This window comes from Hyperoodon ampullatus (genome assembly GCF_949752795.1).
Source record: "Hyperoodon ampullatus genome assembly, chromosome: 1".
In the NCBI taxonomy this organism is placed as follows: Eukaryota; Metazoa; Chordata; class Mammalia; order Artiodactyla; family Ziphiidae; genus Hyperoodon; species Hyperoodon ampullatus.
Window position 1 is genome coordinate 50,448,745 of NC_136914.1, and position 288,358 is coordinate 50,737,102.

Below are 288,358 nucleotides of genomic sequence, written 5' to 3' on the forward strand. Positions count from 1 at the left end.
GTTCTTCATGTATTTGCTTCTTTGCTTCCCTCATGGAAAAATAAGCTCTATGAGGAAAGGATCCATAACTACGCTTTTGAGTAACTTGAAGTTAAAATTTTTAGAACATTGCCTGGCACAAAGTAAGTTACACAATAAGTATTGACTTTTATTATTGTTAGGGGTGATTTAAAAGCTTTATTCTGAATACCAGATTCTAATATTCTTGAAGCCAAAGTGATGCCTTACTTGTGTTTGGATACACTGCTGTACCTAGTTTAGTGTCTTGCACATAGTAGGCACTAAATACATAGTTGTTGAATGAATTTGTTGATTACCAAAGCTGAACTCCATATTATAAATTATAAGAAGAGAAGAAAATTACATTGGGACACAGTTGTCCTATATCTGGCAGTGATCCAACATGACAATGTTAATAATTATTGCCAGTATAATCCTATTACATTAATGGTGTGCATTTTATCTCAACAAGCTCCTGGACCAGTTTTGTTAAATATCTACGAATCAGATTTAGGGCCAATGGTAAGGAAAACTTGCCCATTAAGCAGGCACTTAACACATTTTTGACCAGAGACATATTATGGCCGTAGGCATTAGTTTCTGCAAAAATCCCCCGGTCAATTTAACAATACTTCTCTGCACTTATCAGTACCACTCACAAGTCACAGTGTCACAGGATGGGTTTGGTGTGGACAGCCAAAAGCCTGTTGAGCAGAAGAAATACTTGAAGCAATCTCCAGAAAATGCTGCTTGTTAAAGACTATAACATCTTGAATCATGCTGAGAACTGGTCAGAGATGAGATGAATCATTTTGAGAAAATCCTACAGCTTAAGGAGCCAAGGGACTCCTTCTGTTGGTAACCCAGAAATTAGGAGCCCAACCAACACAAGACTCTTGTGTTCCACATGAAAAAGACAAATATGCTTATCATATTTGGATGCCCATCATTGTGAAATTAATACTGGAATGATACTGAGGCCTGAAAGATAAACACATCTGCAGTGTTATTAAGAGAAGTTGCATCACCCAATTTCATGGATTAGCCAAGTTACTGCTATTGCCACTTTTTACATTTGAAGTATTTGAAATACCTTTACATCTATATCCCTGATGTATGAAGAACTTAGCAACTATGATAGAAGGCATAAGACAGCCCGAGTTATTCAACAATCTTAGGTTTAACTAAACAGTTTTTGATAGACAGCAAAAAATAGCATGGTACTTATAATGAATAAATTATAAATACATAAATAAAACTAAACAGCTAAGAAGACCAAATTACTTCTTTTTATTACTAACAAAATTCATGCCTCTAGATTCTTCATTCATTGGCCTGTATGTGTGTTCAGTTGTAACTTTTTTTCTGTACACAGTTCCATTATGTATATTAGAGTTAGCAGTTTGTCCTTTCAAAGTTATTTTACCAAAATGTTACAATTTTCATGAGGTTTTCTCAACCTCATGAAGTAGTGTGGGGTCTGTCAGACTTTTCTTGGCTGAGGCTTAAAACCATTTTACATTCTGATGCAGCATACCCAAGAATATATAATTATATCTTTCTGAAATAAGTGTCTTAAAAGCAATATTTTATCTTGTTGAAATGTGCTGTGATCTCTTCTATTTTATCTCATATGAAAGATGGAATAGGTGAGAATCATTTAAATGTATTTAATTACACACTAATTGGTTGCAATATGCAATTTAGAAAAAAGAAACATAGATCAGTGATGCTTTAGAGCAGTGGTGAGTCCTGTGAGACCTAAAGCCATAGGGGCTATATGAGTGGATGGGGGCTCAGAGTTTCTGTCATGGTCAGAAATGGGAGAGAGAATGTGTATTCTTGGAGTGGATGGATTCCAGGTTCTCACTCCCACTTTTGCTACGTTTTGCTCTATATACAGGTCTTCCATAGAAAATTTCATTTAAGGAAACATGTCATTGGGTAAAACGTTTGACAACTGTCTCTGCACATAATAATTTCCTTAACTTATAGGTCAAATCCTGTTATGACAAAAATGACTACCTCTGAAGTCACTATATAAACTAAAAACTTGCTTATATGTTGTTCTGTGTATTTCAAGCAATACTTTAGGCACAAAGTTGCAGTAAAACTAAGGTATTTGTTTGGGTCCTTATATTTTCTTAGAATGCAGTTTTTCTTACATCTTTTAAAACTGACATCAGAAGTTTGGAATTTATATTATGGGCTTGTGTTAATTTGGTTAGATAATTTACACGAATTTTAACACCTTTGCTCAGAATTCAGTGCTAAGTTTTGAGGGATTGCTGTTTTTGTTTCTGGTAAGTGAAGACATTCTCTTCTTTAAGGGTCAAGATAGTTTATTTATTTCTTTACTCTTCGTGCCTGTTTAGATAAAGACCATTTCATTTCAGTCAAAATTAAAAATAGACTATTTCTTTAGATTTTATCAGTCTGTCAGGAATGGGAACAGATTATTCTCAGAAAGATAAGTGGCATTTCAAGCACAAAGGTGACATTCCATAGTTTTAAACTAATTAAGAAGAATTAAAAATGGTTGTTAGAACTTCCTAAAATCACATTTGTGTAAGATGGGGACACAAACCCAGCTTATAAAAATGACTCAAATTGGGATGTGGATGGTGGAGGGGGAGAGGAATAGGAAGCAAAAGAAGGGAGAGAACTTGTGTTTATTGAATATTTGCTATGTGTGAAACATTAAGCTAAGTCTATTACACATATTCCTCCTTTTAATCCTCACAACAATCCATTGAGTAGACGTAATGATTCCCAATTTACTGATAAGAACCTGAAGGTTAAATAACATTTACAAGGTCAAGCAGTGATGGAGCTGGGGTTTGAAACTCGGTTTGTTAGATTTTGAATCCCTGGTCTTTCCCGGTGTTCCTTTGGCTCCCAAGACTGGTCTGTCTTGGTATGGTTCCTGTAAAATGCCCTTCGCACTCCTGCCCAAGCACCTGGTTCTCACTGATCAGGTCTGAATCCCCAGCCACATTCCAGCCCATTCTCCATCTCCTGAGTCCTCTAAAAGCCAATCCCTTTGTGGCTCCTCCTCCCATTTGAGGGCCCATCTCACCCTTCAGAGGCAGCACTCTTTGCTCCACTTGTTCCTTGGCTTCCACTTGACCCCAGGTTAGCTTTAACTTTTAACTATGCAACATTAGGCTACCTTAGGTTAATAAGCCCCTTGGTTTAAAGCAATACCAGAGCCCCACTTTTCTTTCTTGCGAGAAAGGCACATCTCCTCAGCGTAGTATGTATTCCAAAAGTATAAGATTAACACATATACAGACATTTTGCCTCACAGTAACTCAGGCTTTGGAGAGAAAGCCTTTAAGTTCAGGATCTGAGGGTCTATTAGAGGAGCTGGAGAATTGAGAGGCCCAAAGGAGTAAACTATTGGAGGTCAGCAACTGGTTCCCAGATGAAGCTGTTGGAGGCATGCAGTGCCAAGAGTCAACCCTTTCCCCAGCACAAACAGCTCATCAGATAAGGAAGAGGGTCACTCAGAGGGGAAGACAGTTGAGGGTCATAAGCTTGAAGTTGAAAAGCAGTAGTGGTTGGGGACGAGAAGTGACTGGGTGCATGGAGGGCATAAAACTCGGAACGTTTTCTAGCCAAAGGCTGAACAAAAAGGCTGGAATTATGAGTAAGTCAAGCATGAAGCTGTGCCATCTGGTTTTGTAGAAAATGAACAGTAGAGAGACGTAGTTTTTTTTTGTTTGTTTCTTTTTTGTTTTTGTGTGTGTGTGACATAACAACAGAATGTAATGCTGTTGAGGAAAAGGGGATTTCTTCTTACTGTTAAGCCTGAGTAGTAGAAAACAATCAAGAGCTTTTTCTCAGGTGACTTACAGATCCTTAGGAATAGAGGTTTCTTGCACGTTGGATCCTCCTGACAATCTGGAGAACTCTGGTGTAGAATTCACAAAAGACCCTCCTCTTTTGTAGGTCAGAGATGGACGTGGGAGAAGGATTGAATTTCCCCAGACAACACGAGAAAGGCTTGAGGAACACTTTTTAAGTTTCTTTCCTTTCCCCATGGTAAACCAGGCACCATGTGTTACACTTTTTTCATATCCTCCAGCTCCTGGCTCTGTACCTGGAACATAAACAGTGCTCCATTAATGTTCTTTAGGTGAATGAATGGGTTTGGCATCAAACAGGATGATATATGCAGAAGTACTGAAGAGGGTGGAAGGTAAAGAGTGTGCTTGGAGCTAGATTGCCTTGTTTCAAATCCATACAACCCAATTTACTAATTGTGTGACTTGGGGCAAGTCACTTAAGCTTTCTGTGCCTCAGTTTTTTGCCATTGATAAAGCAGAAATGATAGCATTCCTATCCCTTAAGGATGTTGTGGGTCTTAAATAAGCATAAAGTATTTAGAACTGTGCCTGGTCCATAGTAAGAGTTCAGTAACTTAGCAACTTGGAAATTACAAACCATACCAGGTTTTTATTGTTTTTTAAATGACCCAGATTGGATAAAAGGCTAATGCAATACAGTAAACCCATGGAATTCAAGTGTATAATATTTTAAGTTTGTTTATTCTCAGCCCTAATGGTTGTAACTTGGAGTAATTTGTAATTTTACTTACGCATGAATTTAAATTGTCAATACTGTTAGACTTGTATGCAAGATGAATCTTATCTCTGATGAATCTTATTTCTGAAGAGTGTGCCCCAAAATATTGCATCTGACACCTCTTGTAATCACATATTCATTATCTATTTTCTTAATAAGCACTATGAGCACAAGGACTATGCCTGTCTTATTTTCAGAGCCTAACACAATAATAAACATAGCTAACAAATATGGTACACTTACTATGTGCTAGCTACTAGGCTAAAAGCTGAAATAACTTGCTTCAATTAATATCTCATTCAATACTCACGACACTTTGAAATTGGCACAATCATTATAATAGATTATTCAAATAGATTATTATTCATAAATATTCACCCTCCTACTGCCACTCCCCTAGCTCTTGATTCTGGTTTCTGCCACCTGACTTGCTTGGGCCAATGGGACATAAGCAGATGTAGTGCAAGCTAAGGTTTAAGAAGTACATGCATGGATGGGCTTGCTTTCTTGCATCTCTGCCATCATCATGAAAAACACTGCCTGGACTAGCCACTGGTTCCAGGAAAAGGATGAGAAACATGTGGAGCAGAGCTAAGCCCTTAGCCAAAACCAGTCAAGATCAGCCCACCACCAACCAAATTCCAGACTCATGAGGAAGCTCGTCCAAAATCAGGAGAGCTTCCCAGCTCCTTCTAGGCACTGCTTCATCTGTATCCTACAGATTTTAATAAGATGTATTTTTATTTTCATTTAATTGAAAATATTTTAAAATTTCACTTGAGACTTCTTTGACTCAAGTGTTGTTTAGAAGTGTGTTGTCTTATTACAAAATAGTTGGGGATTTTTCCATCTATTTTTCTGTTGTTGATTTCAAGTTTAATTCCACTGTGCTCTGAAATCAGACTTTCTATGATTTCTAGTCTTTTAAATTTGTCGAGGCTTAAAATATGGTCTATCTTGGTGAATGTTCCATGGGAGCTTCAGAATAATGTGTTTTCTGCTGTCGTTGGATGGAGTATTCTATAAGTGTCAATTAGGGCATGTTGATTTATAGCGCACTTCAATTCAACTATATTTTTACTTATTTCCTGCCTTCTTGATCTGTTAACTACAGAAAGAGAGAAGTTGAAGTCTCCAACTGTAATAATGGGTTTGTCTATTTCTCCTTTCACTTCTATCAGTTTTACCTCACTTTTTTTTTTTTTTTTTTTTTTTTTTTTTTAATGCTCTGTTACTAGGCACATACACATTTAGGACTGTTCTGTCTTCTTGGAGAATTGAGCCCTATTCATTATGTAATGCCCCGCCTTATCCTTGGTAATTGCCTTATTCAGAAGTATGTTCTTTTGGAAATCAAAACAGCTCCTCCAGTTTTCTTTTCATTAGCATTAGCATGGTATGCCTTTCTCCATCCTTTTACTTCTAACTTTCTGAGTTTTTGTATTTAAAGTGGGTTTCTTATGGGCATCATATGGTTGGGTCTTCTTAATCTGTGCCCTCTGACAGTCTCTCTTTTAACTGCTATATTTAGAACAATTCTCATTAAAGTGTTTTTCATATAATTGGATCAATACCTACCATGTTTGTAACTGTTTTCTATTCATTGCATTTGTTCTTTGTTTCCATTTTTGGCTTCAACTATTTTTCTGCCTTCTCTGGTTTTAATTGATTGTTTTATATGATTTCCTTTCACCTCCCCTTTTAGTGTATCAATTATAATACTTTTTAAAAAGTTGTAATGCTTGCTCTAGAGTTTGAAGTACACATTTTAAACTAATCTAAAGCCATCTTCAAATAACATAATACTGCTTCACATGTAGGGCAAGTATCCTATGACAGGGTATTTCCAATTTTTTCCCCCCATCCCTTATCACATTACTGTCATTTATTTCATTTATCCACATGTTACAATCATCCAATGCATTGCTATTACTGTTATTAATTTAAGCAGCTATCTTTTAGGTCAGTTAACAAGAAAAATATTTTATTATTCCTTCTTCAGTGCTTTTTCTCTTCTGTATGTAGACCCACGTTTTTGATTTATACTGTTTTCCTTCTTCTTGAAGAACTGCTTTTAACATTCTGTACAGGGCAGGTCTGCTGACAATTACTTCTCTGTTTTTGTTTTTCTGAGAAGTCTTTATTTCTCTTTTACTTTTGAAGGGTAATATTGCTTGATATAGAATTCTAGGTGGTCATTTTTTCTTTCATGACTTTAATTATGTCACTCTATTCTATTACTTGCATGGTTTCAGATGTGAAGTTTACTATAATTCTTACCCTTTTTCTTCTACAAGAACATGCTTCTCCAGCTTCTTTCAAGTTTTTCCTTTTGTCTTTGGTTTTCTGCAGTTTGAATGTAATTTGCCTAGTTGTAGATTTTTTGTTATTTATCCTGCTTAATATTCTCTAACCTCCCAGGATCTGTACTTTGGTGTCTATAATTAATTATATTACCCATAATATAATATTAATTATATTACCCATCTGTTAAAAAACAAAATTCAACCAAGTAAATTTGAAGATCTAATTGGCTTTAACCAATGATTCATGAACTGGGCAGCATCCCATCTAATAAATTAGAAGGGCACTCCAAGGAGTTGTACAAAAGGAAGGCTTTCAAAGACAGAAAGATGGTGGCCCAAGGAAGCTATTAGTAAGAGAAAAGAAAGGATTATTTCAGGCCAGGTCATTTCTTTTGGGGGAAGTGTGAGGATCAATCATTCAGATTACCTCTTCTTCCTTTGGGGAATGGAGAGGACTCAGGTGACAGACTACCTCACTGGTGCTGATCAGAAAATTCTAGACTGGCCAATTAAGATTACATTCCTGGGGAAGGTCAAAACTGCAATTAAGTCAAGTATTAAATCTAAGCTTGGTACCATGGGCTTTAGCACATATGACATTTTGTGCCTGTGGTTTTCTCTTTAACACATCTGTTCTTGTGTATTGTCTACTTTTCCTATTAGTGTCCTAAATATATTAATCATAGTTATTTTTAATTCTTTATTTGATAATTCCAACATCTGTGTCCTATCTGAGTTCTGTCACTTGATATGTCTGTGTTTTTTCTTGCCTTTTAACATGCCTTGTGATTTTTGGTTGAAAATTGGACATGATGTATCAGGTAACAGAAACTGAGGTAAATAGGCTTTTAGTGTGAGGTTTTATGTTAATCTGGCTATAAGTTGGGCGGTATTCAATGTTCGCTGCAGTTGTAGGTGTGAGAGGCTTAAAATTCCTCTAGAGTCCTTGTTTTCAGTCTTCCCTCATTACTTAGGGCTTCTCTAAGTACTCCTCCTCAAAGAGTCTGTACATCTTACAGCTCTTTCAGCTATAATCTACTCTTATTATACCAGACCCCCATGTCATGGTGATTAGGTGTGGGAAGGGAAGTGTTCTATAATCTTATGATTAAATCTGCCTTTTAATCAGTCTGTGTCCCAGGGATGTGAGCTTCGAAAGTGTGCCTTAGCTTGTTTTTGACTCCCTTATATGAACTAAGAAGAATAGAAGAGGCTGGAGTTGGATAAATGCCCTTCTCCTAGATGGGATAAGGCTCTGGTAAAGTATTTCCTATGGAGAATAGGCTTCTGTTATGGAGAATGCTCTGTGCATATTTTATAGGGTTATGCTTCCCCTCCTCCTGCCCGAGCCAGGAGGTTATTTTTCTTGGCTCTTCTCTATGAGAAACTAATGGATTCCTGGAGATAAAACCCATTAAAGTATGGGGGACTCCCTAAGACGACAACCCCCAAGGGTTTCTTACTTCCATACTACTCCACATTCAGCCTCTAACAATTCATCAAAATTACCATTTAAGTATGCCTACTAGTTTATAGCTCTAGCGACTTCTGCATTAGATAAGCAGGTTTCAACAGTGACTCTCTGAATTCATCTGTCCTCTAGATTTTTGGGTGGCAGTTTGTCCTGTAACCTCAGTTCTCTGATAGGTACAAGGAAATCTGTTGATTTTCAGTTTGTCAGCTTTTTTTTTTTATTCTAAGGATGGGAGTGATATCTTCTAAGTTCTTTGCATGTCAGAACTGGAACTGGATAGCCATCAAATCATTTTGTTACATTTTGTTACCAAGTCCAAGGTTTCTCTGCTCTCCTTACAACAGGCCAATAAATAGGAGACGAGGTGTTGAGACAAGGAACACGACTTTATTCGGAAATCCAGCAGACCGAGAAGATGGCAGACTAGTGTCTCAAAGTAACCATCTTATCAGGGTCTGGATGCCAGTTTCTTTTATAGAATCAGAGAGGGAAATAAAGTAAAAAGGCAGAATAGAGAGGGAGAGGCAGGGAGGAAATAAAGTAAAAAGGGCCCTGGGTCTTGCAAAACATTTGCTGGAATGGCCAACCTCCGGGAGGGGATGTGTTAATATCTTCTTTCTTGCAGCCATTCACAGGTGGGTAGGGTTCCCTGAGGCAGGCCATTATGTATGGTTATAATAACAAAAGCAACGAAAAGCAAAGACTAAAGTCAAAGAAACAGATCCAACATGGAGTCAAAATTGGCTCTTCCCTGTTACAATTTTTTAAGTAGGAAAGATGTCAGTCAGAAATTACATTCTTACTTTGAATAGATTAACCTCATTCTTAACAGAATTCCTCAAATAAGATTAACATATGTATTTTACAATTAAAAAAAAAGTCCATAAAAATTATCATGAGATGAAACAACTTTGCCATTGAAAAGCAGAGGTTTAGTCAACCTCTATCTGTGAACTCATTTTCCCCTTGGAGTTTCTCTCATACCCAATACAGAACCTGTGAATTTATTTGGTTTATAGAATTGTATAGTAACATCAGAGACCTGATAAAGATAGGACCTAGCAAAGAGGTGCCTATGAATCTACTGTTTGTAACTGGAAACAAAGACAACATTGGATACACAAAAGAACCTATGTGATTATTATTATTATATTCACTTAAGAATGAGTAATAATTATGGCATAGATATGGTCATAGAAATGTACTGGTAAAAATATAGGTAAAACTCATTAGATTTCTTTTGTTTATCTATTTGGGAAGCTTGGAGGTATTTAAATTTATCCCATTACTCCTGTTGATTTCCTTGCTGAATACGCAGTTGTACAGGTACTTAAGATCGCCAGGGTAAGCCCTAGGAGATCTAGCCCAACTTAGAGCCATTCCCATTTGAAATGAAAACATGGATTAATGTTGGTGATTAGTCTGTTCATGTAAGTTACCAAATGGACTCCAGGAGTTTACTTGAACTTGTGATTTGGTGGTAGGATTGCCCTGGGAATCCAGAGTGAAACATGAAAACAGACTCAGATCAGTGTCTATGCTGGAATCTCTGGGCTGAGCAAACAACTGAGAACAGCCACAAGAATAGGGTGTGTTGGGTAGAAAGAAAATCTTCCAGTTTTGAGTGGTGGTGAACAGACTTTCTCTCCTTTAGCTGAGACAGGGAAGCTGAATCCAGCCTTTGTACCCTGACACTGAATTAAATCTCAGAGCCAGAGTTTTGGGTGAAGTAGAAAAGAATAGCTTTATTGCTTTGCCAGGCAAAGGGGGCCACAGTGGGCTAATGCCCTCAGAACTGTGTGTCCCAACCTGGAGGGGGTAGTGAGAAGTTTTACAGTAACGGTTCAAAGACAGTGAGATCAGCTCGTGGACATTCTTCTGGTTGGTTTGTGGTGAGGTAAGTGGGAGTCAACATCATCAACCTTCTGGTTCCAACCGGCTGGGTTCCATTAATTTCTCCCACCTGCTGGGGGTTTCAGTATCTGCAAAACAGCTCAAAGATATTGTCGTGTATATCCCTTGAGGGGGAGCCAGGACCCTGCCCTAAGGCTGCATTATTGTTTCTCTTGACTGTTCCTCCGTTGTCTCTGAATCCCCTCTGTTCCCTAACTAGCAACTGTTTGAACCTTCCCCTTGGAACTCAAGGAAGGTCCTGGAGGCTGAATGAAGCCTATATCAAGAAATGGGAGATACAGAAAGGTTTTTGTGCCCAGGAGCCACATGGGTCCTGCGTGGTATCAACAGGACAAATCAGAATGTTCTTAAAGGATTAGAGGCTTCCAGGAGGTACTCTGGCAATTAAGACTAGAGACTGGAATGGACCACAAGGGATTGGTGTAGAGTCTTGTCCTTGAATCTTTTAAGTGGGGGCAGCAGAGGTGGAGGGCAGACTGCTATCTATGTTTTAAGTGCAATTTTGTCCAAAGACAGGAGAATGGACTAAGTAACTCCATGGGGTAATGACTCTGTTAATGATGATTTTCACTATTTTTAAACTTCATTCTTAGATCCCAGCTCCTACACTTATTAGCCTGAAGTGGTTTAGCAAGCTTGAATCACAGTTTTATCTATAGAATTGAGTTAACATAACATACATCAGGGGATACTTTTGAGGTTGAAACAATTTCACATATTCAAAATGTTGAAAATAATCCCTGGAACATAGAAGGTACTCAAGAAATAAAGTGTCAGTTCCCCCTGAACACATACGCGTGTGCGTGCGCACACACACACACAACTTGTGCATGACCACGGTTAGAGATAAACCATGCCAAAATGTCAGAAAGGGTCCTTTACTTTTATTATTAAATAAATAAAAGTTTAACAGATATAAACTTCCTCATTGTGAGGAGTGTTGCAATGTTGTGACAGTTTAAGCAATGTTTTCACGTATGCACAGTTGCTGGATATCTGTAGGATACTTAAATTATGAGCAATGACTCTTCAAAATATAGAGTGAATAGGATCTTTGTCTTTCACAAAACAGAGTTGAGTGATAGGACATATATTTTTTTTTAATGTCTAAACGTTGTTGGGGAGGATAAATAATAAAAAAAATAGGAGTACTTACCATTAGGTACAATATGAGAACTAATTTTACTTTCAGCTGTCTATATTGTACTACATATTCAAGCTTGAAAGACAAGAAGAAATAATTTAATGTGATTCCTTCCTCTAGTTTTTGTTTATTTATAAATGTGATGTCTGTCTTCATTTTGGTTCCTGAATTGATATCAATTTTATATTCTAAATGCTATAATATAAACTTGGAAAGCCTCAACTTAATTTTTTCTTTAGAATTTTTTTCAGAAAGCATAAACATTACAACAGTTTTGAAATGGCTGCATATTTGAAGTCTTATTTTGTTCAAGGATATAGCTAAGTTATATAATAAGACTAGATAAGGGCTTCCCTGGTGGTGCAGTGGTTGAGAATCTGCCTGCCAATGCAGGGGACATGGGTTCGAGCCCTGGTCTGGGAAGATCCCACATGCCACGGAGCAACTGGGCCCGTGAGCCACAACTACTGAGCCTACGCGTCTGGAGCCTGTGCTCCGCAACAAGAGAGGCCGCGATAGTGAGAGGCCAGCGCACTGCGATGAAGAGTGGCCCCTGCTCACCGCAACTAGAGAAAGCCCTCGCACAGAAACGAAGACCCAACACAGCAAAGATAAATAAATAAATAAAATTAAAAAAAAAAAAAAAACAAGACTAGATAAACTTTGGAGTAGAGGACTCTTGAAAGCATACATTTTATTGCTCTAAAGTTCCAAATAATCATCATAAACAATAGTGACATTGTAGGAAATCTGAAAAATTCAGTAATGTATAAATTCTGTAGTTATCTATAAAAGTCAGGTTAACTGAAATTTGCTACAAATACTCATAACATTATTTATTCATTTCAACCTTAGTCATGGACCACATGATTTTATTGCTGGCATTAAAATATAACAAATTTTACAAACAATTTTTTCTATTTACAGAATCAGTATTTTTTCATTTTACCATTCCTTTAAACTAATTATGTTGATCTCACCAGTCTGAGTGAGAATAATTTTGCACTATCAAGGTAAAAAATTATCATTTGAAATAGAATGGACAATGATTTGTGTTATGGGTTGAATTATGTCCTTCCAAAACTCATATGTTGAAGTCCTAACCCTCAGTACCTCAGAATGTGACTATTTGAAGATAGAGTCTTTAAAGAAGTGATTAAGTTAAAATGAGTCCATTAAGCTAGGCCTTAATTCAATCTGACTGGAGTCCTTATAAGAAGAGGAATGTTGGACACAGGCAGAGACATCGGATATACACACGTGCACAAAGAAAAGAACATGTGAGGATACAGCCATCTGCAAGCAGAGGAGAGAGGCATCAGAAGAAACCATACCTGCTAACACCTTGATTTGGACATCCCAACCTCCAGGACTCTGTTACTTTAATTGCCTAATCTGTGTATTTTGTTCTGGTAGCCCTAGGAAACTATACAGATTTGGTTCTTACAAACCCCTGTGAAGAAGGTATGACTATTAGTCTCTTTTCATTTATTATTTTATACAAAAGAAAAAAGAAAAAAACTAAGACACAAGGAACCAGGGTTTGAACCCAGCAGTAAAGAATCAGAGCTTTGCTTTTGACCTCCAAGCTTTTATGCTTCCCTTATTGTATATTGTATGCAATGCTATTAAAACTATATTTACATTATGCATATTTCTTTTACTGTCTAATTGAGTATTTTTTAGTGAAAACAAACTTTTTTTGTTTTTTTTAATTGAAGTATAGTTGATTTACAATGTGTAAATTTCTGCTGTATAGCAAAGTGATTCAGTTATACATACATATATATATATATATATATATATATACATTCTTTTTTTAATATTCTTCTCATCATGGTTTATCACAGGATATTGAATATAGTTCTCTGTGCTGTACAGTAGGACCTTGTTGTTTATCCATCCTATATATAATAGCTTACATCTGCTAGCCCCAACCTCCCACTCCATCTCTCCCTTGGCAGCCACAAGGCTGTTCACTATGTCCATGAGTCTGTTTCTGTTTCGTAGATAAGTTCATTTATATCATATTTTATTTTTTATTTATTTTTATTTTTATTTTTTTGCTGTATGCGGGCCTCTCACTGTTGTGGCCTCTCCCGTTGCGGAGCACAGGCTCTGGATGCACAGGCTCAGCGGCCATGGCTCACGGGCCCAGCCGCTCCGCGGCATGTGGGATCCTCCCAGAACAGGACACAAACCCACGTCCCCCACATCGGTAGGCGGACTCTCAACCACTGCGCCACCAGGGAAGCCCTGTATCATATTTTAGATTCCACATATAAGTGATATCATATGGTATTTGTCTTTCTGACTTACTTCACTTAGTATGATAATCTCTAGTTGCATCCATGTTGCTGCAAATGTCATTATTTTGTTCTTTTTATGGCCAAGTAGTATTCCATTGTATGTATGTACCACATCTTCTTTATCCATTCATCTGTCAATGGTCATTTAGGTAGTTTCCATGTCTTGACTATTGTGAATAGTGCTACTATGAACATATGGGTACATGTATCTTTTTGAATTACAGTTTTGTCTGGATATATGCCCAGGAGTGGGATTGGTGGATCATATGATAATTCCATTTTTAGTTTTCTGAGGAATCTCCATACTGTTTTCCATAGTGGCTGCACCAACTTACATTCCCACCAGTGGTGTAGGAGGGTTCCTTTTTCTGCACACCCTCTTCAGCATTTGTTATTTGTAGACTTTTTAATGATGGCCATTCTAACTGGTGTGAGATGGTACCTCAATGTAGCTTTCATTTGCATTTCTCTAATAATTAGCTATGTTGAGAATATTTTCATGTTCCTATTAGCCATCTTATGTCTTCTTCGGAGAAATGTCTATTTAGGTCTTCTGACCATTTTTTGATTGAGTTACTTGTTTTTTTTGTTGTTGGGTTGTATGAGCTGTTTGTATATTTAGGAAATTAAGCCCTTGTCAATCTCATCATTTGCGAATATTTTCTCCCATTCTGTAGGTTTTCTTTTCATTTTATTTATGGTTTCCTTTGCTGTGCAAGACTTGTAAGTTTGATTCAGTACCATTTGTTTATTTTTGTTTTTATTTTTATTATCTTGAGAGAGTGACCTAAGAAAACATTGGTACGATTTATATCAGAGAATGGTTTGCCTATGTTATCTGCTAGCAGTTTTATGGTGTCATATGTTTAAGCCTTTTTGAGTTTATTTTTGTGTATGGTGTTGGGGTGTGTTCTAAAGTCATTGGTTTACATGTGGCTGTCCAACTTTCCCAACACCACTTATAAATTATGACCAGAAAAAATGAGAAAAGAAAAAGAGAAAGCATGGCACGTTTAGAACACTTACAAGAAAAATATTTCCACTGAGCAGATACAAACCATGACAGTACATTGCCATAAACTTGCATGGCTCAGAGTATTAATCATAGTTCTCATAGATATCATTGAAGATCTCAGGGCCTTGTGATGAGAAAATAGAATGACCAGAGGCACACATTGTCAGATCTCAAGAAAAATATAGAAGAAAAGTAAAATTTTGTATAAATAAACACCTTTTTGAAATAGCAAAACAAGACAATAGACATTGTTTAACACACAAGAGGGGACATAGAGGACAGAAGTGAGAAAAGCAAGTAAAATAATAGATATAAACAAAAGTAAAATAATTACTATAGCCAAAAATCTTTGTTTAGGTTTTAGACTGATTATAAAAAGTGGGGAGATTATGGTATTTTGGGTTAACCTTTCCACTGAGAATACCTAGAAAAGATGGAGCAAAGTAAAAGAAAGTATTGATCTGAAGGCATCAGATAGGTAGCAGTAGGTATTGAGGGGTCCACATCTGAGAGAGAGTGTGGTGAGCCCCACAATTTGGACTTTGGGTGATTCTCAACAAAGAAAGTAGTGGATGATAGATAGAAAAACTGAGCAGAGCTATTGACAGACTTACAAGGATGGGGACAAAAGTTAGAGTTTAAATCCTATCAAAAAGAGGGTCCTTCATGGAAAGCAAACTTATATTTACCAAAGGAGATAGTGGGGGTGGGGGGAGAGATAAATTAGGAGTTTGGGATTAATGGATACATTCTACTATATGTAACAACAAGAACCTATTGTATAGCACGGGGAACTATATTCAATATCTCGTGATAACCTATGATGGAAAAGAATCTGAAAATGAAATCATATATATATATATATATATGTGTGTGTGTGTGTGTGTGTGTGTGTGTGTGTCTGTGTATAACTGAATCATTGTGCTGTATACCTGAAACTAACACACTGTAAATTAACTATACTGCAATTTTTTTTACAAAGGGCAAAAAAAACCTTGCTGGCAAATAAACGTTATACAAGAATGTCATTCATTACCCTATGTTGAGCAAACTAAAATGTAGGATGATGCTAAGCTGCAAATAAAGTGTAAACTTTGATATCAAGGGCATAGTAGAAATGAAAATGTAATGGCTGGACAGTGAACAAAGTTTACATAGTTATTTTAAAAAAAGGAGGGTCCTTGTTACCACATACTTAGCCTTTCATTTGGGACTTGAAGAGTTACATCTTAATAGTAAGAAAGAAGTAGACAACAGAGAGGTTAGATAGTTTGCCCAAAGTCATACAGTCACTAACAGCAGAGCTGATTTGAACCTGGCTAGTCTGGCTTCAGGATTCATGCTTTTTATCATCACAGTTCAGTATTCAGCCTCCATGATATTGACACCCAAATCCAACAAAGCACAAATAAAAACTTTAAAACGATTTCACATATTAATTTTGACATAATAATAATCTTGAAAAAAAAGAGAAAATGAAATTCAGCAGCAAATTAAAAAAATAGAAAAAATAAGAGCAGGTGTGATTCATACCAACAATGTAAATAGGACTGACCACCATGAAGAAAATTATTAATTTAATTCAACATATTAAGAGAACAAGGGCAAATCATAACAGTCTCCGTAGATGATGAAATTCTTTTGATAAAATTCAATATCCATTCTTGACTTTAAAAATACTTTTACTAAAATATAAATAATAGGATTTATTTTTATTATACATAGATGGAGTCAAGAGTCCATATCATGTTAATGGAAAACACTAGATATACTCATAATAAATGGGAATGAGATAAATTCTTGTTAACTAGTATAATTGTCAGCATTAGATGAGAGAGAGAAAGAAGGGACAAAAATATTTGAATAGTAGGAGGTAAATTATCATTCTTAATAGAATAAATGATTTTATATCTTTAAAAACAAGGGAATTACCTTATAAACTATTACAATCAAATAGATATTTCAGTAAGATGGCTGAAATATTTATATACAAAAATTGATGGCCTTCCTATATAGAATTAACCACCAGTTAGAATTTAAAGTAGAAGTTGATCCATCTTACAGTAGTACCAGAATGAATTTTAATAGCTATGAATAAATTTAACAAGAAATGTACAAGAGTTCTATAAACCAAATATTAAAATGCTATTGTGAGAGATAAAAGAAGACTTGAATAAATACTCTAACCTTGGACAGAAACACTGAACATCATGATAATGTAAATTCTCTCTAAACTAAGGGTATGCACTTATTATAATAATAACAAAATAACAGCTTGTCAGTTTTTGAAATAGACTAGGTAAATTGATGAAACGAAACAGACTCCAAACACAGAGAGCAATATGGGAGTAGTATATCATATTAAGGTAGTATTGCAGATCAGTGTGTAAGAACAGGTATTATTCAATAAATATTGTTGAAAAATTGGAATAGGAATTTAAAAAGTAAACAACTTTATTTGCTTACTCTTTACACTAAAACAAGTTTTTAGATGGATCAAGCATTTACATTTGAAAATGAAGCTATAGAAGTATAAAAGTATTATGGAAAAGAAACCATAAAATAAAAAGATGGATGTATTCAACTACATGAAACGTTGTAGGCATCAAAAAGCAGCATAAATAATTCAAAAGACAGTATTTGCAAAACATCTCTAAAGCAAAGAGCATTATTTTCTTTATATAAATGGTACCTTATTTCTAACTAATGGCATGGGCCCTTGGGTTGATAAAGAAATGGAAATATTAACATTTTAAATACAGAAAAGAGATGTGCCTTTGAAACAGCAAACCCATGTTTAGGAACCAGCAGTCCCATTTCTAAGAACTTACCCTTATAGATATGTTTTCATATCTGCAACCTGATGTACATGTAACAGGTTACTCCTGACAGTCTTGTTCGTTGTAATTAGAGACTGGAAGCAATGTAAGTCTACCAAGTAAAGACCAATCAATTAATATGGTGCATGGAGCAAGGCAATACTATGCAAGTCTAAAATAAATGATGCAGCCTGGATGCATTTGCATTCAAAAAACCTACAAAAATATAACATTAGGTAAAAAACAAAAGCTAGTGTATATAGTATGGTAAAGTTTGGGGGCAGACAAGCTTATAAATGATTATATTAGTTTATGTATAGAATATCTCTGAAGTGGTACAAAATAATTGTTACCTCTGAAAACTGTAAGTGGTGGTTGAGAAACAAAAATGGAAAAAATAATTACTAGTCTCTGAATTTTTTTTAATTCTCTATATCATGTTTATATAAAACATATTAAAAGTTGTTTTTTCAAAAGCTTAATCTGGAGAAATAAGCAAGAATAGCCAGTACAGTTTTGAAAAATCAGCTTAATAATGAGGTTCTAACTTTACCTGATCTTTAAGCATATTATATAGCTACAATTATTAAATATATGTGTTATACTGGTGCTAGAAGAGGAAAAGAGATCAATGAAATAGAACTGTAGTTTGGAAATATAAATAAAAATTAAATATATATATGTATATAATATATATAACTTTTGTATTATATACAATAACTTGATAAATGATGAAAGACTCATCACAAATTAGAAAAAGAACAACTAAGATTTTCAGCATTCTGTACAAAGAATCTCTAAAAATAAAAAGTTACTTCTTGTGTGAATGAGAAACTTTCTCAAGTGAAAACAACTTTAATGTAGAGAAGATTAGATATGAAAAATTACTTTTCAAGTTCCGTATTTCAAAGAGAAATATAGACAAAATAAAAATGGAAAACGACTTGGAATAAACGTTTGCAACCGAAATGATAAACGGTTAGTATTTGAACTTTTTTACATTTTCTATATGTCAATAAGAAACTGAAACAGCCTAATAAAAAACATCGGTTATGAAGATGAATAGGAATTTCACAAAAGTAGAATTACAAATGATCAGTAAACATATAAAAATATTCAGTCTTACTCGTAATGAAAAAAGCTAATTTTGTTCCAGCCTGAGATGGCAATTTCACTTCTTTTTTTCCAGTCTATAATCTTGCAACATAGATATGAAGAAACAATTCTCATGAATGTTTCGATTTTGTGACCAATGTTTTTTGTGATAAATTAGCTAGTTATTACACCCAGTGCATGCCTTGATGTGAATCACTCCCTCTGAACCCATTTCATCTCTGAACAGCTTGGACTCAGGGCTGCTCTCAAGCAGTGAATTTATGTCACATATCAGCAATTTAGGGTAGGCAGGGAAAGGAAACTGGGCACATCCATGGTCACATAATCTGAGGAGGAAATTACTCAGATGGGTCAGGGTTTGCCTGCCCCAGTCCGGTTCCTGGTTTGGAATTGTTTATCTCTTCTTAGATATTGATTTTGATAACCCAGCAAATCACATATATAGCCTGGTGTACCTCAGATTTTAATTTAATCTGCAATGTCTTTCACAACATTTTACCACTTGAGTAGATTTAATGAGATTCTTATTTGCAAAACCACCACACCAGTTTCTGTGGGATTCTGTTTTTCCTGTGTATTTTCTTTTATTACTTGTAAACTTTACCTCTCTGTCAGGGAAATTGGCTGATATTTTAATGTATTCTTTACTTTTACAGTAAAGTTCTCCTGTAATGGGGACTGAAATACTTTGAGTCTGCAGGATAAGTGTCTGAAGAGAGACAGAGCCCAGGGGTCCAAGTGAACTTGGCTACAACACTTACTAATTGTCCATTGTAGACAAATTACTTCACTTCTCTGGGCCTCTAAGACCTCATCTTGTAAAATGGGGTAATAACTCATACTATTATTGTAAGAATTAAATGATTAATATATGTAAATCATTTAGAACAGAACCTAGCACAGATTGAATGCTCAGTAAATATATGTTGTAATTTCGTGCAATATGCATTTTAGCAAGCATGTTCTACATCATTTCAAGTCTTTTTTTCCTACAGTTGCAACTGTACTCTATGAATGTCTTACATAGCAATAAACTCACAACATGTCTGTCTTAAGGTATGAATGACTAAAATAATATACCACAAAATCTAACTTTAGATATGTTTTTCTATTTTTCAAAATTATTGATAAGTAGCAGTAAGAATATTGATTATGAATTGTACCTGCATTCATAATAACACTGAGAAAATACCATTTAATGTTTGAAAAAATATATATATATAAATTCTTCTTAATTTTAATTTTTTTTTAAGATTTATTAATTTTATTTATTTTTGGCTGAGTCAGGTCTTAGTTGTGGCACGCGGGATCTTTGTTGAGGCACGCAGGCTTCTCTCTAGTTGTGGCATGCAGGTTTCTTCTCTTTAGTTCTGGTGCACAGGCTCCAGGGTGCATGGGCTCTGTAGTTTGCAGCACGTGGGCTCTAGTTGAGGAGCGAGAGCTCAGTAGTTGTAGCACACGGGCTTAGTTGCCCCACGGCATTTCGGATCTTAGTTCCCTGACCAGGGATCAAACCCGTGTCCCTTGCCTTGTAAGGCAGATTCTTTACCACCAGGAAAGTCCCTTAATTTTAATTTAAAATAATTTTAGCTTCATCTGACTAAGATACTCAACTACCTGAAATCTTTTCTGAAACAAGGTGCAGTTTAAATAAATTCTTAAAAACAAACTCTAGATTTCTTCAAGAAATAATAACCCTGTGATACTTTCTGATATTAAAAAGTAGCCCCTGATGATTTGTTTCAAGTTTTCCTTATAAAAATTTGAAAATTGTCTCCGTTAGAACTACGTTACTTATGCTATACTTGTAAAAGGGAAACAAATACAGTGCACTTGCTTTGAAGCCGTTGTTCATTCATTCCTTCATTTGCAAGTATTTATTGAGGTCCTAATATTTGTACCAGGCACTGTTTTAGGTGTTGAGAAGAATCAGTGAAAAAAATAGACAAAAAACCATACCCTCTGAATTTACAGTCTTGCGGAGGGAAAGATAAACAATAGACATCATAAACAATTAAATTGCATAGTATGTTTGAGTGTTATAAACACTATGGAAAAAGAAAAAAATATGATACAGGGTAAGGGTGATAGAGGGTGAAGACATGGGTTGAATTTTATGAATTTGAAGTGTGTTGTTGCATAACTTCCTCTGAACAAAGTGGAGGGCCTGATACTTTCATTCAATTTAAGAGCAAAAGTTTTAAGAGACAGGTAACTATAACTGGACATTCCTAGGTGATTATTCTCCATTTTGCAATATTCTCCTTACAACTGCTACTTAATTATGTTAATATATTTCTATTTTATTTAAAGATAATCTGCATTTTACTAGGCCTCAACGAATTTTGGGCTATAGGGAAAAGATTATCTCCTGTCTTTTGCTCCTTCTGCCTTGCCACCTGAAGTTCTCCTTTCCCATTTTTCCTAATTCTGTTTTCATTCTTTCTTCCTTCCTTCCTTCCTTTCTCCCTTCCCTCTTCCCTTCCTCCCCTCCTTCCTTCCTACAATTTTTTAAAATAAATCTTAAAAATTTATTATTTTTTTCCATTTTTTAAACATTTTTATTAGAGTATAATTGCTTTAGAATGGTGTGTCACTTTCTGCTTTATAACAAAGTGAATCAGTTATACATATACATATGTCCCCATAACTCTTCCCTCTTGCATCTCTCTCCCTCCCACCCTCCCTATCCCACCCCTCTAGGTGGTCACAAAGCACTGAACTGATCTCCCTGTGCTATGCGGCTGCTTCCCACTAGCTATCTATTTTACGTTTGGTAGTGTATATATGTCCATGCCACTCTCTCACTTTGTCCCAGCTTACCCTTCCCCCTCCCTTTATCCTCACATCCATTCTCTAGTAGGTCTGCATCTTTATTCCCGTCTGGCCCCTAGGTTCTTCTGACCATTTTTTTTTTTTTTGGTTCCGTATATATGTGTTAGCACACGGTATTTATTTTTCTGTTTCTGACTTACTTCACTGTGTATTGACAATCTCTACGTCCATCCACCTCACTACAAATAACTCAGTTTCGTTCCTTTTTATGGCTGAGTAATATTCCATTGTATATATGTGCCACATCTTCTTTATGCATACATCTGTTTATGGACACTTAGGTTTCTTCTATGTCCTGGCTATTGTAAATAGAGCTGCAATGAACATTTTGGTACATGACTCTTTTTAAATTATGGTTTTCTCAGGATATATGCCCAGTAGTGGGATTGCTGGGTCATATGGTAGTTCTATTTTTAGTTTTGTAAGGAACCTCCATACTCTTCTCCAAGGTGGCTGTATCAATTTACATTCCCACCGACAGTGCAAGAGAGTTCCCTTTTCTCCAAACCCTCTGAGCATTTATTGGTAGATTTTTTGATGGTGGCCATTCTGACCGGTGTGAGATGATATCTCATTGTAGTTTTGATTTGCATTTCTCTAATGATTAATGATGTTGAACCTTCTTTCATGTGTTTGTTGGCAATCTGTATACCTTCTTTGGAGAAATGTCTGTTTAGGTCTTCTGCCCGTTTTTGGATTGGGTTGTTTGGGTTTTTTTTATTGAGCTGCATGAGTTGCTTGTAGGTTTTGGAGATTAATCCTTTGTCACTTGCTTCATCTGCAAATATTTTCTCCCATTCTGATGGTTGTCTTTTAGTCTTGTTTATGGTTTCCTTTGCTGTGCAAAAGCTTTTACGTTTCATTAGGTCCCATTTGTTTATTGTTGTTTTTATTTCCATTTCTCAAGGAGATGGGTTGAAAAGGATCTTGCTGTGATTTATGTCATGGAGTGTTTTGCCTATGTTTTCTTGTAAGATTTTGATGGTGTCTGGCCTTACATTTAGGTCTTTAATCCATTTTGAATTTATTTTTGTGTATGGTGTTAGGGAGTGTTCTAATTTCATTCTTTTACATGTAGCTCTCCAGATTTCACAGCACCATTTATTGAACAGGCTGTCTTTTCTCCACTGTATATTCTTGCCTCCTTAATCAAAGATAAGGTGACCATACATGTGTTGGTTTATCTCTGGGCTTTCTATCCTGTTCCATTGATCTATATTTCTGTTTTTGTGCCAGTACCACACTGTCTTGATTACTGTAGCTTTGTGGTATAGTCTGAAGTCAGGGAGCCTGATTCCTCCAGCTCCGTTTATCTTTCTCAAGATTGCTTTGGCTATTCGACATCTTTTGTGTTTCCATACAAATTGTGAATTTTTTTGTTCTAGTTCTGTGAAAAATGCCAGTGGTAGTTCGATAGGGATTGCTTTGAATCTTTAGATTGCTTTGGGTAGTAGAGTCATTTTCACAATGTTGATTCTTCCAATCCAAGAACATGGTATATCTCTCCATCTATTTGTACCATCTTTAATTTCTTTCATCACTGTCTTATAATTTTCTGCATACAGTTCTTTTGTCTCATTCTGTAGGTTTATTCCTATATATTTTATTCTTTTTGTTGCAGTGGTAAATGGGAGTGTTTTCATAATTTCACTTTCAGATTTTTCATCATTAGTGTATAGGAATGCAAGAGATTTCTGCACATTAATTTTGTATCCTGCTACTTTACAAAATTCATTGATTAGCTCCAGTAGTTTTCTGGTAGCATCTTTAGGATTCTCTATGTATAGTATCATGTCATCTGCAAACAGTGACAGCTTTTCTTCTTCTTTTCTGATTTGGATTCCGTTTATTTCTTTTTCTTCTCTGATTGCTGTGGCTAAAACTTCCAAAATTACATTGAATAATAGTGGTGAGAGTGGACAACCATGTCTTTTTCCCGATCTTAGTGGAAATCGTTTCAGTTTTTTCATTGAGGACGATGTTGGCTGTGGGTTTGTCATATATGGCCTTCATTATGTTGAGGAAAGTTCCCTCTATGCCTACTTTCTGTAGGGTTTTATCATAAATGTGTGTTGAATTTTGTTGAAAGCTTTCTCTGAATCTATTGAGATAATCATATGGTTTTTCTCCTTCAATTTGTTAATATTCTGTATCACATTGACTGATTTGCGTATATTGAAGAATCATTGCATTCCTGGGATAAACCCCAATTGATCATAATCTATGATCCATTTAATGTGCTGTTGGATTCTGTTTGCTAGTATTGTGTTGAGGATTTTTGCATCTATGTTCATCAGTGATATTGGCCTGCAGTTTTCTTTCTTTGTGACATCTTTGGTTTTGGTATCAGAGTGATGGTGGCCTCATAGAATGAGTTTGGGAGTGTTCCTCCCTCTGCTATATTTTGAAAAAGTTGAGAAGGATAGGTGTTAGCTCTTCTCTAAATGTTTGATAGAATTCGCCTGTGAATCTATCTGGGCCTGGGCTTTTGTTTGTTGGAAGATTTTTAATCACAGTTTCAATTTCCGTGCCTGTGATTGGTCTATTCATATTTTCTATTTCTTCCTGATTCAGTCTCAGAAGGATGTGTATTTCTAAGAATTTGTCCATTTCTTCCAGGTTGTCCATTTTATTGGCATAGAGTTGCTTGTAGTAATCTCTCATGATCCTTTGTATTTCTTCAGTGTCAGTTGTTACTTCTTTTTCATTTCTAATTCTATTGATTTGAGTCTTCTCCCTTTTTTTCTTGATAAGTCTGGCTAATGGTTTATCAATTTTGTTTATCTTCTCAAAGAACCAGCTTTTAGTTTTATTGATCTTTGCTATCATTTCCTTCATTTCTTTTCCATTTCTGATCTGATCTTTATGATTTCTTTCCTTCTGCTAACTTTGAGGTTTTTTTGTTCTTCTTTCTCTCATTGCTTTAGGTGTAAGGTTAGGGTGTGTATTTGAGATATTTCTTGTTTCTTGAGGTAGGATTGTATTGCTATAAACTTCCCTCTTAGAACTGCTTTTGCTGCATCCCATAGGTTTTGGGTTGCTGTTTTCATTTTCATTTCTTTATCGGTATTTTTTGATTTCCTCTTTGATTTCTTCAGTGACCTCTTGGTTATTAAGTAGTGTGTTATTTAGCCTTCATGTGTTTATATTTCTTACAGATTTTTTCCTGTAATTGATATCTAGTCTTATAGCATTCTGATTGGAAAAGATACTTGAAAGGATTTCAATTTTCTTAAATTTACCAAGGCTTGATTTGTTACCCAAGATATGATCTATCCTGGAGAATGTTCCATGAGCACTTGAGAAGAATGTGTATTCTGTTGTTTTTTGATGGAATGTTCTATGAATATCAATTAAATCCATCTAATTAAATGTATCATTTAAAGCTTGTGTTTCCTTATTTATTTTTTTTTTGGATGATCTGTCCATTGGTGAAAGTGGGGTGTTAAAGTCCCGTACTATGATTGTGTTACTGTCGATTTCCACTTTTATGGCTGTTAGTATTTGCTTTATGTATTGAGGTACTCCTATGTTGGGTGCATAAATTGTTATATCTTCTTCTTGGATTGATCCCTTGATCGTTATGTAGTGTCTTTCTTTGTCTCTTGTAGTAGTCTTTGTTTGAAACTCTATTTGTCTGATATGAGAATTGCTACTCTAGCTTTCTTTTGATTTCCTTTTGCATGGAATATCTTTTTCCATCCCCTCACTTTCAGTCTGTATGTGTCCCTAGGTCTGAAGTGGGTCTCTTTTAGGCAACATATATATGGGTCTTTTTTTTGTATCCGTTCAGCAAGCCTGTGTCTTTTGGTTGGAGCATTTAATCCATTCACATTTAAGGTAATTATTGATATGTATGTTCCTATGACCATTTTCTTAATTGTTTTGGGTTTGTTTTTGTAGGTCCTTTTTTTGTGTGTTTCCCACTTAGAGAAGTTCCTTCAGCATTTGTTGTAGAGCTGGTTTGGTGGTGCTGAATTCTCTTAGCTTTTGCTTGTCTGTAAAGCCTCTTAATTTCTCTGTCAAATCTGAATGAGATCCTTGCTGGGTAGAAAAATCTTGATTGTAGGTTTCTATTTCATCACTTTAAATATGTCCAGCCACTTCCTTCTGGCTTTCAGAGTTTCTGCTGAAAGATCAGCTGTTACCCTTATGGGGATTCCCTTATGTGTTACTTGTTGTTTTTCCCTTGCTGCTTTTAATATTTGTTCTTTGTATTTAATTTTTGATAGTTTGATTAATATGTGTCTTGGCGTGTTTCTCCTTGGATTTTTCCTGTATGGGACTCTCTGTGCTTCCTGGACTTGATTAGCTATTTCCCATATTAGGGAAGTTTTCAACTATAATTTCTTCAAATATTTACTCAGTCCGTTTCTTTTTCTCTTCTTCTGGGACCCCTATAATTTGAATGTTGGTGCATTTAATGTTTTCCCAGAGGTCTCAGACTGTCCTGAATTCTTTTCATTCTTTTTTCTTTATTCTGCTCTGCAGTAGTTATTTCCACTGTTTTATCTTCCAGGTCACTTATCTGTTCTTCTACCTCAGTTACTCTGCTATTGATCCCTTCTAGAGAATTTTTAATTACATTTATTGTGTTGTTCATCATTGTTTGTTTGCTGTTTAGTTCTTCAAGGCCCTTGTTAAATGTTTTTTGTATTTTCTCCATTCTATTTCCAAGATTTGGGATTATATTTACTATCATTACTCTGAATTCTTTTTCAGGTAGACTGCCTATTTCCTCTTCATTTGTTAGGTCTTGTGGGTTTTTATCTTGCTCCTTCACCTGCTGTGTGTTTTTCTGTCTTCTCATTTTGCTTAACTTACTGTGTCTGGGGTCTCCTTTTCTCTGGCTGCAGGTTCATAGTTTCCGTTATTTTTGGTGTCTGTCCCCAGTGGCTAAGTTTGGTTCAGTGGGTTGTGTAGGCTTCCTGGTGGAGGGGACTAGTGCCTGTGTTCTGGTGATGAGGCTGGATCTTGTCTTTCTGGTGGGCAGGTCTATGTCTGGTGGTGTATTTTGGGGTGTCTGTGGCCTTATTATGATTTTCGGCAACCTCTGTGCTAATGGATGGGGTTGTGTTCCTATCTTGCTAGTTGTTTGACATAGGATGTCCTGCACTGTAGCTTGCTGGTCGTTGAGTGGAGCTGGGTCTTGGCATTGAGATGGAGATCTCTGGGAGATTTTCGTTGCTTGATATTACGTGAAGCTGGGAGGTCTGTTGTGGACCAGTGTCTTGAGCTTGTGTCTCACACCTCAGTGGCACAGCCCTGATGCCTGGCTGGAGCACCAAAAGCCGGTCCTCCACACGGCTCAGAATAAAAGGGAGAAAAGAAAGAAAGAGAGAAAGAAAGAGAGAGAGAGAGAGAGAGAGAGAGAGAGAGAGAGAGAGAGAGAAAGGAGATAAAATAAAATAAAGTTATTAAAATAGAAAATAAAAAATAATTATTAAGACAAAAATGTTTTTAAGTAATTAAAAAAAAAAAAAAAGGACAGACAGAACCCTAGGACAAATGGTAAAAGCAAAGCTATACATCCAAAATCACACACAGAAGCATGCACACTCCCCAGAAAAGGGGGGTGGCGGAAATATATATATCATTGCTCCCAAAGTCCACCTCCTCAATTTGGGATGATTCGTTTTCTATTCAGGTATTCCACAGACGCAGGGTACATCAAGTTGATTATGGAGATTTAACCCGCTGCTTCTGAGGCTGCTGGGAGAAATTTCCCTTTCTCTTCTTTGTTTGCACAGCTCCCGGAGTTCAGCTTTGTATTTGGACCTGCCTCTGTGTGTAGGTCACCTGAGGGCGTCTGTTCTTCACTTAGACAGGATGGGGTTAAAGGAGCAGCTGATTCGGGGGCTCTGGCTCACTCAGGCCGGGGGGAGGGAGGGGTATGGATGCGGGGCAAGCCTGCGGTGGCAGAAGCCAGTGTGACGTTGCACCAGCCTGAGGCACGCCATACGTTCTCCTGGGGAAGTTGTCCCTGGATCACAGGACCCTGGCAGTAGTGGGCTGCACAGGCTCCCAGGAGGGAATGTGTGGATAGTGACCTGTGCTTGCACACAGGCTTCTTGGTGGTGGCAGCATCAGCCTTAGCGTCCCCTGCCCGTCTCTGGGGTCCGTGCTGATAGCCGCGGCTCGCGCCCATTTCTGGAGCTCCTTTAAGCGGTGCTCTGAATCGCCTCTCCTCGCGCACCAGGAAACAAAGAGGCAAGAAAACGTCTCTTGCCTCTTTGGCAGCTCCAGACTTTTTCCCAGACTCCCTCCCGGCCAGCTGTGGGGCACTAACCCCCTGCAGGCTGTGTTCACGCCTCCAACCCCAGTCCTCTCCCTGCGCTCCGACTGAAGCCCGAGCCTCAGCTCCGAGCCCCGAGCCGTGCCGCCAGTTGAGCAGACAAGCCTCTCGGGCTGGTGAGTTCTGGTCGGCACCACTCCTCTGTGCGGGAATCTCTCCAAATTGCCCTCCCCACCCCTGTTGCTTTGTCTCCTCCGTGGCTCTGAAGCTCCCCCACTCCGCCACCGGTGGTCTCCACCTGCGAAGGGGCTTCTAGTGTGTGGAAAACTTTCCTTCTCACAGCTCCCTCCCACTGGTGCAGGTCCCATCCTTATTCTTTGTCTCTGATTTTTCTTTTTTCTTTTGCCCTGTCCACAAACGTGGGGAGTTTCTTGCCTTTTGGGAGGTTTGAGGTCTCTTACCAGTGTTCAGTAGGTGTTCTTTAGGAGTTGTTCCACATGTAGATGTATTTCTGATGTATCTGTGGGGAGGAATGTGATCTCCGTGTCTTACTCTTCCACCATACTGAAACTCCTCAATCTTAAAAATTTAGAATAGTCAAAGGTTTTTGTACTACATATTTATATGCCCACCGTTTGGAATTCCACATTTAAAAAAATTTTTTAATTTAATTTAATTTATTTTTTTATACAGCAGTTTCTCATTAATCATCAGTTTTATACACATCAGTGTATACATGTCAATCCCAAATGCCCAGTTCATCACAGCACCATCCCCACCACCCCTTCACGGCATTCCCCCCTTGGTGTCCATACGTTTGTTTTCCACATCTCTGTCTCAACTTCTGCCCTGCAAACTGGTTCATCTGTACCATTTTTCTAGGTTCCACATACATGGGTTAATATGCGATACTTGTTTTTCTCTTTCTGACTTACTTCACTCTGTATGACAGTCTCTAGATCCATGTACATCTCAATAAATGACCCAATATCGTTCCATTTTATGGCTGAGTAATATTCCATTGTCTATATGTAACACAAATTCTTTATCCATTTGTCTGTCGATGGGCACTTAGATTGCTTCCATGATCTGGCTATTGTAAATAGTGCTGCAATGAGCATTGGGGTGCATGTGTCTTTTTGAATATGCCCAGTAGTGGGATTGCTGGATCATATGGTAATTCTATTTTTTGTTTTTTAAGGAACCTCCATACTGTTCTCCATAGTGGCTGTATCAATTTACATTCCCACCAACAGTACAAGAGGTTCCCATTTTCTCCACACCCTCTCCAGCATTTGTTGTTTGTAGAAATTCTGATGAAACCCATTCTAACTGGTGTGAGGTGATACCTCATTGTAGTTTTGACTTGCATTTCTCTAATAATTAGTGATGTTGAGCAGTTTTTCATGTGCTTCTTGGCCATCTGTATGTCTTCTTTGGAGAAATGTCTATTTAGGTCTTCTGCCCATTTTTGGATTGGGTTGTTTGTTTCTTTAATATTGAGCTGCATGAGCTGTTTATATATTTTGGAGATTAATCCTTTGTCCGTTGATTCGTTTGCAAATATTTTCTCCCATTCTGAGGGTTGTCTTTTCATCTTGTTTATGGTTTCCTTTGCTGTGCAAAAGCTTTGAAGTTTCATTATGTCCCATTTGTTTATTTTTGTTTTTATTTCTGTTACTTTAAGAGGTGGATCAAGAAAGATCTTGCTGTGATTTATGTCAAAGGGTGTTCTTCCTACGTTTTCTTCTGAGAGTTTTATAGTGTCCAGTCTTACATTTGGGTCTCTAATGCATTTTGAGTCTATTTTTGTTTATGGTGGTAGGGAGTGTTTTAATTTCATTCTTTTACATGTAGCTGTCTGGTTTTCCCAGCACCACTTATTGAAGAGACTGTCTTTTCTCCATTGTATATCCTTGCCTCCTTTGTCCTAGATTAGTTGACCATAGGTTTGTGGGTTTATCTCTGGGCTTTCTATCTTGTTCCATTGATCTATGTTTGTGTTTTTGTGCCAGTACCATATTGTCTTGATTACTGTAGCTTTGCGGTGTAGTCTGAAGTCATGGAGTCTGATTCCTCCCGCTCCATTTTTTTTCCCTCAAGACTGCTTTGGCTATTCGGGGTCTTTTGTGTCTCCATACAAATTTTAAGAATTTTGTTCTAGTTCCATAAAAAATGCCATTGGTAATTTGATAGAGATTGCATTGAATCTGTAGATTGCTTTGGGTAGTATAGTCATTTTCACAATACTGATTCTTCCAATTCAAGAACATGGTATATCTCTCCATCGGTTGGTATCATCTTTAATTTTTTCATCAGTGTCTTATAGTTTTCTGCATACAGGTCTTTTGTCTCCCTAGGTAGGTTTATTCCTAGGTGTTTTATTCTTTTTGTTGCAGTGGTAAATGGCAGTGTTTCCTTAATTTGTTTTTCAGATTTTTCGTCATTAGTGTATAGGAATGCAAGAGATTTCTGTGCATTAATTTTGTATCCTGCAACTTTGCCAAATTCATTGATTAGCTCTAGTAGTTTTCTGGTGGCATTTTTAGGATTCTCTATGAATAGTATCATATCATCTGCAAAGAGTGACAGTTTTACTTCTTCTTTTCCAATTTGTATTCCTTTTTATTTCTTTTCTTCTCTCATTGCTGGGGCTAGGACTTCCAAAACTATGTTGAATAATAGTGGTGAGAGTGGACATCCTTGTCTTATTCCTGATCTTAGAGGAAATGCTTTCAGTTTTTCACCATTGAGAATGATGTTTGCTGTGGGCTTGTCATATATGGCCTGTATTATGTTGAGGTATGTTCCCTCTATGCCCACTTTCTGGAGAGTTTTTATCATAAATGGGTGTTGAATTTTGTCAAAAGCTTTTCTGCATCTATTGAGATGATCATATGGTTTTTATTCTTCAATTTGTTAATATGGTGTATCACATTGATTTGTGTATATTGAAGAATCCTTGCATCCCTGGGATAAATCACACTTGATCATGGTGTATGATCCTTTTAATGTGTTGTTGGATTCTGTTTGCTCGTATTTTGCTGATGATTTTTGCATCTATATTCGTCAGTGATTTTGGTCTGTAATTTTCTTTTTTTGTAATATCTTCGTTTGGTTTTGGTATCAGGGTGATTATGGCCTCAGAATGAGTTTGGGAGTGTTTCTTCCTCTGCAGTTGTTTGGAAGAGTTTGAAAAGGATGGGTGTTAGCTCTTCTCTAAATGTTTGATAGAATTCACCTGTTAAGCCTTCTGGTCCTGGACTTTTGTTTGTTGGAAGATTTTTAATCACAGTTTCAATTTCATTACTTGTGATTGGTCTCTTCATAGTTTCTATTTCTTCCTGGTTCAGTCTTGGAAGGTTATACCTTTATATCAATTTGTCCATTTCTTCGAGGTTGTCCATTTTATTGGCATAGGGTTGCTTGTAGTAGTCTCTTAGGATGCTTTGTATTTCTGTGGTGTCTGTTGTAACTTCTCCTTTTTCATTTCTAATTTTATTGATTTGAGGCCTCTCCCTCTTTTTCTTGATGTGTCTGGCTAATGGTTTATCAATTTTTTTTATCTTCTTAAGGAACCAGCTTTTAGTTTTATTGATCTTTGCTATTGTTTTCTTTGTTTCTATTTCATTTATTTCTGCCCTGATCTTTACGATTTCTTTCCTTCTGCTAACTTTGGGTTTTGTTTGTTCTTCTTTCTATAGTTCTTTTAGGTGTAAGATTAGATTGTTTATTTGAGATTTTTCTTGTTTCTTGACGTAGGCTTGTATAGCTATAAACTTCTCTCTTAGGACTGCTTTTGCTGCATCTGGTAGGATTAAGATCGTTGTGCTTTCATTGTCATTTGTCTCTAGGTATTTTTTGATTTCCTCTTTGATTTCTTCAGTTACCTCAGTTATTTAGTAACCTATTGTTTCGCCTCCATGTGTTTGTGGTTTTTACGTTTTTTCCCCCTGTAGTTCATTTCTAATCTTATAACGTTGTCATCAGAAAAGGTGGTTGATATGATTTCAATTATCCTAAATTTACTGAGGCTTGATTTGTGAACCAAGATGTGATCTATCCTGGAGAATATTCCTTGTGCACTTGAGAAGAAAGTGTAATCTGCTGTTTCTGGATGGAATATCCTATAAATGTCAATTAAATCTATCTGGTCTATTGTGTCATTTAAAGCTTCTGTTTCCTGATTTATTTTCATTTTGGATGATCTGTCCATTTGTGTAAGTGAGTTGTTAATGTCCCCCACTATTATTGTGTTGCTGTTGATTTCCTCTTTTAGAGCTGTTAGCAGTTGCCTTATGTATTGAGCTGCTTCTATGTTGGGTGCATGTATATTTATAATAGTTATATCTTCTTCATGGATTGATCCCTTGATCATTATGTAGTGTCCTTCCTTGTCTCTTGTAACATTCTTTATTTTAAAGTCTATTTTTTCTGATATGAGTATAACTACTCCAGCTTTCTTTTGATTTCCATTTGCATGGAATATCTTTTTGCATCCCCTCACTTTCAGTCTGTATGTGTCCCTAGGTCTGAAGTGGGTCTCTTGTAGGCAACATATATATGGGTCTTGTTTTTGTATCCATTCATCAAGCCTGTGTCTTTTGGTTGCAGCATTTAATCCATTCATGTTTAAGGTAATTATTGATATGTATGTTCCTATGAACATTTTCTTAATTGTTTTGTGTTTGTTTTTGTAGGTCCTTTTGTTCTCTTGTGTTTCCCACTTAGGGAAGTTCCTTTAGCATTTGTTGTAGAGCTGGTTTGGTGGTGCTGAATTCTCTTAGCTTTTGCTTGTCTGTAAAGCTTTTGATTTCTCCTTCCAATGTGAATGAGATCCTTGCCAGGTAGAGTAATCTGGGTTGTAGGTTCTTCCCTTTCATCACTTTAAGACTTGTAGAGTTTCTGCTGAGAAATTAGCTGTTAACCTTATGGGAGTTCCCTTGTATGTTATTTGTAGTTTTTTCCTTGCTGCTTTCAATAAATTTTCTTTGTCTTTAATTTTTGCCTATTTGATTACTATGTGTCTCGGCCTGTTTCTCCTTGGGTTTATCCTGTATGACACTGCGCTTCCTTGACTTGGGTGGCTATTTCGTTTCTCACGTTAGGGAAGTTTTCGACTATAATCTCTTCAAATATTTTCTTGGGTCTTTTCTCTGTCTCTTCTCCTTCTGGGACCCCTATAATGCGAATGTTGTTGTATTTAATGTTGTCCCAGAGGTCTCTTAGTCTGTCTTCATTTCTTTTCATTCTTTTTTCTTTATTCTGTTCCACAGCAGTGAATTCCACCACTCTTCTAGGTCACTTAGCCATTCTTCTGCCTCAGTTATTCTGCTATTGATTCCTTGTAGTGTATTTTTCATTTCAGTTATTGTATTGTTCCTCTCTGTTTATTTGTTCTTTAATTCTTGTAGGTCTTTGTTAAACATGTCTTGCATCTTCTCGATCTTTGCCTCCATTCTTTTTCCAAGTTCCTGGATTGTCTTCACTATCATTATTCTGAATTCTTTTTCTGGAAGGTTGCGTATCTCCACTTCATTTAGTTGTTTTTTCTGGGGTTTTATCTTGTTCCTTCATCTGGTACATAGCCCTCTGTCTTTTCATCTTGTCTTATCTTTCTGTGAATGTGGTTTTTGTTCCACAGGCTGCAGGATTGTAGCTCTTCTTGCTGCTGCTGTCTGCCTTCTGGTCTGGAATTGCACATTTTTAGTATTTGCTACCAACTCTTCTTACTAAAATTAATAAGATATGATAGATAAAAATCGCTGACCTTGTATAGCATTTCTTTTGTGTTAGATGCTGTTCAGTGTGCTTTCTGTATATTAACTCAGAATTTCTTATGTTAACTAATATGAACTCATCTGTTAACTAATCCTCACAACAATCCTATGAGTTAGCTTTTACTATTACTCCTATTTTACAGATGAAGAAACTGAGGTGTAGAGGGATTACGTAGCCTGCCTAAGGTTACATAGCTGGTTAGCTAAGTAACCCAGGCTGCCTGGCACTGGGGTTCATGCTCTTACCCCCAAAGCCATATGCTTTGTTTCATTCTCAGCTTTTTGTTGTTAATTTCTCATTCATTGCTTTTTAATCAAAGAACACTTGTATAATTTCCCTTGTAGGATTCTCATTGAGGAGTTCTGTTGTGGTGGACTCTTATAAACATTCTTAATGTGTTTGAAAAGAGTCTGGACCTTCTTTATGGGATAGTGTGCATATCTTTTAGATTGAATTTATTAATTGTGCTATTCAACTCTTCTTATTCATATTAAGTTTTCGTTTGCTTATCAAGCAGTTGTTGAGAGACATTTTAAATTCTCCACCTATGAGCATATATTTGTCCATTTATCCTGGTAATTCTGCCAACTTTCATTTTATAGATTTCAGGTTATTATGTAGATACCTGTTCAGGATTATTATAGCTTTAAATGCATCATTATTTGTATCTATATCTCAATTCAAGCTTTTTGCCTTAAACTCTATTCCAATTAATATTTTATGCCAGCTCTCTTTTCATGATAATTTGATATCTAGGCTTCTGTCATTTGGTTTTATGTGTATCTTTTGAAAGTAACTGAATGCCTATGTTTCATTTTTTATCCCAGTTTCAAAGTCTCCAACTGTTTACAATTATTATAATTCATAATATATTCCACCTTATCATTACTATCTCATTTTGTTTTCTATTTAGTATGATTTTTTCCATCTTTTACTTTTCCTTTTCTGACTTTTATTGGTGAAAGTTTTCCCTGATATATTTTTATTTATTCTCCTATTTTGAGAGTAATACATAGTGTTCATCCTTATGCTATAAATATTTAATATTATTAATGGTTTACCATATTCTCTTCCACTCATTTTTTTGGATAGTATAATGATTCCATATATACCCATCATTCAGCTACAAAAATTACCACCATTATCAACATTTTGCCAGTATTGTTTTATCCATCCCCCCTGCTATTTGCTCTGAATTGCTTTATTTTTTTCCTTTTTTTTTTTGAATTTCATTTTATTTTTCCACTTATTCTTAATTTTTATAATTTTATAACATAGTCTGTTTTTAGTCAATATTTCTATCCTTGTTTGAACAGACGAGGACCTTAGTACAGTTTAACTTCTTTCTAAATTCCTTCTCCAATATCCTTGTTGTGCTCTAGTGTTTAAGTTTTACATCATTTTCTAACTGTTGCCCAAGGTTAATTGTAACCAGAACTCAACATTTATCTCTGTTTACCAAAACATATCTCTGATTTTCTTGCTCATCATTGCTACTTGCCTGACATTTTTTCCTGTGCGATCTTTTTTCATCTTGTTAAAATATATTCATTGGCAGTTCTTTCAGTGATAATTTAGAGATAGGAAACTCTTAGTCTTTTGCAGAAATAGAAAATTCTAAGCCCAATTTCTTTAGACTTTCCTAAAAAGAATGGTCATAGGTTTTAAGCCTTTATTGAGTTTAATTAGAAATCTTGAGAATGAGAAGATAGTTACCATGGTCTTTGGAATGGTAGATCTCTGTTTAAATCATAGATCACAGAAATAACAGGTTAGCAAATATTAACTGGTGAATTACTACAAAATTGTATTAAACTTTCAGGTTTTTTATCTTATCATCATAAAGTTGAGTATCTCTTTAAGTTTGTTTACTAAAGACAAAGAAACTTGCAGCTTGACTTGTAACCTAGAAACCAAACATGTTTGTTTTAAAAAACTGTATTTGTTAAAATATTTGCTTCATCAAACTGTTCACCTGAAGTTGTAAACTATGTATGTAATAGGAAAAAAATGTGAAATGAAACCATTATGTAGGATTTCACTGAATTTTTGTAATCTCAATTGTATATCAGTGGTTTGAGTACTTTTGTTGGAAAGTATTAATATCCTTTTTGGCTGAATGTCTTTATTTTGTTTTGCTCTTAAATGGGGGTAGAATTCTATAGTAACATTGACTTTACCTAAATATTTTGAAAATTATTCATTTGTGTAATAATCTGTTTTCGCTGAGAGGAAATATGGCGTCATTCTGACTGATTTTTTTAGAAGATATATCTTTTTTTCTTGACAAATCTTAAGCATTTTTAATCCTTCATGTTGTTCAGTGTCATTGTGATTTATTTAGATGTAGACTTCTTTTCACTCTCTTTCTCGAGACTAAGTATATATCTTCAATTTGAAGATTCATGTCTTACTTCAGTTCTGAAAGTTCTTAGCTATTATTTCTTGAATATTTCCTCTAACCTATTCTTTCCTTCTGGAACTCATATTAGACTTATTTTGGAAGTTTTCATGCCTTACATCTCTATTTCTCTGAGCTACATTCTAGATGATTTCTTCAGATCTTCCTTTCATTTCTCTAATTCTCTCTTTGTTGTGCCTAAGCTACTGTTTAATCTATCTAGAGGATTTATTTTATCCTAAAGCCTGTCTATTTTCCAATTCACTGCTCTTATTTTATGATTCCTTCTCTCATCACTTGGAACATTTTAAGCTACATATTTTAAAAAGTGTTTTAGATCACACTTCCTCTAATTACTTAGGTGTCAATTCCACATTTCTTGGGTCTGTGGACTCTCTCCTATCTGAAATTCTTTATGTTTTATAATTTTTGTTTATGAGACCATCTTCAGTGGGAAATATGTTCTCTGGAAAGCTATAACATGCCATTGGTTATGGAGACCTCTCCATAAAGCGTTATGATGCACTCTGCTTACGTGTAATAAGGACCATAGGTTCTGAATCTTTCTTTTGTCTTACACTCAATTTGCCAGTTTGAGATGCTTATGCAATATGAATAATGTGATTTCAGGCCCCTACATCTTTGCTTGGTATATCTTCAAGCTCTGCTTTCTTGTAGTTGATTCTGTTTCTATTCACAGCCTGGGGTGGGTATTTTCCCATCTACTGAGATCTTGACTATCTGGTGGAGATTTTCTAGTCCTTGTGCATAAATAGAGTTTTCCTAGTTCAGGGCTCTAAACATGTGCCCATGAGATCTTAACATCCTAAGCCCTAAGACATACATCTATTACACATCCAACCACCTATCCCTTTCTTCTCATTATAGCTTCACCTTCTGCTCTATGACTCTGGGATCACTCTTTTTGATACCTGGTGAGATCCATTTCTTTCTTCTGAGTTTAGTCATGCAGTAGCAATTTGTGACACAAAAATCATTTTCCAAGTTAAATTGTACACATTAAATGATGCAATTATGATGACATCAGAAAGCATAGGAAAAGAACTTTGCAAAGCTATGTTTTGAACCCCAATGATGGCATCTGATTCTGCTGCTGTGCTAAGCAAATCTATAGTACATAGTTTTTCTGTGACAGAGTTGTGTTAGTGGTAAGTGAACGTTCTCACTGATGTGATATAATTGAAGTTCAACCTGTCTCACTTTGAACTTCAAAGTTTTCAAAGTATTTCAAAATAGAACTGATAGTTGAATAGTCATCTGTACTACTGAAGATACAGCTTGGATAGCATGATAGGCAATGAAAGGCAAATTACAGAAATAACTGTGTTGAAAAGGTACGAATGCAGCATGAATGAAAGTGTAGAACATTCCTAGTCCCAGCACAACAGGATTTGGCATCAGTTGACATGTCAAAACATTTTAGACCTATACTGAAACGGACTTTTTTTTCCTCATTTATTCTGGTGAGAGTGACTCTAATCACATGTTTACTTTTGCCTGACAGTTTCACGTTAATAAGAATTAACTTATGAAAAACTTTACATGGATGACACATAAGAAAAGCCATAACACATGATTTAGCAGCAATTAGATTTGTGTTTCCTGTTTTATTCATGCTGCTGCTCAACAAGCTAGAACAAATGTACTCACATAATTTTGAAGCCAAAAAAAATCTTGTGGCTAAATTCTACATCAACATCTCTATCCATGTACTCTAAATAAGAGATTTTAAAAGCAATCTGTTTGAATATCTCTGGTGCTGAATATTTCAGGGTTTTTCCCCCATCTTTTAAAAGCATAAAGAGAAAAAACAAACAAACAGCAGAGTTAGGAGAAATATTCTCCTTGCAAAGAAGATTATTGTATTGCTTACGTTTCATCTCTGCCAACAAAGATCTCCAATGGTGTGTTTCTATGACTTTGGGATTGGAGGAGGTGTATATTAGTATTTAAAATATCAATTCCTCTGCACTGACTCTTGGAATTCTGATTCTCTTGATCTGTGTTGGAGTCCAGTAATCTGCATTTTAATAAACACTCCCTCCACATGATTCCTATGCACACTAAATTTTGAGAACCATTGATACAGAGGCTAAATTAAGAGCATGGTAGTAAATACACCAAGACAGGTATTTAGAGTACTGGATTTCTGTGGAAGTTGGTCATTTTCTTTGATGACTGCCAGGCCATGCTAATTTATAGAAGAACTACTGATACTAACAACTCTGTAAACAGTTCATCCAAGCTACATATAGCAAAAGCAAGGGGAATTGAAAATATATCATCCTGCGGTTTGGAATTCATACACTAGATCTGCTGGATTAAATGAAGAAAAGACCAAGAAGAGTTTTCAAAAAGAAATGGCACCAGAGAAGTGATTAAAATGTGAACAAATATAAAGAAGAATTTTCAACCATAGGGATTTCGATAATGGAGCAACTCTAATATATCTGATGGGAATAACTTACAATTTTCTGATGGATTAGGTAAGAAATACACAAATTACTAGAATTTGTAATTCAAGTAAACTGATCACTAGAATATCATTGGTAGAAATAAGCCATAAAATAAATGGCTAAAATTACACAAAATCAAATTTATTATTCATGGCAGCATTTATATTAGTTGGTTGAGCAGTCTTAAAAATATTACTTGTTAGGTAAGCCAAGTTTTAAACTTTATGTTATTAAGATAAGCCATGGACTCATTTTCATTTTTTTTTTTTTTTTTTTTTTTTGCGGTACGCGGGCCTCTCACTGTTGTGGCCTCTCCCGTTGAAGAGCACAGGCTCCAGACGTGCAGGCTCAGCAGCCATGGCTCACGGGCCCAGCCGCTCCGCGGCATGTGGGATCTTCCCAGACAGGGGCATGAACCCGCATCCCCCGCATCGGCAGGCGGACTCTCAACCACTGTGCCACCAGGGAAGCCCTCATTTTCATTTTTTAATCGAAAAAAACAATGTTGCAATATTATTACTTTTTAATAATTATTTTTTCATATAGAAACCAGTTATCCAGTTCTTGGTTTGAAGCTTGATGAGCACCTATGCTTCTCTGTACTACCATATCAGTAAAACAAGTTTTTAAAGTCTTATTTTTTTACTTCTTAATTACTTGTTATTTTATCACACGTTTTTCTAAAACAAAACTGTAATTTTTATTTTGTTTTCTTTTAATAAATGTTAACATTTGTACCAACCCATATGACAGACTGAGAAAATCATGAAGCAAATTTTTGAGGTAAGGAGAACCCAAATACAGTGCACAGTAGCTCTGATGTAGGCTACACCCATCAGAAATTTTGTGTCATAAATTTTACACATATATATAAACATTGCACTTTAAAAAATATCAGTACCAAGGATACCAAAAACTCTTTAAAATGTCTTCAGTCGTTTTACCGTAAAGCAGTTCACAAATTTATGTTATCACAAACATTGTCCATAAATTCAATAAAAACAGAATATTCAACAACAAAATTTTCTGCTTTCATCCAATTTTAAGGTTAAACAAAATTGAATTGAGTTCAATCTTTCAATCATTTGTTTAATATTAAAATGTAACTTGTTTTATAAAGACACCTACTTCAGCTTGGCTTCAGCTTGTGGTTGCATGAGCAATTCAGGGCTTCATAAAATATCCTCTAGTTATATCCAGTTTACCCTCTAAGATTATTCTAAAATTGACTTTGAAGGAAACTTTGAACAATTTTAATTTGGTCCTGTGATTGGGTTCTCCATTCTACCTACTTAAGACATCTCTCTTTGAAGCTGCAAAATAGACTGATGATTTTCTTTCAAATGTGTAAGATAGTTTTTAAACATACTTTAACACTGATGATTTCACACTTTATATCTTGGCGGTTTCTCATCAATGAAACATCACTATTTTGGATCACTTGCAGCTTCACAACAATAAAACTGATTCTTAATTAAGCATCTAAGTATCTCTGAAAATTTGAAGATTTGCTGCTCCTGTTTGCCACTACTGGTCCACTATGTGTGGTTGAGAGCCTGTTCTCACCTGCTTTACTTTCAAGTTCAGTTCAGGGGACCTAAAGGACAATTACTTTATTTCAACACGCTTCATGATTTTAGGTTGTTCTGAATTTATCTCACCATGAACATTTTCTCCATAAGCATATGAGTAAGATTTCTTATTTTAAGTAAATGAAGAACAATATTTTTAAAAATGGAATTTTCAGTTATTTGTGTTATTTGGGAACTTATTACAGAACAATGGAGCTGTGTATATAGAATAGGAGAAAACATTTGGTATAGCTCAACTCTGGCAGACAGTGAAACTGATTTATGGAAGCCAGTGGTTTATGTAATCAAAAGATTTAAATTGCCACGAATTTATGAAGTTATAAACTTATTTTTCAGAAAAGCTCTCTGTGCAGAACTCCTGAATACATCTAGGAAACATACTTTCCAGCATAGCCATATGGGTTACTGGCTGTAATGTTAAAATCCAGATCCTCCCAAGCTTTAAAAAAAAGTGTCATATTTTTCTGTCTCTCTCTGCATGTACAAATTTTTGTCTTTGAACTTTCATTCCTTAAAGAATGAGTTGGTACTGTATGGAGAAGTGAGACAACATAATGTCTTATAAAAACTCTAAAGGAAAAAATATTCAGAACTTTCTACTTTAATCTTGGAGTAAATTTCATAGTTTAGGAAGATGGTCAATAATGCTTAAGCTAACAATGACATGTATTGATTAGCTTTATTTTAAAAAGTCTAGGGACAGAGTTGGAACTCCAAACATGGCTAAAATCAGGGCCTCAAAAACTGTCATCAGGAGTTAGAATCTCTTCCATGCTTCTCATTTTTTCTCTCTGTTGTAATTTCATTCTCAGGCAGGCTATTGTCTTGTGGTGGCATTGATGACCTTTAGAAAAATCTAAGATTTCATTGTGCTAATTTAGCAATGCAATCTGAAAAAGAGAACTTTTCCTCCCAGACAATTCCCGTAAAAATCCCAGGGCTGATTTTTATTGGTCTGGATTAGATAGCATGCCTGCCTGTCTGTTAATAGCTAGTACCGGATGATGGAATGCTCTGATTACCCCTGGGGTTAGAGATGAGGTAAGTACACCTAAACCAGGTACAATGAAGGTGAAGGAGGATGATATTCCAAAGCAAAATTGAGGTGCTATTTTCAGAAGGGGCATGGGTGCTGGCAAGGCAAACAAATGAATTGTTACTGCATTTTACTACATACCATATATTTCCCTAGCCATGCAAACACAAACCGCCTGAAGGATAAATCACTTTTCATCAGGTGTGAGAAGCACCTGAATGTAGGCTCACTCAGAGAAGGCTCCTTAGTCCCTCAAGCAAATGGACTTCAATCTATCCAAGGCACCAATCTGTAGGCACACGTTTTTGTCCAGTCCACCTAGACAGGTCTGGACCCTGATGGTAACATGTGTTAGGCTCAAGCTGGGGACCCTAGTATATACCAAGTTTGACTCATCTTTCTTATTGACTTCTTTTTGCTTAATGGCCCATTTTTTTCTATTAAATGCTTTGTTAATTCCTAAGTAAGTTCTTGCTGTTCAAAGGTCTGCAGTTTGGCATAATTTATTGCCTAATATAGACTGCTGAAGGAAGCCAAACTTTTTTTCTGCTGCACCACTTAAAGACTTTTGACCCTCAGAGGGTAAAAATAAGAGGAGGGAAATAAATCATGATGAAAGAAAGAAGAATTGGGACTCTTCACATTAGGACGGTAAGTCAATAATATTTGGAAGAAATCCATCTTAGAGTGATTATGATTTAAGAAGGAAAATATAATCATGAGGTTTTCTGTCCATTTATAGTTTGATAAAGAAAAGAACAAACACGATAATAACAAGTCTGCCTGAGAGAACTCAAAAACCCAGTATCATGGGTCCTTGGAAATATGTCCTTGACACCCCTGTTAAAATTTAGACTGAGAAATAAGGGTCGTCATAACCCCCAGCCCTCAAGGTCTTGAGTGTCTAATATAATCAGAATACTTCAAGTGCCTAATAATAATAATTAAAGTTTAGTTTGAGATTCAAGGGTTATGATCATTTCAAGACACAGTCAGTTTTATTTGAATGCTTGTTTTGAAAATGTGCATTTATTCCAACATAAAGGAACAGTTTGAGAGTAATAGGAATTCTGTGTTTGCTTACACATGATTTCACTTGAGAGAAGCACTAGATGAATGCACAAAGCTGTTGAGCTGAGCTTAGTAGACTACACCAAACACACACACATGCCCAAATCGCAAATGTATGCCAACTACATTGGTTCAGGTTGGTGTTAAGAGCATCTGCTGTTACAACTTTCTATCAGTTTCTATAATCCTTCCCCTATCATTTCACAAGCAAACTTCAGGTGTTTTTTGAGATAAAGTACCCTACATACTGAACAATTTACATATTTTATTATTTCTTTGTGTATTTTTAATCATTTAAAATGTACAATAAGACTATGCTACTGTTTTTATTGAAGTATAATTAACTTACAATATTATATTGGCTTCAGGTGTGCAACACAGTGATTTGATATTTTTGTACATTATGAAATGATCACTGTGATAAGTCTACTTACCATTTGTCACCATAAAAAGTAATTACAATATTATTAACTATATTCCCTATGCGCATTACATCCCTGTGACATTTATCTTGTAACTGGAGGTTTGTACCTCTTAGTTCCCTTCCCCCCACAATGCCCATTCCCCCACCCACCTCCCCTCTGACAACCACTCATTTGTTCTCTGTATCTATGAGTCTGTTTCTGTTTTGTTATGTTTGTCGATTTGTTTTGTTTTTAAGATTCCACATAAAAGTGAAATCATATGGTATTTGTCTTTCTCTATCCGACTTATTTCACTTAGCATAATACCCTCCAGGTCCATTCATGTTGTCACAGATGGCAAAATTTCATTCTTATATCCATTATTCCTGAGTAATATTCCATTGTACATATATATATACCACATCTTCTTTATCCATTCATCTATCCATGATCACTTAGGTTACTTCCATATCTTGGCTCTTGTACATAATGCTGCAGTGAACATCAGAGTTCATATATGATTTCCAATTAGTGTTTTCATTTTCTTTGGATAAATACCCAGAAGTGGAATTTCTGGATCATATTGTAATTCTACTGTAAAATTTTGAGGAACCTCTATACTGTTTTCAATAGTGGCTGCACCAATTTACATTCCCACCAACAGTGCACAAGGGTACCCTTTTCTCCACTTCCTCGCCAACACTTGTTATTTGTTTTCTTTTTGATGGTAGCTATTCTGACAGGTGTGAGGTGATATATCATTGTGGTTTTGATTTGCTTTTCCCTGAAGATTAATGATGTTGAGCATCTTTTCATGTGCCTGTTTGGCCATCTGTGTGTCTTCTTTGGAAAAATGCCTATTTAGATCCTCTGCCCATTTTTAATCTAATTCTTTTTTTTTTTTTTGCTATTGAGCTGTATGTGTTCTTTATATATGTTGGATATCAACCCCTTATCAGACATATCATTTGCAAGTATCTTCTCCCATTCAGTAGATTACCTTTTCGTTTTGTTAATGGTTTCCTTCCCTGTTCAAAAGGCTTTTAGTTTGATGTAGTCCCATTTGTTTATTTTTTCTTTTGTTGCTTTGCCTGAAGAGATAGATCCAAAAAAAAAAAAAAATACTGCCAAGATTGATGTCAAAGAGTGCCTATATTTTCTTCTAGGAGTTTTATGATTTTAGGTCTTACATTAAAGCATTTAATCCATTTTTAGTTTATTTTTGTTTATGGTGTAAGAAAAATCGTTTCATTCTTTTTCAGGTAACGGTCTAGTTTTCTCAACACCATTTATTGAAGAGACTGTCTTTTCCCCATAGTGTACTCTTGCCTCCTTTGTCATAGATTAACTGACCACATAAATGTGGGCTTATTTCTGGGTGCTCTATTCTGTTCCACTGATCTATGTGTCTGTTTTTGTGCCAGTACTATACTATTTTGATCACTATAGCTTTGTAGTATAGTTTGAAACCAGAGAATGTGATGCTTCAAGTCTTGTTCTTCTTTCTCAAGAACACTTTGGCTATTTGGGGTCTTTTGTGGTTCATACAAATTTTAGGATTATTTGTTCTAGTTCTGTGAAAAATGCCATGGGTATTTTGATAGGGATTGCATTGAACCTGTAAATTGCTTTGGGTAGTATGGACATTTTAACAATAATTCTTCCAACCAATGAGCAAATAATATCTTTCCATTTGTTTGTATCTTATTCAATTTTTTTTCATTAGTGTCTTATAGTTTTCAGAGTACAAGTCTTTCAACTCCTTGGTTAAATTTCTTCCTAGGTATTTTGTTCTTCTTGAGGCAATTGCAAGTAGGATTGTTTTCCTAATTTCTCTTTCTGATAGTTTATTATTAGTGTATAGAAATGCAACAGATTTCTTCATATTAATTTTGTATCCTACAACTTTAATGAATTCATTTATTAGTTTTAATTGTTTTTTGGTGGAGTTTTTAGGTTTTCTATATAGAATATCATGCCATCTGCAAATAGTGACAGTTTTACTTCTTCCCTTCCATTTCAGATGGATTTATTTCTTTTTCTTGTCTGATTGTTATGGCTAGGACATCCAGTACCATGTGAATAAAAGTGGTGAGAGTGGGCATCCTTGTCTTGTTCCTGATCTCAGAGGAAAAGTTTTCAGCATTTCACCATTGAGTATGATGTTAGTTGTGGGCTTGTCATATACAGCCTTTATTATGTTTAGTTGTGTTCCTTCTATACCAACTTTGTTGAGAGTTTTTATCACATCTTGATGTTGACTTTCATCAAATGCTTTTTCTGCATCTATGGACTTGATCATATGATTTTTATCCTTTGTTTTGTTAATGTGGTGTTTCACAAAAACTGATATGCAGATATTGAATCATCCTTTCATCCCTGGAATAAATTCCACTTGATCATGGTGTATGATCCTTTTTATATATTGTTGAATTTGGTTTGCTGATATTTTGTTGAGGGTTTTTGCATCTATGTTCACCAGGCATATTGGCCTGTAATTTTTCTTTTGAATTTTATTTACTTATTTTTTATACAGCAGCTTCTTATTAGTTATCTATTTTATATATATTAGTGTATATATGTCAATCCCAATCTCCCAATTCATCCCACCACCGCCACCCCACCAGCCTGTAATGTTCTTTCTTTCTCTTTTTCTTTTTCTTTTCTTCTTTCTTTCTTTCTTTCTTTCTTTCCTTCCTTCCTTCCTTTCTTCCTTCCTTTCTTTCTTTCTTTCTTTCTTTCTTTCTTTCATCTTTCTTTCTTTCTTCTTTTTTGTGTGTCTTTGTCTGATTTTTGTATCAGGGTAATTCTGGCCTCATAGAATGAGTTTGAAAGCACTCCCTCCTCTACAATTTTTTGGAATAGTTGTTGAACGGTAGGTATTAACTTTTCTTCAAATGTTTGGTAGAATTTTCCTGTGAATCCATCTGATCCTAGACTTTTGTTGGGAGGTTTTGATTACTGATTCAGTATCATTACTACTAATCATCTGTTCATATTTTCTATTTCTTCCTGATTTAATCTTTGAAAACTGTATGTTTCTAGGAATTTATTCATTTCTTCTAGCCTGTCCAATTTGTTGTTGTATAGTTGTTTGTAGCAGTCTCTTGTGATTGTTTATATTTTTGTGGTATAAGTTGTAACTTCTCTTTCATTTCTGATTTTATTTGTTTGGGCTCTTTTTTTTTCTTGATGAGTCTGGCTAAAGGTTTACCAATTTTGTTTATTTTTTCAATAAACCAGCCCTTAATTTCATTGATCCTTTCTGTTGTTCTTTTTTGTCTCTATTATCTTCACTTTGATCTTTATTATTCCAATCCTTATGCTAACTTTGGGCTTTGCTTATTCTTCATTTTCTAGTACCTTTAGGTGTAAAGTTAGATTGCTTGTTTGAAATTTTTCTTGTTTCTTGAGTAAACCTGTATTGCTCTGATATTGCCTCTTATAATTGCTTTTGCTGCATCCTGTAGATTTTGCAAAGTTGTATTTCCATTTTCATTTATCTCAAAGTAGTTTTTAAGTTTCTTATTTGGTTTCTCTGTTGACCCATTCATTGTTTAGTAGCATGTGGTTTAATCTCCATGTGTTTGTGTTTTTTCCAGTTTTTCTTGTAATTTCTAGTTTCATAATGTTTTGGTTGGAAAAGAAGCTTGATATGATATTAATCTTCTTAAATTTATTGAGATTTATTTTGTGGCCTAACATGTGATCTATCCTGGAGAATGTTCCATGTGCACTTGAAAAGAAAGTATTCTGCAGTTTGGGGATGCAGTGTTCTGTATGCATCTATTAAGCTCGTCTGGTCTAATGTGTCATTTAAGGCCAATGTTTCCTCATGGATTTTTTTGTCTGGTTGATCTATCCTTTGATGTAATTGGGGTGTTAAAGTCCTTACTATAATTGCATTACTGTTGATTTTTCCTTTATATCTGTTAATATTTGCTTTATATATTTACATGCTCCTATGTTGGATGCATAATTATTTACAAATGTTACATCCTCTTCTTGGATTGCTCCCTTTATGATTATGTAATGCCCTTCTTTGTCTTTTGCTGCAGCTTTTTCTTTTTTAACTTTATTTTATCATATATGAGATTGCTGCCCCCAGCTCTCTTTTTGTTTTAATTTGCATGGAATATCTTTTTTCATCCCTTAACTTTAAGTCTGTGTGTGTTTAGATCTTGTAGGCAGCATATAGATAGGTCTTGTTTTTTTATACATTCAGCCACTCTAAGTTTTTTGATTGGAGAATTTAGTACATTTATATTTAAAGTGATCATTAATAGGTATGTTCTTATTGCCATTTTGTTAATTGCTTTCTGTTTTATAATTTTTCTCTATTCCTTCTTCTCTTTGTCTCTTCCCTTGTGGCTTGATGATTTTCTTTAGTGTTTCTTTTTTTAATGCATCACTGACAAATTTTTTTAGTATTATACCCTTAGCGTTAGTTATCCCATAAGACTTGCGGTTTATATTGCTTAAATTTGCAGTGTGATAACTTTTTTAGGAAGGCATATGTCATGTTATAAAAAAGAAAACTGACCATATTAAGTATCGATAAGAATATCAACAGGAGTTTCAAATGTTTAATAATTGTAAGTAAAATTTATTGAATGAGTACTGTGTTCTAAATATTTTACATACTTAGCTATCAAATTTAACTTAATCCTAAAATGACCATATGGGTTAGGTGTAATTATTATCCCCATTTTATAAGGGAGGCAACTGAGATTTAGAGGGGTTAAATAATTTGTTCTCCATCACATGGCTAACAAACAGTTGAGACTCAAAACCCAGCCCTCTGAGATTTCAGATCCTGCTTTAGACAACATTAGCCAAGTGAAGCCATGGTCAAAGTACTGTGCTAAGTGAAGTAGGCCTCAGAACTGGACAGCCTTGTGGTAAAATCCAGGTTCCACCATCTACTAGCTGCATATCACTGAACAAGTTACTTAAACTTTCTGAATTTCAGTTTCCTGATCTGAAAAATGGAAGACAATCATAAAATAGCTAATATTCATTGAACACTCACTATTACCCTCCAAACAGCTCTAGCAGATAAATATTATCCTTTTTCTACAAATGACAAAACTCAGGCTTAGAAAAGTTAAGAAACTTGGTCAAGGCAGCACAGCTGGTAGGGGGTGGAGCTGGGATTTAGGCCACAGACTTTTCAACTCCAAAGACTGGTATTTTTAACTGCTATTCATCACAGTTCCCAATAAAACCTTCCTCCAGGCTGTCTTTGAGGACTGAAAGAGATGCTGTATAGAAATAACTTAGCACTGTGCCCAGTCTATGGTATGAACTTAATGAATGAAGTCTATTATTATTATTATTACCACCACTGGAACTTAGCCAAGAACAAAAATCATTATAACACAAGGCAGAATGTAAGCACTATTTGAGAGGTTAAAGAAAATAATAATCAAGGAGTTCAAAGGAAAGGAGAGATGATATTTGTAAATAACATAATTCTTCAAGGAGAAGGCAGGATTTGAAAAAAATTGCATAGGATCTTGGCAGACAGAGATGGAGGAGGGTAATACATGTGGAGGGAAAAGCAGAGACCCTAACACAGAGATAGGAACTGTGAGGTCTGTTCAGAGAGCAGAGGGCAGCAGGTGGCTGCAGCTGATGGTCTGAGTAGGGAACCCTTGGAGGGTACATGAGAAAGAGAGACCACCAGAGCCTCCCTGTGGAAGGCCTCATACTACTGGGAAGGGAGACTTTGTTAAACATTGTGTGCAATGGGGAGTCAGGTTTGTTTTTGAGCAGGGAGTTAACATAAGCAGGATTGAACACTGAGAAAACAAATCTGACAAAGATTGTAGCAGAGAGTGACTGAGGTCATGGGCAGGGCAGAGAGTCTGAGTCATTGGATGCTGCCCCTGCCAGCTTCCAGGTGAGTGTGGGTTCTCCTAAAGAACCTGAGATTCTTTTATGGCTTGAGTGGTTTTCAGTACAACAAGGCCCTCTGCAGGTACTCTGATGACTAGACTCAGAGGAATTTAGATGACGCAGGATCTTAAAATTAATCCAATCAAAGAACCATGGAAGCAGACTTTAAGGCCTATAGGAACCCTGAATGGGAAGCATAGTGACAGAAGCAGGCTGGGTGTCAAGGGTGCACTCCTTCTGATCAAAGCTATGTAAGAATACAGGGTCAGAGCTCTATCTCCCATTTTTCTAGGACATCCCCTATATCTCCTATTTTTCTAGAATCTAGAAAAGCTGGATTTTTATACTAAAACATCTTGATTTCTAAATATGGGCTTGATTTAAAACAAACATCATGAAAGCCAAAGGAAATATGCCTGTGGACAGAATCTGCCTTTTAGGCTGCACATTTTCAACATATGACTTTCGACTAGGAAAGGAGTGTGGAGGTCATCTCTAGAGTATAACTTCTTCACTTAACAGACAAGGATAGCCTGTCCAAAGGGCCCCAGCAAATTAGATAATCATACAGCCAGACTAGATCACAGGTCCTTGAAGTGTCCATCCACTGCAGATTTTTTTTAATGTTGCTTCCAGTTTTTGCCCCAAGCTGGACCACTACCATTGACTGTTTTTCTCTAAGGTATATATGGCAGTAGGGTAGGATTGAGAGTGATGTGTTGGAAGGAGGTTGATGAGATTTTCCTATAGAGGTGAAAAACACTCACTCCTCATCTCATTACCAAACTGAACCAAGAGTGTCCCAGTTAGGATAACACTGGTGCCAGCAAACCCTTGCCCACAAACAGGAATCAAGTGTTCCCAAATGACCACCTCATTCTCTATGTCCTGAGAATAAACCAGGGTTCATTTACAGTCTAAAGTCTCTCCCCAGACTGTACATTCAACTGTCAACAGGCACTTGAAGTTTGTTCTGGCCCCACCCTAAGGAAGATATGCTGCATATTTTAATAATCTGCAGATGACAGCAGGGAATTTTTGTGGTTGATCCATGACAAAGGTCATTATTTTATATATTTTAAAGAAAAGAACTTTTTTTCATTTGTATACAAATCTCTTGGGTATATCTCCAAGCTCATCAAGAAACCAACCCCCAACACTAGTATTTCTCATAAAATATTGGGAAGCATTATCATCTAGGGTTTAGATGAGGGACTTTGGCATTAGATCTATCTGGTTCATGTCTAGGCTCTGCCACTTAAAGGCTATGTGACCTTGAAAAAGTAAATTGCCTTCTCTAAGCCTCAATTACATATAGGTGTGGATTAATTAAAACAAAGCTAACAATGCTTTTCAAATATTATAAGTGCTTATAAATTATAGCTATATTACACTTACTTCAACTTGCTTTGTGAAGGGACTTAATATTGAATCAATATTTTTGTACAATTTAAAAAATCTATATATACCATTTTTTTCCGGAAAGATGGGAAGCCTAATTAACATTCTCTTTTTTTTTTTTTTTTTGTGGTACGCGGGCCTCTCACTGCTGTGGCCTCTCCCGTTGCGGAGCACAGGCTCCGGACGCGCAGGCTCAGCGGCCATGGCTCACGGGCCCAGACGCTCCGCGGCATGTGGGATCTTCCCAGACCGGGGCACGAACCCATGTCCCCTGCATCGGCAGGTGGACTCCCAACCACTGCGCCACCAGGGAAGCCCTAACATTCTCTTAACACTGCTAGTTTGATACCTGCTTGGCTATGGTCTTAATGTAATTTCAATCTAAGTGACTTATGCTCCAATATTATCTGAGACATAAAAATTACCAAAAAAGGCCATGAAGTATAGAGATAAGACCCGATTAAACAATTCAATTCTTCTTGTTACCGTATCATCACATTCCTAATCTTTAGGAGATGCTTCTCTGGAAGCTGTGGGTGTTGTCCACAATCTATAACAGCCCTAATGTTTAGTTTTGGCAGAGGAGTGAAATGTCCAGATGGGACACATTTATTCATGTGGGTATTCTCAAGGAGTCTAGCCTTTGAATTCTTAGGATATTAACTACTTAGGCCCTTGTACTCTGAGTTGTGCATTCATTGAACATCTCACAGAAATTTGGAGCTGAATTTGGAAGATATGCTTCTGAATATGCTACTGACTAGAGCTGTGCCAAAGGTTGGACAGAAATGTGGACTCATGCAGATTAGCAGTGCCAGGCTCACAAATTAAATTTCAACACTTCCAGCTCATCTTGGCAACTGCTAATATCCTGCTGTCATGAAGTCATGATTTAAGCCAGAAAGAGTGGTATTTTGCAACAGAGAGATTCTGGTAACCCTTCCCATGAGTATGAGTTGTAGGATATCAATATTTATATCATACCACAGAATGTGTTACAGTTTGTAAGACAGAGAAGTTAAATTGTTTACTCATGTCCTCTGTGGCGAATCATCCTATGTTCAACATCAAAAGGTTAAATTACTCATGTTTGCTTTGTTATTTCCTTCAGACATTTTTTTCAATTACATATAATGAATAGAAATCTTCTTGATGTCATCAAAATAGATGTTTCAAAATTAAGGGTTGTATTGTGACAGGAAATACTAAAAGATGGAATGTGTTATGATTTCATCTACTTTCCAACATTATAAGAACATAATTATACAAAAAAGTAATTTGGAGAAAGAAGATACAATAACAAGCAGTTATAATTCCCTTTCTGTAAATTTACTCACTCAAGCATGACTGAAGTTATAGTGTTTGCTCCCACAGCCATTATGCTCCAAAAGGCTAACTAATGACTCACTCATGAATATTGATGACCTAAGAATGTGTTCTCAAGAACTGAAGGGCAGACACAGGAAGGAGACAAAATGGGAAATAAAAGAAATTGATGAGCCCCTTGGCCCGTTTGATTTAGTCAAAGATGCCAGAAACATGTTCTCATTTCTTTCCTAAATGACCCACCTCACCTAATAGCTGAAAATGTAGTTCTGTTGCCAGGGCTTCACTGATAGACTTTTTTCAGGGTCTTATTGCATATAGGAAAAAATAGAAAGTGAAAAATTTGCAGAACATCTTATACTTATGCATTTTCCTACTTAAGGCCTGCTTACATATGTAAATATTGCCATAGGAATGCCAGGGATTCCTTCCCGGAAAATGAACTCTAGGAGTTTATCACAAGATTCTTTTGTATGATGGACCATAAACAGATGGTTTCTCATGAGCTACACTCTAAATTTCCATATACATAGAGACTTCCCTGGTGGCGCAGTGGTTAAGAATCCACCTGCCAATGCAGGGGACACCGGTTCGAGCCCTGGCCCAGGAAGATCCCACATGCCGTGGAGCAACAAAGCCCCTGAGCCACAACTACTGAGCCCACGTGCCACAACTACTGAAGCCTGCATGCCTAGAGCCTGTGCTCCGCAACAAGAGAAGCCACTGCAATGAGAAGCCCGTGCACCACAGTGAAGAGTAGCCCCTGCTTGCTGCAACTGGAGAAAGCCCGTGGGCAGCAAAAATAAATAAATAAATAAATAAATTTATAAAAATAAATAGATAAATAAATTTCCATATATGTAGTCTCACTGGGTGGATTATATAATGTTAATGTATACTCTTCCACAGGTGAAAAAAATTGAATTTCTATTGGTTTTATGTTTTGGTTCACTTTTTGGTTTGGCATTCTGGGAATTTTAATTTGTTGATTAATATCAATTCAGTTATGTTTGCATTTTAGAAATATTTATAGACAGCAAATATTTATAACTTTTTAGGTTATCACCTCCCCAGATTCTACCCTTACTTCCTCTTCCTTTCATCGGGAGGCAGTCCTTAATTAAGCTTTAGTGTTTCTTCCTGGACTCTACCCAGCTTTTTAACACCTTTTTGAAATGCTCAGGAAAAGCCTAGCTTTCTAGGTGCGGTCACTGGAGTCACTGGGAGGAAACTTCATCTCCCCACTCCTTGGTATGATGTAACCTCTGCATACTTTGTGAGGTCATGCAGAAAGTGCTGACATGCAATTCATCTGCATTAAATTCCTTCTGAAGGAAAAACAAAGCAAGTGAAATGCCTTCTATTCAAAGGAAAGCAGAATGTAGTTTTGTTTAGAAGTGAATGAAAAGTCACAACTTGATATAAGAGAAAGGCTTGCTACTAGGCTACCATTGTAAGAATATTCATGTTTGATCTTTTTTTAACCCATCTCATGATCAAAATTATTTTGCTTATCTACACCACAATAGAAAAAAAGTCCATAGTCTTAGATTGAATCTAAAAGAAAAATGGTAGATATTATTTTTAATTTCATGTTTTACTTCCTTTAAAAACAAATTCTTAAATTATTATTTACAAACCAAATAATAAAATATACATCTAAGATGATATCCAGTGGGGTGAGAGGTGAGGTCAGGGACAGAGATGGAGTTGAGAGGTGGAAAGTTTTCTCTCTTCTGCCACAATCAAATTTTAGAGCTAGAAGGACCTTGTAGAAACTGATCAAAGCCCAAAGAAATTAAGGGACCTGAACAAGACTATTCGAATTCGGTGGAAGAAATATGATTAGAGAGGAAGGACCCTAATTCTCAAATCGTTATTTCTACCAATATTCCGTTTTCTCTCCCTCTGTGCAAATCTTCTCTCCGGTACCCAGAAATGGTAAAGAAAATTTCCACCTGCTGTTGGCTGGTGAAAATTTCTTATGTCAAGTTCTTCAGTTTCTATTTAAGAGCCAATTGTAGAATTTTATTTGTTAGTAGAATTTTAGAATTTCAGTCCAAATAGATAATCGCCAGGTCATTCCACTAACAATAGGAGAAAGTGATGAACATAAGCATTCGGGGACCAGTGAGTCCAACACAAAATTTTATAATCCATGCAGAAACAAAAACGTTTTGCCTCCTCAGGGCTCAATATCCAGATAGCTTTCAGTCATCAGAAACTCTTTAGCTTATTCCATATTTCACAGTGTTGTCACAAGTTGGGTATCATTATGTTTGCCTTGGACATTCCATTTCTTTTCTCTAGCTTAGACTTCAATCATAAGTTTGGTTCACTGGAGGTGCCATAATACTAATCTCATCTGAATAGCTGACATCACATTCTGTTAGACACCATGAAAGCATCATGTTTGGGATTTGGTCCGTAGAGCAGCGGTCCAGAATCCTGGTAGCAAGCATAGTGAAGAATCCAAGCTTGGCATTGCTTTGGCTGGCTGCAAGGTTGATAATTATTCCCATGAAAATTCACATCTGACATAGTCGGAAGCATAAAACTTAGTCTCTCTGCAGTGAGAACAATAATCACACAACAGCAACAAACCCAGAGTAGAACTGTGAACTTGACCTCTGACACTGTACTTTGTTCCCTTGGCTCCCATGGCACTTTAAAAATGGCAAAGTCTAAGGACCAATGTTGAAATTTATTCTCTTGTTTCATCATGATCCCAACTTTCTAGTCATCTTAGGAAGTTTTGTTGTTTCACTTGAAATTTTCAGTTTTGGGCCCACTGATTTTCACCAACGACTCTTGAAAATTTCTTACAAAGGCCTCATAGTGGTCTTCCTCTGGAACAGACGTTGTAAGGTGATTTCAGTTTTAGACACCTAAAACAGAGTATTGGTTTTCATATGAATTTGACTGCTGTTTGTATAGCTTATTGAGGATTATTTAAATGCTCTGGTGTAGCAATTGCTCTTGGTATCCCACCCATATCCTCTTTACCCACTGGTATACCCATCCCCCAGCAGTTGTGGGTGTTAATAAGGCTCACAGCACCATCCTTTTCTAGAAGATTGTCCTCAGCCAAGAGAGGACTTTGCCTGAAGATTCCTAGGAGATTCCAAGCCCCTCCCCCTTACCCTGCCAGGAGCACTCTGACACCCATGCCTGATGATGCTAGGTACTACAACCAAGATCCCTCACCTTCTTGGGATGGGTCAGCGATGCCAGTCATGTTCTAGGTCTCCCTTTGGATTCAGGCTGAGGATAGACTTCAGCTAAACTACATCTTTGCTTTGCTTACCTTCTTCCTCTGTTCTAGCTTCCCTACTTCATTACAGATTTCTCCTTTGAGCATTCCCTTGACCAGTCATCACTCAGTCAAGAATCTCTATCTTAGGTTCAGCTTCTAGGGAACCTGATCCCAGACAGCTGTCTTGTTAATATTAAAAGGTCTTACTTCCTTTTTTATTTTCTTTCTTGGTCTCTTAGGCAACTGATATAACAGATTTTATATCAATTGATCCACAATTGATATAACAGATTTTATTCTCTCTAAGATGCAATTTTTTTTTTTTTTTTTTTTTGCTGTACGCGGGCCTCTCACTGTTGTGGCCTCTCCCATTGCGGAGCACAGGCTCCGCAGGCTCAGCGACCATGGCTCACGGTCCCAGCCACTCCGCGCCATGTGGGATTTTCCCGGACCGGGGTACGAACACGTGTCCCCTGCATCGGCAGGCGGACCCCCAACCACTGCGCCACCAGGGAAGCCCTCTAAGATGCAATTATTAAGCAAACATTTTTTTTTAATGTTGTACAGTAATTTTTGGTCATTTAAAAAATGACAACTTGGTTAATAGAGTACAGCAAGGGAAATGTATTTATACCTTTTCTTTAACGTATATCACATTATTTCTTGACTTTTCCCTATACATGGATTAAAGGAAAAATTACCAGTGTGGAAAAGCCAGAAATAATGATTAATAATTAATGCATGAGTAATTTTTACTTAGTGGATCAAATTTATCTTGTTTAGCTTTTAGCAGTAGATAGTATCTCCTGAATATACCCTCAACTATGTCTGGGAAGAAAATGGCCCACATTTATCACACATTTTCATTCATTTAATACTCATGTTTTGATTTGTCCATTCAACAAATGTTTACTGAGTTTCTATGATGTGCCAGACATGGTATTCGACACTTCATATAATTGTGCACAAAACACATTAATTTTTACCCTTGTGGGCCGACTGTCCTACACATTTATAACTTTGATGTAGGTAGACAGAGTTGGGGATGAAGGGAAACAGTAAATTGGAACTATCCTATTGCAACTGTGGGTAAATTTTTACCTCTTGTCTGGGTTTATGAGAAAAGGCATCAAAACAAATATGCAGAAACTTGCCAGATTTACAGCCATATTTTCACTAAAATATTATATATGTCAGTGCCTGGTACATTGTAGGGGCTCAGTGAATATTTCTCAAATGAATGAGTATCTAGTGACTTCATAATTTGTTTTTTATCATACCTCTTTCTTATGTAGCAGTAAAAAATAACAAGAAAACTACTTAATAATAATCCAACGCCAATCCCAATTGCAATGTATTTTTCATAAGAATCCACAGCATATGAAGTTAAGGTCAAGTGCTCACACCTTTCTCCAGTATAACCAGTAAAACACCTTTAAAAAAAGAAAATAATGTATAATTTTAAAACTCATGATAGAAACACAAATGACAAATTTCGAAGAATGAAAAAAATTTAACAAAAAGTGATTTAAATTAAAGGGGCCAATACCAAATGAAAGCCAATCTATTAAATGTATTGAAGAAGCCATGTATTTTACAATAATCATTTGATTAAGACCCCATATTAATGCAACTTCCCTCATTGGTAGGAGGGAAAGGTAGGACACTTGCATGAGTTGATCTAGAAAATTGTTAACCTACTCTTTCATAGGAGGATGCTGAGCAAATCAATGATCATAAAAATGGTATCTCAGTTGATCTAGAACTTTATATTCCTGAAGTGTTTTTGCCATAGTCTGTTTCATTTTATCCTTTAATCTATCCATAAAAACTTGGAAACTTCTTTGCGTGTTGTTAAAGGTTGATTTGGATTTAGTAGTTTTGAGGTACGGTGTGAGCTTCTACATTTTCAACAAGCTCCCAGGTTATACAGATGCTGCTAATCTAGGAACCATATTTTTGAGTAATGAGAACTAGGTAGGTTAGAAAAAGACCCCTTAGATATTCAAATACAAAGAGAATTGGTGAATCACATTCAGATCATGTACCTTTTTTTACTAGATAAGATGGAGGCATGTGGAAATGTACTATGTTAAACACCATGTGAAAGGAGGCATACCTTCTCCTTCTCCCATCTCTAGGGCTTGGGAAGTTCTTTGCAATTACCTGCAGATGGCTTTCTCCAGCTCATGGTGGAATGCACAAACACCATTGATGCAGTAACTATGGTGGTCTTCCAGGCAAGTATGTGAGAACCTCAACGCTATGGGTCCTTCTGTGTAGCCAGATAGAAAAAGGAGATACAGTATTAACAGATGAGGTGGTTCACACTTCCACAGTAGATTTGTAATACATATACAAAAAGACCTTTAATTTTAGGAATATTCTTTGAGTGCTCTGTCATTTGAACTGTTGATTAATTCCTTTGACAGGTTATATTTACAAAGGTTGGGTTAATATCATCTAAGACATATTAATGAATTAGGGGCTGGAGGTAGATTGATGATCATTCCATTCTTTGGAAACTATGTAATAAGATATAGATACAAGTTTGCCAAAAGGTGGCAGCATTGATTCTAGTCTTAGCATGCTATCCTGGGCAAGACTTCCCAAATATATGCCTGGAAACAAAAGAAATAATACAGTTTTTTTCATTCTCCCCTTTACATCTGAGAAGTAAGCACTTAGGAAGATTTGGATTTATGGTTGGGAGATAATGAACTTGATTTCTTTTCATTCTCCAGAGAAGAGTGAGATGAGAATCCTCCCTTCTTCTAATGCAGACTACCTTAAGTAGCTAATGGAAAAGGGATTTTTTCCCTAACTGATTTCCGAAGAGGTATTGTTATGACCTATACATGAAGCCAGAAACAACTTATGGCTCGGGCTTAACATAGCTAAGACAGTAACTTCAGATGTTAATTCGAAAATTTACTCAGTTAAGAGGCATTATGAGATTGTGGGAAAAGCCATGGAGTTGGAATTAGAAAACCTGTGTTTTGATTTCTAGCTTTTAACACTATGCAAATGACCACACTTGGCAAAACCTTTGTGGTCAAGTGTCCAGAAGCCTCTTTATGGGAAACTTCCCTTTGGGAAGCTGTACTGTGGCAAAATACTTAGATTTCAGGATGCTTATCCTTCATTCATTGATGTACTAAAGACATATACCTATACTATCTTTGAGGTTTATGCAGTGGGAATGACAAAACAGCATAAATGAGTCCTTTTTAGTATACTTTAATTACTGATTCTTAAATTCTTAAGAAGAATTAGTGGCATTTTATTTTTGTCACTGTTATGAATAAACATATCTCCTCAACCTTAGTTATCATGTTATATTATATTCACCTTGCTAAGTAGATTAAGAGAATCATACTTATTTGTTTTCAGGAGAAAAAGATCTGAAAAGGCATACTTATTTATATTGAAATTACTAAATCTTTAGGTACTAAGTCACCAACAAGATACTGTTATATAACTTCATTTTGGTTGAGAACACACAACATTACCTTAAAATTCATATTCATTTTCTTAAATGTGGTATAGTAAATCTAATTTCTCATCTTGATCATTAATTCTAAGGCAGTGGGAATTTCTCATTATAAACTGTGGTAGGTTCTTCCTACTTCAAGATTAAATAAGTTCAATTAACCAAGCCTGAACCAGGACTTACTAGAAAATGTGAGAATTGAAAGAAGACATTTCCAAAGAAAGAATATACTAGAGACTCATCTTTCCTCTAAGGAGAAGAATATTAGTTATAACTTCATGAAACTTTCCTGAGATACTGGATTCAGATTTTTAAATTAAATGAAAAGCAGGGAACTAAAATTCACCCATCAAGAAAGCAACGAAAAACTACTGAAGTGATATATTCAATCCCTTTTGTCCACAATTATTACCTGTAACTTGGAGGATTTGACTTGCAGTTCACTACTAGGGAAGAAAAAAGGTGGTGATGGACACACTGTTATGTCACTTAGAGGAAACTGTGCTTCTTCAATTCTCTACAGTATTATCTCTCAACAAAGATGTTTTCTCTTTGTTTAAAGGATCAAAAGACATGAAGAATTTGGCTAAAAGTTATTCTAAAAGCCACACTAATTTTATTTTGCAAATTGATATATATTCAAAAACTCAAATGAGCAAAATATTTTAAGCAAATTTTTTAAATTTAAAATTATTGGTGAAATGAAGAATACTTAAATATTACTATCTTCCATATTCAGAAACAAAATATTTAACTTGATCTTCTTTTACTTGCCTGGCTCTGAGAGCAAGATATGGTGTTTCTTTGGTCCTAAGTCACAAAGCCCATCTTCACATCAGGGGGTGGTATGTGATTTGTGTGAGAATCACAACCACCTGATACACAGGTCTTGGCAGGTAACAAATTTCCCAAGTTCACCTCTAAGAGTTCAAAGAGTTTGGAAAAATGCTGATGCTCAACAGTGGCCAGAAGCTATTTTAATAACAATAATAAAATATATCATCACTATCAACAACAAAAATTGGATACAAGTGGTTGGGAGATATAGCATATACTAAAGCAAAACAAAAAAAGCCCCCAAAGACAAGAAAAAAGATCTTTCCAAAGATGAGGGAAAGTGGATTAAGGCTTCATCTGGTAGCCATAATTTATTTGGCTGCAAAGCTCACAATCGCAGATCAAAATATAAAGTCACTCATCAAGAATGCCAAAATAGGGACAAACTGCCTCTGGAAGCACATGGGTTATTGGGAATCCAGCAGGAATCAAGCAGAAAGTGTGGCATGTTTCACATCCAGGACAGTAACTGAAAACAACTTTTTCTCATTTGCTTCATTTCCTCCTTTTAAAAAGACAATTCTTTGCTGACACATTTACCTGTCACTTCCATTTAACAGCATCCTGATAAAAGATTGTCTAATAATAAAATACATATTTAAAAATTTCCAGTGTTGCTTTTATCACAATCCAAATTTCTCTCAAACATTAAAAAAAAAGTCACTTGAAATACAAAAGTGTGAAGAAAATACCTTCTGTTTTGTTAACGGTCCAGTTACTTTGCTGGGTTGTGATTGGGGGTGTTACAGTCCTGGCTGCCTCTTCAGTCAATGCTGTCACAGCTGTGTGAAAGGGGCGGGAAGGGAAGGCATCTTTAGCAGGTGAGCCTCCTTCTACGTACCAGCAACAGATCAAAAGTTATTCTATCTAGTCCCACATCTGTTCTATTTTTAATTCATTTACATTTGAAATCCATAACCTGACAAGGGCAGTTTCCTGATAGTTTCTCATGCATATCAATTCCACTCACTACATTATAGTTAGAGAAATTAGAAACACATTAATTATTAAGAGGAAATAAATACATTTTATAAACTCATTCAATCACAAGGACATTATCATATCATATGTATCAACTACTCTTCAATTGTATAGAACAAACAATATAAAGATCTCAGAAAAAGAGGTGTCAAAATATGTTAAAAGAGGAACATACATTACATAAGAAACTAAATTAATTCACAAATTCCTTGCTTGGATCTTTGTCATGAAGAACAACCGCTAAAAGCCAACTCCTCACTAATTCAGATAAAACAAATCCTATTCATATTTTACAATGTCACAAAATTAACACAGCAAAAAGAAATGACCTACCATTGAATAAGATATAGACTGATATTGAAACTCCGAAAGCCATTTCCTGCGCTTGTTAACAGTATCTTGCTCTTATCCTCCTAGAATGACGGGTGGAAGGTTTTTATTGAGCTCTCGGAGGCTTTCTTGCATTTATATTTCATGAAGCGTCATCTGTCAGTTCTTACCAATCAAAAAAGTATGTCTTTCTGGCAGCAGCTTGAAGCCTTGAGGCGTTCGTGTACTTGTTTAGGATACCTGTGTTATCTAGCAGTGTGATCAAATTTTCTTTTGAAACACTGGTTTCCTGTTACCTGTGGGCATAATCGTGTCTGTAAATGTACTGAAAACAACAAAAAAGAATCTGAATTCAGGAAAAGCCCCGTTGGTGTGAACAGAATTATCCCAGCTCCAAAGTTGATAGTGACCTATAAATGATTCCAAAATAGGGGGGGAGTTTTGATATTTCCAAAGTGGGAAACATCTTAAACTGTTGGTAAAAGAAATATCCCTGAAGCTGCAGTCAGTTACACTACTTTTCAGTACAGATTGGGTTCCACTGCAAATCAAGACATTTTGTAATTTATGGGCAGGAGAGAACAATTAAATGTGTGTAAAAATAAAGGTTTAATATTCCATTTTGGTTTTTGCTACTTAGTTTTACTATTTCAATTTCTGAAAAAAATAATTGTTTTTAAGAGCATAAGATTTACATTTATGTCATTCTGCCATTTATTACTTTTCTGAGTAAATGGAATAGGCTACCGAGTTCTAGGAACTACAGTTCTTAACTATGTGCCCCAATGATTAGGCTCTAGAGAGAACCAGTAAAGCACTAAAATAATGTGATGATAATGATAATAATAATAATAATAATAATAATAATGTCATCTCCATTAAGATAAAATTAAAATATTTAAAATATTTATGTTTGGTACATCTAATGAATAGAAAGCTTTTAGTTTAATACAACATTCACATTTTTCTTACTATTAATCTACTTACGATTATTAAAGTACCACTTTTAAGGCCAAAATATGTAATTATTGCTATTACTTTTTGTGACTATAGGAACTTCCATTAATTTTTCACTTGCCCCAAATTATTATAAATAATTTATAAATATGTTTTGCTGAAGTATTGCAACTTTCTACCAGGAATTTCAATTGCTTATATTTTCTGTACCTTAAAAACCTGTTTAAGTCAAGATAGGTTGTCATTTGCATCATGTCCACCCAGCAAATTCAGTTTACCGGAAAGGATACCTTTCACTATTCAAATATGAATTTGGCTTTAGAAATCACACAAGAATGAGCTTGTTGAACTCATTATACCTTGTGCAATCACTTGCCACAGAGTCATCCTTTTAAAGTTAAAAGACTATACCTGGCTTGCTTTAAATGTGCCTACAGTTCATATTCCTACTTTCGTGGAGTTTTAAAAAACTATGTATTATTAAGACAAGTTCTGGATACTGTTTTTCCCAAGCAAATCATATTTGAATTATAAGTCAAATAATCATCTCTGTATCACTGGTAAGAATTTAAGGAAAAATCATTTACAAAGGATTAAATAAACCACAACCAATTGCAGTTTCAGGAGGAAGATGCTAGGTCTAATGTTAAATATGTTTATTTCTAAGACTGGGACATAGTACCACAACCATCTTTATAGTAACTGTTAACTGGCACTTGACAGTGCTTTGCATTTTGCAGGTTTTCACACATATCTCAATTCTGTCTTCAGTAATCCCGGCCCCAACAAATCCAGTGCCTAATATATAGTGTAGAGTATACTCAATCAATCTGTCTTGAGTGAATAAAGAAATAAACAACAGGCCTTATTTTTATTCCCATATGACAAGTAAAGAATGAGGACTCAAAAGAATTAAGTGACTTGCCAAAGGACACACCCTAGAGTCGGGACTTGAGCCCATGTTCAGATTCCAGATCATACACCCTCTCCAGTTCCCCAGCTGTGTCCTCTGGTAGGAGTCAGTATACTGACCTTAGAGAAATTCAAATTATCTCCTAAGATCAAGATTTAAGTAAATTACCTTACCATAAGTATCTAAACAAATGAATTATGGCTTTTACACGCGTTTGGGCTGAGAGAAGTGGACCACTGTCTCTCTAGATGTTTCTCCACTCTGGTGAATTAAGCCATATAATATAGAAACTCACCTACCACTTGAGCTTAAGAAAATAGCTCCAAGTCATCCCATATGTTTCTTTTCCTCTGGGACTCATCATGATGGATCCCACTTACACTCTCTATAGGAAAATCTCCTATCTTCACATCTTCAATCCTCTTATCAGGGAGTCCTTCCGCAATCCTGAAGAATGGGAGAGGTGGGTACTGTAACATGGCCTCACGGATACTTGTATTCATTCTTGATACATGTTAGAGTGAGAAAGAAGGCTAAGAGCTGCAGCACCCCACTATCATTTTTCCCTCCGACCATTTTTCTTTTTAATTTATTCATCTCTCTCTAGTCATAAGCATCTCTGGAAGTGTCTTCTCTTCCCTTCCCTCACTGTGAAGTTTATTTTTTTCTTCCCTTCTCCTACTTTCCCTTTCTTTCCCCTCCTTTCCTTCATCTCTCCTCTCTTTTCCTTTTTTATTCTTTCTTTTTTTTAAACTTATTTATTTTATTTATTTATTTTATTTTTGGCTGCATTGGGTCTTTGTTGCTGTGCGCAGGCTTTCTCTAGTTGCAGCGAGCGGGGACTACTCTTCCTTGTGGTGCGCAGTCTTCTCATTGCGGTGGCTTCTCTTGTTACGGAGCATGGGCTCTAGGGCGCATGGGCTTCAGTAGTTGTGGCACGTGGGCTTAGTAGTTGTGCCTCTCGGGCTCTAGAGCGCAGGCTCAGTAGTTGTGATGCACAGGGTTAGCTACTCTGCGGCATGTGGGATCTTCCCGGACCAGGGCTTGAACCCGTGTCCCCTGCATTGGCAGGCGGATTCTTAACCACTGCGCCACCAGGGAAGCCCCCTTTTTCTTTCTTGCTCTTTCATTAACAGCCAAAATTTGTTGCTGGACATTGGCAGGAAATGGTCATCAGCCCATTGCTTATCTCTCTCTAAACTTATTCTGTAATTCTCATGAATTCAGTTGCCATTCATCCATTCATAAACCATTTTATGCCTGTAACATGTAATGTTTGTAAGACAAGTAGAAAAATCCTGCATGGACTCTGACCTCAAAGAACTAGAGGGGGCTAAGGAAAGTACATACATAACTACAGTGCTGGGTAGAGACTGATGACTGCCATGAATGTGTACATAAATGTGTATAAGAGTTCAAGGGTGGGACTTGGTCAAACTCTCACAGCATTTCTCATGGATGAGTTTCATTTGAAGTGAATCTTAAATAGCAAGTAGAATTTAGACATATAGTGATAAGAGAAAGGATTCTAGGTGGCAGGGCAGGTAGGCACTGAGGGGAGGTAGAGTGATAGAATGAAAAGAGAGTGGGTTCCAGCTCACATCATCCTAACAGACCTTTCTTTGAATTCCAGTTCTACCTTTGCTATCCATTTGGCCTTTGCTGAGACTTTTTAATAACCTCAAGGGTTGATTTCCTCATATATCAAATGTGGATTGTCAGTAACAACAATAACAAAAAAGTAAAGCATTTAGCACATGATAGGTGCTCAATTAAAGATAGCTGTTACTATCAAACAAGTGTAGAAAGATGCAGGGTGTGTATAGTGGTCAATCAAGGTTAGGAATTTAGCAGTTAATACACGTTGATGCATCTTAAGTTTTCATCATTAGCCATGAATTATTCTCATACCAGACTGATACTATGTCAGGACTTTTATTTATATATTATGCCATCACCTCTAACTCAACATGTCAAACTGAACATATTATCTCTTCTTCAAAATAAGCTCCTCTTTACAACTTTCTCATGATAATCAGTGATAATGTCTTCTAGGCTTTAACTACAACTCTCATCACTGACTAAATATAGTCTAAACTCTGATTTATCCAGGCTTTCTCTAATCTATTTCTGCTGTTATCCAGCTGTATTTCCACCACTCTGCAACACACACTTTTCATTTCAGTCTGACTGTAGTCCTTGCTTTCATATATATATGCTAAACTCATTCTCGCCTCCATATCTTCATGTTATTGTTCAATCCTCATTAATTCTTCAGGGTCCTTTTTACAGATACGTGTAGAAGAGAACTTACTTCTCCAAACCTCCTCCACAAGACAATCATATGTCTTTTATAGACCCCAAATATGCATAAGTAAAGTCATGATAACAATGAACCAACTTTATTTCCTTTATGTGTTGACAAAGGCTTCCTTCTTGACCAAACTTTAGACTTCTCCTAGTCCTTTTCTCAACTAGGCATCCACTTAGCCTGTTGAGCCCAGTTTTAGCAAAGAAATCTGCTAAGTTAGTTTATGGAGAACCCCTCTGCCCTGCTCCTTGCACCCTTGTCCCTGCCATATCTGATCAAGTTCCCTATCTCCCACCCTTGATATCTTGCCTAACTGTAACAAGAATCCTTGTAAGCTATTTAACAAGAATCCCTCTAGCCTTGTTATCTAATCAAGTTCCTCTTAGTAATTTTCCATCTACTGATCCCCTCACTCTCTTTATTGCCTATAAATCCATTGCTGTCTCAGCTATATTTGGAGTTTTCAATCTCTTCTATTGTGATAGTCACGGCCCCATTGCAATAGTCCTGAATAAAGTTGTCCTTATATTTTTAACAAACGTTAGATAATTTTTCCTTTATAGTGTTTTAATTGGTCTCTGGAAAGGCTCACTCCTGAATTTTAGCCTCACCAAAGGGGAAAAATATTTCCAAAAAATAACTCCTCCTGCATTTGGGGTTGGGGGAGGAGGAAGCTCAAAATTACAGACTTCACCTTTTCCATGTAAATGTATTTTGGGTCATTATGTTTGCTTTGGGAACGTGGGGCACTTAAATATTAAAAAGAGGGTCTTTCTGAAATGTTTGCTTGGGAGCTTTGAATTTAAACTTTTATCAGGGTTATTAGACAAAGATTGATCTGGAATGGGCTATAGAACCTTTTCTTTCATGTTTGAGGAACTTGTACATTTCCCCAGCATGCTCTGAAGAAACAGATAACAAATATATGAACAAAGAAACTTATAGATAGCTTAAAGAAAAAGAAGACAGGTATTCCTTTCCAAATTGGTTTTATTATACAGTTGAAATATTAATTATAAACATCTATTTTCACACAAATGATCAAGAGTATACACTAATAAAGACATGCATTGGGTAAGAATCATTACTGGTACATAAACAGACTGGGATTTGGGCCTGAAAGCAATACAATTATATGCCCAGGGTAGTCTCAAAATAGCCTTCAATGGACAGTCACATGTTTTTTCTAATTTAAATTGTGTTAGAAACATGGCATCTACTTTGAGAACCAAATGCTATAAGAGAAGAAGGAAGAACTGTGAGTAACAAAGCAATAGATTTTTAGTCATATCCTAAGGCTTAGCTTGGGCACATTGTGTCATATTTTTCTATTAGATTTCTAGATTTGTGAACAAACATAACTCCTATTCTTTAATGAAGTCCTCAATCATATTATATTGTATTTTCCTGATATTTGTGGGAAAATACAACCTTAGTTTTGTTTTGTATATTTGTTTGGTTTTGGAGTTTCCATTATTCTTCAAGGAAGGTATTATCCAAATATTTTTCTAGAACAACAAATAAATTACATGTAAACCTAACACATTCTTATTGCATTTTTACTTGGCAAGTAGTAATTCACCATTTGAAATAATCAATACCTTTCCAAGTAGCACTGCATTTTTTGCCTTCCTTGCATGTTTTTCTTTCCTCGAATAGAGCATCATTTCTCATTAGTATGCCTCGTAGGATGCATTTGGGAAGTATATAAGATCAAAATTTTATTTTTCATATTTTATCTTTCCTTTAGCAAATAAACTTTTTCATCATATGATATAGTACATAAAATATATAAAAATTGGCCATAATTATGGCAAAACCTAAATTACATTTTACAAGGGAGCTTATTTGTCTGACAAAATATTTGTTGAAAACACACTATTTGTGATATTTGTGTCAAAAATATATGCATTTATTATGAGCCCTTTATTAGTTTTAACATTATGAACAAATATTAATCACAAAATAAACAATTGTTACCAAAGTTTTCATTGCAGTTGTTTTGTTTTCTTTTCCTAAAACTCAATATCCACTCAAAATATTCAGTAATTATTAGCAGGAAATGCATAAGATTGTGTGAATCATCTGATCCACAATGATTCCATCTGTGAAAAAATAAATACAATGTAGAAATAGCTTTGTAGTAAAATATAAAGGTTTTTGCCTTTTGTCAAATAGATACGTAGCATGACTTCAATTTGCTTTATTCTTTCATGTGATCTAGTAAATGATTTTTTTAGCTGCCAGAAGGGTGTTCTTGAGAAGCATTGCCACTGTCATGGGTCCCACGCCTCCTGGAACTGGAGTGATAAAGCTAGCCTTCTTCTTAACAGCTGATGGAGGAAACAGAAAGGATTCTTTATTTTTCCTTTTTTCTGAGAATTGCATATTTTTAAACATACTGAACTGTTAAACCTGAAGCATTTTAAAAATTTAAGAGTTTATCTGAGGAAAAATGGAGTCTAATCGGGCAGCGCCAAACCTGAAGTATAGCTAGGAAAGCTTCCACCGACAGGAAAGACTTACAGAGAAAAGGTGGAAGCAAAGCAAGGAAATCATTGATTGGTTATAGCTTTAAGTCTAGTTGGCTGTTTGTGATTGGTTGTCCTTGGGTTTTGATTTTGTAACCTTGAGGCAAAATCTACAAGCCAGATTTTGGTTTGCTTACATAGGCAGCCAGGGCATTAGAGCCATCTCAGTCTAATGGCTCCCTTGTTTAATTAACAGAATACAGTGGATTTTTCTGCATTACACATATAACCCTAACATTCTCAAATCATTTTTAGAATGAAGTAGACTGTAACACACACACACACACACACACACACACACACTCTCTCTTCTGTGTATGATATCTAATGTGTATAGAAGGAACACAATGAGGCCAACACTGTAGGATGAATCTCTACGCAGCTCAGTTAGTTTTACATAATGAAAATCTATAACCCATGATTTATCCAACTACATGTATTTCCAGTTAAATACTTCTAAAATACATGATATTGGTCACAAAGGGGATACAGGGTATAGATAGTTCAGCACACATCATCCGTTAAATTAGAACAATCCTGTTATCAAAACAGCATCACGTATATGTGGATAATACATTCCACTGCAAGACTAATAAAAATCATTAAACATATTAAAATTAACTGAGCAAATACACATAGTCCTGTTCTAAGGTATGAATGAAGACTTCTTATTCAGTGAATATACTCAAAGAAAATGGCAGAGAATTTTCATCAAGTTTTATTTAAGAATGTTCTCACACCCACAATATTACAGGTGAATGGTTTCATTAATTGACCTACTGGTTTAGTGTTTCACCGTGTGAATAAGAACAATGAACTTTTCCCAGATAACTCTTTTAGTACAAAGTTAGCATAGACAATACTTCTTTAATGCATACTCTGACCTTATCAATCACTTGCTATTTAGATGTATTGCCTTTACAAATTTGCTCGTATATGCTTCTACATAAACGAAATCAGTAGATGTTCCCTAAATCTTAATTAAGCATTACTTTTGTTCAATTTATATTGCCTTCTTGAAATATGGTTTGTAAAATTTACATTTACCTTATTTTAAGTGTATTGGTATAATGCAATATTTTTTTAATAATAGGAAAAGCAAAGGAATAATATCCTTTTACTTGAAGAAAAGTCCAGATAAGCTTGAAGGCATCACACACACACAAAATCCAGCTAGTGTATATCACGAATCTTCTCATGGCATATAACAAAGAAAAGATAAGAATGCTATGATTTAGAAGGTAATATGTTAGTTTTCCAACATGTGCCTCTATACATGAAGCAGGCATGTCCTTTTCCCGCCATACTTCTATCCAATGTACTCTATGCTGTAGAAACACTAGGCTAGGTCAACAGCTATTTCATAAATAGCTACAAATTATCATTCCTTTCATCCTTTGCTCTCGTTATTCCTTCCACCTGGAATACGCTGCTACCTTATCCAAATAAGAAATTCCTTATTATTCTTTAAAAGCCAATAAAATGTTACCTGCCCTTGAAATTTGAAATCTAAAATCAATTTGTAGGAATGTGTCAGTGCTTTTGACTAGATACAAACAACATCAAAACAATTTAGTTCAAGTTAATTTACTGAAATTTTCAAACTACATATTTTGCATGATGGTGACAAACTGCATTTTTCATTTTCCAATAAGCTGACTTGATGGCATGAATAATGCCTTCCAGAACTTTTTCTATAGGATTAGAGAAGTAATGCCTTTAAAAATTTCAGCAGATCTCTAGAAGAAATGTACTATACTACTATTATTTACACTGATAGTATGTAAAATCATATATTTGGAGAGTACTTTGAAATATTAATAAATAAAAATAGAATACTACTGAATAATATGGCAAATTAAGAATCAAGTACAAACTACATCTTCAATGGAAAATAAAATGGTTTATTTCACAATCAAAAGTTAGATAAAATTGGGAATCCATTCTGGGTATATAATAATTTTTTATATAATTTGGTTTTCAACTTTGAAAAATGAAGTGGCTTGGAATTAGGTATATATGGAAAAATAGTAATAACCATAGCCACTATCAGTTGACTACTTGCCAAGAACTTTATACACATTTTAATAATTAATATTTAATTATTATTTCATTTTAATAGCTGAAGAAAGTGTGGCTCACTGAAGTTAAAGTGACTTACCATTTTCTAATATGGTAGAGACATTATTCACAGCTAGGTTTGAATCATTCTATGATTCCATAATTCTATCTCATCCCAATGCAACTGTATTACCATGACCTGAACAAGTTGAAAAGCCTCAAGAAGGGCTCATGTGCCCCAAATTAACTCAGTTTTCTCAAAGGGTTAAGAGGATATTTTGAAAAAAGAAACAAAGGGGGAGGGAAGTTCTAATATAGTAATTTTCCTACAATTTTACTGTGAGGACTCATAGTTCATCATCTTTGAATTATATCCAGCACTTCAAATTTCAGCTGGCTTAGCAGTTTGAGTTGCTTTCTTTTTTGGGTGAGATTCAGATCAGATAAAGCACTGATCTGGTATTATACCCTCCTCTTTCAAATTATGTTTTTCACAACATGCTTACTATTGCATTCTTTTGCTCAAAAAGTGAGGTTTGAGGTGCAGGAATAGGGAATGAGAATAAGCTGTTGCATGAAATAATACCTGCCCGATATTTGTAGCTCTGTGTCTGTAGTTTTGCACACTTTACTGTGGAAGCTAACACACATTTATCCTGTCCTGTCTATCACTTCATAGAATTAGACTATGTGATAAGTAATGGGTCTTTAACTGACCTGGGCGAGGACTTCTCTGGACATTCATAAGCATTTAGCTGCATCAACAGAGCCCTGTAAATTACTCACTAGGCAGAAGTTTATGACATCACTGTGAACACACCTGGTTATACAAATACTTGTTTCAAATATTTTTATCTTTGAAATAAACAGGACAGATGTGAAGATGAAGTTTGTACACAGTCATGAGAGGCAGATTGTGATGAATCTGATTTAAAAAATATAAGATCTCTATTCCTTTTAATTTGATTTTCATTAGATTCTACATCTGAGAAAGAAATGTTAAATTTTTCTGCTGCTGGCTAGTGTTAATGTATTCTTTGTCTATTTACATAAGGACCAAGATATGGAAGTGACTTCTCAAGAGAGATGAGAAATTATCATTGGCCAGTACCAATGGATACAGATGCCAATGCTTAAAAGAAATTCTCTAGTCTAATGATTTTGCATAACTATTTCAAGGCTGTCTTAAGTGACATGTTTATGAAGTACCAGAAGTGGCTTATGAGCTAAACTCAGTCATGTGAGAAAGAGTTAAATTCAACACGTTTGACGCTCTGAAGAGCATCTTCCCCAGTCATGTCCAAGAGATAGTTAACAAGCATTACATCACCAGAATAACTTCTCATTGGCTGGTCTTTCCCAAGGGCAGACAAGGGTTTGCACCTGTTTGTAGAAGATGATGCTATTAAAGATTAAACCCATTATGTGTGAGGAAAAGGTGTACTACATGCTCCATTGAAAACAATTACAGAAGAATTTTTAGGCAATAGTTTCATTCAGAAATTTATTTACTGTGAGGGAGTATGTGCGGGTTTTAAGGAAAATACTAACAATTCTGTATATATGAGAATCAAGTATTAGATCTTGATTGATATCAGTGCTTTCAAGAGAGGCTCATGAACAGGTATCTCAAAACGAGAGTTAGATTAAATTTCATAAAGTCAACATGATTTTAGAGTTACTGAAACTGACAATGGAGGCAAGTAAAATAATCACCAAATCCTATTGTTACCTGTGTGGAACTTACTCTAGGGAATGAGATTTAGATGGAAATGACTTGATAATGTTTAAAGCAGTTACCTGAAAATAAGAATATTTTGAGGAAAGGTGACAATTATGATAATTTATCTGAATGACCTCTCTGTAAACTTTTGACCCTGCAAAGTATATTCTATAGATTTCCTTAAAAATAATGCTCTACCAGCCAGATTTAGACATTAGAGAGTGTATGTTCAGTTGTATAGAAAGGAAAGAAATTACCATTTAAAATCAGTCATTTTGGACACAAGATTTGCCTCTGTACATACTATTTTCTTGGACATATACTTCCTGCACTTCTCCATTTGATGAATACTTATTCTTCCTTTTCAGATCTGGCTAAATGTCACTTTCTTAGTGGTACTTGTTAGCTCCCCAGGCTGCGTTAACTGTTCATTCATTGATCCATGAAACTTAGAGTGATTTTCAGTTTGTAGTCATAGAGTATGTTGGAATCTCCTGAGAACTGTAGTCAAACTAGATATGCCCCCTCCCGCCACATGATTCCAGTACACACCACTGAGAATCACTACTGAAATGAGAGATGTTTCTAACTGGTGGGGGTAGGGGGGAGTATTATACACATAAACAGCGTAGAGTAGATTTAAAACAAGGTTAAAATTCACTGCTTCAGTGAAGGCTACTTCACATGGTGGCCTCAGGTTTCCCAGTCAGGTCCCAGGCAAACCCCAGTGTGCAATACTTGAATGCCCCACTGGTCAAAGCAAGTCACATGGTCAAGCTCAAATTTAAAGACCTGGAATAGGAAGAATGGCAAAGTCACATTGCCAAGAGGATGTGCTTATGAGGACAGAAGATAGTATAGTCATTTTTTATAATCTAATATAATCGTCTCTTAGATTTCAGTCTCTACCTTATTAGCCATATAACCTGCTGCCAGATTTATTCTTTAAAACACAGATTAGGTCATTTCAGCTTATAAACATTTGATGAATCTTGACTGTCATGGCAATTAGGATCTTTTATGATATGGCCCTACATCCATGTTTGCATTATTTCCTAACCCTGGCATATTTTCCTAACCTCATACACTGTTCCCACACATGCTAAAAACTGCCGTGGATAAATTTACAGCAAAAGTTTCATGAGAGAGACAGCCATAGTCACTGTCCCTTGGAACTTACAGTCTAGTTGGGGGCTATATATTACAAATATAATTACCTAAGTAGTAATTGAGCTAAGGCTATGAAATATCCTACAAACAAAATGCTTCCTACAGTGTGAACGTGTTGGGAGGACCTAACTGAGCCTGAGCACATGTGGTGTATCTCTGCCAAGTCCAGAAATCAGAGGATAAAGCAAACTTTTCCGCGTGAAATGGAGAGGTGAGGAGTAGACAGTGTTCTTGGTCGGGGAACAATGTTTGTGATGAGGTGGAAATAACCTTTCCCCCAGGCAGAAAGTGGCGTGAACTCCTGGGAACACTGCAAGACGGGCAGCAGGGCTGACACGTAGAAGTGAAGAGTGCAGAAGATGACGTGAAAGGGTCTAGCTCGTGTAGAGCCCAGCAGACCATGCTAAAAATTTGGGGCACTTAACCTAAGAGCAATGGTTAAAGTATTTTTATGTTTATTTGTTGAAGTATAGTTGATTTACAATGTTGTATTAACTACTGCTATACAATAATACAAAAGTGATTCAGTTATACATATATACATACTTAAAAAAATATATTCTTGGGGCTTCCCTGGTGGCGCAGTGGTTGGGAGTCCGCCTGCCAATGCAGGGGATGCGGGCTTGCGCCATGGCCTGGGAAGACCTCACATGCCGCGGAGCGACTGGGCCCGTGAGCCACAATTACTGAGCGTGCGCGTCTGGAGCCTGTGCTCCGCAACAAGAGAGGCCGAGGTAGTGAGAGGCCCGCGCACCGCGATGAAGAGTGGCCCCCGCTCACCGCAACTAGAGAAAACCCTCGCACAGAAACGAAGACCCAACACAGCAAAAATAAATTAATTAATTAATAAACTCCTACCCCCAACATCTTCTAAAATAAATAAATAAATAGATAGATAAATAAATAAATAAATAAAAATAAAAGCAAAGGAAATTTGGACTTGACAATGAAGCTGATGCAATGGAGGATCTCAAAGTTCATTATGACCGAAGCACATGGTGGAAACAGAGAGTAGAAAGAGATGAGGCTAGGAAGGTGGTCAGGGGCTGCATGACCCCAAAGTGAGGGGTCAGGAAACTTAGATTGGGTGATGGCAGCTGTAGTTACTGTGTTCAGGGTGAATGAGCTTTTTAAAAAAATATCTTTTGTGAATGAACCTAGGCATTTATATATTTAAGAATAACCAGTTTTGCAAGATGAGAAATTGGAGAGAAAAATGTATGCTACTAAATAATTTTCAGAAGAAAATTTAAAGGAGAAATTCATGTTGTATTTTCATAAAGTTTCAGGTTCTTGAATACTATTAAATTATCATTCAAGAAATCCTTTTTCAGCCTGGAATATATATCTAATCTGCTGTGCTCCCTTTTCGCCACTATAGAGACATCTACTTTTTATCATGTTATTGGCTTCAGATTTCTAAAGGGAAGAATTAACACAGGTTTCGCTTGACATAATTTCCAACATTTCTTACTTGAAGTCAACCATCTTTCAATGTCATGATAAGAAGAATAGGTATGGAGCAGAAGATATTCATGTTTAAAATTTGAGGTGATGAGAGGGATGACGAAAGAAACTAGGTGTTCAGTTTATGTGTGTGCCTCAAAAAAATCCAGGGGTGACACAAGGTGTGGAAATATTACTAATGAAGGCTACTTATAACAACATAAGGGACATTAAAATGCCTTTTAACAATTAAGTTAGGAATAAAGGAATAAGTACGTGATCATTAACCTTTTGGCACCAGCAACCCATGCTTCACCACAGGGTGTCTCTGGCGTGTATGTTCTGTGTCATTTCCTCTGGAAAATTTATGTTCCCAGGTTCCCAGGTCCTGAGCTTAATAACTCTCATCTAAAATACTTTGTTAGGAAGACTCACTAATTCTTAGGCAGATAGTGAATTTCCACTACAGTACATTATATACTACTCCAAAGTTCCCAAATAATGGAATCTCCATATATACCTAAACAGAATTTAATTTTGCTAATACAGTTTGGAAATTGTATATTCTGGCAAAGTCAAAGAATATATTTGTGTTTTATAAATCTATTTTTGGGTGGAAGAGGAGGAATTGATATCTCAAGTTCCTGTAGTATTGTTTTATTTCCCTTTATATTTTGTCCAATTCTCTCTCTTTCAAGGAAGTACTCTATAGCCCATGTCAGATTTCCAACAATGCTACAACTAATTTTTAAAACCAACCCCCTTCTCCAAAAGGAAAAAGGGGTGATTCCTTATCTGTGGCAACTGAGCAGCAGAAGAAAAACTCCTCATTCCTTTCATATGAATTTCAGCCTCCTCCTATACATGTCCAATTGCCTAAATTAAATGCTTGGAGATTTCCCCTTGCTTCTAAATGCAGTCCATTTAGGCATGATGTCTCAAACATATCCACTGTAATGAAGGGGAGACACGCTTCAGGAAAATGAAGTGCATGAATAACAACCAGAAAAACCTGACTGGCATAAGACTGGAGAAATAGTATGACTCAGGAGATAGTATGGAAAACACTCTACTTTCTCATATGGTTGATAAAAAAATGGCACTTGAGAGCATGATGAGCCAGACAGAGTAAAGGGCTCCTTGAGAAGTGAATGGCTCGCCACTGAATTCTTGCAAGGCAGCGAGGAATCAGGTGCCCCAGAGACAATTTGCTATGCTTTCTCTTGCAATTACCTAGCTGACTGATTCTTGGGGTTTCTACAAGGCTTTTGTTTTTTTACATATATTAAGATATTCATTATCATGGCACCCAGTTGGGTATTAATGGGACAGACAGGATTAAAGCCCTACTGGGGAAAAGAATGTGAGACTCTGGTCACATTTCTATAAGTTGTACTTACAAAGACTTCCTTCACCTGTTTACTGTATTACCTGAATGGGTAAGGTGGCTAAGCCTTTTCTTTCTTTTTTGTTTTTGCTTTAGTTACTTTTCTCCTTATGTTAAACCAAATCTACATATATCCAGCTACTGTATCATAGATATGAATATCCAAAACTGCCACTCATACAACTCGGAAGGCTTTCAATGGAGCCAAATAGCAAATCAATCACCCGATGAAATTCTGAAATTGTTTTCTACAAACTCTGTCTATGACCCACCAGAGGAACCTTTCTGACCATGAATGGTATCAGCCATCATTGCCAGTTTCTATTTTGGTGGGCAGGAGTAGGGAATCACTGCTAGGATATTTCTAGTACTCTATCAACATGACTAAAAATATCTTCCTTTCATGACTTCCTTTACAAAAAATTATCATTTACTCCTGTCATTCTCCCTAATCCTTTTACTTTCCTACCCAATCCTTTTCCTCAAGCTTCTGAACATTTGTACAATAGAGTGGCAAATCTGTAAACTTGATAGGCTATTTGGAGTCTTCTCAAAATCTCTTGGCAGGGTCTTGATCCCAGTAGTCTGTCATGATCAACCCAAGACACTAGGAGATAAAATTTCCCTTCCATAGATATTTTTATTTTTAAAAGGTCCTGAGAAACAACTCCAAAAAAAAAAAATCTCATCCTTCAGTATAAAAGAAGAAGAAAGACTTGCAGAGGCATCAGACACTTCTCCTGTTCTGGTAGATGGCCTTTTTGTGCTTCAACTTTCACTCTTCTCTATAAAGATAGATCATTCAATGTCAAATACGTTCTACTAAAAAGTATGTCTCTAAAGGTTGACCTGATTTCAAAGACATAGACTTCACAGTAAGCATCTTGTCCATGTTGTAAGTAACAAGGTGGCAGTTGGCTCACTGGTAGGGGTTTCATAGTGACCATCAGTGGTTCTACCTGCTTTCTGAAATGACATATGTAGCACTATCACCACAGTATTAGTAATAGTCTAACAGAGGCTTTTGCCAATTTCCATCAGCTTTTAAAAAAATGACTGGAAGAGATCACCTCTGGGCTACAGTGTTAGATCTTCTTTTATACTATAGCTGAACTTTTGAGCTACCTTGTAATCATTTACCACAAAAAGTTGATATTTTGAGTTGGACTGATCAACCATATTGTTATTGACTGAATATTTATGTTCCTCAAAATTCATATGTTGAAATCCTACCCTCCAGTGTGATGGTATTAGGAGGCGGGGCCTTTGGGAGATGATTAGGGGTCATGAGGGTTCCAACCTCCTGAATGGAATTAATACTCTTTAAAAAAAAAGACCCCAGAGAACTCTCTTGCTTTTTGTGCCATGTGAAGATACAATGAGAAATTAGCTGTCTGTAATTCAGAAGGGTTCTCACCAGAACCTGACTATGATGGCACTCTGATCTTGGACTTCCAGTGTCCAGAAGTGTAAGAAATAAATGCTTGTTGGTTATGCCACCCAATCTATAGTAATTTGTTATAGCAGCCCAAACTGACTAAGACACATATCATCAAATTAAAATGATTAACACGGAAGCTGAGTTGGTAGAGAGCCAGTCTAATTCTGGTTCGTTACAATGTCATCACAGATTAATAGTTCTCTAAAAGTGATATCATTCCAAAATAGTCTTATTTCCTTAGAAACTGGTAACATGCTCTTACTTTCGCATCTTGTAGAACAGCGGTCCCCAATCTTTTTGGCACCAGGGACCGGTTTTGTGGAAGACAATTTTTCCACAGGGTGGGGGGTGTGTGGGGGGAGTGGGGAATGGTTCAGGTGGTAATGGGGGTGATGATTCAGGTGGTAATGTGAGCAATGGGGAGTGATGGGGAGCGGCAGATGAAGCTTCACTCCCCCGCCCACCGCTCACCTCCTGCTGAGAGGCCCGGTTCCTAACAGGTCGGAGGACTGCTACCAGTCCACAGCCCAGGGGTTGGGACCCCTGTTGTAGAACACACATTTGGAATAAGTAGTACACAAACCACTTCCAAAAGAAGCTTACTTTGACATATAATCTAGAGAATATAAGTTCCGTGAGAGCAGGGACTTTGTCTCTCTGTGAATGGCTATATCCCTAGTACCTGGAAGGTGTGTTGAGTGAGAAATATGTGCTGAGCAAATCAATGTATGACTCAATGGATGTATCACTACTGAATCTGGGTTTCTGTAGATTAATAATGTGTTGGATGCCATCTTGATTGGGAGATTTTGTTCCCATTAGGGCAACTATAAGGAATTGTTTCTGTAATGTAAGAGTGACATAAGAGATTTATAAGTATCGAGGATGATCATACAAATGACCAATGATATGACTAAGAAGGCTGAGAACTGGTATGGGATGGAGAGACAAAAGAAATGTAGGACAAGAAGCTTACGTTACAGAGGCATACAATTTAGTAGGGAACAACTAAATAAAAGTGCAAGGTAGTATAGGATTAAGAGCAAAAAGAATAGAGGCAGACTGAGATCTGCTACAGGAGTTTGGAGAAGATGTAATAAGCATGAGTACTTTAAAGTTATTCATATGACTGCTGGGTGAAAACATACCTGATCAGAAGAGAGCTGAGGCCAGAAAAGTAATGAGGAGCTGGGTGGTAATTGAAATGTGAAGTTACATATTTCCGGACTAGTACTCTAGTGAAGGGGTCCCCAATCCCTGGGCCGCAGACCGGTCCCTGGCCTGTTAGGAACCAGGCCGCATAGAATGAGGTGAGTGGTGGGCGAGTGAGCAAAGCTTCATCTGCCGCTCCCCATCGCTCCCCATCGCTCGAGTTACCACCTGAACCATCTTCCTCCCTTGTCCATGGAAAAACTGTCTGCCACGAAACTGGAACTGGCCCCTGGTGCCAAAAAAGTTGGGGACTGCTGCTCTAGTGGGAATGGAGAGAAAGGCTGAACAATGTGCATGTACACAAACACAAACATACACTGTTTTCTGCCAGGTATTATGCTCAGCAAGTCACATACATTAGCTCAGGTGAGGTGATTATTTCATTTAATCTTCATAACAACTCTATAAGATAGGTATTATTTAGCTCAGTTTTTCAGATGATAAAATCAAGTCTCAGAGAGGTGAAGTGATTTGCCAAGATCATAATTGTTTTAAGCAACAGAGCTAGAGTTCAAACCTAAATCACCCTAACTCTAAATCATAATCTTTTATGAAAGGTTGTATATAATATAAAAACAGCATGGAGTAAAAGGTAACTCTCAGGTTTTGAATGTACAGTACTATGCATAAATAAGACATCTGCAAGCAACTGTAGTAAAAGAAGAGAAAATACAGACAAAAAGCTGCTTTAAAAGCACTCTGGGAGTTTTATACTAGTTTCCTTTATAGTAGTTTCTCAGAAGAATGGTACCTTCTATGTAATTCTAGATTCTCTTCTGTTCTCATATTTTGACTACTGGGTTGGAATTTTGAGGAATAATTCTGACCAGATGGAGTCCCAAATTATAGGGTTCTTTTTGCTCTAGGAGAGATTTGTCCAGTGGAGATTCTTTTGAAGAAATCATGGTAAAGCTACAGCTATTTGGGGCCAAATCATGATTATTTAGAATATCATACTCTCCTCATTCAACAATGTTGGACCTACTATTGAGTACATAAGGCCTTTTGTAATTTTTCCTCCTTGCCTTTGATCTGCTGTTCCCTCCACATGGAAAGAGCCCCTTTTTCTTCTCCCACTTTCTGCCCTATATACACATAAATAGATGAAATTCATTGATCCTTTCAGACTCATCTCAAAAGGATTCTAGAACAGGTACCTTCACTCTTGCCTATTTGAAAACTCTTAGAGTCATAAATCATTCTCCTCTTGCTTTTATATCTAATCATTTAGCCAACCATTCTAACTCTCCTTTTAAATTTTATCTACCATCTAACTACCTCTTAATACTTTCACCCATTACCACCCTAGGCCACACCCCATCTTGGATAATTTCTTATCTGGATAATTACAATGGGCTCTTAACAGGCACCCAATTTACATCCTCACCTCTCTAAGGTCTATTTGCCATTCAGAAAGCCAGGGTTATCCTGGTAAAATGCAAAAATACCATGTCTTTGGCCCGAATCCTCCAATGGCTTTCCATTGCACTTAGAGTAAAATTCAAATTCCTTTCCATGGTCTGTAAGGCCGGTCATGATGTCGCACCCCTACTGCTACCTCGTTGAGTTTACATCCGAGCATTCTTCCCCCTATTTATTCTGTCCCAGTTACAGTGGCCTTCTTCAGCTTATCAAAACCAGCAGCCACACTGCACCTCAGAGTTTTTACATGTGCTGTTCCATGTGTCTGGACTGTTCCTCCCCCATATATCCACATGGCTTTCTCCCTCACTTTGTTCAGGTCAGCAGTTAGCTTTCTCTGACCACCCTTTCTAAACAACCTCACTCCATAAATCTATAGCCCCCCTTTTCTTGTTTTATTTTTGTAACATTAAATACTGCCTAATATAGTATATGTATATATTTGTTTATTATCTGTCTTCTCCAACCAGAAGGTAAGCTACTTTTGGGGAAGGACTTGGCCTATTTCTGTCACTGTTGCGTCCCAAGTGCCTATGACAATGCCTGACACGTAGCATCTCCCACCCCCTCCTGCATCCCATCCCACAGTTCCTCTCTGGCCTCCAGGAATTCCTGAGAGGACCCTGAGCAGCCCCTCCTCTTCCCACTGTCCTCCTCAGCATTTTTTAGAAAGGGTTATTGTGAGGGGCCAGAGAACCCCTAGGCCTCTACTGTGCAGGGAATTGTGGGCCAGAGAGAAATCACTGCAAGGGGTGGGCTCAGCTGTTGTCTCCCCTTCAAGGCTGGACGTGTCTCGTTCCTGGGGCAGTTTAAGAAACGAGTGGGTTATAGGCCTGGAGTGGATGGACAGACCAGCTCAAGGTTTGGCCTTCTCTTTCTTCTTACTTTCCCAGGGTTGCTGGGCTAGATGCCCCCTTTTCCCTCCCTCTCTAGGACCAACCACTCCTCATCCACAAATCCCTCCCTGAGTTCAAGCACAGACTCCATCATGAAAACTGTTTTCCTTGGTAGCTTAGTGAGCTGGTGCTGGTCCTGCCTCCCTGTGAAGCTAACCCAGCCGCAGGAGGGCACTTGGCCCCACTGCCTTCCCAGACTGTCCACAGGAGGGTGCCCAGCAGGGTAGCACACAGGGCCCCAAAGGAGGATCTGAAGGGCGAGCAGGGCACTGAGGAGCAGAAGCCCAGGTATGAGAGTCCCTGTCCCCATCCCTGCCTGCACTGTGTCTCAGGCCGAACCTAAGATCCTGCATGCCATGTTCTTTTTAAAAAAAAAATGTATTGAGATATAATTGACATTGTGTAAGTTTACTGTGTACAAACCTGTTAATTTGATACATTTATATATTGCAATATGATTACCACTGTTAGTTAACACCTTTATCATGTCACAGAATTATAATTTCTTTTTTGTGGTGAGAACAACTGGTCTTTTAGCAAGTTTGAAGTTTATAATATAGTATGGTTGACTATATCATTATGCTGTGCATTAGATCTTCAGAACTTATTTATCTTCTAGTTGCAAGTTTGTATCCTTTAACATCTCCCCAATTCTCCCACCCAGCCCCTAGTAACCACCATCCAACTCTGTTTCTATGAGTTCAGCTTTTTTAGATTCCACATATAAGTGAGAGCATAGAGTATTTTTCTTTCTCTGTCTGGCTTATCTCACTAGCATAATGCCTTCAAGATCTATCCATGTTGTTGCAAATGGCAGGATTTCCTTCTTTCTCATGGTTATATAATATTCCATTGTGTATATATCACATCTTCTTTATCCATTCATCTATTAAGGGACAGAGGTTATTTCCATATCTTTTGTGAATAAAACCGCAATAAACATGACATATCTTTTTGATATCCTATTTTCATTTCCTTTGGATATATACCAGAAGTGGGATTGCTCATAAAATCAACATACAGAAATCAGTTATGTTTCTATACAACAATGAAATATCTTAAAATGAAATAATGAAACTATCTTGCTCACAATAGCTTCATAAAACAATAAAATACTTAGGAATAAACTTAACCAAGGAAATGAAAGATCTGTACAATGAAAACTGCAAGACTTTGAGGAAAGAAATTGAAGAAGACACAAATAAACAGAAAGATGTTCCATGTTCATGGATTGGAGGAATTAATATTTTTTAAATGTTCATACTACCCAAAGACATTTATATATTTGGTTCAATCTCTACCAAAATTTCAATGGCATTTTTCACAGAAATAGAAAAAAAAATCCTAAAATATGTATGAAAACACAGAAGACCCTGAATAGCTAAAGCAGTGCTGAGAACAAAGATGGGGGCATCACACTCCCTGACTTCACACTATATTACAAAGCTACAGTAATGAAAGCAGTACCATGCCAGCATAAAAATAGACACACAGATCAATGGAAGAGAATTGAGAACTCGGAAATAAACCCCACATACAGGGTCAATTAATATTTGACAAGGGAGACAAGAATACTCAATGGGAAAAGGATAGTCTCTTCAACAAACAATGCTAGGAAAACGGATAACCACATGAAGAAAAATGAATTGGGGCCCTTTCTCACAGCACTCACAAAAATTAACTTGAAATGGATTAAAGTCTATTTAAGACCTGATACCATAAAACTCCCAGAAGAAAACATAGGGAAGAAGCTCCTTAACATTGGTCTTAGCAAGAATTTTTTGGATATGACACCAAAGCACAAGCAACAAAAGTAAAAATCAACAAGTGGGACAACATTAAACTAAAAACCTCTAGTACAGAAAAAGTAACAACAAAATGAAAAGGCAACTTACAGAATAGGAGAAAATATTTTCAAACCACATATTGGATATGGGATTAATAACCAAAATATATAAAGAACTCATACAACTCAGTAGCAAAAAAACCCCCAAACAACCCAATTAAAACAATGGGCCAAGGAACTGAATGGATATTTTCCCAAAGAAAACATACAAGTGGCCAATGGTACATGAAACATTGCTGAACATCACTAATCATCAGTGAAATGCAAATTAAAACCATAGTGAGATACCACCTCACACTTGTTAGAATGGCTACTATCAAAAAAAAAAAAAGAAGTAAGTTTTAGCAAAGATCTGGAGAAAAGGGAACATGTGCACTGTTAGTGAGAATGTAAATTGGTACAACCACTGTTGAAAACAGGATGGATTTCCTCAAAAAATTAAAAATAGATCCAGCAGTCCCACTTCTGGGTATATGTGCACAGGCTGTGTTCTAACAGCAGGTATCTCACCTTGCCTGGCTGGGCATATGCAAAAAATCTTAACACTTGAACCAGGAGAAACAAGGGTCTTTGGGACCCTGTGCAGCCCTGGGCCCCAGGAACAGTAGCCAAGAGCTTTCTCATAGGCTTTTCCCCAGGTCCTACAAGTATGACCCAGGCCTTCTTGACTCAGGCTGCCTTAAAGTACCATTGTCCCCATGACTGGGGTCTCTGTAGGCTGTGCCCAGGCCTGGCCCTTGGTCTTCAGAAGAGCCTCATGGCAATGGCAATAGCTCCATCTCCCGAGGCCGGGGGCCCTGAGTCTCAGTCACACCCCTACACTGTGGCCCCCTGCCCACCTCCTGGCTGACATGGCCCAATTCAGCCTTGGCTAACCTACTCTCTGTTGCTATCCCAATTTATCTGGTGTCCCAGCTTTACCCTTAACCTGGCCTGGGACACTCTGGGAGCCCTTTCTCAGTTTTGTGCCACTGTGAGACCAGCAGGGGCAGAGGGAAGCTTGTGGACCTGAGCCAGCTGGCTTTCCTCCCAGCATACCACCCTGAAGGCCTCCTGCTCTCCTGCCACATCTCACTGTGTAGGTTTCTCTTTCTTACCAGTCAAAATAAGTAGTAAGTCATGGGCCTTTCCTTCTCAGGACATGTTGCAGATGGTCCCTGGGCCAAGGAGTGTCTCCTGACCTGCTCCCTTTGTTATTTTTCTACTTCTGGACATACTGCATGACATACACTTCAATAAAAGGTATAGCCTAGTGAATTAGAAGGGCTACTGAAAACATCAGTAATAATCAAGAGCCTGAAAGTAAGGTCAGTAAAGGTGGAGTTACAAAAAATGGAAGCCCCAAAAGGTCTTGATACAATTTTTGACATTGCATGAAGTAGTCAAAAAGTGTGTAGTCTCTGCCAATGATTGAATAATAAAAATGAGTGTAGTTAGAACCAGATAGTTTGATGAGGCTATACTGACTATGCAAATTCTATTGCAAATCTACATATCCTTTACCTACAGAGAGATCAGAGTTAATCCTGTAAAAACTGAGTCAAGACATAACTTCGCTGACACTAGGCATCCACTAACCCCCTAGGGAAAAACAAAGCAGCTCATGCTTTGAAACTGACTAAAAAGTAAGCAGACACTGATGAGATTGTCCTTGAGGTTTTCATAACAGAATGAATTTAGGATAGACTGAATGGTATATGGATGCTGGATGAAGAGATCTTTTTTTTCCCAAGTAAGAGATTGGTCTTCAAGTTCTTATATACAGAATGGATTGTTATTCACCCAATATGGTGCCCATCTAGAGACTATAAATTCCACATCTTTTTTACTCCCACATAGGAGCAGCCATGTGACTATGTTTAGGTCAATAGGATGCTAGCAGAAATGATTCGTGCACCTTCCAGTTCAATTTTCTCAAAAGTGAAGTCACTTGCCTTCGTCTCTCTTTCACCTCCATGGAAGGAACCATGGATGAGGAGGCAATTCAATTGTGTGGATAACAATGCTCAAGTGGAATAGTGTTACAGGCTGAATGGTGTCCCCCCAAAATTCATATGTTGAAGTCAACCTCAGTACCTCAGAATGTCACTGTATTTGGAGAGAGGGTCTTTCAAGAGGTAATTAAGTTAAACAAGGCCATTGGTGTAGGCCTTCATCCAATATGACTGGTGTCCTTAGAAGAAAGGAAATTTGGACATAGGCAGGTACAGAAGGAAGATGATGTGAAGATACAGGGAGAAGATGACCACCTATAAGCCAAGGAGAGGGGCATTAGAAGAAATAACCCTGGCCACACCTTGATTTCTGACTTCTAGCCTCCAGAATTATGTGAAATAAATTTCTGTTGTTTAAGCCACGCAGTCTGTGGTACTTACTTACGGCAGTTCTGTCAAACTAATATAAAAAGTAAGATGGATGAAACCAGTATCCCTGAATGAAGCAGAGCTGATTGTCTGCCTAACTCTGGACTTTTATGAGAGTGAACTAAACTATTCTGTTGAGTTCATGTATTTTGGTGTCCCTTTGCTATAGCAGCTTAAGCTATACTCTAGTATAATACTTAGAGGGGGAAAAAAGGGAAACAAGCATTTAACAAGAGAGAAGGAGCAAGGCAAACCATCATATATTCACTGGACATAACCAGGAACTAGGACCTCAGCATGGAAAATGACTGATAAAAATTTAAGTGCATAAGTCATATTCCTCAAAGTATGTAAAATATGCATACACAAAATGTCTAGAAGCAACTGTAGTTATAAAAAAAACAACTATTGGTTGTGTTAGAGGATTAGACACATAAAACGTGGCTTCTTTATTCTGATACTTTAAATCAGTTCCATTAACAATATATGTACGTTTAGACTTACCTCTATAATTTCTATTTACTATCCTATAAGTTTGAGTCAGCAAAGAGAATCACGCTTAGACATTAACCCCGCCTATTCTGATTCTGAGAAAAGTGCTACACACTGTTCCTCCTTCCCATCTCTTTGCTTTCTTCTCACCAGTTCTTCCCAGCATTGTCTTACTCCCTGCTTTCTTACAGACCAGTAAGTGGAGCAGAGTGGTCAGGGATGGAAGAATTGAAGACAAGGAGGAGAGATGGGCAGAAATACAGAGCAGACATTTCACTTCCTTTCATTCCACCTCAATCCCTGCAGAATTCATCACAAAACTGAAGCAAAGCTATTGGAGCTTCCAAAAATTATAGACATATCTGTGTGTTATCTACAAGGTGTAAATGAGGCATATGAATGTTCACCAGTGTGAACAAGCTTAGCTGAAGTAACAGCATAGGAAGTAATTAATTAGATTGTTCAGCTGACCAAATCCATTCAGTGAATGGCTGTTATAAAAGCATCGTAATTATGTGCTTCTGAGTCCTGGCCCATAGACTGTTTTCCAGCTCATTATTCAGAAGAAGCAGTTTACACCTCATACCACATCATCTCTTATTTCTGTTTCATGAGAATACAGCCTTCTTTGTTAGGAATGTATGAATTTCCTTTCAAAGCTACCAATAGAAAATGATTAAAAGAAATTCCAAGTGAAAGTGGGTATGCCACATTGTTTTGTTTTGTTTTAAATCTATATTAGCAAATGTAAGGTTTTCAGAAGATTATTTATTTTATGATTGCTTGTAATGAAAAACAATTTTTCGACATGCACAGTAATTTTATCACTGATGTTTTAAAATACCGTTTCTTCTTGTAATGCCTTAAATTGAAGGGGGGAGGCATGTTCAAGTAATTGAAAGGTAGCAGTAAGCACCTGTCAGATGCTGGAGGCAATGATGAGCTATCTTGAGTTCTATAACTGAGGATCAATACAAAACAAAATAGCACTTTAGTAATAACTTTAAGGCTTTATTAATTCCTCAAAGCACCCAGAGAGGAATGATGTTGCACAGAGGCCTAACTTGGATCTATTTTGAGAAAAAGCACTAGTGTGGATTTCCTAGAAAAGGTGCTAAGCAAACAATGCCTCCAACACTGCATAACCTCCATGGGTAGTAATACTGAGAAACTGTAATCAAACACAACTGAATAATCGTGTAGTAGAGGTGATTATGACAGTGGATATGAATTTGAACTATATGACCACTAATTTCATGAATTTTATTGAACATAGAGATAAATGCAGGGAGGGCTCACTTTTTACAGTAATGTAAGAGCATAAAAATGACTGTGCAAGCTGAAACAGTGCAAAGTAATCTTAATAATCAATGGGAGGATATTACATTTGCTCAACGACCTTTAAAATTTTTTTGTCAAAACACTAAAAACTCTTTTACTGTGGTTTACAAATGTGTAGAGAATTGAAAATAATAGTAAAACTAGTATTTATTATACCATAATTTAAACATTAGAAACATTGAGAATCAAAGTGTTTTCTTTATTTGTAAAAATCTTATGAAGAGTAGTTTGAATACTGCTTTTCTTCCCCTGGTCGTATACCTTATAACACAGAGGTAGTATCTCTTTTTTTTTTTTTTTTTTTTTTTTGCGGTACGCGGGTCTCTCACTTTTGTGGCCTCTCCCGTTGCAGAGCACAGGCTCCGGACGCGCAGGCCCCGCGGCCATGGCTCACGGGGCCAGCCGCTCTGCGGCATGTGGGATCCTCCCGGACCGGGGCACGAACCCGTGTCCCCTGCATCGGCAGGCGGACTCTCAACCACTGCGCCACCAGGGAAGCCCCGGTAGTATCTCTTTTATGACTTGATGAATTGTCAGATTCCTTTCTAAGTTTGGATCCACTTCCAACATTTTGTCTTTGCCCTTTCTTATGTCATGAAATATCTCTGAGAGTTCCTTTAATGTAGAGTTTTATGCCAGTGTCACTTCCTCTGGGACACTGTCATCCTTTCAGTAACAACCACTTTCCTCATTTATGTCGATAAGTTCGTCTGGCTGTATATCTAGAGTCTCAAATGGCAAACAGTGGCACTGTCAACATCCCATGGTCAGCTATTTCAAATTTCACTTTCAGAATTATCACTTTTCATTTCTTTGCTGGCAATTCTCTCTTTGCATGATCTATTTTTGCAAAATGTTATGTGGTTTATCAATGAGAAACAAAGAGTCAACAGAACTACACACTTTGCTGTCTGAACTGAATAACAGATGTGCCATGACCAATCGCCCACAGACTTTGAAAGAATTGGTATGATTGGTCACAGATCATGATGCACATTTGTTACTGACATAATGATTTGTGCCCCGAAGAGCTAGCAGAGAAGTTTGCACTTGATGCAATTACTAACTAAAATTCAAATCCGTCTATTGGGGGACTGGTGTTATTTAGCTAATCCGTGGTAATTGAAATTTGTGTATATCAGAACCATGCAAAGTGAGGACTGTTGTACACCAATACTGTTGTTTAGGCACTTTAAAACCTGCTATTATACATAAGGTGGGTGGGGGATAAAAGAAATAATTCAACGTCCTGAAAGGAAAGTATTAACCAAGTGAAGTATAGGACAGTCGAAATAATAGAGGGTAAAAATGATGAGTGCCTACAAACCCACGGTGCCCCCCGTACTATGTCCTCTCAGGCAAGATGCCCAGGCTTTGTGTGCCTCTGCAAAATGCAGCATAATAACTGTCAACTGAAAAATAAATAAATAACGTGAGAGTTGCGAGTTAAGTTTTATTTGGGGCAAAATGAGGACTATAGCCCAGGAGACAGAATTTTGGAAAGTTCTGAGAAACTGATCTAAAGAGGTAGGGGGCGAAGGTCCGTGATTCTGGTGAAGGGGGAGTACATGCAATCAAGTACATATTTTTTGCAGAAGGTTGCTGCTAGTCTCGTGAAGGTTACTGCTAGTCACGAGCAGGCATCACCATGAAGGATTTTAGTGCTTCTCTAGATACGAGGAGATGCAAGAATTGGGCTCATAAAATCTCCTGCAAATCTCTATCTGAAGACCTGTTCTGCCAGTTTTTCCCAGAGTACAGAGGGCCTCATTCCTGATCTCCACCCTGAACTCCTCTCAGGGGGTGTTCAAGGTCAGCAACTGCAGCAGCTCTTGATTTAATCCTTGTAGAGGCAGATGGCAAGTGCCAATTTGTAGTTGGCATAACAATACCTATCTTATAGGGTTATCATAATAACTGAATTAAAATTAAACAATTATAGGGTTATCATATGTAAAATGATAGGGTTATCATAGGGTTATAGGGTTACCATATGTAAAAGCCTGAGAACAATACCTAGCACACTGTAAGCACTACACAAACACTAGCTATGAGAGCAGGAAATAAGAGCCAGGAAACCCTAGCAGATGAAGGAAGATGTGGTCTAGAGGAAATTATATCTAAACCAAAACAAAAAACCTGTCCTTAAAGTCAAAAGGAAATATTTAGGGTGTTTTTTTTATTTCCGTTTTTCAAGAACTATAGTAAGGGTGATGCAATCTTCATGTTGTATTTGATATAAAATATCACTCTTCTTAGAAGACTGATTTAAAATTGAAGCTAAAATATCTAATAATGAAGAAGAATACAAATAGGCATTTATATTTTCTTAGAAATAAAATAGATTAAATGACTCCTGGTTTTATTAATCATTGAATTTGTAAAATAATGTGCAGTTATTTACATATTTCCAACAGTGTCCAAATGAGGTCATGGATGAAATTTTTCTTTAAAAATCATTCCCATCAAAGTAATCTACTTGAAATAGGCCATGTTGTTTCCTTTATTAGTGAGCTAAAGATTTCTGCAAGGACAATTTACTTCAGCACTAGATTTTACCTGTATCTGTTTTATCTATCTTGGCTATGGTTATAGTGAAACTTTCACTGATACTCACAAAGCAGCTACACTCCCTGTGGCAATTTACAGCCAAACACTACCTGTAAGTTTTGCATCAGAACCCACGTGAAAGCTCCTCCCTCTCAGCTGCAGGATCATCCCACACCTCAAGTTAAGTCCTGATCAACAACCTGAAGAGCAGCATGTCAAAACCTATCACTTGCGTGCTCCTCTGGGTGGCTGAGTCATGGCCTCACCGACAAGGCTTTCTTTACCAAGTCCAGGTCTTCCTTAGGGCTCTGGTTCCATAAACCAGCAGGGCAACAAGAGTAATATTATCAGTCACATGGGCGTAATTTATGATAGGGTCAGAAAAACCTGACTTTCCAAAAGTTTCTGTGTTTTTACACAATCATGTGGTAGCACTCAGCTGAATGTCCAAGATGCACCAAGTGTTAGAGCTGGAAGGAGCCGTTGCCAACATTGTTATCATTTAACTGATAACAACACTGATGGCCAGAAAGGTTGCAAAGTTATCAGGTTGCCATACTAGGTCTAAGAGCATCTCTTCAGTCTCCCAGCCCAATGCTCTTTCCTGCTCATCTTATATCTTTGTCTCTCATGATCATTTTCTTTTTTGTTTCATTATATACTTAGATACACATAACTGCAATTTAATTGAAGAGATACTATCAAGAGATTGCATATCCATGTGTGACTTAGCATGTGCACCCACCCCAAAATGCTCATTTTTTAATGTTTTCATAATACCCTTACAAGCAAAAAAAAATTCTTAGCTAAACATAAGAATGCATGGAAATGATCTGTATGCAGAAAATTATAAGACACTGATGAAAGAAATTAAAGATGATACAAATAGATGGAGAGATGTACCATGTTCTTGGATTGGAAGAATCAACATTGTGAAAAAGACTCTACTACCCAAAGCAATCTACAGATTCAATGCAATCCCTATCAAACTACCACTGGCATTTTTCACAGAACTAGAGCAAAAAATTTCACAATTTGTATGGAAACACAAAAGACCCCGAATAGCCAAAGCAATCTTGAGAAAGAAAAATGGAGCTGGAGGAATCAGGCTCCCTGACTTCAGACTATACTACAAAGCTACAGTAATCAAGACAGTATGGTACTGGCACAAAAACAGAAAGATAGATCAATGGAACAGGATAGAAACCCCAGAGATAAACCCACGGACATATGGTCACCTTATCTTTGATAAAGGAGGCAGGAATGTACAGTGGAGAAAGGACAGTCTCTTCAATAAGTGGTGCTGGGAAAACTGGATAGGGACATGTAAAAGTATGAGGTTAGATCACTCCCTAACACCATACACAAAAATAAGCTCAAAATGGATTAAAGACCTAAATGTAAGGCCAGACACTATCAAACTCTTAGAGGAAAACATAGGCAGAACACTCTCTGACATAAATCACAGCAAGATCCTTTTTGACCCACCTCCTAGAGAAATGGAAATAAAGACAAAAATAAACACATGGGACCTAATGAAACTTAAAAGCTTTTGCACAGCAAAGGAAACCATAAACAAGACCAAAAGACAACCCTCAGAATGGGAGAAAATATTTGCAAATGAAGCAACTGACAAAGGATTAATCTCCAAAATTTATAAGAAGCTCATGCAGCTCAATAACAAAAAAACAAACAGCCCAATCCAAAAATGGGCAGAAGACCTAAATAGACATTTCTCCACAGAAGATATACAGACTGCCAACAAACACATGAAAGGATGCTCAACATCTTTACTCATTAGAGAAATGCAAATCAAAACTACAATGAGATATCATCTCACACCAGTCAGAATTGCCATCATCAAAAAATCTACAAACAATAAATGCTGGAGAGGTTGTGGAAAAAAGGGAACACTCTTGCACTGCTGGTGGGAATGTGAATTGGTACAGCCACTATGGAGAACGGTATGGAGGTTCCTTAAAAAACTAAAAATAGAACTACCATATGACCCAGCAATCCCACTACTGGGCATATACCCTGAGAAAACCATAATTCAAAAAGAGACATGTACCAAAATGTTCATAGCAGCCCTATTTACAATAGCCCAGAGATGGAAACAACCTAAGTGTCCATCATCAGATGAATGGGTAAAGAAGATGTGGCACATATATACAATGGAATATTACTCAGCCATAAAAAGAAATGAAATTGAGCTATTTGTAATGAGGTGGATGGACCTAGAGTCTGTCATACAGAGTGAAGTAAGTCAGAAAGAGAAAGACAAATACTGTATGCTGACACATATATATGGAATTTAAGAAAAAAAATGTCATGAAGAACATAGGGGTAAGACAGGAATAAAGACACAGACCTACTAGAGAATGGACTTGAGGATATGGGGAGGGGGAAGGGTAAGCTGTGACAAAGTGAAAGAGCGGCATGGACATATATACACTACCAAACGTAAGGTAGATAGCTAGTGGGAAGCAGCCGCATAGCACAGTTAGATCAGCTCGGTGCTTTGTGACCGCCTGGAGGGGTGGGATAGGGAGGGTGGGAGGGAGACGCAAAATGGAGGGGATATGGGAACATATGTATATGTATAACTGATTAAGTTTGTTATAAAGCAAAAAAAAAAAAAAAAGAATGCATGGAAATGATCTGAGACCAATGAAACATCATATAAGAGAAGGGTCTTATAAAACATTGCCAACTGCTGAGTGAGCGTGCCCCACAAGCACAGTCAAGGTTGTGAGCTGTTAACATCCCTGCTTTTCTTGCCTCGAGCTGGTTATTATGTGCTGTCTGTGCCATCTGGGTGCATCATAAGTGTGTGGCGATTTTGCAATAAACCTGGTAACTAAAATGTAATCATGAAGCAGAATGACAGTGTAAGAAATAAGGTCAGAAATAAAATACATTTTAAAATGAAATGTACCCTTACTCTTTCAAGTTGAGAAATTCAAATATATTATTGATATCTGACATTAGTGATTGAACATGAAAAATGAAATAAAGAAAAAAGGTCATTTCATGAAGAGGTCAACATGTACACATAACATACACACATACATACAGACACACATGTTCACTTGGAGAGCCACCCTGCTAGGCTGGCAGGGCCCTGTGAATGACAGCCTATGAGGGCAGTAGATGATAAGGTCCATCTGTACTTTGCTCTCTTCACCATTCTGTCCCCAGAGTATTTTGTTCTCAGGTTTTCTTTTTTTTTTTTCTTTTCTTTTTAGCACCAAGCTCACCTTGCCTACCTGGACCTGGTCCCTAATGCACCTGGAATCTCACATACATGGGGCCAAAACCTTACTCAGAAGGACACTTCTGAGTCCCTGCATATTCATTTGTATTCCACACCATGCTAGGACTCGGGCAAACCATCAGCTGATGACTAGATTCCAAGAGAAAATGTAAAATTTGAATTATTTTAGAAAGAGCACCATTTTTTCCTTTCAATTTGTCTATAAAGACACACTTATAACTTAAGGAAGTTCTCGCATGGCCCTAAATTTTTTGGCCAGAATGATCAATCGAATATATAAAATATTTCTAATGTGAAAATATCTCCACTTTATTATATGCCTGTAGTATTAGACATCTAAGATTCCTAGACTATACTGAAAACCTGAATGCAGGTAAGTATCTAACAAAGATATTGGAAGTAAAATTGGATTGGGGGGTGAGGCATCTAAAAATATATCTATATTGCGATTGGTTTCCTCATCTGTAGAGATACAGTATTGGGCTGGAAATTTTTTTATTACTACACAATGGGTGCTTTATCTCCTTCATTGGCCATGGAAATGTTAGCCTAACTCCTTTTTCTCATCCTCTTTAAAACACAAGTGAAGAATATTGACTTGAATTATCCAGGTAACTGTCTAGATCTGAAATATAGAGTTAGCAAACACACCCTAAGATGTCTTCTTGCTCCGAGAGTGAATGGCTGAGTATAGAGCATGGATGATGAAGTACAGAGACACACTCCCAAAAGTCAAAATAATGCTCCCTATAAAAGGCCGGCTGAATTCTTTCATTAAAAAAATGCACTATAAGAAATTTCATCTTAAAACTAAATAATAATGGTACAATTATATTTTTCTCCCAAGGAGGGAAAGAAGGAGGTAAGGAAGGATAGAAGGAAGGGCTGAAAGAAAGGGGGAAGGAAGATAGGAAGAAAGGAGTGAAGGAAGTCAGGCAGAAGGAAGGAAGGAAATATGTAATTGTCATTAAACTCTTTTCCCTCAGAGGAAAGATTAATGTAATGGTTGATAATAATGCCCCAATCGAATGGAAAGTTTCTCTTTCTACTATCAAAACATGCAACATAGAATCTTTGTTTTTCGTCACTTATCAAAAGAGATATAGTTTACTACCTTCAAAGTCCACGTCTCCAACTAATTTTGTCTTTCCTGTCATTGGGTCATGGACATAGTTGATACCCACATCAATTACAGCAGCACCTTCTTTAACCATATCAGATGTAATCAACTTTGGAATACCTGAAAGCAAAACAGAGTTGTAAAACACTGGAAAATACTTAAGCTTTGTCCTGGAGTATAACAAAGTTTATACATTAGTTTATACATCTAATGTTTTTATTGTCATGGAAAGGTAGCACATGGGGGCATCTCTGGGTGAAATCCTGCCAGGATTTACCCTTTCACCTTAGAGACTGCTTACCAAAGCAATTTCTTACCAAAGCATTTCTCCAAATGGACACCCACTTGAGCAGCATCCTTTTGTATTTCATGTACTATAAATAGCATGGGAAGATTATGGAGATAAAACAGGCTCCTGCTGAGGGTGAGTGGAGTGAAAACAACTTGGAAGATGGAGGTGGAGAGAAGGAAGAGAGGGAGGGAAGAAGGATAAAAAGAAAAAAAGTGAAAATGGTAATATTCATATTCCTCAGGGTTGTGGTAAACTGTAAAGTGCTGAATACAAAGTATTATCTCATCCACTCCAAACATGAAAGGCTATCTTGAGCTTTGTATTTATTTTTTTCTTGGTTTCTTTGATTCATTATGTCTGTATATGACTTGGAATGGTGTAAGAAACAGTTAGTTCTACTCACTATTTCTCCATTCAAGTTTGAAAGATAGCTCTACAGAGATGTTATGTCACTATCTATATTTTATAACTCTTTTCAAATTTTATTTCAGGCACAACAGTACCAGCTAACAATTTTTTTGTTATAAATTAACAAACCATTCCCAAACTTAGTGTCTTAAAACAACAACTAATTATTATGTTCCACAGTTGTGTGAGTTGACTGAGCTCAGCTGGATGGATCTTCTTGGGGATCTTTCATATAAATGGAGTCAGATAGTGGCTGCGGCTGAAGTCATCTAAAGCTGTGATGCAGCTGGTTGTCCGAGGTGGTGCACTCACAGGGCTACAGCTGATGCTCATGGTGGCTGAGCTCAGCTGGGGCTTTCAAATGGAGCACATGGGTGTGGCCTCTCCATGCAGCTTGGGCTTCTCACAACCTGGCAGCTGGCTTCCAAGAGTAAGTGTTCCAAATGATAGGAAATAGAAGTCACTTAAGACTGGAACCTGGAAACTGGCACAATGTCACTTCTGTCATATTCTATTGGGCAGGCAGTGACAGAATCCACTTAGATTTAAAAGGAGGGATGGAGTTGCCATTTCTCAGTGGGAGGAGAATCAAAGAATTTGAGTGTCCATCTTTACTCCACCAGAATGCCTCTGGTGGACATTGTGTCTGGTGGGTGATTTACTCACTTTCACTTGCTACATCCCTTGCTGGAAAAGGGTTACCTGTTGTTGTGTTGGCAGACGCTTTCTTCTAGCATCTGAATATTCATTTAAGTATTCCAGATGGTTTAAATGTCACCTTGTGGCATATGATTTTTACTGCTAGTAAGAATTGAAAGGCTATAAGGAAACAGTGCCAGAATAGATGTAGCTAACTGATAGGTTCCTCAGCCACATAATGATACAACCAAGAAGGCATCAATGTTTGAGATATATATTTTCTCTTGCTTTCCTATCCTATCCCATAGAACTTCTTCCTTTTTACCAGTTCTAGCATTGATATTGAGTATTGCTCTAAAGATAGTCATAAAATCCTGTTTCTTCTTGGCATTCAATAGAAAAAGAAACCATAATTGATTATGACTGCAGGAAATATTTTTAAGATCAAAATGTTGATGAAATAGTTATTAAAATCCAGCTACTATGCTTTTGAGAAAGATCCAAATCTCCCTCCTAATTAGAATTGTTCAATACAATATCTCAGAAAATATCAACTGGGAATGGTCAAATGCACAATTTTCAGAAAAGAGGGAAATGTGGGCTTGATTTTAATTCCCAGGAAAATTACAAAATGGAAAAAAACTTGAATGAATTTTTTTCTGATGATGATGTTACATATGTCCATTGCAGAAAATCTGAAAAATATTTAAAAGTTTAAGAGTAAAACAAAAATCACTATAATCTTGCCATCCAAAGATAAGAAGTATATTTTTATTGTATTTCTTTCTAGGATTTCAAAATATTTCTACATTACATATAAAAGCCTGTAATTTTGTTTGCACCATGCTTCATTGTATATCTTACCACTTTGCATTAAAATTAAATTGTGAGCTTTCTCCTATTTTATCAATTATTTGAAATTTAAAAACTACATGAAATAATTTATTATATGGATTACCATAAGTCATTCATTACTGCACTCTTTCCAATATTTTGCTGTTATAAATAATGCAGTGATGATCATTTATGTTCAGAAAACTATGATGATTTCTGAATTGCAGCATCACATTTGACAGAATTTTTCACTGAACCCTTATTAACATGAGGGAAAAATGTGGGCTGTATAAAAGCTCTCATTGGTACAGTCATGACAGTTTAAATAACATATTCTGAAATGGTTTATCAATGCATCTGTTAAAAAGGTCTATTGAGGTCTTCCATGAAAACTATTTTTCAGTGCCATTTTCAAATTTTGTATGAAGAACTTCGAAGAATGCACTGGCATTATAATGTTTGCTTTATCTTTGTCTTCCTCCAGGTCAATTTTCCACCTTTCCCTGCTCTACTTTATGGCAGAGATGGGACTGATCCTTACAGAGGTCTTGTGTGCTTCCTGTCTTATTTGGAACCCTGTCACAGCCTTGAGAACAAGTACAAGCTAGCCAACTGGCAGATTCAAATCCTGTGAAGAGAGCTGAGTTGTTTCAGTGGAGGCCATTTTTGACCAGTCAACTAGCCAACCACCAGCTGAAGCAGATGCTTGAACAAGCCAAGTCAAGGTCAGAAGAAATGAGCCAAGGTCACCATAATTGACCAGCTGAACCAGACTCATGAGAAATTTTTTTTAAAAGGTAGTCGCTTTTTAAAAAGGTGACTGAGTTTGTTTTTTTGTTGTTGTTTTTTGTTTTTGTTTTTTACACAGCTAAAGCTGCATAGCCCATATTAGCAAATGACACAAAATTGGATAGAATAGCTAGTAGGTAGCCACTTTGGAATAATGGATGATAAACAGCAATAAGAATTAGAAAGGGGTTACATGTATAATTCTGATCAGTTGCTTTACTTGATTAAAAACTCATTAAAAACTATTAGGCTATGCTAAGACAAATAGTGTCCAGATACAGAGATATAATGTTTTCCACAATATTTTCAGCAGATTCTCTCTGGAAATGTTGGTTGTATTCTAGAGGCTGATCTAGAGAACGATTAGAATGGATCTAGAAATCATGTCATATGGAGCCAGTGCTATCAAATTAACTGGTTCAACTGTTTACTGTCAGTCTTTGATAAGATGAAAAAGCTTGTGCCACAATGTAAAGCAATTGTATCACTAAACAAGCTGTTGAATTCAGCTAGCTTTATTTTTTCATAGCAAGACTTTTTCAATGAAGAAAGCAGTATGTTGACTTATATTCTTCCACAGCTCCTTATCTTGTTGTGGACCTATAATTATAGTTCCCAGAGGGTAAGAAACAGCCATGGGTCAGTACTGGTCCACACGCCAAATATCTCTGAAATAGAGGAATGGTTGAATAAACTCAGGCTGCCTATCTCAGGGGAAAAAACCCAAAGAAACTAAAAACAATCAAAACCCAATAATTGCGGCAGCGTCTGCAATATGTTAAACTGAATAGGGAGTAGATTTACTTTATATATTTTCAGAAGGAAGAATGAAGGGACAAAGGAAGGGAATAGATTTTAGCTCAATATAGAGAATTTTAAGAGTAATAAAATAAGCCACAAAGAGAAATACTGTCCTTATTCCTCATTAGAAATATTCACAATAGGGTAAGGAAGAGATTGAATTGGTAAGGTTAATGAGGCTTTCCAGTTCTATGATTTAAACATTCTCTTTTGTCTAGAAAAATTAAAAAAATTTTTTTTCTTTCTTCTTTAACATTCATTTCTGAACCCTTGTAGACTTCTGACCTTTTATTCTACTAAAGAAAAGAAAGAAATAATGCAAATTGTACTTAGTTGAAATGATAACAAATAGGCATGTATGATGTCTACTTCAGATATGTTAAATACTCTAAGTTGTCCACTTATATTGTTGTCTTCTAGAGACAAATGCTTGGATGAGTAAAGTTGCTCATTAATTGTGTCTTTAAGGACACTGAAAAGAAATTTCTTAGACATGCTGTATTTATTTCCCTCAATATACAAATGCAACATATTTAAATTATCATTTGATAAAAGTGAAATATCATTAAAAACTATTTATATATTTGAAAAAGAAAAGACATTAGATACCAGTAGAATGTGAAGTCAGAAAAAAAAATTTTTGCTTTTTGTTAAAGCTGAAAATGAATAGTACCTTCAAGTGAACATTTCCTATGAGCTTTTTTTTTTTGATGTGATAATTCCATAGAAACCTATCCTTAATTCTTATATAATTTGAAGGCTCAAGCATTATATGTGAGAACTGAAACCATCCACACCCACATAGCTTACTGTATACATTAATATGATTTTACTATTTCACTGTCTTCATCAACATGACTTTATTATTCCAGGAAACTCTTGCTCAGAAAGATAAAAGTTTCAAGTAATATTATTGTCTCAAGAACATATTGAAAGACTCATTTTAATTAACATCAAACTGTTTGACTTTTCAATAGATAGTATCAAAATTTTCAAGACTCTTGGAAATCCTTGCTTTAATTAAATTCTCTCCTTGTTGTATCTGCCAATCCTAAACTTTTATATTATGATCCTTACCTAATCCTAATCAAACTTTCACATTAAGAGACTTGCCTTAAAACAAACTTCAACATCTCTTAAATATCCCAACTTTGCTTCCACACCCCGAGATGTTACTAAGGTAAAGTGGCTCCCTGGGCGGGGGGTGGGGGGGGAATCCCTGATTTGTGGAATTTGATGATTTCTGTGGTATACATACTCCTACCATGGCTGACTTCAAGCTGCCGAGGTGACATCACTGAACATGGAATTGGGAAGAGATGTTCAGGATCCTTCACAGGCTGATAGAAGCTAGCTCCAGCACACCACTGCTCCTATGCGACTGTCAAGACAGTGTTCTCCCATGCTTCTGTAACCTAAACTCAGATTTGTCTTATCAATGGATTGTTTGGGTGATATTTGGGAGAAGTCAGTATTCAACAATACTGGGGACCTGTGAAAATCTAGTCAAGAACTTCTCTTGGCCATGGTCCAGGACCTCCACTTGGAAACCATGGTTGCCGCTGTGGCCCCTTGAGCCTCTTGCTGGTAAAGGGAGCTGCTGGCCTCTGTGACTGGGATAATGAGGTAAGTTTTGCATTGAGTCCAAACTTTGATTTCTTTTCATTAAAGCTCCTCAAATGCTGAGTTTATTTTGTCTTCTTTAAATAAGAAATTAATTTTAGGAATCCTTTGATTATCTGTTCAGTTAAATAACTTTTGTCCTTGGTGGAAATCAGTGTTATTACTTACAGCACAATTTGTCTCTGTTGCTGTCATCTTTTTCTGTAAGGGAAGAGTTCACAGGGAGGGGATGGGGGTAAGCTGGATAAATCCATTGCTCAAAATGACCCTGAGGACTGAAAAATTCAGAGTGTCTTGAATTTTGGAAAATCTTTGCCTCAGGTCACTTAGCAACATTTTATGAGAACTTGTCTCAGTCTTGTCTTGTTGTGTTGGTGAAATCTCTCCAAATCTTTCCATCTGCAGGGAACTGTAAATTAGTCAAGTTTGAAGCTGGAAACTGGCCAGCCACTAGGCCAAGGTGGGGGCAGGGTGCTGAGGGACCAGGGAAACAAGCAGCACTTTCAACTGAAGAGTCCTAGACTTTCCTAGATCTGCCTCAGTCTAAAACTAAGAGCATTCCACCTCTGATGTAGACTCCTGCATCTTACATGTATTTGCACAATATCCCAAATTCTTATACTTACCTTTGTAAATGGCATCATTTAACCAAGGATAATTTAGAATTATAATAGACATTTTGAGGAACTTCTGATGTGAGCAAGTGTTCTTTTGAGAGGTACCATAGAACATAATGGAATATTATTCCAAACATCTAATGGTCTGCATTTTTTATAATTTTGAGGAAGTATCCAAAGACGTTTAGATTCCAAAATTGCTTCCTTAAAAGATGTCTTGGCCAAGGCAAGCAAAAGGTGAAAAACTAAAAATAGTCTCTCTTTTAGATTCCTCCAAATCCCAGTACAAATCTAATAGCTTTTATCCTATTATTTCTCTTCCCCCAGCCTATGTTTCTCCATTTCCTCTGACTTGTTCCTTTTACCTCCTGGCTGGCCAGAAAAATCCCCAAAGTGCAATTACTTCATAAAATTAACGACGCCCCCCCCACCAGAAACATGGAAAGTTGAATTGGTTTTAAGATCTAGTCTCATACTGAGCCGAAAGCTGTTAGATTTTTTTCAAAGCCTAGAAAGATAAAATTTGCAGAGGAATTAGGAAATTTCTAGCTTACAAATAAAATTATATACTAAAGCCCAAGGCAGGTTTATGGAGGTAGCTTGTGGTTTTTTTCCCCAAGCCAATTAATCCATCTATGAAGTTATTTCTAGCAGAAGTAAAAGGTCTTTATTAATGCAGATTTTCAAAAATAATTGGGATAACTATTTTAGAGTGAAATATTCTCATCAGAAAATTTAGTAAGAAGATTTATGATTCATCTAAGATTTCTCTGTTGTGTGTGAAATCTCTTTGACTGATTAGTAAACTAACCAATGGATGATCTACACAGAATCAATCACATTACTTCAAAGGTTATGACTTTCTTATTAAGTGGATGCAAATCTGTTATTTTGTGATTACTTATATGACAAATATGAAATAAATCACCAATGTTGTCTTAGCTAAATATACTGAATAAACATAATATTTAAAAAACAATATCAATACTTAAAGTACAAACAGGACATTGTTCTAGACCTTAGGAGCTAAGTTTACTTTTATATGAAGGTATAAGCAATACCCCTTGAGCACATAGAGGCTATATCCTTATTCTTATCAATTAGAACACCAACTAGGTATTTTCATATGCTTCTTTGACAATCTCAGAACTCAGTTCACATGAATTTTTTTTTAAGTAATCCTTTCCCTATGAATCCTCCTATCATAGTCATCTTTCTTTATGAAATGGCTCAGTCAAGGCATCCTGATAAAAGGAAGCACCATATTTACACAGCAATTTAGTAGAGTTCAAAGGGCTGTGCAAACATCTAATTAAACTTCACAACAATTCAGTGAAGCAAGAGAAGGTTTACCCATTATCCTCATTCACAGAAGGGAGATTCTGAGGTGCTGAGAGGCTAAATGATTTCTTGGTTTCACAATGATGAGTCAGAGGTAAGGCTGGGAACAAAACCAGAACTCCTGCTCAGATATAAAAGTAACACCATGGAAATGCTTTTTCAGGTGGATCACTCCTTCAGCTGGAAGTTGTCCTACTACATAAATAACAAGAGTAATTGCAATGGAATTTGTATGAATGTATATGTTTCTGACTAGATTAGAAAAACTTTCTTCAACAGTATTTAATTTGGAGACAGTCATATGATGGCTAAATGCATCCTAGCTAAATAGAACCAACATTAGTAGTAAGAGTACTTCAGTGTCTTCCCCAAAGTGTCCTCCTGTTACTTCTAGGAATCCTGAAGAAATGTTTATAAACCAGTGAGTCAGTGGCAATGACCACAGAACATACCCTCTTTTTTCTCTTTTTCTCTGGATTCCTTGATTCCTATCTGATACGTGTTTGACTATGATGCCTGTCATGAGAGTAATGTCTATACGTAGGACAATCTCTAGCTGCTCCCAAAGCTTGTAATCCTTGGGGTGCCAGACCAGTACTAAGTTCCTTACAGAGCTGAGGGCCAGCAGGGCCCTGCTCTGTGCCCTACTTGATCATTTAGGGGTATGGAATCCTTTGTTTTCAAAAATTCATAGGATCACTCTTGAGTAGTTCTTTCAGCTTCTGCCTTGAACATTTTCTCCGCCAAGTCCAGTGGACCTTTGGGGCAAGATGCATGTTTCTCTTTTCTTCCTCCCATTAACAAAACTATGTTCCCTTCAAATAGACACTGGTGTATTGGGGGCATTGGTGGAGGTTGGAGGCCAGTGGGGGCAATAGGTAAGGGTCTACATTATCAATCACCATGTTATATACAGAGCATATATATACAGCATACAAATGGAATGGGATTCAAACATTTTTTCACCCTTTCTTTAAAGGAAAAACGTTTGCCAACTCAGTATGTAAAATGCTCAAAGCAAGGACAGATGTACTAGTTGAAAAGAGAAGGTAGGGTTGGGGGAGCTCTGCAGGCAGTCAACAGCTCCTTAGGTTCCCAAGAGTCCAGTTTGAAAACCAGTGAGTCTAATTCCTTTTGCTTAAAAATGTAGCTCCTGAAGGCCAGAGAGTCTAAATAATGTATGCAAATAAGGCCGATATTTAGGAAATACAAACTATTTTTTCATAATTCTCTTATTTCCTTTGTACTTATTCTTAGACCTTCTCTTCTTCCACCTTGTTGCCAGCTGGTCTCAGCCTATTAATAACCAGTGTTGTGGCTGGACCTGCCCTGGTGGTTCTTATTATGATTGCAAGATGCTCTCAGCTATAACCGTCAAGAAACTTAAAAAAAAAATCCTTATTGATTACAGGACCTGGAAATTACATGGCACACCTGGGGCCACAGAGCAAGGTCACAGGTAGAGAGAGAGTGAGAGAGCATGGGACTGGGGTTCTGCTTTTTATTGGGGTTGAGAGGTGTCTAGGGTTTCAAAGGCTCACTCCTTACTGGTGAATTTAAAACATAAGAATGGGAATTAACAGCACAGGAAGAGAGAAAACAAGCAGCCCAAATCATCAGTTATCAAAATCAACCAAGATCTCTAAAACAGAGAAGTCTGTTTAGACTTCTCTAAAGTCTAAAGAGGGGATGGGTAGCTGGGGTCTTTATCTACTGGCTGACAATGTGTTTATTCAAGATAGCCATCTTTGAAGTGGATGCCTCTTTGAAGTGGATGGTTCCACAGTTTAGGCACTTGCATTATAAAAAGAAAAGCCAACTGTCAGGGCTTGCACTACGCACTTCCTTTAAGTATTCAAGCATCAGCTAAGACAACCTGTGTTGATTGACTCAGAGAAGTGACACAGACAAGAAAGAGAAGCTGAGAAGAAAGAATTTGCTCCCTGGGTCCTGGATTTCAAAAGACTAGCACTTTAGAAGTGGTGGGGAGGAAGAAATTTTCCTTTACCCTTCTAAGTTCATCTGGCTGGTCTAAGAATTAAATTTACATGAGACAGATTAGCAGAAGTAAATCACACAAAAGTTTAATAACTTGTATACATGGGAGAGACCCAGGAAAACTGAGTAACTCACCAAAATGGCAAAACCCCTCACTTAAATACCATCTTCAGCTAAAGACAAAAGTGGATGCTGGGAGTTTGGGACTTCAAAGAAAAGAAAGGCAATTCACATGGAGATGGAAAAACAAATGTTTGGTAAACAAATGTTTGCTGGGCCATGCACAGATGACGGGACAGAGTGGACTCTGCTCTCTAGGCCCTCCCAAGTTTCCCCCATCACACCTAGCCCATTATTTTTTGCTGATGATAGCTCTATTCTGGGAACAGTCCCTTCAACTAAATTCTTTTAGGCAGTTAAATAGGAGGTAACAAGAAAAACTTCTTGAATCTTCTGTTTCTTAAAAATAATCAACCTAAATTAATCCTCATGCCAAAGAAACACATTTTGGGGTGGCAAATTTTGCTCCCCTGCAGAAGAGTAGAGAGACTCAAACTAGAAAGTGGGAGTGCTAAATATGAAGAGTCAGGAAATTTGGAAGAAGTGATGAGAGCTTAGACTTAAGAGGTTCCCAGGGACAGGTTGCTAGTCAAATTGCCTAGAGCTGTGTCTTGGAGAACTGGCAAAAAGTCCAGCATTGGTTTGGGATATCCAAAAACAAAGGGACATTTTCCTCATAGCCTGTGTAGAAGCTGAGGAGGTGTCATGGCCCCAAATAATTAAATGGATGCAAGGAGGGCCTAGGAAGATGCTTTAGACACTTTTTTAGAGTTTCTTGTAGCAGAGTGATAAAGCCACTAGAGAGAAATTGACCAGTGTCTGTGCAGATAGTTGGCAAAGACCAAATAAGGTGAAGGACATCTTATTGGATACCAATTTAGAAACATAATAGTGAGAACTAAATACCCCCACCATGCCTTGGTACTTACATGGCAACCTCAGGAAAGAGGGAAGTGTTTAATAGATGCTTATGTATACAGTGGTTTGGATAACTGGCCACCAAATAACAGAAATGTTTTTAGAATTAAATCAGATCTACAAATACCAGAATCTCAAGCATAAATAACTGACTTTAATCTAACATGTTTAAGTACTTTGGAAGGACAATTTAACAGTGCTTTGCTTGCTAAAAGAAAAACAAATAATGAAGGCTCCATATGTGCAAATTAGGCAAACTGTATTTCTTCATCTACCACACAACGTATTGCTCTAGAAATCTTGCTGTACAAATCTGGATATACAGAACATTAAACTTAGCAGATTGTATGATACACCAAATTACTATTTTACTAACATATATTTAGAATTATCCATAACAAAAATACTAGCTAGCCATGGCAAATTTTAAGTGCTTGTCTAGTGTCCTCTGTTCCCTGGCCAATATCTAAGACTCGGATCCAGACTCAGGCTTTATAGTTTAGTGCCTGGGTTACCTTGAAGAATTACCTGCCTAAGCCTTAGCTTTCTTACCTATATATTTAGAATAATTATAATAGTTACTTCATAAGAATGGCTATAGAGGTGAACGAAATAATGTATATAAAGTGCTTAGCACATTGCCTGCTGCATAGAAAATATGCAGTACGTATTGTACTGAGGACATACCAGTTATTCATATATTATCCTGGACAAAACATTTGGAAAAAGAGAAAGTTACTGTACATGCATATATTATGTTATAATCTACTGTTTTTCAAACTGTGTGGGTTTGAAACAATGCAGTGGCAATCACCATTTTTTTCAAAGGAATAGCACAGCATAACATCCATGGCATAAATCAAAGAGCAAGACATGTGGTAAAGGTAAGTATTCTTCTGTAAAAATTTGTCCTAATTAAACTCAAAAGCTTTTGCACAGCAAAGGAAACCATAAACAAAATGAAAAGATGGAGTTCCCTGGTGGTCTACTGGTTAGGATTCAGCGCTTCCACTGCTGTGGCCTGCGTTCAATCCCTGGTTGGAGAACTGAGATCCCACAAGCTATATGGCATGGTCAAAATGAAAAACAAACAAACAAACTAAACTAAAAGACAACCCACAGAATGGGAGAAAATATTTGCAAATGATGCAACTGACAAGGGACTAATCTCCAAAGTTTACAAACAGCTCATGCAGCTTAATATCAAAAAAACAAACAACCCAATCAAAAAATGGGCAGAAGACCTAAACAGACATTTCTCCAAAGAAGACATAGAGGTGGCCAAGAGCCAAACATGAAAAGATGCTCAACAGCGCTAATTATTAGAGAAATGCAAATCAAACCTACAGTGAGGTATTTCCTCACACCAGTCAGAATGGCCATAATCAGAAAGTCTACAAAAAATAAATGCTGGAGAGGGTGTGGAGAAAAGGGAACCCTCCTACTGTGTTGGTGGGAATATAAATTGTTACAGCCACTATGGAGATTCCTTAAAAAACTAAAAATAGAGCTATTATATGATCTAGCAATCCCACTCCTGGGCATATATCTGGAGAAAAACATGGTTCAAAAGGATACATGCACCCCAATGTTCACTGCAGTGCTGTTTACAATAGCCAAGACATGGAAGCAATCTAAATGTCTATAGACAGATGAATGGATAAAGAAAATGTGGTACATCTATACAATGGAATATTACTCAGCCATTAAAAAGAATGAAATAATTCCATTTGCAGCAACATGGATGGACCTGGAGATTATCATACTAAGTGAAGTAAGTCTGACAGAGAAAGACAAATATTGTATGATATCCTCATATGTGGAATCTAAAATAAATTATAAAATGAACTTATTTACAAAACAGAAACAGACTCACAGACTTAGAAAACAAACTTATGGTTACCAAAGAGGAAAGGTGGGGGGAAGGAATAAATTGGGAGTTTGGTATTGACATATACACTGCTATATTTAAAATAGATAACTAACAGGGACCTACTGTATAGCACAGGGAACTCTGCTCAATATTCTGTAATAACCTACATGGGAAAAGAACTTGAGGAAGAATAGATATAAGTATATGAATAACTGAATCACTTTGCAGTACAACTGAAACTAACACAATACTGTAAGTCGACTATAGACCAATATAAAATAATTTTTTAAAATTTTGTCTTATTTTATGAACATATATATAAGTATATATAGCATTATGAAATATGTTATATAATGCATTAAAGGCTAATTTTTATCCCCATTCCCCTATATTCAAACTCCTTACCATGTGACTATAAAAAATTAATAAACAGAAACATTAAATAAATAGAGTCAGGAGACTAGAAAGGGGAGTTCCCATGCCCTATGCTGATAGCAGAGCCCAACAGGAAGAAGAAAGACCTCCTCTTCTTTCCTGGCAAGAGCTCAGCCAATAAGAGACTGTCACAACTCAGTCAATATAAAGCCATGGATGCTTTGTTTACTACAGTCTTCCCAACTTCCTTTTCCCCTCTATAAAAGAGTTCTCCTCTCTTTTTTTTGCTGGGAATTTGCACATGGCTCACCATGGTTGCAGACCCTGAATTGCAATTCTTTGCTGACCTGGAATAAATACATTTTTGCTGGAGAAATAACTGTCAGTCTATTTGTTTTAGGTCAACATGACCTTGTAGTTCCTTAACTTAAGAGGTGGAGTCTTTTTTCCAGTGCTTTGAATCTGAGCCTGGCCACGGAAATCAATCTAACCAATAGAATAGGGCAAAAATGACAGAGTGTGGGCTCCCCTGGTGGCGCAGTGGTTGAGAGACCGCCTGCCGATGCAGGGGACACGGGTTCTTGCCCCGGTCTGGGAAGATCCCACATGCCGAGGAGCAGCTGGGCCCGTGAGCCATGGCCACTGAGCCTGCGCGTCTGGAGCCTGTGCTCCGCAACGGGAGAGGCCACAGCAGTGAGAGGCCCGCGTACCACAAAAAAAAAAAAAAAAAAAAAAAAAAAAGACAGTGCCAGAAAAATAGAATAGTTGTTTTCTATGTTTCATCCTTAAAGGGAATAATTCTAGTATTTAAAAATTGATTATATATTTTTTATTTATTTTCAATTGATAACTTTCATTAGATTAAGAAAATTTCCTTTATTCCTAGCTTTTAAGATTATTCCTGATTTTTTAGAAATTTGTTTCTTTGTTGTTGTTTTATTAAATCATGAATAGGTGTTGACTACTATAAATTGCTTTCTCTGCATCCATTGAGGTTATAAGAGTAATAGTTATACAGTTTTAAAATTTTGAATTCTTGTCTTCTTTTAATACTGTTGTTTTTAATTTACTAATATTCAGAAATAAGACTAGGCTGAAGGCTTTTTATTCCCGTCACCCTTTGTCCTGTTGTGATATCATTATCATAATCTTATAAATTAAATTGGGTAATGTTTCTTCTCCCTTTCCGTCACCCTTCCCCTACCTATCCCCCTCCTTGCCATCCCATAACTAAGTTTGTATAAAGCATAATTATTTATTTTTTAAAGAATTAATAGAAATTATCTCCAAATCATCTATTACTTATGTTCTTTAATATGAAGAACTCCATTTACCATTTCAAATTATTTTATACTTAGTAGCTTAATCAAATTTTCTATGTCTTGGGCCAATTTTTGTCATTTTTCCCCCCTGGGTTTTAAAATGTTATCTAGATTTTGTTTCAATCTAAGTTTTAAAATTTACCGGCGTAAAATTATTTATATAATTTTAAAGTGTTCCACTGTCTCAGTTATATTTTCTGATTTTACTTTTTGTGCCATCTCTTTTTCCTTTTTTCCCCTAATTTTGATCCTAATGACTACATACATCCATGAAAATTTTGGTGTATTCTAATACCGATTATGAATTTATCCTATTGAAAATATGAACTCCATCAAATGATTCATACCATTAACTGAGATATTCCAAATTTTAATTATAGAATTTAAAAATTAGATGTGTATACAGCTTTTGATAGCTCACATTTAATTTCTTCTATTTATTCTTTGAGTCATAAAGCTATATTTCAATAAATTAAGGTTTATAATAAATGCAAATAAGTGCAATAAAACCTGCAGAGTCTTGGTATTCCATTCATTGAATACTTAGATTTGAAATTTCCAACTGATTTTGAATAAAATGCAAATAAAATTTAGATGATTCATTTATAAAATTTCAACTCCACTCTAGTACACTTAGTTTGATTGACTAAAATATTATTTAAAGGTTCAAAATTTCTATAATATCAATGATGAGCAGAAAAGAAATACATACACATATATGTATGCATATGTGTATGCATATTTTTAAAAATTGCAAATTTTGACAACGACTGCTTCTGCTTCAATTGATACAATATCTCATCTCATTTGGAAGAAAGTCTGAATTATGTGTGTACCACAATTAATCCCAAGTCATTTCTGTCCATAGCATTTTTTTTCTTAGCAGCTTTATTGATATATAATTCACCCATTTAAAATCTACAATTCAGTGGCTTTCAGTATTCATCACCACAATCACAAAGTTGTGCATTTATCACCACAATCAATTTTTTACTATTTTCATCATCCTCAAAATAAACCTCTTATCCATTAGCACTCCCCATTTCTCTCTTCCCCTAGTCCAAATCACTAATCTATACTTCTATATTTATGGATTTGTCAAGTCTGGTCATTTTATATAAATGGAATCATACTATGGTGCTATATTTGTGTACTAGCTTTGTGTGGGGTTATGTGTTCTTTTTCTTGGGGTATATACCTAGGAATGGAATTATTGAGTCATATGGTAACTCCACGTTTAACATCCTGAAATGCAAAATAATTTTCTGAAGAAGCTGAACCATTTTATACTTCCATCAGAAATGTACGACGATTCCAATTTTTCCACCTCCTTGCAAACACGTGATATTATTTGCAGTTTTGATTACAGCCATCCTAGTGGGTGTGAAGTGGTATTGTATTTGGTTTTGGTTCGCACTTCCCTAATGATAATGATGGTGAGAATCTTTTCATGTGATTTTATTGACTATTTGCATAACTTCTTAGAGGAACCTCTGTTCAAATCATTTGTCCATGTTTTAATTACGTTATTTGTTTTTTCACTGCTGAACTGTAAGAGTTTTTTGTATATTCTGGATAAAAATCCCTTATCAGATATTTGATTTGCAAATATTTTCTCACATTCTTTGGGTTGTCTTTTTACTATCTTGATGATATGTCCTTTGAAGCACAGCGTTTTTAAAATTTTTATGACCTTCATTTATCTATTTTTTTCTTTTGTTGATTGTGCTTTTGGTGTCATAGTTAAGAAGGTTTTGCCTAGCCCAAGGTTATGAAGATTTACTGCTATATTTTCTTCAAAGAGTTTTATAACTTTACTTCTTATGTTTGGTCTATGATCCATCTTGAGTTAAATTTTGTGTATGGTACGAGGAAGCAGTCCAACTTCATTCTTCTGCATATATGGATATCCAGTTGTTCCAGAGCTATTGATTTAAAAAGACTTAATATTATTGAAATGGCAATACTCCTCACATGTTCTACAGATTCAGTGAAATTCTTGTCAAACCCCAGCAGACTTTCTTCAGAAATTGACAACTTAATCCTAAAAATCATATGGAAAATTATGAACGTGGGATGAATAAATATGGGACATCTTTCTTTTTATTTATGTTGTCTTTAGTTTTCTTTGAAAATGTTTTGTTGTTTTTCAGAGTAGGATATTTTCTATTCTTTTTGTTAAATTTATTCCTGAGTATTTTATTATTTTTGGAATTGTTTCTTAATTGGGTTTTCAGATTATTCATTGCTAATGTATAGAAATACAATTGAGTTTTATATACTGATCTTGTATCCTGAAACGTTGCTAAACTCATTTATTAGTTCTAATAATTTTTAGATTCTTTAGGATTTTGTATATATAAGATAATGTCATCTGCAAATAGAGATCATTTTACTTTTTCCTTTCCATTATGAATGCTTTTTATTATTTCTTCTTGCCCTGGCTAGAACCTCCAGTATAATATTGCATAAAAGTGGTGAGAATGGTCATCTTTGTCTTGTTCTTCATCTAAGGGAAAAACATTCACTCTTTCACCAATAAGTATGATTTTAGCCATGGACTTTTTAAAAATGCCTATTAACAAGCTGAGAAAGTTTCTTCTATTCCTAGTTTGTTGAGTGTTTTTATCTTGAAAGAATGTTGCATTTTGTTGAATGCTTCTTCTACATCTAAGGAGATGATCACATAGCTTTTGCCCTTTATTCTCTTGATGGTGTGTATTGCATTAATTGATCTTGTATGTTAAAGCAACCATATATTTCTAGTATAAATCCCACTTGGTCTTGGTATGTTATCCTTTTTACTTACAGCTGGATTAAGCTTGCTAGGATTTTATTGAGGATTTTTGGATCTATATTTATAAGGAATATTGGTCTGTACTTTTTCTTTGTCTGTTTCAATATCAGAATAATATTGGCCTTGTAGAATGAGTAGGGAAATGCCCCCATCTCTTCTATTTTTGGAAAAGTTTCTGAAGAAGTGGTATGAATTTGCCTCTAAATATTTGGTGGAATTTATTAGTGAAGTTGTTTGGGCTTGGGCTTTTCTTTGTGAGAGGAAGCTTTTAAATTACTGATTCAGCCTCCTTACTTGTTAAATGTCTACTCAGATTTTCTATTTCTTCTTGTGTCAGTTGTGGTAGTCTGTGTCTTTCTAGGAATTTGCCCATTATAGTTTTTATAGTATTCTCTTACAATTTCTTTTTATTTTGGTAAGTTTGGTAGTCATATCCTCTCTTTCATTCCTGATTTTAGTAATTTCATGTTTCCCTTTTTTTTTTTTCCTGGTCATTCTAGGTAAAGTTTTATCAATTTAGTTGATCTTTTCAAAAAAACAAATTTTGGTGTTGTTTATAATCTTTATTGTTTTGTATTCTCTATTACTTTTATTTATGCTGGGAACTTTATTATTTCCTTCCTTCTGCTTCCTTTGAGTACAGCCAGCTCTTCTGTTTCTAGTGTTCCAAGTTGGAAGGCTAAGATATTGATTTGATACATTTCTTCTTTTTTAAATACAGACATTTACAGCTATAAATTTCTCTCTAAGCACTGCCTTAACTGCATTCCAAAAGTTTTGCTGTGTTATGTTTTCATTTCCATTCAGTTTAAAGTAATTGCTAATTTTCCTTGTGATTTCTTTTTTGACCCATTAGTTATTGAGTGTGCTGCTTAATTTCCACACATATGTGAATTTCCCAAATTCCCTTCCATTATTGCTTTCTAGTTTCATTCCATTGTGGTTGGAGAACATACTTTATGTAATCTCAATCCTTTAAAATGTATTGAGGCTTGCTCTAAATCCTAGCATATAGTTTATCCTGGAGAATTTTCCATGTGTTCTTGAGAAGAATGTGTATTCTGTTGTTGAGTGGAGTGTTCTAAAGATGTCTGTTAAGCCTAATTCGTTTGTAGTGTTGTTCAAGTCTTATATTTTCTCGTTGCTCTTCTGACTAGTTCTGCTATCCATTGTTGAAAGTGGGATATTGAAGTCTTCAACTATTGTTGTTGAATTGTCTATTTCTCATTACAATTCCATCTGGTTTTGCTTTATAGATTTTGGGGTTCTGTTTTTAGGTACATAAATGTTTATAATTGCTATATCTTCTAGATAGGTTGACAGTTTTTTCATTATAAAATGTCCCTCTTTATCTCTAGTAACTTTTTTGTTTCTTAGTTTTAAAGTCTAGTTTGTCTATTAGTATAGCCACTCTTGTTTTTTTATGGCTGCTTTTTGCATAATATATCTTTTTGCATCCTTTTTACTTTTTAAACATTTGTATTTTTGAATCTAAAGTGTGTCTCCTATAGAAAACATATAGTTAAATCTTGCTTTTATACCAGTCTGACAATTCCTGCCTTTTGACTGGATTGCTTAATCAATTCATATGTAGTGTTATATTGGTAGGGATGGATTTATGTTTGTCATTTTACATGATTTTTTGTATATATTTCATGTATTTTGTCTTCCTCTGTTTCTCCTTTACTGCTTTACTTTTTAATTAAGAGAATATTTTCTAGTGTAACATTTTAATTTCTCTATTTTTTTCACTTTATTCTTTATTTATTTTCTTAGTGGTTGCCCTAAAGTTTACATACTAACTTATCAGAATTGACTCTAGATTTATCTTAATTTAGTGCCAATGAAATATTAATCCTAGTATCTCTATTCCTTCCTCCATTTTTTAGTTTATTATTATTATACATATATCTTATTACATCTTTATATGTTACAAACACAACAATGTATTGTCATAAATATTATTTTATATAACTTTATGTCTTTTAGAATATATGAGAGAATATATTCGAGCAAGAACTAAATGTCACTTCTGTTTCTATTCATCTGTTCCTGTGGATTAAACTTACCACCCGGAGTCATTTCATTATAGTTTTGTTCTCATCTGCCTCCTTTGTATGCTATTATCAAATATATTACATTTGTATATGTTATAAGCCCATCAATACAATTACATACATATTTTGTATGTATTTACTATTTAAATAAGAGAAGAAAAAGGAAATATACAGTTATAAGTCTTTTATAATTATCTATGTAATTACCTTATTGGAGCTCTTTGGGTTTTTTGCCATGTTTGCATTTGAATTATTGTCTGGGGTCATTTGCTTTCAACCTAAAGAGGCTTCTTTAGTATTTCCTGTAAGGCAGGTCAGCTGGCAATTCTCTTAGTTTTTATTTATCTAGAAATGTTTTTTGCCTTCATTTTTGAGAGATAGTTTTACTAAATGTAAGATCCTTGTTTGACAGTTCTTTTTTCAGCACTGTAAATATGTTATCTCACTGTCATCTGGCCTCCATTGTTTCTGATGATAAATGAACTGTTAATTTTATTGAGGTTCCCTTATATGTAGTGAGCCATTTTTCTCTTGCTGTAAGGTTTTCTCTTTGCTTTTCAACATTTTAAGTATGATATGTTTGAGGGTGTATCTATTTGGGTTTATCCTAGTTGGAGCTTGGTGAACTCCTTGCATTTGTACATCAATGTTTTTCATCAAATTTGGGGAGTTTTCAGCCATTATTTCTTCAAACATTTTTTTCTGCTCATTTCTTTCTCTCCTCTCATTCTGGTAACTCCATCGCACATATGTTGGTGTGCTCAATAGTTTTCCACATTTCTCTGAGGCCCATTCATTTTTCTTTATTCTTTTCATTATCTGTTCTTCAGATGGCACAACTTTATTGATCTGTTTTCAAGTTCCCTCATTGTTCCTTCTAACAGCTCAAATCTACTATTGAACCTCTCTAGAAAATTTTTTCATTTAGTTATTTCACTTTTCAACTTCAGAATTTTCATTTGGTTCTTCTAAATAATTTATATCTCTTTACTGGTATTCTTTTTTACTAAGACATTGTTATCATGGTTTCCATTACTTCTCTAAGCATGGTTTCCTTTACTTCTTTGAATATACTTACAATCGCTGCTTTGAAGTCTTTGTCTGCTAAATTTGACATCTGGGCCCTCTCAAAGGCATTTTCTTTTGCCTTTTTTTCTCCCTCTCTATATATTGCTCTCACACTTTACTGTTTCTTTGCATGTCTCAATATTTTGTTGAAAATGAAACATTTAAATAACATATTATAGCAAATCTGGATATTGATCTACCCTACTTGAATTTCTTTTGTTGTTTTTATTCTTTATTTGTTTAGTGACTTGGCTATACTACTTCAGTGAAATCTATTTTACCTGTAGTGTGCATCCTTTGATATCACTCCTCAGAGAGCACAGCCTTGGGCATAAACACAGTCACCATGGGATGACAGTGGTTTTAACAAAGTTCTCTTTAACTATATCTTTCTCTGATCCCTCTGGTAACCTAGTCTCTCTCTTTTAGCTAGTCTTCCTCTATTGGTATCACACCCAGCTTTTAGACTCCACTAATTGTCTATTGATTGCTCTATTATTTCAACAATACCTTGGGGAATAGACTGTTCTACAGTCTGATTCAGTTAGAGTCAAGCTTCTTTACAGGGGTAGTTTTCGAGGCCAGTCTTTTGTTCCAACCACATGAGGTGTTTTCCTAGCTTTATCTTTCCTTGTTTCTCTCTGTTAAACATATAGCTGATCTTTGATTTAGCTTGTAGCTTTCATGGACTACCAGCCTCTTCTTAATTGTCTGCCACCAAAATCTTCATTGTATTTGACAGTGCCTTTAGGCTCGAACTTCCCTATACTCTCTCCAAATAAAATCATTTCCCTTAGGAAGAGTTATGGAGCTTTCTGTTCTTGCAGCCTGCCTGTCCCCCTGGGTAAGAACTCTGAGCAACCTCTCCAGATCATTATTCTGCACTGATATTTATGTTCATATTATCATCACAAAAACTATTTCATTTCAATGATGAACTTTTAAACCAAATTTACTATAATATTCACTATAATGTCAGATGTTTAATATTTTATAGAATAAAACTCTAAAAGTTTTACATTGATTCCATGAATTCAATAAAAAAAATCAAACCATTATTAAAATTAATTGAGTTTCTCTGCAGTGTCTGATATTTTTAAGCACACTTTTATTTTACTCAGCAGGTACCATGCACGCTGTTCAAAGGGAGGTGTCTTTGTGTCAGGAAAGAAGAGGGAAAAAAAGATGGCTTATCTCTGTCTTTCAAATTTAATCACAAATTAAAATAACAACTCTTTTCACTGCAAAGATGTGTCACATTATACTAGATGAGATGATGGTTAAGTCTGGAATTACAATATGGAAGTCACCACGTCCATTCTGGATTTTCAATACAATAATAACAATGCATACTACTACTACTAAAAATAATAATATACATTATATATATAACATTGTATATATAATGTTTATATATATATATATATATATATATATATACACACATATGTGTGTGTGTGTGTGTGTGTGTGTGTGTGTGTATTCCAACACTAAACTAAATGGAATTCCAGATATGGAATAAGCTGGAACTGTTCTGGGAAAACTGGAACATACAGACAATACTCTCCATGTACTGATTTGATTAAAAAGTGACATATTCACGTGGTATCTCTGTTTATTTGGGTCCTCTTTAATGAGTTTCAGAGAAGAGCCAGAACTCTTGAAAATTTCAACTGACGAGGTTTTCTTTGTCCCACACTTTTACTTACTCTCCACGGTCTTCCTCCCCACATATCCAATACTATTATTGACTGGAAATTTTATTCCCAACTTATCAAACATGTTAAATTGAATTATTAATATTTTATATAGTCAGCACTCAGGTGATGTATAATTTTTTTGGCGGGGGCACTTACCTTTACATCTTGTCTTCTACTTCTGTTTTTGGGACTCATTTTAAAGGAGATAAACTTTCTGAGTCCTTATGTATCTGGAAATTTCTTTGTTTCATCATCACTTCTGAGTGATAGTTCAGCTAGGTACAAATTTCTAAATTAAAATGTTTTTTCCTCACAATTTTGATGATATGACTCCATTGTCTTCTGGCACCAAAACCACTGATAAGTAATTAACCTTCACTGCAGATTCTTACTTGTGTGTAGATACTCTCTTTTTCCATTGTATATTTTAGGATTGTCAATGTCCTGAAGTTTTCATCTTATGTACCTAAGTATAATTATTTTATTGTAATATTTCTCAGCATGTGGTAAATTTTTTCAAACTCAGGACTCATATCTCTCTTTAGCTTCATAAAATTATCAGTGATCTTTCCTTAAAATGTTTTGTTTACATTTATCTTTAATATCTCCTTCTGGAGAAATTTCTTAATTTATCATCCATATCTCAAGCCATATATTCTAGCACTTTATCTCTTTGTGTTTAATTCTGGGATGAGTTCATTTTATTATTCCAGTGGATTTACTTTTCCTCTGTATTAATTGTATTCAGCCTCCTTTAAAGTTTTTTTTAATTTCAATAACAATTCTTCATCTACAATGTTTCTAATTAATTATTTTTCATAATTATCTGTTCTTGCTGCATAACCCCCTTTTTCTTGTTTTTAAAATTTCATTCTTCTCTCATGGTTGTATTCTCTTCTTCTTGCTAATGAAATCAAAATAACTCTTTTAAAGGTCCTTTCTGGTTGTACTAGTATGCTTATTTTCCTTAGTCAGCTTTTCTGTTTACCAAGTTTGTTGTTTGTCTTTTGTTATCTTTGTTAAGTGCTTGTATAGTCATTTTCCACAGATTTCTCCTCCTAGGGCATCCTGGTCTCTTACAGCAAGTTTGTGGTGGCCTCAACACAGGCTCTGCTGGTGGTCTGGCTCCAGAGCAGGCCTGGAACTCAGGGTTGCACTCTTCACAAATCCACTTCCAGATTTGTTCCTGCTAAGGCACAGATCCAGACTCCCATAACTGTACAAGCTGTGCTGCAGGAGCCCCAAGCTATATGGCAGAAGGTACTGCTGTTCTAAGCTCAGCCAGGAGAGTAGAAAGCAGGTGGCACCTTTCCCAGAACCCAGTTTTACTCAAGCTGTGCAGATGTGACCCTGAGCTATGTGCACATCTTGTGTGGGCATAAAGATGCCAGCACTTTTTTCCAAGCATTCACCTGAGTCTCAGCCCTCTCCTACCCGATGGGCTAACTTCACAGCTTCAGACTGTTCTGAATTTTATTTGTTCCTCATTGCTTTTTTCTTTTAGTGGAATATCCTTATTCTAGTCTACAGAGACCTACCTTTCTTATTTTCTAGAATAACTATGTTTATTAATTTAAAAAATAGTTTGCCATATTGTCAAATGATATACAAAAACATTTTATTTCCCACTATTCACTTAGGAGAAGAGAACGGCTGATTCAATTTCAATTGATCAACATTCCAGTTCAGGTGTATCCTGAATTTAAAACTTGGTTTCTTCACTGAAAAGGTCAGAAACATCTAGTTTTATATTACATTCAATTCTTGGAAAAACTATGGCTGGGTGTACCCAATGATGTGGAGGGATGGGCATGAAAGAAGTACCTGTGGGGAGGACAGATCTTCCAAATGTCATGACATATCATTTTACAGTATTAAAAAATCCTATTCATTAATATCACCACTGCTCTCATGAGAAAAAAACATTAAGTATTTGGAAACTGTCAAGCTCACAGTGGGGACACTGCTTTTGCAAAATTCTAAGTTTGCTTGAAATCAAACTATAGCCTAGCTCACACAGCTAGTACAAGTCCACCACAACTCGTCTGGGTGCCTTTTGTACCTGCTACCAGTCTTTGCTTTCATATCTTCCTTCCCACTGACGAAAACAGACCAGTGGGCACTCTGATCCATTTCCTTCAAGCCCAATAGAAGGATCTGTCTTTAGCGCCAAGCAAAGATTTCCCCACCCCATTCACCTTTCTGATCTGAGGGTCATGCCACTTTACATCACATTGGAAAGACCGTGGTGATGAATATAATGAATGATTTCATTCTTCACTTGAGACCCCACCCTCCACAAACAGAGAGTGTCACAACCTTAGCATATAATCATCCCATGACAACAGTTGGGACAAATAGTAACAAGAGGATTGTTATGTCACACCTATCAACAAACTGAAACAGTGTTAGTTCTAAGTTTGGTCCTCCATAAAGCATAACAATAATGTTATTAAACAATGTTTGGAGCCAAACCTTACAGAGTCCACTACCATAGACGGGGTCAGTATGCAAGCCAAAGTCAGGAAAGAATGGGCACCTTGAAAGAACGAAAAAACCTCTCTGTTCTCTTAGGGATTTAATGGGTGGGTCTGTTACCTTGCCTACAAGCTTTGTTTTGGGAGAATAACTAGTTGCTTATATCATTATCTGTGAGGCAAGGACCACAAAATTAAGGGCAACACATTCATATTCATTTGGAAACATTAAAACTATCCAGAGCATGGAACTCTGAAGAGGCTTGAGGTGAAAGGCAGGAAATCAAGGGAATAATTTTTTGAGGTTAAAAAAAAAAGCTTATTAAAAACAAACAAATGAAACTAAATAATAAAACTAAATACCAAAAAAAAAAAATCCAATGCTTGTTTTAAAAAATGAAGAAAATCCACACAAAGAGATTTGAGAAAGCTTCTCCATTAGGAACTAGTAGTTACCCAGTAGGGTAATCAGGTTTGCCACTTGGTCTGCACAAGCATGCAGTCTGAGTCATTGGAAAGAACCTGGGCTTTGGAGGCAAACAAATCTCCACCTTGACAATTATAAATTGTGCGTTCTTACACTAATGGTAAGATTATATTCCACATTTATAAAAATAAACAAAATGATACTTTCCAAAGCCCTAAATTTCTTGTAAAAATAAAATTAAGTAGATGAAAGCACAGAGCATGGTGCTTGGCATACAGTAGCATTTGATGAATGACAATTGCCTTTGGTTTCTTAGTTTTCTAACTGAAATCTCAAACACAATATGAATATTGTGTTGTATATAGCTTTAATGACATTAAGTTACCGTAAGTGACCTTATTCCTAGGTAAGTAAAATGTCTTTCTTTATATAAGTTGCTTTCTTTATAAGTTGCTTCAAACTTTTTTTTCAAAGAAGTCAAGGTATAATTAAATATCTTTAAATAAATGTCATTGTTAACTTCCTTTTGGCAATTTTAGCAATTCAATTTATTTTGTGAATATCCCTAGTTATTTGTTTAGGGTAAAAAACAAATATAGCTTAAAGGACCACATATAAATAAACCAAAATTGCCCCAGTTTTACTTGTTTTAGCCACTCTTGTTATGTGACTATGATCTCCAGCTGATTCCAGGAAAACAATGTCATAATCAGTGAGCCATTATTTTTGTCTCTTTGGTCAGGGGAGGGGAGGGGAGGCTTTCCCTTACATAATTATTCTAGGATCAGTGGTGCACCAACCATTTTCCACCTAGAGTTTACAGGCCAGAATCCCTAATGAGGCACATTGGATGATGAGAGAACATTTGATGAATATATAAGAATAAACAATAGGTAAAAAAAGATTTTGATTTGAGTTCTAAATTAATTCCTTGGCCATGAAAACACACAAAAAATGTACAAGGAGTTAAAACTTCTCCAGTTGGAGCACATATTTTGCTAGAAACAAATATGGGTCTATGACAAAAAGAAACGGCGATGAAGGGATAATGTTTGCCCCTTTCAACAGATTATTGATTCCTAAAGAATGTCAGCCTCACTCTGTGAGATTATGCTCTTTAGCACTGTCATGCATTATGAATGGGACACAAATGGCAGGCTGTTTTGTAAAAGCATAACTGGAATAAAGATGTAGCAATACTCTATTCAAATAAGGAAAATGCCAAGTTTTTTGCTATTTGAATATATGAATGTGAAATGTTCTAAATTGGCAGAGAGTTACAGAAGTGTACATATAACTCTGGAAGCTTTGCAAATTTAAACTCATGCTTGTTTTTTGTCTTCCTTAAATATGCCCCTTGGGTTCTATTAAAAAGTGTTACTAATAAAATGTGGAGCATGACCAACATAGCTGTAAATTCTTGAGAAACAGTTATGCATGCTTGATGCCTGCTCCTTCAATTATTATAACACTGGCACTTAAGAAAAAACAAATAAACAAGGAAAATAAAAGCACATCCCCACTTTCCAAAATTATGGCAACAATAGCCAAAAACAGAATGAAGAATCAAGATCAGGGGCTTTAGAATAAGACAGGGTTCCAAGTGCTGGCTCAGCTACTTCATTATATGACCATGGTAAATCAATTCACTAAAAGCCTCAACTTTCTGCATCTATAATGTAAGGATAATAAACTTACTAACCTCATAAGGGTGTTGTGAGATTTAAATAAGATGATGTTTCAGGAATGCTCAACAACTATTAGCCCTTATTACCATAATAGATAAACATTATGAACACTAATATTTAAATAAAATGATGAAAATCCTATACTGAAACTCTCTATTCAAAGATTATTTTCAAATCTGCTTGATAACAACCACTATGTTTTAAAAAATAATGTCCCATAAAACCGTGGTGGGGTGGGGATGGTGGTGTGCTGAATTGGGCAATTGGGATTGACATGTATACAATGACGTGTATAAAATTGATGACTGATAAGAACCTGCAGTACAAACAAACAAACAAACAAACAACTAATACTAAACTTTCTTTGGGTTATTTGTATGGAAATATGTTAATATAAATGTTTCAGACATTACATGAAATTTCTAAAAATCTTATATGTTCTGGGACTTCCCTGGTGGCACAGTGGTTGAGAGTCCGCCTGCCGATGCAGGGGACACGGGTTCGTGCCCCGGTCTGGGAAGATCCCACATGCCGCAGAGCGGCTAGGCCCGTGAGCCATGGCCGCTGAGCCTGCGCGTCCGGAGCCTGTGCTCCGTAATGGGAGAGGCCACAGCAGTGAGAGGCTCGCGTACCGCCAAAAAAACAAAACAAACAAAAAAAACCTTATATGTTCTGGTATAATGTTTTAAGTCATAATTCTAGTTATTACTTTAAAATGTATATCTTAGAAATAACTAAATTTCCTTGTCAATTGCATTATTATGAACTTTCATCAGATCTTTAACCATGGTCATTTTTAAGTCTTTTGTCATTTACAGACAGTTCTGGGTGTACTCTGATGCTTTTGCAAAAATGTTCCTATAAAAGGGTTTCATCTTCAAGGAATTCATGGAAAAGACTCTGACAAGTACAGGTTTCTGGTAACTGACTATACTGCTGAACTGAATGAATAAGCATTTTCAGAACTCTAATGGAAAACTGATGAATTCATAAAAGTGCTAACAAAAGATCAACATAAAAAAAGAATTAATTACATGGGACTGAGTGAACTGACAAGGATGATTATAATTCTTGTGACTTTCTGTTTGAATAAAAACAAAAATCCCACAAGGACTCAGAGGCAAAAAATATACAAATCAATTTTCACTGCAAAGTAAAGGAGCTGTTACAGTGGAGCATTACTGGACTGAATGTCAATATTATGACACAGTATGAGTGTGTTTCGTGTTTGGTAATTGCACTCGTTGCTTTTGTTGTGGTCATCGATTTACAATGCTTGGTGTCAGTTTATTTATCTCTTGTAAAAATAAAATAGTGTGTGTGTGTGTGTGTGTGTGTGAAAACAAAAAAATAAAATAAAATGGTAAAAAAAAAATGTCCCATGATACTCAAATATAAGAAGGTAATAATTATTTAATTATTTAATTATTTAATACCTCTCTTTTCTTCTAAGAGTTATTGTTTCAGCTAATCCATTTAGGTGTTTAATGCATTTTAATTTAGTTTTTCTATATGATGTGAGGAAGGGATCCAATTTTAATTACTTGTATGTGGATATCTGCTTGTCCAAGTAAAATTTTTCAAAAACACTGTTCTTTCCCTATTGAATTATCTTAGTACATTTCTTCAAAATCAATTGACTATAAATGTAAAGGCTCATTTCTAAACTCTTAATTCTATTCCACTGAGGGAAATACACACACACACACACACACACACACACACACCTGTCTTTATGCTTGTACCACATAAACTATAGTACTATGGATACCATAGTTCGGTAGTAAGTTTTGAAATCATGAGTTGTAAGTCCTCCAACTTTCTTTTTGTTCTAAGATAGTTTTGGCAATTCTGGGTTTGCTGCATTTCTGTATGAATTTTAAGATAAACTTGTCAAGGTCTACAAAAAAGGCAACTGCAATATTGATAAGAATTGCATTGAATCTGTATAACAATTTGGATAGTGTTTCCATCTTAACAATGTTAAGTCTTCTGATTTATGACTATAGGATATTTTCCCATTTATGTTGGTCTTCTTTAATTTAATATAAGTTATATCATTATTTTGTTAGATTTATTCATAAGCATTTTATTCTTTGTTGGTGTTACTGGAAATGAAATTGCTTTCTGATTTTATTTCAGATTGTCCATGCTAATGCATAGAAATAAAATTGGTAATGTGTATTGATTTTTGTATTCTGCAAAAAAAAATAATAATAATATCCCATGATACTCAGATATAAGAAGGTATTAATTATTTAGTCACATAGAAAAAAACTTAATGTCCCTATACATGCTTTTTCAGAAATGTCAAGGGCTAGCTAGTGCTGGAGATGAATCAGATAAATTTGAAACTAAATAGGTTTTTCTAAGGTTTAAAATAATTAACACAGGGGCAAAAAATGACTGTGCCTCTATTCATTACAAAGCTTGCTTCAGTTAAAATCTGGATTTGTCTGTGACTGACTATAGTAGAATGAGGTATTAATGACATCTGGATAGCTCTAGGGGCTTGAGGCAAGAGGAAAGACTTTCAGCAGCAAGGAACATTCAAGACAGAATGGCAAAGGTAGAAAAAAGGAACCCAAATGAAAGCAGGTACAGGTTTTCCTTTCCTACCTCTTTCCCTCATATTCTTGCCCCACTCCTTCCTCTTGGTGCTAATTGAAAACTAGATGACTTCTTTCTACTTTTTTCTACTAAATTAATTTAAAAGCCAAAATTACCCTCAATTTCAGCATCCCTAGGCCTTTATGTTTCCCATCTGTTTTTATAAGCTTCATTGAGATATAATTTATATCCCATATAATTTAATTATCCATTTAATTCACATATCTTTTCATTTCTTCTTTTCTCCCAAGAAGAGTCATTTAATTAGCACGCTTGGTACTTTGCAGGAGACAAGCCATTTCAGCTTAGTACACCACTCCCACGCTCTTCTACCTTAAAAGATTAACAGTCCCAGAAGAAAACATGGACCACAGGCAGAATCTTGCCACAGACTGGGAATGGATCATCTTAACATTTTTTATTTCATTTTATAATTGTGAAATCAGTACATCTTGAAGAATTTACTTGGAGAAATCAGAGAAAGATAAAGAATCAATATTTATCTATCACCTATTAGCCATTAGCCTGAGGTAACAACTCTTCTCAAGTTGTATTTTTTCATCTTTATTTTCTGTTGTCAATGTGTGTGTGTGTGTGTGTGTGTGTGTGTGTGTGTGGTTTCATTTAGATTTCTAGCATGTCTATAACCTAATATAATTATTTTTCAAAATATAATTGGTCGTAAGAATTCTTTCTTATAGCTACACCATCATTCATGAAATATTCCCATGTTGTTGGATGTTTAGGCTGTTTACAACTTTTTGCTATGATAAATAAATCTGTGATGGATATTTCTGAATATTTCTCTGAAAGCCTCCTTGTTTTGCTCTTTAGGATAAACTCCTGGATGTAGTATTTTGACACCTAAGATAATGTCTGTTCACAAGCATATATCTGAAACAAGTTTTGAAGTCTATTTATTTGTGTTTGACGAAATTTACTCAGGTTTACAATCTCATCTAATGCCCACAGTAAACTAATGCTATTTTCTAAGTTCTTTCCAAGCCATACAGAGCTTCCACTAAAAAGTCAGAAATTTTATCATAAAGTAGAGGAGGGGGAAACTCCTTCAAGTAGTTTTTTATCCAAAAAAAAAAGTAAATTTGGGGTGACATCTTAATGACCTAAAAGAACTTATGTTACTCTTATGTACAAAGAGGAATTCTCATTCATTGTGAAATGGTGTATCACATTATTTTTATGACTATCCTAAGTATCCTGTAAAAGATGTATGTTATGTGTCCTTTGTTTTGTGTGTGTGTGTGTGTGTGTGTTTTACAGAGACAAGGAATCTTCCTGCCTATCTTTAAAATAACTGTAAGTATGAATTATTAGACACGTACAACAGAAACATGATGGAAATACAACTGCCCTTTTTTTGCAATGTAATATGTGATCCCTGATATTGATTTCTATCTTGATTGAAAGGGCACATATTAGGAAGATATTAAGAGCAGATTGGCTGCAATCTGCACACTCAGAGAAGAACTATGACTTATTTAAATTTGTTCCAACCACATAAAGCCCAGACCCATGCATAGTTACTCATTAATGCTCAAGTTTTGTAACAAAGGTAAGTCATTCTAAAATAATCAATTATTAAGTAACCAAATCAGAAATAAATTAGGGAGGAAACGGAGGAAACGCACTTAGGTGAAAGATGGAGAGCCAGAGCCAGAAACATTTCTCTGAATATATACATGGGTGAGAAGAAAGGACTTTCACAGAAACCTGCCTGAGGAGATCTATGGCAACACAGTGATTCCTTCCTTCTCGTTGCCCTGCTTCAGAACCAAAGCCACACCTAAAGCAGGTAGCTAGGTGCACAGTCAGATTCTCCATAGCCTATTTCAAACACCACCTCTGTATAGATTATTACACAAGCGTTGATGTGTGATATTTCATCCCCGAAATTTTTTTAAAAAATAGCTTCCTGAATTTTAATTAGATGTGCGGTGTTATTACAAAGCCACAACTAGTAATGACTGACTCTAGATCTAATGAAATCATTTCACTTTCTGCCAGTCATCACACATTTGCGAGAGATGTTCAGCAATACCACAAATCCGAATATACCGCAGGAATAATGACTCCACCAAAGAAGGGCTCATACTGCTACCCCCACGAGAAAGTAAAGCAATGGTATTTTCTCGTTCTTTCACTGAGGATAGTCATCACCTCTCAGCCGTTTCTCTGTCTTCTCCCTACCTTACCTTTGAATTCTGCACCTGTAAGCTCTGAGTCAATGGTGTCGATGCAATGCTATATTAAGCTTTCGGGAAGTGGAACAGCCCTAAACAAGGTGTTAAGGAGAATCTAAGTTTGAATGGATCCTGAAGAGATCATCTGCACCGATGAAGGTTTTTTTCAAGTTTTAGGAAAAAACCTTAAACCAAGATAAGAAACTGACTTCTAAAGAAGGAAGTTTATTCATTTAACAGTGAGTTTTCTAGTTTCCAATGTAAGGTTCTTCACGAGGTACAAGAAATACAACGATAAATAAGACATGGTCCTGGCCACTGGAGGTCACAATGCAGTAGGAGTAACATCAATACTATCCCCTAATGTGGTCACCTCAGTGCTGTCCCACTTGTAATCCGTACTGTTCTTTACTCATCACATATCTCATCTAGGTCCTCTGTATTGCCATTCTCCTTTTCCTCTGTCACTGTCTTGTTACACTTCAAAATTTGCGATGTGATGCCTGAAAGAAGACTTTTCTACTTTAAATAAAGGCACCCGCTGTCACCCCATGTCAGCATCATGTATTTAAATTTTACATAATATTAAGGCATATTTTATGCCTTACATGGGTCTTGTTAAACAGCTTTGTTACAGCTATAAACAATGACTTGATACAGCCTCATACAAAGTAAGGACTACTAAAAAGATAATAAACTAGAAAGAGGTAAGCCCATTGAAGGCATGGTAAAAAGAAAATGCCTTAAACCTCCTCTTCAGTGTAGTCCAGATAGCATTTATTGGAGTCACTTGTTGAAGTGAGTCATAATATTCAAGGGACATATTCAAAAGGGCACAGAAGCTGTAGAGTAGATTTTAAATCATCTACTGATAACCAGGGAAAATATCATGGCTTTAGGCACCACTCTTTATTCAATATGGATTAGATACCCTAGAACCTATTGGTTTTTAATGCAGAGAGAATAATTTGCTAACAGAGGGGTAGAGGGCTTTTAATCCCTACTAACATGTAGACTCTGAATATCATACCCATGTCTGCCTTGACCAGACCCTCCAGAGAGTTGAATAGACAGCATAGGGGTGTAATAATAAATAGAAAAAAAATAGACTGGATGACCAGGAAAAAAATAGCCTAAAATGGCCAGGAAAAACGATAGAGCATATCCAAAGTATGTAGAACTTTTGTTTCAGGTCTTAGTTTTTAAAAAAATAAGAATGAATTTAAGTCAATAGATGGTTCAAGCAAAAATTAAGCAGCCCAGCCTCAGCAATCAGATAATCAGACCATAAAGAACTGAAAAAATAATTTGTTATTGTTTTACAAAGCATTAAAATAATTAAATAATAAGCATGAGAAATACATGGTTACTGAAACCAGGCTCTCTGGTGAAAAAAATTATATGAAGATACAATAGTCTGTGAGAATTGAGGCTGGAAAAAGCAAGTCAACTGGGAAACCTAGCCAAGCCATATAATGGAAATCAAATGCATTGAAGGATAAAGGATGATCATGACAAGTCTACTAGGCACATACCAGAAACACAAGCTCAAACAGAAAATACAATCTGTGAGAAACATTTATTAATGATGCTTAAGTTTATATGTGGAAAAATTCAACATTTATGAAGTTAAGACAATCATTCTATTTTTAGAGCATAATTTTGCCTCTACTATATGGTGTATTTTGTTTTCCCAAAGATGTTTTCTCATGTTACTCAAAAAGTACTTTCAAAGATGACAAAGAGTAGAGTTACAAGGGAACAACAAGTATGAAACAGGAAAGCTTCAGAACAAAAAACCACAATATTTTTCCTACACAATTATTCAAAGTGAATGCTGCAGCAAGAATAGGTCATCCTTCATTAGCACTGGTTATACAGAGGCAAAAAGGAAACATATGGAACTTATACCAACCAATAAGCGTCAGACATGACAGGACAACTCAATCCACACAGCTTCGTTCTTAAAAAAGCTATTTAACAACACTCGTGTAAGGCATAAAATATACCTTAATATTATGTAAAATTTAAATACATCATGCTTACATGGGACAATATTGGGTATCTTCATTTAAAGTAGAAAAGTCCTCTCAAGCACCACATTGTGAATTTTGAAGTGTAACAAAATAATAAAAGAGGAGGCGAATGGCATTGACTGTATAAACAATTGTTTTGTATAAACAAACTCACTCTCATGGTTTTATCCATGCCTCAGTGTCGGGTACCATTGATGCTAATGACTTCCAAACCTATCACTCCAGATTAGAGCTTTCTCCCTCACCCCAAATCCACATATCTCAATCCTCTACTGGACTTCTCCACCTGAATATACCATGAGTGTTTCAAATTTAACAAGTTCAAATGGGATTCATCATCACCTCCCACCCTCTCATCTTCTTCCCCCACCCCCAAACCTTGCTTCCTTTCTGTATGCTCTTCCTTGTTACTGGTATAACACCATCTGCCCAGGATCCAAAGCCAGAAAGTCTTTCTAGTCTACTTTCTGTTTCTCTGTTTGATTTTCAACTATTCCTGTATTAGTTTAGAACCATATCAATGCTACTTCCAATCTCATCCTTGTCCAGGGGCTACCAGAGTAACCATTCTAAAATTTAAATATTATCATGTTATTCCAACGCTTACAACTATTTAAAGGTTACCCATAACCTACAAGATAAAATTCAAATATTTTCATTTATTTTGCTGTCTGGTCCTTCCCAGATGCTCAATTTCATTTTTCACCACTTGCAGACAGGCATCTATCATTTTGAAATAGTTAAAAATTGTTTGATATATGCATAGTGTTTTATAGCTTTAATCTACCAAAAGTCCTCTTCCCTTTCATTTTTCCCAGGGAGTTTCTGCTCATTCTGTGGGATGGGACCCACTCAACCATTTCATCTTCAGAGTCAGTGAAACACAGCTGTCACTCCTCCTCAGTGGCTCTTTCTCTCTGTCTCTGTGTGTCTCTGTCTCTTGGACTCTGTCCCTCTCTCTCTTCTCTCTGTATTGTCTCTCTTTCTCTCCGTTTCTCTCTTCCTAGATGATAGCCAGACATATAAATATCTACACACATATACCTCTAATACTATGTCAGTGAACTGTATTACCCTAATTTGTTTGTACTTCTTTCTCCTCTGCTAGACTCTGAATTTCCCAAGAGCTGAAACTATAATTTATGTATCTTTGTTTTCCAGAACCTGACGTAGGCCCTAATATATGTAGTGGCAAAATTAGTATTTGTTTAAAAAATGAATGAACACAAGGAAATGTGTGCAGACTTCTACACTACAGCACTGTTTATAATAGCAATAAATTGGAAATAACATTCATATCCATTAACAGAAAATGGATACTTAGTCAACTGAGTACTATACAACTAGTGCTACATGTATTTACATGAGCCAATCTCCCAAACGTAATGCTAATCAGAACAAGTTGCAGAAATGTACAGCATGTAGAATTGAAAACATACATAATATTCAGATCTAACAAATCTGGTTGATGGTTGTATAGGTGTTAACATTATTTTCTTGCTATTTTTATGCATATTTTAAATATTTCACAATATAAATTTCTTAAAGACTTGGCCATAAAAACATAACAGAGTAATAATAACAATGGCCAGAGACATTTCTTGAAAGGGCCTTTCCCTTTTGTGATATACATATATGTAACCAAGTAAAATTAAGTATAAACAACATATCATTTAACAATATAAAACACAGTTCAAAGGAAATTTGTATTTCTTCATAATAAAGAAAGGTCTTTGATTTAATTGCTCTTTACCAAAGAAGTTCTTTTGGATACTGCTATGGACACTTGCTTTATTCATGAAAATTAGGAAGTATATATATGTGTAAGAAAAGAATCTCCAAAGAAAAAAAATCAGTCTCTGCTTATCATGTACTGATACCATCAAATGAAAACACTTGGAGATGAAAGATTGCATAAGTCCATGCAGTTATAACAAGGTGAAATATATATATATATATATATATATATATATATATATATATATATATATATATATATATGTCTCAAGTAAATGAAGAAAAAGAAATTAAACCTTGGGATGCTTCCAGATGCTCATTCTGGGGGGAATGTTTTTGCTTAGGATAACATGGGTCAAGGAAAAATATAAGAGTAAAAGTTTATATACACCTTTCACAGCATATATATCAAGGTACCAGCAACTTAAATAAGCCCTTTAGTGCTAGATGATAAATTTGTGTATATTTTCATTTAAAGCACACTGTAGTATTAGTCATAGAGTCATAACATGACAAACTGAAGGGAAGAGAAACTACATTCATTTAGTACCAATCATGTGCTAGGCACTTAATTCTTATAGCAGACTGTACCACTAGTATTATTACCTCCATTTTATAATAGTTGAGAATACAGTCCAGAGAGTTAAATCTGATTTTTAAGGTTAAAACTGAAATTGAACCCAGATCCTCCTTACTTTAAAGGCAAGCTTCTTCTACTACAATACCCTGCCTCACATTCTAGTCCCTTTCTCTTTACCCCACAGAATACCATCTTCCTGTATGTGTACCCTTAAAGCCTCATAGTGTACCTATTTGTAATAATAACAGGCTTAGAGAATGGGTTACAAATGATACTCATATATCAACTTTGTATATGTTAAAGCTGTTTAATTACACACATGTAAGACATGAAATATTATATACACATATATGAATACTATATACACATATACAGCTTTTGTTATACACAAAGGTTTTAATGTTAATTTTGGTTTTGAGAATACAAGTAACCATTCATAAGCAAAGAAAAAACTTAACACCAATATAATAAATATTAAAGGTCCCTTTTGAAAATAATCTTAGGTATTTACAAAGATGATCACAGTTGTTTACTGCAATATTCATAATAGTAAAAAACTGGGAACAATCTAAAAGTCCAACAATCAAGAGCTGAATATATAAATTACAGTATGCCCATCATATAGAATACTATGGAGTCATTAGAAATCATGTTTTGGGGACTTCCCTGGTGATGCAGTGGTTAAGAATCTGCCTGCCAGTGCAGGGGACACGGGTTTGAGCCCTCATCCGGGAAGATCCCACATGCCGCGGAGCAGCTAAGCCCGTGCGCCACAACTACCGAGCCTGCGCTCTAGAGCCCGTGCTCCACAACTACTGAGCCTGTGCTCTAGAGCCTGTGAGCCACAACTACTGAGCCCGTGCCCCTAGAGCCCATGCTCCGCAACAAGACAAGCCACCACAATGAAGAGTAGCCTCTGCTCGCCGCAACTAAAGAAAACCCGTTCGCAGCAACGAAGACCCAACGCAGCCAAAAAGAAAGAAATCATGTTTTAGAATAATGCATTTTATGAGAAAACACAGTGTGGAGCCCTAAAATACAAATGTACACACCAGGTGAAAGAACTATTGTAAATATTTAGATTTCTATACGAATACAAAATAGCGGAAGGCCAAACAGCAAATTGTTAGCTGTGGTTGGCTTTGGCTGGGATTATGGGTCTTTCCCCTCTTATTGTCCATGCTTCCTAGGTTTTTACCTTACGGATATGTTACTGACATCAAGGAAAAAAATCAAGAAGCAAGCGCCCTCTTATACATTGATGAAGCTTACTTATTTTAGACCAGGGAGGCTTGGCCTATGTGGTATCTCATTTGGGGATGGATTGTGGGGACTGGAGTGGGGACGGGGAGGAGGCAGAAGGAGAGAGAGGGAGACTGGGAGGGTGGGTAAAGGCCTGAGATAAATCCCTTAGCCGAAGTGCCTCCACCTTCCCCAGCTCCTTGCGAAGTCAGACTTCCAAAAGAGAGAGAGGCAACAAGGGACTCATCCAGGGACAACAGAGTACACAGCTATGAGCAAAGGCTCATGGCATCATGAGAAGCCACAAATCTTAAGTGAAAATAAAGCTTTTATGCAGTTGGTCTCATGCATAAGTCACACCTTAGATTAATTTATTTACATTTATGATGACTAGTAAACATTGATACTATGTTAGTATCAAAAGTAACCAAAAAGTATATGGATTTAGTTATATAAAAGTTGTAGCTTAATAATCAACTGATTTATTATTTCTAAATTATTGTTCAGATATATATATGTAATGGTCTGAGAAGGACTAGCACATAAAAATTAGCATATAACATTTATTGAGTATTTATAATTTGCAAGTCACTGTGCTATGTTCTTTACACAGACTGGCTGGCTTAACAACACTATTGTTAGAGGTTATCATATTTTTCACACTGAAGAGATTGAGGCTCAGAGAGATGGGATAACTTGACAAGGTTATACGATTAGCAAGTGGCAAAACTGGGAGTTAAATTCTGGAATTCTTACTCTAGCAAGGCCTGTGCTTTCACACTACTCTATACCATTGAAAATAATTGACAAAACTAAGATAAATGACAAATTTGGGAAGGCAGGAAGGAATTCTAAATGGAGAAGCAGAGGCTAAAGGTGATAAGATGGAGAATGGGAAATAGGATATGGGAGGAACAATAGCTTTAGTGAGACCATGAAGTGTGCTGGCATCCACTCAGGAAGCACCCAGGGCTGTAAGTGAGCAAGTTCCACTCCCGAGTTGCATGAGCTGCCTATGGTGGAGTTGAGTATTTCCACGCCCCACCCCTTGGAACTTCTCAGTGTACCGGCATCCTGAAAATTACTAACCTGGCTCCAAGAGGAGGAAATTTAACAGAGGGAAAACTCCAAGTAGGATGATGTGTAAGGGGAGTGTGTCTAAAACGTGATAATATGATGCGAGAAGCAGTGAAAAGAAGTTGGTTGGTCACCTTGCATTTTAGGATGAGTAAGTATGAATATTCCAAATTACTGAATTACCCATTTATCCTGTTTTATATTACAATGTCTATCATTAAAAGTGTTGCAATAGAGACGCCTCAGTTACGATTGTGAAGGTTCATTCATCATGCTGGTGGGGAGAGCTTAGTAGACAAAACATCAGCTATCACTAACTATGACATTCTGCATTCAGAAGTTAATATGCTAGTGGCATTGACTCAGCAGCTTATCTTCTGAATGAAGCCAATTCCACAGAGTTTACTCAGATGGGTGGAGGGTCCTTTGGACAATGTCTGGGAAAAAAGTGCCTATCCTGCCTGGATAATCAAGATTCCTAGAAGTTTTACAAACTGAAGATTTCCCCCAGTTTCCTGGAAGCGTGAGATATAGGCCAACCAAAGGTCTTCTACCACACTCTCAGAATTAGTGTCTTATTCTGGCTAGTTTCCCCTGCTTTATCACTAGCCTTACACAAAGCCAATTTAGCCTTCCCCTAAACTACTTCCATTCAACTGTTTAATACTCTTAACTATATTTTATTTTATTTATTTAATTTTTATTTTATATTGGAGTATAGTTGATTTACAATGTTGTGTTAGTTCCAGGTGTACAGCAAAGTGATTCAGTTATACATATATATATATATATATATTCTTTTTCAGATTCTTTTCCCATATAGGTTATTACAGAGTATTAAGTAGAGTTCTCTGTGCTATACAGTAGGTCCTTGTTGATTACCTATTTTATATATAGTAGTGTGTATATGTTAATTCCAACCTCGTAATTTATCCCTCCCCACACCTTTCCCCTTTCTTACTATATTTTAGATGTCTATAATAGTCTCTCTACTTTCTTCATCCTGCTCATAATTTCTTAATCTTAATCTTTCAAATCAAATCAGCCCATTCATCCACTTAACGATAAGAACTATTCTTTTATAAATAAATCTTTCACTTTTATGGCTTTATCAATTTACTTTACAATGACAAAGTAGGTATGTTTAGTAGTCATAAAAATAATGCTATCACTAAGTGAATCAACCAATATCTCAGACGAATGATTCCATCTTCATAAAATTATTCTTAAAAATTTATCATCTAAGTTTATATCAATTTGAAGAAATCCTTGCTCCAGTTGTAATCTCAAAATGAATACAGCACACATTTATTGAGTACCCACTGTGTGTCTGATATTGTTCTAAGCACTTGGCTTAGAAAAAAAGCTAAAACAAAACAAACAGTCCTGTTCCTGCTATAATCTACTGAAGGTGACCAACAACTATAAACAGGTGTTAAGTGCTATAACCATGATACAGGAAAATGTCCTAGAAACAGATTCATGCTCTCTGTGAACTCAGAGGTAGCTATAAGCAGAGACTTGAAGCTCCTTATTTCTAAATACAGTTTGACAATCTGATTTTCAGATTCAAGCTTCTAAATTAGCCCAATTTTTGATTTTTGAAAGTAGATGCTTAAAAAGTAAGTGATACATAGTTAAATCTATAAGCATAGGACTATGGGAATTTGAGAAACTGAAGGGGTGAGATTAATATTAATATAAGTTAATTTTATTAATGCCCCAGGACCTTCACACAATGATTTCCTCTTTTACATTTTTCTTCTTCAAGCCCATTCTGAGATTTCATCATTACATTCTGTACTGTCATCTATCAGACATCATTAATCTTTCTGATACATCACACACTGCTCCTCCTCTACTCTTCCCGACTTCTAGATGGGACTGCTTCCATATATGATGACACCCTAGTTATGACAATGATCCAGCCCTCCCTGTTCCAGCTACCTCTGCCATTAGATCGCTATCTCCTTCTTTAATACCCACTGCTAATTGTATTTGTTATTTCCCACACATAATGCACGATGTGATCATTTTAGTAATATTTCATTCCTATGGTCCGGTTATATAGAATTTCTTTTTTACATTAACTCCTGCTTTCTATATAATTTCACTGTAATTTACCTTTACGTATTTTACCCTTAAACTCTCCAGATGATTATTAAGGAAGTGGAAATGTAGCAATCTTTAGTTATTTCTTATAAATTCTCAATTTTCTACCCTGGAATTTCCCATTATCCAAATATGTATTTCTTCAGCATGACTGCAGGGTTTTGTGCAGGGCTGTCTTCCAGCATTCAGAATACCTTTGTATCTAGTTAGAGGCTTTAGAGATAGAATACAAGATGGGAGCAAGACCTGTTTGCACTGCTTTTGTTCAAAATGTCTTCCAGGTCAGGATTAGGATGGTGTGCAGCCAACTGGCTGTCTGAAGTAGTTACACACCTGACTGGCGCACTCTGGTGGTAAGAGGATACTCTGAGCAGGATGGCTGCTGTACAAAGCCTCCATGCTGTCTCTATCCCTAGGGGCCTGAGTACCTCCTGACTCATCTTCTCTTCATTTTATATAGCCTTGGTCCTTCCTTTCCCTTCTCTTCCTTAATTTTCCTTTTTCTTTTCCCTGTCTTATTTTTAACACCTTGTACTCAGTGCTGATTTAGGCCTTTACAAAGGAGCATACAATGAGTCTATAGGAGGAACTCAAGGATGATGATAGTATTCGCATGCATACTTGGGACCTAAGGTTTGATTTAGTCACAAAAATATGTCATTGGTTCTTGAAAGAGGATTTTAATCACCCATTTGTCATTTCCTGTCAAAGGAAATATGATCAGCATGAATGTACACTGAGGGATTTTTCCCCACTAAAAGAAATATTCATTCAATGTTATAATTGGTAAATGGGAACTAAGGTCAATTGTGAAATAGTCTTTACAAGTTGGTAACACTGAAGTCAAGTAGCACCTTTTAAAGACAGTGTAAATTTCATTCTGTCTACAGATAGAAATGAAAAAGGACGACCAATCAAATTCCTCTCTACTCACCAAATCCTGAGACTGGTGTGTGAATCCAAGTGTTTCTAAAAAGAAGTCAGCAGAGGGCAGACAGCAGAAGCAAGAAGAACTACAATCCTGCAGCCTGTGGAACAAAAACCACATTCACAGAAACATAGACAAGATGAAAAGGCAGAGGGCTATGTATCAGATGAAAGAACAAGACAGATCCCCAGAAAAACAACTAAATGAAAAGGACATAGGCAATCTTCCAGAAAAAGAATTCAGAATAACGATAGTGAAGATGAACCAGCACGTCAGAAAATGAATGGAGGCAAATATCGAGAAGATGCAAGAAATGTTTAACAAAGATCTAGAAGAATTAAAGAACAAACAGAGATGAACAATACAATAACTGAAATGAAAAATACACTACAAGGAATCAATAGCAGAATAACTGAGACAGAAGAACGGATAAGTGACCTGGAAGACAGAATGGCGGAATTCACTGCTGTGGAACAGAATAAAGAAAAAGCAATGAAAAGAAATGAGACAGCCTAAGAGACCTCTGGAACAACATTAAACGCAACCACATTTGCATTATAGGGGTTCCAGAAGGAGAAGAGAGAGAGAAAGGACCCGAGAAAATATTTGAAGAGATTATAGTCAAAAACTTCCCTAACATGGGAAAGTAAAGAGCCACCCAAGTCCAGGAAGCGCATAGAGTCCCATACAGGATAAACCCAAGGAGAAACATGCTGAGACACATAGTAATCAAATTGGCAAAAATTAAAGACAAAGAAAAATTATTAAAAGAAGCAAGGGAAAATTGAAAAATAACATACAAGGGAACTCCCATAAGGTTAACAGCTGATTTCTCAGCAGAAACTCTACAAGTCAGAAGGGAGTGGCATGATATGGAAGGGCATGATATGGCATGAAAGGGAAGAAACTACAACCAAGATTACTCTACCCTGCAAGGATCTCATTCACATTTCATGGAGAAATCAAAAGCTTTAGAGAGAAGCAAAAGCTAAGAGAATTCAGGACCACCAAACCAGCTCTACAACAAATGTTAAAGGAACTTCTCTAAGTGGGAAACACAAGACAAGAAAAGGACCTACAAAAATAAACCCAAAACAATTAAGAAAAATGTCATAGAAACATACATATTGATAATTATGTTAAATGTGAATGGATTAAATGTTGCAACCAAAAGACACAAGCTTGCTGAATGGATACAAAAACAAGACCCATATATATGCTATCTACAAGAGACCCACTCCAGCCCTAGGGACACATATAGACTGAAAGTGAGGGGATGGAAAAAGATATTCCATGCAAAAGGAAATCAAAATAAAGTTGGAGTAGCAATACTCATATCAGATAAAATAGACTTTCAAATAAAGAACGTTACAAGAGACAAGGAAGGACACTACATAATGATCAAGGGATCAATCCAAGAAGGAGATATAACAATTATAAATATATATGCACCCAACATAGGAGCACCTCAATACAAAAGGCAACTGCTAACAGCTCTAAAAGAGGAAATCAACAGTAACACAATAATAGTGGGGGACTTTAACACCTCACTTACACCAATGGACAGATCATCCAAACAGAAAATTAATAAGGAAACACAAGCTTTAAATGACACAATAGACCAGATAGATTTAATTGATATTTATAGGACATTCCATCCAAAACAGCAGATTACACTTTCTCTCAAGTGCACACAGAACATTCTCCAGGATAGATCACATCTTGGTTCACAAATCAAGCCTCAGTAAATTTAAGAAAATTGAAATCATATCAAGCATCTTTTCTGACCACTACACTATGAGATCAGAAATCAATTACAGGGAAAAAAACATAAAAAACACAAACACATGGAGGCTAAACAATATGTTACTAAGTAACCAAGAGATCACTAAAGAAATCAAAGAGGAAATCAAAAAATACCTAGAGACAAATGACAATGAAAACACAATGATGCAAAAACCTATGGGATGCAGCAAAAGCAGTTCTAAGAGGGAAGTTTATAGCTATACAAGCCTACCTCAAGAAACAAGAAAAATCTCAAATAAACAATCTTACGTTACACCTAAAGGATCTAGAGAAAGAAGAACAAACAAAACCCAAAGTTAGCAGAAGGAAAGAAATCATAAAGATCAGAGGAGAAATAAATGAACTACAAACCAAGAAAACAATAGCAAAGATGAATAAAACTAAAAGCTGGTTCTTTGAGAAGATAAACAAAATTGATAAACCATTAGACAGACTCATCAAGAAAAAGAGGGAGAGCTTCCCTGGTGGTGCAGTGGTTGAAAGTCTGCCTGCCGATGCAGGGGAAACAGGTTCGTGTCCCGGTCCGGGAAGATCCCATATGCCACGGAGCGGCTAGACCCATGAGCCATGGCCGCTGAGCCTGTGCATCCAGAGCCTGTGCTCCGCAACGGGAGAGGCCACAACAGTGAGAGGCCCACATACCACAAAAAAAATAAAAAATAAAAAATAAAAGAAAAAGAGGGAGAGGACTCAAATCAATAAAATTAGAAATAAAAAAGGAAAAGTTACAACAGACACCACAGAAATACAAAGCATCCTAAGAGACTACTACAAGCACTCTATGGAAATAAAATGGACAACCTGGAAGAAATGTACAAATTCTTAGAATGGTATAGCCTTCCAAGACTGAACCAGGAAAAATAGAAAACATGAACAGAGCAATCACAAGTAATGAAATAGAAACTGTGATTAAAAATCTTCCAACAAACAAAAGTCCAGGACCAGATGGCTACACAGGTGTGTTCTATCAGAAATGTAGAGAAGAGATAACACCCATCCTTCTCAAACTCTTCCAAAAAATTGCAGAGGAAGGAACACTCCCAAACTCATTCTAGGAGGTCACCATCACCCTGATACCAAAACCAGACAAAGATACTACAAAAAAAAAGAAAATTACAGACCAAAATAACTGATGAATATAGATGCAAAAATCCTCAACAAAATACTAGCAAACAGAATCCAACAACACATTAAAAGGATCATACACCATGATCATCATCCCAGGGATGCAAGGATTCTTCAATATATGCAAATCAATCAATGTGACACACCATATTGACAAATTGAAGAATAAAAACCACATGATCATCTCAATAGATGCAGAGAAAGCTTTGGACAAAATTCAACACCCATTTATGATAAAAACTCTCCAGAAAGTGGGTATAGAGGGAACCTACCTCAACACAATAAAGGCCATATATGACAAGCCCACAGCAAACATCATTCTCAATGGTGAAAAACTGAAAGCATTTCCTCTAAGATCAGGAACAAGACAATGATGTCCACTCTCACCACTTTTATTCAACATAGTTTTGGAAGTCCTAGCCACGGCAATCAGAGAAGAAAAAGAAATAAAAGGAATACAAATAGGAAAAGAAGAATTAAAACTGTCACTGTTTGCAGATGACATGATACTATACATAGAGAATCCTAAAAATACCACCAGAAAACTACTAGAGCTAATCAATGAATTTGGCAAAGTTGCAGGATACAAAATTAATGCACAGAAATCTCTTGCATTCCTATACACTAATGACGAAAAATCTGAAACAGAAATTAAGAAACACTCCCATTTACCACTGCAACAAAAAGAATAAAATACCTAGGAATAAACCTACCTAGGGAGACAAGAGACCTGTATGCAGAAAACTACGACACTGATGAAAGAAATTAAAGATGATACAAACAGATGGAGAGATATAACATGTTCTTAGATTGGAAGAATCAATATTGTGAAAATGACTATACTACCCAAAGCAATCTACAGATTCAGTGCAATCCCTATCAAATTACCAATGGCATTTTTTATGGAACTAGAACAAAAAATCTTAAAATTTGTATGGAGACACAAAAGACCCTGAATATCCAAAGCAGTCTTGAGGGAAAAAAACGGAGCTGGAGGAATCAGACTCCCTGACTTCATACTATACTACAAAGCTACAGTAATCAAGACAATATGGCACTGGCACAAAAACACAAACTTAGACCAATGGAACAAGATAGAAAGCCCAGAGATAAACCCACGGACCTAAGGTCAACTAATCTATGATAGAGGAGGCAAGGATATACAGTGGAGAAAAGATAGTTTCTTTAATAAGTGGTGCTGGGAAAACTGGATGGCTACATGTAAAAGAATTAAATTAGAACACCTCCTAACACCATACACAAAAATAAACTAAAAATGGATTAGAGACCTAAATATACGACCAGACATTATAAAACTCTTAGAGGAAAACATAGGAAGAACACTCTTTGACATAAATCACAGCAAGATCTTTTTTGATCCACCTCCTAGAGTAATGGAAATAAAAACAAAAATAAACAAATGGGACATAATGAAACTTCAAAGCTTTTGCACAGCAAAGGAAACCATAAACAAGATGAAAAGACAACCCTCAGAATGGGAGAAAATATTTGCAAACGAATCAACGGACAAAGGATTAATCTCCAAAATATATAAACAGCTCATGCAGCTCAATATTAAAGAAACAAGCAACCCAATCCAAAAATGGGCAGAAGATTTAAATAGACATTTCTCCAAAGAAGACATATAGATGGCCAAGAAGTACATGAAAAGCTGCTCAACATCACTAATTATTAGAGAAATGCAAATCAAAACTACAATGAGGTATCACCTCACACCAGTTTGAATGGGCATCATCAGAAAGTCTACAAACAACAAATGCTGGGGAGGGTGTGGAGAAAAGGGAACCCTCTTGCACTGTTGGTGGGAATGTAAATTGATATAGCCACTATGGAGAACAGTATGGAGGTTCCTTAAAGAACTAAAAATAGAACTTCTGTATGACCCAGCAATCCCACTACTGGGCATATACCCAGAGAAAACCATAATTCAAAGAGACACATGCACCCCAATGTTCACTGCAGCACTATTTACAATAGCCAGGTCATGGAAGCAACCTAAATGCCCATCAAGAGACGAATGAATAAAGAAGATGTGGTATATATATACAATGAAATATTACTCTGCCCTAAAAAGGAAAGATGTCAGGTCATTTGTAGAGATATGGATGCATCTAGAGAGTGTCCTACAGAGTGAAGTAATTCAGAAAGGGAAAAACAAACATCGTATATTAACACATATATGTGGAACCTAGAAAATGGTACAGATGAACCAGTTTCCAGGGCAGAAATTGAGACACAGACGTAGAGAACAAACGTATGGACACCAACGGGGGAAAGCAGCGTGGGGGGGTGCAGGGGGTGTGATGAATTGGGTGATTGGGATTGACATGCATACACTGATTTGTGTAAAATGGATGACTAATAAGAAGATAAATAAATAAACATTAAAAAATAATAATAATACATAAATAAATAAATAAAAAGAAGTCAACATAACATTGGGTTGGCCAAAAAGTTCATTAGGCTTTGCCGTAATGAACTTTTTGGCCAACCCAATATTTGTCTTCTGTGAATATATCAGCTGCTGCAGCAGTATTTTACTTAATGTTGACCTGTGGTCTGAAAAATTGTATTGGCTCTCTAAACATCTGATGTCTTACTTATGTCAACCCAGTTCAAAAATTTGCACTTGATATCATCTGAATATAATTTCTCAGAAAAATGGGAAATGTGCTTAGCTTTACCAGCTTACTGGTGACTTCTTGAAAAGGGAATATTTCTATTTTTACTCTATGAAGAGGCAAATTACTCCACCTGGAATCATCACATATATATTCTGACTTTCAGAGAAGGGCCTATATTATAATAAAAAGTGAATTAAACTTGGTTGAAACTAATTTAAACTGTTATTATTCTTTTCATCAAACTCAATTTCTTCTGGAACTTTTACCCTCCCTTCATAGTTTGTAAATATTCAGCAAATCAAGTGTAAAGCCTAGAAATCACCAATAACATCTAATTGATAAACAAAATGAAAAATGCTCCCATTCAAGTCTTGGATAAAACAAGAAGAGTCACAATTATCTGCAATGTAGAAATGCTATGTGGCAAGAGTAAAGATAGAAATGAAGGGTAGAATTACTTTGTATGTTTGATTATAAAACAAATTAAGGAAAAACCTAGATCCATTAAGTAGAAGTGCAATAACTGTTCTCTCTGTTTCTACTCCTGTTCTTCTAGACTCTATTCCCCTTGACACAGTATGAATAATATTTTAAAAACATAAGCCAGATCATGTCAATCTCCTGCTCACAGCCATCTTTGGCTTATATGAAAGTCTTTACAGGGTCTACAAGGTCCTATGTGAGCTAGCCCTGGCTACTCTTTCAACAGCATTTCCTATCAGTCTCCCCATAACTTATTCATATTTAGAACCAATCATGTCTGTCAAAGTAACTGTCAAAGTACACATTTATTCTTGTGCTTAATCTGTCATTCCAAAGGCTGTTTTGTTTTTCCACAATGAAGTGATGAATGCTAACATAGGCATAATGGACCAATATGATGATTGCCAAGAGACAGAATGGAAGTCAGTCCTACATATACCTAAGTCTCCCAAGAAGCTGTTCTTATAGACATGTCAGCAATTAGGGCAGGAATTAGTCTGCTGATGACATTTCACCAAATAACAGCCACTAAAGACTTACCTGCAGCTACTACGATAACATCTGCCAGCAGAGTATGGATCTTCAGTTGTTCTTTGGGAGTATATCTGTGAGCTATTGTCACAGTTGCATCACCTGGAATGCAGAAAAACTTCCATTAATGATTACTGAGTTTTTTTTTTTAATTTGTGAATGCTCCAATTCTAGAGGAGTTCCAGTTACATCCTAAGAATAGGAAAATTGCTTTGAAATTATCAAATCACTTAGCAAGCAAAAGCTAGATAAGGAAATCTAGATGACTCAAAATATTGTACCCCTCAATTGAACAGTGGAAAATCAAATGAGATAAATGAAGGTATGTGCTGACCATCATAGGAGAGTTGTAAGCAGAGTCCTAGAAACCCAGGATTTGAAAGTTCTGTATTGACAGGTCAATACATAGATGCAGGGGATACTCACTGGCTTTATAATATGTAAATATTGAAAACAAAAAAATAAGTGCACTAAAAATGGCACAATGTACTGTGGAAGCATAGGTGAGAGATTAATTCTGCGTCATCCTGAGGAGGTGTCAAGGAAGGTTTCCTGAAGGAGTTAATATACATTTTTAGGTCATAAAGTATGGACAAGAGGATACTAAACAGGGAAAGAATAAAAGAGCATTCCAAGCCAAAAGGATAGCAGGAAAAAATGGACCAACTTTGAAATTATATGTTTAGAAAATGATGATGAGGTCTAGGATATAACAGGAAGTATTCATACATGCTTTAATTAAGAGATGTAGGAATAAGAGAGGTTAGCAGTATGAGGGATTCCAGTGCTTAATGTGTGAGCCAAGGAAGGGGAATGAGGGAAAGGGAGTGATGAGGGAAGTCAAAGGAAGGACTTCCAGTAAGAACAGGGCCATGTGAGACAGTATTGTCTCTCTTCTCCTCCCAGATAACATGCAAATGCTACACAGTTAATGACAACAACAAAAACTGCACAATTTTTAGCAAAACTAGAAGACATATTGTACACAGACTCCAAAAACATGGAAGAGTTACCCAGGATCAGCAGAGTTAGTAGATACCACACAGGGAGAAAGGCAGAAAGAAGTTCAGAGAATAACAAGATGGCCAGCAGTGGCAGATCTCTGGAAATGACTACAAAAACATACTTCCTGAAGGTGAAGGGATCACATAAAATGCAATATATATCTCTTTTATTTGTAGCAGAAAATGTGGGAATAAGGGCAGAAGAAGCCCTCTTGGACCTAGCATAGTTCACAGTGGGTAGTAACACAAAGATTCAGAGGAGCCATTCAAACAGGAAGTAGTTTGACTCTGTGAAAGTGGTGAAGGAAGAATCTGAAGGCTGCTCAGCATGTCCTCCCCAAACCCTAACAGAAGCACCCTGCAAAGAGAAGATCCAAGACAATCCAGCTCATTCCATGATAAATAATTTTAAAAAGGATTTTACACAGCATCAATAAAAGGATACTATATAAGAATCAGCCCAGGGGAATTTTGATTCTAGTGGTAGTTACATGACTATATGCATTTGTCTAAAGTCATGGAACTATACACCAAAAATGAGTAAATTTTACTATATGCAAATTTTTAAGTAAATAAAAGGATACATTTAAAAAGTGGCAGACCCAAGGAAAAAAAAACAAAGAAAATTTTAAATTTAACAACAAAGTAATAAACTCAAGAGAAAAATGTTGTTATGGAAAAGTTGAACATTATGACCAAACACTATGCCAAACACTTTAAAAATAAGAACTTAGAGTCATACAAAATGGGGAAAAAAGACTTGAGTTCATATAAATTGACCTATAATAGTCAACAGTGAGACACATATCAGTAAAGTTGCTGGATTTTAAAGACTAAAAAAAGAATCCTATGAGCAACCAGGCAAAAATTCAGATTTTTACATTCAATTCCAGAAAACAGCAGAGCAATACCTACAAGAGACCCATGTAAAGAAACTGGGAGCGAGGATTTCATATCCAGTCAAATTGTCTTCCAAGATTAAAGTTTGCAAACAATTTTGAAATTGTAAGAACACAGGAAATATTGCTCCCATGAGTTTTTCTGGAGGAATGCGCTAAAAGATGAACTTTAATGCATCAAAATATATCTGAGGAAACTGGCAAAAGGACTATTGGAGTGTTTTGAATATATTTAATAACAAAATTAAGGCAAAAAAGTGTGAGGATTGGGGTGATAGACAAAATGTTAAATGCTATTTGCTCTGATTAGGTAGAATTGGTGCAACTAACAAAATTAGAATAGGAAGGACAAAACTGAGAAAATTTGCTGATTGCCTTATATTTAATGAATAGAATGAACAGATATAATTTAAAGCTGACCAATCAAATAATAGAAATCTGAGAATATTTAAAAGTATAAGGTAAACACCCTACAAAGATAATTTTTATTGGCAAATATCAGGTAGGAGACAAAAGAAATGGAATCACGGAAGGAAAAGGAAACATTTTATCATTTCTTCTAATAGAGTATCAATACATACCATATAAAGAAATAGAGAACTAAGAGTAGTGTATAAAGTTATAATTATTAACTTCCTAAATCTTCCTAAATAATAAAACAACTATATACAAAAAAAGAAAAAATATAAAAAGAAAACAAAAACTGTAAAAACAACAGAACAGAAGATAATATGACATTTCAGACTGTATATATTTACCATAATAATAAATATAAATTTTTCTGTTATCTATTAAAAGAATAATATATTAAAATTGACTCACAAAGTATAGTTCTACACTTTATATAAAACACATCTAAAACAAAGCTGTTCAGAAATGTTGAAAATAAAAGGTGGGCAAACATATAACAGGAAAACGACTAATCAAAAAAAATGATGCTCTTATTATCAAATAAGGAGAAATTCAGCAAATTTATCAAATAGGATAAAAAGGTACATATTATAATGCAAAGGTGTGATTTAAATGAAGACACGACAATGATAAATATATATGTAACAAATAAAAAAGAAATCAGTTCATAAAACAGAAATTACAGGAGATACATGGAGAAATAGAGACACATTGAATTTGTTGAATTCAATTAACCTTTATCAATCCATTACAGATCAAAGGTATAGAAAATATAAGCAACATAATTAATGATATATATCTGATTACAATATATTAAACTCTGAAAGTAGATCATATATTCTCCTTTCAGGTGCCCAAATAATATATTTTTAATGATATGACTTTGGCAACAACAAAAAAAGTAATTAATACCAAAAAGTAGATAGCTAGATAAACTATAGATATTTTCTCTGATCACAAATCAATAAAGTTATAAGTATTGACAAAATCAGAAATTGAAAAACCCTTCCATTGGAAAAAAATTTTAATACTATTTTGAACAATCCTTGAGTCAAAAGGAAAACACAAACAACATTGCAGCATTTCTAGAAACATTTATAGTAAAAGTACTACAGATTAGATCCTATAAAATATAAATAAAGCAAAGCTTAGAGGAAAATTCAGATTTAAATTATTATATAAATAAAATAGAAATTTAAAAATGAGTGAATCAATCGTTTAACTTAAAATGTTAGATAAAGAACAATAAAATAAACAAAAGATATTAGAAAAAAATTAATAAACTAAATGTTAAAATGTTTATAATAACTAAGCCTAAAAACTGTAACATTATAAGCAAGGGGGAATTCAATAAATTAGCCAAGTAAAAATGAATATATAGAAATAAATGTGAAAATTAAAGAAAACCTCAACTAAAATTAGAGTTGAGAGGGCCTGTAGAAGGTGCTCTCACTACTATCACTTTCCATCGTTTGCATGCACTTGCCTCTATTTTCATGCCCCATGGGAAGAACTGAATCTTGCTTTACCAAACAAGAGGAAGTCTTCTATTTCAGGAAGGAAGATTTTCCTTGCCCAGCAACAGCCCAGCCAATGAGAAGCCATTGCCACCCTGAACTCTTACTTTCCTCCAGTAAACTTTTGTTTAGAACAGTCCCTCCAAACTACACACCCCCCCTTCTCTCTATAAAAGTAAGCTCCCCTCCTTTGTTCTCTGGATTTGCCTATGGGCCACCATAGCTTGCATCTCCCAAATTGTAATTCCTCTGGCTATTCCCAAATAAACTCATCTTGCAGGTATGGTAAATGGCTATTTTATTTTTAAAGTTGATATAAATACTATCATATACAAAAACATGTAAGACGATATAATGAAAGAAAAGACCCCATTATCATAGCAATACAAAAATAAAATACTCAGAAGTAAACTTAACAAGAAATGTGTAAAATCTATATGGTAAAAGGACATCTCTAGACCAACACCAAAAGATTTAAGACTGAGGAACTAGTCATGGTTTTAAGACAAACAATATTCTTGAGTAGGATTCAACATCATAAAGATGACAGTTCCCCCTATATTCATTATACATTTAATACAACTATAATAAAAAATGGTATTTTGCTTTTTTCTAGATGAATATAATTTTATTCTAAAGTTAATATGGAAAAATAAAAGAGAAAACCAGGAAATCTTTGAATAGGAAGAACAATGAGAGGGAACTCTTTGAACTTGATACAGCAGTCTTTTTCATTTCATGTAATGGTACCACCTTCTGCCCAGTTACTTAGAGTAAAAGTCTATGAGTTCTCCTTGTTTTTTCTCTTTCTTTCACTTGCTATAAATAATCAACAAATGTAGAGTATATGTTTAGAACCATCCCAAGCCACCAAAATTATGAAGCATCCTCCCATCTCTATCTTAATACAGTTCTCCTATATTTAGAACATTCCCCTTATACATTAGTAGCCCACTCAAGCATTCTCTTGCTCCAAATGAGAGCCTCCCAAATTCCTGCAAAATCCAAAATTAAAACCAAAACTTCCCACTTCATCATTACTGATGATTTCATCAAAGAACTGAGCTATACATAATCCAGTGAGTTATATACACATATAATCAACAATCTGTAAAGCTTCAAGCAAAATAAAAAATATTGAGATGAATTTCAATCAGCATGGAAAGATCTTTTAGATAACTCCACTCCTTCAATAATAATATCTAGTTAAATTGTTTTTACTCCTAAGTGAGTTTGGCTAGGAATACCCATGGAAATATCAAAGTCTTATTTAGACTTGATTGATCAGTTTCTGACTATTGTGCTATCAAACAATGGGAAGGTTTTTAGCCTGCTATTCATTAAACTGGATGATGATAGCAAAAGAGAGTTGAGCTAAGGGAGTTAAGAGCAAATGTGTTCAAATAATGACTCAGATGCCTTTGCCCCTTGATACCTGTTCCTGGTTCTGAGAACTAGATATCCTAACTATACTCTTATTTAACCTGTCTTACTTGGTGTTGTGAAAATTCTTGTCATTTCTGTTTTCAATTCTGGTGCCCCATTACTTTTGTTCAACGAATCCTATGGCTTGCTGCACCTAGTCATTTCTAGCGCCTCAAATTTTTCCCTAGGGTAACCAGAACCAACAGGTTACAGCAGCTACTCCATAAAATGATGTATATACCTCTGACCCTCAGATGACTTTTTCCCTCACTCAGTTTTATCCTCATATTGTGAGTATGATAAGAGCCTGGGCTCAGGCTTAATTTTTCTATCACACAAACCCAGATAAAAATGCTTTGTGACCACCTACAGGGGTGGGATAGGGAGGATGGGAGGGAGACGCAAGAGGAAGGAGATATGGGGATATATGTATATGTATAGTTGATTCACTTTGTTATAAAGCAGAAACGAACACACCACTGTAAAGCAATTATACTCTGATAAAGATGTTAAAAAAATGCTTTATAAGAAGTATTAAGCAACTTCATTGTGCCCAGTGCTTTACATCATGTTTGTAAGATATAATAAGAATAAAAGACTTAGAACCTATCTCCCAGAATATAGAGTTCTGTTAGAACTTAATAATTAGCTGCTGGGCAAGATATGCTTCTTACTATATAAAAGTCCACAGTCAATCAAGACTTGTTCACTGGGAGCCACCTGCACAGTTTTCTAGGCTATCATTACCTCTGTAATTTATGCAAAATTGAAGATTGTAGCAAAGAGTTGTTGGCAATTAAAATTTGAGGAAATTAATATTTTCTATTTAAAAATGTTAAGACAAACAACACAATATGATTCATTTTAGAGTATCATTTTTTTGTTAAAATTACCTAAATGAGGAATTTACTTTTGTCAGACATTTCCAGCCATTCCCTACATTCATTTATTCGACAATCAAGAAATAATCCCAGGACCATGCCAAGTGATGGAGATGATACACAATTCTCTCCTCTCATATGGAAAACAGATCTGTGAATCAGAATTATAATACAGTGTGATAACTCCACACTAAAAGGAGGTATAAGTTACAGTGTTGGCACAGAGAACCATTATCTACTCTAGCTAAGAACAGCACAGGGGCACTTAAAGGTCTAAGAGAGAGGTTCTTGATGTGAGTAGGAATTTGGTTTGCTTCTGCTTCAATTCCCTTATGCTTTTCCTATCCTTTCTAACTGATAAATCATTTTCCATAAAAATAATTATAGGCATATTATTTCGCCCAGACTGTTAGAAAGTTCTTTCTTACAAGAGCTAAAGTCTCCCTTTTTGCAAATTTTACCAGGATCCTAGATCTATCTTCCACAGCAACGCAGGACAAGTCTCATCTTCCTTTTCTATGAGGCAAATCTTCAAATACATACTTGCTTGTGCCTGTATCAGCAGATGAAGCCAAATGGCAAATCCAACCGTAGCTAGAATCTCACATGTAGGGTTTTGCTTTGTCACCTTTTAAGGGAAAAATGAGTCATTCCCAATATATTAACTCATACCGTGGTCTGTTTTAAAGGGAAAATCACCAGGAAAATCACAAGAAGGAAAACTCAGTATTTGTCAACAGAATAGCACTAGATGGATAAGAGAAGCCTGAGTTCTATTTTTGGACAAATGCCTCCAGAGGCCTAAAGATTCTGAATTTGAACATGTATTTCTTTCTCTCACCATAAGCTGCAATTACATCTTTAAGCATAAAACAGACAAACAAAAAACAAAATGCACAGAGCCAAAACATATGTGATGAAAATAGCTCTTATATAAGAACTTACTACACGTCTAGCACTGTTCTAGTACTTTACACGTATTAACTCATACAATCTTCACCAAACACTGTAAGCGTATTTTTTTTTTTTTTTTTTTTTTTTTTTTTTTTTTTTTTGCGTTACGCGGGCCTCTCACTGCCGTGGCCTCTCCCGTTGCAGAGCACAGGCTCCGGACGCGCAGGCTCAGCGGCCATGGCTCACGGGCCTAGCCGCTCTGCGGCATGTGGGATCTTCCCGGACCGGGGCACGAACCCGTGTCTCCTGCATCGGCAGGCAGACTCTCAACCACTGCGCCACCAGGGAAGCCCTGTAAGCGTATTTTTTATGAGGTAGAAACTAATATTATTTACATTTTTATAAATGAGAAAACCGAGAAAATACAAAAAGTCCATAATTTGTCCAAGGTCATAAAACTATATAAGAGTCAGAATTCAAATTTATTTAGTTCAGCTCTAGTGGCCAAGCTCCTAGTCACTTCACTACACAGCCTCTGCCCTGAGCAGAAAGGAAAGGAACCATCGGAGTTCACAGTTGTAAAATCAGAGCTGAGAAACACTATGTTTTCACTTTGGTCAGCAGAATAGCATTTCTGGGATTATCATCCTGGCTCTTTCAGGAGGCCAGTGTGGGATCTTGGATGACACTTCTTTTTCCTTAGGGATAAAGTCTGCCTTTAGATCTCACCTGGAACACACTAGTAGTACTAATAAGACAGCATCTGACAGAAAACACATGTGTCTCTAACACAAAAAGGACATTTTCAGCTTTAGTTTTACCACTTGTAAAATAATCAAGAGATAATTTCCCCAGATCTTAAAACAATACTGTACTCTCTTGGCTCCTGAATTCCATCTACTGTAAGTTTTCTGTTTCAACTTCAGCTGTTTTTTCTTTGTTTAAATAACTTCAGATATAGTTACAGAGTACTCAGATCTAAGCCTTCTTTTCATGCTTAAAATGGGCCAGACTTTTATCTGGTATCTGGTCAAGACCTGGCTGGTTTGATTTGCTGTTTATCAGTCTTTCAGTTATCTTCCAAACACCTTGGGTCACTAGGTGGATGACAACTAAGGAATATGGTTTCACATTTAGTTACTCAAATACTGTTTCAATTTCACTCCTTTTAAACATCTATCTCAATCTATCTCTTTTGTGAGAAAGAGTATTAGGAAGGACTTACTGAATCTTGATCACCATTGTCTCTAGATAGTTAAAAGATCCGCCCCTGGTTTCAGCCAAAAATTACTGAATAGAAATCATGGACTCATTCATTTAACATAGACAATATATAAATGAGCAAATACATATATAATAAAAAGTTTGCATAGAAATAAGTGCTATGAAGAAAAAAGCACAGAGTAAGTAAACAGAGTAATAGCATAGGTGCTACTTTGATAAGGTGGTCAGGGACAGCCTGGGGAGGTAACATTTGGACAGAAACCCTAAGGAAGTGAGGAAATAATTATTTAAATAACTTCCAAAAAGAGCATTCTAGGCCAAAGGAAAACCAAGGGCAAAGATCCTGACACGTGAGCATGTATGACATGTTCTAGGAAAGCAAAATGCAGGTGTGGCTTGGAGGGCAGTGATGAAGGTAAGAATGGTAAAAAATGAGTAAGGAGAGGCAGCCCAGGTAGGATCATGTAAGATCTTGCATATCATAGTAAGGAATTTGGATGTTATTCTGGTGTTTTATTGTTTTGAATGTTATGGGAAGCCACAGATGATTGAGACACACCAGTTAGAAAACAGTACTGCATGCGGGAGATGGGACAAGGGTGGATGCGGGAAACTGGTTTGTAAATTTTATAGTGTGAGATAACGGCCGTCTGAACTAAGGTCTTATTAGTTAAGATGGTGAGATAATGGGTATATTTGACACAGACTGTTAATGGATAAGACATGAGGTGTGAGAGAGAGAAGTCAAGGATGGCCTGAGCAACTGGGTGAATTGATGGCGCCATTTACTAAGACAGGGAAGACTAAGGGAGTAAAATTAAGAGTGAAGGTTTGTATATGGTAATTTTGAAATGCCTACTGACCATCCAAGTGGAGTTGTCAAGTGGACAGTGGTTATGTGGGTCCAGAGTAACAGGTGACACAGGCGGTATTTAAAGCTAAGAGGCCAGAAAAGATTGATTAGGGAATGACTCTGGAACAGGAAGTGAAGCCCTAGGCTCATTCCCATGCTTTGAGTAGTCTTCCTCAGTTACCCTCACTGTATTACATTCTTCTATGGAGCTTCCTAAAAACTACTGATACTCAGATCCAACTCATAAAGACTCTGATATGATTGTTCTGTGTTGGGCTTAGGTGACTACATTTTTTAAAGCCCCCAGATGATTACAGTGGACAGCTAAGTTTGAGAAACACTGGTTTAGAATTTGGGAAGAAGAGAATGACTCAAAAACTGAGAATGAGAAGAAACGTCTAAGTGAGATCAGAGAAATGCATGCCAATGGTAGCTTTGATCTATGCTAAACAATAAGAGAAACAACCCTATAAAATATGGCCGTTTCATTAAATTAAAAAGCATGTTATAAATATTACTCAGTCCATTACATAGTTCCCTGCTTATAAGTAATTTTAGGAGAAAATATTTTTTGGTCTTAATATCAGAAAATGTTTTATTTATCCTGAGCATGTGTTTCCTTTTTATTAATCTTTATTGGAGTATAGTTGATTTACAACATAGTAGTTATAGTTTCAGGTGTATAGCAAAGTGAATCAATTATACATATACATATACCTACTCTTTTTTTTTTAGATTCTTTTCCATATAGGCCATTACAGAGTACTGAGTAGAGTTCCCTGTGCTAGCAGGTTCTTACTAGTTATCTATTTTATATATAGTAGTGTGTATATGTCAGTCCCAATCTCCCAATTTATCCCTCCCCAACTTATCCCCTGGTAACCATAAGTTTGTTTTCTACATCTGTGACTCTATTTCTGTTTTGTAGCATGTGTTTATTTTTAATCCTAAAGATACTTACTTGGGTAACTAGTCATCTTTTTTTCCTGCCTAAAAGCTCACAGGCTGAAATTAGTAACCCTATCACAGAAAGTATAGTTTAGACTCAATTAAATAAATGCACCAAACACATATTCAGTGTGCTTGGCAGGGGAAAATATCCATGAAGATTTAATGATATGCCTATTTTTAATAGTAGCTTTATTCTTGGCTCCATTTTAGTTCTAGGCCTTGCTTCCCCTTTTTCTTAACTATTAATACTTTTAGAAGAATAAATGCAGTATAATAGCTTATATGAACTGAACACTGAGTTCTAGGGAAATGCAGGAACAGAGGGTGCACTCGGGCAATATGATAAAGAGCCTATTCTCATTAACACTAGGCTCTCCTGCTCCAGCAGTCAATCTTCACCCATCAAGACTGCAACTATGGTGTAAACAAGTTGCCATTTATAAAGGAAAATATTGGCTTTGGAGTCTTATATTTTTAGGATTATTTTCCTATTAATAGGGATAAAATGTGTTAAATCATCCACATGAATCAATTCCCAAGTGACCAAATTCCTCATGGTACCAAACTGCCAGGTGAGGGTTGATGGTAGTATTCCTGACTGTGAAACAGATTTTAAGCTATATATATATATATATATATATATTTTTATATATATAACTAAATTTTAAAGCAATCAGACCCTCCCAAATCTTAGCCAAAATGAGGTAGTCAGCTCAGTCATGGGATAAGGGGCATGGGCCAAAGTATTGCCCTTTCCTTTCTAGTTGTTTTGGCTGGGAGATGTATGTATGAGGTCTATTTGTTAAAGCTTTATATAATTTTTACATTTGTTTTCTTCTTTCCAAGATTAACAGATGAAAAGAAACTCAGGAATCTTATTACAAAGTCTTATTCTGCAAACTTGCTTAAAAGACCATAGACTAAGGCTAAATAAATATTCTCAAGGTTCTGAATTCATTCTCTGTGTGGAAAAAGGCAAGACCTCTGGGGTATATTAGTACAAATTTAGCAAATATATAGATACAAATATGGCAACTATAAATACAAATATATATACACACACACACATATATATGTATATGTGTGTGTGTATATATATATAATAGTTTTAGGGGGGATAAAAACAACTTTCAGGGTCAAATACTAAAGACCTTTACTCTCTCAGAGATTCATAGTACTTACTATATTAAAGGTTATATTATATTACTATATTCACAGTCAAGATATATGTTTGATTTTGTTTAACCCAGATTTCCCAGACTTATTTGACTAATTTTTGTCCCTTTAAAAAAAAAACTAAACCCATTTAGAGAAACACACTCCACAGGGTGTGGGCCATCTCAAGAGGTGAGAGGCCCCAAAATACGGGGTGGTTAGTTTTTATGGGCTGGGTAATTTCATAGGCTAATGAGTGGGAGGATTATTCCAACTATTTCAGGGAAGGGGCGGAGATTTCCAGAAATTGGGCCACCTCCCACTTTTTGGCCTTTTTAGCTGGCCTCAGAACCATTTAAAATCTTGTGGTACACCCATGCTCCTAAGAATACAGCTTATGAATAACTGTATTAAAAATTTCATGATACTCTTGGTCTACAAATAAAGAGAATTTATTCATTCATTTATTGAACAAAGACTTTTTGGAGAGCTATTATGCTAGGTGCTGGAAATAAAATGGGAAGATAAAGAGATATGGTTTTTGCTCTTGTGGAGTTAATAGTCCAGTGAGTATGATGAAAATTAATCAGATAGTGACACAAATAAATGACAATCACAAACTGATAAATGTTGTGAAGGAAAAGTTCTTCAATGTGTCTATGGTGGTGTGTGTGAGGGAGTGGGAGAGATTTTCAGAGAAGCCTACTTGAGGAAGTTCTATCTGATGTACTTACTATATTTGTATAATAACACTGCTTGGCATTGACTTGATTTTTTTTTAAATCATCAAATCATCATTTACCATTATGGTATAAATTATTTATTTTGTACAGAGTGAACTTTTTCCTTCTAGAGATTTTAGAAATTTTTAATAACTTCAAGTAGAATATATTTTTAGTTTTGTCTGTGAGGTGGGATTTTTTAGTCTGAAGTGAAGAGCAGTGACAGAAGGTAGACAATAAAAACATGCTATTGCAATAGTACAAAAGATAGGCATAAAAAGGTATAACAGCAGCCGCATAGCACAGGGAGATCAGCTCGGTGCTTTGTGGCCACCTGGAGGGGTGGGAGGGAGACGCAAAAGGGAGGGGATATGGGAACATATGTATATGTATAACTGATTAAATTTGTTATAAAGCAAAAAAATAAAAAACAATACTATCCCCCTTCCCTTTCAGATGCGACTGCATCTGATCAAAGCTGAATTATTAAATGTCTATAGATTAATAAAAAAGGTATAATATTAATGTATAACTGTAGCTAGAAATCATCCATTCCTTCCTACAACCAAGCTTTTTATTATAGAAAGCTCTCCTCCTTTGCAGCTTTTTGCACAATTATAATGATTAATCATTCATACTTAATTGTTTGATCACTGTCTTTCCTACTAAATTGTAAGCTCAAGAGGACAGGGCAATATCTGATTTATTCACTATCATATTCCCATGCTTAGTGACAAAGAACTCAGCTCCTCTGTAAGAAGGCAGCACTACATGTCAGCAGCTCAAGAAAAAAAAAAAGTCTAAACAAAATGATAGATTTTAAATGTTTTACTGTAAAAATGCTATGACCTCTTTCAGTTAATGCTGTCAGCAATAACTTTCCTTCCCTTCCCAGTATCCTTAGGTCTCCTCTCCCCTTCCTGATGGTCAAGAGGCATTCTCCTCTCCTGTGATCTGATTCTTGGGCGAAGGGGAGTCATAAGTTATACTTTTATATAAATGCCTATAATGTTAAAATATGAAGGAGTTAGTTTATAGTAAGTACCTAGCTACTTCTGTTCCCTCCTCCCCACTATATAGCGTTTTTTTTTTCCCCATAAACGGCAGTATTTTATTTTAAATCCCTAGCCTCCAGTCTTATTTCTACAATACAGGCACACAGGAAACACTAAATAAACTGTTATTGATTCACTGACTAGTTGCATTATTACATGCCAAGCCCTGTGCTAAATTTCAGAGATACAAAAAGCCTAAGACAAAATACTTGTCATTGAGCAGTTCATATTTACTATGTGTGTGTAGAAAAGGGGACCAGGTAGACAATCAATATGCAACAGGATTAGTATTGTGATGGCAGCACATATAACATGTAAAAGTTAGATTTGGTGTACATCTTAAAAGATGGGCTGGAGGTGAGAGGAAAGCAGGCGAGTGATGGGAAACAGCATTCCCTGCAGAGGGAACAGGGTATGTAATGGAAAGGAGGCCTGGAAGAGATGGTGTGTTTGGGAAACAATGTGCGGTTCTATGAAGCTTCAGCATAAGGTACCAGGGGGAACTCGATGGGATGAATGGCTGAAAAGGCTGGTGGAGCAGAAATGAATATCCTTACAAGTAATGCTTTGAATAATCGGGCTTATAGACATCAGAAAAGGGATGCTTTGTGCTGATAATCATGAAAAAAAAAAAAAAAGCCTGGTACTTTGAGGGCATGAGGAAAGAGGGAAAATGAAAGGGAAAAAAAAAAGATTTGGACGTCACTTTATATTTTAAATAGTATTTAATGTTATTTTCAACAGGGCAACTAATAGTTCCAGTTGCCTGATGTGAGAATATGTGACATTTTCCCAAGTACAGTGCTTTCCAGACACTAGCTGGCTGAATTTCAGAGATGTTGAAAATGAAACAGTACTCCTACTATTCAACTTAGAAAATGAGACTACAACAAACATTTGTTCTTCTCTATTGCTTTCCACTATGCAAACTCAAAGCTGTAATTCAGTAAAGTTTAGTCAACACAGAGGCGACATATAACATAATACCCCCAATATCTTACCACGAGTACTTCTACCTTAGGAATAGCGGAATGGGAGGAGAAAAGACTATAAATACCTGCCGTCCCCCTGCACCCGTTTGACAATGGTTCATTCCACAGCGGCAGCAAAAGTCCCACTCCATTCCACTGGCAACAAGACTAAGAATCTCCATCCGGGAGGCGTGATTGCTTTGCGTGACTCCTCTCTCCTAGGTGTTCCTTTCTGTCTCCTCTCTTTGAAACTTGAGAGCACCTGGTCCAACCTGGCACTGGGTTGACCTTCATCACACATAACCACTCATATCACACTGCACTGCCTGGAACATCCATTCCTGTGTTACTACCTAAAGGCCCCTCCTGCAGGTGAGAGACAATGCTCCCAGGCTGGCAAAAATGTTCATTTTCACAACTGGAGCCAATTTTCACAAAGGAAAGGCATCACACTAACAAAATATCTTGTGGTTTTCCATTTAGATAGGATGTCCCCTTGAATGAAAAATACCTGATATATAGAAGTTGCAGCAGGTGGGCGCTTGAGTGTAAAAGCTGAACACCAACGCGGAAGCTGTGCTTTGAGAAACACAGTGTCCTGAAGATGCAGTCTGTCATCTTCTGGAAACAGGGGGTCAAGTCTTTTCCACCCCTGTACCACATCCCCACCCCAGTGTTTCACAGAGAATATGTACTGAATGCCTATTACCTGAATGAAGTCAAGAATATCCCAAAGGACTCTAAGCAAAATCAGCTAGTTGCTGACTCTTCCAAAATGCTCTTTTAAAAAGTCCCAGCAACCAATGCCACTGCAATAGTTCCCCAACCTTTTAGTTAAAAGGAGGAGCATGTTGTGGCCATTTAGGGGGTTCTATTTAGATGACATGCCCTATGTAACAATATAAAATAGGCAGAAATGAATTTACTCTAAAAGAATTTGAAATAAAATCAGACTATGTATTCCTTTGGTTATAATTAATACACATAATGCCTGGTCATTATGGCACTTTGTTATCTTAAAGGAAAAAAAAATGTTTCAGAGAAATTGGAGAACTCTGTTTTACTCCATCAGGGTAAGCTAAACATAAAGACATTTTGCTAAAGCCAATAGTATTCAGTTTTCATTCTGAATACTGAAAGGTTAAGTTACCTGGGTAGGTTACTACATACAAAGACGTTAAAAGAAGACCAGTGAATTATAGGTGATCACAATGATATTAAAACATCCTAACAAGTAGTCGGGCTCATGAGAAGAGACTCCACTGTCAATCTCTTTACATTTCCTCAATTAACCAAGGGCTTCCCTTAGCAAATTGAATGTTTTCTTAGGGATGCTGAGTTTTATTTTGTGCCACTAAATATTTATCATTTAAATCACCCATACTTGCATATCATGCCCCCTCTGTACCCTATCCCCCCACCCTACCACCACCAAGACTACAAGCTCTTGGAAGACAGGAACTATCTCTCACTCTCTATAAAGTACATAGTGGCTTGAATGTCATGTCATCTTTAAAGCCTCCTGTGATTACATGTCCTCAGCAGAAGGTTATCTCCCTGCAGCATCCTCCTGTGTTGAGTATCAGCACTAATTCTTTACCTCAAGATTTTAGCACACTCTCAGTCCTCTAAATATTTCAAGCCCTTGAAGAATTAAAAGAAGCTCTTTCTCACAAAATAGCCGGGATCCATGTCCTAAATAATCAAGACTAAAAGCCAGCCCTGTGTAGACACATATTAATCAAGCTAAGTTACAGTATTGCCATTTTTCTTCTAGTGCAATTATCTTTGGCTTTAAGACACAAATGAATCATTAGGGCTCTGAATCTTTTCTGGCAAAGAAGTACAGTGTGAGCTGAATGCTCAACATTCTGAGTGCCATCAGAACAAGTTCTATAGATATGAATTTGCCCAGTTAATTCTCCTTCATTATCTCTGTAAGCTAACAATGCACAAGTAGTCACTGCACATCATTACTGCTCTAGCAGACATGGACATTTGAAATATAAACTTTCCCACAGACTGCAAATCTTCAGTAAACAGCTCTCAACAATTCATTATATTAATCATATATGTCACCATACTCCTATTAAATATGCATGAGATTAATAAACACCACCCATGTTGCTAACTATCCACCATCTTTTTTTTTTTTTTTTTTTTTTTTTTTTGCGGTACGTGGGCCTCTCACTGCTGTGGCCTCTCCCGTTGTGGAGCACAGGCTCCGGACGCAAAGGCTCAGTGGCCATGGCTCACGGGCCTAGCCGCTCCGCAGCATGTGGGATCTTCCTGGACCGGGGCACGAACCTGTGTCCCTTGCATCGGCAGGTGGACTCTCAACCACTGCACCACCAGGGAAGCCCTATCCAACATCATTTTTAATACAATTTATTACCTTTTAGATACTGTAATTATAATGGCACCTGTATGCCACTGTAACTGTAAATTTAACCACCTGGCGTTTAAGTAACCAATACTATATCTAATTCCAATTTTACTCAATTTCTAACATGCATTCAGGTGAAAATATTTTGTAACACAAAGTATAAAATATTTATAAAGTAAATGTGTTTTATGACATAGGAATATCTAATTTAAAATTGCATAAATAAGAGGTAAATTAACTTTCTTAGACTTAGGTATTTTATAGACAAATAATTCAAAATTGAAATTTATCAAGAAATTAGCACACAATATATTAATATCCACAAGAAAAAGTGCAATGTAAAGTAAAATTTGGAATATTATGATGTCATATTTCTAATCTTTTATTAACTTTATAAATTCTATGTTTATGCAAATTATTACAACAAAGACTAGATGTGATCCAAATAAAAGCAAATATAAAACCTACAGAAAAAGAAAATAAAATTTCAAATGAAGGTGAAAAATACATCATTGACCTTGGATTATGTTATTCTAAACTTTTTAGTTAGTATGGCCACAGATTATTATTTAAGCATAATAATGGAAATAACAGTAATAGTCACAGTTCACATGTACCAAGGGCTTACTTAACTTACTGTGTCAGGCACTGTGAAGAGTGCTTTACATTCAAGTCTCATTCAATTTTCATAATAACCCAATGAAGGAGATATTAATGTTATCTGAACTTTACAAATGAGGGAAGTGGAGACTTACACAGATTAAATGACTTATCCAAGGATACAGAGCTTGGCAGGGGAGGGGTCTGACTTCAAGTCTATCCTCCTAACCAGACAGTCAGCACCCAGCTCCCAGCTTTGTACACCACTTCCTTGAATGGCCTTGGGTAAGTCACTGAAGTCTCTAAAGCTCATTTCCTTTAGCTGCAAAATGTGAATAGGAATACATTCCAGAATTATTGAGAATGAAATAAGATAGTTCATGAGAAAGTGCTGTGCAATTAATAGAGATGCATAATGCTGCTTGTTATGTTATTGATGAGATAAGAAAATAATATGTTTAAAATGAAGGAAAAACTGCCTATTTTGGCTCTTGGTCAAAATCTTCCAACAAGAATGGTACACCTAGGTAAACTTTCCTGGTTGTTTTACCTTGCTTAACAGAAACTGTTAAATAAAGGTAAATATGAATCAATATCTTTATTATACCCTAAGAGATAGATGAGCATTAACAGATTAAGTTAGAAGTGAATAGTTAAGCTAGAGATGCAACTTTGTAGATGGTTACCATGAAAACTATGTTGATACTACCAGATTTGGCCTTTCAAAGAGCTCTTCAGGGCTTTCCTGGTGGCGCAGTGGTTGAGAGTCCACCTGCCGATGCAGGGGACATGGGTTCGTGCCCTGGTCCGAGAAGATCCCACATGCCACGGAGCGGCTAGGCCCGTGAGCCATGGCCGCTGAGCCTGCGTGTCCGGAGCCTGTGCTCCGCAACGGGAGAGGTCACAACAGTGAGAGGCCCGCGTACCGCAAAAACAAAACAAAACAAAACAAAACAAAACAAAAACAGCTCTTCAAAACTAAGGCTTTTTAAAGTTACTTTGAGTCACTATCAGGCACTAGTTTACTATGATCTACATACATATTTTGATTTGTTGCAATATTTAAGTCCTTAAGTCCAGGCAGGCAAAAACAATTCAAACTCTAATAATTTATAATTTTAGATAAGTGATATGTTATCATTGGGCTTCTTTTTCCTTAGGGCTTCGTGGCTTAAAAAAATATTTCATATGCATTACGTCAACCAAGATCATAAAATTAGTACAGTTGACCCTTGAACAACGTGAAGGTTTGGGACACCCACCTTCTGCACAGTCTAAAATCCACCTGTAACTTTACAGTCAGCCCCTGGATTTACAATTCCACATCCATTGATTCAACTAACCACAGATTACATAGTACTGTAGTATGTATTTAGTGAAAAAAAAAATCTATGTATATGTGGACTTGCACAGTTCAAACCCGTGTTGCTCAACAGTCAACTGTATTTGAAATTTGAGATCAGGAAACTGAAGTTCACCAAGGTTAATAATGGTAGAAAAAACACACCAAACTTATATCTATACATTGGTGGTGTGTTTTAGGGGGGTAGTGTGTATGGGTATACAGATATCTATTAACATATGACTTTTATGTATCTAGTATGTATCTAGCCTTTCTACCCTTCTTAATGTCTATATCTTTAATGATATAAAGGAAGTATATAATAGCCAAAGGAAAAAGTAGGAACAAAGGGGCCACATTTTTCCAGTAATTCTTTTATTCATTGTCAAGGTGCTCATGTCATTAGATAGGGAATAAAGGGAAACCTTTATTTGCAGAAGCCCATAAATATTCTATGTCACACTTTCAAACACATTTCTTTGATGATTGTAAGAAGTGAGAAAATTGTAAGAGTACATAGAATCTCCAGGTTGCCCCTACCTCCTGGCCGTTCGTGCTCTCCATCAGTGTGTAAGAGCATGGCGATGGGCATCCCTGCATTCTTGGATCTTCCAGCCACAACCACATTTTTCCCAAATGTTTCAATTCCTTAAAACACAGAGGTTGGTTTAAATGAAGAATAAGCAACAAGAAGCAAAGTAAACATCTCAACAGCCAACTGCAATATTCTTTAAAAACTTCTGATTTAACTTGAATTATTTTGTGGCTTGTCTATAATGTTCCCACATTCACTGTTTATAAATATTTCTTTTTATAATTCTTGGATCCGTCATGTTCCCTCTCATTATGGCCTCAGTAAAAAACCACAGACATTTTCAAGCTTCCATTAAATTAGTTTTAAACATTAAAATTCGTATGAAGTGTTAGAAGTGTGGAGACAAAATTATTAACTACTAATCACAAAGCAAGCAAAGTGAAAGGTCAAGATTAATTGGCAATCAAACTTTGAGCAAATCTAGGAAAAAATGAAGTGGGGGAAAAAAGTATTTTTCACAAAACTCATGCACTTTATTCTATAGGAGAGAAGCACTAAATTTATGGACTTAGAAAGGTCTGAAAGATAAAGCTTACAGATTTAACACACTTAACCTCTTTGGGGCATAGTATTTTCATAAGTAAAATGAAAAAAATTAGAATTAAGGTTTTTCTAAGTACTAACATTCTAAGAGTATAATTCTAGGATCTGCTTTCCCTTGGAAGTTCTCTCCCTCAGTTAGAAAAGAGAAGATTAGCAGGAGGAGATGCTGCCAAAAATGTAAGAGACAGTGATGAAGGTAGGAGAACTATCGAGGGTCTTTGAGAGCATTATTGTATTTAGAGCACAATTCAAGTGTAAGTGTTTATAATGAAAACCTAGTTCATTAGAGATGGTGCAAAATGTTCGGCACATTTTTTTAAATAAATTTATTTTATTTATTTATTTTTGGTTGCATTGGATCTTCGTTGTGGTGCAGGGGCTTCTCGTTGTGGTGGCTTCTCTTGCTGTGGAGCACGGGCTCTAAGAGCATGGGCTTCAGTAGTTGTGGCTCACGGACTATAGAGCGCAGGCTCAGTAGTTGTGGTGCACGGGCTTAGTTGCTCCGCGCGGCATGTGGGATCTTCCCGGAACAGGGCTCGAACCCGAGTCGCCTGCATTGGCAGGCAGATTCTTAACCATTGCACCACCAGGGAAGCCCAGCACATTTTGTTTTTAAAGGTAAGGAAAAAAATAATACATTTTGAAAAATGTACATCAAAATACCTTCAGCTTATGGTTTCAGAGTAAGGAAGATAAACTTTCTATTTGGAAAATTCACTCCCTGAAAGGTGAAACAGCAGTTTCTTGTAACCTGGCATGTGTTCTTCATTTTATCTTATTTCAGATTATTCTTTGACTTCTGTAACTTTGTATATTCCTGTAGATTGAAGTTTAATGCTTATTTTCTTTCACTCTCTTTCAAGGCAATGTGCAAATGCTCATTTTGGCACTTAGCACCCATGTCCCATAGACCAACCTGTTCGTTTGATAATTTCCCAAACAGCACTAGCAGTGGCAGGTATGAGAGAATGCTGATCCAGGCATAGTCTTCCAATGTTAATAATATGAAATCCATCTACGTCTTTTTCCGGGGCAATTCCATTGCATACTGTCCGCTCATCCACATGGTCTGAAAAGTAAATAAAACTGATTTAATTTTACAAGTGCTATCTAATTGCAAGTCTGGAAAATTAAATTGGAGGGCCTACAGACAGATCACTTACTGTTCAGCTTTAGTTAAGATATAAAATCATTACTCTATTCCTTTTATTGCCATGAAAATAGTAAGCCAAACTGCTCTTGACCAATGGCTGTAATTAACTGCTGTAAGAGTACATGCAAGTACAGGGCCAGAAGTGGCTGGCCTGGTAAAAGGGAAAAATCTGTGAAATCAAACAATATCAATGAGATCTGGGAACAGTCAGATGATAAGGCTTTGCCTCTATAAGTTTGCATATTTAAATGTATGATTTTCCTATACAAGATAGTTCCACGAATAGGCTTCTGTTGAATATTGTTAGCATTACAGATTAAAAGGGCTTTGTTAGTGTTAAAAATAGCCATGACATCATTAATGCCTAGCTTCCTCCCAAATGACATATTAGAAAAGCAAACACACACATACACACACACACACACACACACACACACACTACACATCATTTCCCTGAAGCATTATTACATTGAAATCCAAAATACCATCATGGTTTCCTTTATGAAAGGAAAAGAACATAACTGGAGTAATGAACTAATCAAATGAGATATGAGATGCCAACCGTCTCATTTTGAAAAGTAATAAGTATAGAAATATAAAATAGGCTCTTAATACTACTCTATGCAGAGTAGCTTAGGTTACCCTAAATCCAACAATTAACCCACATTCCTAAAATACTAAAATAAAGGTATATTTGCTACAGAAAAGTTTCCTTATATATTACACAATGAACGCCATTTAGAAATAATTTTTTTAAAACATTATCAATGTCCAAGTTCAAACAGTTTTCAAAGAGACATGCCCTATGTCTCAGATCTTTTATATCCTAAAAGTGACACTACTGCCATCTTACTTTATATAGATCCAATTTGCCATTACTAGACTACCAAATCATTTACATATATAAAAGTCATAATATGAATCATATTCAATTAGAAATTGGGTCTTTGGAGTATCTCTCCAATGACTAGTTTGTCAATTTCAATAATTGTATTCATTCTATAATGTCCTAGCAGAGTAAGCCTCCATCTGTTTTCTCTGAAGATAGAAGATGATTATACAAGTTCTAGCAAAATATTTTTTTGAATTACATATTTAACTTACTATTTGAGGATAAAAATAGTGGTTCCTTTTAAAATCTGGTTGATTATGATGATGATGATGATGATGATGATGATGGTGATGATTCAGTTTTTAGACACCTACCACTCATGCAGAAGCTTCATGCCATGGATATTTCTTACAACAAAATCAAAAGCTTTGTAAATAAAAAAAGAAATAACTGTAATTGAACCCTCCATTATTGAATCATGGCTTAAATTAGTTCATTTCTAAATTTAAAATTGCCTTCTGTACGTATGGGCCAATAATGTATTGAAAGAATTCAACAAAGGTTCTTTTGTAGATTTTGAGCGTCATCCTTTTACCAAATAAGTCTGAACTATAGTGAATTTCACAGTTTACTGGTCTGTGCTGTTTTACTCACTAAAAATAACATTAACTTGTAATGAACAATTCATCTCACACAATAGCTGAAATACTCAGGAAGAAATGTAAGCATCTGAAAATTTGGGGGCAAGCACTAGAAACTGGCAACTATAGACCTGTCCTCTAATGTATTTCTTAAAACTTCAACTCAGATCTTCATTTCAGAACAATTTTATCTTAAGTTAATTAAGTAATTTTTGTTTAAAAGACAGATGTGTGGACATAAAAAAGGTGTGATGTAGTGAACACATGAAAACTGATTATTAATGTGCTTACTATTTAATCTAAAAGGAAAAAACCTATATGAGTAGATTAAAAATGTTAAGATCATAAAAATCAAGGACACCAATTCATACATCACTTTTATGTAACTCTATGTTATCTCAGGAGTGGATTAAATCTCACATACATCCTTTGCCAGGAAAGATGTACCTTTCACTATGTAATCTACAGTGTATGGAAATAATATGAGTTAGTATATCTGACATTCAAACAGTGCTTTATAATGTTCATGTTACCATCACATAGGTTTCCCCTTTGGTCTTCATAGTTACTGAGGGCTAAGATAGAAAAGGTATTATCTTCATTTTAAAGATGAAGCTCAAAGATTTTGAGACTCAGCCAATCTCAAACTACTACTAAGAAGAGGGGTCCAGAATTAAAATCCACATCTGTTTGCCCTAAAACCAGTTTTTCTTTCTGTGTTATACAGAAATCATAAATATTAATCAATCTTAAATACCACTCAACAATTAATATCAGCAAGGGCCCCTGTCCCTTCTAATCAAGATATTTTGATAATCCTAAAATATCCCAAGGAATGCACTGTTTCTTCTAGACTTCCAAAAACAACAGTATTTTTGGATTAACTAACATGTATCTAAATACATGCAAAAAAGCATCAAACATTTTATAACACCTTTTGTTAAATGAGTAAGAGAAATAAATATATTTCATGCTTTTAACTGACTGCTACTGAAAGTTCCCTGATGTCACATCCCTGGGGCCCATGACTTGAAAAGAAGAAACAATCATGAGCCTCAATAGCATTAATTTTTTTACAATGGTTATAAAACATTTTTGATTCATAGAATACATTGGCAAACAACTAACCACTTAATATCTTACCCAAATGAACGGGAAAACTGGCATTATTCACTTTGTGAGTGTGTGTTTTTCCCATCTATTTAATATTATGAGAAGTCATTAAATCATGCCAGGAAAAAAAAGTCATCAAATTGAATTCATAATACCGCAATAGAACAGCTCAGGGAATGTCTTTAGGGGTCACACTTTAGAACTACAAAATTGAATATATATTTCTGTGATTTATTTATAATATGTTTAATTGCCTTTGGACAAGTAACAACAACAAAAAGAAAACAAACAAATTACTGGTTTATTTTCCATCCAAGGATTTTCATGTTACTGTTCAAAAGTACCTCTTTCCACTTCCCCAATGCCTGTTGGATAAGGGCAAGCTCATGAGCAGAGTAAATATGTTCTTTAGCTTGATTATATCTTTTGTCCTATACTTCCCTCCCTCCAAGTGCCCCATCCCTTCTCCTACCATCATTATGACACATCCTTACCTCAAGTCACACCAATCTGTGTCTCATTCCCAAGCCCTTAACATTAATTTTTGCATTTCTACATTCTTGCTCATGATTATTTTTCCATTACTAATTCCTTCCTCCCTGTTGTTTCACATCCTATTTATTCTTCAATATATTGATCCCTTCTCAGCTGTTCCCTCATCACAAAGTGATATGATACTTTTTATCTCTTCTCGTCCCCATAGAACTACTATAAAAAGCACTTACATTACTTCAGTTAGTTGATCACATTGGTTATTTAAGTATCTCTCTTACTTACGAGTGTGAGCCTTTTAGGGCATAGACTTTGTCTTATTAAACTGATTCACCCATAGCCTTCTCCAACTCAGTTGATGGCAATTCTATCTTTCTGTGTTATACAGAAATCATCCTTACTTGCCAGAAAAACCTGGAGACATTCTGAACACCTCACTTTCTTTCACACGCAACATCTAATCAATTGAAAAATCTGTTGGTTCTTCCTTCATAACATATCTAGTCCTTCACTAGCCTCACCATGTCCACTCTGGTTTGAGTGGCCATTATCTCTCCTGTGAACTCTTGCAACAACTAATTCTCCTAGCTAATTATTTGCTTCTATATTTGCATCCCTATAATCTATTCACAAAATAGCAGAGGTTATTTTTTTCCCACATGTTTATTGGAGTATAATTGCTTCATAATGTTGTGTTAGTTTCTGCTGTACAAAAAAGTGAATCAGCTATATGTATACACATAGCCCCATATCTCCTCCCTCTTGAGCCTCTCTCCCACCTTCGTTATCCCATCCCTCTGTGTCGTCACAAAGCATCGAGTTGATCTCCCTGTGCTCTGCAGCAGCTTCCCACTAGCCATCCATTTTACAGCTGGTAGTGTATATATGTCCATGCCACTCTCTCACTTCATCCCAGCTTTCCCTTCCCCCCCCACCCCGCCCGTGTCTTCAAGTCTTTGTTCTCTACGTCTGCGTCTTTATTCCTGTCCTGCCACTAGGTTCATCAGTACCACTTTTTTAGATTCCATATATATGCATTAGCATACGGTATTTGTTTTTCTCTTTCTGACTTACTTCACTCTATATAACATAATCTAGGTCCATCCAACTCACTACAAATAATTCAATTTCGTCCCTTTTTATGGCTGAATAATATTCTATTGAATGTGTGTACCACATCTTCTTTATCCATACATTTAGGTTGATTCCATGTCCTGGCTATTGTAAATAGTGCTGCAATGAACATTGGGGTACATGTCTCTTTTTGAATTATGGTTTTCTCAGGGTATATGCCCAGTAGTGGGATTTCTGGGTCATATGGTAGTTCTATTTTTAGTTTTTTAAGGAACCTCCATACTGTTCTCAAATGCATGTCTGCTTACACCACTCTTTTCCTCAAAACCCTGCTCTTCTTGCTATTCCTCTAACATATCAAGTATTTCCCACCTTGGTTATTGCTCTTGTGTCTGCCTGGAGGATTTTCAAAAAAACCTGCCACTTTGGCTAAATCCCTCTCTTTGCTTAATTTCAATTACAGAGAATGTTAACATTCTCTGTAAGGACTATTTTGACCACATTATTTTAAAATGTAAGTTCCATGTCTGATAATGTTGAAGTTGTTTACATTGGACCAAACTTCTCACAGGAAACAACTGTAAACATTGGAAAAATTATATGAAAATAGAAGTATCAAGGATGTATCATACAATACAGAGAATATAGCCAATATTTTGTAATAACTGTAAATGGAATGTAAAATTTTAAAATTAAAAGAAAAAAACACAGCTATCTGACACTGGAGAGTTACTAGAAGCAGACAGATTTGGAAGAGAATGGACATCTGAAAGGAATATTGCTGAAAGTGTTTCCATTTTGGAGGTTTTTCTAGACAAAGGACAGTTAGAATTTGGATAGAAATCTGCAGTCTTACTTGCTTGAGGAATCAAAGGACAAAGTTTGGGGCTACTACAGAAACTGGAAATTGAAGGGATATACCCAGGAAAAGAGAAAACCACAGAGGGGAGACTCAACTTGTGTCTATAAATTCTTCCCAAATCTCTGACTGACCCCTGAACAACAGACACAAGAGGCAAACTCCAAGCAGCCCATCTAACACTAAGAGAACTAAACAGAATGCAGCTGTGGCTCACCAAGGGCAAAGCAAAGCTTGAAGTCCTCAATATGACAGGCATTCAAAAAAAAATTTACAGTTAACATTATACTTAATAATGGAATACTGAACCTTTTTCCCAAGATCAGAAGGTGGCAAGCGTGTCCACCCCCACCATTTCTATTCAGCATTTTATTGGAGATCCTAGCTGGTGTAATAAGATAAGGAAAATAAAAAAGAGTTCTAAAGATCAGAAAGGAAGAAGTAAAACTCTCTAGCAACTCTAATGGCTGTTTATGCAGAATATTCTAAAGAATATACAAAACAACGAAACAAAAAATAAATAAAGTGAATTTAGCAAGATCACAGAATACCAAGTCAATATACCAAAAAAAATCAATTGTATTTCTGTATAGAAGCAGCAATTCTAAAAAATGAAATTTAAATAATTCTATTTACAAAAACTCACAGATCAGAAAATTCTCAGGAGTAAATTTTAAAATTGGGGCCATAATTTTTATAATGAAAACTACAGAATGTTGCTGACACATGACCTAAATAAATGGAGGGTGTACCATATTCATGGATTGGAAGACTCAATAATGTTAAGATGTCAATTCTTCCAATTAGATCTATAGATTCAATGTAATCTCAATCACAATCCTATGAGGTTTTTTTGGTAGAAATTGACAAACTGATTTTAAAATTTATATGGCTATGTAAAGGACTTAGACTATCCAAAGGAATCTTGAAAATGAGCAAAAAGGACTTACAATACCTGACTTCAAGACTTGCTACAAAGCTACAGTAATCAAGACAGTGTGGTGCTAGTGTAGGGATAGACAAATCGATCAATGGAACAGAATAGAAAGCCCAACTTTAGACTAACACTTATACAGTTATTTGACTTTTTACAAAGTTTTCAAAAGCAATTCAATGGGAAAAAGAAAGTCTTTTCAACAAATAATACTTGAACAATTTGATAGCCATATAGAAAAAAAACCAAACTGAGCCACAATCCCTACTTCATACTGTGAAGGAGAAAATTTGCCACACCCAAATGTGTCTCTTTGGCATGAGGATTTCATTTTACCTCCCCCTTAGCTGCCTAAAGAATTTAGATAAAAGACCTGTTCCCAGAATAGAGGTATCATCAGAGATAATCTGCAAAGAATATGGGCTAGGTTGCTGGGGGAAACTCTAGGCAGGACCTAGAAATCAGAATCCACTCTGTGCCCCACTATCTCTTCATGGCCCAGCAAATATTTGTCTACTAAACATTTGCTTTTCCATCTCCAGGTGAATTGCCTTCCTCCCCTTTGAAGTCCAAAGCCTACTTGCTAAGAGAAGATGGGGAATGTAAGGAAAATTGTGCATGTTTGGAGTACTTTATTTGTCTGCCACAGAAAAAAGCAGATCTAAACTAGGGATTAACAGAATTTTAAAAATTTCAGAAGGGCTGGGAAGGGCTCTCTGAGCCAGTGGCATTTAAGCTAAGACCTGAAGGTTGGGAAGAAGTCAGCCCCCGTATGTTTGAAAGATAACCAATGTAGTTAAGAGTTCAAAGGCTAAACTCTATTCAAGTAATAAAATGTGCATTATTCTAGCATGTCCTTTGTATAATAAATACTATAAAATAAAAATATAACATCCCTGAACATCCCCCGAACATCCCAATCCTTTTTACCATGCTCTTTTTCTTTTTTACCATAGCATATCAACTTCTAATAGATATACAGTAATTACTTATTTATTGTGTTTATTTTTTGTTGTCTGTCTTTCCTACTACTCAGCAAGGGCAAAACTTTCTGTCTTCTTTTTTTTTTTTTCATTGATGTATTCCTAGCACAAAGCACAGTGCTTGGAAATTTGTTGAATAAATGACTACAATTACCCTTGATTTATAAATGAAGAAGCTGAGACAAATGAGTGGAAACCTGCAATTAAAAGAGACTAATATAAGAAAAAGATGTCTGATCTTTCTACAACCTCTGACATCCATCTTTTTCAAATACAATGAAAAACCAAAATGGCTTTCATTAACATTTTGATTTGTCAATAGCTGCATCTACATTATTAGATATTTGGCACTTTTATATCCTCTGATATAAATATAATGTAAAAGATTCATGTCTGTTTTTCATTTATTTCTTCCTTTCAGGACTTGAAAAATAAGAAATCTCGGGCAAAGCTTTATGCTGATACATTAAAGTCCACACTCTGAACAAGTGTAGACAAGGCCTCTGAAAATTCACTCAATAAATATCTATGTATTTATAATATTTAAATATTTATTGTCTACCATGTGCCTGGCACTGTTCTAAGGGTTTAGGATATATAAGCTAACCAAACAAACAAAACTCTTAACCTCTGGAGCTTACATTCTAAAGGAATAAAGATCTGCCTAATCAAATTATTTAGCTGCAGCCTCTTAATGAGTTAATTATTTTCTAGGAGTAAATGAGAGATATACTTTTGGAAGCTGTGTTCACCGTTCTCAACCCAATACATAAGTTACACACTCTGGGTTCTACATCAATGTTTCAAGACAGAAAATACTTACCAGGTCTTACCACTGACCCAGTATCATTTTAGAACTGTTTTATCATCAAGGGGTAAGAGGACAAAAAGGGAATGCGAAGTGACTATTATCTCACTGTATTACTCTACCCCCAAATCTGAGAAAACAACAGAGCTTGGAGGTGGAGCAGAAGGTGTTCTCTAGGTCAGAAAGGGGTGGATCTGGCCCTTTAGCCTTCCGTAGCCTCTTTCTCCTATAGCCACGAAACTACGAGGACATCCCTAGGCAGGCTTACTTCATAGGCTATTAAAAAAAGTTAATGAAGTGGGAACCTACACATCACGCGAAGGTTGCTACCTTTGACCCTTAGAGTTTCTTGAGTCATATGAAGAGTACATAGAGATCCAAAAATTGCCTTATTTTTCAGAAGTAGTGTTGAAGACATCCTGGTTTATTAAGCCCTTGGATTCCTAGACACTATACACGGTGACTTCTGTCAAATACATTGTACTAAACTTGAAGCAGTGTCTATTCCATAGAGGAAACAGTTGGATAAGTGAGCATGTCTATTCTGATTAGCTTATTTTACACAAAAGGGAAAAGAAGAGATGCTGTGTTTTAGGGACTTGATTGCAAACTTCTCAAGGACAGTGAGTCTCAAATTGTTTTCTAACTACGCCTTTCCCCTAGTGACTATCACAGACACATATATATGAATAGATTGGATTCTAGGTAAATATTTTTTGAACTGGTAAATGAACAAAGAGCGTCAGAGAGCAATCATACAAATACTTCTCTTGAAAGACTTTCTACAAAGAAATATCCAGATGTTTCAAAGGGCTTTTTGATTTTGGTAAATTCTTTATCAAAGCTGAATGCACTCAAAAATACATGAAAATATCATGAGAAAGAAAAGAGAAAAATATGAAAAAGAAAAGAAGTAGCTATTGTTGATCCAAGAAATTCCAGATTCTGAAGATACTTTGGAAAGTAAATAATCTCAAGTTACATGATATAGTATGTTTATGATAGCAACTGCTCAAAAAGATGTAATTATATAGATCTGAGTGACTAAAATAACTCTTGGGATGGTTTCCATCTGGAAATGAATAGGAAGAGACACATATGGCTACAGGGACCTACCAATCCCACTGATAGGTAAATCATATCAAAATGATTTACTCAGCTTTCAGTATAAACCATTAAACTTTTTTTTTTTTTTTTAAGCACTGCTTGCCTGATGCTGCCATCATGTGGTTTACATAAACCACAGCAGGAGAATTTTCCATTTTATTCCCCCACATAAATTCCCTGATAGAAATGTTACCTATGAGAAAAAAATTTTAAGTAGATAAATGATATTGTGGGGATGCCTTTGTTTCTATGTTAACACTAAAATCATGTTAGAAAGGATATGAATAAAATATTGTTTAAAATCTGGACCTTTTTCTCTGCATAAACCTTAAATGCATAAATTGGTTGAATGGATTGTGACACAATCTCAATATTGATCCAAGCACAATCGAATTTTAAATTATTAATTAGTTATTTTTCATAATAAGCTAGATATATGCAAATCCACCACCCTAAACAAAAGTTATGGACTTGACAATAGTCTATATTTAATCACATATTTCGCCCATGAACCCACCTCATTTCCTGCTCCAGCCTTAGGTAAACTTCATCCTGCATCCTGTGCTTATCATTCCCTTGACTTCCTTTCCATATAGTTTTATTGCATTTTTATTCCTAATAGATTTTTTTAAACAGCTTTATTTAAGAATATTTGAATATAATACACTGCACGTATTTAAAGTGTACAATTTGATAGGCTTTGACATATGTATATACTTGTGAAACCATCACCACAATCAAGATAATGAACATATACACCACCCTGAAAAGTTTCCACAGGCTCCTTTTCCTCATCCCTTCCTCCCTCCCTTTCCTGTCCCTTCACGTCCAACTACATGTAACCACTTGCTATGGGCTGAATTGTGTCCCCCCAAAATTCTTATGTTGAATCCCCCAACCCCTAATATAATGATATGTAATTAGATTTACATGAAGTCATCAGGGTGGGGCCCTCATGATGGGATTAGTGCCCTTATAAGAAGAGACACCAGAGAGCTTGCTCTCTTTGCCATGTGCAGACACAGAAAGAAGGGGTTGTCTGTCTGACAGCCAGGAAGAGAGCTCTCACCAACATGACCATGCTGGCACCCTGATCTCAGACAGGCTCCAGAACTGTGAGAAAATAAATTTTTGTTATTTAAGGCACCCAGTCTATGATGTTTTGGTATAGCAGCCCAAGCAGACTAATTACCACTGATCTGCTTTCTGTCACTATACATCAGTTTGTATTACATAAAATTTTATATAAATAGAACCACAGAGTATGTACTCTTATTTGTATGGATAATTTCACTCAGCATAATTATCTTGATATTCACCCAAGCTGGAGTGCGCATCAATATTTCATTGCTTTTTTTACTGCTGGGTAATAGTTCATTGTATAGATAAACCACAGTTAATATCTATTCACCTGTTGATGCATATTTGAGTTGTTTATAGCTTTTGGCTATTGCAAATCATGCTTCTATGAACACGCATATACAAGTCTTTATATTGACACATATATATTTTTCTTTAAGTAAATACATAGACATGGAATGGATGGACCATATAATAAATATATATATGTAAATTTTTAGGACACTGCCAAACTATCTTTCAAAGGGTACCATTTTGCATTCCCACTGGCAACACATCCTCACCAATATATGGTATTGTCAGTTGTAGTTCTAATATCAGCCATTCTAATAGGTGTGTAGTAGTATCTTATTATAGTTTCCATTCGAGTTTCTCTAATGTCTACAGATGTTGAGTATCTACTTATGTCCTTATTTATCATTTGTATTTCTTCTTTGGTGAAGTATCTGTTCAAATCTTTTGACAATTTTTGGTATTTATCCTGTTTGGTGTTCTTTATGGTTTGGTGTCTGTTATTAATTTTGAAAAGTTTTAGCCATTATTACTTCAAATATCTCTTCTGCCCTGTTCTCTCTTCTCCTGGTATTCCAACTGTGTGTATGTTATACCTTTTGAAAATGTCCTATAGTTCTTGGATGTTTTCTTCTGTCTTTTTTGTTTTCCTCTCTGCATTTCAATTTGAGAAATTTCTACTAATATATTCCCAAGCTTACTGATTCTTTTCTTGGCCATGTCCAGTCTACAATTGAGACCATCAATGCATTTTCCATTTTTGTTAAAGTGTTTTTGATTTCAGCATTTCTTTTTGAATCTTTCTTAGAGTTTCCATCTCTTTGTTTTCATCACTCATCTGTTCTTGCATATTGTCTACTTTTTCCACCAGAGCCCTTAATATATTAATCATAGTTATCTTAAATTTCCTAATAACTCCAAAATCTGTGTCAGATATGAATCTTGTTCTGATGATTTTTGGTTTCTTCAGACTGTTCTTCTTTGCCTTTTGGCATGCCTTGTCATTTTTTTGTTGAAAGCTACATCCAAGACTAGGGCCCCCAGGAGTTTCTCATTCTTATGCTAGTACACACTTTACTTCCAGAAATTCATCAAAATTCACAATTACATTGTTTCCATCAGTTTATGGTTCCAGTAGCTTCTGTACAGGTAAATAGATCTTGGTTGCAACTTTCTGGATTTTCTTATCTCTCCAGATTTTGTGATGGTGGTTTGCCCTGCAACCTCAGTTCTCTGAAGGGTCATGAAAAGTATTGACTTTCAGTTTGTTCAGTTTTTTCTTGTTTTAAGGAAAAGAGGATTTATATTATTCTGGCTAGAGCTGGGCTTTGTTTAATTGGGTTGTTTTCATTTTCTTGGTATTGATTTTTGAGAGCGCTTCATATATTCCACATATACGTATGTTATCAAATATATGCTCTGCAAATATTTTCTTCTCATCTGCTTTATCTTCTCATTCTTTTAATACTATGTTTTGAAGAGCAGAAGTTTTATTTTATTTTTTGACATCTTTATTGGAGTATAATTGCTTTACAATGGTGTGTTAGTTTCTGCTTTATAACAAAGTGAATCAGCTATATATATACATATATCCCCATATCCCCTCCCTCTTGCGTCTTCCTCCCACCCTCCCTATCCCACCCTCTAGATGGTCACAAAGCACCAAGCTGATCTTCCTGTGCTATGCGGCTGCTTCTCACTAGCTATTTTACATTTGGTAGTGTACATATGTCCATGCCACTCTCTCACTTCTTCCCAGCTTACCCTTCCCCCTCCCTGTGTCCTCAAGTCCGTTCTCTACCTCTGTGTCTTTATTCTTGTCCTGCCCCTAGGTTCTTCAGAATCTTTTTTTTTTTTTTTTTTAGATTCCGTATATATGTGTTAGCATACAGTATTTGTTTTTCTCCTTCTGACTTACTTCACTCTGTATAACAGTTTCTAGGTCCATCCACCTCACTACAAATAACTCAATTTCGTTTCTTTTTATGGTTAAGTAATATTCCATTTGTATACATGTGCCATATCTTCTTTAGCCATTCATCTGTCGATGGATGCTTAGGTTCCTTCCATGTCCTGGCTATTGTAAATAGTGCTGCAATGAACACTGTGGTACATGACTCTTTTTGAGTTATCATTTTCTCTGCATATATGCCCAGTAGTGGGATTGCTGTGTCATATGGTTTTAAATTTTGATGAAATCTAATTTATCAAGTTCTTGTTTCATATCCATATGCAATCCAAGTGTTCCAGCACCATTATTGAAAAGCACATCCTTTCTGCACTAATTTGTCTTTCCACCTTTGTCAAAAATTAGTTGTTAATTTAGGTGTGGATCTACTTGTGGACTTCCAATTTTTGCCCATTGATGTTTCTCCATCCTGATTCCAATACCACTCTGTCTTGATTACTGGAGCTTTATAATTAGTCTTTATAACAAATTTTGATTGAGTTATAAATGACATATAACATTATATTAGTTTCAGATGTACAACATAATGATTCAATATTTACATATATTACAAAATAATCACCTCAATAAGTCTAGTTAACATCCCTCACCACATATAGTCACTTTTTTCTTCTTATGATGAGGACTTTTAAGATGTACTTTCTTAAGAACTTTCAAATATGCCATACAGTATTATTAATCTTAGTCACTGTGCCGGGCATTACATCGCCATGACATTTATTTGATAACTGAAAGTTTGTATCCTTTGATTTTAAGATGTTTGATTAGTCTTAAAATCAGGAACTATTACTCTTTCAACAATATTACTCATTTTCAAAGCTGTTTTAACTATTCTAGGTACTTTGCATTTCTATATGAATTTGACAATCAGTTTATCAACTGCTACAAAAAAGTATGCTGGGATTTTAATTGGGACTGCCTTGAATCTACAAATTAATTTGAAGATAACTGACATCTTAACAATATTTAGTCTTCCAACCCATGAACATAATATATTGATTTATTTAGGTCTTCTTTAATTTCTCTCAGGAATGTTCTGTAGTTTTCAATGCACAGGTTCTCACATCTTTTGTCAAATTTATGCCTGAAGATTTCACATTTTTTATGCTATTTTAAATGTCTCTTTTTGGGCTTCCCTGGTGGTGCAGTGGTTGGGAATCTGCCTGCCGATGCAGGGGACATGAGTTCGTGCCCTGGTCCGGGAAGATCCCACATGCCGCGGAGCGGCTGGGCCCGTGAACCATGGCCGCTGAGCCTGCGCGTCCGGAGCCTGTGCTCCGCAACGGGAGAGGCCACAGCAGTGAGAGGCCCGCATACCGCAAAAAAAAAAATAAATAAATGTCTCTTTTCATCTCAGTATCTGATATTTGATGCTAATACATAGAATGGAGATTGATATTTGCATATTAATCTTGTATCTTCCAACCTTGTTAAACTCATTTATTAGTATTAGTAGCTTTTTTCCCCTAGATTCCATTGGATTTTCTACATAGACAATCATGTTATCTGCTTTTTATTTTCTTTCCCTTGCCTTGCCTCCTATGTTGGTTAGAATCTCCATGAATAGACACAAGAATGGACATTCTTGATTTCTTCCTGATCATAAGAGGAAAATATTGTCTTTCATAATGAACTATGATGTTAGCTGTGAATTTTTTATGTGTCCTTTATCAGCTTGAGGAAGTTCCCTTTTATTATTATTAGTTATATGACAGTGTTTTATCAGGAATCAGTGAATTTTACCAAAAAATTAATCTATTTATTGAGATAATCATATGATTTTCCATTTTTAATTTGTTAATGTGGTGAAATACATTGTTTTTCTAATATTAAACCAATGTTGCATTCCTGTAATAAAAGTCATGATGAATTTTGGTCATGATGAATGATACTTTTTATATATTGTTGGATTTTATTTGTTAAATTTTGTTAATACCTTTTTCATTTATGTTCATGAAAGATACTGTTCTGTGGTTTTCCTTTTTTGTAATGTCTTTGCCTGTTTTTTGGTATCAGAGTAATGGTGGCCTCATATAATGACTTAGGAAGTGTCTCCTCCTCTTTAATATTATTTTTTCTTTAAATATTTGGTAGACTTCACCAGTAAAGCCATCTGAACATGGAACTTTCTTTGTGGAATGGATTTTCACTACAAAGACAATTTTTTAATAAGAGTTATTCAGGTTATCTATTTCTTTGTGAGTGCGCTTTGGCAGTGTGTATCTTTCAAGAAAGTAGTCCATTTCCTCTAATTTGTGAAATTAACTGGCATAAAGTTGTCTGACATATTCCCTTTTATCCTTTTAATATCTGTAAAATCTATAGTGATGTTATCTTTCTCATTCCTGATATGGGTAATTTGTATCTTCCTTTTTCCTTGATAGTCTACCTTTCATTTCATTATTTTCTTCATTACTTTTTTGTTTTCTAATTTATTATTTTCTGCCCTGATCTTTATTATTTCCTTTCTTGTCCTTAGTTTGTCTTTAACTTGCTCTTCTTTTTCTAATATCTTAAGGTGGGAGCTGAGGTTATTGATGTGGGACCTTTCTTCTTTTCTAAGATAGGTGTTTAGTGCTATATATTTCCTCCTAAGTAATTTTTTAGCAGCATACTGTAAATTTTGATATGTTATATTTTCATTGAAACGTTAAAAGTGATTTCTAACTTCCCTTTTATTTTCTTACTTGACACATGGGTTATTTAGATGTTAATTAGTTTCCAAATATTTGGGAATTTTCCAGATATTTTTCTGCTAGTGATTTTTAATCCAACTCCATTGTGGTGAGGGAAAATGCTTTAGGTAATGTAAATCCTTCTATATTTGAGATTTGTTTTATAGCCTACAATATGTTATCTCTTGGTAAATGTTCTATGTGAACTTGAAAAAAAATGTGTATTCTGTTGTTTGCAGGGAGAGTGTTCTGTAAATGTCAATTAGATCAAATTGGATGATATTCTACTTCAAATTTTTGTTCTTACTGATTTTCTCTCCACTTGTTCTCTCAGTTATTGAGAGAGAGGTACTAAAATCTATGATTATACTTTTGGATTTGTCTATTTTCCTTACAATTCTATTAGTTTTTGTTAATGCTTTCTTCTTAGGTATATAAACAATTGAGGTTGCTATTTCTGTTTGATAAACTGACTCCTTTATTACTGTGGAATGACCTTCTTTATTCCTGGTAGTATCCATTGCTCTGAAATATACTTTGCCTGCTATTAACATAACCACTCCAGCTTTCTTTTGATTTATGTTAATATAGTGTGTCTTTTACAGCCTTTTTCTTTTAACCTCTCTGGATCCTTATACTTAAAATGTATTTTCTGTAGGCACCATATAGTTGGGTCTTGTTTTTTATTCAATCTGACAACCTTTGACATCTAATTGGATATACAACATTACATTTATGTGACTAAATCTATTGTTCCCCCATTTTCTTTCTTCCTTTAGAATAATTTGAACATTTTTAATGATTGGATGTTATCTCTTTTACTGGCTTATTAGCTATAACTCTTTGCTGTGTGGGTTTTTTTTAGCAGTTGCTTGTGATTTTATAGTATGCAGCTTTAACTTATTTCAGTCTACCCTCAAGTGATATATCACTTCACATATAGCGTAAGAAACTAACAATAATGTCCTACCATTTCTTCCTTTCTGACTTTTGTGCTATTGTTGTACGTGTTACAAACCACACATTAAATTGTTTTAATTTTGGGATAAATACCACTTATATTCTAAAATTATTTGACTAATAAGAAAAATATCAGATATACTTACTCATGTAACTACCATTTCCATTGTTCTTCTTTCCTTTGGCTAGATACATATTTTCATTTGGTATCATTTCTTTCTGCCTGAAGGACTTCCATTTTTTATAGTGTGGGTGTGCTGTTGATTGTTTTCAGCTGTCTGGATTCTACTCTTCCTAAATGTCTAAAAAATGCTTTTTTGCCTTTGGTTTTTAAAGATATTTTCACTGAGTATAGAATTCATGATCAATAGTTTTTTTTTTCTTTCGATACTTTAAAAATCAAGATGTTCCACTGTCTTCTTGCTTACATTGTTTTTGACAAGAAATCTGCTATTTCCTTCTTTTTGTTTCTCTGTATATAATGTGACATTTTCCCCCCTCTTGCTGCTTTCAAAATTTTTTCTATCACACTGCATTTGAACAATTTGATTTTTGGTATAGTTTTTTCATATTTTATGGGCTTGGAGTTCGTTGAACTTCTTAGATCTGTGTGTTTATAGTTTTCATCACATTTGTGTTTGTGTGTGTGTGTGTGTTTTAATCTGAAATCCCAATCATTTATGAAAGGATACTTATTTCTTACTCACATAAGCCTCTGTTAAGAATCCCACTTCCTTTCTTCTCATAACTGGCAATCATCTATAACACGTAGCTTTCATGATAACTGCAACAAAAGGAGGAGAGGAGATGGGGGCCACATAGCTTTTAACCATCTCAGTCCAGAAGTGGCTCAAAAAAGTCACTTTCCCTCACAGTCAAATAACCAGAAGTCACATGGCCCCAACGTAGGAGAAGTTGGGAAATGTAAGGGAACATGTGGATATTTGGAGTACTTTATTTGTCTGCCATAGAGAAAAGCAGATCTAGCATAGGAATTGACAGAATTAAAGTAATTTTAGAAGGTATGGGCTGGGAAAGGCTCTCTGAGCCAGTGGCATTTAAGCTAAGGCCTAGAAGTTGGAAAGAAGTCAGTCCCAATATGTTTGAAAGATAATCAATGTAGTTAAGAGGTCAGAGGCTAAAGTCCTATTCAAGTAATAAAATGTACATTATCCTAGCATGTCCTTTGTATAACAAATACTATCACTTAGGAAGCCTTCAAGGGTACGGGGGTATAAGATCCTCACCAAATCCTGATCAGTGACAGAACTTACACACTGCTCTCTTAGATGTAGAAGAATAGGTAGAAGGATGAACCTTCAATGACACACATACACACAAAGCAATAGCTGTGAAACTACAGGGTTCATTCATTCCAGCAATAACATTCACTAAGAGTCTACCATGATGCAAGGTGGCATAAAAATGTTGACTACAATTCCCCCTGCTTTGATGGAACTAATAGTCTAGTGGAAGAAACATTACTAAAAAGCAATGAAATACTCTATGTGGAATCATTTTTCTCCATAAAGAAAGGGGGGGAGCTATAACAAAGGTCAAGTCTAATTTAGAAATTATTTAGAAATAAACAGAAAAGAAGCTCTACAAAAACTGAGGAGTCTGGAGTGATTAAAATTTCCCACTCTGGTCAAGAACATTAAAAATAGAGTAAAATGTATTCTGCATACATAAATTCCATAAGCTCTCAAGGAGAGCAATTAGAGCAAGACCTTTTTTCTCCAAATGAAGAATCAAGTTTTAGACAAATATACATATCTACGTGCACTAATTAGGTCAATATCCATATTTTTATGCCTACTAAATTCTAGAAAATTTTGTCTTTGTTATATCTACACTGTGAATTCTCACTTTTCTTACTTGCTCTCTCCATATTTGATCCTTTAATCCTGTATTTCATTCTGATTTCTCTGTTCAAGCCTCTTACATAAATTGGAAGATGTTAATCCTCAAAGGCTTCAAACTATATAAATGAAGGGAAATATTTGAAAAACTATTTTAGAAAGAGATAGATAAGATAGAATAAGTTTTCCCATTCTACATAATAATTTTGTTCCCAGAAATAAACGAGAGGTAGATTTCTTAGAAAGCAAGAAAATACAAAAAGGTGAGTAAGCACCTCTCTTGGTGCTTGGCTTGCAGTCTCAGTTGTGGGACTGTGATTATGATTGAAAGAACACTATAATTGGGTCTCCTGGTACTTCTCTGCTACTCACTTGTTGTGACCTTACACAAGTCTCTCAGTTCAGTTTCCTTAACTATAAACCACAGATAAAAAAAAAATGTACCTACTGTTAAGGGTTGTTCTGAGTGTTAAATGATTTCTTGTATATAAAGCACTTTATAACAATGTCTGGCAATAATAAATGATAAAAATCACCAGTACTAATACTAGTAATAGTTAACATGGAGCAGTAGTTGTAAAAACCCACATTAAAATTTAATTGAGTGATTGATATTTTCTAGACTTACGTCTGAATGCTTTCATATAATTCATATAATTTAAACCCTTTTAAACCAAATTCACCCTGTACCAAATACCACCCTACAACAAACCTTTATAGCAAATTTCCAGTGTGTTTCAAGCTTGTGGACATTATCATTTCCTTTTCATTGCTTTAGTCCAAAAAGAATGTCACTGGTTCCCAAGTTTTAAAGACCATTATTCCACCTTATTTTTAACACTACAAATTGACACATACTTGTGGAAAGGGAATGTTGCCTGCCATTCCAGTCAACAACAAATGTTGCCCATCATCAAGCTATCAACCACTGTAGTCACCCCACACCCAGCCTAACAGTGCACCCTGAGGGTAATTCAGGATGGAGAAAAACAGGAAACATTCTGTGTTCTGGATACTGACCCTAGATAGTTAAGATGCATATCTAAGGAATAATTTCAATGAGCCCAGACTCTTGCATCTTCCCATACATAGAAAATCACTAAAATCATTAACTTGAGATGTCTGTTTTTTGTGATTAGCAATCTTTTGATGTTCAACTACCTTTTTTTTTTTTCAGCAAAAACTCCTAGATATCCTAGCTCCTTCCTTACTTCTTTGGAGTAGCTTCTCAGAGCTACCTGAGAGGCTGTCTCCCAGGCCATAGTCCTCAGTAATGTCCCCAAATAAAACTTAACTCTCAACTTTTAGGGTGTGCATTTTTCTTCAGTTGACATACTCTACAAATGATATTTAATATAAGTTTAATAGATGTAACTCAATAAAAGCTAAAAGCAAACAATACGTAATTAGGAGAAAAATATATACAACACGAATAGCAGACATCATTCCGGCCTTGACAAAATGATCACTTATTGATACTGATAGAATCTATGCACAGTTAGGAAAGGAGTAGGGAAGCATCCACATATGATTGTTTCATCTCTCCCTAGATATAGGACCAGCTACAGGACAAACAGCCAGACCATGTGACTGTGGACACACAATTTTATCCTGAGTACTTTCAATCTGGACCAAAGTCACACAGCTCCTGAACAAAAGCATGGGCTTAAGCCTGTGATAGATTCATTACCATCAAATAGGACAGAATTCTCTCTCATTTCTTTGCTTTCTTACCCAAATGAGATGCATGAAAACTGCTTGCACATTCTGTTTAATCCTTATACAAGCTTGTATTCCAACACCAGAATTATAATTCTAATTTACAATTTCTTTTGTTCAAGATAGTGCCCTAATTGTGAAAAATAATTTCCGACTTCTAATCATGAAATAACTTGGAATCCAGATTATTAACAAAATGATGGAAAATTGGAGATGTAATTGACTAGAATCATTTCATTTGTTCATTTGCTCATTGTTTCATTGGTTCATTATAACAATCTTATAAGACCAGAGAGAGGCTATTTCAATCCACGTGCACATAGTCAACTGTTGGGGCTCAGGGCAGGCCATCCCAAAATACGCCTCAATGGCATATTAATTATTTTGAATTAGTTACTTAAGAAAAAGCCATTGTAAGAGGGACACTCTGACCCTCCTCTCTGTCTCCTTGAAAGTAGGAAATAAATCTCTCATGAAAGGTGCACTCCTTGCATCTGAAGGTAGAAGGACACCCTGACTTCCAGAGATAGGGAATTTGGGGCAAGAAACTTATATAAACAAAACTTGTTACTCCTTTAGTTTACCATCCCAAACTCAAACTCTGCTTAGATTCTTCACTAATTAAGTACCCAAAGCCTAATTTTCTTTGTCCTGTGAATTCCTCACAAATTTATTGTTTGTTTGTCTAAAAAGTATAAAAGCTGCCTGCTTTGGCCACTTCCTAGGTCATATGACTGTGGGACCTCCATATGCATAAGTTAAAGTTTGTTTCTTTTTCTCCTGTTAATCTGTCTTGTGTAGTAGTCCAGTCACAGAACTCAAGAGAGATAGAGGGGAAATTTGCCCTTCCCCAACACAACCTATCAAAATGACTAATGAGTTCCACGTCTTCTTAAAGCATACAGGTTGATGCCCAGGGCTTGCTGAAAGAATATCAGAATGTAATTAATAAACTACTCCTGCACCTACCAGTAGAGTTTCATGATAATCAAGAGACAAGTGTGTGTATTTCTCAACCTGTTTTGCCAGTTCTTTCACAGTAAATTATGTGATTTAATTAAAACAGTACAAACAAACAGTTGTTATGTCTATGAAGACTAAGTTGAATGTTCTCAAAAGACTCGAGAATTAAAAAGAATTAGTAATGACTTAGATAAGGATAAGACATGAACACTGGGAGACACTTTAAAAATATAGATGAATTTTCACTTAGTTTTATCTCAAACTGAAAATTATAGGCAGTGATTCATAGGTATTATTAATGCCAGAAGATAACACAAAATTCCAAACAGTAGGTTGCATAGAGACTTGGATCTTGTAGGGAAGCACAATTTGCCACCCCAAAATGTCTCTTTGGCATGAGGATTATTTTAGTCTGAATATTTTTAAGAAACAGAAGACTCAGTAAGTCTGTGTTTTTACCTCCCCATTAGCTGCCTAAAGAATTTAGATAAAGGACTTATTCCCAGCATAGAGGTATCTCCAGAAATATCTGCAAAGAAAATGGACTAGTTGTGTTGGGGGAAACACAGCAGCGCCTAGACATCAAAGTCCACTCTCTGTCCCATTGCCCCTGCATGGCCCAGCAAACATCTGCTTTTGCATCTCCAGGTGAATTGCCTTCCTCCCCTTTGAAGTCCCAAACCACTATGCCCAACATCTTCTTTTGTCTTTAGCTGAAGATCGTATTTAAGGTGAAAGCTTCAGCCATTTTGGCGAGTTACTCAGTTTTCCTGGGTCTCTCCCAAATACACGTTATTAAACTTTGTTTGTTTTTCTCCTGTGAATCTATCTCAGGTCACCAGCCAGAAGAACCTAGAAGGGAAGAGGAAACTTTCCTCCCCAACAACTTACATCAAAAGATTGATGAATTAATATATAAATATTTTATGTCATAATACAATGTTTAAGGTAAAATGCATTGTTTTATGATTTCCTACTTTATCCAACTTTTTCTAAAACCAACAAGCTATATGTCCCAGTATAATGTAGGTTAAGTAATATAGAGTCTCCTGATCTGTAAAATGAAGAAGGTAATTCTTACTCATAAGGCTGTTTTGAGGATTAAATAAAATCATCCATATAAAAGAATACCTGTCACCTAGTAAGCACAGATTACTAGGCACACCTAGCACTCACTAGCTAACACAGCATGCTGGTGAGGGTGGTAACATAACGGTAATGGCATGAGGGACCAGTCTGCATGGATTCACATCCCAGCTCAATTACCAGCTCTGTGATCTTAGAGGAAGTTACCTAACCTCTCTGTACCTTAAATCCATAATCAGTAAAATGTACATAATAATAGCTCCACCACCATTGGGTTATTGTGAGGATCCAACAAATCAATAAATGTGAAGTGCCTAAGACATAATACATGCTTAACGTAACACATTTTAGTCACTGTTATTTTGTATATTATTGGCTTTTCAGCTAGATAGAAAATTGCCCTTCCTCAAAGCATCCAAATATTTGTTATCATTCCTTTGGCTCTAGGCTTCTCACCTTCTAACATGAACACAGGACTCAATTTATTTTAGTACAGACAGATCACTAGTGCCATCTAGTGGCAAACTGCTAATAAATTTAACAAAAAGGAATATTGCCCATAAAGGGGTAAAATTTCTACAGACATGAATTTAATTTTTGAAGACAAACTAGATATTTGGAAATGTGATATGTTTTCTTTAATGATTTGAATGTAATACAAATATAACTGGGGGAAATTAAAAAACTGCACACCACAAGAAGATTGCTTGGCAAACAGTACAAAAAAAAAAAAAAAAAAGATTCTTGCTTTGCATGAGCCAAACAACTGGGTTTAAACCCAATGTCAAAAATTTTGGGGCAGATTTGTGATGTTAATATACCCCTTATATTTTCTAGACCTTAATTTCCTATGATATCAAATAAGTGTGCTATATGTGTTGACTTTGTTTTGTAGTTATAAAAGTAAGGGATAAATCACTATGCTAATTTTAACATGATGAATCTATAGTATTATCTGTCAGAAGCATTTTGAGGGGAGCCTTGATAACTTCTAACATCCTTTCCAACTTTCTGATTTTTTTAAATGCAGCCATATTGGAGGAAAAGAATTAGAAATGTGAATTTTGGGTGTAATTTAAACAGCATAAATGTTATAACATATACTAAGATATTAAGTTAAATCATTGGATAAATTAAAAATGAATACCATACAAAGATCCCAGGTGATAGCATCATACAGCTTTACTTTCTGCAAGTCAGAACTTACAGAACTCAAAACTGCACAAAACTACTGTAATCTATAATATTCAGGCAGTCCTTGCCTTGCTCATTGAAATATGTACAAATTTCAGAGCCACAATCTAGTCAAATAACAGCAGCCTTCCAACAACACAGTCCAAATTTCAGTTATCATGGCATATTAACTGTGACTGATTATATAAGGGCCGCTAGCTCTTTGGTCCAAAAATCACTATGTAAATAACAGATGCGCATCATGATCAGTGACTAACATGTCACTTCTTTCAAAGTCTGTCAGTGCTTGGTCACTGCACATCTGTTATTCAGTTCAAACATAGACAGCAAATCATGTTGCTTCCTTGTGTTCCTGTGATAAACTCCCTTGACATTTCACAAAAGTGAGTAATCAAAAGAGGCTATTAGCCCATAAAGATGAAGGTGCAACAAAGAAATAAAACGTGATGATGCTCGAAATGAAATTGGATGTGAATAGAAGATCTGAAGATGGTGACAGCAAAGCAAGGATAGAAGAGACCTAGGCCAGCAAGAAGGTAAGAGCCATGAATGTAAAAAAACAAGATAAAGTCGCTTCAACAGGATTCTAACTGAATGTAAATGGGTTGTACAAGAAATAGGGGATGACCCTGGAATGTTGACACCATGCCCTTTGGAGCAATGTAGCTATGCAGCCATAAGAACTTAGTGAAGGCAAACTGATCAAAATAAATGAGGAATGTGATTGTGACAAAAAGGATGACAACGCCCCAGAGGAAGTGACACCAGAACAAAACTTCACATTAAAGAAACTCTCAGAGATATCTCATGACTTTGAAAGGACAAAGGACAAAATGGAAGTTGATCCAAACTTAAAAAGAATTTGACAGTTCAATTCACCAAGGCATAGAAAAGATGCTTGCTCCATATAATAAGTCGTATGATGAGAAGAAGGCAAGTAACTGTTCAAACTCCTCTTGACAAGATTTTGGCAATGAAATAAAATACTTTAATTCTCAATGTTTCTAATGTTTTAAATTACAGTGTACTGCATAAATATTAATTTTACTATTTTTCATTTCCTTATACATTTATAAACCACAGTAAGAGAGTTTTTAGTGTTTTGAGAAAACATTTTAAAGGTCACAGAACAATTGTTATTCACTTATTGATTTGCTTCGTCCAGTTTCAACTTAGTCATTTTCATGGTTTTGCACTATTGTGTAAAATAAGAACTGGATGTATTGCCAAAGCCTAAATTTTTCTTTCCCAATTTTCAGTCATTGTAAACGTCATTCCGAAATTGCCACCTATTGCATGCTAATATAATAGCTAGTCCCCTTCTGAACATATTTTATAAATTATTTGCAGTGTCATGATATACTGTTGAAAGATGTCCTTGCTCCTAACCAAACCAGACATATAGAAGAGCATTATGTACCTGGCAGTGGCAACTGAACTAATATACCACTGACTCTTGGGTCCATGTTCAATTGATTGGTTATATCCAAAAGTTCTTCCTGAGAAACATCCTTAGGTTTTAGAATGATCTCACTACAGATACCTGGAAGAAAAACAAGTACAGAAAGTCACTTTAACAAAGATGTGTTTTTTCATGGATGGTGTCTTACACAGTGTGTGATTGGTTCCCTCTGCTCCTATCCCACTGGAAGAAAAGGCCCTTCTACAAAAATGATGTTCAAAGCACCAACAGGAGGGAATTTTCAAACAGCACAGATGCTTTCTCGTGATTCACATGCATTCTTTGGCCCAGTGACCCATTTAGCAAATTGCGCTCATCTGTGATAAGCTACTGTTAGTGGATTTGAAGAGAGTAAGAATACCGATACTACCACCACCACTATTAGGCCAAGTTCGGCAGAGTGAACTAGTCAGGTTTATCATGTGATTAAAGCAAAAAAACAGGCCCTTTAAATGTAACATGTTGCTCTCACATCTCATCATAGGATCTGAAATCACACTGAATTGATTCAATAAGAAATTTGAAGAAAAAGAGTAAGAAATGAATATAAACTTTGGTAACTAAATAATCTATAATAATAATAAATAATAATAATAATACATGTCATTCAAATAGCACTTAGTTGACAATTATCATTCATAATTATCACATTTTGAATTAAAACCAGAAAACGTTATCTATTAACAAATACAACTAAAACACGTCCCCACCTACAGCAGCAGCGGCTTTGATCTTCTTCCTGACGTATGTGTGGCTTGCTGGGTTATCACCCACTAAAATGATACTGAGGTGAGGTCTTCCATTCCCAAGAGAAATCCAAGATTCCACACCTCGCTGTATTTCTTTCTGGATTTGTTTGGCCATTTCAGTTCCTGAGATAATAACTGCATCATGTCTGTGGAAAACAAAGGAATAAACGTAGTACTAAAAAGGCAATAAGGAATATTCAACCACATAAATTTAAAGTACAAGAGTGAACAAAACATTTATGATTCCCCAAGTGAGCAACCAAAATTTGATTTCTTTCAGGTATATTTGACACTCATTATTTAGGTTCAAAAATATATTTATAATTTTTTTAAAGGAGTCCAACTCTGCTTTTTAGTTCTGCATTACAGTCTATCTATAGTATACATAACTTTTACATATATATATTTCAATTATCAAACCACATACTAAAGTTCTAGAATATTGGCTCTATAATATTGACTGTATTAAAAGCTCTGCTATTTTTTTCAGAAGAGACAGATCAGCACAGTCTAGTTAAAACTAGCACCCACCTTCAAAGCTCCAGGCCATGGTGTATATATGTGGCCCCATAGACTTTTGACCCAAAGGCAAAATCTTCACTCTTAATAGAATATCCTGTACAAGCCCCTGAAGTCATGAGCTCCGTACTACACAACTCTTCTCACTTCCTCAAGGAAAAATTTTATCCCACAGCTCCAGGACAAGGACAACTGTGATGACAGCTGCCAGTCTTGCCAAGCTTGTCATTGATTACTGTGGGGACCAGGCCAGTAAGGTTCAGTTGCCCCCCTACCCAAACACCCACACCATGGCATCATTTCTAATAGAAAAACTGCACAAAACATTACTTCCTGGCAGTTTTAAAGTGCTTAAGTAGGTAAGAAGTACTATACTTTGATAGATGACATAAATCTATCTCTGGAAAGGCACAAAAAATGCCTTATGGGAAAGTTTTCCTGCTCTCCATGATCTCAAACTTAAAAGTGGTGAATTAATGTTGCTCCTACTGCATGTTTAGTTTTTAAAGGTACCTGATAAAGTAAAAGATGGTTCCTTCTTCCTGGGGCCCCTGTCCTTTCACTATTGAAAAGCCTGGTGAAAGCATGATCTATAGCACATAAATATTACCCAAAATATCAAAAGCAGGTCAATGAATATTGTGAAGGAGAAGAAAAGGAGGAAAGAAAAACCATATAGCAACTTAATTTTTTCAAGCACCTGTACATTTTCTATGTTCTAGTGAGAGCAGTCATCATGAATATCAGCCAGCACAAACAAAATGCAAACTTGCTGCCCCTTCCAAATAAGTCAACCCCCCTCTCTAATAGGTTGATGTACACATACATAGACCAGATCAAGAATATTCCATATCAACCTGGCACCAGTGGTCCACAGAGTTCAACCGGATTCAAACAATTTTGATGTAAACAATGTTCTGCTAAGAAATGATTCTGAAATATGGTCTATGGATACATACGTCAAAATTGCCTGGGAACCTTACTGAACTTGCATATTCCTAGACCCCAAGACCACACCCATGATTTGGAATCCCTGGGAGAGGGGAGAGCGCCTGGGAATCTGCACATCTAACAGGTCCCCACAGGTATTCTTGCGCATGATCGTGTTTGAAAACCACTTCTTCAGTTCAACACAAAAGTATGTTTCAATAATAATCATAACCATGGGTAAACAATTAACTGAGCAAATATACATTGGTTAGATAATACAATTATAAGTAAACTCTACTTTTGATTCTAATTTTGTCTACTTTCCACTTTCAAGACATGGAAGGTCATGGTAAATGCAATGTATCAATCTTGCTCCACTGCCTTAATTTTGTAATAGTCTTATTACAGTATAATTGATATACAATAAGCTGCATATATTTAAAGTGTAAAGTTTGATGTTTTAGTATATGTGTATATCTGAGAAACCATCACCACAATCAAGAAAATGAACATATCCATCACCCTCAAAAGTTTGTAATCTCACCATTCTGTCCCTGGCATGCCTCCAGACAACACTGATCTGCTTTCTGTCACTATATATTAGTTTGTATTATCACGAGTTTTATAAAAATGGAATCACGCACTACATGCTCCTTTTCATCTAGCTACTTTCACTTAGCATAATGAAAATTCGTTCATGCTGCTGTATGTATCAATAGTGCATCTCCTTTTATTGCTGAGAAGTTTTCCATTGTAAGGATATATCAAATTGTGTATATCCATTTAATTGTTGATGGATATAGGTGTGTTGTTTCCAGTTTTTAGTCATGACAAATAAAGCTGCTACACTCATTCACGGACAAGTCATTGTATGCACATATACTTTCATGTCTCGAGCAAATATCTAGGACTAGAATGGCTGAATCATATGGTATATGTTTAAATATGTAAGAAACTGTCAATCCGTTTTCCAAAGTGGTTGTACCATTCTACATTTCTGCAAGAAGTATATGTGAGTTCCAGTTGTTCCACATACTTGCTATCACTTGATATGGTCGGTCTTTTAAATTTTAGATATTCTAGTGGATATATGATAGTATCTGACTGTGCTTTTAATTTGCATTCCCCTAATGAATGGTGATGTTGAGCATTTTTTTATGTGCATATTTTTTTCATATGCCTATCTTCTTTGGTGAATTGTGTAACTTAATTTTTTGCCCTTTGTTTAATAGGTCATTTCCTTATTGAGTTTTGAGAGTTCTTCATATATCCTAGATTCAAGTCCTTTATCAGATAGATAATTTGAAATACTTTCTCCAAGTCTATACTTTGCCTTTTCATTCTCTTAACTGTGTCTCTGTATGATAAGTTCTCAATTTTGATGTATTTTAATCAATTTTCCTTTTATGGATCATGCTTGTGGTATTGTGCATAAGAAATATTTGCTTAACTCAAGGTAACAAAGGTTTTCTCCCAAGTTTCCTTCTAGAAGTTTTACGGGTTTAGGTTATGCATTTAGTTTTATGGCTGAGTTCTATCTTAGTTTGAAGAGACTTTATATCAGGATACTGCTGAATGCTTTTTCTGTGTCTACTGAGATTATCATATGATCAAATGGTTTTTTGGGTTTTAGTCTCTTAATATGGTAAATAACATTAATTTTCAAATGTTAAACCAACCTTGCATTCCTGGGATAAACCTCCCACATATCCTTTCCAGATATTGTGGATTTCATCAATTTTTAAAAAAAAATTTTGCAGCTATGTACATGGCAGATATTTGTAGTTTTCTTTCCTTGTACTGTCTTTGTATGGTTTTGGTATATGGTTACTGCCCTCATAGAATGAGTTAGGAAATATCCCATCCTCTTCACATTTCCGGAAGAGTTTGTATAGAATCAGTATTATTTCTTCCTTAAATGTTTGGTAGAATTCACTTGTGAAGCCATCTGGTCCTGGAGCTTTCTTTGTGGTGAGGTTTAAAACTCCAAATTTAAATTTTTTAATACAAAGAGGGCTCTTCAGGTTATCTAGCATTTCTTGAGTGAGATTTTGTAATTTGTGTCTTTGTACATTCTAATAATTAGTACATAATTATTAGACTAAATCAAGTTAAGATAAAATACATTCACTTTTGAGTTTAAATTTTATTTTTCAGGATTAAGTAATGAACTGTTTTCACTATCTACTTTGAATTCCTGTTGCTCATTTGTTATTGATTCATTTAAGTGGACTTTTAATACTAAGAAAACAAGGACCTCCTATGTTAACAAGCACTAAGGGCTGCAGATATGGCAAACAATTTCAGGTAGTAAAAAAAAAATACTTTCCAAAACTTAAATTGTGTCAGCAATATTCAGATAGGTAAAATACTCTGCTATAGAAGCAAGTTTATCTGCTAATAGACTAGAAGTCACTCTTATAGTAAAGAACATACATTTGTATTTTAAAATATAAAACCATCTGAGCTCCATGTTGCATTCTATAGCATATGAATAGCAATGCAGCTGCTTACATGTTTTATTAGCTGATTCTCTGTTAAACACAATGTTTAGTCATAGGTTACTGTGAACAACTGAACATAATCCAGGATAATTATGGCCTAGACACTACAAAGCTGTGTGACCCTGAGAATGTCAGATGACAATGGCATAAACTGATTCCTGACTTCCAAAAAGACAATCTACCTACAGATTAAACCTGACTGCACATTTTTTGTTGGGGTCTGAGGTGACAGGGCTTACTTTACATTATAGTATCGATGTGCTAATTCAGCTTGCTAATTATAGCTGACATGATATGGCCTGGCCTAGTTGGTGTTTATGGGTAAACACCCAAAAGACTGCCACCCAATTATGAATAGGGATTTAAAGCATTTTCAGTAGCAGCTGGCCCATCCCACTGATTCCCTCAGTCACTGCAGAGCCTCAGCAAGCCTGGCTCTATGGGAGACACAATATAAGGATAAATGAAGCAACCCGGACTTAGTGGAGGCCCAATTGGAGAATGCCTGTATCAGTCCATATGCTGGAATAAATGGTAAACACACACATTAATAGCTCATATAGACTTTAGTAAATAAAGAAATGAGGTTTTTCTCAACATGCATATTGTTGAAAAATGTTACATATCAGCAACCACTCGAATGTTCAGCCACAGAAGCACACAACTCCTAAGAATTCACCCTGGCTCAAGTCTTGATCTCTACCAGTCCATTTTCCACACTGCAGCCAGAGTGATTTTCCAAATGGAATCATATCAGTTCCCTTGTTAAAACTGCACTACATGTCAAGTTTTTATTAATTTAATAAATACATATTGAAAACCATTTATGTGTCAGTCACTATTCTATGATATTTAACATATCATGTGTGAAACATGGACCAAAAAAAGGCACATCTGGAGGCCAGAGTTACCATTTTACATAGGTTGGTTAAGGTGTCACTTCTCTGATTAATCGGGTAACATCTGAGCATAAATTAAGGAAATGAAGGAACATGTTATGTGGTTAACTGGAGAAAAGAATTTAGGCTAAGGAAAATACACCGCAAGTACAAAGGACGTTAGGCAAGGATGTGCCTGGTATGTTTGATGAATAGAAAGAAGGCCGGTGGCTACAGTAGAAAGAACAAATGGACCAGAACAGCACATGAAGTCAGAGAAGTAGTGTGACATCAGATCACATAGGGTCCTACAGGCATTCAGAAGGATGTTGGCTTTTATTACGAGAAAGAAAGCCATTTAGAAATTTTGACCTGATTTTCATGACCTGATTTTCATTATTCAGTGATAACTGGTTAAAATGTGGAGGAGAGACTCTATGGGAGGAAGGGGCAAGTGGGGACACCAGTTAAGAGGCTAGTGTGGTATCCTAGGCAAGAGATGAGGGTGGCTTGGGCAATGGGGGTAGCAGTGGAGATGCTAAGTAGTCTGATTCTGAATCTATTTGAAGGGTGGAGCCACTGGAATTTACTGAGATTGGGTATAGGGTGTGAGAAAAAGAAGTCAAATATGACTCCCAAATTTTTGACATGAAAAACTGAGGAAAGGAAGTTTTAACTCAAATCCAAACATCCTGTAGCTTACATGCCCCTGCATGAGCTTTCTTTAGCTTCCCTGTGCTCACCAAGTCCCACACTACACATAGCTGCATTTAAATTTATCACCTGTGCTAGGTTCTCACTTCTGGGCCTTCACATACACTATTCTCTCGACCTAAAACACTCTTCATCCTCCTTCTCACTTCTCTAACATCCCTACCAAATCTGTTCCTCCTTCACTCCCACACAGTCCTCAAGTCTCAGCTTGGAAAGCACTCTGGGAAATGTTCTCTGACCCCTTCAACCTGGGGATCTGCCTCTTATATGAGTGCCCACAGCACCCAGCTTTTACCCTCATGTAGTAGTATCTTAAGTCCTTGTTAAAATTACTGTCTCCCCCGCTATACTCTAAGCTGTGTAGGACAGGAAGCTTATATTTACAACGACATCCTTAATACCTAAGAGTATTTTGCACCTTGTGTTTATCAAATATTTGTGGAATTATCAGAGTTAAATTGTTTATTGTATTATAATTTGTTGGAATTACTATGCAGCCACTGAAAATAATAATTATAAAAACAGCAATATGTGAAAATGCTCATTGCATAAAATTAAGTGAAGAAATTAAATGAAAAATTGTAGGTACATAATTATAATTTAAAATGTGCATGCATATGGCCAAAGATTAAAAATAAATATGCAAAATAAAATGGTGAGATAGGTAGTATTCTGGATATTTGTCTTTCTATCTTAGAATATTTTAAAGTGCTATCAAAACAGATCTTGAATTATATTAAAAGTGAGTAGATGCAAAATATCTATAAAACACATGAAAAGAAAAAATAATAGTAAAATTAACAAACTTACCACCCAGTTTAAGAAAGATATTACCATTGTCATTGAAATTGTCTTTGTAATCCTCCTCTACCAAAACCTGATCCTCTCCCATAGAGTTAAACACAATCCTGAAATTTGGGTTTATAATTGCATTGCTTTCCTTTCCATTCCTTTCTTTTATCATTTAACCTAATGCTTATATCTATAAATATTAAAAATATAATAATATACATTATTTTTAATATAATGTAATATTATACATATGTATACTATATATGATAAAGTATAATATAGATGATATATATGATATAATCACATTTACATATGATATAAATATAAAATAACATGCAATATTATAATATTTCTCTAAGGTTTACACCCAGGGATGGAATTTCTATATTATAAGATACATTTATGTGTGTTCAATTTATGCCAACCTGTTTCCAAAGTGGTTGCACTAATTTATAAGTCCACCAGTAGTGTTTAAGAATTTCTATCACTCTACTTCCTTGATATTGTCAAAGTTTTTAAATTAACCAATTAGCTAAACGGCATTTTGTTGTGGTTTTACTATGCATTTCCCTAATTACTAGAGGTTGGATGTCTTATAGGTTTATTGGCCATTTGGAGTTCCTCTTCTATGGGATGCCTGTTCCTCTTCATTGACCATTTTTCTAATGGATTATTAACTTGTGCCTAATTTGTAGTAGTTATTTATGCATTCTGAACATGAATCTTGTATCAAGTATACCTATGTATCAAGTATCACCTGTATGTGGCTTGTGTTTTCACTTATTATATGGTTACTTTTGATGAAAAGTTCTTAACTCTAATGTGAAAACCATCTTTGCCTCTAGAGTTTGTACTTTTGTCTCTTAAGAAAACCTTCATCTTTGACAAAATTTCTTTTACAGAACACAACAGTACTCACAGTTGATGAGACAGACTAGCTAAGGAATTGCCAGGAACTTTCTGAGGATCTCTACAGGCTAGATCTAAAAATCTCACAGGGTTGGGCTTCCCTGGTGGCGCAGTGGTTGAGAGTCCGCCTGCCGATGCAAGGGACGTGGGTTCGTGTCCCGGTCCGGGAGGATCCCACATGCTGCAGAGCAGCTGGGCCCGTGAGCCATGGCCGCTGAGCCTGCGCATCCGGAGCCTGTGCTCCGCAACGGGAGAGGCCACAACAGTGAGAGGCCCGCATACCGCCAAAAAAAAAAAAAAAAAAAATCTCACAGGGTTTAACAAAAACATCTAGAATGTGGTTCTGCCAAGCCTCAGTTAAGAACCACTTATTTATGCCCCCATCATTCTCAAAGCAGGAATCCCCACTCTAGTATTCTTGATAGGTGGTCAGCTACTTTCAATATAAAGAAACTTATGAAGCATATGTGCTTGAAACTGGTCATGGAGCAAGATATCCATAATTGTATGCAAACAAGCTATAATCTACCAACTAAAGCATAAATTGATAAATTAAAAAATACTGTACACACAAACTCACTTATTATAACTAAATTACAAAGCTATTGTGAAGTTTATATTGAATACAAAAACTTGAATGCACTCTCTCTTCATTGCCTACATCAGATTTTAGAAATAAGTGTTTAAAAATCTATTTTGTAAATGAGCCAAAAAGACCTAAAAGTGTTGCATTTTGTTCAAAATGTTTGAAATTGTTAACATATTCAAAAAATAGGCCAAGACATGGTGGGGGGGGGGCTTCAGATTTGAAACTTTTAGTGAATTGCAAATACCGAAACCAAAGCTTACAAACAGAAATGTACCCCTTCAAGTGCTGAGGAACTACTCCTCAAGGAAGTACTGAGCTAATTAAACAATGATGCCTCAAACAATATACAAGCAATTTTGAAATTCTATTGTTGTGGGTTGAATTGTGTCCCCAAAAAGATACGTTCAAATCCTAATCCCTGGTACCTGTGGCTGTGACCTTATTTGGAAATAAGGTATTTGCAGATGTAATTATGATGTAGGATGAAGTCATACTGGAGTGGAGTGGACCATAAATCCAATATGACTGCTGTCCTTAGAAGAAGAGAAGACAGAACTCCACGTGAAGACACAGAGGCAAGATGGCCATATGGCCACAGAGGCAGAGTTGGGGTTAGGCAGCTATAAGCGAAGGAAAACCAAGGATTGCCAGCAACAAGAGGCTAGGAGAGCATGGCTCTGCAGATTCCTTGATTTCAGACTTGTAGCCTCCACGGGTGTGAGGATAAGTTTCTGTTGCTTTAAACTGATGGGGTCGCGAGCCACAACTACTGAGCCCGCAGTGCCTAGAGCCCGTGCTCCACAAGAGAAGCCACCGCAATGAGAAGCCCACGCACCGCAACAAAGAGTAGCCCCCACTCGCAGCAACCAGAGAAAGCCCACGCACAGCAACAAAGACCCAATGCAGCCAAAAAGTAAATTAAATAAATAAATAAATAAATAAAATAAACTGATGGGGTTCAGGGCAAGCTGCCCCAAGTTGTGCCACTCTGGCATGCAGATTATTTCCAGCTGAAAATAACCAAGGCCTAATAGACTCCAGAAGAAACCTCTGAACTTCCCCCTAAATGCCTAAAAGAACTTAAGATAGAAGGCCGGGGCTTCCCTGGTGGCGCAGTGGTTAAGAGTCTGCCTGCCGATGCAGGGGATGTGGGTTCGTGCCCCGGTCCGGGAAGATCCCACATGCCGCGGAGCGGCTGGGCCCGTGAGCCATGGCCGCTGGGCCTGCGCGTCCGGAGCCTGTGCTCCGCAACGGGAGAGGCCACAGCAGTGAGAGGCCCGCATACCGCAAAAAAAAAAAAAAAAAAAAAAAAGATAGAAGGCCGGTTCCAGGAAGGAGCTATCACAACAGATAACTATTCTAAAGTATGAACTAGGTGTGGTAGACAAGCAGGAACCTAGCAAGGCCTGTTTTTGATCAAAGTCCTCTCTGTGTCCCACTGTCTCTAGATGGCCCAGCAAACGTTTGTTCACCGAACATTTAACTCTTTTCATCTTCCTGTGAATTACCTTACTTTTCTTTTAAGTCCCAGACCCTTACCTTCTTCTTCTTAGTCCAGAATAACATATATACCTCATCTTGCCTTACTATCTTTGGAATTCTTCATGTTTATGTGAATTCCCTTATGTACTTAATAAATTTGGTTTTCTCTGGTTAATCTGCTTATGTCATTTTAATTGCCAGCTAAAAGAACTAAGAGGAAAAAAAGGGGAGTATCCCCTCCTTCACAAAGCCATCTAGTTTGTGGTACTTTATGACAGACTTAGTAAACAAATACATCTATAATCCCAATTTAAAATATCCCAATTTGTGGGAAGAACTTTTGATGACTCTATTTTTCATTGAATAAATTTATATTTTGTAATGTAATGGAACATAATTGAGAAGACATATCATTTTACTGCATCTAAATATGGCAAAATATTTTAAAAATCATAAATAGATACATCTTATTTGATGACTTTTATCTTAAATATTTGTCAAAGAAAGGTACTTTGAAATGAGACATGAAAATAGCACTTGTGAAAATATTTAGGCTGAAACATCTTCAAGAAAAAAACTAGAACTGAGACTATGTTCAATTTAGAAGAGTTTGCTCTGAGTTTACCAGGTGCTTTAGCATCTGTAGAGGAAAGTATTTTTAAAACTAAAAATACTACTGTCTAAAGAAAAGAGTAATTTGCAACTTACAAGAAAACACAGCAAATTTAATTTTTAAATTAAGCATAAGTTTGGGGTTTTTTTCCAGAAAATTATCAGTATCAAGGAATTAAACGAAGATATGGCTAATAAACTGATTCAAGTTCAGTTGCCCTTGAACAACATGGGTTTGACCTGTATGGGTCCACTTATACATAGATTTTTCTTATTAACTAGGTACCCTAGTACAACACGATTCTCAGTTGGTTGAAACTGAGAAGGCAGAACTGCAAATACAGAGGGCCACCTGTGAAGATTTTTGACCCTCTGGAGGGTCAGCATCCCAAACCCCTGCATTGTTCAAGGGTCAACTGTATGTATATGTACCAAGAATGTGTCATATGTTAAAAGTTAACAGTCGCATAATTAACATAAAAATGTAAATGTGTTAATATAAAATTAATATTAAAAATTTAAATCATTTTAATGTATAAGGGTATAAATTATATTTTAAAATGTTAATTTTGAAAATAGTTTTCAATAGAACTCTTATAGGTCGACTAATATAAGTCAATAAATATTCTAAATATGTAATTTTCATTACTTTAATGGGGTTTTTCTACTCTTAAAAATGTGGTTTCGTCAAAAAATTATATACTGACATTGCCATTAATACTCATCAAAAGTGAAGTTAATTTGACCCCTTAGATATCTTTCACACAATGCACCCTGTCATTACTTGCTCAGGTGACATCTCCTGCAAAGGCAGAAATGTTGCAAGTCACCCCCAAAGAAGGCAGAACAAGGAGCTCTCCCTTTCAGCACTTTATTCTCCCCTCCATTTCTGGGCTAGCACTAAATATGGCTTCATTAGGAAAGAATAAATCATAATGAAGGGGCTAGGGAGGAGAGTTGACAGTAGGGCAGCACAATGCAGTACAAATTACTCACCCAAAGCCAGTAGTTCCGAGTGTCAGCCCTGGTTCACCCTTAGCAGCTATAATGAAGTTGGACAAGTCACGTAACTGCTTTCAAAGGCATGCAATTTCCTCATCTATATAATGGGAATGGTCGGCTAAGAGTTGATTGGCTGATTTGTAAAAATGGCTCTCCTAGTTTCTGTTAAGAAACAGATGGAGACATATTCAGAGAACCAGAAGTAATATGTGACTAAAAAGCCATCAACATTTAGTGTTGTTTCTATGAGCTTATTTACCTATTTACTTTCCAGAAAATAAACTGCAACCATCCTATTCTACAGTTCCAAGACTTAATTAAATTTATAATTCCTAGAATTAAATGAAGTTAATTTAGTTTAACTAACTAAAACAAAGTAGTAAACAGGAGGAAAAAAATCACTACTTTTCTTGTGTATGTAAATAGTCCTTCACAAAACAGTAAAATAACAAAATCTGCTCAAGATCAACAGTGTATTTAATTTGTATACTTCACATCTTGCTTCTGCATCTATGTTTTAATCTCATTTCCAACCACAACTTTAATTAGAGATGCAATAAACTGTTCTATGATCTATAAAGATGAAAAAGCCAAATACAGTCATTAGCAATTCAAATATCTCTGCAAGTCCTTAGCATAGTTTAATCGCTTTGTATCTTAGAGCATAATTTTAAGATTTTGAGTTCAAATTAACTATACAATAGAAATGAAAGAAACTCAAGGGAACCAGGGCAAAATTACATATGGAATAAAACCAACCAATCAGTAGTACTTGGGAGCTATTCGAAGTAAGTGAATGTTTTTTTAAAGTAAATTAATACTTAGAAATGTTAAGTTTATGGCCTTTTAGAAACATTTAATTTCACATCCTAGATACTATCTTACACTGTGAAGTAATTTTATCAGAAATTATACTTTTATAAGTCAAAAAAGGTAAAGCAAGTTCTTTTCATGATGTGTGATTCTGTTATTCAATTTTGTAACTTAACTCTTTCAGGATACTAAGCTGTAACTTAGAACATCAGTAGCAACCTAAACATCCAAAATTTTTGCAGAAAACACCTAATATGCTAAAGTTTGTACCATGAGGACCCTTGGGCAGTCTGCTGAATCCGATGTACATCTTCTCAGAACAATCTTTTTTAAATGTTTAACATAAAATACACAGGTTTACAAGGAAACCAATTTTATTGAAATATTGTTATCACTTTTTTTAAAGCGTTAAATAAAAGGATCTAGTGGCAAGTTTAATTACTACCATAATACCAAAGTAGTGGTGAGTGTATATGATGTTTTGAGATCTCTGCATCAACTGTTATTAAAATATCTATGTTTTCACTGGCAATATCATAAGTACTACTAATATTACTGTGGTTTGAGGCCAACATTCAACATTGAAGAAAATGCTAAGTTTATTAGAGGTTAGTGACCTCCCATCTAAGTTTAGGGATCCCCTAAATTCTATCCATTAAGTCCCAGGCTAAGAGACACCCTGTATTAAGGAAATCTAACTAGACAATTTTTAAGATTTATATGCAAAATCAGTTTTCTTGATTCACAAAAGTTCTACAGGATTTAATAAGAGTTTTCAGAAAGAGGAAAAGCAAGAGGGAGATATGTCAACAATTATAAATTGCTTGTAGAGTAAAGCACTGGATAGATCATGCAGGTTCAAATCCTGTCTTCACCATTTATTAATTGTGTTATCTTGGACAAGTTACTTAATGTTCCCTTAAATATTAATAAGAATTTATTTTTCAACAATACAACTGGATTATTCAAAGGCAAGATGATATTCATTGCAGAGTTAATGATAAAGAGCTGAAGTGGGAAGAGGAAACATATATTTTAAACTATAATATGCCCTCACTTTAGAATTACGAATCTTTGAATAGTCTCTTGGCTCTAGGCACATTCTTTAATGAAAGTAATTATAGAAACCCAAGTAGAGTTCAGATCATTAAGTGAACAAACCTGGCTGGTATGATGTTTACAAGAACATGACCTGAATCTGAGAGTAAATTATTTCATGTTTCAAGGACTAGACATTAAACAACAGCAAGATGGTTAGGTAAGTTAATGGTCACTTGACTTAATATGATGCAGCCAATAAAATGTTAACAAAAACAATGGCAACACAGAAAATGCATATGATGTAATATTAAGTGGAAGAGCTGGATAAGCCTTCTTGGATACTATCCAACCCTGGGTTCTCCTTTGACGCTAATTTAGGTTTGGATTATATTCCATACACGAATTAGGTGGGGTTTTTCTTCTGGTCCAAATTGCACTTCTTAATAGTAAATCTCACTTATTACTAATCATTAATTTATCCCACTCATGGACAGTTCAGATTTCACCCAAGCTCCTATGTCTTTAAGCATCCTTTCACAACTTAATCACCCCTAAGCCAAGCTATTTTAAAAAATCTTCACTGAGCTCCATTGAATTCCATGAAGAGTATGTAACCATGGAAGATAATCTGGTGGGTTTCTTTCCTGCTATTTTTTATCATCCCATCAGGGTATTAACATGAAAGGATAATATAACTTCAAAACATCTGAAAAACAAAGATATGGGTCATTAAAGAAACTGCTAGATTATTACTAAAACCATGACTGAGTAACAAGATCTGAGATTAGTATTAGTCTCCTTTGTTCATCTATTGATCCAGTTTAATCAGAAAACTTGATTTTGGAGACATTACGTTAGAACACATTATCTCTGAACAGCTGGGACACAGACATAAAACTAATATATAAGACACTAAATGGTGAAACTTTTAGTTCTAAATTTAAAACGACAAAAGAACTGCTTAGAAATAAAAACTATCGTATCTCATTTTCATTAGAATAGGTAAGGCATTAAGATAGGAAAATCACACTATGTTTGCCAGCAAAATAAAATATGCCTTTGAGAAACTGCCTTTGCTAGTCACTGGGACTAACTCTATCTTCGTTGATATAATGCTATAGAAAATCAGCTTTACTAATGGTCCTAACTGGAGTCTGGGTCCTTCAAGCTTCACATGAGGATAAAAGGATCTTTAAATCAAATAATTCTATAGCAGAGAGAGAAACTGAGTAAGTACTAGAGGAGAGAGTCTGAAGAAAAATGAACAGCCTTATAAATAAAATTTGTCTTTTAAAAATTAATAAACTATCCACTCTATAAGACATTATTATTTAAATAACATAAACCACTTATCTCTTACTAGCTCCAAAAATGTAGTTTTTTAAAATGCTGGCCTAGCTGCAAAAATGATAAAGCCATTGGCAGTGAGACACAAAGAAAAGGTGAGGCTTCCAAAAACAGCTGTAGGTCAGTACACAAAATTTTGCAAATGCTGAAAGGAATCATAGTAAGACAGGGGAAAAAGGGGAAATCTGCCAAGTTAATTTTTTTTGGAATACTGAGCAACAGCATAAATATGGAACAAATGCTTGGGATATCCATTTAGTTACTAAAAATGAGTTCAGGCAATAAAGCAGCGTTTAGGGAAGCCCCCGCTGTAAAACACCTGCAAATCTGATTTGAGCACGGCATTAATATACAAAGTCTGTTAACCCTGCCTCCGAAAGGGACAGACTGCTGCCCAGCTCCAAACACTGAAAAACACTGGGCCGGACTCATGCGATGTTTACAACCCAAGTACATTTTGATTTGTAAACTCCTCACACACTGAGGCAAAATTGGAAACTTTAATCACCAAGAATTTTTTATTTGTAACTTTTTGGCTGTTTAGGTAATTCATTTTAAGAAACAATAAGCTGCAACAAATAGAAGGGCTATTTATTTCTTTGACATTAAATATATTTTCTTCCAATTAATAAATAAATCTATTTGTTCATGAGTAAATGGGAAAAAAAAAAACTCACAGCAAATTTTAAAGGGAAACCATTGAGATATAAATATTAAATGATATCTCAAGGTTTTGTAACTTTCAAATTCTGTCAAACATTATTTCTTGAAATTCTGCTTATTTAAAAAAAAACTTCTCCACTAAAAAAGTATTTATATATTCCATTACTACAGGTATCTAATTAGCCAAAAATATAAAAAATAATCAAAAATACTTTTTCATTTAAGGCTCTGTACCAGAAACTGGTAATAAATCTGTTAATTGAGAACAGTCAGTATCATTGTGGAAAGAGTTTATCAAACTCAAAGACACTTTTCAGAAAGAATAACACTAAGGCTCAAATTTTAAGTCAATAGGATGATGTCAGACTTAAACCACATGCACTATGAAGAACTAGACAACTAATGAGTCACTACATATTAAAAGAGATGACTGAGGATGGGGACAAGTGGGGAGGCAGACAGTGGCGACCTCTGGAAGATGGAATCTCTTCTCTCTGCTCGTCCTAGAAGAGAAAAGAGACACCAATGAGCATCGACACACTGTCTGCATTCCTCCCCACCCGAGACCCACCAGTCCACAGGTGTTTCTCAACCTTACAGCCAACCTCACCTTCATATATGGTACTCAGTGCCAAGAGGATGTCAAAAACACCACCCTATCCTAACCTAATTAGTACTGCCTTGAAAAAATTAAAACCTATCAAAGGTATTATTTATTTTTATACAGATATAATCTGCATCAAATGGAGCTGAAAGCAGCTGGGTTGAAAGCAATGCTTCTTTATATTAAAATAGCTTTCCAAAATTATTGCACTCAATTACTTTAAGTTACAGAGGTCATTAATTCAATTTAAAAAGATCTCAATTATCCGTATGTGTGGTGCATGTGTGTAGCAAGTGACTTCAATAAGATGCTGGGGTTTTAACTGTCGTGGCTCTCATTCAATGTCCTTGGAGAAGATAGGGTGATGAGGTTGTCTATTTACATCAGCTGACAAAGGGAAATTAACCAACTTATACAATTTGAAAAAGGTTACCTTCACTCTGGAAAGAAGCTGTAAAATAACTGAAATTCCAAAAATAATTATCTAAAAAAGGTGACTAGAGTGCATAATTCCTTCAAACCTGTAATACAAATAGGATTCTACAGAATCTGCTTTTCCTAGGTTGTAGAGTCGATAATTCCAAAGAACTAGCAAATTTTTTCAGACACCATGAGAGCTTCCACAATCAGAACTCTGAGTCACTGCTATTTTTTCACATATCCACATGTCCATATTCTATGGACAACTAGTCCATAGAAACCTCATCCAAAGTAAACCCGATAGGGAATATTTTTTTAAATTTCAGTCACTCAAGGCTAAGGTCCAAATATATACAATGAAGAGTTAATCAATTTAAGTTAAAACAGCAGTAGCTATGTTTCCACATTGCCTATCTTTACTTTCTTCCAGGTACAGTGCTGGGCATTGGGGATACAAATAGACGAGTAAGACACAATCTCTGGTCACATGAAACCGCAGTGAAAGCACGTTACTGGAAGCCCTTAAAGTCTGAAAACAGAATCTCTTCTGGACTCACTGGCTCTGGGTCAAGGGAGTATATTTTTAGCTTCTTAGATTTGAGTTTGTAGCTACAAGTAGATGACGGACGGGTGAAGTGTTCCTGGGCACTATTTGTGCAGAAGAATTAAACCCATACTCACAATCTGCCAGCCAGCAACAAGGTCCAAAGAGATGCAGTGAATCTAAGACTGAGCACGTCAATCCAAGACTACAGAGATTCGAGAAGCGACATACAGAAAAAGGCTGAGAAGTCAAGATTAATGCCTTATTTTGTGAAATCATTAAGAATTTTAGAGCTGGAAAAGACCTCAGTATTACCACCAACAAAGAAAGTCAGAAACTCAAACACTACTAACACTACCATCGCCCACTCCTTTGTTTACGAAACACAACAATAACCCAAACCAAAACAAATGCTTCAAACAAGCAGACCACGTGTTTCTAGGGCCTCTCTCCTCTGGGCCTCAAAGGTCTTCCTCAGTCACTCAACCGCACCTGCTGCAGTTCCAGGGAGCGCAGAGCACGTCCAAGTTGCCTGACTTGAGGCCGATGCTACCCGCCCGCCCGGCCCTCAAGGCCAAGTTCGGGGCCAAGGCCGGCCTAGCCCCCAGCCCCGCCGCGCCGCACGGGTGCCCGGAGCCCCCGGCCTCACGCGTTAGGGCCTCGCCCGCGCCAGCGGCCGCCGCCCCTCCCACAGCCAGCGGCTTAGCACCCGGGAGCGCCCTGACCCGAGGAGGTCGAGCGTCCGGGAGCGCTCGTACCTCAAGCCGCTGCTCCGAAAGCCCCGGAACGCGCGCCCGTTCGTTCCCGGCGCCGCCAAGAGCGACACCGCGCTCCGGCCCAGCGCCGACACTCGGCCCAGGCGGCCGCGGAACAGCCAGAAGGCGCGGGCCGACACTGTCATGGCCGCGAATCCCGGCTCCAGGACAGAGGCGCCACCTCCCGCCGCTCCAGTACTCGCAGCTGCAGGCCGGGCTCTGCCCCGACCGGGCTCGGCGGGAGAGCGAGTCCCTCCAGCCGAGGGTTCCCGAGGGCACCACGCACCGGTGCGGCCAGGAGCCAAGTGAGGGCCGGAGGCGGGGCCGAAGGAACCCCTGGACCGTCAGGGGGCGGGGCCGGGACGCAAACTCTAAGCTGGGAAGAGTACTGGCAGGTGTGTCTAGAGACTGTTGGCTTGGGATGTGGCCTGGCGGCGACTCGGCTTCTCACCCACTGGGCACCCTGCTGATGTGCCCATAGCGAGGACACAGGGAAAGCGTCGTCTAATCAGTTCAAGCAGCACTCCCCCTTTCTCCCAAACCAGAGCTCCGCCCCACAATCGGCTACCTGGAATTTCATTAAAAGCAAGAAGGGTGTTACAGGTTCTCTGTTTCCCTTGGTGAGACCTTGGGATACCTTGAGAGCAGGAGAAAGAAAGAAAAGTGTATGTGTGGAGGGAGGAGGAGGACCTGGCTGAGCAAGCCCTGCACCTAAGGATTTCTATAGCTCTACCTTATCATCTCCACTTTGGAGGGGAAAAATTGGCCAATGTCTATTATTTTCTGGAGTCTATGATCAAGGTTACACAACCTAGGAACCGTGTTATGTGGTGAATTTGTAGTGAGAAAACAGAACATCAGCTCCCTTTGAAAAAGTAAAAATCAGAATGGCCATTCATTATGCTGGGATATGTTAAGAGATGAAGTGAGGCATGCTTTTAAATTTTAAGAGTTTATTTGAGCAAAAATCAATTTGAATCAGGCAGCATCCAACCTAGCAGATAGAAAGGAGTTCTAAGGAGCATGTCTTTCACAAAATGAAAGACTTGTAGGCAGAAGGGAGCAGGAACAAGGAAGTTATACTAGACAAATAAGCGGTTTGGGCATTGCAAGTTTACTTTCCTTTAAGGGATGGCAGGGGTCAATCAGACATCTTCTCTAACTAGTGATAATAATGAAGAAGGAAACAGACAGAAGTATCTTTATGCCCTTGAATTAAGTTTTTTTTTTTTAATTTTTCCTGTAGTCTGGCCTAAGTGATAATGCAAAATATAGAAAAAAAAGTGTGCACAAAACGAAAAATACATAACTGAGAAAATTAAAAATAATTTACATGTTAAAAATACAGAGTTGGGCTTCCCTGGTGGCGCAGTGGTTGAGAGTCCGCCTGCCGATGCAGGGGACACAGGTTCGTGCCCTGGTCCGGGAAGATCCCACGTGCCACGGAGCAGCTGGGTCCGTGAGCCATGGCCGCTGAGCCTGCGCGTCCAGAGCCTGTGCTCCGCAACGGGAGAGGCCACAACAGTGAGAGGCCCTCATACTGGAAAAAAAAAAAAAAAAAATACAGGGTTATTGGGACTTCCCTGGCTGTCCAGTGGTTAAGACTTTGCCTTCCAATGCAGTGGGTGTGGGTTCAATCCCTAGTCAGGGAGCTAAGATCCCACATGCCTCGCGGCCAAAACACCAAAACATAAAACAGAAGCAATATTGTAACAAATTCAATAAAGACTCTAAAAATGGTCCACATCAAAAAAATCTTTAAAGAAAATACAGGAGTATTTTTGTGAACTGTTCTATTCATTAAATTAAAAGTCATAAAAATATCAGTAGTATTAGCTAGCAGTTTCTGTAGGCTTATTCTGTTCCAGGCACTCTTCTATGTCCTTTACATAGATTGCTTCATTTAATCTTCACAATAGTTCTGGGAGGTAGAGTCTCTTATTGTTTCCATTTTACATATTATAAATTTGAACTTCAAAGAAATTAAGGAACTTGCACAAATCTACAAGTCTAGTAAGTGGTACATCCAGGAATCAAAGAAAATCACTTTGATTCTGTAGGTAAAAAAGTAACAAACTTCTAATAATCCATGGGACAAAGAAAACATGAAAAGGAAAATGAAAAGAGAACATATCAAAATTGAGCAATGCAGCTAAAGCAGTACTTTTGGAGAAATTGGAAGCCTTAAATGCTTATTTTAGAAAAGAGTAAAGGTCTAAAATCAATGGTCTAATAATCTCTAGGTCCATCCATGTTGCTGCAAATGGCATTATTTCATTCTTTTTTATGGCTGAGTAATATTCCACTATATATACGGACCACATCTTCTTTATCCATCACCTGTCGATGGACATTTAGGTTGCTTCCATGTCTTGGCTATTGTAAACAATGCTGCAATGAATTTGAGGTGCATGTATCTTTTCCAATTATGGTTTTCTCTGGATATATGTCCAGGAGTGGGATTGCTGGATCATATGGTAGTCCTACTTCTAGTTTTTTAAGGAAACTATTCTCCATAGGGGTTGTACCAATCTACATTCCCACAAACAGTGTAGGAGGTTTCCATTTTCTCCACACCCTCTCCAGCATTAGTTTGTAGACTTTTTGATGATGGCCATTCTGACTGGTGTGAGAAGATACCTAGACTCACAGACTCCAAAAACAAACTTATGGTTACCAAAGGGGAAAGGTGGTGGGGGAAGGCAAATAGGAGTTTGGGATTAACATATAAACACTACTATATATAAAATAGATAATCAACAAGGACCTATGTATAGCACAGGGAACTCTACTCAATATTCTGTAATAATCTATATGGAAAAGAATCTGAAAAAGAATGGATATATGTATAACTTTGCTGTACACCTGAAACTAACACAATATTGTAAATCAACTATACTCCAATATAAAATAAAAATTACATTAAAAATAAAATAAAATAAAATCAATGGCCTAAGCTTCTATCTTAACAAATTAGAAAAATAAGAACAGTTGAGCTAAAGGTAAGAGCTAAGTTATAGAAAACAGAAAAACTGCAGAGGAAGTTAATGAAATAAAAAGCAAATTTTTGTTAAAGATCAATACAATTGATAAACTTTCAGTTAGACTAATTAGAGAAAAAGAGACTGTAGGGAGGCAGTGCATTCCTACATGTTTTCACATTCCTACTTGTCTTGCTGAGTGTTAAGACTAGACCCTGACCACTTTTTACCTGGGCCATTTCTCAGGGGTCTTCAAGGTAATTCTGAGAGATGAGGTAAATTCTCCCTGTGTACAAAGAGAAGATTTGCTTACTGCTTGCCAAAACAATTGATGGACTCCTTAAGCTCAGAGTTCCTCTTCTGTGGTGCAACCCACTACCCATGCAGGCTTCATCTGGTCTTCCACATCACCCTGTGGTATGTGGGGCCTGGGAAAATGGAACAATGATGTTAATACTCCAGCAACTATGTTTTGTGGTCAATATCATTTGATCACACATGTAAGGGTTTAATCCTGAGCTCTCTATTCTATTCCATTGTTCTATATGTCTGCTTTTTGCCAGCACCACATCTTTTGATAAATGTGGCTCTGTAATAAATTTTTAAATCAGAGAGTGTGAGACCTCCAACTTTGTTCTTCTTTTTCAAGATTGTTTTGGGTATTCGAGACCCTTTAAGATTCCATATTAATTTTAGAATGGATTTTTCTACTTCCTCCAAAAATGGCATTGGGACTTTGATAAGTATTTCATTAAATCTGTAGATTGCTTTGAGTTATATTGGCATTTTAGCAGTAATATGTCTTCCAATCCATGATCACAGAATGTCTTTCCATCTATTTATGTCTCCTCTGATTTCTTTCAACAACATTTTTCAAATTTCAGTGTAAAAGTCCTCCTTGGTTAAGTTTATTTTTAAGACTTTTATACTTTTTGGTGCTATTGTAAATGGAAATATTTTCTTCATTTTCTTTTTGGAATGGTCATTTTTGGCAACTACTTTTGCTGTAACAAATTTCTTTGTCTCCATCCAGCAGTCTCATGTCTTCTGTAAGTATTCATAAAACTGTAGAGGGCTAACTTATTAGACTGTAGATAGGGCACAGTTAATTCCCTCATAAAGACACAAATTATAAACATAGAGAATGAAAGAGGAGATATCACTACAGATATAAAGGCATTAAAATGTTAATAAAGTAATAATATACAAATATTTAATGAGATGGTGGTGTGGGAAGACACAGAGTTACTGTCTCCCGACAACTAGGATGCCTGCCGGCCGCTGGTGGAGAACTCTGACCCCCAAGGAGACGGGAGGAACCCCAGAGTGAACCAGTAGGATGTAGGGGGGCCAAGGGTGTAGGAGAAGTGGAGCCCAGACAAGATTGGTGCCTCTGAGGCGGGGAGATCAGGAGAGGCAGGTAAGAGGGACTCTCTGGGAAGAGAGGGAGTGGAGTGGTGGACAATCGCCTGGACCACTTGGGCTGGGGAGCCTGCTGAGCTCCCGGATGGGTCCCCTGCCCTCCAAGCCCTGCCTTCCTCTCCTCTGCCCACATTGGTCCTGGGGGCATACGAGGGAGGCCAGGGAGATCAGGAGAGACAAGTGGAAGGGGCCCTCCCAGACCCCAGAACAGGAGAGGAGAGGAGGGCATTTGCCCTACCCACTCAAGCCCAGGAAGCCTGCTGGGCTCCCAGGTGAAGTCCCCTGCCTTCTGAGACAGGGGTGGAGGCACGCCTGGGCCCCTTCTGTTCCTTGAGCCTAAGCCCCACCCTCCACAGCCCCAGGGTCTTTTTCAGCCCTGTGGGTCTTAAGCATTGGCCCCACCCACTGCCCAAACCTCGCCCTTGCTTAGGCCCCACTATCCACAGCCAAGGCCTTCCCTCCTACCTTTTTTTTTTCTCTTCCCTCCACTTTTTTTTACTATTGTGGTATTGATGTACCTTCTGGTTGTTGATTCATCTATATTTTTATTTTTACATTCTTTCTAACATATCTGTTAGTTGCCTAGTCTAATTTTATTTTTTACTTTGTTATTGTCCTCTCTCTTTTTTTTTTTTTTTTTTTTCTGCCCCCAGTAGCTTGCGGAATCTTAATTCGCAAACCCGGGGTCAGGCAGAAGCTCCTGCGGTGAGAGCTCCGAGTCCGACCCACTGGACTAAGAGAGAACCTCAGACCCCAGGAAATATTCATTGGAATGAGGTCTCACTGAGCTCCTCATCTCAGCACCAAGGCCCAGCTCTGCCCAATAGCCGACAAACTCCAGTGTTGGTAGCCTCAGGCCAAACAACCAGTAAAAGAGGAACATGATTTCACTCATAAAAGAAAAAAAAAAGGAGATAGCAAAAAAACATGTCACAGATGAAGGAGCAAGGTAAAAACCTACAAGACCAAATAAATGAAGAGGAAATAGGCAATCTACCTGAAAAAGAATTCAGAGTAATGATAGTAAAGATGATCCAGAATCTTGGAAATAATATGGAAGCATGGATTGAGCAAATACAAGAAATGTTTAACAAAGATCTAGAAGAACTAAAGAACAAACAGAGATGAGCAACACAATCACTGAAATGAAAAATACACTAGAAAGAATCAATAACAGAATAACTGAGGCAGAAGAACGAATAAGTGAGCTGGAAGATAAAATGGTGGAAATAACTGCTGAGGAGCAGAATAAAGAAAAAAGAATGAAAAGAATTTAAGACAATCTCAGAGACCTCTGGGACAACACTAAATGCACCAACATTTGAATTATAGGGGTCCCAGAAGAAGAAGAGAAAAAGAAAGGATCTGAGAAAATATTTAAAGAGATTATAGTGGAAACCCTCCCTAACATGGGAAGGGAAATAGTCACCCAAGTCCAGGAAGCACAGAGAGTCCCATACAGGATAAACCCTAGGAAAAAAACACCAAGACACATTTTAATCAAACTACCAAAAATTAAATTCAAAGAAAAAATGTTAAAAGCAACAAGGGAAAAACAAAAAATAACATACAAAGGAATCCCCATAATGTTATCAGCTGATTTTTCAGTGGAAACTCTACAGGTCAGAAGGGAGTGGCAAGATATACTTAAAGTGATGAAAGAAAAACACCTACAAACAAGATTACTCTACTCAGCAAGGATCTCCTTCAGATTCGATGGAGAAGTCAAAAGCTTTTCAGACAAGCAGAAGCTAAGAGAATTCAGCACCACCAAACCAGCTTTACAACAAATTCTAAAGAAACTCTTCTAGGCAGGACACACAAGAGAAGAAAAAGACCCACAAAACAAACCCAAAACAATTAAGAAAATGGTAATAGGGCCATACATATCGATAATAACCTTGAATGTAAATGGATTAAATGCCCTAACCAAAGGACACAGACTAGCCGAATGGATACAAAAACAAGACCCATATATATGCAGTCTACAACAGACACACTTCAGACCTAGGGACACATACAAACTGAAAGTGAAGGGATGGAAAAAGATATTCCATGCAAATGGAAATCAAAAGAAAGCTGGAGTAGCAATACTCGTATCAGATAAAATAGACTTTAAAATAAAGACTGTTATAAGAGATAAGGAGGGACACTACATAGTGATCAAAGGATCAATCCAAGAAGATATAACAATTATAAATGTTTATGCACGCAACATAGGAGCACCTCAATACATAAGGCAAATGTTCACAACCATGAAAGGAGAAATCGACAATAACACAATAATAGTAGGGGACTTTAACACCCCACGTACACTAATGGACAGATCATCCAAACAGAAAGTAAATAAGGAAACACAAGCTTTAAATGACACAATAGACCAGATAGATCTAATTGATATTTATAGAACATTCCACCCCAAAGTGGCAGAATACACTTTCTTCTCAAGTGCACATGGAACATTCTCCAGGATAGATCACATCTTGAGTCACAAATCAAGCCTCGGAAAACTTAAGAAAATTGAAATCATATGAAGCATCTTTTCTGACCTCAATGCTATGAGACTGGAAATCAATTATAGGAAAAAAACTGTAAAAAGCACAATTACATGGAGGCTAAACAGTGTGCTACTAAATAACCAAGAGATCACTGAAGAAATCAAAGAAGAAATAACAAATTACATAGAAAACACGATGACCACCCAAAACCTATGGGACACAGCAAAAGCAGTTCTAAGAGGGAAGTTTATAGCAATTCAATCTCACCTCAAGAAACAAGAAAAATCTCAAATAAACAATCTACCCTATACTTAAAACAACTAGAGAAAGAAGAACAAAGAAAACCCAAAGTCAGTAGAAGGAAAGAAATCATAAATATCAGAGCAGAAATAAATGAAATAGAAACAAAGAAAACAATAGCAAAGATCAATAAAACTAAAAGCTGGTTCTTTGAGAAGATAAACAAAATTGATAAACCACACTCATCAAGAAAAAAAGGGAGTGGATGCAAATCAATACAATTAGAAATGAAAAAGGAGAAATCACAACTGACACCACAGAAATACAAAGGATTATAAGAGACTACTACAAACAACTATATACCAATAAAATGGGCAACCATGAAGAAATGGACAAATTTTGGAAAGGTATAATTTTCCAAGATTGACCAGGAAGAATTAGAAAATATAAATAGATCTATCACAAGTAATGAAGTTGAAACCATAATTAAAAATCTTCCAACAAACAGAAGTCCAGGACCAGAGGGCTTCACAGGTAAATTCTATCAAACATTTAGAGAAGAGCTAACATTGATCCTTCTCAAACTCTTCCAAAAAATTGCAAGGGAGAAACACTCCCAAATTCATTCTATGAAGCCACCATCACCCTGATACCAAAACCAGAAAAAGATATCACAAAAAAAGAATATTATATACCAATATCACTGATCAACATAGATGCAAAAATCCTGAACAAAATACTAGCAAACAGAATCCAACAGCACATTAAAAGGATCATATACTATGATCAAGTGGGATTTATCCCAGGGATGCAAGGATTCTTAAATATATGCAAATCAATCAGTGTGATGCACCACATTAACAGATTAAGGAATAAAAACCATATGATCATCTCAATAGATGCAGAAAAAGCTTTCGACAAAATTCAACACCAATTTTATGATAAAAACTCTGCAGAAAATGGGCATAGAGGGCACCTGCCTCAACATAAATAAAGGCCATATATGACAAACCCACAGCAAGCAACATACTCATTGGTGAAAAACTGAAAGCATTTCCACTACAGTCAGGAATAAGACAAAGATGTCCACTCTCACCACTCTTATTCAACAGAGTTTTGGAAGTCCTAGCCACAGCAATAGGAGAAGAAAAAGAAATAAAAGGAATACAAATTGGAAAAGAAGAAGTAAAACTGTCACTATTTGCTGATGACATGATATTATACATAGAAAATCCTAAAGATGCCACCAGAAAACTACTAGAACTAATCAATTAATTTGGTAAGGTTGCAGGATACAAAATTAATGCACAGAAATCTCTGGCATTCCTAGACACCGACAACAAGAAATCAGAAAGAAATTAAGGAAACACTCCCATTTACCTTGCAACAAAAAGAATAAAATACCTAGAAATCCATCTGCCTAAGGAGGCGAAAGACTTGTACTCAGACAACTATAAAACACTGATAAATGAAATCAAAGATGACATAAACAGATGGAGAAATATACCAAGTTCTTGGATTGGAAGAATCAGTATTGTGAAATAGACTATACTACCCAAAGCAAGCTACAGATTCAGTGCAACCTCTTTCAAACTACCAATGGCATTCTTCATGGAATTAGAACAAATAATCTTACAGTTTGTATGGAAACACAAAAGACCCTGAATAGCCAAAGCAATCTTGAGAAAGAAAAACAGAGTTGGGAGAATCAGGCTCCCTGACTTCAAGCTATACCACAAAGCTACATTAATCAAGACAGTATGGTACTTACACAAAAACAGAAATATAGATCAATAGTACAGGATAGAATGTCCAGAGCAAAACCCATGCACACATGGGCACCTAATTTACGACAAAGGAGGCAAGAACAAGAACATACAATGGAGAAAAGACAGCCTCTTCAACAAGTGGTACTGGGAAACCAGGACAGCTACATGTAAAAGAATGAAATTAGAACACTCCCTAACACCATACACAGAAATAAACTCCAAATGGATTATAGACTTAAATGTAAGACCAGACTCTATAAAACTTTTAGAGGAAAATATAGGAAAAACATTCTTTGTCATAAACCACAGCAAGATATTTTTTGACCCACCTCCTAGAGTAACAGAAATAAAAACAAAAATAAACAAATGGGAGTTAAAAGCTTTTTCACAACAAAGGAAACCATAAACAAGACAAAAAGACGACCCTCAGAATGGGAGAAAATAGTTACCAATGAAACAACAGACAAAGGATCAATCTCCAAAATATACAAACAGCTCATGGAGCTCATATCATAAAAACAAACAATCCAGTTAAAAAATGGGCAGAAGACCTAAATAGACATTTCACCAAGGAAGACATACAGATGACCAAGAGGCACATGAAAAGATGCTCAACATCACTAATTATTAGAGAAATGCAAATCAAAACTACAATGAGGTATCACCTCACACTGGTCAGAATGGCCATTATCAAAAAAACTAGAAACAATAAATGCTGGAAAAGGTGTGGTGAAAAGGGAACCCTCCTACACTGTTGGTGGGAATGTAAATTGATACAAGCACTATGGAAAAAAGTATGGAGGTTCCTTAAAAAACTAAAAATAGAATCACCATATCACCCAGCAATCCCACTACTGCGCATATACCCTGAGAAAACCATAATTCAAAAAGAGACATGCACTACAATGTTCATTGCAGCTCTATTTACAATAACCAGCACATGGAACCAACCTAAGTGTCCATTGACAGATGAATGGATAAAGAAGATGTGGCATGTATATACAGTGGAATATTACTCAGCCATAAAAAGAAACGAAATTGAGTTATTTAAAGTAAGGTGGATGGACCTAGAATCTGTCATACAGAGTGAAGTAAGTCAGAAAGAGAAAAACAAATACTGTATACTAACGCATATATATGGATTCTTAAAAAAAAGTGGTACTGATGAACCTAGTTGCAGGGCAGGAATAAAGAGGTAGGCATAGAGAATGGACTTGATGACATGAGGTGGGAGGGAGAAGCCGGGGTGAAATGAGAGTAGCATTGACATATATACACTACCAAATATAAAATAGTTGGCTGGTGGGAAGCAGCAGCATGGCACAGGGAGATCAGCTTGGTGCTTTCCGATGTCCTAGAGGGGTGGGATAATGAGGATAGGAGGGATGCTCAAGAGGGAGGGGATATGGGGACATGTGTATGCATATGGCTGATTTACTTTGTTGTGCAACAGAAACAAACACAATATTATGAAGTAATTATACTCCAATAAAGATCTATTTTAAAAAAAAAAAGGGTGGGATGGAACCACGGGCCAGCCATGTGCCCAGGGCAGCCATCAGCCAGCCTCCACCAGGGGCACACGCTCCACATGAGGTGAGCAGGGCTGTAGTACAGGAACACTGTTCAAGAGGAAGTGGGTAGCCTTTTGAGTAGAAAGCCTGGAAACTCCAAAAGCATGTCAGGTATTGTAACGAGGAGAAAGGGATGTGTCACTCTGGGGAGAACATGTTTTAGTTCTTGCTGCCCTTTGCACTTATAGGCTTTGTCACCCACTAGTTAGTTCATTTTAAAACAATGTAATGAGAGAGGGTGGGAGGCACAAACTATTAAGATAAGCTCAGAGATGTATTGCACAACACAGGGAATATAGTCAATATTTTGTAATAACTGTAAATGGAAAATAACCTTTAAACATTGTATAAAAATTAAACAAAAAATTAAATTTAAAAAATGAAAGAGTACAGTGAAAAAAAATTAATAAAATATATTTGGCAACCTAAATAAAACAGACAAATTTACTTAAAAACACAAATTATCAAAAGTTGACCCCAAAAGAAATTTAAAAATTGAATAATTCCATGAAAGTTTTAAAAATCAAATTACTAATTAATTATCTTCTGACCAAGAATCTCCAGGCTTAGTGGGCTTCATAGATGATTTCTCTCAAACATTTAATAAAGCAATAAGAACAATATTATGTGAATCTCTCAGAAAATAGAAGAGGCAGGAACCTTCCCAATTCATTTATAAGGCCACTATTGCCCTGATACAAAAGCATTACAAGAAAAGACACTATAGACCAACATACCTCAACAACAAAGTAACAGAAATCTTCAAAAAAACTAGCAAATTTAATAAAACAATATATAAAAAGGGCAATATATCATGATCAACTGAGGTTTATCCTGGGAATGTAAATCTGTTTCAACATTCAAAAATCAATCAATGTAATTCACCATAGCAAGAGATCGAAGACGAAAAAACAATGATGATCTCAATAGATGTAGAAAAAGTATTTGACATAATTCAACATTCATCCATGAAAAAAATTTTAAACTTGCAGAAAACTATAAATAGAGGAATATTCATCAAGCTTATAAAGGACGTCTATGAAAACCCACAGCTAATGATGGGTTCACTTCATAGTGAAAGATGCCTAAGATTAACAGAAGACAAGGATGTCTGTTTCCACCATTACTATTCCATACTGCTTGTCTGGGGCTGACTCCAAAAGGATACAAAAGAACTTTTGGGGGTGATAAAAATTTTCTATATTTTGCTTGTGGTATTGTACATGGTCTATACATTTGTCAAAACTCAACAAGTTACACACTTAAAATGGAAAATTTCATTGCATGTAAATTTTACCTCAATTAAAATTGATTAAATACAGGGCTTAAGCATTTGTTGATTCTCCTCAGAAGTAATCCACACATGTAAGGGTTTATATATCTTTTCTAGATATCTAGAAAAGAAGCATCTTTTTCTAGATATCTAGAAAAGAGGCCTCAATAAGAAGCCTCTCTTCTAGATAGCTAGCTAGCTAGATATGGATAAATAGATAGATCTACTAGATAGATCCATAGTATAGTCTATCTATATCTGTCTGTCTATCTATATCTATCTATCATCTATCTATCCATACATCTCATGTTGATTTTCCATAATTAATTTGGCCACTAGAGGGGGCCCATATTCCATGAGCACAAAAGTGGCAATGATTTTAAAAAGCACTGGATGTAAATTCATAGAAAAGAATAATGAATATAAAAAGTTTTCATGAGCATATTTGTAAGAAATTTTAATAAAACTTGGTAAAACCTTTTCTGGCCATAATAATAAAGAAAATTAAAATGTTACTTGTGGAAGAGATGAAGCTTCTTTCGCTAGTATGTTTAAATAGTAGACCTGATCTTGACTTTCATCTAGATGTTGTGGGTCGTTTAAACATGACCTTGGAATTTTTTTAAAATAAAGGTTATGAAGTTATACATGTTAATTACAGAAAATTTGAAAGTTACAGAAAATCTGAATGAAAGAAGAGAAAGAGGAAGAGAAAAATCAAAAGTACAGTTGTCACTATAGTCACAATCTGAAAATAAGAATGCTATCAAAATTTGAGTGTATTGCCCCAGAGATTTTAGTGTACATATTATTTTTACTTGATTGTAATCACAAATAACACAAAGTTAAAATTTAACCACTATTTGGTATCTTAACCATGAAAATGAAGTATAAATGAAATAATTGTACAGAATGTAGAATGCTCATAATTACATTAACTAATGCTCTTTGAAGTGTTTTTAAACAGTACTCAATTCAAAAAGTCATAATAAAGTCTTATTAATATTTAGTAGTCACATTAAAATGTCCTTTGTTTTCTCTAACCTTCTTATGCAGGAAATCTGAGTCATTACAACAGGAAAGGGGAAGGGAGTGGATGACAAAATCCTTTTTCCTTATCCTAAATAATCTCCACTTAACTTGTTAGAGGGAAAAAAATGTAATTTATGAGCAAGAAAAAGTCTCGGATAAAAAGCACATTTTTTGACTTATTTACATATTGGTCATATGGTGCATTTCCAAAGAAAAGGAAACTGTACATGCATTCCAACTCAGCTTTATCTTGCCACATAACAATAATTTATTCATGCTTAAGTAGAGGGGACAATGAAATGGATGATAAACAATAGGTTTTGAGCTTTGTTGGAACTACCTGTAGTTTTATTAAGATGAATTTGTCACAAAAGAGTTATATGTAGATTTTAAATGATGGAGGGGATAAAAGGAAGAGAGCTAATATGAATGTTAACAATTATATTAAAATAAACAGTATCTACTAATGTTTATTGTAAACTTAATATATTCCTGGTATGTTAGGTACTGTGTTACATGCATTACTCTTTCTTCATTTAATACTTAAAACAGCTCTATAAGGGTTTAAGTGGAACTCCTATCTTCCTTCTCATTTTACAAATATAGAATCTGAGGTTCTGAGAGGGTAAGTAACTTTTTCAAAGTCACAATTAGTATGTGCTAAAGTTGGGGTTCACACATAAGTCAGGTCTGGCTATAACAGAAATACCTTTAACATACACATTCTTATTTCCAGGAATTTTACACATAAAGCCCTTTCAAAACAGAACTTTTTGCCACTTTAATGTGTATCACCATCAACATGTTGTATTCAAAGACACCTAAAGAAATAATTTAAAATAATTGATATTTACTTCAGTCCCTGAAAACAAACCCAAAGTACAATTTCTTTCCTAACACAAAAGATGAGGGTCTTGGTTTAAAACTACTAGTTTATCAAATAACAATATAGGGAATGATTTACTCTTGTAATTATGATTGCTATTGCCTCCATTGTCCAGAGGCTATTATATTTTGGTAGCTATAACATTATTTATATACACAGATAATTGTAGTATATTAATTTGTTGTATAAGGCACCTTTCTGGTACCATATCTGAGTGGAAATGAAACTCTTTCTTAGCCTCTAAAATTAGAAGAGAATAAGACACATCCCCATGGTATTCTTTATTGATGCTTTTTAACTGATATGGTGTAAAAATGAGTAAATTTAGGAATTATACCTTAAGGCACAAAACTGTTGTATTTATTTATGAATATACAAATACAGTGATTTAAAATTTTTATTTAATAACTATTCAGTACATACTATGTGCCTATATTAACAAACTGACAATGAATTAAATTATCTGTAGTTATTGCTAAAGATAGATTAAACACCCATTCTAGATTTTTAAAGCTCTTAAAAAAATACGATTGCAGGGGCTTCCCTGGTGGTGCAGTGGTTGAGAGTTTGCCTGCCGATGCAGGGGACATGCGTTCGTGCCCCGGTCCGGGAAGATCCCACATGCCGTAGAGCGGCTGGGCCCGTGAGCCATGGCCGCTGAGCCTGCACGTCCAGAGCCTGTGCTCCGCAACGGGAGAGGCCACAACAGTGAGAGGCCCACGTACCGCAAAAAAAAAAAAAAAAAAAAAAAAAAAAAAAATATATATATATATATATATATATATATACGATTGCACATTTACTGTTGGGGTGCCTAAAAGAGCTCAAGAAACCATCTCAGCACTAAAAATATGCAAAAAAAAGTCAAATGAAAGACAAATGGAATAAAAAACAGTATTTAATATTGATTAAAAAAAAACATTGGAAGACAGCTGAGTATGTGTCAAATAGGCTGCCAACTGAATACTACAAATAAGGAGACAGCCATCAAGTCATTGCAAATGCTGAACAAGAGGGAGTTCATCCATATGGAGGGTCTGCTTCCAAGAGTAAAATGGGAAGTACGGAACTGAGCATTCCCAATTCATTCTTTCCAAATAAGGCAAGTTATTTCTCCACTGAACAGAATCAAAAGGAATGAGTAGAGAATAGGAATGTTATGCAAGTTGAGCTACTTCAATTTAAAAAGAAACATGAGGGGTGGAAAAGTGTTCCAACAGATATTTCTAAAATATTAAAAATAACAATAGTAACAACCTATATGTATAACAGGAGTCACAATCAGCATCAAGTCTAATGGTGGAAAAATAGAGGAATAGCTTGAAAGGCTGAACTTGAGACAAGGATGTCTGGAACCACCATTATTATATAACAGAGTTTGGGAAGTAGACAATGCAATTAGACAAGGGAAAGAAATTACATACTGTAATTAGAGCAAAAGATGCAAAAGACTAGAGGAACCTTAGCTATATCTATATAGAACTTCTTAACTAAATAATGACACACTCCAACAATAAAATACTATGCCTCACGTCTCTCTACCTCTAGGGAAACATTTGAAAATACTTTCTGAAATTGAACAGTCACCAAAACATATTTTTCCACAAAGCAAGCAAAGTACAGAACAGCATGCATGGTATCTCCCCATGGGTACTGTAAAAAGAAACATGAACAGACACAATGCATAAACACATGTGCTAATTTATGTATAGAATATTTTTTCCAAGATACCTACACATGGAAAATTAATAATCCTAACATTTTCTGGGAAAGAGAAACAAAGGTCTTGAATGAGAGGGACAGATTTGGGTGTTTTGTTGTTGTTTTTTTTTTTTACTGTATAACCTTTTTTACCATTTGAATTTTTATGAAGTACACATCTTTTTTTCTTCAATAAATAAATATAACCAGTTTACCTAGTCAATTGTACAAGTTTTAGATTCTGAATGATCAACAGCATGTTGAATAAAGTGTTATGGAATCATCATAAAGATAGTTAGGAATTTGGATCTCTTTCTGTTAGAGAGATATTAAATTTTGAAAGGCTGAAAAAAGACTGAGTCAGTTCTTGGGCCAACTAATAGTTTTGTATGTATTGAGACTTATCATGTGGGCAAATAATAAGAATTTTTATAAAGAATAAGATGAGTAAGCCACTTCTTTATATACTGAAGTTGTCCCCCCTAAAATTCAGATGTTGAAATCCTAATCCTCATTACCGCAGAATGTGACCTTATTTGAAGATAGCCTATTTTAAAAGGTAATTAAGAAAAAAATGAGGTCATTAGGGTGGGCCTTGATCCACTGTGACTGGTGTTCTTATAAGAAAAGGAGATTAGGACACAGATGCATACAGAGAGAAGACCATGTGAACATACAAGGAGAAGATGAGAGTCTGCAAGCCAAGGAGAAAGGCTTTAGAGGAAACCAGTCCTAATGACACTTTGATCTTGGACTTCTAGCCTCCAGAACTATGAGAAAATATACTTCTGTTGTTTAAGCCACTCAGTCTATGGTATGGTACTTTGTTATGGCAGCCTGAGGAAATTAATACACAACTAAGCCCAGTGATATTGGTTGCAGGTGATAGGCAGCCACTGAAGAATTTCAGATAAAAGAATGACCAGAAGAGACCTGCTCTTTTGAACAATCACTTTGCAGTCAATAAGACTGACTGGACAGGCCAGCCTGGGAGACCAGTTAGGAAGTTACATCAATGGTCCAGTGAAAGTGGATGAAAGGCATAATTAAGGCAATTTCACAAAGAAGGGAAAGGAGGAGTTTAATATAAGAGTTGTTAAGGGGATGGAAATGGGGGGACCTAGAGCCCAGTCAGATGCAAAGCAAAAGCAGAGAGTCAGTCTGTGATGAAACCAGGGCCCCTGGTTTCGACAACTGAGTGAGTTGTTTATAAAACAAAATGGACAAACAAAGGAGCAGTGGGTTCCCCATGTAAAATCTCAGAAGAGCTAAGTAAATTGCCGTGGTTACATGTTAACACAGGCAGCAAGGAGAAAATGCAGGAGATAGGCCTCAGTCCAGATTAAGATCATAGCACCTGATGATCCAGTGAAGGGAGGCTGGTAGAGCTGGCAAGGAGTAGCAGTCAGGATGTCTTAGACGGTCTGATTAATTACCATCTCATGGGAAAGAAATGTGCCTCACCCAGAAATACACAGAGGGTCTCTTTCTGGAAGTTTTTTTCTCAGCATTCCATGGAATCTGGGTGCAACCATGGTGAAGCTGGCCTCCCTAAGGCAGAAGTAATGAAAGAAAAGGGAGATAATGATCCTGGCATCATGTTTTGGCTCTGCCCTTAACAGGATTTATAACCTTGAGCAAGTCAGTTGACTTCCCTTTGCCTCACTTCCTTTCACTAGCAAATCAGGGTGAAAATAAAATGATTGGCAACTTCATTAGCTAATTAACACTTGAAAGGCTCAGGAAAAGCCTCCTCCAGAAGGTGATTTATAAACTAAGAGCTGAAAAATAAGTAAAAATTAACCAGATGAATGAGCTAGGAGGTGGGGAGGAGATGAAAGATGTTTCAGTTAGAGAGAACAGCATTTGTTAAGACCCTGAGCCCAAAGAGAAATGGTGTTTTCAGAGAACCAAGAAGTGATCTGATACACTAGAGCATAGAGTTTCAAAGGGATGAAGTGAGAAAACCTAAACTGTAAGCAGTTAATAATTTGTTCAAGGTCACATAGCTAGTTAAAGAGTCTTATCTCTGAATTGAGCATGTCTGCACCAGGACTTGCATTTAAACTATGAATCGTGTACAACCTCCCTAGAGCACCATACAAACAGGAGAAGACCACGACTGAGGGTAATACAGGCCTAATATTTCCCAGTGTGTCTAAGAGATTATAGAGTGAATAGTCACATGAGATTAAATAGAAAAATAAAGGTGAGAATATTAGAGAAACCATCTCAAAGCGAATTTTGTGACTAACAAAAAATGAAATTTTATTTTTATTTTATTTATTTTTAATTTTTGATTTACAATGTTGTGTTAATTTCTGCTGTACAGCAAAGTGATTCAGTTATATACATATACATTCTTCTAAAAATTTTTTTGTATTATGGTTAATCACAGATATTGAATATAGTTCCCTGTGCTATACAGTACAACCTTGTTGTTTATCCATTCTATATATAATGATTTGCATCTGCTAACCCCAAACTCCCAATCCATCCCTCCCCCACAAAAAATTTTCATAATTAGTTTTCTATTGTAAACTTGCTTATCACTCACTAAACATTCACTAAACTCTGAAAATCCATGGTAATTGCATTTATTTTACAAACAAAACAAAACCCAGATCCAGATCAATTCAGTTTCATATGGACTTAGCAGCAGGGTGAACTGTGTTATATACTACCCAGAAACTGGATAACCTGGTCTGTCTGTGCCTCTTCCCTGGAGCACTGACCCATGAAGATTATACTGATTTATTATAAAATCTTCTTTTTGTCCTCTGTGTTCTATTGTTTTACTGTGAGGTGACAAGGTGTGGAATTATTTCTGTTCATCCTGAATATACTTTGTTGGGTTCCTGAATCTGAGGCTTGTTGTCTCTGATGGCCATGGAGGTACATCACTCAGATCCTCCTCCAACAGAACCTGCTTCAGGAGCTCAGCTGATGTCCTGGTGTGGCACCTGGCTTAACACTGCCTGCTTTACTGGTGTTGTTCCCATTTGGATATTGTTTCTGTACACTTCTCTGCTGGCCTTCCCTGCACCTCCCCAATGCATACTTGTTCTTCAATCCTTATCTCAAAATTTGTTCTCATTATTCCATTTCTACCCAGTGATTTGTCAAATGTGCTGGAAGTTGAACCTTTAGCAACACTGTGTTGGAGTTCAAGGATTTCCTCCAAAGGGAGAAGAGAAGGGAGGAAGTTTTGCTCAAAATTTTTCCTAGTCAATATACCTATGTTTCGATCTGCATAAGACAACTTATAACCATAGTAATCACTTAGCAGGGATAACAGGTCCCACACTCCATAAAATGTAGAGTTGTAATTCAAATCTATAGCAGAACTTTTGTTTAAATATCAACCTATTTAAGAAGAAAAAATTTTGCCTCAAGACACCTTGGAATATACTGTACCTGTCTTTCTCTTTTTGATAATGATCATCACCCATACACCCTCAGGAACCAAGCAAATTTTCTATCTTTCACTGTGACACTAAAAGGAGACTATTTGGATTACTAAAACTGGGAGCACTACCTTTAAAAAATGGTTTATTTAAAATTCTAAGGTATATTAATGTTCTTTATTGAGCTTTCAAAAACAACTACAAAATACATGTATTTCAAAACAAATTTGTCTCAGATATCACACTAACCACATATTTAGGATACAGTGTTCTGTATGTACTACCACAGTTTTCTACCACTGACTAGAAATTATGTCAGTCAAAATGTGATGTAGGGGCTTTTCTGGTGGCGCAGTGGTTGAGAATCCACCTGCCAATGCAGGGGACACGGGTTCGAGCCCTGGTCTGGGAAGATCCCACATGCCGCAGAGCAACTGGGCCCATGAGTCACAGCTAATGAGCCTGCGCGTCTGGAGTCTGTGTTCCGCAACAAGAGAGACGGCGATAGTGAGAGGCCCATGCACCGCGATGAAGAGTGGCCCCCGCTTGCCACAGCTAGAGAAAGTCCTTGCACAGAAGACCCAACACAGCCAAAAATAAATAAATAAGTAAATAAATAAATAAACAAATGTTCAAGTACAATTGGTGTCTTTAAAAAAAATGTAATGTAGACTTTTTCAACAATAAGCAAGTCAGAAAGCATTTATTATTATGTAGGTAGTATGTACATAATACAAGTAATTCTATGTACAAGGTTCTGTGTTAGGTTCGGTAATCTACACAAGTATCTTCCAAGCTGCCACCATAGAATATTTACCATATATCATTTAGCATTGTATTTCTGGCAGTCTCTCTGGTCTATTTTTGTTTGTTTGTTTTTCTGCTTTTAAAATCTAAGATCTCACTTATTATTGGGAAGGGAGAGCATATGTTGCCCAAATCACAAGAAAGTATTCTGTGTCCTAATTAAGTTCCCATTAAATTAATTCTGAAGTTGTCAACTGCTCTTCATAGACCACAGGTCTCTACCTGCATCTCTAGGCATCCTCAGAGTTCATTAGGTTCAGATGTGACCATGTCACCATAGTTTGAACTCAGAGTGGAAATTCCAGGATTTAAAAATAATATAATTCAATATTAACTTGTGATTTAAAAATAAACTCTTAAGAAATCATTAATAGCAGGTTACTTCTTTAACCTCATAAAGCTATAAAACATCTATAATAAATACTATACTTAGTGATGTAAGAGGTTTACTGAGAACAAAACATGAGACCCTGCTATAATCACTTACATTCAAGCTTGTGTGGAAAATTTTAACCTGTGCAGGAAGGCTAGAAAAAGATAAAACTGCCATTAGTAGCAGATGACATAATTGTCTATGTAGGAAATGCAAAATAATTTACAGATACGTAAGTAGAAGGCTGATGGATACAAAAATAATAAAGAAACATCAGCAAATGCAGTTTTAAAGACACCATTTACAATAGCACCTAGATTAAAAAAAAGTCTCTAGAAAGAAGTTTAACAAATCATGTGCAAGAAGAAAAAATTTAAATGTTATTTTATGGACCATATTAAGGTCACAAAACGTAAGATTTACTGTTTTAAATGTGCATCAATTACCCCTACCCAAACTGATCTATTAACTCAATGTACTTTTTTTTTTTTTTCCCTTTTGTGGCATGCGGGCCTCTCACTGTTGTGGCCTCTTCCATTGTGGAGCACAGGCTCCGGACGCGCAGGCTCAGCGGCCATGGCTCATGGGCCCAGCTGCTCCACGGCATGCGGGATCTTCCCGGACCGGGGCGTGAACCCGTGTCCCCTGCATCGGCAGGCGGAATCCCAACCACTGCGCCACCAGGGAAGCCCAATTCAATGTACTTTTATTCAAAATTCCCATATCGACAAGCTGACTCTAAGATGTATATGAAAGAACTAAGAGGAGCTAAGACACTCCTAAAGAAGAACAATAATGTTGGGGGCTTGCCTTTCCACTTATCAAGAATTTTTATAATGCTATAGTCATTACAATGGTATGGCACTTGTGTACGTATAAACATATTGACCCCTGAGGAAAACAACAGGGTCTAGAAACAAACCCATACATGTACTTATCTTGATTTATGACAGAGACTGGAAAATGGTGGACTTTTCTATAAATGCTGGGACAATTGGTTATCTATATGTGAAAAATAAAATTGAATTTCTACTTCACATTGTAGAGGATAATCAATTCTGAGTTCTAAATATAAAAGATAAAACTACCCAATTTTTAGAAGGTAACACAAAAGAATATTTTTATGATTTTAAGAAGAGACTAGCCATAAGAAAAAAAAGTTACATTATAAAAAAGTTATTTAAAAAATCCCACAGATACACCTTTTTGCCACACATATGAGGGACAAATGGTTAGTACACAAAAATGTATGTTTTTTCAAAATGTTGTATGAAATAGCAAAGGGAATAACAGAAAAAATGGGCAAAAGAAATAAAATTTCACAGAGGATCAAATGCAAATAGCCTGTAAACATGAGAAAAGATATTCAATTTCATTTGTAATAAGAGAAATGCAAATTAAAGCCACAATAAGAAACCATTATATAATAATTTGATTGTCAATAGTTTAAGAAGTCTGACAATTCCAAGTGCTGGCCAGTAGGTAGAGGAAGAGGTGCTTTCATGAATTGCTTGTGGGTGGAATAAATCAGTACAACCATTAGGAAAAATGGTTTTGGGGTTGGCCAAAAAGTCCGTTTGGGTTTTTCTGTTACATCTTACAGAAAAACCCGAACGAACCTTTTGGCCAACCCAATAATATTATTTGGTGAAGCTGAAGATGTGTATACTTTCTGGGCCAGTAATCCCCCTCCTACATATATATCCTAGAATATCTCTTACACATGTGTAGCTAGAGACCAGCACAAAAATGTTGAGAGCTGCGTTGTTCATAATAGCAAACTGTAAGCAACCCAAATTTGGTATTGTCATGAAGTGCAACAGCAGTCATCTGTAAACATAAATTAGCCTGGATTAAACTCACAAACATATTGCCAAGTGAGGGAATTAAGTCATATTTACACATTATCTCATTTATTAAAAGTTCAAAAACCAACAAATCTAAAGAATTGTTTAGGATTTCACTCATAGGTGGTAAACTTATAAAAATAAGTGACAAATTATTGATGCTGAGTTCAAGATGAGGGTTACGGTGTGTGTGAGGGGCAAAGCAAACACGGAGGGAGAGGGATGAGATTTGAGATGGGTACACAGAGGGCTTCCAGTATCCTGGTAATGTTTCATGTCTTGGACTTGGAAATGAGCACAGTTGTTCATTTTGTTACTCTTCCTAAAGCTGTAAATGTATGTATGTATACACACACACACTTATACATATGCATACACATATATTATTTTATATAATCTTTTATATTGTATATATTAAAATGTATAGATATGTTTTATAAAATGTTTTATACAATCTTTTATATCTACAATATATTGTACAATTTAAAAAAACTTTTAAAATCTGTTAAGTCATACTGCATCTTTTGAATGTCCAAGTATGTAAGGCACTTCCAAATTATCTAGAATTATCCATGTATCCTTACTACTAACCATGTATCTTTGCTTAATGAGGATATTCTTCCCTTTCAAAATTAAATCTACACACCCTAGTTCATACCTTACTCATGTTCCCATGTTAGATATTTGGTGTTTTTTGGAGAAGGTACATGACAATTTCTAGAATGGGACCTTAAAGACTGAGCAGTTTCTTCCTGCACCTTATATGGATAATGCCCAAAGCTTTGATTGCCTATATTCTCAGTCTAGCTCATTTTGTAAGCATTTCAGCTCTGAAAATCCCACTCTCAGAGGTTCTTATTTTCCCCCTCATGATTCCTACTTATATGATTTCTTTTCAACTACAGCAAGAAGCTTCAAGTATTAAATGGACATGTTCAACAACTTCAGGAGAAATTCCTGAATGTCAATATATGACATTGCAACTTGGCTTTCATAGGCATTAGCTATGTGAGATAAGTATAGCAAAACTCTGAGTGAAGATAAAGGCAGTCATGCTTCCTAACTCTTGGTTTAATATTTTAAATCAGTGTAGCAGGCCACAATATTGGATTAACAATTCAACATTGATAGAAATAATTAAGGAGAAATTAAAAAAAAATCATTTGCCAATATCATAATAAACATTGTTTTTTTTTTTTTTTTTTTTTTTTTTGCAGTACGCGGGCCTCTCACTGTTGTGGCCTCTCCCGTTGTGGAGCACAGGCTCCGGACGCACAGGCTCAGCGGCCATGGCTCACGGGCCCAGCTGCTCTACGGCATGTGGGATCTTCCCGGACTGGGGCACTAACCCATGTCCCCTGCATCGGCAGGCAGACTCTCAACCACTGCACCACCAGGGAAGCCCTGGCTCTCTCTCTTGTTCTGTGTTTAGGCACCTCTACGAGGGCACTGGCTGGGTGGTTCTATGCACTCCTTGCAGGTTTTGTGGCCCATTGAGCAGATTTCTCTGAGCTCTAACCCAGTGCTATGAGTGCAGGTCCACTTCATCTGTTCACAATTGCCCAGACCATCTCATTTTCTTTTCACAGGACTGCTAAAAGTAAAAGGCACAATTCAAGAGTCCTGCTGCTATCACTCTGAAAGCAGAGGATAAAATGTTTCCACGGGGTCCCACACACATAGATGAAGATTAGTCCCAAATGTGAGCTGGTGGACTTAACAAGGCACTAGCACAAGGGACTTTACCTCTGACTGCTTTATGGGAAACTTAGAATGAAACAAGACCCTTACCTTCTAATTTTCCTGTTGCAGCATAGAAAACATTGCCCCATCTTGCTATTACAAAAGCTCTTTCTCTCCTATCTCTCACAACCTGTCAATTTTTTTTGTACAGATGATATTTATTATAAACAATAAAATATATGTAATGTCTCAACTACAAACCTTTCATGTTGAAAGGGTCTCTAACATGAGTTGCTTTAATATCATGAAGCGAAAAAGTTTAAGAACCTCACAGTGGAAACAATCCAACACCGACGAACTCTAGTGATCAGACATTCTCTTTTAGTTAATGGAGAACAAGGACAATTTGAAATTACAGAGAGAATGTCCTAGCTGTGGGTATTATGAGACAAGCCAGCGTTCCAGACCAAAAGGCACTCACAGCTAGGGATGAAACGAACTCCGAACCAAACCAGCCAAGGTGGGGCTGGTTCCTTGAAAACAGTGGTTACTGTTCAGCTTCAGCACCCCATGGACAAAGGAAACACCGAGCAGAAAAACCTTCCCTTCTCTTTAAACCCACCACTCCCCCTACATGGACTGGCTGCCCTCATCACTGCTGTGGTCAAGCATGTGGAAGGCAGGTCAGTTCCCGTTCGGAGCTGTCATCTCCCTATGCAAAGCTGCCACTTGGATGATCCAGACTTAGTATTTTTCCTGAGAGCCACCTGCCATACATGTTCAGGAGGTAACCTTGACCGTATAATTCCAGACCACTTCCTGACTAGGCTCCATTCGGGACACTGACAGTGCCATTCCTCACGGGGCCAAACAGTTTTCCTCGGTCGACTCCTGAGTCCCCTCGTCAAGGCAAGAGGACCTAGAGCATCTCCACTGCTGGGCTTGGATGGGGGCGTGAGGGAATGTGCAGGGAGTCAGGCTTCTTCACTCCAGAAAGTGAAGAGAGCCCGCGGAGCCCTCGTCAGTGTGGTGTGGGGCTTCAGTAGCCCGATTCTTGTGCACTGATCTCCACCCCCCCATTTCCTGGGTTTTTAAATCTTCTGCTCATTTTCTTAAATGGCAGGTATCCTACCCCGCCCTCAATAAAATAAAAAACAAACTATACATTGGGGAAGACAAATAGGGCAACATTTCTACGAGAAGAAATAGGCTTGAAAGAGCATGGCACTGAAAATGCTTGCATGACCAGTCTCACTGAGCGTGCTCAGGGGTGAAAGTTTAGCACCATTTTTTTTGCTTTTTTTAAACTTTAGAAATTAAACACAACTTTCAACATAGAAGACTTGAACAGGAATGAGTGTAGCCCTATGTATCAATACTGTTGTACAAATTGGAGGTGGGCGGTTTAGTCCAGAGCTGCTGACCACCCTGACATCGATCCATGGCACCTAAGAGTAACTGCCGTCACATTTATTTTCAACAAGACATTTATTATTCTCAGCAGCAGGAAATCACGAAACAAACCCTTCCTCTTCGGAAGCCTGTTTTCATTAACACCGCGAGGGAAAGGCGGCGGCGTGCAGCCCAGCCCGCGCATCCAGACGTCAGCCGGCGCTTCCCTTGCCCGTCCCGCACCCTCGCCAACAGCAGAGGACGGTGCCGAGCTCACCTGCTCACCCTTACCCATCTCTTCAAGAAACGAGACAACTACGCCTAGAACAGCACGTGTTTCGTTCCTCAGATTGTGCCCCTGCTCCCCCTCCCCTGTTCCTGGCAGAAGCAAACTCCAAAGACCCTTTGACTTGAACATCTGCCCATTTCAGAAAGCCACACCACTACCACATAAACATTAAAAATAAATTAAATCAAAACATTGTGTTCACTGGGTTGACACCCAATCCGCGTCAAGAGTTCTCTAAACACGTTGTTGAAAACCAGTGTATCACCCGTAGGGTCCTTTCTTCCAAGTGGCCACCTCTTCCTGTGAATCATTTCAGCAGTGCCTCTGTGACCATGTTTTCAAAGCGTCTTCCAAGTCCCCAGCATCTATGAACTTTGCCACCATATGAGTGAAGAATAGGCAAGAAGGAGGAGAAACTTGCTGACAGGTATTTGCAATCAGCAACAACGAGAAAGGGAAATATGCCACATGAAAGTATGAATGGCCTAGAATAAAATGAGCTATTTGGAACTCTGCCATGGTGGGGTAAAGATTCCCGGCATGTTAGACAAGATAAAGATTCACCTTGTTTAATGACACAGCTTTGTTCTAAAGTCCTGTAAGGACTGTAACAGCAACAGTTTTCCCACTTCTACAGGCAAACTAGAAAAAGGAACTCCTCTGCTTAAAGGTCTCTCAGGATGTTTGCCTGAACAGAAAAACAGCTTAGAGGCCCTGGATTCTCTCCTATGCCGACGTGCCCTTCTAGAGCCCAACCCAAGTGCTTGTCTGAACACCTCTGCCCTCTGAGAACCTAGATCCAGCTATAGGCACTGCCACCAGTAGAGGAGTGAGGTAGCCGGGTGGTAAGGAAGAGGTCTCTTCCCCGACACTGCATGCAGCGATGCCATCAGGACCTCCCGCAGGCATCCCAGTCCATTCCTCACCAGGCTACACCACAGCGCTCTGTTCAATACCAGGAGACTCGATGCAGGAAGAGTGCCAGAAAATCCAACCGATAGTGGGATGAGAATTAAAACCTTTGAGGCTAACTGAGCAATGAGATCTACAACGCCATCCAGAGGGCTTCCGATCTCGAGGTGGGTCTCTGTCCAGGAGCCGCAAACGACTCAGGGTGCCCATGTTCGACCCTAACATGGCGTCCACTTATGAAGCATGGAGGTTGAGATCAACCCGTGGTATGCAATACACTGGAAGTTTAAAAAAAGGAATTTAAAACAACCTAAAAACGTTTCTTGTTGGTCTCCGTTGCCCAGACTGCCAGGGGAATACACCTACTCGATCTGGGGAGGCTGCAGGGGTGTGTGTGGGCTAAGCCTTCATGGACCATCAATTCCAGCTTCCACTGAGTGGCCAACACACAGGCAGCAAATCAGCAGCGGCACCTGCAGCCAAGGTCTTCTGAACCCACACGGAATTCTCACTAGTCATGGAGGAGCCCCAATCCAACGGAACCCCATACTGAGGAAAGGCTGAGATAAGGCTTGGGCCCCTCAAGTTCTGTTTCATTCGATGTAACCCCGCCCCCCTCAGTCGGCTGGAGGCAGACTTGGCAACGGAAGCTAGCATCATAAAATGGTGCAGTAATAAAAGTAACTGGACCAGGAAGAGGAGGCATCTGCTCCAATGATGTCATAGCCATTGGTGGCCACGGGGGGGTGGGACTGGTCATGCAGCCGTGTGTCAGGAGTAATGATTGTAGAGGGTCGGGGCATGAAGAGTGCCATTCTGGAAACAGTGCTGTGGAGAAGCGATATACTCTGCGTAACTGATACGTAACTGATTGTCACCTTCTCACTTCGGTACCTGGTGAGTTTGATGGTTTTTCTGAATTCACTGGTAATCGGAGCCTTAAAGCCACCTTTCCTGAGCAAGGAGTCTATCGTCTGGATCTGATCCCAGTCTTGTTCCTTTGCGACCTCAGGTAAATATGTGGCTGTACGTTTGACGCCTTTTTCATTGATGAATTCAATTCGAATCCCATAGAACCCAACCTCCCAGTCCAGGTAATCACTGGCATCCTCAAAGTTAGTAAGGAGGGAGACAGAGCAGAAAAGCTGAGGCAGCTCCTCTCGGGTCAGGGGTGGGAATCGGCTGTCCTTAAGTGCACTGGTTAGCGTGTATTTCCTGAGTCCTGAATGAAGATTCATGGCTGAGAAGGTCCCAATGCAGCCACGAAGCCGCTTGTCCCGCCCTGTCTTCCACGTCACAAAGAGCGAATAGGGGTCATTGGTGGATCTAGGAAGGCGTGGCTGTGGGAAGCCGTAGAGGTGACAGTAGAGGACGTCGAAGCAGTAGCAGCACATCTCTGCGGTCACCACCAGATTCTTGGTGGTGCTGGCAGTTCCGTTGGGCCTGGGGAGAGGGCTCAGCGCTCCCGATGCGGGGTTCATCCGTGTGATGGGAGGGTTTCCAGGTCCCAGAGTTAAGTCCGACACGTTCTCGAGACCACCGCCGCCGTCCACATGCTGGTGGTTCTGAACAGGCCCCACACTGGAGCCGGAGACGGCGGTGGACTGGCTCCCGTGACCGTGCGTCCCACCTGCAGACAGCTTAGGCTTCTTAACCCCACAACAGCCTGCTGCCAGCTTGGGCTCCAGTGGGGGGACGCAGTGTCTTTTTCCCATCCTGAACCAGTGCTTGAGGTCTGGAATGCTGCGGAACCTGAAAGCAGAAAGTTTGTATTGCCAGGGGAACAGCTATAACAGAGGAGGGGAGCTATTTTGTCTCCTAAATGAATTTTCTTCCTTCCGATTCCATTCCTTCTTCCTGTACCTTTCCTCCTGGCCCAGACGCAGCCGGGACAGACGGAACCTCTCGCGCTCTGCCTCCTCCTCTTGCTTCATGGAGCCATGCACCTGGGTGGGGGCTCCAGAGAGAAGCGGGCCGCGGGGGGGCCAGACGCGCGGCGCGGAAGGGGCGGGGCCGAGAAGGCCGGCGGGGGGCGGGCGGAGGAGGAAGCGGTGGGGCGGCGGTAGCGGTAGGAAAGAACTGCTAAATTCCCCGGGGCAGCTGGAGGACTCACATCCTGTCAATTTTTGAAAGTCTCCTGAGGATATCCCAAGAGAACTCTCAAATAAGTAGTCATAATCAGTGAGTGGGATCACCCATCATTCCTCTTCTTCTGCTCTGGCTTCTTTGCCCAGGAAACCTCAGGCAGTGCTGCCATTACTGTTTCCTGGTGGCTTCTCAAGGTTACATGGTCCTACTGTGTCATACTGTTCTAAGACTGATACGCTCATGCAGCGAACATTTCTTTCCTGAGCTCATCAATCTTTGACCATCCTCTCAAATACTCCTGTCCTCCACTTCCTACCTTGATGTTCCCAGTGGAGGGCTGCCTTGTACTCCAAACTCCCCCAGACAACTTAATGGGATACCCACTCTTGCCATTTCTGCTTGCTCTAGGATATGTGTTGATATCTGCAAGAGCGAGCCAGAAGACCAATGATAAATGTAGACCCAGAATTTCCTCCTGCTCTTCCGGTCATTCACATCTTACCTCCAGATATATGATAAATATATTTTGGTTCACTCTGAAGCTTTCCAGTAGCAGCCTGGAGAAAATACCTATATCTGCTTCCCCTTAACTTATAGACATTAACAGTAGTTGCTTTTATTGAACATTAGCCAGTGCTGATACCATTCTGGTTTCTCCCACAATCTCCAACACCGCTCCTATAATTCATATAAATACATTTTATTAAACAAATCAAAAATACTTTTAACACTGAAATTCAAGCACCCTGAATTCAGAAGGCTGAATAATAACTCCCCAAAGATATCCTTGTCCTAATCCTCAGAACCTGTGAATATGTTACTTTACATTGTTAAAGCAACTTTGCAGATGGGATTAAATTAAGGATATTGCAATGGAAAGATTATCTTGTATTATCCTGGGTGGCCTGATATAATCATAAAGATTCTTACAAAAAGGATGTAGGAAGAGTCAGAATCAGACAGAAGATAATGTGACAGAGAAGATGGACAGAAAGAAAATGTCAGGGAGGAAGAAATTTTCCTCTGCCCTTCTAAATTCTTCTGGCTGGTCTAATAATTAAATTGACGTGAGATAGATTAACAGGAGAAAGTCAAACAAAAGTTTAATAGCATGTCTACATGGGAGAGACCCAGGAAAACTGAATTATTTCACCAAAATAGCCAAAGCCCTCACCTTAAATACCACCTTCAGCTAAAGACAAGAGAGGATGTTGGGGGTAATGGTAATGGGACTTCAAAGGGGAGGAAAGCAATTTACCTGGAGATGGAAAAGCAAATGTTTGGTAAACAATATTTGCTGGCCCAGGCAGAGACAATGGGGCACAAAGTAGACTCTGATTTTTAGTCCCTGATTAAAGAGTTTCCCTCACCACCCCTGGCTCACATTGTTTATAGATACCTCTGGTGATACCTCTATTCTAGGAGCAGGTCCTTTATCTAAATTCTTTTAGGCAGTTAAGAGGGAGGTTACAAGAAAAACTTTTTGAATCTTCTGTTTATTAAAAATAATCAGCAAAGAGACACATTTGTTGGGGTAGGGACAAAATTTGCTGCCCTAGAAAGAGATCTGAAGAGGTTAGGTTGATGGCTTTGCTATGTTGATGGCTTTGAAGACACAGGAAGATGGCCATGAGCTATGATACACAGATTCCCTCCGGAAGCTAAAAGGATCAAGGCAATGGCTTCTCCATTGACTCCAGAAGGACCTCCTAGGGCGTCCAGAAGGAGACAGCCCTGCGGACACCTTGACCTTAGTCCAGTGGAACTAATTTTGGTCTTCTGACTTCCAGAACTGTGAGAGAATAAGTTCGTATGCTTTTTTTTTTTTTTTTTTTTTTTGCGGTACGCAGGCTTCTCACTGTTGTGGCCTCTCCTGTTGTGGAGTACAGGCTCCAGACGCACAGGCTCAGCAGCCATGGCTCACGGGCCCAGCCGCTCCACGGCATGTGGGATCCTCCCAGACCGGGGCACAAACCCGTGTCCCCTGCATCGGCAGGCGGACTCTCAACCACTGCACCACCAGGGAAGCCCCGTATGCTTTTAAATTACTGAATTTGTAATAATTTGTTACAGCAGCAATAGAAAATCCAAGTGCTGGGTACGCAGGAGGGGAATAAAAAGTTCAAGAAGTACAAAAGAAACCTAAGCAAGAAATTTTTGTAAAGGGCTTTATTTTCATGATATTTATAAAAATACATCAATAAATATTTAAACTTCTCTATTCCAAGACAGAGAAAAATACTGCATAATTAGCACAAAACAAGGCATTATGCCTAACAAGGAAGACATAAAATGTCCAAGGGATATTTAGAACATTGTCATTTTTAAAGTTTCAGCATCAGAAATGTTGACCAGATGGTGAAACTATTTCCATAAATAGATCGTCAGCAACTGACAATCTTCTCATCAGTACACAAAGTAAATGTACACATACATTCCCCTACCTTAACAGTGATCTATTTGTTTGGATACCCCGCTATTGTCACCAGCTTTCATCACCATGGATGGTACAGTGTGGTATCCAGCCAAAAATAAACCACAATAGTTTTATGAATGAAAAACATTTAAAACACATCACCTTCAAATAAATAATAGTCAGCACTGAACTAACTTTGATTTAATGTAAAAATGACCTTTTAAAATAACAGTACAGAGAACTGCCAAACACATTCATACCTTTAAATATTAGATAGAATAGTAATATACAGGCTTTGAAAAATAAATAAATAAATAAATACATATGTAAATAAATAGAAGAACTCTCATAAGAAACAGGCAAAAACATTAGACACAGTCCAGGTGGCCCCAGGAGCTATTTGTTTCTCTTCTTTCACTTTGATTCCACTAAGGCTGCAGTAGTAGCCAGTAAGCTCTCTCCAGCTCTCTAGATCAGTTGGCATTGTTCCTGTGATGAGAAAATGGGTAGTTAGTAGGACCCAAAACGTTGACCTCACAGCCCTGCACCAAGTGGTTGCTACCTAAACCACTGCTGCCCTGTGTGGCAGAAAACGCCAGGCTCTTAGATGCTGTTTAATTAGGAATAAGGAGCCTGTGATCACAATCTTATTATTATCTTCAAAAAGCCCCAACATAATGCCACATTGGGCTGAAAATAGTACATGCATAACATCACTTAAGCCTCATAGCAAACTCCATGAAGTAGCTATTATTATTTTCCCCATGTTATTGATACTTAAAGAGAGTAAGTACTTTCCCTGGGGTTATAGGAATATAAAGGGTGGAATCTAGACTCGCATTGGGGTGGAAGAGGTTGGTCTCACGACAAATTCCGGGCTCTTCACCACTAAGCCTCAGAGACCCGAATTGTCCAAAACCAAGGGTTCTATTTTCAGGGCTGAAGCCCATGAGAGACTGAGGTAAACAATACCTGTTCCTTAATGGGTAGGAAGCTTTTTCGCATCGTTGGCTAAATCTACTTCATTTTTAGGAACATACATTTACCCACACTCATGAGAGGCGGATGAGGATGGAAGGCACTAGAAATATCCTTCTGATACCAGAGCAGGTTAATGACCTTAACAGCAAATATAATGGTGAAAGTATAATGACTTTCAGTCCTGCAGCTAAACCGTTCTGATAAAACAAAAAAAGGAGGCAGATGCCTGACTCTAGCCACACGTGTGAATAAAAACCATAACTCACTTGTTTAGCATCTTGTTGATGATTTTTTTAACCATGGGAGCTTCAGGGTTGAGACAAACTTCCTGACCAGTCTTGAGAGTGGCTCTCAGAGAGAAGGGAGAATCCACGTGAGGTCGGGCTGGGGGCTGGGTGGGGTCGTCGGGACGGAGGGGGTGACAAGCACAGCAACAGCGGCGGCACTTACATGACTTCCGTTTGGCCGCAGTGGGGTCCCGGGGGCGTCACCTTCACGCTCTGGATGTTCTTGAAGTGAATCCCCTGCAAGGTCTGCAGGCATTGGCAGCGCAGTTCGGTGACCACAGGCGCCCCTGCGGGGAGGACAGACTCGGTCAGGGGGCTGTCCCGGGATGGGCCCCCACCCGCCCCCGTCCCGCCCTGGGGATGCCGGGCGCCGGGTCTCACCTGCTGCGCGCTGGCCATTGGCCACCAGGAGCAGCAGCAGCATCGCGGCGCGGAGGAGCCGGGCGGCGGCGGGGGTCGCGGCGCGGGCCATGGGGTTCAGCTCGGAGGGTCGCTTTCTGCGGCGGGAAGGCGGGCTGGAGGGCTGGCGGAGCGGATTCTGTGGCTCCCCGAGCCGGGCGAAGCCCTTTTATCCCGATCGGACAGGGGCTGGCAGCCCAGGGCCAGGGAAATTCCCCGACGTAAGTGTAGTTCCCGGGTCCGGAAGGAGGGCGCGGCCCCGCGGGCCTCCCGCGTAATCCGCGCTTTCGGGGTGGGGGTGGGGTGTCGTCTCTGCGCCGAAATCCCCGCAGTGTGAGTGAGTCGCCTTGCAGGAGATGGTGTCACATCTTAGAGGAGAACAGGCATCGTGACGAAAGGTAGTTAAGACTGAGGGAATTAAGGCGAGGGAGGAGGGAGGCAGAGATAACTGATTTTTCTTTTCTTTTTTTTTTTTTTTAGTTATTTCTGAGATATACATTTTAAAGTAAGAACTGATATTTCATGTGTTACACATACGTATCTTGGGGTTTGATTATTTTACTTACGTCTGCATAAATACACTCTGTTAAAACACGTCATCTCAAATTATGCATAAGAATGTTCCCTTATTTCCTGGTATTTTACAAGCACAAATCAATCAAACCTGGTGTCATATCATCCCGCAGTGGTGAAGGGATGACCAGGTTCAAAAGTTTAGTTCAGTGTTTAAATTAGAACAAAGTGGCACAATGCTACAAAGCTGCTTTCCCCTGTGAGATTTTGGAACTTCCAGAGCTCGAGTAAATCCATGAATACCATCTTTTTTGTGTGTAAAGGGTGTTGATTAATCCATGAAATAAGGAGCCGGTGGTCGTTTGGAGCTGTTAACAGGGAGGGAAAGCTGCATTGGCCTCACAGGTACACAGTTTCTAGTTTTATCCAAGAACAAAAGAGGTCATAAGAATCAGGAGGGGATGCCTAGTGTGAGTAGCACCCTTTGCTCATCTAAGCACCAAAAAACATGTGTTCCTGTGAAGTATCTAAGAGCTAGATCGTGAATTTAATACCATTTGCTTGTTTTATGATCACAAAGCTCATTTCATTTCCATGTTATGTGGACTTTTCTGCTTCCAGCGATTTGATTTCCCTCTAGAGAAGTAATTGCTGTCATATTTTACTTTTTTCTAATTTCTAATAAGACATTTCAGCCTGTTAACTGGAGACTTTATTATTGTGTAGTTTATTTTTCACCCTTAGTTTTAATGTCCTTTGTTGGATTATACTCAGGTAGGTTTCAGATGGTTTAGGTGTGATTCTGGATGCAGATCTGTGAGAGGTGTGGGGATACCCAGTGGGAAGCAAGAGCAGGGAGGGGATGCTCCAGGGGTGGGTAGAGGCACAGAGCAGAACTCTGCTCCAGACTGCCTGGTGCATGACATTTAAACTGTCTGTGCCTCAGTTTCTCATCTGTAAAATGGAGATTAAGGGTAGTATCTACTTCAGCAGGTTGTTATGATGAATAAATGTGTTAGCATTTGAACACCCCAGTACATATTAAATGCTATAAATAATTTTTAAATAAATAAAATAGAAATTGCTTTTTCTGTATTACTAAGCTGAAACTAACCTGGGAATAAAATCTTTGTACAAAGAGAAAAGAATTATTGAAAGAAACAAAACAAAACAAAAACTCCTCCAATATAAAATGTTGTTTTTTGTTTTTTTGTTTCTGTTTTTCTTAAGAGAAAACTTAGAATGAATTTTTTTGTGTCGTCTAGTTTAATTGCTGGGTAATTTCATAATTCTAGTTTTAGTAATTTCAACTACAAAATGTGAATAAAAGTAAAGATGTCCCATCTTGATTATTAGAAAAGAATATGAACGACTAGATTATAAATAAAGATTTGTCTTTACATTTATTTTTTGTCAGTAATCGTCTGTACAGTCCTGAGAAGAAGGACAGGAAATTAAAAAAAAGTTTTTTTTAAAGAGTAGGGAATGAAAGATGATCTAAAGTTTATAAAATATGAGTAACTCAACAATAATTGAGAATTTTTTTAGATATTATTGTTATTTTTTATTTTTCTGGGATTCTTAATTGGAATACAGTTGATGCTTGAACAACATGGGCTTGAACTGCACAGGTCCACTTATATGTGGATGTTTTTCAATAAATATATTGGAAACATTTTTGGAGATTTGTGACAATTTGAAAAAAACTTGCAGGCTAACCACATAGCCTAGAAATGTCAAAAAAATTAAGAAAAAGTTTGGTATGTCAAGAATGTATAGAATATATGTACATGTTAGTCTGTTCTTACATAGGCATAAGGTGAGTGATATTTAATATAAAGTTAATGTGTTAGTTTTCTTTCTGTTTTATAACTTTGCTTTCATTACATTACCTTCATTGCATTACCATACCGTATGTCTTTCTCTTTCGTAATTGGGGAAACTGTGTATAAGGCTATAATCACAGGTACATTTTTTTAATTTAACAATATTTCTAATACTATGTTATGAATATGACTGTAATACCATAGGCCATAAGATTGTTATAATGGTTCATTCATTAGTGTATAGGCTAGGCAACTGTGAAGCAATTGTAACAATTACACTAGGCTACCACAAAGCAATCATATTGCTTCTTCATTATTAGTGAATTAATTATTATATCTGAAATAAATATAAATTTCTTTTTTACATTATCTTTCATTTTTGATGAATCATGTTAGTAATACGTATAACATCTATAGTGTTTTGTATTAAATAAGACAATATTGATGGAGGTACTGACAGATGATTCATCTTATAAACATGACTTAAACTTACAGTATCAATAAATACAGTACAATAATGTAAATGTATTTTCTCTTCATTACGATTTTCCTAGTACTATTTTCTTTACTGTAGCTTACTTTATTTTAAGAATACAATATATAATACACATACAAAATATGTGTTAATTAACTGTTACACACTTTCCGCACTTTCACTGCCAAGGGCGCAGGTTTGATCTCTGCTTGGGGAATTAAGATCCCACAAAGAGCAGGGTGTGGCCAAAACAAAACAAAACAAAATTTAAAAAATAAAAAGCAATAGTGTTCTGAAACCTACTAAAATAATCCAGTTCTTTCTTGTTTTAACAAGCATCCTCCCTAACTACTCATTTTATAAGCTGAATGGCAGATGTATATGCCCAAACTTTCAACTAATACAATCACCAATTTTAAAAATATAGAGCCAACCCTAAAATAAAAACACAGGTTGCTAAATTTTATTTTGAGCTACCATATTTACCGCATCTTGCAGATTTGATTGGCAGTATGTAATCTGCCTTTAAAATCCAGAGTTGTTGCTGTATCCCGAGATGACGGAGCAGCAGGAATGGACAATACCGTCCTGCTCTCCCCACACTGGCCTTGGGAAGTTGTGCCTACAACTGCTAACCCTATTTTGTCACAATTACTACTTTGAGTAGAATGAGTCTGGCTCCGAGGGGAGAAGAAAGAAGATGTTGGAAGCATTAAATCCCTGGATCCATCCACTTCTTCAGTCCAGAGCGTTTCATCCAATGTCAATGTCATCCACCTGGTCCAGTCTCTAGTGCATTTGTCACTTCTGCCTGCCTTGAGCCCCTTCCCACAACTCCTGGTTACAAAACCTTGGTTTTCCTGTGGGAACCATCTTTTCTTCCTCCCAATCTGAGTAGCTCAGGTAGGGTGACCCTGCTCCAAAGCTCCAGAAGTGAGCTGATGACTGAAAGTAGTATTGGTCCTTCCAGTCTGGGTCCAACCCCCAGCCACTCTATAGGTGCAGGGGTGGGTGAGTGACCTAAGCCTGGCCAAGTCAGCAAAATCCCTGGGGGACTTCCCTGGTGACACAGTGGTTAAGAATCCGCCTGGCAATGCAGGGGACACGGGTTCAAGCCTTGGTCTGGAAAGATCCCACATGCCACAGAGCAACTAAGCCCGTGAGCCACAACTACTGAGCCTGCGCTCTAGAGCCCATGAGCCACAACTGCTGAGCCCATGTGCTGCAACTACTGAAGCCCCCGCACCTAGAGCCCATGCTCCGCAACAAAGAGAAGCCAATGCAATGAGAAGCCCGCGCACCACAACGAGGAGTAGCCCCTGCTCACCGCAACTATAGAAAGCCCGTGTGCAGCATCGAAAACTCAACGTAGCCATAAATAAATAAATCCCTGGAGTCCTTTTTGTCAAGAAATTGCTTAAAAAAAAAAAAAGCCCTTGCTTCCTGTTGGGTTATATCTGGTAGAACAGAAGCTTAACGCTTTGCCAGTGCTTGAGAACAGGTTGCCTAAAATGAAGCCAACATAGAGAAAGCAGCCTGATCTGGAGTGAGATTGTTATGGAAGAGAATTTTTGAACTGCAACACCAAGTTTTATCACATCTACTCATCAATCTTTTAGTTTCATAGGTCAAATGCTTCTCCTCTTCATTAAGCTAATTTGAGTTAGGTTTTTGTTACTGACTCCACTTATGCTGGTTATCTTACTTATCTTACACCTAGGAGGGTGTTTCAACTCACATTTAATGTCTTTCTTTCTCCATTTGTTTCAGCATTTTCAATGATAATTTTCTCAGCATTTATAAGGTGAGAATGAAGTTTGGTGCTGGGGATATAAAGAGGAATAGGAGACTCTGCCACCCTCTAACTCCCAATGCAATAAGAGAAATGAATGTACAAATAGAATTTTTTTTTGCCCCGCAGCTTAGTTCTCTGGGCCAGGGATTGAATCCGTGCCCCCTGCAGTGGAAGTGCAGAGTCCTAACCACTGGACTGCCAGGGAAGTCCCAACAGACAGAAAATTTTTAGGAAAGCTTGATAAATACCATGGTAAACCATTCCCAAGGTATCAGGAGTGAGGAGGGACACCCAGTGCAACTCTTATATAGAGTGGCTTTATGAGAAACATCAGACAAGTTTTCCTGAAAGAAGTGCTCACTCACGTTAGTCTTAAGGATAAGGAGTTTTCCAGGTAAAGGGGGAACACTGAGGGGTGGAAAACATTCCAGGAGAGGGCCAAATGGGCAAAGGCATGGCTATTAAAAAGAGCATGGGAATACTGGGAGAGCAAGTGGCTCATGCAGCTGGAGCTCACTCTGCGAGCAAGGAGAGGGGAGAGACTGAGGCAGGAGCAGGTGGGAGGGCTCAGACACTGGAGGCCATGTGCCCATAGGATTCTGCTTGTCCATCAAGACCCAGTTTGGGTGTTGCCTCCATTGGGAAGTCTCTACATGCACCTCAAGGTGTTTTCATAGCCCTCTTGCATGGACTACACCATGACCTTTATCAGCTATCTAACACGGGGAGGGGGAAAGGCTAGAGTAACCTAAAGCTTCACAGAGTGTGCGGAAAATGAGGGGTGGTAGATACTGTAAAAGATTAATAAGCAGAAACCTCAGTTAAATAGAGTTGAGAGACCAGAAGGGGGAGCTCTCACACCCTGGGACAAGAGCAGAGCCCAAGAGGAAGAAGAAAGACTCCTTTCCTGGCAAGGACATGATCAATGACAATCCATGGACTCTTTGTTTACCATGGCCCTCCAACTTCCTTCTCCTATCTATAAAAGTGTTCTTTTTTTGCCACGTGGGGACTTGCACGCAGCTTGCCGTGGTTACAGATCTCCAAATTGCAGTTCTCTGCTAATCTCAAGTAGCCCATTTTAGCTGAAGAAATATCTGACAGTCTATTCGTTTGACGTCAAAAATATTAAATCAAAAGACATTTATGAAGCACACACAATATACAAGAGACTGTGGTCAGTTTTGCAAAAGACATGTAGTGGGTAAAGCTTAAATATGAAGTTCTTCCTCACGCATACTTTCTTCTGCAATAGAGCTAGTCTTACCTTCTATTCCTATAGTAAAGACAGCCTGGTGGTTTCAAAGTCTATGATTATATAAATTCATTTCAACTAACTCTGAATACCAACTAATATATTAGATTTGGGCATTATTCCAAGGCTTCTAAAGAATAAATTTCAATATAAGCTTTATATTTCCATTTTCTTAAGATTGTTTTTTAAACTTTTACAGAAGTAATTAAATTACATTACATATAGTATAAACCAAAGAAAGACAGAAATGCCAAAATTACCAAAGAATACGTCAAGAAATAGATATAGGAAATGAGGAAATGTCTCTGTGGAAATGTTTTTTATCACACTTGGCTGTGATGGGCATGAAACAGCATGATGACCCTGCTTTGATGCTTCCTGTATTGTGGAAGCAAACTTTAGGAAGTTGAGAAATTAGTTATAAACCACAGCACACACATCAAGTACAGTGATATGTTACATATTTCAGCTAGGAAAGTTACAATCTTCATAAAAATCTTGATGACCAGAGAATATCTTCTGTAACCTTTCAGAATTTAAAAATCTGTTGATACATTCTTTATGGCTCATATATGCTCTCTTTTAGAAAATGTTATCTGTGTGTTAGAAAAACAAATGTGATTTATGCAATTGTTAGGTGAAGCATTCCTATGTGTTTTCTTCAGGCCAAGTTGGTTGGTCATGTTGTTTAACTCTTCTATACTGTTACTGATTCTTTACTTCTTTGTCTATTAAGTATTGACAGAGGTTTGTTAGAATTTTTATCTATGACTGTGGTTTCATCTATTGCTTCTTTTAGTGTTTCTCCATTTTGCTTTATGTATTTTGATAATATGTTATTAAGTTCATAAAATTTTAGAATTATTTTTGTCCCTTGTAAAATTGCCACCTTTTTATTTTATATTTTTGCTCGTGCCACAAGGCATGTGGGATCTTACTTCCCCAACCAGGGATCAAACCTGCATCCCCTGCTTTGGAAGCACACAGTCTTAACCACTGGACCACCAGAGAAGTCCCACCATCTTTTTATTTTAAATCAGCCTTCTTTGTCTCTGACTACCTCTTTCCTTAAGTCTTAACATATTAATTTGGTCTTAATTAATATATCAATCATTAACAAATATATCAATAATTTATATTAATAATAAATTAACGATTATTAATAAGTAATTAATATATCAATATATTCATGCCAAGTTTCTTTCAGTTGGTTTTTACATGATATAATACTTTCAATTATTTTCATTTCAAGCAATCTGGGTCTTGATATTTAAAGTGTGCCTCTTTTAAGCAACATAGACTTTTTTGTCTTAATTACACAGCCTGGTAATTTTTGACTTTTAATTGGAGTGTTTATTCCATTTAAATTTACTATAATTCTTAATATAGTTGGATTTAAGTCTACTATCTTGCTATTCTAGTTGTCCTATCTTTTGAAAAATAAACTTTCAATTTGGAATAATTTTAGATTTACAAAATATTTGTATAGATAGTACAAGGAGTTCCTGTGGACCTTTTGCCCAGTATTTCCTAATGTTGATATCTTACATGATTATAGCACACTTGTCAAAACTAAGAAATTAACATTGGTACATTACTGTTGACTAAACTCCAGTCTTCCTTCAAATCTCATCAATTTCCATTAGTGTCTTTTTTCTATTCCTGGATCCAGTCCAGAACACCACCTTGCATTTAGTTATCATGTCTCTTTTTTGTCTTCTGGCAGATTCGCAGTCTTGTCTTGTCTTTCATGACTTTGACGGTTTTGAAGAATACTCATTGGTTATTTTGTAGAATGTTCCTCAATTTGGATTTTTAGGATGATTTTTTTCACGATTATACTGGGGTTGTGGGTTTGGGGTGAGAATATCATGGAGAAGAAGTTCCCTTCTCATCAAATCATATGGGGGAGGGGTAACATGATATTCACATGACATAAGCGGTCATAATAACCTTGAGCTCTTGGTTAAGGTGTATCTGCCAGATTCTCCACTGAAAGGTTATTGTTTTTCCTTTTTCCTTATCTCTTTTTTTTTTTTTTTTTTTTTGAGGTATGTGGGCCTCTCACTGCTGTGGCCTCTCCTGCTGCGGAGCACAGGCTCCGGACGCACAGGCCCAGCGGCCATGGCTCACGGACCCAGCCGCTCCACGGCACGTGGGATCCTCCCGGACTGGGGCACGAACCCGCTTCCCCTGCATCGGCAGGTGGACTCTCAACCACTGCGCCACCAGGGAAGCCCTCCTTATCTCTTTTTTGGAGGTAAGTCACAAAGTCCAGCCCAAACTCACGTGGGGAGGAGAATTAAACCCCACCTTCAAGAGGCTTTACTTATATTATTAGGCATTCTTCTGAAAGGAAGCCATCTCTCCCTGTGCCATCTGTTGTTTTGTTCCTTTATTCCTTAATTTTTGTTTACTTTTGTATTATTGAGGTATTTTTTTATTCCATTTTATCCCCTTTTCAGATTTTTAATCCAAATTTTTGCATTTCCTTTTTAATGGTTGCCCTAAAAATTACTATATGCTTGCCACAGTATAATTTTCCTTAATACTTTCTCTAACAATTGAAGAGATGTATCATATTCTAAATCCATTTATCTCTCTACCTATCATTTGTTATTTTTGTCATGTATTTTACTGTACAGTATGTATTTATCTCCATTGGTCATTACTATTGTTAAATAGCACAAATTGTTTGAGTTCTTAGGGAGAATCCATTTTTCTATCCTTTGCTCCCAGCTTCATTAAAAGGAAAAGAATTGCATAATTGTTTGAAAAACCACTTACCAAAACCATTTAATAGGAGCTCTTGTTGAAATATTGATAAAAAGTCAACAGTTTATGAAGAACTAGTTTTGAATAACAAATTGGTCAGTTTGAAAAACAGCAATATTTTATATAAAACTAGGATTCTCAAGGTGGTTGGGGAGGGTAGAGTGCCAAATACTCTTTCTTGAGTAACAGAAAAGTAAGGGAAGTAACAGCCAGAAGCAGGTATAAAGGTAGGTACAACCTAAGTCTAACTGTGTAATACCTTGGGGGCACCCATGAGGAACCAAAGATCAAGATGAATAAAACAAAACCTAAGCATGTTATTTTTTTTGCAAAACCTTTATTTTCGTGTCATTTAAAAAAATGTAACAGCAGTTTTAACTTCTCTGTTCCAAAACAAAGAGAAACACTACATAATGAACATTAAACAAGGCATTATGCCCTACAAGAAAGACATAAAATGTCCAAGGGAAGCTTCAACATAAAAATGTTGACCACATAAAGTGAGATAATTTCAATAAATAATAACTGACATTGCTTTAAACAAGTACAAACATAGATGTGCACACACTTTCCCTGATTCTAATAGTGATCTCACTGTCCAATTGCGTGGATCCCTTCTCCCACCCACCCCCTCCACCTCTATCACAGTGCCTGGCACTTTATGGTCTCCCAATAAACATCACTTTAATGAGACATTTAGAACCCATCATCATATTAAATAACAATCAGGACTGAGTTAAGTTTGATTAAACACATTGACATCTTTAAATACTAACATGTAAAATATTAAAATATGAGCTATAAAAATAAATAAATACACGTATAAATAAATAGAACTCATAAAAAATAGTCCAGCACATCAGGTCCTTTCTAGGTGTCCCCAGAAGCCAGCTGCTCTCTTCTACATTCTCAGTTCCTACAAGAGCAGAGACCGCTCTTCAGGAAATGCCCTATGAGCTTCTTACTTCTCTCTAGGTCAGTTGGTGCTGCCCCTGTGATGAGAAAAGGGTTAGTGTTACAGGTGCTGAAGAAAGCTGCTTTTCTCTTTCAGGCCCTTGAGGCTGGAGGGACCTCTGCATGTAGACCCCGGCCCAGCTCTGCACTCAGAAAATGTTCCTGCTCAAAGGGGTTAGAAACCTTTCACAGGTATCCTAGATTTGACCTCAGGGAGGTCTCACTGAAAAGTCCCTTCTCTTCACTACTAAGCTTCAGAGGCCCATGTTGCCCAAAACCAGGGGTTCCACATTTCAGGTAGAAACCATTGAGGAATGGAGGTAAACAATGTTTGTTCCTTAATGGGTCAGAAGCATTTTACCATCCCTGGCTAAATCTACTTTATCTTTTAGGAACATACCCACACTCATTTGAATAGGGATGGAGAGGGGGATCAGGACAGAGAGCCCTGGAAATACCCTTCTGACACAGAGCAGATCAAATTTAATGGGGAAATAATAATGATTTTCAGTCCTGAAACTAAACCATAGGTTTCTCTAATAATATTTTCAGGGGGTAGATGCCAGTATTTGTGACCAATGGCTCTAGTTGCAAGTGGGAATAAAATCCATGACTTACTTGTTTAGTATCTTGTTGATGATTTTTTTAACCATGGGAGCTTCAGGGTTGAGACAAGCTTCCTGACCAGTCTTGAGAGTGGCTCTGCAGAGAGAAGGGAGAATCCACGTGAGGTCGGGCTGGGGGTCGGGTGGGGTCGTCGGGACGGAGGGGGTGACAAGCACAGCAACAGCGGCGGCACTTACACGACTTCCGTTTGGCCGCAGTGGGGTCCCGGGGGCGTCACCTTCACGCTCTGGATGTTCTTGAAGTGAATCCCCTGCAAGGTCTGCAGGCATTGGCAGCGCAGTTCGGTGACCACAGGCGCCCCTGCGGGGAGGACAGACTCGGTCAGGGGGCTGTCCCGGGATGGGCCCCCACCCGCCCCCGTCCCGCCCTGGGGATGCCGGGCGCCGGGTCTCACCTGCTGCGCGCTGGCCATTGGCCACCAGGAGCAGCAGCAGCATCGCGGCGCGGAGGAGCCGGGCGGCGGCGGGGGTCGCGGCGCGGGCCATGGGGTTCAGCTCGGAGGGTCGCTTTCTGCGGCGGGAAGGCGGGCTGGAGGGCTGGCGGAGCGGATTCTGTGGCTCCCCGAGCCGGGCGAAGCCCTTTTATCCCGATCGGACAGGGGCTGGCAGCCCAGGGCCAGGGAAATTCCCCGACGCACGTGGCGTTCCCGGGTCCGGAAGGAGGGCGCGGCCCCGCCGGCCTCCCGCGTAATCCGTGCTCTCGGGGAGGGGGTGGGGTGTCGTCTCTATGCCGAAATCCCCGCAGGGGGAGTGAGTTGCCGCCACCCCGGGGCTACGGCCTGTGAGGGCGGCCTTGGGCGCCTGGCCACCCCTGGTCGCGGGCGGTGAGTGTCAGACTGGTTAGACCAATATAGGGATAGACCAAAATAGGGACTGCACCACAACTTTTGGGCGAGAGTTAACTTTTTTTAAAAAATAAATTTATGTATTTATGGCTGTGTGTTGGGTCTTGGTTGCTGTGCACAGGCTTTCTCTAGTTGCGGAGAGCGGGGGCTACTCTTTGTTGCGGTGCGTGGGTTTCTCATTGAGGTGGCTTCTCTTGTTGAGGAGCACGGGCTCTAGGTGTGCAGGCTTCAGTAGTTGTGGCATGTGGGCTCAGTAGTTGTGGCTTGCGGGCTCTAGAGTGCAGGCTCAGTAGTTGTGACGCACGGGTGTAGTTGCTCTGCAGCATGTGGGATTTTCCCGGACCAGGGCTCGAACCTGTGGCCCCTGCATTCACAGGCAGATTCTTAACCACTGTGCCACCAGGGAAGTCCAAGAGTTAACTTCTTCTAAAGACACTTCTGTTTTGGAGATTGGAAGAGTTGAGGCTGGAACGGCAGCCTTTTTTGGTCTGTCTCTCTTCCTTCTCTTTAAGTTGGGTTTTGTAGATTTTATTTATCCCTGGAATAAACGCACTCTTTAAAATTACATCTGTCATCTCAGTTTGTGTGTAAGAACATTTGTCGAATTCTCGGTGTTTTAGGATCTCAAATAAATCACACTTAGTGCCATTGTTTTTACCAGGTTGGGCCTGGAGGTAGGCCATTGAGCAGATTAATTCACTGTTTATTTTAAGATACAGTGTTGTAATCTCTTATCTGCCCTCTCTTTTTTCTGGAATTTAGTCATTACAGGAGCACCACTTTTTGTTCTATAGGAGGCTGTGTTTTCACTCATAACAGTTACTCGGGTGTTGAAAGGGGCCGTGCGGGGCTCAGGAGGTCCATTCCCCTTTTCTAGGCTTGTCCGTGGACAGAAAAGATCATAAACATCAGAAAGCTAGTACCTAGTGATTCCTGACTTTACTATTGATACAAGCAGCAAACAGATATGGTTTTCGACATACATAAGCACTAGCTTACTAGTATATTTCACTCCAGGTTGTCTGAATTTGCCTGTTTCCTGGGATTGATTCTCTCTTGAGTATCAGCTATCAATGTACTTACATTTCAGATTCTATGTAACTGAGGCCTTCTCACTTTCACCATCAGTTCCAATATCCCTTTTGGATTACAACAGCAGATGGTTTAAGTTGATCCTCCTGGATCGATGAGGACCTCGGGGATGTGTGTGATATTCTGTGGTTGCTGTGAGAAGGATTGGGGAGCTGAGGGAGTGGGTCTGCCTCAGGAACAGCTGAGAGTTTTTCAGGCAGTCAGGGCTGAAGTCTCAGCTGCACACTTACTTGCCACATGGCCATGGGACCACAGGGAATTATTTAATCTCTCTCTGCTCTCGCTTTCCCTCTGTTTAAGAGAGCTAATGATGGTGCCTGCCTCACAGAGTTGTTATGAGTATTAAATGTGTTAACATTTGTAGAAGAGTAGCACATACTAAATGCTGTATAAATATTTATTAAATAAACAAAATAGAAGTGTTTTACAACCTTAATGTTATAGACTAGATGTTTGGGTCCTCCAAAATTCATATGCTGAAGCACTATATTTCATTGTGATGGTACAAGAAGATGGGGCCTTTGGGAGGTAATTCAGTTTATATGAGGCCATCAGGGTGGGGTTCTTATGATGGGATTAGTGCCTTAATAAGAAAAGACACCCGGAGAGCTTATCCTCTCTTTCTCTCTGCAATGTGAGGATACAGAAAGAGGGCAACTATCACTATCTGCAAACCAGGAAGAGGATTCTCGCCAGATACTGAATTTGCAGACACTTTGATCTTGCTTCCCAGCCTCCAGAACTGTGAGAAATAAGTACTTGTTATTTCAGTCACCTAGTGTATGATATTTTGTTATAGTACCCGACATGATTAAGATACTTACATGAACAGCAACGGTCTATGGTGAATCCTTATGTAAGCAGAAAAAATATATTTTTTTTCAAAGAAACATCTGTTAATTTATCTTTAAAATTTTTCAGCATTAGGGCTTCCCTGGTGGTGCAGTGGTTAAGAATCCGCCTGCCAATGCAGGGGACACGGGTTCAATCCCTGGTCCGGGAAGATCCCACATGCCGCGGAGCAACTAAGCCCACGTGCCACAACTACTGAGCCTGCGCTCTAGAGCCCGCGAGACACAGCTACTGAACCTACGTGCCACAACTACTGAAGCCCGTGCGCCTAGAGCCTGTGCTCCGCAGCAAGAGAAGCCACTGCAATGAGAAGCCCGCGCACCGCAATGAAGACCCAACGCAGAAAAAAATAAACAAAATATATAAATAAATTTATATAAAATTTGTCAGCATTAGAAATTTTGTAAGAGGGATGCATCTGTATTCTTTGGGAATCTTGGAATAGATTTTTAAAATCCATTGTTTGAAATTTTGTTTTCAATCACTTCCCACATAAAATAGGAATAAGAGTAAAATTCTTCCCAATTCATTTATGGGAAAATATTTAAGAAATGACTCTCTGCCTTGAGCATTAATAGCTAGCTCCTCAAACAATGAAAAGTATTCGCTGTAATGATTCCCAGACCCAACCCAAAGACATGAGTAAACACCCAGGAAGAGTAGAATTCCAGCTTATTTATGGTAGCAGCCAAAATGATGAGATGCTTCAAGAATCAACTCACTATCTGTAGAATTATCTATAATGTGACTCCTAGAACTTGTTAAATTAAAATCATTTGCTTTCAGGAAGGAATAAGAAAGATTATTTTTTTTTTCTTTTATAATGTGCCTCTTTCCATTATTTAATTCATGACAGCCCCATAGTAAGTTTCAGAAAATTTTAAGAGCACCAGTGTTATGAAGTCTATCATGATAAGCAAATTTCTTCTTGTGTTAACATGTCCCGAATGCCTCTTTTATAGGTACAAGCTATAAACCAATGCAATCACTAACTCAATGAAGTCATCTCTAAAATAGGAGCTCAGCTTCCTAAATTCCATTCTACCCTGTAATTTTTATTGTATCTTTGAGATTTGACTAATACAATGTACTATGCCTGCAAAATCTGGGATCATTGTTCCATGCTGAAAACTGACCTTGCTTAATTGGCCAGCAAGAATTAGTGGTGTGGCTCTGCTTTATCCTAGCTTGCCTTGAGAGCTTTGCCATTGACACTGCCACCCCTCCCATTTCCTAACAGCTATAGTTTGTGTATAATGTTTCTGGTTCTACACTGAAGGGAGAAAATGAAGATGACTGAACATGCTACTATTGATAGATCCCAAGATTTCCCATCCCTCTAAGAGCACTCAGTTGAAAATCATTGTTAACCTCCCCTTCCAAGCTCTACTACAACTGCTATTTCTATCTGTCTCCTGCCTGGCATCGAACTTCCTTTTTTGCTTGTTTTTGGCCGCTCCAGAGCAGTGTGTATCTTAGTTCACTGACCAAGGGTCCAACCGGCACCCTAGAGAATGAAAGCGTAGTCCTGGTCACTGGACCACCAGGGAATTCCCCTTCCTTCTTCTTAAAACAGAGCCCTGGTTTTCCTTTGGAAATCCTCACCTCTGCCCTTGTCAGTCCATGTGATTAAGGTGTGGTGACTTCAATTCTGAGCTGAAGACGGGGAGCTTGTGACCCTATGGCAGTGTTGTTCCCTGCTTCCTGCCTATGCCCTTGTCCAAGCCAATATGGGTTCACAATGGAGCCAATGAATTAAGATTGACCAATGAGACAATGCCAGTTGTGCAGGAACAAAGGGAATTGAGGTGCTCTTGCTTCTTGCTGGGATTGCTAAACTGGTAAAATGGAAACCCAAGGTCTTGCCACGACTTGGAGAAAGCTTGCCTGGGAGTAGACTGCCACAGAGGAAAGCACAGATCTGGCCTGCACAGACAAGATTATTGAAGATGCTTGAGCACCTGAATCTAGCATTGTCCTATCTAATCCTTTGACTTTCACTGTTATATAACAATAGATTCTCTTCTCTTGTTCAGCCAGTTTGAGTTGTAATTCCATCACTCTCAGTGAAAGAGTTCTGAAAAATACCTCCATCTTTCATATTGCTTCTAAAATTATCTTTATAACAGACTGATTTCTTCATTATTTAAATCCTTCCTTCCCTTCTTTTCTCCATCTATTCATTTTAAAGTTAGCACTTATGAGTTTGGAAACATGCTATGTTCAAGGAATACAAAAAGTTTAAGATTCATTCCATTACCACAAAACTTTCCGTCTAACAGGAGAAGCAGACATACATACAGAAAATTATGAAGCAGCCTGGTAAATCCCATGAAGAGTATGCCCAGGATATGATAGGAGCATAGCAGTGGGATACCTGACCTTATTTCTGAAGGGGGTGGGCCAAACTCTCAGAGAAGAACTTCAGAGAAGCTTCTCTGGAGGGAAAGTGCCTCTTGAGTTGAGTCTTAAAGGATGGATGAATTTTTCCCAGGCAAACTGGGAGATCAAAGGATAGAGGATACATGCCAGAAAGAGATGACCAGATGAACAAAGCCATCAAGGCTAGAATGAGTATCATGTCTGCTGGGAGCAGCCAGCAATTCATGTATCTGGAGCTAAACCTGCGAGGCAGGGAGAGGGGGGAGAGATGGAGGCAAGACCTGGTCACTGAAGGCTGTGTGTAGCCCCTATCTGTTGTTCAGAAACCAGTTCAGATGTTACCTCCATTAGAATGCTCTTAAATCCATCTCAAGATGCTTCCATGACCTATGTGAACAAATTCACCAAGTACTAAGTGGTGTGTGGGAAGGTCAGAGTAAATAAAAGGTTCAGGATAAGACAGAAAATGAAGAGATAGTGGATATTCAATTCAATAGACCTTTATTAACCACCTACTGTCTATAAGGTGCTAGGACAGGATTTATAAGAGATGCAAAATTGGATAGACTCCAAACTCTTAACTTGACATTCATTGATATCTATCCAATATACTCCCCTCTGCATATTAGGTAACTTCTGTTGTTGTTATATGTATAGTAAAGATTTGGATGATTTGAGCAATTTGCAACAATTTAAAATCATTTCAAGTTACACTAAGTACCCTTCAAAAATATTGGCTTTGGGCAATTTTTTAAAGATTTAAAAAAATTGCTTCAAATTAGGTTTTCATCTTTATTTTCTTAAAATTGTTTCCTAAATGTTTATGGAAGTAGTCTTGATTAAATAAATGTTACCATGTTCAGATAATGTAACATGAAGAAACGGTGCTATGACAACTTTAAAAAAGGGAACTCAGCACAGAGAAAAGGGAAACTTCTCCATGGAAATATATAGTTTATGTTATAAGATGTTTTTGGAGAATAAAATCATGATGACTGTGGTTTTATGGAAGCAAAATTTAGGAAGTCAATAGATGAGTATATAAATCACAAAAGTATCACACACATGGTGTCACAATATGGGTTTTAGCTAGAAGAATTATGAATAAAGAATAAAAAACTTGATTTTTAAATGTTGTCAATAGTATATTTTCCAATGATTTTTTTACTACATTCCACATTTTTTTTATCAGAAATACTTTTATTTTTGTTTTTACTCTTCTTGACTCTGTCCATTTGTACATGCATTGTTTTTAAAGAGACACACAGAACATATGTCACAAGTAACTGAAGGCTTATACAAAAAACATAAGCAAAATAAAAGCTCTGTGTGAGGGGATGGCAATGTTATTAGCATTTATTTGGTACTTGCAGAAGCCCAGGAAAGAAGTCAATACATGGCCAGGGCAGGAAATAGCAACACTTATTACTTGGAGCTGGAATGGATAAATAGAAAATCAGGAATAGAGCTTATTCTCTGTTTTTCCTGTACCATGTGATCTCGTGTTACAGCTTTTCTTATTGTATCTACTTCGTTTTTATCCATTCTGCATTCCACCAGCTTATAGCCAACCTAAACATTTTTACTTCTTTTAAAGTCCTGAAAACAGTCCTCATATGATTATTATGAAAATCAAGTAAGTTCACATTTGCAAAATGTGCTTGAAAGTAAATTCTATATAAAATATTGTTAAAGGAAAATAATAAAATAACAAAAATTAAGAATAGCTTTTAAAAGCAAAAGGAAAATAAGTCATGCATGAATTTGTACTTCCATAGTTGAGGTTAAGTGATCAGTTTTATTGATTGCTTAAATTTAGCAAATGGGATCAGGCTGGGGTAATTGTTTCTCAATATCAACAAGTAAAAGGAGAAAAAGGGGAAGATACAGAGATTTTGAGGATGAAGGGAGATGAGTTTAGGTGTCATCACAGTAAAGTAGGAGGACAGAGCAGGCTGAGTGATAAGGGCTAACAACAGAGCTGGGTGTTTGAGGGAAATTGTGAGGTTCTGGAACAACAGTTTCTGAAAGTGCAAAGGTAGTTGATCTTTTAATTTTTTTTCCATTCTTGACCACCATTTTATATTTTGTTTTTCTTTAACAACTTTATTGGAGCATAATTGCTTTACAATCATGTGTTAGTTTCTGCTTTATAACAAAGTGAGTCAGCTATACATATACATATATCCCCATATCTCCTGCCCCTTGTGTCTCCCTCCCACCCTCCCTATCCCACCCCTCTAGGTGGTCACAAAGCACCCAGCTGATCTCCCTGTGCTGTGCGGCTGCTTCCCACTAGCTATCTATTTTACATTTGGTAGTGTATATATGTCCATGCCACTCTCTCACTTGGTCCCAGTTTACCCCTACCACTCCCCGTGTCCTCAAGCCCATTTTCTATGTCTGCGTCTTTATTCCTGTCCTGCCCCTAGGTTCTTCAGAACCATTTTGTTGTTGTTGTTGTTTCATATATATCTGTTAGCATAGGTATTTGTTTTTCTCTTTCTGACTTACTTCACTCTGTAGGACACACTCTAGGTCCATCCACCTCACTACAAATAACTCAATTTCATTTCTTTTTTATGGCTGAGTAATATTCCATTGTATATATGTGCCACATCTTCTTTATCCATTCATCTTTCGATGGACACTTAGGTTGCTTCCATGTCCTAGCTATTGTAAACAGAGTTGCAAAGAACATTGTGGTACATGACACTTTTTGAATTATGGTTTTGTCAGGGTGTATGCCCAGTAGTGGGATTGTTGGGTCATAAGGTCGTTTTATTTTTAGTTTTTTAAGGAACCTCTATACTGTTCTCCATAGTGGCTGTATCAATTTATATTCCCACCAACAGTGCAAGAGGGTTCCCTTTTCTCCACACCCTCTCCAGCATTTATTATTTGTAGACGTTTTGATGATGGCCATTCTGACTGGTGTGAGGTGATATCTCATTGCAGTTTTGATTTGCATTTCTCTAATAATTAGTGATGTTGAGCATCCTTTCATGGGTTTGTTGGCAATCTGTATATCTTCTTTGGAGAAATCTCTATTTAGGTCCTCTGCCCATTTTTGGATTGAGTTGTTTGTTTTTTTGATATTGAGCTGCATGAGCTGCTTATAAATTTTAGAGATTAATCCTTTGTCAGTTGCTTCATTTGTAAATATTTTGTCCCATTCTGAGGGCTGTATTTTCATCTTGTTTATGTTTTCCTTTGCCGTGCAAAAGCTTTTAAGTTTCATTAGGTCCCATTTGTTTATTTTTGTTTTCATTTCCATTTCTGTAGGAGGTAGGTCAAAAAGGATCTTGCTGTGACTTATGTCATAGAGTGTTCTGCCTATGGTTTCCTCTAAGAGTTTTATAGTGTCTGGCTTTCAACTTAGGTCTTTAATCAATTTTGAGTTTATTTTTGTGTATGGTGTTAGGGAGTGTTCTAATTTCATTCTTTTACATGTAGCTGTCCAGTTTTCAGAGCACCACTTATTGAAGAGGCTCTCTTTACTCCACTGTATATTCTTGCCTCCTTATCAAAGATAAGGTGATCATATATGTGTGGTTTTATCTCTGGGCTTTCTATCCTGTTCCATTGATCTGTATTTCTGTTTTTGTGCGAGTACCATACTGTCTTGATTACTGTAGCTTTGTAGTATAGCCTGAAGTCAGGGAGCCTGATTCCTTCAGCTCCGTTTTTCTTTCTTAAGACTGCTTTGGCTTTTCAGGATCTTTTGTGTTTCCATACAAATTGTGAAATTTTTTGTTCTAGTTCTGTGAAAAATTCCATTGGTCGTTTGATAGGGATTGCATTGAATCTGTAGATTGCTTTGGGTAGTAGAGTCATTTTCACAATGTTGATTCTTCCAATCCAAGAACATGGTATATCTCTCCATCTCTTTGTATCATATTTAATTTCTTTCATCACTGTCATAGTTTTCTGCATACAGGTTTTGTGTCTCCTTAAGTAGGTTTATTCCTAGGTATGTTTTTCTTTTTCTTGCAATGGTAAATGGGAGTGTTCCCTTAATTTCTCTTTCAGATTTTTCATCATTAGTGTATAGGAATGCAAGAGATTTCTGTACATTACTTTTGTATCCTGCTACTTTACCAAATTCATTGATTAGCTCTAGTAGTTTTCTGGTAGCATCTTTAGGATTCTCTAAGTATAGTATCATGTCATCTGCAAACAGTGACAGCTTTACTTCTTCTTTTCCGATTTGGATTCCTTTTATTTCTTTTTCTTCTCTGATTGCTGTGGCTAAAACTTCCAAAACTATGTTGAGTAATAGTGGTGAGAGTAGACAACCTTGTCTTGTTCCTGATCTTAGAGGAAATGTTTTCAGTTTTTCACCATTGAGAACCATGTTGGCTGTGGTTTGTCCTATATGGCCTTTATTATGTTGAGGTAAGTTCCCTCTGTGCCTACTTTCTGGAGAGTTTTTATCATAAATGGGTGTTGAATTTTGTCGAAAGTGTTTTCTGCATCTATTGAGATGACCATATGGTTTTCTCCTTCAACTTGTTAATATGGTGTATCACCTTGACTGATTTGTATATATTGAAGAATCCTTGCATTCCTGTCATAAACCCCACTTGATCATGGTGTATGATCCTTTTTAATGTGCCGTTCGATTACTTTTGCTAATATTTTTTTGAGGATTTTTGCATCTATGTTCATCAATGATATTGGCCTGTAGTTTTCTTTCTTTGTGACACCTTTGTCTGGTTTTGGTATCAGGGTGATGGTGGCCTCCTAGAATGAGTTTGGGAGTGTTCCTCCCTCTGCTGTATTTTGGAAGAATTTGAGAAGGATAAGTGTTAGCTCTCCTTAAATGTTTGATAGAATTCGCCTGTGAAGCCATCTGGTCCTGGGCTTTTGTTTGTTGGAAGATTTTTAATCACAGTTTCAATTTCAGTGCTTGTGATTGGTCTCTTCATATTTTCTATTTCTTCCTGGTTCAGTCTCAGAAGGTTGTGCTTTTCTAAGAATTTGTCCGTCTCTTCCAGTTTGTCCATTTCATTGCCATATAGTTGTTTGCAGTAATCTCTCATGATCCTTTGTATTTCTGCAGTGTCCGTTGTTACTTCTCCTTTTTCATTTCTAATTCTATTGAGATGAGTCTTCTCCCTTTTTTTCTTGAAGGATCCAGCTAATGGTTTATCAATGTTCTTTATCTTCTCAAAGAACCATCCTTTAGTTTTATGGATCTTTGCTACCGTTTCCTTCATTTCTTTTTTCATTTATTTCTGATCTGATCTTTATGATTTCTTTCCTTCTGCTAACTTTGGGATCTTTTATTCTTTCTCTACTTCCTTTGGGTGTAAGGTTATGTTGTTTATTTGAGATGTTTCTTGTTTCTTGAGGTAGGATTGTATTGCTATAAACTTCCCTCTTAGAACTGCTTTTGCTGCATCCCATAGGTTTTGGGTCATCGTGTTTTCATTGTCATTTGTTTCTAGGTATTTTTTAATTTCCTCTTTGATTTCTTCAGTGATCTCTTGGTTATTTAGTACTGTATTGTTTAGCCTCCATGTGTTTGTACTTTTTACAGATTTTTTTCCTGTAATTGATACCTAGTCTCATAGCGCTGTGGTCAGAAAAGACACTTGATATGATTTCAATTTTCCTAAGTTTACCAAGGCTTGATTTGTGACACAAGATATGATCTTTCCTGGAAAACGTTCCATGAGCACTCAAAAAGAAAGTGTATTCTGTTGTTTTTGGATGGAATGTCCTATAAATATCAATTAAGTCCATCTTGTTTAACGTATCATTTAAAGCTGTGTTTCCTTATTTATTTTCCTTTTGGATGATGTGTGCATTGCTGAAAGTGGGGTGTTAACATCCCCTACTATGATTGTGTTACTGTCAGTTTCCCCTTTTATGGCTGTTAGCATTTGCCTTATGTATTGAGGTGCTCCTATGTTGGGTGCATAAATATTTACAATTGTTATATTTTCTTCTTGGATTGATCCCTTGATCATTATGTAGTGTCCTCCTTTGTCTCTTGTAATAGTCTTTATTTTAAAGCTTTTCTTTCTGAGAATTGCTACTCCAGCTTTCTTTTGATTTCCATTTGCATGGAGTATCTTTTTCCATCCCCTTACTTTCAGTCTGTATGTGTCCCTAGGTCTGAAGTGGGTCTCTTGTAGACAGCATATATATGGGTCTTGTTTTTGTATCCATTCAGCCAGTCTGTGTCTTTGGTTGGAGCATTTTATCCATTTACATTTAAAGTAGTTATCAACATATATGTTCCTATTCCCATTTTCTTAATTGTTTTAGATTTGTTATTGTAGGTCTTTTCCTTCTCTTGTGTTTCCTGCTTAGAAAAGTTCCTTTAGCATTTGTTGTAAAGCTGGTTTGATGGTGCTGAATTCTCTTAGCTTTTGCTTGTCTGTAAAGATTTTGATTTCTCCATCCAATCTGAATGATATCCTTGATGGGTAGAGTAATCTTGGTTGTAGGTTTTCCCCTTTTGTCACTTAAATATGTCCTGCTACTCCTTCTGTCTTGCAGAGTTTCTGCTGAAAGACCAGCTGTTAACCTTTTGGGGATTCCCTTGTATGTTATTTGTTGTTTTTCCTTGCTGCTTTTAATATTTTTTCTTTGTATTTAATTTTTGATAGTTTGATTAATATGTGTCTTGGCGTGTTTCTCCTTGGATTTATCCTGTATCGGACTCTCTGTGCTTCCTGGACTTGATTGACTATTTTCTTTCCCTTATTAAGGAAGTTTTCAACTATAGTCTCTTCAAATGTTTTATCAGTCCCTTTCTTTTTCTCTTCTTCTTCTGGGATCCCTATAATTTGAATGGTGGTACATTTAATATTGTCCCAGAGGTCTCTGAGACTGTCCTTGATTCTTTTCATTCTTTTCCTTTATTCTGCTCTCTGGTAATTATTTCCACTATTTTATCTTCCAGGTCACTTTTCCATTGTTCTGCCTCAGTTATTCTACTATTGATTCCTTGTAGAGTATTTTTAAGTTCATTTACTGTGCTGTTCATCATTGTTTGTTTGCTCTTTAGTTCTTCTAGATCCTTGTTAAACATTTCTTGAATTTTCTCTGTTCTGTTTCCAAGATTTTGGATCATCTTAAATATCATTACTCTGAATTCTTTTTCAGAAAGACTGCCTATTTCCTCTTCATTTGTTTGGTCTGGTGGGTTTTTACCTTGCTTCTTCATCTGCTGTGTTTCTCTGTCTCTCATTTTGTTGAACTTACTGTTTGGGATCTCCTTTTCGCAGGCTGCAGGTTCGTAGTTCCTGTTGTTTTTGGTGTCTGCCCCCAGTAGCTAAGGTTGGTTCAGTGAGTTGTGTTAGCTTCCTGGTGGAGGGGACTGGTGCCTATGTTCTGGTGGATGAGTCTGGATCTTTTCTTTTTGGTGGGCAGGACTGTGTCCGATGCTGTGTTTTGGGGTGTCTGTGACCTTATTATGATTTTAGGCAACCTCTCTGCTAATGGGTGGGGTTGTATTCCTGTCTTGCTAGTTGTTTGTCGTAGGGTGTCCAGCACTGTAGCTTGCTGGTCATTGAGTGGAGTTGGTTCTCAACGTTGAGATGGAGATCTCTGGAAGAACTTTTGCCACTTGATATTACATGGAGCCAGGAGGTCTCTGGTGGACCAATGTCCTGAATTTGGCTCTCCCACCTCAGAGGTACAGGCCTGAAATCTGGCCGGACCACCAAGACCCTGTCAGCCACATGGCTCAGAAGAAGAGGGAGAAAAAAAATAAGTAGGTAATAAATAAATAAATAAATAAAATAATATAAATATATTTAAATAAATATATAAAATAAAATAAATAAATAAAATAAAGTTATTAAAATTAAAAATAAAGAATTATTAAAAATAAAAAATTTAAGTAATTAAAAAATAAAGATAGAAAGAAAGAAGAGAGCAACCAAACCAAAAAGCAAATCCACCAATGATAACAAACGCTAAAAAACTCTACTAATAACAAGAACAAAAACAAAACAAAACAAAAAACCAACAGACAGAACCCTAGGACAAATGGTAAAAGCAAAGTTATACAGACAAAATCACACATAGTCAACCACCTCAATTTTGGGATGATTCGTTGTCTATTCAGTTATTCCAGAGATGCAGGGTACATCAAGTTGACTGTGGAGATTTAATCCGCTGCTCCTGATGCTGCTGGGAGAAATTTCCCTTTCTCTTCTTTGTTCGCACAGCTCCCGGGGTTCAGCTTTGAATTTGGCCCCGCCTCTGCATGTAGGTCGCCTGAGGGCGTCTGTTCTTCGCTCAGACAGGACGGGGTTAAAGGAGCAGCTGATTCGGGGCTCTGGTTTACTCAGGCCGTGGGGACGGAGGGGTATGGAATGCAGGACGAGCCTACAGCGGCAGAGGCCGGAGTGCGTGACGTTGCAACAGCCTGAGGCGCACCGTGCGTTCTCCCAGTGAAGTTGTCCCTGGATCATGGGACCCTGGCAGTGGCGGGCTGCACAGGCTTCTGGGAAGGGAGGTGTGGATAGTGACCTGTGCTTGCACTCAGGCTTCTTGGTGGTGGCAGCAGCAGCCTTAGCATCTCATGCCCGTCTTTAGGGTCCACGCTGGTAGCCTTGGCTCACGCCCGTCTGTGGAGCTCGTTTAGGCGATGCTCTGAATCCCCTCTCCTCGTGCACCCAGAAACAGTGGTCTCTTGCCTCTTAGGCAGGTCCAGACTTTTTCCCAGACTCCCTCCCGGCTAGCTGTGGTGCACTAGCCCCCTTCAGGCTGTGTTCACGCAGCCAACCCCAGTCCTCTCCCTGGGATCCGATCTCCGAAGCCCTAGCCTCAGCTCCCAGCCCCCATGTGTCCCTGCGGGTGAGCAGACAAGCCTCTCGGGCTGGTGAGTGCCGGTCGGTACCGATCCTCTGTGCGGGAATCTCTCCGCTTTGCCCTCTGCACCCGTGTTGCTGTGCTCTCCTCCATGGCCCCGAAGCTTCCCCCCTCCGCCACCCGCAGTCTCTGCCGGCGAAGGGCCTTCCTAGTGTGTGGAAACCTTTTCTCCTTCACAGCTCCCTCCCACTGGTGCAGGTCCTGTCCCTATTCTTTTGTCTCTGTTTTTTCTTTTTTCTTTTGCCCTACCCAGGTACGTGGGGAGTTTCTTGTCTTTTGGGAGGTCTGAGGTCTTCTGCCAGCGTTCAGTGGGTCTTCTATAGGAGCTGTTCCACATATAGATGTATTTCTGATGTATTTGTGGGGATGAAGGTGATCTCCATGTCTTACTCCTCCGCCCTCTTGAAGGTCTCTAAGGTAGTTGATCTTAATGAACAAAAGTATGGTAAAATATCAGGAAATGGTCACCTAGGACTAGAAAGCATTAAAGTACACTGATACCAATTCACATGATTTCATTTCTTCAGCAATGTTTTGTAGCTCAAGGGCAAAAACAGAGAAAGACAGTGAGAGTGAGCAAGACCATGGGATTAGCCTGGTGTAAATGATAAAGACCATAATTTGCAGAAATGGCTAAGGTTAGAGTCCAGGCTGAGCTGGAAGTTGCAGGAAGCAGGATAAGGTATGATAAAGTGAAAAAATGGTGGTGGGGGGTATCTTTGAGGGACTTTCAGGTCCCTATAGGATGTTGGGTATGTTCAGTGTAAGTTTGAGAGTAGAAGAGTTAGGACAAAATGTTATAGTCTTGGTAAGGCCTTTCAGAGTCTTTACTCTTGAGCACCATTCTGAAGATAGTGATGTCAAAGGTGAGGTTCTGCTTGTGGGTGGCTGAGCTAGTGTGTCATTTGAAGGTTCTGAAGTAGAGGAGGTTAAAGAACCATGAGATCCAGTTAGGACAGGTGGGTGGGAAATACGGAGGAAAAGGGAGGGAGGATGACTTGGTTATGTGTCACATATGATACAGTCTACCTTAAATATATATATATATATATATATATATATATATATATATATATATATACACACACACAATTAAATATTATTTACTGAGAACATTTTGTGATATTGTGTGATTATGGTTGGAGGGTGTGGATGGACAGATGAGGGGAAACATTGGCATGACCCTGAAAGTTCTCAGATGTACTTTGTACTGAAAAAAGACTAGAAACACTGCTGATGGTAATGACTTGGTGGGAGATTATCATATCTGTAAAGTATTTTATGACAGTTGAAAACCAGATTAGGTAATTATTGGCATTACTCTTCTTAATTAATTCTTGCTTAGTTGAGTTACTTATCCTAGCAACTTACCAAAAGTATTAACCACATTTTTAAGTATCTAATGTGGTTGGCATTTCCTTGGAATGTAGATATACTAGGAAGGATGAAGTTTGCTCCTCTAGAGGAAGAGATCAGAAAGACAAAGAAATAATGACAATAGATTTTAGATTGACATCTGATGGAGGTTGGGATACTGTGATTTAAAATTACAAAGGAGAAGATAGAGTAGCTGATGCTGTTGGTAATTAAGACTTGAGAGTCCTTACTCTGTTTATGCTTGGTGACCCCTTTGTTTTCAAACTTTGCTGTCCCCCATACAAAACTGGACACTGGTAAAATCTCTTTGTTGTGTCTGACTCAGAGAAGAAATAATTGACATGGTTACATAGTACGCTTATTTCTTCTTATTTTTTCCACTAAAGAGAAAGTTAAGATAGCCTCTCAATTACCATAGTCTTATAAACATGGTGGTTGACTGGCTTTACAGGCTTTTAAATTTGATTTGGGGGGGAATGTAGTTTATATTCATTGTGTTAAATTTTTCTTAATTGACTGTAACACCCCAGCTTTGGGTTCTGGTTCTGCCAAAGAAAAAATCTTGATTACCTGTGGTGTCCTTAGTGGGTTGCTTGTTAGCTCAGGGATTGTGCCCACTGATGTTTGAAAATACTATGTGTTCTGGGGGTAAAGAATCAAGGGAAGGGGAGGAGAGTAATATTTGTTAGGTCCCAACTCTAGGTCAGATGCAGTGCCTGAGTTTTTCATAATAATCATGTTAATAATTTCAAGAATACTATGAAGTTGATATCATTATTCTCATTTTATGGATGAGAAAAGTGGGGTAGAGAATCCTAAAGGTAGAGGTAAAATTCAAACCCAAGAATGTCTAATTCAGAAGCCCATTGCCTCAAAGCCAGTCTTTCTCTGGACAAGGAAAGAAAGATGCGGAAGAAAGACACCATGTATATCTTAAGCCTAATGAGAGCATTTCATTTTTTAAAACCCTCCTAGGAAACAATGCATTATTTAAAATCTTCAATCTAGTTTGTCCTAGGAATCAAATGAAAATATATGAGAAATGATGACAGGTACTAGCCCCAGAGTATCAAGAGCCCAGAGATCCTCCTACTTGTGCCAGCTCAGCTCCAAACACTTCATCCCATGGAATTCTTAGAGACTTCCAACAATAGATCAGGATCTGATAATCAGATTGAAGATGGATGATAGGCAGGGTGTGTGAAGGGCCTAGCTGGTCTAAGCATTCTACCTCTATCAACTCTCCAAGTACCTTGGACGGCACTAATAAAGACATAGACTCTATCATGGACTGTCAAACCTTGGCTCTGTCATGAGAGACTAGAGCAATGCTTTTAGACTACAAGTTGTGATGCATTAGTAGATCATAAAATCAATTTTGTGGGTTGTAACTATTATTTTATTATATAACAGAATCAAATACAATAGGATAGAATAAAAAAGGAAATACTATAATACATCACATCTAATTAGTTATCTTGTAAAAAAATTTTCTTATATACATGAGTATATGAGTATATACATGAGTGCGAAATTAAGCCCTTGATGCACAAAATGTAGAAAACGAATTTCCATGGGCCAAAATATTCTTTCAGTGATTTTGTTTCATTGATCAAGGTTGTGACTATAAATTCCTGGTTTGTATACATTACCTGCTGAGAATTTCCAGTCAGAAAAAAACCTTGAAGTAATGCCATTTCAATTTCATCACTCCCTGAAACTTTGCACAACAGGTAACCACAGTAAATTACCGTACAACCTGTGCTTTTCCTGACAGGAATGCCTGCTTCTAATGTTCTTGCAGATAAGGGTGACAGCCTCACAATGTTCTCATTGAAGTTCATCTAAAAGGTTAACATGGAGCAAAATTTGTTTTGGTTCTTTGGCCTGTTGGGTCATATTTGCTAATTATTATATCCAACTAAGAAAATTGTTTGTGGCTGGCATAAAAAGGGAAATAAAGAAAAAAGTAAAACCATAAGATCTTACCCCCTGCACTCCACTTCCTAATGTGTTAATTTTTCAAAAAATCAATTGAAGTACTTGTATTTCAGTTTCAACATTCTTTATTTTCACCAAAACATCTCTGCTAAATGTCTGATTTGACTCACTATACTATGATAGCACAAAGAATAGCAATAATAATAATAATAGTTATTATTAATAATTACTAACATTTAGTAAAAACATACCATTTTATATGTTATAAAAAACAGGGCTGAGACTGTATGTGTGTGTGTATAAAATCTCCTTATAGTAACCGAGGAAATAGATATTCAAAATATACCCATTTCAAAGATTAGAAAAACAGGCGCATGTGCCATCAGTGCTAAGAAATATGGACCTTAAGCTGGAGAAAAAAAGAGAAACCTTGAATGCTTATACATAGATGAGTGACATCATTCTATTTTAGCAGGATAATTCTTCTGGCATTGAAGGTGAAATATGAGGGCGAAATTCAAAAAGGGAGCAAAACTCTTTGAGAATGACTATCTACTCTCTGTGCAATATATCCCTGCCCCACTCTTCTGTATTCTACTTGTTTAGAACAATAAACTCTTCTCTAAATGTGCAATGATCATTCAGGTTTTAATGTTTTTGTACCCATTTTTCCTTCTTTTTTCAGTTTAGTTCTTCCCTTGACCATTAGTAAATTCTAACTCTTTTTTATCTTTCAAGATCAAGCTCATCTATTGGTACCTCCAGGAAGCAATTAATTACATGTTATTTCCCTTTGCAAATAGCATGATATGGTAGGAAAATCAAGGGGTTGGGAATCAGCCAGGTTTTCTCTGCCTCTTAACCTTGAGCAAGTTCCTTAAGGTTTTTGAGATTGTTTCAATTGTAAAATGGGAATATTACCTGCCTTGAAGAGTTATTGGGAGGATTAGAAATGATCCTTGACATTTAATAGGGACCTATGAGATGGTACCATTTATAATTATGTTTTTTCCACAGTCCCCCAGACATTCTTTTCTACATCTTCTTATGGCACTTCATTTAATCTGTATAAACATTTGCTACATAAGACTGGAATTATCTTAGTTTGTGAGCAAGGGCAGAGACTCGTTTTTGAATCCCAATAAATAACACAATTTCTCGCCCAAAGCAAGATGCCCTTCATAGAATATTTGTTGACATGAATGATGTGGGCCTCTCCTTGGGGTAATGATAGAGAGAATATATACCTGAAAGTTATACAGGGAGAACTATGGGAGTTGATGATTGCAACACTCATTATCTAATCAGCAGTAAGTAGTCTGATGCTCAGAATGAAAATCAAACTGATGAGACACAGTACTGAGGTGGAGTGCCTATATTTAGTAATTTTTGATTGGATGTCAAATATTATGAATTTTATGTTGGTTATAAATGTAATTATATATTTTATATCACTTTAAATATTTTTTCATTTTGTTCTGGCATGCAGTTAGGTTATTTGGAATCAATTTGACTTTCGAGGCTTGATTTTAAACTTTCTTAGTGTGTATTCAAAATACCCTTTAGGGGAATTCTCTGGCGGTCCAGGGGTTAGGACTCTGCTTTCACTGCAGTGGGCCTGGGTTCAATCCCTGGTAGGGGAACTAAGGCCCGGAAAGCCATGCGGTTCAGCCAAAAACAAACAAACACAAAACACAAAAACAAAATTCCCTTTAGGCAAGGATTAATTTGACCCCACTACTGACACAATACCCTTCTGAGAATTCTACCTTTTAGCTTGAAGTGTGCTTTGAATCAGGACAATTTTCAATCCCATAACAGATTGATGATACTCGTTATTTTTGTAATAGAATTTGGTTAAACCCAATATCATTATACATTAGCTGGTCATTAAACAAATTGAAAAATCTTTAAATTGCAAAGAAATTTGTATAGTAATATGTTTATCTAGGGTATAATCTTTTTGTCACATCTTTATAGCCTTTTTTTCTCTATCTTGCATAAATATCCATTATAAAAATAGACAAAAATAGGCAGAGCTTTATGAAAGAGGCAGTCAGCTCTGTTGTATGCCTTCTAATAGTTACAGTTAAAACAAAAGCAAAGACAGTGGCTATATTTTAAATTCTGAGCTTTCAACCTGCCCTTATAAAAGTTCAATCTCTACTGCCCTCCAAATCACTTTTTTGAGTCTTCCAACATTGGGTGGTGAGTCTGAATTTGCTCCATAAACTTGAGTGTGCAGGACATTTTAAATTTCTCTGTTTTCTTTAAAACAGATTAAAGTTTGCTCCTATTTCACCAAAAAGAAAATTATTCAATCTCAGTCATTATTGTGGTTCCCTGATCACACCCCTTGGTACTGCAAAGGTCCCAAGTGACTTATGCAGAGCAAAACATCCAGGAATGTCCCTCTGGACTTTGGCTTAAGCTTGTTTTCCTTAAAAGGACAAACATTGGCACGGTCATTTGAAATGCAGCACTGTGCAGATTTTCCCATTCTGTAGCACAGAAATCATTTCTATTGTTGGTAATACCAGTGCTTACGAGTCTTCTAAGTACAGAATGCAGGCTTTCTTCCATAGTCATGTTACTTCCCTGGAAGGAGAAAGCTGAGGAAAAAACCAAAATTGTTAATCTTGGCAGTATGTATAACTCTGTGACAGCCTCCTTTCCCTTCCTACTCTTCCATCTCTGTGGTATTCAGCAGGGAACTAGATGAAGATAAAGGGTTGATCATGAGTTCAAAAAAAAGGAGAGACCAAGAGAGCCGTGTGAAAAAGGGAATGAAAGAATGAAAGATCCTTGAGAGAGGGAAAAGAGAAGTAAGTCCAAGGGATATGAAGTTCTTTAGTCAACCTTGAGGCTTTGGCCAAATGGTGGTCCAAGATTCAGGAATCTTTGAACAAAGTAAAATTAAAGGTAGCCAAAAGGACACAGTGGAGACAGGAGCCACTTCTGTGTTCTAATGCCATTCTTGTTCTATTATTTTCTTCTTGCTTCTTTTGGATGTTTACCAAACTAACATTAGGACCGTGTAGGACATGGATTACACCATTTCTTGTTTTCCACAGTAGGAGTAGAGTTCTAAGGATACACATACATTAACCAATGAACTCATTGATTAAACAGTGACCATGCTTCCAAGATTGGGCGAGGCACTGAGATCCACAAACCAAAATATCTATTCCTTCCTCCACAAGAGTCACAATTTTGTTGAGCAGACAGGGTTGTCAACAGCTAATCCTAACAGTATTTATGCCAGACTTTATCTATGTAAGGAACTGGGAATAAAAATAGCAAAAGAGGGCTTCCCTGGTGGTGGAGTGGTTGAGAGTCCGCCTGCTGATGCAGGGGACACGGGTTCGTGCCCCGGTCTGGGAAGATCCCACATGCTGCGGAGCGGCTGGGCCCGTGAGCCATGGCCGCTGAGCCTGCGCGTCCGGAGCCTGTGCTCCGCAACGGAAGAGGCCACAGCAGTGAGAGGCCCGCGTACCGCAAAAAAAAAAAAAAGAGTGTGCCTGTTCTTGCAGGGCTTAAATTCTAAAAGATAGATAGAATAGACAAATAAAGGGGGAAAAAAAGTGTATCGTGTTATGGCCAATTTCACATGGGGTCCATACTGATCTTAGTCTCAGAAAAGAATGGCCCCCTGTTCTTAACCAAAGGCTCAGAAGGCCTTTCTCTCAGAAACAGGAAAAAGCAAAGTACCAGAGAACACACTGGCAACTCTGCCACATAAGGAACCAGAGCCCAGTGTGGGCATTGAATCACCTTTAACATCCTAAAAATCCTTAACCTTAAATGTCCACTCTTTTGACTAACAGAGTTCAGTCCCAAGGCTGTGTTGTCCCAGGATAACACAGTGGGGAAGCTAATGAATAATAAAGGTGAGGGTCGGACTCCCTTCCATTTTCTTCTGCCCTGGAATGCCCATGAAGAGCTGGAGGTACGTTTGAAAAGACAGAATCTTCACAGAGGACTTGACCTAAAAATCTTGGGGGAACTCAAAAGGGCCACGTACCCTTATGACCAACAATTTCCCCATACTCTCAATAAACAACCTGAAGGAATCTGTTCATTGTGTGTTTTCTCATTTATTCTGGAAGCTCAGTGTCTAGGTAATTTATTGTAAGCAACCCATTACAATGTGTGAACATGATATAAAATTCATGGTTCATTTTTGAATCCAAGTAATACTTTAGAAATCTAATTGACCATTCAAGTCACTGCATTAGCAGAGTGAAACCTCTAATTAAAATTAATAACAAAGCTATCTAAGGATTATTAATTCAAGTAACATCTAATTTGGCATGACTGGGAACACAAACTATGTGAAAATTTCAATTATAAAAACTTAAGAATTAATTTTGCTGAAATGTAGCCAAGAAAAATAAATTTTAAACCATTAATATAGCATAACTCATAAATTATGTATCTCTTTACTTTGATTTCATCCAAACATGGCTGCACAACAACAGAACACCCAGATTTGTGAAATAATTAAATCTGTTATCTTTGCTATTTTACTGACTCTCATCACGTAAAATCCATAAGCTTTATTTATTTTTTAAATGTTTTTGATATATATTTGTCAAAGTATATTTGTCAAGGTAGGAGGATAGAACTATTTCATTCAACATTCTGTTAACTTGTTTAGAAAGTTTCAAATATTTAGGCAGGGGAATGTGGGCCTCTCTTTGAACCTTCCCCCAAGACCCCACTATTATTAGAGATGGGCCTGAGGGCATAGATATTGGAGAAGTGTATTTGAGGAAGGATTTCTGGAAAGCATCCTAGGACAGATGACTGAGGAGATGAATTTTGGAAAAAAAGTTGAGTAATATAATAATGTATTTAAATTTCTGCTCATTTTTGATACCCCCTCAGAGAACATATTGATTTTTGGAAACAATAATTATTTATTTTCTACTTATGTTTTTATCTACACACAGGGATCATTTTACAGTGCTTGGAATGCAACAGTGCTTAATGACTTGAAATACGACGTTCTTGGGAAGGAAGAGGAATGGAGCGTAGATAATAAGTTTTAATGGTTAAGACCTCAGATAGGAAAGCTATACTAAGGGATATAATAAGTGTTTTTCTTTCAAGTATAGTTTCTTGGCCAATTAACAGATGCTATTTTAACTATAATCAATTCTTGATAGCATAATGCAATAAGGCATTATTAGGAAAAACAGAATTATTGTCTTACTTTCAATGATTCCTCAAAGTATCCTTGAAAACTTGTGCAACGGGAGACAGGCCTATTTTTTAGTGCTTTAGAATCTAACCTACTCTACACACTTATTCTAAGTTAATTTGGTCTGGTTTTAAGTAAATCTCTTTCATAATTAAATTTAACATGCTAATTTGTTCCATTTATTGAAGTACTCCAAGATGTAGAAATTTCAACCGCAGGAAGGAAGTTTATTTCTCAACTTGCACTTATTGCACAAGAGGCATCAAATTGCTCATGAATTAACAGCAGGACAGCAATTGTCATTTCCTGATGTGAGACTATCACAGTTAAGGCAGAAGTCTGACCTGGTCATCATGTGTCTTGGGATATGTTCGCAGATGGCTAAGCCTAATGTTCAGTTTATACAAACAATGTGACTATTAAATAGAGGGGAATCCAGATCTTAGAGCAAGAATGGTAAAGTCAGACGGCCTTGCCAAGTTCATCTTTGGAGCTTAACTTTTGACTACAGCCTCTCACAGACTGGCATTGCCACAGGAAATGCTGCTTTGTGGTTCAAAGAACTTGATGGACTCATGGCTCAACAAACTAAAATATCAGCAAAATGAAATAGTATTGTGCAATATGCATTCCTTACAGCACACAATATTGGTGGGGGGGAAAATCAGCAGGACTCAGCCTGCAGCCTCAGATCTGCCAAACTTGAGTCCACTAAAAGGAGCAGAAATGAAACAAGAGGAGGAACAGTCTGATCTTGGTGGGAAAAGCAACAAGATGCCAGCAGACTCAAGGTCTTGTTGTTTTCCCTCTTCTATTGTAATGGTGAAACCAAGCATGACCCTGTGGGGCCCCTGGGCCTGGAAGCCTTTCTGTGTCCCCCATGGAGGCTGAAATAGACTTTAGCCTCCATGACCTTCCCTGAATTCCAAAGGACAGGTTCAAACAGTTGCTAATCAGGGAAGGCAGGAGATGCAGAGATAAGGGAGAAGCAGTCAAGAAACAATAGTGCAGAATTCCCTAGAGTTCCAGCAGTTAGCACTCTGTGCTTTCACTACCTAGGTTCAATCCCTGGTCAGGGAACTAAGATCCCACAAGCTGTGAGGTGTGGCCAGAAAAAACAAACAAAACAAACAAACAAAAAAAAACATTAGTGCAGCCTTGGGACAGGATCCTGGTTCTGCCTCAAGAGATACACATAACAATATCTCTGAGCTCTTCTGCAAAACTAAAACCCCCAACAAATGGAAGATGTTAACTACTTGATGAAGCATTCTTCATTCTAGAGAGAAGGTCACAATTTGATAACCTCAAGAACCACAGAAGTTCATCAGGAGACCACTTGAGGCCAGATTAAAGGAATGCAGGCCCTGAACACATCCTAATCTTATCAGAAGCCCCACCCTTGAACCACTGCTATAAAACTCCTCACCAAATCCCCCCTGGGTTGGACACACATTTTGAGGGCATTAGCCCACTGTGTCCCTCTTTGCCTGGCAAAGCAATAAAGCTATTTTTTCTACTCTGTCTCCAAGATTCAATTTGGCTCTGGTGCACAGAGGCTGAGTTTCGGCATCAGTAGCAGGCCCATGACAAACGTATGCAAATGTAACATGGAAGGTAATTTCTCGAAGATAACTTCTTTGTGCCAAATGTTTCCCTGGTTTTCTTTGGCCTAGACTATGGATGATAATAAGCTTATTTTAGAGTTCAGCCCTTCCAGTTTTCCTCCAAGCTAGGGCCAAGGGTGTTTATCTCACAGAAAGATCAGGGTCTTACATGCAGGGCTAGGAGTGAGAGAGGCCAGAGGGCAGGGTGAGAACACAGGGCCATGTCCCTAATGCTCCATTCCTTTCTCCCACTCCTCCTAGCATCTCAGAGTGACTAGAGTTCATTCAAGGAACAGTGATGGTCATCTAAACTGGGGAGCAGAGATGCCTGTCATCTGTAAAACCACTTTACTTTACACAAGCCCCTGCCCAAAAATCTCCTCTGGAAGAACAGGATATGCACACTGACACCCTGGAGTAAAATATGGTCACAGTTTCATTAAAAGAAAAACTCAGAAGAAGTAACTTTTTGGTAACTGGAAAGTTATCAGCCCAAGGTGACTGTAGGAGCTTATCCTTCGGTCAGTGAGTGTTTCCTGGCATTGCTTACAGTCATTGCTGAGCTCAAGCCAGCTCATCCCACTGCGAGAGCTGAGTGTTAGGTTAATAATTCTGTTAGCTGGTTAGTAATTCCTGGCAGCATAAATTTGGCCATGGAGAGAATGCTCATACCATGGAAATCAGCAAATGCTATAAGTCTGGGCTTTTCCTTTTTTTTTTTTTTTCTTGAGAGTTGCTTTACCAACATGCTACTAATACATATAATCCCTCTCAGATCTGCATGAACATGACCCCCTATTCCCTCTCCCTTCTATAGCCTCTGTTATCTGCCCCACTGTCCTCTGCTCACATCCTTTGGACGTTTTTTATTTCCCTTAGCTGTTCTTTTCTCTTTCATTTTTTATCTTTTTCCTGGGGTTTATCATTCAGGCAGACTTCATGCATGGAAGAAGCTTGGGAGTTTGTTCTCCTTGGACTGATCAGAGAAAACAACTTTGTGTGAGGAGGGGTGGGTTGGTGGGCACAAGCAAAACTCTAGAAATGAAATTCTAGAAGATAAAGGATTTATTCCACTGAGATCATAAACCCAGGCACCCCTGCCTACATGTCCTGGGGCTGGTGAGGCATATTCTGTTATCCCCAAATTACTATTAGTAGACACCAAGTGGCAGTTCTCAATGACTAGCTCCCCTAATCAGCCTCAGTCCCAGAACATACTGTTTTTTTCTAAGCAACAACTGAAGTCTGTATGCCTTAGGAATAAAGTTTGTATTTGTGGGTGGTTTAAATATTCCTAAATGAATGTGGAAAGAGACAGTGTTTTAGAACTGAAGGCACCTTAGAAGTAATCTTGTCCAACTTGCTTTTTAATATGGTGAGTAAACAGAGGCACAGAGAGGTAGTGGTAGAGATAGTGGTAGAACCAAGACTGGGATTCAGAACCCTGACTCCTACTTCTGGGAACTTTCAAATTTGCAACAATGTCTATTTTTTAAAAAAATATTTTAACTGGGGCCAAGATAATGTTCATTGAAATCAACAAATAATTTTTTTGACTATCAGATTTATATCTATGTGCACTTACTTATCCTAGGCACTGTACTAGGAGTTGAGGCTATAGACAAGTTCCCCACTTTCCTAGAGCTTTCTTTTGAGAACAAAGATTATTTGTGTTAGCATGACTTAATAATTCTGTGTTCCAGGAAATTCTTACCCAGAAAATAAAGCTGTCATCCAACTGAGAACTTTATTGTTTGCTTCAGGAAATGTTTATAAGTCAGTTTATCTGGATCAGCAATCTGATCATCTAGGCTAACAGCCCTTGTTTTAGACAATAGGCTGCTTATCAAGATTCCTATCCAGACACTTGTCATTCCTCACCTCACTTGTCAACCAATCCGAAATTATCATGTCAGCTAACTTTGCCCAATTCCAGGCAATTTCCTGTCATGAATGTCCTGTTTTAAATTTTTGATCCCAGTCCCCCTAATATCCTCTCTTCTGAGAAACTATGATTCTGTCAAAAATACTCTTTGCCATGTTAAATAAACCTAACACCTACCTTCTCCTGATCAAAATATTTTTGCTGTTGGTATTTCTGAAGAGGTAACAGTGGATACATTCTACTGGAGAACTGGATGTAAGGATGAGGAATATATATTTATCATGACCTGTCTGGGTGTAGTAGGACCTTCACTTGCCACATTCTGTAGCGAGGTAATTTGCCTTGGAAATGTCTGGCTGCATGTTGCTTTACAAACTTGGTAAGTTCACAGAGGTTTTGTGTGAAATTCCAATTTAAAAAGTTCTGCTCTTCAGTGCATACTTAGGATTGGAAATTCTGTTCTCTGATTCTGGAAGTTTGGTGCCAAAATCCATAGGAGAATGCAGGAGTGGGTGACTGAATACAAGTAAAAGAAAGGCAGTCATGGGAGGAGCAACTCCAGGAAGCCACAGAACATTATCCTAAACTAGATGAGAAAGTTTTCGATTTAATGTAATTTTAAACATTATTGTCTTTATTTATTTTGCTTAGGGTTTAAGTCACTGTTTTCTCTAATTAGCCTTTTGTGTAAAATTCTCTGCCCCTTCCCCCATTGGAAATACTATACAGCATGAAATACAGTAACCACAAGCACCTAAATGACAAGGGCGGGACTGGGGGGACCCTAAACTGGTCACAAGGAGGTGATTTCTGGGAGGCCTCATCATGGCCTGGATGGCACAGGTCTCAAAGCTCCTTTGCCTTTAATCCCATCCAGTCTTTGATTATTCAGGCATTTAGCAGAAAGAACCTTCTGGTTAGAGGATAGCAACATACAGGTTAGGTTAAGACTAGGATTACAATTTGTAGAAATATCAATTTCTCAAAGAGGAATTATTTGTTTGCTTATTTATTTATTATGCACCTGCTGAGATTTATCACTGTGCTATGTACTCTTGTCCTCAGACACAGGGTCCAGCTTTTCTTCCAGAAGAGTTTACAGTGTAGGTGGGAGACCACCTGACACCTCACCTGACACCTGACAGCAGTTCCACGTAAACTGTCCTAAGTGCTTTAAGAATTCAGACTAAGGGCCACCTTACAGCTGCCCAAAATTCCCTTGTGAGGTCAGAAGTCAGAATCTCATTCTTGTTGAGTAGAATTCACTCATTCAACAAATATATATTGAGCACCTACTATGTTCCAGGTAGTATCATAGGATCATAGGAAGTTTGGACACATGAGTGAATAAAATGGACAAAAATCCCTGCCCTCATGGAGCTTTCATTCTGGTAAGAGCTTGGTTTATTTGCTTCTGTACTGGGTTTGTTTTCCCATGCATGACCATGTCCCATGATGCTTTACAACACTCAAGATAAGCAGGATGGTTGAAGTTAAGAAGATGAGTCACCAGAACCCATTCTGAGAAAGTAAGGAACAGAACAAGGAAGCAGAAATGACTTCCTCTTGTAATTTTAAACCTTGCCTTAAGCATGTCCTTGAAAATTTTCAGTCCAAAGTAATAATTCATGGACCCAGCACACTTTTCCTTTCTATAAAGTCCTGCCTATTGGACGTACCAGCCTGAAAGCTGTGTAAGACCCTCTGTGGGGAGGGTGGAGAATGAGGGGTTCTTCTGGACCTGGAGTCTGGAAAACTGGTTCCACAGCCTCCGCTCTGTAACTAATTAGCTGTGTAACCACAGGAAGTGGGTTATCATCTCTGTTACCCATGGCAGATCATTCCAAAAACACCAAAGTATTTCACAAATGCATGAGCTCATTAGTAGACATGTTAATGTCTAGGTTTATGGGACTTGAGGCTATCGTAGAGGTCACAATAAAGAACAACACCTGGGCAACACTGCCAAGAGAGCGAGGATTAAAATATATGTTAAGTATCTGCTCAATACAATGTGCCCCAGGGTGCTGGTTTATTCATTGGATTAGTTTGATTCTCGCACCAGCCTTGAAGCCAAGTCAGCCTCTCTACCTCAACACCGAATTAAATCTTGGAGACAGAGTTTTGGGTGAAGTAGAAAAGAATAGCTTTATTGCTTTGCCAGGCAAAGGGGGCCACAGCAGGATAATGCCCTCAAGACTGTGTGACCCAACTGAGTGGGTAGTGAGGAGTTTTATAATAATGGTTCAAAGAGGGTGTGATCAGCTCATGAAAATTCTTCAATTGGTTGGTGGAGAGGTAAGTGGGAGCCAGCATCATCAACCTTCTGGTTCCAGCAGGTGTGGGGTCTATGTGTTTGTGGGTAGCATACCGTTAACTTCTCCCACCTCCTGGGGGTTTCAGCATCTGCAAAACAGCTCAAAGACATTGTTGTGTATATGCCTTGAGGGCGAACCAGGACCGTGCCCCAAGGCGGCACTATTGTTTCTCTTGACTGTTCCTCCCTTGTCTCAGCATCCCCTCCCTTCCCTAATTAGCAACTGTTTGATCCTTTCCCTTGAAACTCAAGGAAGGTCCTGGAGGCTGAATGAAGCCTATTTCTTGTAATCAAGAAATGGGGGGCACAGAAAGGTTTTTGTGCCCAGGAACCCCTCCTGCTTGGCATTAGCCTCACCAGGAAGGATTATCAGCCCTTCACCCACGAGTTGACTGGAACTCAGAGAGGTTGTCCTCAGTCACACAGGCGGCAAGTGGGAGAGCTGGAATTCTAGGTTAGAGCAATATGACTGGACCAGGCAGCTGCCTTTTCCCAGTAAGTGGTACTATCACAGTGTTTGATTAAAATACCGTTTCCCTGAAACAAAGAAATAATGGCTTTAAATTTTTTTTTGGCCAGGGAAGACATTTTGAGCATATTTAAATATATGAGGACCATTTTTTTTCTTTAAAAAAATTTTAAAACAATTTATTGGATTATGAGTATAATGACTTTTTTGCTTGTTTTTTCAGCTTTATTGAGGTATAATTGACAAAATTGTAAGATATTTAAAGTATACATGGTGATGATTTGATATATGTATACATTGTGAAAGGATTCCTCCCATCTAGTTAATTAACACATCCATAACTTTACACACTTTTCCTTTTTTTTTTTTTTTTTTGTGAGAACATTTAAGTTTTATTCTCCTAGCAAATTTCAGTTACACAAAACAGTATTATCAACTACAGTCACCACGTTATACATTAGATTCTCTGGACCATTTTTTTCTTTAAATATGTATCTGGTATGAAATGTCTGATATTTATCTGGTTCAGTTAGTTGAATTATTTTCTAACATTAAGAGAGACTACAGTAGCAATTTCATTAGTGGATTTGAGATTGAGTTTAGAGTATTACTTTAAATAGATCTAAGTCTTTCAAAAATAATAAATAACTCATGTCAGAAATAGAATTGAATTTCTGTGACACCTTTATAATGATACCTAGCACTTATTGAGTATATATTCTGTGTTAGACACTGGTTGACAAAAATGTACCTTAATTGGCCCTCACCCCCTTCTGAGTTCATTGGATCACCCTTGTATTAGAGGTAAGGAAATGGAGACTGAGAGAGAGAGAGCAGCAAAGCCACACAGCGAGTAAGTAAATTGTAGTGGTGGATTCAAACCCAGGGGGGACCACCTTTTACAAATACTGCTCTTGCATGCCATGTGAATCCAAGCGAGGGGACAAGGGCCCCTCTGCTGAAGACACCAACAGAGCAGTATACACATGAAACTTTTAAAAAATCTTAAGTTATGCATATCCTGGTTTTGTAGGGTCATACAATTATGGAGCCACTCTAAACGAAAGAATACAAATTACAATGAAAAAATGAACATTAATTTTAAATAAGAAAAAATTTATAGCAAATTACAAATTCATAAAGCTGAAAAACACCATAAACAGAAAAAAATAGTATGTGCTTATTAAAAAACTGCTTGTAATATCTCTAAAATACTCTTACTCTTTGGTTTTGCTTACATACTGTTGATCTCCTCTTCACATAACAATGATTTTTTCTTTTTTTTTTTTGCAGTACGCGGGACTCTCACTGCTGTGGCCTCTCCCGTTGTGGAGCACAGGCTCCGGACGCACAGGCTCAGCGGCCATGGCTCACGGGCCCAGCCGCTCCGCGGCATGTGGAATCTTCCTGGACCAGGACACGAACCCGCTTCCCCTGCATCGGCAGGTGGACTCTCAACCACTGTACCACCCGGGAAGCCCACCTACATCATTTTGTTGTTGTCCTCCTTAAGACCCATTCTAATCCTCGTATCAGGAAGGTGGGTGAGTAGGCACAGTAAGTAGAGGGATATTCCTAGCAGCTAGTCTCACACCAGGATGGCTAGTAAAAACAGAACCATTCATAACATGACTGTGACCCAGTAAAATATATATCATTAAATCTACATTTAAACATCTTCAACTCAACTTCTCCTTAGCTGGATCTTAAAAGCACAGCTAGATCGACATCATCCAGTATAAGCAGAAGTGTAAGAAAGGAAAGTGAGAGTGAGAAAAATAAGCAGTCATAACAAATTTGGTTAAAATATGTGACTTCAGCAAATTTCTTAAAAATATATGACTCTTGTTAGTAAACTAGTGAGGGTCCTGGAGCTTAAACTAGTTAGCTTCGTGATACATCCACCTATGGCTGTGATAAAATTCTCATCTATCTGAGTGGCATCATTGCTTAAAACATGTAAAAATGTTCATCCTTATGTTTACGTTAGTAAATATGACCCTAGTAACTGGTAACAGTGACAAATATAAGAGGATTCTGTTGTATGGTCAAAACGGTGAATCAGATCTAGGTCACTGAAATATTTTTATGAAAAACTTACATTAGGGTACGTTCAAAGAGATTTTTCTTTCCTTGGTTTAGTATTTTGAACTAGCCACAAAGATTTCTTTCTGCCTTTCTGATGTCCACCCAAACCACTCTCACATCTGCTATATTAAAATTTGCACGTTAAATTTTAATTCATCAAATTTATAAACTAACTCTCACATGGTTTCCTCTTTTGTAACTCCTAAAAGCAAAGTTAATGTGGGTGATTTTTTCAGTGGTTGATTTATCCTCGGGGTAACAATTCCTTGTTACTCTTTTTCTCTGGAGGCACTTATGATAGAAATGTTGGGGGAAAGGGACTTTAGAGGGAGATTCTGAAATCGTTGGGAAATTCCACAACTGTTCTTCATAGCCATATCAACAAATGACCTCTACCAGGATCCATGATTCATGCGTCAGGCATGCCGATGATGGAATAGAGTCAGCAGAAGGAAGCTGACCTCAGACACAGGGACTCACAGCTGCTGAGCCAGAATAACTTTGAAAGATGTCTTCTTTTTAGCAGATTTTTCTTGAATGTTCGCTCTGTGTGATGTGCTAGGGAAAAGAAATTCAACTCCTGCTGTTAAGGGAAAAGAAACCAAGAAGTCACTTAGGAAAGGGTACAGTGGGCTATAGGAAGGCTCACAGACAGGAGAGGGCAAACCTTGAGATCCTCACTGGTATGGTGAGGTGGAGGCTGAAAGAATGAACTTTCAGGAAGTGCCCACACCGTGTTGCGACCTGGGTTGAATTTTAAAAGTTGCATTGGTTTTGTCATGTAAAAAAGGGGAAAGATACTCCAGACAGAGAAAATAGTAATGAGCAAAAATTCAGAGGCGCAAGAATGTAAAAGACTAAAACTGAGGGTGGGAGGAGAGAAACATCTAGAGAGGAGGTTAGAGAGAACAGAAGGGGCCAAGCAGAGAAAAACTTTTATCAGGGCAAGAATGTAAACTATCCTGAAGACCATGGCAAGGGGGTAGACACTGATGATTAAGCCTGGGAAAAGACATGGCCAGATTCCTATTTTAGATAGCTCACTTGGCAGAAGTGAGTGAACGGTGGAGGGCGAAAGCTTGGGGTTAGACTCTTTAGGAGATATTCTGTGGTGGTCTGGGAGAGAGAAAGGGGGGCTCAGTCCAGTGTAGTGGAGCTAGGAAGGGAGAAGAAATTCACTAAGAAATTATTTAAAATTTTTAAAAGACTAGGTAGTGTTACATGTTGGAATACTTCACAGATGCAAGTAGAAGTAGAAATACTGGCCAGACAATTGTGAAATAGAAGTACCGATTGATATTAAGAAATGCTAACAACAAAATAGCAGGTGAAATAACCAAGACCTAAAGTTGTGGCATACACACAACACACAAGATTGAAATGAAATATATCAAAACCTTAATAGCCATAATCTCTGGATAGTGAGATGACAGATAACTTTTATTTTCTTTTTTATATTTTTATATACTCAGAATGAATCATATTTGTAATGCAGAACTGTGACAAAAGTTAAGGAGAAAAGAAGGATGAAAGGAAGTGAAAAAAAGGAGGAAGGCCGAAAGGAGACATTTCAGAGATGTTAAGGAGATACACTCAGTGGTGTATGGGAAGTGGAAATGGTTTCATAAAGAGAGAGAGACTTATGATTCCTACAGAGGCCTCTTTAACTTAACCTATTCTAGAAGTTTCTACAAAACAAGTGTTATAGGCTATAGGACCCAGGTTGGATATATAGTAGGTTGGGGAGTAAACATGAGATTGGAGCCAGAGTGCGAAAGTACTTAAGTTGTGTTCTTCTGACTGTCCATTAGTTTAGCTATGGCTGCTGAGGTACCTGGAGGGGAATGTGTAATGCGTTTTGTAGGAAAGCAGCAGACTTTGATTCTGGTTTCTTGGCTAGAGGCTGCCCTGCTGAAGTCGGATCCCTGACTGGCTACGCAACTCTGCCCCGTCCCTGTCCAGCCCTAGGCTCTACTTTCCTGACTCAGAGCATTCGATGCCTTGGTTGTTTGTATATATTGAGAATTTGAATGTGTTGGAGCAGAATATTGTGGTAAATACCCAGTCGTTATTTACCCTGGCAGCTGCTTTTTCTTTTCTGAGCCCTTGGAAAATGAACCATAATATTCATAACTATATTAATAATAATAGTCACAATGATGACTAAAAAATAGGGACAATACAATATATTTGCCAAAAGACTTAGGAATAATACCAGCAGCTTCACTGAGTGTTCAAAGGTTCAAAGGTTTGGGGGGGGGTCATTTTTTTCTGAGAAGAGTCATCAAGTGGCCTGAAATTCTGTGCAATATCTTCCCTTATTAGAGATGTCTCTATGAGCAAGCTCAGTGTCTCTGAAGGAGAGACCATGTGGATGTAGGTGCTCCTTTCTTCCTAGGAGTGCCACTTCTCTCTCTGCATACCACCTTGGCCTTAAGAACTCTATGCTCAAATGCACAGTTCAGTTCATAAATACATTCCGCCAACATGACTAAAAGGTCCTATCCATGTACTCCCGTGGCTTCTGCACTTATCTATATTATGACACTCCACCCATTGCATTTTACTTGCCTGTCTGTACTCTCACTAGATTTTAACATCTATAAAGAAATTATATCTTATTCACTGTTGTATTCACAGCACCCACCACAAAGCCTGGCACATAACATGCTGAAGAGGTTTTGCTAAATAATTAATAACACAGATTTTGTTAAGTGACATTGTTAAATTAATATAAACAAAGGATTAAGTTCAGAAAAAAAATACAAAAGTTAAAAACGAGAAGACCCAAATACTTCTAACATTTGCTCCCCTTCACTAGTGAGCACTTTAATGTAGATTTCACCCCTCCCTCCCCCAAGACACACACATAGGCCTTACTGTTGCTTTAAGCTCCTGAAAAGAGGAAAGGTGCTAGATCAAAATATTTACTAATTGTAACTACTGCAAGACTCTTGGACAGTGCTCATTATAGCCAGAACCTGAATCTATTCTTACAAAACAAGAGGAAGAACAGTGGGAACAGAGCAAAGGAGTTTCACTAAGCAAGTCTTTTTTCTAGGGCACAAACTGATACTTTAATGTCTATTTTGAGGGGGTGCAAAATTATTTTAATTATTATTTGTGCATATGGAAATAGGGATATATATTCTTATATGAGGCAGCAAGAAGTACAAAACATCACCTTGGATATTGCTGCCCCAAATGAATCTAATCATGAAGAAATATAAGCCAAATCTAAGTTGAGGAAATTTTGTTTCAGAATAAAGAAAACTAAAGACATATGACAACTAAATGCAATATGTAATCCTAGATTTGGATCCTAGAATAGTTGTATCTTTCTCTGTCTCTGTCCACCAATCCATTCGTCATTCATCTATCTATACATCCATGTATCCGTCTATCTATCCAACTATTCATCTATGTAAAGAATATCATTGGGGGCCTCCCTGGTGGCGCAGTGGTTGAGAGTCCGCCTGCCGATGCAGGGGATACGGGTTCGTGCCCCGGTCCGGGGGGATCCCATATGCCGCGGAGCGGCTGGGCCCGTGAGCCATGGCTGCTGAGCCTGCACGTCCGGAGCCTGTGCTCCGCAACGGGAGAGGCCACAACAGTGAGAGGCCCGCGTACCGCAAAAAAAAAAAAAAAGAATATCATTGGGACAATTGTCATAAAATGGATAAAGTTTGCAGATTAAATAATAGTATTGTATCATCTTAATTTCCTAGTTTTGATCATTGTAACGGGTTAGAGGAGAATTTTCTTGTTCTTAGGAAATAGAATTCTTTATACTCCTCTTACAACTTTTCTGTAAGTTTAAAGTTATTTCATATATAAAATAGATAACCAACAAGGACCTACTGTGTAGCACAGGGAACTATATTCAGTATTTTGTAATAACCTATATGGGAAAAGAATCTGAAAAAGAATACACACACACACACACGCACACTCATATATATATGTAAAACCGAATCACTTTGCTGTACACCTGAAACTAACACAACATTGTAAATCAACTATACTTCAATTAAAATATAAATGAATTAATTTTTAAAAAAATCCTGCGTGGGTTCCACGAGCTGCAGCATTTGATTAATGTGTGAACATATTTCTAAAAAGAAACTTGAATGAAAATTTCAAGACTGTGAAAAGTTTTCAAGAATGGAAAAAGAAATTAAAAAAAACAACAAAACAAGTGGTAGTTTCTTAAAATTTGTGCCTAAATAAACCATATAAATAAATTTTTCATACTCTGTTCCATTAAAAAAGTTATTTCAAAATAAAAATATTATAAAAATTAGGGTTATAAATACAAATAATCAGATTGAGAGATACGTACTGTGATGGACTGAATGCTTGTGTTCTGCCCCCAAAATTCATATGCTAAAACCTAATCCCCAATGTAATGGTATTTGGATTTGGGACCTTTGAGAGGTGATTAGGTCATGAGGGTGGAGCCTTCATGAATGGGATTACAGGCATACCTTGGAGATATGTGAGTTCTGTTCTAGAAACCCCCAATAAAGTGAATATCTCAACAAAGCAAGTACACACTATTTTTGGATTCCTAGTGCATATAAAAAGTATGTTCACACTGTACTGTAGTCTATTAAGTGTTCAACAGCATTATGTCTAAAAAAACAATGTAAATACCTTATATTAAAAACACTTTATTGCCAAAAATGCTAATCTGAGCCTTCAGTGAGTCCTAATCTTTTTGCTGGTGGAGGGTCTTGCCTTGATGCTGACGGCTGCTCACTGATGAGGGTGGTGGTTGCTGAAGGTTGGGGTAGCCATGACAGCTTCATAAAATAACAATGAAGTCTGCATCATGAATTGACTCTTCCTTTAACAGTTTCTCTGTAGCATACAATGCTAGTTGTCAGCATTTTACCCACAGTAGAACTTCTTTTCAAAATAGAAGTCGGTCTTTTCAAACCCTGCCGCTGCTTTATCAGCTGAGTTTACATAAAATTCTAAATCCTTAGTTGTCATTTCAACAATTTTCAGTGCATCTTCAGCAGGAATAGATTCCATCTCAAGAAGCCATTTTCTTTGTTCATTCATGAGAAGCAACTCCTCATTCATTAAAATTTTATCATGCAATTGCAGCGATTTAGTCACGTCTTCAGGCTTTGCTTCTTATTCTAGTTCTCTTGCTATTTCCACCACATCTCCACTGAAATCTTGAGCTCCATGAAGTCATCCATGAGGGCTGGAATCAACTTCTTCTAAACTCCTATTATTGTTGATAGTTTGATCTCTTCCCATGAATCGTGAAAATTCTTAATGGCACCTAGAATGGTGAATTTTTTCCAGAAGGTTTTCAATTGACTTTGCCCAAATCCACCAGAGGAATCACCGTCTATGACAGCTATAGCCTTATGAAATATATTTCTTATAGAATAAGACTTGAAAGTTGAAATAACTCCTTGATCCTTGGGCTGCAGAATGTATATTGTGTTAGCAGGCATGAAAAACAACATTAATCATAATCATACATGTCCATCAGAGCTCTCAGGTGACTGGGTGCATTGTCAATGAGCATTAATATTTTGAAAAGAATCTTTTTTCCTGAGCAGTGGGTCTCAACAGTGGGCTTAAAATATTCAGTAAACCATGTTGGTAAATGTATGTATTGCCATCCAGGCTTTCTTGTTCCATTTATAGAGCATAAGCAGAGTAGATTTAGCATAATTCTTAAGGGCTCTAGGATTTTCAGAATGGTACATGAGCCTTTGCTTCAGCTTAGAGTCACCAGCTGATTAGCCCTGAGAGTCAAAAGAGTCAGCCTGTCCTTTGAAACTTTAAAGCCAGGCATTGACTTCTCTCTAACTCTAAAGGTCTTAGATGGCATCTTCTTCCAATAGAAGGCTGTCTCATCTACTTTGAAAAATCTGTTGTTTAGTGTAACCACCTTCATTAATTATCTTAGATGGATCTTCTGGATAAGTTGCTGCAGCTTCTACATCAGCACCTGTTGCTTTACTTTGCAATTTTATCCTATGGAGACGGCTTCTTTTGTTAAACTTCATGAACAAACCTCTGCTAGCTTCAGACCTTTCCTCTGCAGCTTCTTCACCTCTCTCAGCTTTCACAGAAGTGAGGACAGTTAGAGCCTTGCTCTGGATAGGCTTTGGCTTAAGGGAATGTTGTAGCTGGTTTGATCACCTACCCAGACCACTAAAACTTTCTCCATATCAGCAATAAAGCTGTTTTGCTTTCTTGTCATTTGTGTGTTCACTGGAGGAGCACTTTTAATTTCCTTCAAGAACTTTTTCTTTACATTCACAACTGGGCTAAGTGTTTGGCACAAGAGGCCCAGCTTTCAAGCTACCTTGGCTTTCAACATGCCTTCTTCACTAAGCTTAATCATGCCTAGTTTATGATTTAAAGTAAGAGATGTGAGACTCTTCACTTGAAGGCTTAGAGGTCATTGCAGGATTATTAATTGACCTAATTTCAAAGTTGTTGTGTCTCAGGGAAAAGGGAGGCCCAGGAGAGGGAGAGAGATGGGGGAATAGCTGGTCGGTGGAGCAGTCAGAACACACACATTTATTGATTAAGCTCACCATTTTATATGTACATGGTTTGTGGTGCCCCAAAACAACTACAATAATTACATCAAAGATCACTGATCACAGATCACCATAACAAATCGAATAATAATGAAAAAGTTGGAAATATTACCAGAATTACCAAAATATGGTACAGAGACACAAAGTGAGCAATTGCTTTTGGAAAAATGGCATCAGAAGACTTGCTTGATACAGGGTTGCCCCAGACCTTTGATTTGTAAAAAAAGTAATGTCTGCAAAACGCAATAAGGCAAAACACAATAAAATGAGGTATGCCTGTAGAGCCCTTATAAAAAAGACCCTAGAGACCTCTCTCACCCGTTCTGCCATATGAGGACACAGTGAGAAGAAGGCTGCCTATAACCTGGAAGTGGGTTCTCACCAGACACCATATCTGCTGGCACCTTTGTCTCGGACTTCCCAGCCTCCAGAACTCTGAGAAATAAATGTTTCTTGTTTAACCCACCTAGCCTATGGTATTTTTGTTACAGCAGCCCTAATAGGTTAAGACATGTACATTAAACAAAATGGTTTTATACCAAATCAGTTAAACTTTAAGCATGTTGAAAATGTTTTGAGACCTAGGAGTGTTTGTTTGGGTTAGTTTCAAAGTGCAGGGGGACATACTGGATTTTGTGTAATTTCCAGTGACATAGTGCAAAGATGAGGTCCCACACACCTTTAGTGTTGCAACAATATAAAAAACCTCAGGAGCACTCCAGCCAACACAATTCCTCAGAGACAGCCAAGCACACCAGTGTCTGGGGCTGCAAGACACTGGAAAGAAAGGATCCAGTGTAAACATGACTTCCAAGCTGACCATAGCTCTGTTTCTTTCTTGGCAGTTCCATGCTTTCTGTAGCACCGTGTGAAGGTAGGCAGATCCTTCTGATCACTAGAGCTTTCTTTTGTATAACTATGATCCTCAGAAAGCAAGGGGCTTTAAATCTGATCAAAATTGCTTTAAGTACAAACATTTATTTTTATTCAAACAAACAAAAAAAAATTCATTTAACGTTGACAGGGCTGCAAAATGACTTCCATGGACCCTAGACAATTTTACCTTTGTGGGGTTCTCCCATTATAATGATATCAATATTAAAAATTGTTTTTGATATAACTTTAAATACTTCACCTTTTTTTCTGCTTTAGGGAAAATTTAATAGATTTTTGTGGGTCCAAAAAATTTCACCTTTTTCTGCTGTGAGAAAAAAATAACACTTTTTTTGACTCTAAATCTTTGTTTCTTTTTTAATTTTAAAAGAAATCAAAATATTTTCAAAGGTCCCTAAAATTATTGTGGGCCCTAGGCACTGTGTCTACTATGCTTAATGTACAAGTCAGCTCTGATTGAATTAGATTTTGAAATATTTAGGCTGTATCTCTATTCTTCTAAGGAAGGTGTAATATTTGAATTGATATAAACATTTCGTTGCTAAAAATATATGTCTGAATATTAGTTGAATTTTATAGACCTATGTATCACTATATATACCTAAATCCATTTATAATTTATATTATATTCCACTGGGAGCCACAGTTGATAAATATTGTCCATTAACATCAAACCAGGTAACCCATATATTTTTACTTAGCAATCTGTTAACAAAGGTTCAGACAACTATCATTTCCTATCTGTTTTGAAGACCCTATGATGGATCCTAGACCCTTCTGAGATCCTGTTCTATAACAAATAATATCTTGTTTTTAACATGTGGTTTCTGCACTTGAATTTTTTCTTTTATTAGCATTAAAGAATTTTTCTTAAACATAACACATCTCTGTGAAATAGTATATGTTTCTATTAATTCTTTCTAAAGGTGACTTCTTTGTTGATGAGATCATAGCTGACCTGTAAATACCATTATGGTGTCACAGAGGATTCTGCAAAATCAAGTAGAAGAAAAATTGTCATACGGAGGTTCAACATTAATTTTGAAAACTACAAATATTAATCTTCATACAGAAAGTTATTCAAAGTAGTCAGTGAAAATCATTTTTTAAAAAAGGAAATGGATGTCAAGGCCTGGCCAAAAAGTAATCTTTTATTTGTAGCAATCTGTTTCTTAAAATTAAGACTTTTTTTGTGGACCTCGAAATCATCATATTAGAGTTTAAAGAGTATGTAGCAGAGTTATGACTTTTAATGAAACTGGTACCTGTTCCCTTATTGTTTTCACTGCTTCCATTGTGTCAAGTATGAGTGCAGTGTTTCAATGCCAGTGGGTGATGACACATTCCCCTCCTTTCTATCCAAAATGTATCAAAGAATGAAGAAAGATTCAGAATAGATCACACTATAAAAGTTGAGAAATCATGTATTTTAAAGTGCTGAGTTATTTTCATCTGCAAATGTAGAATATCTAGGTGCTGGGTGTTCAGTGGTAAACAAAAACGAGAAATATCTCTGTCTTGATGAAACTTAATGTGGTACTGATGTCTGTTTAGTTTTGGCTCTAGTGTTGCCTTATTTCTGAATCCTAGAAGAGTAGTTTCATTTATTTAATATAAGCAGATTCCAAAACACAGCCTGGGGAGTGGGTTAACCTCCATCCTGCAGAGTTAACATAATTGGAGAAGCAGGACAAAATTTCTGAAATAATTATTAAGTTTGAATTGGGAATTAGTGTGATCAAAGCAACTTTAGGTGCATGCTGGCTAACCCTAGCAATCTGACTCCAGATAATCTGGGAATTCCTTTCCCTGTGACTGCTGGGTCCAGTGGCCTTTGGCAATATAAGTGAAGTGCTGCCGTGGCTTCCAGAAAATTGTGAAGAAATCCTGTTGGCACCATTTCAGTTCACCGCTGAACTCAAAGGACCAAGATTTCAATAACAAAGGAATATCTAAAACAGGTAAATAATTCATCCTCCAAATCTTTTTTTTTAAGCTCATTCACAAAGACCTGTATCTCTGCCTAGACCTTCAGCAAAAGTGGGTGCAGACAGTTATACAGATAGTTTTGAGGAGGTGAGCTGATTTTTCTCAGTTAAAATTCTTTATCATACAACTAATAAGGAAAATTCAGAAAACTCAGCTCCTCAATTACCTGATGGAATCTTACTAACTCCACCCCTCCTTTTTTTGCTGCTGCTTAAAAGTTTTCTTTCATGTATTTGCCTCTTCAATAATAGAAAAAAATAGCAGCAATAGCAATTTTGCTTTTTTAATAGCTGAAAATGTAGAGCAAATCAGTAAACCTAAAACTATTAATTTCTCAAAATAAAGAGAAAAGCACAACAAAAAATTCCTTTACCCTTTTTTAAAATTAATTAATTAATTAATATATTTTTGGCTGTGTTGGGTCTTCATTGCTGCGCGTGGACTTTCTCTAGTTACAGGGAGTGGGGGCTACTCTTCGTTGCGGTGCGTGGGCTTCTCCTTGCGGCGGCTTCTCTGTTGCGGAGCACAGGCTCTAGGCTTCAGTAGTTGTGGCGCACAGGCTTAGTTGCCCTGAGGCATGTGGGATCTTCCCAGAGCAGGGCTCGAACTCGTGTCCCCTCCATTGGCAGGAGGATTCTTAACCACTGCGCCACCAGGCAAGTCTAAGTTCCTTTACTCTTAATTCATTGTTTTCCATTGATAGCTTTGAGGAATGAGAAAAAAATGATAAAAAAATTAAAGGATAATTCTTCCATGGTTTCCAAAAATTTCTCAGTGAATATGCTCATGAAATTCAAGTAAATAAAATCAGAGCTCTAGCCAATTCTGTTCGATCACCACCCATATCACCCTACCCTCACTACTTCAGTACTCACTGTATTTAGTCTTTCAGGGCTTTCTCTGGCCACTGGAGTCCACTATAACAGCAGAACCAAAGGCTGGAAATACTGGGAAATTAATGCCCCTGGAAGCAGCCTTTAACTAATGACTCACTAGAGTAGTGTGTAGATAGCCCAACTCCCTCACCCCTCAGGTGGGATAACTCTGAAACATGCTATATGTGGTTTCCAGTGAAGTTCCAATTAACCCATAGCAGTAACTGACACTTTATTGGTTGCCTTCTCTTTCCTTTGCTATTATCCCCGTCACCAACTGCTCTTGTTTACTGGGATCACTTCCAAAATAAACTACTGACACTTGAATCCATACCTGAGTGACAGCTTTTAAGGATAACTAGACGGACACAGTAGCTTTGAATGCTCTGCAGGGCTGGAAACCAACCACTGTGTTTAGTTTTTCCTGAATTTCTAAAGTGGGATAAAAATATGCCACTTTGGGCTTCTCTGGTGGCGCAGTGGTTGAGAGTCCGCCTGCCGATGCAGGGGACATGGGTTCATGCCCTGGTCTGGAAAGATCCCACATGCCGCAGAGCAGCTGGGCCCGTGAGCCATGGCCGCTGAGCCTGTGCTCCGCAACGGGAGAGGCCACAACAGTGAGAGGCCCGCCTACCGCAAAAAAAAAAAAAAAAAAAAAAAAAAAAAAAAGAAATGCCACTTTGTATCACACAAGAGAATTGTGAGGACATGTAAATATTCTTTAAGTTTTTAAATAGTCATATAAAATATTATTTTCAAATGTAACTTAGCTCAAATATAATATAACATATGTACTTAGATTGTAGGGTTAACTAAAGGTAATATAGACAATTATAAAGAAAAAATATTAATAGGATAATATAATGGCCCAGCAGAACATTTATATTTCTTTTAGATTCTTAATGATGTTCCATTAGAGAGCTTTTGATGCTGCTGCTCTTATCTTTTCTCTGCTGGTACCCTGCTTATCCTGGTTTCATTTTTACTCAGTTATAGCTTGAACCATGAGACTCTTGTTTTAGAGCAATACCCCTATAATAGTTTCATTATATTGAAACACAAAATAGCAAGGATTCACTTGACATTGTGTTCAGTGTCATTGTTTATTGGTCAAAATTATTTATTCTCTACCATAGGTTGTCATTATTTTATTCAGATAAATGTCATTTGTCAACATCACGTTTTATTTTTTAAACTTTTTTTTTTTTTTGCGGTACGCGGGCCTCTCACCGCTGTGGCCTCTCCCGTTGCAGAGCACAGGCTCCGGACGCGCAGGCTCAGAGACCATGGTTCACGGGCCCAGCCGCTCCACGGCATGTGGGATCTTCCCAGACCGGGGCACGAATCCGTGTCCCCTGCATCGGCAGGCATACTCTCAACCACTGCGCCACCAGGGAAGCCCTAAGTATTCTTACATATGTACAGTCATACAGATATATAGAACTACATGTATATCAAGGCAGATTAGAGTTGATGGGAGTAGTTTGGTGCAATAGTTAGGGGAAAGACTGGAAACTGTGAATAAAGGTAAAGCAGATTGAAGAGTATTCCTGTTAAGACTTAGTACAGTCAGAGATACTTTGGGTACATCTGAAATGTCTCCAACAGGTTAATTTAAAACACGATGAAAATTTCATTTTTCCACAATGAGTTTTCAGCTTATTCAGTTAATTAATGATAACAAAGCAAGAAGAAAGACAATCTACTACAAAATGTGGGAGAACAAATATTGACAATTCACAGGGAAGTAAAACTTAATGAAAGCCAATATGCATGTGAGAAGATGTTAATGCTCATTGCCCATCAGGGAAATGCAAATTAAACCACAATGAAGTACTAAAAAATCATATATATCGAATAACTCTGAGCATTAGTATATGGAGAAATGGGAGCTCATACAGTGCCCAAAGGGGAATGTAACTTTATATATCCACTTTGGAGATGATGAAGTAGCTTTCTAAATTACTTTCTATCTGCAACAGAGCATCTGGATATATAGACAGGGTATAGCTGATGGAGAGTGAGGTGTACTGGGTTTCAGGGGAACTGTCCAAGGCAGTAAGAAGGGGGATCATCGGAACTTATCTGTAAGTAAGTGCCTATGAATACCTACTTTCAAAGCACTTTTTAAAAGCTTGTAGAAGCTAGAAGTTGCAATTGGGAGTGTGATAATGTCCCTGGTAGAAGTTTTGAGGTCTCCAAAACAAGGTATACTTTGGAGAAGATAAAATTCCTTGAATATGTTGTAGGATTAAAGAAAGAGATAGACGTGGTTACTCTGGTCATATAGATCTAAAATTTATAGTAGGAAGAAGGGGCATTGACTATTTTTATTCTCTTTAAAGTCCAGGTATATTAGTGCCACAACATGC

The 288,358-nt window shown here is 37.0% G+C and overlaps 4 protein-coding genes and 1 pseudogene across 6 annotated transcripts; all 5 read right to left on the reverse strand.

Annotated features, from left to right (window-relative positions):
* Window positions 1-52,698: 52,698 nt before the first annotated feature.
* Window positions 52,699-60,138, reverse strand: EPGN (epithelial mitogen). Of its 2 annotated transcripts, XM_079723641.1 has the most exons (5): window positions 60,048-60,138; window positions 59,426-59,515; window positions 56,570-56,678; window positions 55,684-55,836; window positions 52,699-54,035 (listed from the first exon to the last, which is right to left on the reverse strand). In XM_079723641.1, the coding sequence occupies exons 1-5, from the start codon at window positions 60,088-60,090 to the stop codon at window positions 53,981-53,983; spliced, it is 450 nt and encodes a 149-aa protein (XP_079579767.1). In that variant the 5' UTR covers window positions 60,091-60,138; the 3' UTR covers window positions 52,699-53,980. The 2 variants fall into 2 exon arrangements, with proteins under 2 accessions (XP_079579767.1, XP_079579768.1); XM_079723642.1 differs by lacking the exon at window positions 55,684-55,836.
* A 6,307-nt stretch (window positions 60,139-66,445) lies between these two features.
* MTHFD2L (methylenetetrahydrofolate dehydrogenase (NADP+ dependent) 2 like) lies at window positions 66,446-202,418 on the reverse strand (the record flags this gene model as incomplete). Its single annotated transcript, XM_079706122.1, has 8 exons — window positions 66,446-66,558; window positions 92,498-92,623; window positions 139,730-139,822; window positions 158,551-158,658; window positions 160,065-160,217; window positions 184,364-184,486; window positions 185,116-185,300; window positions 202,276-202,418. 8 exons carry the CDS (start codon window positions 202,416-202,418, stop codon window positions 66,446-66,448), a joined length of 1,044 nt encoding a protein of 347 aa, XP_079562248.1.
* A 26,711-nt stretch (window positions 202,419-229,129) lies between these two features.
* Window positions 229,130-230,210, reverse strand: LOC307056795 (AMMECR1-like protein; annotated as a pseudogene). Its single transcript has one exon. The product of its transcript is annotated as an AMMECR1-like protein (transcript).
* Window positions 230,211-234,105: 3,895 nt separating this feature from the next.
* Window positions 234,106-234,602, reverse strand: LOC307064880 (growth-regulated protein homolog beta-like; the record flags this gene model as incomplete). The annotated part of the gene is made up of 3 exons (XM_079721599.1): window positions 234,106-234,193; window positions 234,294-234,417; window positions 234,512-234,602. The coding sequence occupies 3 exons, from the start codon at window positions 234,600-234,602 to the stop codon at window positions 234,106-234,108; spliced, it is 303 nt and encodes a 100-aa protein (XP_079577725.1).
* A 10,134-nt stretch (window positions 234,603-244,736) lies between these two features.
* On the reverse strand, window positions 244,737-245,234 carry LOC307054925 (growth-regulated protein homolog beta-like; the record flags this gene model as incomplete). The annotated part of the gene is made up of 3 exons (XM_079706797.1): window positions 244,737-244,824; window positions 244,926-245,049; window positions 245,144-245,234. The coding sequence occupies 3 exons, from the start codon at window positions 245,232-245,234 to the stop codon at window positions 244,737-244,739; spliced, it is 303 nt and encodes a 100-aa protein (XP_079562923.1).
* Between the last annotated feature and the right edge of the window lie 43,124 nt (window positions 245,235-288,358).

Bases quoted from the DNA above. Each gene is read 5' to 3' on its own strand.
- EPGN (XM_079723641.1), bottom strand. From the start codon at position 60,090: ATGGCTTTCGGAGTTTCAATATCAGTCTATATCTTATTCAATG. The intron at 56,679-59,425 runs GTATTTTCTTCA...CTGGCTACACAG, and splicing joins GACCGTTAACAAAACAGAAG to AAGGACCCATAGCGTTGAGG. The intron at 54,036-55,683 runs GTATGATAAAAA...ACTCTGTTTTAG, and splicing joins TACTGCTACATAAGAAAGAG to GTGTCTAAAACTGAAATCAC.